Source organism: Pipistrellus kuhlii, unplaced genomic scaffold, assembly GCF_014108245.1.
Source record: "Pipistrellus kuhlii isolate mPipKuh1 unplaced genomic scaffold, mPipKuh1.p scaffold_m20_p_7, whole genome shotgun sequence".
NCBI lineage: Eukaryota > Metazoa > Chordata > Mammalia > Chiroptera > Vespertilionidae > Pipistrellus > Pipistrellus kuhlii.
The window spans coordinates 32,055,373-32,343,730 of record NW_023425573.1 but is presented as its reverse complement, the minus strand read 5'-3'; the positions used below and the strand labels follow the sequence as shown (position 1 = coordinate 32,343,730).

The 288,358-nt window shown below is 38.9% G+C and overlaps 3 protein-coding genes across 5 annotated transcripts; 1 reads left to right on the top strand and 2 right to left on the bottom strand.

Annotated features, from left to right (window-relative positions):
- The first annotated feature begins 103,327 nt into the window (after positions 1-103,327).
- On the top strand, positions 103,328-168,831 carry ITGA4 (integrin subunit alpha 4). The gene is made up of 28 exons (XM_036421589.2): positions 103,328-103,655; positions 104,026-104,147; positions 122,059-122,165; positions 122,257-122,386; positions 124,186-124,253; positions 125,869-125,998; positions 127,807-127,892; positions 128,557-128,619; positions 128,710-128,847; positions 129,681-129,792; positions 132,338-132,432; positions 133,648-133,738; positions 134,380-134,425; positions 134,795-134,949; positions 138,434-138,588; positions 145,660-145,809; positions 148,024-148,100; positions 157,338-157,488; positions 158,738-158,833; positions 159,447-159,526; positions 160,127-160,216; positions 162,031-162,121; positions 164,052-164,159; positions 164,954-165,079; positions 165,703-165,822; positions 166,876-166,974; positions 167,348-167,467; positions 167,972-168,831. Exons 1-28 carry the CDS (start codon positions 103,459-103,461, stop codon positions 168,071-168,073), a joined length of 3,105 nt encoding a protein of 1,034 aa, XP_036277482.1. The 5' UTR covers positions 103,328-103,458; the 3' UTR covers positions 168,074-168,831.
- On the bottom strand, positions 167,809-253,842 carry CERKL (ceramide kinase like). 3 transcript variants are annotated; one of them, XM_045575279.1, is made up of 14 exons: positions 253,456-253,841; positions 215,556-215,792; positions 198,985-199,116; positions 191,121-191,184; positions 184,434-184,576; positions 178,764-178,838; positions 177,802-177,979; positions 177,652-177,711; positions 177,030-177,055; positions 176,828-176,936; positions 174,964-175,060; positions 171,171-171,349; positions 170,451-170,518; positions 167,809-168,004 (listed from the first exon to the last, which is right to left on the bottom strand). In XM_045575279.1, coding segments are annotated over exons 1-14 (1,611 nt in total). In that variant the 5' UTR covers positions 253,697-253,841; the 3' UTR covers positions 167,809-168,002. The 3 variants fall into 3 exon arrangements, with proteins under 3 accessions (XP_045431235.1, XP_045431236.1, XP_036277483.1); XM_045575280.1 differs by lacking the exon at positions 170,451-170,518 and having other exon boundaries at positions 253,456-253,842; XM_036421590.2 differs by lacking the exon at positions 167,809-168,004 and having other exon boundaries at positions 170,377-170,518.
- Positions 253,843-267,213: 13,371 nt separating this feature from the next.
- Positions 267,214-271,521, bottom strand: NEUROD1 (neuronal differentiation 1). The gene is made up of 2 exons (XM_036422057.2): positions 271,371-271,521; positions 267,214-269,652 (listed from the first exon to the last, which is right to left on the bottom strand). The coding sequence occupies exon 2, from the start codon at positions 269,639-269,641 to the stop codon at positions 268,550-268,552; it is 1,092 nt and encodes a 363-aa protein (XP_036277950.1). The 5' UTR covers positions 269,642-269,652; positions 271,371-271,521; the 3' UTR covers positions 267,214-268,549.
- Between the last annotated feature and the right edge of the window lie 16,837 nt (positions 271,522-288,358).

The window sequence follows — 288,358 nt, the reverse complement described above, 5'->3', positions numbered from 1 at the left end:
GTTATTAATATCAACTAGCTAATTGTGATGGTAGCAGTTATGCATTATGGGACACTCTCAATTTGCAAATATTAAAATATATGCTTTATTTTTCAGTGGGTATCTGGTATCTTCATCCTCCCTTCAGATAGTATATTTCCCTAAGTTTCTCTTAGTTTCTTTTATTTTTAGGCCCTCTCTCTTTTTCCGATTAACTCATACCTGCCATACTTACACATATTTTTTTCATATCTATCTATCTACCCACCTATCATCTATAATCCATCCTATTTAAGAACTCATAATATGATAATGATACATGATTTTTTGGACTGGAACTGCATATCAGTTCCTCTGGGCTGGATGGCTTCCCCAGATTCTTTGACAGTCAGAGTGGAAGAATGAAACCATGGATGGACAATGGTATAGCAAAGGTTAAAGCTTATTGAAAAACAAGCACAGGCTCCCATGTGGGGAGGGGGAAAGAGTTCCACCGGATTCCCTCCTCCCCCTTTTTGATTTAAAGGCTACAGTTTTTGTGCCTCCATAGCCATTCCCCTTTGATTTGGTCACTATAGCAACTCCTGAGCTCAAAAGTCAAATTCACATGGGACCTGTGAGGCCCTCCTTCTTTATTTCGTAACTATAGACTTTTGGCTACTTCCAGTTCCCTTGTCTTATGGAAATGTAACTTCTGTTGCTTCTGACTTCCTTGTCTTATGGAAATTTAACTGTTGCCTCTCCCAGTTCCATTGTCTTACTGAAATGTACTTTTCTGCAACTCTGTAGTCCTGTGATTTTTTTATGGATCCCTTAATTTTATAAATTTCCTACACTTGCCTATTTCACCCCTAAACATTTTTACTTCAATAAGGCTAATATTAATCATAAAGGAAGGAGGATTCCCAAAGTGTTAATTTTTGCCTCTTTATTTTTCTTCAAGGATATTTGGAAAAATTCCAATATAAAACCTGCCCTGAAAAATAGTTTTCAAAGTGAAGCTATTTTATAATTGATTTCCTCTCTTATAACATATGTTGGTGTGATATTTCAGCGTGATATTTCTGGGTCCTTAATCCCTCACTCCTTAACAGGAATCTCTTTATTGAAAGTAGCAAAACCAGGAGAAAGCAAGTGTTCAAGGCGTTAGTGGTCAAACGTTCAAGGCGTTAGGGGGCGGGCGGAGGGGAAGAGAGAGAGAGGGGAGGGGGAGATATTCATCGTCAATCTAGTTAGAGCATAATCTTTTTAAAGATTTGCCTAGGTATTAATATTGTCAGGTTTATTCAATTTGCCCAACTGTGAGTTCACACATGGTCTTGCCAGGAAGTTTCTGGGTCGCCCTATTTTCTCTGTTCTCAGTAATGAGAGGGAAGTCCCAGACAGCACGCTCCTTTGGCGCAGCACATGTCCTGCCCCAGGGTGAGAAGGCTGGAATAAGGACCCGGAGCCTCCCAGGAGCTTCATCATTCGTCCTTTATAATCATCGTCTGTAGGAGCTCACGGCCCAGTAATCAAAAAGCCCAGTTTTGAGACATTATTTTAATAATATGAGTCATAAAACCCTAATGTTGTATAAATTAAATTATAATATCAAGGGTCCACTACTTTTATTTCTTAATTGAATATAAAGTGATCCGAAATGATGTATAGAAATAATTAAACGTATAAAAGTGATAAATTAGTGAAATTAACTTGTTAATTATTGTGAGACATTGAAATATTAGTACTCTCCGGTGAGCAAAAATATTGGATAAATTAAGTGATGATCTTTTCTTATTTTTCTCCATCTCTTCTTAATTCTCTGAGTTCCAACATCTACATTTTAAAATACCTGAAGTAGTTGATGATTTTCTTTTATTTGAAATCAGTTCAAAATGCTTTTTTTTTTTTTTTCCAATCAAGCACAGATATATTTCTTAAATCAGATTACATTTCAGGTGTCATTTTAAGAACACCTTAAATGTTAACATCCTGTGGAGCACTGATGAGAGAAAATAAGAGCCATAGGCCTGGATACATGGAACAGTTGGCAGAGGGAAGGGGATTGGGGAGGACAGGATGAAAGAAGGTGGAGGGATTAGCCAAAGAACATATATGCATAGCACACAGATACAAACAGCAGTGTGGTGAAGGCCAGAGCGGGTGGGGCTGGGTGGAGGTGAGCTAACTGGGGGGAGAGGGGAGATATCTGTAATAGCGTTAACAATAAAAAAAAAGTTAGCATCTTGTGAAAGGAAAAACAGACATTGTCATATGTTGTTATTGTAGAATAAATTGGTAGAGTCTCTGTAAAAAGAAATTTAGCAACATAGTAGATTAAAATGTAAAAAGCATATCAACTTTGCCCTAGAAATTTCACTTCTAGATATTTATCTTCTACACGTACTTGTTCATGTGCAAAATGATGCATGCCCAATTATATGCATGAGAGCAATTTTATAAAATTGAAGATTAGAAGCAACCCAAATGTTATTAATAGAAAACTGGTAAAATAAGTTTTGCTCTGTTTATAATGTGGAATGACACAGTAGTAAAATAATTAATAAAAATACTAATAAAACAATATAGCTATTAAAATCATAATAACCTAACATTTATTGAATTATTTGTATAATTTTATTTAATCCTCATGTCTTTATGATATATATGTGTATATATATATATATATATATATATATATATATCCTATATAATAAAAGTCCAGCAACTGAAAATGACCAGAATTATTGGCGACCCCGAGATCAGAGTAATCAGGCGAGTGGATGGGGCAATGAAGCAGGCAGGCGAGGTGGTTAGGGGCATCAGGCAGGCAGGTGAGTGGTTAGGGGTGATCAGCAGGCAGGCAAGCAGTTAGGAACCAGTGGTCCCGAAATGTGGGAGGGTGCAATCCAGGCTGAGGGACATCTCTCTCCTGTGCATGAATTTCATGCACCAGGCCTCTTGTGCATATATATTAGTATATATTAGTATATTAGTATATATATTAGTATATATTAGTGTACATTAAATATATATATATATGTAAAGCATGTTAAATTATCAGCCATCATTACCTAAAATATAATAAGGATATAAAATAAGAAGACAAATAACACAAGTAGATAATACATTAATTAATAAATAATAATACAATAATAAACTCTCTGTATCATGTACTCATGACTATAAACCTACTTTTGTCCATTACTGTATATATGTATACTGTTTAGATTTATTTATTAAACTGAGGTATGGAGACATTTCCTAAAGTGACCAAGATAAAACCTAGTGAAGTCATAATACAAACCCAGCCAGTCTTACAGTGTGTTATACTATAGTAACAATTTTAAGATTATATAGGTGTGCACCCATTTGTCAGAAAAATACGTATATATCTAAAAAGAAAGGGAGGGAGCATATCTACATCCGTAATTTATATGAAGAATCTAACTCTTAGAAAGATTCCTTTGGAAATGTTATATTGTGTGTTAATGCTCATAATATTTTATCATATATTCAAAAGTAAATATATTTCAATGATGATAGGTTTTATAAGTCATACATTGCAAAGTATGCATTGCACTGTTCAGTATGAGAGCCTCTAGGCACATGTGCTCTTGAGAATTTAATATATAGCTATCCTGAATTGAGATATCAATATAAAATTATCATCAGATTTTGAATATTTAGCACTAAAATGCTAGTAAAATATGTTAGTAATAACTTTATCTATTATATAGTAAAACATTTTTATTATGTTGGGTTAAATAGAATATATTTATTAAAGTAAATTTCACCTATTTTTAGTTTTCATAATATAGCTTTTAGGAGATTAAAAATTACTCAGATTATATCTCTGTTAGATACCAGTGATTCCAGGTCAAGGAAAGTCACCGCATCCCCAGGCTTCCAGCTGGAGAAGGTCCTGCTTTCTCTCTCTGTCAGCTCCAAAGGGGAGTTTAAGAATGCTGTTGGTTCACATCAGAGAGAAATGTTCTTCAATACTGGTGGCCTCGTCCTCTCCCTCATCTCAGCTCTTAACCCTCCAGATTAAGGTTATGTTAATAATACCTACCATTTCCCCAAAATAAGACAGTGTCTTATATTAATTTTTGCTCCCAAAGATGCGCTAGGTCTTATTTTCAGGGGATGTCTTATTTTTCCATGAAGAAGAATATGGTACACATTTATTGTTAAATGAAAATAAATTTATTACCTGTATATGGTATGGTAGTACGGTAGTTGTCAACACAAACCAGACAAACTGTGAATCCTACAGTATCAAGAATTTACTCATTTATTCAATGACAATCATGTCATCATTTTCTGGAACATCATCATAACAATCCAATTCCTGAATTTCCTGGTGAATTTCTTGTGACTCCATTTCTTTCAGAATCAGTGGACCAAATCTCTCTTGTTTAGCCTAGGGGGGCCTTATTTTTGGGGGGATGCTTATATTTCACTCAGAAGGAAACATGTAAGTAGGTCTTATTTTTGGAGGATGTCTTATTTTCGGGGAAACACGGTAGTTGGCTTTGCTAAAGTGCATTCTATTACTTTCACACATAATCCATTATTCTTTTTAAAAAAAATTCCATTTTGTCCTATCTTTGTTGTGTTTAACCATATCTTCTAAAGCATGTTTGCGGTTTATTAACCTGGGAGAGAATTCCTAAACAGATGACGGTTTGTGGATTATTTACCCTGTTCTCTGGTGTCAAGTACTGAGTTAAGCTCCTTGATAGATACAACCAACTGGTGAGAAAATTGAGGCATGTTGCCATCATATGACTTTCATTAAGATCACATACCTGGCCCTACCTGGCTTGGCTCAGGGATAGAGCATCAGCCTGTGGACTCAAGGGACCCAGGTTCGATTCCGGCCAAGGGCATGTACCTTGGTTGCAGGCACATCCCCAGTGGGGGATTGGCAGGAGGCAGCTGATCGATGTTTCTCTCTCATCGATGTTTCTAAATCTTTCTCCCTCTCCCTTCCTCTCTATAAGATATCAATAAAATATATTTAAAAAAATATCATATCTGGTAAGTGAGACCTTATTAGACTTTGCATTCTACCAAGTAAGTGATTATAGTTTTATTCTACCTTTCAGAGAATTTTTTTCACTGATTTCACAGAAATTTTAGTTTTTCAGAATGAAAATGCTAAAAAGTTAGTACCAAGGTAACATCATCATCATTATGAACCATTTTATGTTTTGACTCTTAAGAAATTCACAGCCATATTTTACAAGTTAAGATACATCAGCTTTCTAAAGAACTTTTTATCATTGATGTATGGATATGACTTGTGAGTTTTAAATTCTGTAGAAATATAAAAACTTTCTCTTAAAAAAAAAAAGTCTATCTTAGGAAACAGGAGGCTTTTCACTTCATGAAATTGAATTTATTAGCATATAAGCCCTCCATGAGCGAGCTACCCATTTCTCCAGCTTCTCTCTTCCCAGTTGTCATCCTACACCCTGCTGTTCAGCTGTATTTAATCCCCACATTCTCCAAACAGGACAGGATGTTTCTACCTCTGTGCCTTGATTCGTATCTTTCCCACTTGTAGCAATGCCCTTTGCTCTGTTTTTCCCTGTGCCTTATGTATAATTTTCACCTTCCAAGGCTACATTCAAGCACCATCTACCTAAGGAGTCTTTCCAGTCACTATTGCTCCTGCTCGTACCCTATAGAATTCCCACTTGTACCCTGTAAATGCCCCAAATGTAACAATCATCACATTTTATTCTACTAATTTCTTCACATGTCTTTCTCTTCCATAAGATTTTGAGCTAGTGGAGGCCTGAGGTACCACAATTAGCATCAATGCCCCTACATAGTTCCAGATGCATAAAATGAGCTTAATAGTATTTAGTTATAGTCAGAGGCGTTTTTCAAATCTTCAACGGCCATACTAAACAAGAAATGACCAATCTGAGCAGATGTTCAGATGGTCACAAGGATCACCATATCAGCTCATCAAAGTTTGCTTTATTTCCATATCATGCCTTCTTTATTATTTTTATCTTTGCGGATATGGTAAAGTAGTATACTGTTATATAACCAAATCATTAAAAAAAAAAAATGTGGTTCTTTTCAAAACCCAATTTCCTAAGACACTTTTGTTCTGTACTCCCCCCACCATGTCAAATTCCTTGATAAAACCTTACCAAACCTTCATATTAATGCATATTCCAAATTAAGGCTTTTTGCCTTCAGAATTGATAGTTCTGATCTTCCCCATGTACTGCTGTATAACTCGAAGTGCAAACACAAAAGCTGGGTCACTGGAAGCAGAACCTTTTATTGAGGGATTATTAAGATTTAGAACTATCTTAACCCTTAATAAATGTCTAGTACAAATCCATGAACTTTTAGTTTAAGTCCCACTCTTCAAGGTGAGAAACCAGCCTACAAGACCGACAAAAACATGGATGCAGGTAGGAAAAGATCTAAGCTGCTCAATTCAGGTGCTTGCTTTTGATTTAGGAATGTGCTTTTCTTCTTCTGAAGACTTTTAACTAGAGTTAAGTTAAAAGTGGAGAGATGTATGATGATATTTTCTGTGATATGATATTATATATATATATATATATATATATAGAGAGAGAGAGAGAGAGAGAGAGAGAGAGAGAGAGAGAGAGAGAGAGAGAGGTTTAGTCATACTGAGACAGCGCCTTTTAGAATTTCAGCGTGTAGGACCACAAATCATGTCAAATGCTACTTAATCTGTGGAAAGTATTTACAACAAGCCAATACCCACTAGAATAAAAGAGAACATGAATGTGGCAGACCATGATGGAGGGGAGGCAATAAAGAGAAAGCACAGCTTGAAGTGCAGTGGAACTGGGTGACTTACACCTCCCTGCTGAAGGCAGCAGGCTCGCAGCTACAGAACTGCTAATCTGTTCTACTGTTTTTTAATCAGATGTTGGCATTATCTGCCACTAATTGCTTTTTCATTTCCACTTGTAATTATTCCATTGCATGTTTGTAGTGAGAAGCTGAAAATGAGGCAGATCACTGAGAAAGAATTAATTGTTAATGAATAATCATCAGTAGGAAGCCAATTTCATTATCTTCAAAGAGGTAGCCAGAGATTAACCATAGCTGCGGTTCTTCTACTTTCTGTGCATGACTGTAAAGTAATCACAAATAATCACGCCCTCCAACTTCATCAATTATTTTCTATTATGTGGATTGATACCCATTTTTGTCTTTGTTGTTTAATGATAATGGCAGTAGTCATGCTGGGGAGTGCTAATTGGAAGGTGTTACATTCAGTGGGCTCCAAGCCTAATTATTAGAGCATCTTCTTCATTAGCACTTGATCCTACTAGGGTTGCATGGTGGGAGTTACTAATTTTTCCAAGTTACAAGAATATTATATTAGGAAACTTCTGCGTGTCCTTATGCCAAGGAACACGCAGAAAATTTTATACCCGGTGGAAGTTGTACACCTAATAACAGAGACTTTTTGTTTAAATAAATAAAACAGGATGTGTTGACCTAATCTGAGTCCTTGGACTCGAAACCTACCCTACAAACTGGGTCTGCCCAGGACTGTTGACAAGCCTTCATTGCGGCTTTGTTTCTGCCATTTACCCATCTTTGTTCCTTCAGATCAGCTCGTACATCCCCCCTGGGATTATTATTATATGAAGCTGTCCATGGACACTTTGTCAGTTACTAAAGGAAACATCAAATGAGTTTTAAAATGTCGGTGGTCGGGCGATGTCTATCCACGCAGAGCGAGGGAGAAAGTGAATGCAGAGCCGTATTTCACATTTGCGCAGTGCCGCATCACTTCCCAAGGACCTTCGTGGGTTTTGGTTCTCGATATCCTTTAACAAAGCGGTACAATTTGCTGCTGATATAGCTGCTGTGCCCCCAGAAATTCCTACGGCACCAAACCTCCTGCCCAGCTTCGTCCTGCACATCTACCTGCAGCCCCTCCCCTGCTGCTGCCCAGCTGTCTACTGAGGGGGACCAAGTAGGCTGCCCCTTACATCAGAGAGGACGTCCTCAGGGCTCTTAGTCACTCCCAGGCAACCAAGCTCCTATCTAACTGGACTTAGAGCTAAAGAAATGCACGGCGTGCGGCAACCTCAAGTGAACTGGATGACAAAGCAAGTGTTTGAATGATCTCCAGGAGAGACACTTGCAAAGAGAGAGAGAAAAAATTGGGTGTAGTTGAAAGAGTGTGGGTTTTGATGTTAGTCCTAGATGAGCTGTGTGAGGTAGTGTAAATTATTTAACCTCGTAGAACCTCCGTTTTCTCACTAGGTTGTTATAACGATGAATGAGAGATGATGCTTACAGTGTTAAGCCAAGGGCCTGGCACCTAATCAGTGCTTGCCTTAGATAGGAGCAGATCATGCAGAACCTTAAATATCTGAGTAGCAAGTTCTTTTTCTGGAAATGGAATGCAAGTATCTAAGAATACTGAGGTGAGTAACCCCAAGTCCTGCAGCAGACAAATCCCAAAAAGTCAATGCCAGTACCAAAGAGTCTATTTCTTGCTCATGGAAAGTCTGTTGTGAGGTGGTCTTCCCTCTATGCAGTGAGTTGGAGATCGAGGCTTCCTCCATCTGATGACGCTGCCATCTGAAGGTCATCAGGGAAGGAAGAGAGGTGGCAGAGGCATACTGTCTCTCATGTGCCATCACCAGAAGCAATGCTTTGGTCAGCTCACGTTCCTATGTGCCGGAATTCAGTCACCTGGCTCCAATCCGGTGGCTGGGAAATACGGCCTGGGAGACAGGCACCGAGTGGTGAACACAGTATTGTATTTGCTATGCTGTTCGGAGAGTGAAATACTCAGGAGCTGCGTTTTTAAAAAGATTATATTACGCATGCTTAGACATGGTTGGAAGTTGGGCAAAGTAGGTAGGGCTAGCTATAATATATGAAAATAAATCTTGATAAAATTAACAAAGCTGCTAACATATCTTTAGAGGCATTCATTCTATCAATCAAGTCAGCCGCCATTTATTCTTGTAAAAGTGGTCTTTCTAATACTTAATACATTTTCAGTACTTTATGTAAGAGGTAAGAGCTAATTATGTAGCACAGGGCTCACTTCCTGTACATTTCCATGGGGAGAATTTGTTTCTGAATCAAACATAAAGATTAGCAGAAAGCCTCCGAAATGAGCCCAGAACAGAACCTGTCCTCCAGTGAAAACTTCACGCCTATAATGCTATTCTCCCATTTTGTCATCTCGGATCAATTTTAATGCCTTATGTCTCATCAGAGAGCGGTTACACTCTGACATGTTCCCTCCTGCTGCAAGATGGCAGCTACTAAAATATAAATCACTGCAGAGAATTGCTGGATTTAGAGCCAATTCTTCTCATAGAAAACAACAGCAATGTTAATTTCAGCTTGAGAATGATGGCTTTTGTATGGTGATATAATGGTGCAAACTATAATAGTGTCAACTACTGCAATAGAATATGCTGCAAATGGGTTACCTTTTTTACATTTAGACTAGGGTGACTTCTGTCACATTTCTCTTTTTGGCATGGAAACTGACAATCTATTAAACAAATATTCATCCCTACCAGTCTTCAAAGCAGGCTTAACCATTTCAGGATTTTAAATAACTTCATTCATTGCTTAACTACCTTTTCCCTAAATTCCTAAGGGATCTTTTGATGTTAGTCATTCTAATGAGTTACCAAGTGATTCATGACTTCAACCTGTTATCATGCAAAATACATTTCCAGTTGGAAATCTTTACAGATAGTTTTGCCAGAGAGTAAGCAACCACTCTTGACATTGAAGAAGCAAGTTTCATTTATGCAGTGTATAAAAAGACATGATTTTTTTTTAAACCTCAGTCCTCTAATGCGTCCAAAATTTCAATATGGGCAATATGTGATCAAATGAGGAACTCTATTTTGATGATAAAACACAATCTGGATTATCTGTGGGTATATTATCCATTTCAATGGCAGTAGCTATAGTCTTTACTTTCTTGTAAATTTTCATATCACTTATATACTAACCCCCTCTCCCCCCACAAAGTAATCGTTGAAAACACAGAAATGTTTTAAAATATATTTTATTGATTCTTTACAGAGAGGAAGGGAAGGGGATAGAGAGTTAGAAACATCAATGAGAGAGAAACATTGACCAGCTGCCTCCTGCATACTCCCTACTAGGGATGTGCCCGCAACAAAGGACATGCCTTTGACCAGAATTGACCTGGGACCTTTTAGTCTGCAGGCCGACACTCTATTCACTGAGCCAAATTGGTTAGGTCCAGAATTTTATTTTTTGTTAACCAAGACAAGATACAATTGAGAAAGTCATCTATTTTTCAAAAACTGTGATTCAGAGTCCCCTTTCCCCTCTCACCTCAGGTGATAAATTAGCACTGAGTATTTTTTATTTTTAATAAAATTTATTTTATCCTCACCTCCTTTTGCTGCTTTCCAAAAATAAATATCTTTATTCTCTTCCCTATTAAGCCCTATTCTTAATAAGGGTGGATCTAAATAGCAGCTAAATGAAGAATTAGAGGTAGTATTGCCTTTCATGAAGAGATTTGCATATTAATATTCATTTTCTTCATTCATTCCACTGACTGCTGAGTGGCCACTCTGCCCAGCACCGTAATAGTTACCTCATAGGACTTTCCAATGCATTTTAGTACTTTGAAATAAATATTCTCAAGATAGAAGATATGATATAAAACTGTCTATGTGAATATAAACAGATGATTACAGTAATTGAGAGCTATGTAGAAAGGAAACAAAGTCATGGGTAAAACTGGATGAAGAAGATAATTTGCAAGAAGATAAAACTTGATTCTGCCTAGAACTCAGATATGTTTCTGATTTCTTTCATGAACACAATAGCCAGTTTTTGCTTCTGATACTAAAAATGTAGCCCATAGGTTTTTAATTCCTAGACTACCTTATCCCTCTAAAACATATGCTGATAGATGGAAGTTCTGGGGTGCATTTTCTTTTTGTCTTCAAACACCATGAATGCACTCCTCCAGGAATCAAGAACTCTGCAAGCTGTCAGGAGAGCCTGGCCCAGATGATGGTGATGCTCTGGCTGCAGCTGAGCCACCCCCTGTGCTGGCCCAGACTCAGTAGTGGCTCAAAGTAAACACTTAGCTCCAGTGTCTTCCCTTTTCCTTTTGGTACTTTCAGTTGGGCTGGCTGGAGGATATGGATTATTTTCCAGATGGCAGGCCCAGAGTGGGGCAAAAGTAAGTTTATAACTGCTTGTATGGAAAACAATGCAATAATTAATAAATGACAATATGAGAATAAACTCTGTGTTTTGCATACTCACAACTGTCAGCCTACTTTTGCCCCACCCTACGTATGAATAGATTAAATCCTTTACTAGAACCCAAGTCACAAAGCAGTCTATTCTTAGTCAGGCAGCATAAACAAAAAGAAAAGAGAAGAAGCACAAGTATCAGGAAAATATGCAACTGCATTAAAACTAAAATGAATTAGCTTGGACTCTACCATGTCACATTCATAGCCAGTGCCAAAATACAATTCAGGTTCTGATTAAAACATGCTGAGCAGTTCTGGTAACAGTACATGTGGCTTTAGCAGAGCACATGAACTGCTTACAAGTGTGTGACAGTTGAGGCAATTCATACATTTTGGTTTTCATGGTTTATGTGTTTGGTGGTGCTTTTGTAACCGAAAAAATACATTTGTGGTCTCACTATTCAAATCCTGGACAACTGCAGATTAAGTATTCTAAAATTCAGGTGACTAAGCATTTTGAAGGACAAATTGTCTTTATTCATACATTTTTTTAAAAAGAAAATAAAGGGAAAGGTCAAACCAATTAAATAAAGATTTATTTTTAGAATAAGACTTCATAATCTGTTCTAAAATATAAATTGGCATTAAAGGAATGGGAAAAAAGTGTAATGACTTTTAATGCCAATTATTAGATGAGCAAGTTTAGTATTTTGTAAATAAGAAGTTTGAAGGTTTTTAACATGATATGAATTTTATATCAGGACATAAGAAACATTGACAAAAATTAAAAGGCTGGATAGTATTTTCAGACTTGATGGCAAATCAATCTCTGAATTTTATACTTTGATAAAAATGTGTTGAATCCTTAACTCTTCTCCATTCCCACTGCAGTATCTTTGCTGGTCCTTCCATTAACTTAACTAACCTAAGTCCATGAATATTGTCTCCTAAAAGTTTTATAGTTTTAGATGTTTTATGTATGGTATGGGATAATGCTAATTATTGAAATATTTTCATAAGAGGTTCATTTGTTTTTGGAGGCCATTGCTCCTTCCATTAAACCAGAATTATCTCTGTTTTGTAGAAGCTGATAAGGTCTTAATATTTAAATTTATTTATATTATCCTGAGCCCACAGTTATTTACTTCTGTGGTAAGCACAGGCCAGGACTGCCATGTTGAATTCCCCCTAGACATCAGAAGGAACTAATTTTGAATATTATAGGCCAGCCAGCATTGCTTAGATGCAATGTGGCTGTGTGTGTGGTTATGCCAAATCATCGTTATATGGCCAGGGGGCCCTGAAGCAAGATGGTGCTGTCAACATAGAGAGAAATCAGACCCAATGATGTAGTTTAGTCCCTTCTCTTGAATACTCATAGTAAATGATGTCAGAAATGCTTTCACAACCTTCCCTGTAGAAGGTGGTATCTACAGTTATAGTTGTATGTTATATGGAGAAGTTACCCTTTCCATTTTGTAGCATCCACCTTTATAAAAACAAGATGTTAAGTAACAAAAATGCATAATGATTTATTTTACATGTATATATTTCTACTTTTTTTAATATGCCAGTGCAGATTTTGTGACATTATATACAGAATTTAGATTCAGTTTTAGTTTTCAGAAAACTTGTGACTAAAAGCCTGTTTGGGTACCTGGTGCCCCCTCCCACAGACTTCCTCTACATTTATTCTGCCTTCACTCCACATGGATTCTACAGATTGGATCTAAATTGCACCGTCTTGCAGAGACATATCTACCCTAGAGAAGTTTGACTCTTTTAACATTCCATTCACCACTAATGTTTCCTTTTCATTTGGGCTTTTAATTTGGAAGGATTCCAAATTACTATTTATTCTGATAGAAACACTACTAATTACACAAAGCATCTTAACAAAGAATGGAAATACCGTTTAGAGCAGCTTCTTTGTGGTATTCTAATACCTAGTAGCTTAAAAATAGCAGTATGTCACTTCTTCCACAGCTATTATTCCATGCTGTTAAAACTCTTGCTACCTGGTGGTTTCTAATGTTGAGCAAACGTTAGATTTGTGGGGAGTTCTTAATCCTTCAGATCCTTCTTAAATCTGACCCACTACAAAAGTTTAAGCAAACTTATTATCTTGTAGCGTACATCATAGGGACTGGTTGTTTGGCTGTTCATTTGTTCAGTTGTTCTGCTGTTCAGTCTATTTGCATGTTAGGGTTTTAAATATATAGATAATCACAGAGGTTTGTTGCTTTTTATTGCACAGATGTTTTCAGGACAAAACCTGATACAGTCACCAGCGTCTTAAAATCCTTTTGAGGCTAGGGTTTTTGTTTTACTCCTTTTGTCCTGCACTTAGTAGGGGCTTATTTAGTAAATACAGATTGCTCCATGAATAAAGATCAATTGAAAAGAATTTTTCTTAATTTCTTTTGTGCTGTTCTGAGAGACATGCTAATAACCATGGGATGCCTCAACATCTAATATCAGAGGCCAATTCAGTGAACGAATCTGTAATTAACCATCACATTTTTCCTCCCAAGACTTCAGGGATAATTTCCTTGAGTCTCTGCTAATCCCCTGACATGGTTAGTGTTTAATAACCCTTAACAGTAAGAACCTCTGCTGATAAAGTTAAGTAGCCATCAGTGAATGATATGCAGATAATAAATAAGTACTGAGTGGAAAATTTTTTTACAGCACAGCTCAACACAGGAAGTCACATTCATCTCAAGGCAGTTCTAGAGCAACTGAGGAGTCAGGCCTTTTTAATTTCACCTCCTCTTGCTCCTTTCCCAAAATAAATATGCTTATCCTCTTCCCTATTAGACCCTATTCTTAATAAGAGATCTAAATAGTAGTCAAATGAGCAATTACAAGCAGTATTGCCTTTCATGAAGAGATTTGCATATTCACATTCATTCATTTTCTTCACTTGTTCAACTGCTGAGTGGCCAGTCTGCCCAGCACCATAAAAAGCATTGGGGATGTAACGGTGACCAAGGCAAACATGGATTCTCCCTTCACGGAGCTCATGATGTGGGGGTGAAAGCAGGTGCGAAAACACAGACGCTGAATAAGACTAGTAAGTGCTTTGAAGCGAGAAGTAAAGGGAACAGGGGAGAGTATGGCAAGAGTTGCTACCCTTGTCTACAGGGGCAGGGAATTCCCTGGGGAAATGATGTTTACCCTTGAGGCGGAAGTTCGAGTTGGTCCAAAAAGTATGGGAAAAATCGTTCCTGGAAGGGGATCTACCTAAATAAAGGTCTTGAGGAGAAATAACCCCCCTTTGTTCTGGGAATCAAAGGTATTCAAGCTGGCTGGAGTGAACAGAAAGTGGGAATGACCCTTGAGGAGGACACTTTGCACAGTGTTCAAAGTTTTTTTTTTAGTTTTTCTTTTTACTACTTTATTATTTTTTATTTATTTATTTTTTAAATTAAATTATTATTTGTGTACAAAGTTTTGTTAAATAGTGCGGAAGCATAGTTAGTGCCTGAATTACCTGCGATGCTTGTGGCTCTGATTCCGGAGCTGGCCTCAGCACTGCGCGTCAGATTCTCTCATCAGAGGCCCTAGTCTGCCTTCTTGCCTGTAACGCACTGTCAGAAATTCTTCCTACCCTACATTTTGAGAACCACTGGCCTAAATGAATAACATTCTCAAGGTAAAAGCCTCTCGGGTATCAGTAGAAGCTGAAGAATACATAGATTTGAGTGGAATTCACAGGATTCCTGGAGCTGTTAAAGAAACACCACATGGGACAGGACCTACTATTTTGGGGCCTGCAGAATTGCTTATTCTCGGTGTTAAGTAGGAAGACTGGGTCCTGTCCCGTAGGCCCAATAGTTATTTTCTGAAAAATGTTATTCAGTGTGGAAATATGAAATAATTTTAAAACAAATTTCAAATAATAAAATTAGTATTCTTATCGCAATAAGTCCTGAGAAGCACCTGAAATATAAAATTACCATGGATGTTCTCCAAATAGACTCATATACTGTCCTACTTGCTGGTTTGTTGATTCTGTCCCATGGCACCCAGAAGCTTGTGGAAATAGGCTCAGGTTAAGCACACACCTCTTCTGCTGCTTAATGAGTTTTATTCGTAACCTGTTCCTGTTCTATTTATTCTCCAACTTATTTATTCCACTTGTTTCTTGTTTTGTAATGATAAAATTTAGTTAAATATTAAGTAGAAATAAACAGTTGAGGTGTAATTGTTAAAAAGTTTTTGTATGAACACTAACTCTAATGCTTTGGAAAGTTTTAAAAACTTCATTCACATTGCTCCCAAATTACGTGCAAAATTAAGGCGAGAAAACAGAAAAGTTTGGGGGAAAATAAACCAATAGACTCTGTTTTGGATTGCTTCCTCTATGTCTTTGAGTTCTTATTTCACATGTGCAACATCAAACAAACAAAACAGAATAACCGTCCCTTGTTGAAGATGCGTTTGGATTTGTGTGACAGGTCAGCTCAGATTTCCAGCCAGTGGCCTATACCAAAGAAATTATCTTGGTCCTACATTTGAAGTTTGGCAAATGAATGAATGGGTATATTGCTTAAATTAATATGTTAAAATATATGTGTATCATTTTTTATGATTCCCAGCTTTAACCTACATTTTTAAAATTAAACAAATAGCTGTGGGTTCCAGTCACATCAAATAAGAAGCCTTTTACTCTGTGAAGAATAGAGGGATTAGAACTCTGACTATAGGGTGGCTGTATACTGTATGAGTATAAGGAGGGTCATAAGCAATTGTAGCTCTCTCAGAATAGAAATAGGACAATATATAGTCTAAAAGCACTGTACACATGTTCTATGTTATTGTATTTTTGGTGACAATAAAAAGAGTTGTAAAACAGGAATCTTTATTTTTGTGGGGGATGCTTGGTTTGTTTATCTTACAGTGCAAAACTGGAGACACATATATTTATGTCTGGAGAGCACCAGGATTATGGATACTCTTCAGAAGGTGTTTCTTGCTCTGATTTTTACTCCCTGGTTATAATGTCAGGTATAGCGAGAACAGGGAATTTCCAAAAACTGCTCCCTCTACATTCACCAACCTAAAGATCCAAGTTCAGAGAGAAAAAAAAGTTTCCTTTCTGATGAAAGCAGAATCTCTCTCACAAGCCCACTGTAGCCTAAGAAAGAAATCATCAGCTAGAGGTGCTGGAATTTAAGAACACCAACAAAATTCAGCTTTTTAGCAAATGCAACTAAAGAACCTGGATGAACATACTGTTTAAGGAGCAACTTTAGCATCCACATCCTAGTGATGAGGGAGAGGAAGAGAATCATAAAACCTAGGTTTGATTTCTAGAATTAAGTTTCTTCCAGTGGTATATATAGAGTGTCCCCAAGGAGGGATACACACACTAAGAGCTGATGGCTCCATTGATGTTTCTTTCTTTTCAGATTTAACCCATTGGAATTAATAATTATTCAAAGCGTATATATGTTTTTGGGACAACCTATATTTACTAACTCCTCTTTTCTCATTTATTTTGAAAGAACTTATACTATAAAAATTTCCCCGAGAATCCTTAGAAATGGAGCATCTGAGCAAATAATCAAGGTTGCAACTATTGTTGGTGTCTGGTCCGGTAGTCATCTCTCTGGAGCCCAGGATCATATGGTGTGCTCCTAGGTTCTGTCATCACCAGGGTCTCTACGCTTAACCACTCCTACATAAGCAGTGTGTTTATCGGCAATTCTAGATGACAGGTGGGCATGTGCTAGGATGATATGCGTGCTCATCTGATTTTTCTCAATATCCCACGGTAAACGAATTTATGGGTGTCCAGGGAATGCCTGCACGGCTATGTTTAAGGTTTCTGTGCACATTCTGTGTAGCATTACAAATTAGCTGTCTGACAGAATTAGGTAGAGCAAATATGTATCAGATCCGTGATGCCTTGTGAGTAATGGACTAGCCAGTCAGGTGCATAACATTTCAGATGAGATTTCCTTCCTTTTACGGGCAATATATATTATTAAAAGATTGGGGGGAAAATGTTCCAGAAATTCCTTGCCATTTGTATAACAACACTATGCATAGGTTACCACACAGCTCAAGTTCTCTAAGTTCCTTGCCATTTGTATAACAATACTTTATGCATAGGTTCTCTAAGTTCCTTGCCATTGTTAGGATATTATTTATACTGCTGTTTCCCCGAGGAAGTAGAATTTTATCATTTGTTCTGATGTTAATTGTGCTTTGAAGGACACTGGCTGTATGTTCTTCTGTTCTGGGGATGCTGGCACAGCATGGTGTCCAGTAATTCTCCCGTAAAGCACTCTGCACTTTCGCCTTGGAGCATTTGCCACACCTGTAATGTTGTAACTCATAAATTGGCTCCTTTCATGTTTGCCACCCCCACTAGATTGCAAACTGTGAGCAGTCAAGGTTCGTGGCACAAGTTTAACTATGTCCCCAGCACAAAGCAGGTGGCAGTATTCCTTTTGAATTAAGGACTGTGTAGACAGAGGAGAATAGGGAATCCTGTGCTTTCCTCCACTCATACTCTCCTTTGCTTTTCTAGGGTCCTTGTGCCAAGTGGGGGCCCCAGGAGAAGGCAGAGGGGACCCAGGTACCAAGCTCCTCTACTGTTTCCAAACCCCTGCTTGGTCCATACTCAGTTCCTCCCCCTTTGGCTCTGGTGTCAGATGTCCTGCCACTGTGGCCATACACAGATGGGCACATCGTTCATTCTGAGTCTAGCAAAGGTTTTAGTATACTACCATCAATTTGCTGCTTCTACATATGGCCGTAGTCACCCTCAACACCACTAGTCACATAACACACACTCAGACACATGCACAGAAAAAAAAAAATACGTTGTAGAAAACTATACTATTTGAAATGCGTTCTTTACCTGCTGAAGTTGACCTCAGAGAGGAAAATTGGGAACGCTATGTAATTCTCTTAAGTGACACTGTCAGAGACAAAAGATGGGGTGATTGGAATAAAATTCCAGCAGAATTTTACATTTCAATGTTGTTGTTTTTCTCATTATTTTGACATAATTAACTCACTACATCCAGTACAACTATAAATTAAATCATTAAAAATATGTGTAACATTCTAAGTCAGGGAGAGGGTTAGAGAAGCAGAGACTTTAGCAAACAGTGACAATAGATGAAAATGAGCAGTGACCACATCAAAAATCATTTTGTAATAATAAAAATAATTTTAAACACTAGTGAAGACAGTAATCAGATTTGATAATGGAATATGGGCACGATAACACCTAAAATTCAAAAATTAAACCAAGAAAACAAATAGTATATAAATGTTAAATGCTAAAAAATTGAATGTTTATGATTTGGTGATTGAAACAACAAAATATTTTATGAGATGGTAGGGGATCAAGAAAGTTGATGTGGCCAATTATAATTTTATTTTTTTATTATTATTATTTTTAATATATTTTATTGATTTTTTACAGAGAGGAAGAGAGAGGGATAGAGAGCTAGAAACGTCAATGAGAGAGAAACATCGACCAGCTGCCTCTTGCACACCCCCTACCGGGGATGTGCCCGCAACCAATGTACATGCCCTTGACCGGAATTGAACCTGGGACCTTTCAGTCTGCAGACCAATGCTCTACCACTGAGCCAAACCGGTTTGGGCTATAATTTTAAAGTCAACAAAACTCTGGATCCTTACCTGCAGTACCCTACTTTCACTTGCAAAATAACCTTTGAAATGACCTTCCTACTTTCTAATCTCTCTCACTTGTTCATCAGGCTCCTTTCCTGACCTGCCATAAGTCAGGTTCTCGTTTGTATGTTCCTATCTTATAAAGCCCCTTGAATACCAATTGTTTTCCATGAGGCCTTCTGTGATAACTCATTAGAAGTGATGTCTCCCTCCTCCAAGTGCTATAGAACTTCATTAGCACCTCTTTTATGAGTCTTAGAACTTTCTACTTTGTATGTTAGACAGCAGTGCATATCTTTACAACTTCCTTACTAGTCCAATGGGGCACTGTGGCAAGCATTCTGATACTCATTGTGTGCTACCTCCTATGTTAGGTCACTCCTCATTCAAGATTGTATATGCCTTGAGAATAAAGATGGTATTTTATATATTTTAGTACTTGCCATCAGTTAGTACTTACTATATATTTAGTAGTTATTATCAGTCCCAAACAATGTTTCACATATGTTCCTTCTATTTTTGTTCATGAGGTATCCTAAGCATCTAGAACACTATCTGGCACTTAGTAGGCACTCAGTAAATATTTATTAAATGTGGTTGTATACATATTCAGTAAAATTTGATTTCTAACAACTCTGAGTGAAAGGTTGACTCTTTTGACCGCAGCATCCAGGAGTTTGAAAAGTAGAAAACCATATGTAGCCCAGGTAAGTCTGTGTAGCAACAAACAAGTTAACTGAGCCATTTATATAGGCAAGATCCTTTTTTCCCTTTATTATATCCATTAGGATCCACATGCCAGGTCAGAGTGGCCTCTACTTGGAAATGCACAGTCATTCATGATGTAGAGCAACTTGCTATTTCCCCAGGGGTTTTTGTCTGGCCGTCCTGCGTAGGCATAGGCAACATGCTTCCTCCTTCCTTATTCATGTGATAATTTTCAAAATACATTTTAGTCACCTTGAATAAGTGGACAACTCTTTCTTTCTTCACTTGTTATTAATAAACATGTAGTAATTCACCTACATGTGGAGGTGTGTGCGCTTTGGAGCACGGTTTTGTTTTCAGCAGGGAGGAGTGATTTGGCATCCACCTGCCACCCCCACAACCCACCATTTCAGTTGATGGAACCAAATTGGAGAAGCAAAAATACACCTAAGAATCAAAATACAAGGGTTAACTTTCACTGCCAACTTCATGGGTACAGAGTCTTTATAATAAATAAGTGTTCTAGTTGAGTAGAAATTCTTGATGCTACTCAGTCATTTAAGAGGGCAATAATGTTGGCAAGAGGGGTTTCTAAATCATGACATTTGTAAAAGGCCACGGAAGTCACACTTCTTTACTGTTGGTCATCTGAGAGTCTCGGCACTCTTGCCTTGACTCGTTCTTTCAGTTCCAGGAATTAGGCCTCTCTTCAGAAGGGAACCTGGTGTGTCATGACAGGGGCCCAACCACTCATACAGCTTCCTTCGATGCTTTCCCTCGTCTCCACTGAAAGTCAGCACGGAGTGATATCCTTAAGAGCAGAAGACTGAAATCCAAAGGAGACTCACAAGTCCAGTTTCTTGCTTTTCAAACCCAGGAGAAAGCAGGCCATTTTGGGTTAGTGAGAGGAACCAGACCTAACGGGATTTCTGTTTTCTCTGTAAGCAGAGTCATTGTGAATTCCCTCCCCTATGTCACAAAGGGGGCTTCAGGGACAAGCCTTTCCTGCCCTTCAAGCGAAAGTGGCTTCTCTTTTTTTAAAAAAAACTCATTAAAATTCTGTCGCTGTATACTTCTTTACCAGTAAGTTCCCTTCTCCTCCAAGTACATTTTCTCTACAAACTCAAATTGGCTTATATTTTATATCTCATTAATAATAACTCCAAAAATTGTCATGTCACAGTGGGCATACATCAAAACACTGTATTTCAACTTGAACTCTAGATGGGGAAAAAAGACTTCAAATTATATGCATGAATATGCAATGAGTCTATGACTCTTTCAATTACGAGAAAGGAGAATAAGTATTCATGTAAGAAAATGAAGACATAAAATGAAATTCTGTATTACTGTCAAGGCCACAGAATGCATGTTATTCTTTCTGACTGTGTATCTACACAACCTAAATATCTAGTTGAAAAAGTAAAAATTACAATTCAATTATTTTACCCTTATTATTGAGCATTTTTTAGACATTTCCCTCCATCAAAGATAAATAAATCACTGGTCACTTAAATATGTGCAACGTTATATAAAACATTGCATGAGAGAATTATTTCTGTTATGAAATTAGATAATTTATTTTCCAAAATGACTTCTGAAGAATATGATCTGTTTATGCTCAGTGATAATACAGAAATGACTCATCATTTGTTTGGAGAGAAATTGATTTTTTCCCCCTAACTTGTAGCTTGAAATGTATATATCTAACTTTCAAATTGGGATTAGCATGTATTTAATGCCTGGAAATATTATCAACAAGTGATTTAGATAAATAGAAATCACGGGAAGCTAACATTCTAGACATTGAAGCCTCAAGGATAGTTTTGGTTTGCAAAGTAGCATTGGAATGATTTTTCCTTGGTAGACTCAAAGAAAGAAAGAAAAGATAGATTTGTATTTTATGGCTTCTTGTATTAGTCTGGATAACAAAGCTCTTTAGGAAAGACCCAGAAAAAGCAGCAGAGTTCTTTTGTGAAGGACCTGAAAAGGTCCTCAAGAGAACTTAAAACTTTCCTTTCTGAACTCAATATAGTAGATGACATTCTGTGTAAGTTGATACCAAAACTCAGTTAAAAAGTCATGATTTTAATAAAGAAAGTTTGAAATCTGATCTATGTCATAAGATATCAATCCTACCCAAGATTCTGGAGCATGTATAATAAAATAAAGAAAAGAATTCACTCTAAAAGAGAGAGGCAGTGAAGATTATGTCAAAGTGGACCGGTGACCCTTACAAAACTTCATGAAAAGATTGGCATGAAATTGACAAAAAGTTTATCTTGGTTTACTCTTATTCTTCTCAATATGTAATTTTTCCAAAGACTGAAATATTTGCAACTATGTTGCAGACTACATTTCACTAAAAATAATTGTAGATTGAATGATCTCACAACACTTCTGCTTTAATTCAATGGGAGTCCTCCCAAACCATATTCATGATGAAAGACCTTGCATCTATACAAATTTACTTATGTTTTCAGAATGTGGTTATTGGTCTACTAAAATTTTTAGTCATGAGGTAGTTTGTCTGTATTAGATGTTTTGTTGTTCTTTATTTATGAGCATAATGATAGAGAATTTAAAAAAAAAAGATGTCAAGTTAAAATATTCCAAGGTATTTAAACAAAGGAATGTGTACAGCAAGCATGTCAAACTCATTACCCGCAGGCTGCATGTGGCCCACAATGAATATTTTTGTGGCCCAGGCAATATAACCGTATATAAGAAACATTTCAATAAAAATTTCATAACTTAATTTTTACAATATCCTGTTATACATAATTATTAATAATGAACTACAATATAGTAATGACTGATTACTATAATTGCATTACATTCATGTCCGTTACACACAAGCCCACCATTTCTCTCCACTAATACTTGCAGCAAATATTTTAGCAGCCTATTGCCACATCATTAGTCTTGGCCTGACTTGTTTGGTATGTGCAACAGGAAATATTTCTCTTTTGGAGAACACAAAAAATAGGGTTATTTGCATTATACTTATTAATTTGTGCAGTTATTCAGTGTCTGGTAAGTTAATGTTCAAGAAAAAAATGTTAGTTTTTATTAAAATGTTCTATTATTTTATGTTAATCATTACTTATTTCAGCTCTTTGTATTCAGCAGATCTCTATCAAAATAAACTTACATTTCTGTGAAAATTGAAGCTTTTGTTTTTTTGCAGCTTACATAAACTTAAACTTTGTTTAATTGACCCATGTTAGCCTTTGCATTTGGTATGCAGAACTCATCATAGCTTAGACAATAGTAGTGATTTTTTATTTGTTTGTAAAAATATGTGTTTTAAGGTGTTGCTTACTGTGCTAGAATTGAATAGAAGATGGCAAAAGGTCAAAAACCATGTATCTGCATGAGCCACTTATTTGCATTCCGGATGTGAAAAAGAAGAAATAGTTTCTTTTCAAAAAGGACTGCTACATTTATCCATTTTAGAAAGGGCAACATAGAATAGCATGTAGGGTTTAGAAAGGCAGCTCTATACAGAATACAGGACAGAGCAGAAGGTTTCTCTTTTTACTTAAGTATTATTGTCTAGTAGGTTTTAATTTGCATAGTTGCAATCATGTCAAACAAAGGCCTCCCAAATGGATTTACATCTCATGGTCAAGAACTGACAAAATGCGGTATAAGCCACAGACAGCGGTTTGGTTTGAAGGAAAGAGAGAAGGAGAGATGAGCAGAGAGGATACTATTGTTAGAAACAAACAAACAAATCTCTTTGAGATGAGGGTTTCACGGTTAGAGATTTCTCTACACGAGGCAGAGATAATTATTACACTTTAATGTTTTGAAAAGGCATTTGGTTGACAACCTTAATTCCTAAAAACTCTTTATAAAATCTATTACTTTGAAAATAATTTTGGCTGACTCATTGTTTAGGCATACTGGGTTTTTTCCATCTCATGAACTATGGCTTCTGTGGGAGAACAGTGCGTTTCCATTGAGTTAAGGAAATAGTTTGAGGAACCAAGAGCCTTCGCTGTGCCCAAGGAAGGGTTTATACTGTATATCTGTCAGAATAGGTAGAAAAACATCCAAGCTATACGCTTTTAATCAATTTAACTGGAAGCAATCAAAATCCCAATAAAATTCTCAAGAATACTATTTACATAACAGATTTAAGTGACCTTGAATGTCTTCTTAAACTCCAATTTATCATGTATAAACCCATACTGGGTTCATATGCAATGCATTAATCATCAACCATATAAAATAAGCTACATAATAAAATTAAGTTAAATCTCAATTTATCAAAACATTAACATGCTAACAACTACCAACTTTGTTAAGTTACAGTGTAAAGAAGAAATAAAACACTAAAATCACTGTACCAAACAATGTTATTGAAGTTAAAAATGCTATTTTTTTGTGGTTCTTTTTAGAGAAAAAATAATAAGTTGTTTACTTTAATGCAGTGACATTTTATTTTGTGATTAATTTTAAAATAACATTGTAAAAATTACAAACTCATTTTAATTTGACAAGCAGTTGGTAATTAATTTTCAAACAATGCTATGCGAACCCAGAAAGCACTCTTCCTTTGACATGTATTTTATAATTTATTTTAAAACAATGCTGCACAAATCTGCAAAGGCATAATTCATTTGGGAGTTCATTAATTATGCAAATGAGTTGCAATTAACAAATCTGTTCCTAGGATGGCATTTGCATAATAATGAACTTCGTGTTTGTGACATTATTTAATAAGATACCTTTGTGCATTTTTGAACAAAACACTCCTGTGAATACTATATGATGAGATGGGGTTGAAAATGAACATCTAGTCAATGAGATTCAAAACTCTACCCAGAAAAGTGTTGTTAAAATAAACAGAATTATATGTAATTCAAATAATAAATATGGATATTCTTTTTAAAGCACAGGGTTTTGATTAATCTCAGCTTCCCTAAATAGCATAAGACTTCAATTTACATTTATAAAGACCAATATACAAATTATTCATTTTAAGCAAAATGAAAAAAGCAAAACTATAAACTTCAATTAATATTTCAAATGACGGTAGGTCAAACACTATACACATGAACTTCAAACACACACATTTCAGTGGGAAGGAAAATATAACATTGAGTCAAAAGAAAATATAACATTGAGTCTTTCCAGGGGGTTATGGCAAGATGACCACAGAACTCAGAAGACATTCACTTACTTAGTCAGTAATCATTATTAAGCCTTTATGCTAGACTATACTCAGATTAGAGAAAATAAAACGAAGTTGTATGTCTACTTTCAAGTGGCATGAAGCTTAATGAGGGACACAGGCATATAAACACTAAAATTCAATGGAAGTTGAGAGAGAGGGAGAGAGAGTGAGAGAGACAGAGAGAGAGAGAGAGAGAGAAATGCAAGTGTTAACAAGTACAAAGGGTAAGAAGAACTAACTCCATTTGCTGGACTTCGGGAAGGTGCCATAGATAAAGGTTGAACTATTTTGAAGGATGGGAGGAAGTTCACCATTGGGTAAGAAGGTCAGAGTATTTGAGCAAAAGGAAACCACATACACAAAGTCATGAAATAGTGCATGAGAGGAAAAATGCAGAGAAGATCACTGACTTGAAGCAGAGGCTATGTGCGGGCAGATAAAAGCTTTTGGAGCGAGACTGTCAAGTGTCTTAGAGATCAAGTTTGAAACTGTAAAATAATGAAAACGGTGTTGTAGTGGATGAGTTTTAAAGGGGCAGAGCAATGGGTAATTTTCTCTGCAGTTGATCCATAGCAGAGTGTCTTGACTGGTTGGTGATGAGTGTAGGGTGAGATCAGGTGAAATGATGAGCCAAGTATTTGCCACTCCAAATCGCTGTGACACTGATGAACATAAAATCCTTTGCATCTATCATATGCTTTTCCTAACTATTTGTCCTTGACTTGTGCTTTTAATCTGTCTGGTCACATTTCAGTTTGAACACAAGGATCTCTTAGGAATTACTCCATGTCCTAACCTCACCAACTTTCTGAAGCTAGGGAGGTCTTCCAAACCTAGTCTTGTCTGTTCTCCACTTAACTAAATTCTACTCAGCCTCCAAAACTAACTCCTCATGGCTTTGAAATTTAAGTCAATAAATCATCAAATGGCAAAATACAGTCAGCCAACCAGCCAAGCAAACTGGTATTGCCTTTGGAGCCACTTAGTATTCCTTGCCCGGTTTTATTCCAGAATCTCACAGTAAAAAAGGATGTGGAATGAAACAAAAGGAAGTGGTCACCAGACTAAAATTTAACAGCCCCACTTCAACTCAAGGACATGTTTTGTTTATTTCCTTTTGTTTTCATTTAGTATAAAAATACCCGCATTCTTCAGCTTTAACTCTTTTAATAAGCTTTTGTTTTTTCTTCCGTAATATGCTCCTGCTGCTGGTCAGCGAGTCTTGTCCCCTCTCTCAAAAAATCAGAAATAGGAAGGGGAATAGTTATTGCTTTTTTGGCCGTCTGACATCCATTCTCCACTCTTATTATTCTTTCCATCTTTCCAATGAAATTGTCATTTTCTCCATTGTGTACTGGTTCAATCCCTGTAGAGCAGTGGTCGGCAAACTCATTAGTCAACAGAGCCAAATATCAACAGTACAATGATTGAAAGTTCTTTTGAGAGCCAAATTTTTTAAACTTAAACTTCTACTAACACCACTTCTTCAAAATAGACTCGCCTAGGCCACTCACAAGCCGCAGTCTGCCAACCACTGCCCTAGGGTAATAAAGGTAGGTAGGTACTCCCTTCTATTCTTTCACTGGATTCTGTTAACCTTTGAACTAAATTTAGTCAATAAAACTCTCTCCCCCTGGTCATAGGGTTGCAAAGGCAGAGAAATGATGAAGTTTCATTTCCTTTTGCAGCAGCTGGACAGGGGACAGGCTTTTTCCAAACCTCTTGAGTGCCATGAGCTCCCCCACATCCTTTCAGAGCATTCCCTTTTGCTGTCGCTGCGGAAGAACCCTGAAGCAATATAGTCATCAAATGCTCATGTCAGCCTTCCCCCTAAATAAGCTTTCTTTGGGGCTCAGGAATAAACAGAACTTCTGAAAAACAAAAAGTAATTTAAGGGAAATGCTACTTGGAACAAATGAAGTCTAAGCAAAGGGCTCCAGATAAAGACTCTGTACTTGAGTCAGTTGGTAGTTTCAAATAGTGGCATTGACTCCTGGTGACTGAGGCAGAGATTGAAAGCCTTTTTGAAGTTTACAAACATACAGAGAATTAACTCAGTCCGCTCTCTCTACCTTAACATTATCTTCCCAACCTAGCTTGACACCCCACTCCCCCGCCCCCCCCCCCCCCCCCCCCCCCCCCCCCGCCTTCCAAATGAAGAGACAAGCCGTATTATAGCATCTTTAAAGTATAAAGTAGGAATGGGTAACCTGGCCAGATGGTCATGATCTTAATATTGAAAACAGATATACTCTGTATCAGCTACAAAACCTTGAACTTAAGGGTAGCTTTTTTTGCCCAGCAAAACTAGCTCACTATAAATGATATCCAGCGAAGTCTGAAATGTATCAGGTTTAAAAGTACAAAAAAAAAAACAAACACAAAAATAATTTATTTAAATTATAGCAGTATGGTAATTGCATTGGCTATAGCCATTAAAGTAGCAATTATGTTCATTTATATTTAATGCAGAGAATTGTTGAGAGTGAGAAAACATTGCTAAGCAAAGAAAAATATTTATCGAGGCAAATACTGTCCTCATATAGGCTATATAAAATAGAATATGCAAAAGGTGTAAGGAAAACCCTTAAGAACTATGTATTTGTCTAATGATGCCATACAAGGTTTAGCCAGGCTTTGATATTCTTTTCTCTCTGTTTTCCAAATTCTCATAAAGCATTCCCCAAATACGCAGGATGTTGTCAATGCTGTTCTCTCTGCATGCACACAAACATGAGGCAGTGACCTTCCTTTTTTCTGGCAAGGATATCTGTTCTGAAGGACTTCCTTCTCATGTCCCTTCTCCCTTTTGAAATCCAGTTGCCAGAAATGGTTAGTCTCTTAGAGTTAAACCAGATTGCTGTCAGCAGGCATTTTAAAGAGTGATATCTGAGAACTTCATGAAAAATAGCATTTTCTATGGTTTGACTTATCTGTATATAAGGCCAAAGGAGGTTTAGGCTTAACTGTTACTAGATGCAAGTGATTAAAAGAAAAGTGAAATAGTGTGCAGTGCTTAATTATTTACACGAGCAATTCTCATCTCTTAGCTGGGGCTTCTGAGATTTGCCTACGTCTCCTCCTCCTCCTTCTCCCTTTCCTCCTCCTCCTCCTCCTCCTCCTCCTCCTCCTCCTCCTCCTCCTCCTCTTTTTCCTCCTCCTCCTCCTCCTCTTCTACTTCTTCTTCCCCTCCTCTTCTTCCTCCTCCTCCTCCTGCTCCTCTTCCTCCTCCTCTTCTTCCTCTTCCCCTCCTCTTCTTTTTTCTGTATGTGGCCTACAACACCCTGACTGATAGAAAGGACTTACCCATTTTAATGATTTATTATTCTATGTGTATTTTGATGGTGTCCAATGCCAAACAAATAGCAGCAACAATAACACAAATCAAAACAACAATGGAGGAGAAAGTATTGTTTTCCATGTCATTATTAATTATTTTATCTTAAAACCATAAGAACATGGCCTCTTAAACTTTACAGTTGGAAGACCAGGTAGCTCTGAGGAAGTCTGAGGTTTGACGGATCTTCATGCAACTTTCCAGGGATGCTTTATATCCATATGCTAGTGCTGCCTTACTTATGCAGACCCTAAGTAGGATCCTGGGAGGCAAATATGCAGCTGTCTAGTTGTTTTCTCCAGTGTTACCACACTTTCTGTGTCACTGAGGGCTGCCCCTTTGTCCTATACTCTGCCCCCCACTCCAATAAGGGTTACCAGTGTTGAATCTGAGGGGCCACTTGGCTAAACTGGTAGTCCCCTAGGGATCTGAGATTAAACCTGTTAAAACAGGACTAGGAATCATTATGTGCACATCTTAGTCCGTGTAGTTCCCATCTCATGTCAAAAGGGTATCAATGGTAAGGGAATAAAAGATGAAAATATACTATACTTGGGAAAGAAAAATGCTCAGGGAAATGGCTAGTTCATTCACTGGGAGGCAGTATAACTTCATGATTAAGACCGTAGACTTTGGTCCAGGGTTATTTTCTAGTTCTACATTTTAAAAGTAGCTCCATAACCTTCTTTATTTTCTTGTTAATGAAACAGAGATAATAATAGCACCTACATTTGGGGGTTGTTTTGTTATATATATAAAATTACACTATATATATATATATATATATATATATATATATATATATATTAATTTAAACAGAACTTCAAACAGTGACCAAGTTTTTAATAAAAGGTAATAATTTTGTCATTATTATTATCTCCTACAACATGTAATCCTGAATATAATGAGAAACTGAATGTCATACAGCCCCTTTTCAGTAACAGCAATACTGAAATAAGACAACTTCTCTTATCAGCTTGGATTAGATCCATGAAATGAGAAACCCTTAATAATAGTGACTTTAAAAACATATATTGGGCCATAGCTGGTTTGGATCAGTGGCTAGAACATCAGCCTGCAGACCAGAGGGTTCTGGATTCGATTCCAGTCCTTGGTTGCATACAGGTTTCTCCCAGCCTGGGCCCTGGTCAGGGGTCATGCAGGAGGCAACCAATCGATGTGTTTCTCTCTTTCTCTCTCTCTTCTACTCCCTAAAAACAATGGAAAAATATCGTTGGGTGATGATTCACAAACACAAACACACACACACACACACACACACAAAACATACATTAGTTAACATGAACATATAGGTTTCAGATGTGGGTTTCTTTTTTCTTTTTTAAATATATTTTATTGATTTTTTTACAGAGAGGAAGAGAGAGGGATAGAGAGTTAGAAACATCTATGAGAGAGAGACTCATCGATTAGCTGCCTCTTGCATACCCCCTACTGGGTATGTGCCTGCAACCAAGGTACATGCCCTTGCCTGGAATCGAACCTGGGACCTTTCAGTCCGCAGGCCGACGCTCTATCCACTGAGCCAAACCGGTTCCAGCTCAGATGTGGGTTTCTATGTTACAAGATCTGTATATTGTACTGTGTGCCCACCGAACCCAATCAATTTAATAAATAAAAAATATATACATTTATTTCTCTCTCAAATATAAGAAATCAGGAGTTAGATGGTCCATGCTAGTATGATAGCAACACAATCATCAGCAATCCGTGATTCTTTATTTTTTGGCTCCCATTCCATTTTCAAGTTTACCTCATAATTCCAGATGGCAACCAGAGCTCCATTCATCACTCTGCAGTCCAAACATCAGAGAGAAAGAATATAAAGTTAAATCCCCGTACTGAATCAACTGCCTTCAAGCAGTCCTCCCAAAGTCTATTCATCTCATAGGTCAGAACTTAGTCACTTGGCCATAACTAACTGTAAAAGAGGAAGAAAAATGTAATCTTTAGGTGGCTTGCATTTTTTACCCCAAATAAACATTTATTCTTGAGGAAGAGGGATAGAATGGATATTGAGTGGTATTTAGCAGATTCTGGTCCTTCTTCACTCTTGGTAGGAAGATGAGGAGTTATATGTGAGCAAAGAGGCAAAACCTTGAACTACTAAAGAGCTGATCTGGACCTAAATGTGGGCCTCAGGCTTGCTCTACATTCCAACCACTGTTGCTGACTTAATCTAGAGAAAAAAAGGGTTACAGAGGAATGTCCATAATATAAAGCAGAGAAACAGATATTATACACTTTGTAAATCAATGCCCTCTTTGTACTCTAGCCATTTCATGATAGGTTTTCTCTATATTGCTCAGAGCATTTGGCCTTGATGACCCTTGGCAAGTTATAAATTAGCCTATTCTTCCTAAAAAGAAAAAAACCACTACACTAATGCAGTATATTTAATATAATTTTTATTTGAAATAAAGTTGTTGAAAATAACCATAGACTTAAGAATGCAGGTTAACTAATGTAGTTGCAAAATTCTGTCCTTAATCATTCTTTTTCTAAATATTCATGAGTGCCAATAGTGGAGCTTAATTCTTTTTTTGCTTAGAATTAGGAAGAAGTGGTAAATATTTTTTTACACCTAATTATCAAGAAGGATTTTTAATGTTCTATTATTTTTATTTGACCTATGCAGATACCTACAAACTACCTTTTGAAGAAGATGATTCAATTTGTAAATGTGTTATCTCAAATCAACAATTTGAAGTAATGGCCTCAAATCAACAATTATTCAGGGACTGTGAATTAATAAATGGGATATATAAAAATGATTTATAAGATGAAGAACAATATACATATTTTAGCTACTTCTGGCTATACAAATGTTGGAAAACATTATATTCATTTCATAGCAACACAATTAAAACTGAAACTATACATCTGAGTGAAATAAAAAAATAAAACAGCCTATTAGGCTATTTCTTAGGCTATTTCTACAAAGAACTTGAAGGAAACCTGTTGACTATTTGTATCTGAAGATCCAAAACACAGGGAGGAGAAAAATTATCACCTTTCAATGGAAATCAAGTTAAGTGACCAAAATGAACAAAAGAGCCATTAACATGGAAAACATGGGGGGAGGGAGGAATCCCAAAAAGGATAAAGTGATCATGGGCTCATAAGTCAAAGGCCTCCACTGAACAGGGTCCTTTTGCTTCCCTAGACCCCACCACCCTGCACTGCCCCAACAAAAGGCTGTTCTTTGATAGGATCCCTCCTCTTACCTCCATGACCCCATTTTCTTCCCCTGGAACTTAGTCTGACCTCCCTTTCCAAAGGGAAAACATGTAGCTCCCCAGAATCTCTACCAGGTCAATTGGTTAGAATTTCTCCAGAAAATTTCTTTGACTTTAAGTTCACATATGCTGGCGAATCGCACAAGTAAGTTAACAGAAATTTTAAAGTCTAAAAATTCAGTGAAGAATGATGTCAGATGTTTGGAGACAGGTGGGGTATATCCTTTGTAAACACCATGTAATCAATAAAAAGACATTGAAAACTGGGGGAAAAAAATAGAGTGTGATAGTTTGGATAACTCAGGTTAGAAGTTGACTGGGCCCAAAAGAAACTTGTTTCCTGTAACAAAGACTGTTTTCAAAAGCCAGAGGACTCACATTATTAAACAGACCATCTAGGACAGCTGTCCAAGTTCAACTGTGGAATAACTAGACATTCCACACTGCTGCCATTTGATATGAGGTGCCCAGACAGGGTCGCTGAGACACTGAAACAAGGGTTGCTAACACAATGGCGGGGGGGGGGGGGGGGGGGGGGGGGGGGGGGGGAGGGGGGATTGTGTGAATGGAATGAGTAATACTGAATGGAATTAGATTCTGCACTTGCTTCACTGAAGAAAATCCCAAACCTAAATAAAGCAAGGCCTGGAATGTGGGAGAGCTTTCAGAGATGGGAACATGTGTGAGGCTGCCAAATGGGTCATTGTTTCTAAAAATGATGTGTCCCAAGATGACAGCAAACTTGTTTTTCAGACAACTGGCATTGGTTTATGCGATTCCTCTGGTACTTCCTTCTTTCTTGATTTGTCCAGACGAGGCTGGAGAGGAATCCATATGTCTTGCCAAATTGAAGGCTATGATGGTTGGGGGTGTTTTGTGTGTTTTATAAATACCGTTTTCATTGGGTAAATGTTACTATGGAAGAAGAAATAAGTCAGGTCAGACATTTCATTCAATAGTCTGTTTGGAAACCTCTGAACTCAGAAACTATAAATAGCTGTCTGTGAATAAACTCTTTTTATTTAAGTTCAGAGAACTTAATATTTTGTTATTGTTGCCCCTGATATTTTTATTAAAAGGAAGTCTTTCCTATTGCATTTGCCTTTTGATAAGCATCTGTTAGATTTTGTCTTGTTCTTTTTTTGATGTGTTGGCTGTACAGTGATAGTTGAAAATAGTATTATTTTTTAAAAACCAATTTCTGGGAAATTTATATGTTGTGCTTGCAGTTCTCTCACTCCTACACTTATCCCAGCTAGCTGTTTCTTGTGTGTCCCTGTCTTAATTAAAGGCCTGGCCATTTACACAAAGCTAGGAGTCATACCCCCCACATGCAATCAATCACGCAATCTTGACAGTTCTGCTGCAATGGTATCTTCAATCAAAATCCATTGCTTTTTCTCTTTACTCGTGGCCTCTCTATACAGCTTTTAAAATAACTTTCTCACTGGCCCTCCAATCCTGATTCTGTACTCCCTCTCCCCTCCCTCCTTGACAGCCCTCCCCCATATTACTGGTCATCATAGGCAATATCTGTTTCTCCTCCTAAAGCTTCCATTCATCCCTAACTGCCTGCAGGCACTGGTATAGCACCAAGGCTACTTTTTTTCCTACCTCAGTTCCCCTTTCCAACCTCAGCTCCTGCCACATTCTCCCACGCCCTCTGCTTCTAGCCACTGGCTGTCTCACTCTTCCCTAAAATTCTTTGTCCTTTTATTACACTGTACCTCTATGCATGCAGACCTTGAGTCTTGAAAGCCTTTCCTCGCTCTTTCTGCCAGGCCATGTTTTACAAAACCCATCCCACATACATGTTTAGTATGACATCTTTCCCTGCAATGCCAGCTGAAGTGTGCTGGGCCGTAAAGGCAGTTGAAACCTGTATTATAACATGTACATGTACTAGTATTTTTGGAATCACCTTTCCATGTGGCTGCTCTGAGCATTCTGTGAGCTCTGTGATAGTGAAAACTGTGTTTTATCCATCTCTTATTCCTACCTCTAAGCATAGGCCCCAGATAAAGCCAGAGTTAGGAAAGAGCTTGCTAACCAAATGATTCTGTAACGCACGCATTTCAGGCTATAAGTTTTGAGAAAAGCAAGCCTTTTGTTAGCATTCTTCAACAAAAGCCTACACACAGGCAATGATTTTTTTAAGCAGCAAGGAAGTTCTGCATAGAATCAACAAATGAAGCTACAATAGCAAGATCATCAATGGGAAATATTCCCTGCTAAAATCCATCCATCCATCCATCCACCCAACAGAGATTTTTTAGTATCTACTCAGTGCCAGCCACTATGTAAGACACAGCAGCTGTAACAGCTCTGGGGAAATATTGAAAAGCCTTTAGAGCAAGCACGTCAAACTCAAAGGCTAACATGGGCCAAATAAACAAGGCACGCAGCCTGCCAACTGAAAGTCTGACATGCTTGAGATTTTCATTGTAGGAAACTCAGCTAATTTACCTGCAATGTTCTTAGGGAAAATGAGAAATATATATATATATATATATATATATATATATATATATATATACACACACACACACACACACACACACACACACATACATACAGGTATATGGAGTGATATTCAAAATGTTTTGACCACCAGCAAGACACAAACACTGACCATTTGTTTTACCCTGAAACCCCTATCCACAGGAAAGTGATGTGGAAAGTGGTAGGAGAAGGCACAGTAGATGATCTTACCAGCCTAGAACCTAGAGCCTATGGTGCAGCTTTTGAGAGATATTATGTCTCTCCGTCTTTATTTCTTCTCAACCTCACAGGGAGAAAAACCAGGGATGAATAAGACACTGAAGCATCTTATTTTTTATTGAGTAGCCACACCATTGGCACCTGTTTTCCAGAGACTGTCAGTCTCTGTGTTAATGATTATGGCATTACTTTTAAAAAATATTTTAAGTTGTTTTTTGTGAAAAGTAGGGCATGGTCAACCAAGAGAGATGATAAAGCCCAACCCTTGCTCGCAGAGCTGATAATGATCAGTCCGTTACAGGCTATTTCACAGCTGATACCTCTTCCAACAACCAAACAAAACAAAAAAAAGGGGGGGGGGGGGTTGGGATTAATTGCAAAAGTTTCACAGATGTCTGCAGCAGTTGACCATAGCTCCTGGGTTATTGCTTGTCAGACTATTAATGGGTTTGGCTGTCCATGACAGTCATTACTTTTCCCCCTCCTGCGAGCTACTTTCTGTGTAATTTATGCATAGGTTTTGCCAAGATTTGACAACTTTCAGGATATTAACATAAAATTGCACTGCAGAGCCGAACAATGGGTGGCTCTAAAATGAGCTGTGGTGAAACCGATCAAACTGAGTTGGCTTTTTCCCTCGCATCAACTCCTAACTGTATTACCGTTGTCTTTCTTTCTACGCATAAGAGGTCACGTTAGCAATTCTGCACAGATTAGAGGGAGGAGGAAGGGCTGAGAGAGGCTAGGCGTCCTGTGACCTTGGAGAAGGGGTTCTTTGGAACCCAGGCCAGCTCCTGCCAGAGAGCATGCCTGCCAAAGGCTTACACGAGGCAGCAACCATTCCCGAAATGCAGCAAAGCACACCCACGTTCTGAAGCTTATGGGAGAGGAGAAGTCTCCCTCTGCCATCTCCCGGTTCCACAAAGCTTGCTCTGTGAATGCCGTTACAGAATGCAATGTGCGTGTTAATAAGCCAGGACATCTGGTAACCAGCTTTTTTCTGATTCATTAACTGACTCTGCTCCTGTGGCCAGGGGGGATGAGGGGAGAATCTGGAAGGCTTTGCCATCAGCAAATGGGAACGTGATCTATGCTTTGCTTCTCTGGTTTTGCCTCAACTTTTAAACATTGCTCCAAGGTTAGCATTTAAATGCAAGCCACCTTTGGTATGTCTGGTCCCGTATAGACAGCAAGTGGTGCTTAAATCATCCTGGACAGTCTGAGGATTCGGAAAACAGGAAAGAAATCTCGGAAATCATGTAGTCTAAATCCTATTTGAGAGCAGAAGATGAGAGAAGTGGACCTGCCTAGGATCACACTCCTGTGGCTAAGCAGGGGCCAGTCTCCAGGTCTCTGGAGCCCCAATCCAGTCTTCCTGCCTCAACACATTGGTTTCACTAACTTTCGTTTTTTTATTTGCCGCACCGTTATTTTATTTATTTATTTATTTTTTAGCTCACCAAACGTTGCCTGCTTCATTTTCCTCTTTTGACCTCCTGTTCATCGCCTTTAGAACATTGAAGCAGACACAAGAGCCGAATCAATCCTCCTGCCGCCTCTAATCAGTGATTAGGGACTCATTCAAGCATTTATAACAGGTACTTAGGGACAGTTAATTTAAACTTTTGAAGAATGAACAACTTCAATCCAGGTTGTGAACAACCCGAGGGAATAGAATTAACTAACGCACAATGAGAAAACTCAAATGGAAAATAGAGCAGGGTTATGAAAACCTCCCAATGAGCAAGATGTTTAAAATAAAATAATAAACTATTATTCCATCAGAAATTAAAAACACACACACACACACACACACACACACACAACCACACTTCTTTTTGAAGTAAATCAGATCCAAATGCTCTAGAGAGGGATTTGAGGAAAAGAAGTCTGCGTTGATGATACATGTTGAGAGATGAAATGGACAATGAAGTTTCCATATGTTATTTTTATGCAGTAATTAGAAACTGTCACACACCGTTTCCTTTTTTCATTTCCTCAGGCTGATTTGCATGTTGGAACTTCCTATGGAGCAGAATGGAGAGCATCACACTGGCCCCCAGTTGGAATGAGGGGCAGTGGCTTTGGGTGTCCTCCCACCTGTGAGGCGGGAAGGAAGCCAGGGGTGGACAACGTGGCTCCGCGCTGGGAGGACTAGGGAGGATCAGGGAGGACCAGGCAGGACCAGGGAGGACCGGGCAAGACTAGGGAGGACAGGGGAGGACCGCTGAGCTGCGAGGGGTGCAGCTACCCTAGATGCTCTTCCTAGGGCCCCTCCTCCCGCCTGGGCTGAAAAGCTGACCACGCCCTACAGTGGTCTATTTGGAGCTCTTCCGCTTCCCTAAGCTGATCTCCCTTTTAAAGCACTTTCATTCCATCCCCGTTATCTTTCCTTTTCTATTTGCCTGGGCAGACTTGAAGGCAGGGACCCTAATTTTCCTATTGCCAGGCCCAATGTGGTTCCCATGGGGCCTTAACAAATCTAAATAAATAGCCTTTTCATATCTGGATCATCATATTTTCTATCCTTTTCAGACATTTTGGCATTGTAAAACAAACTTAGCAGAGAGGACCAAGTAGTTTTTATTTCATAAAGACCATGGCTAGGAGCTATACACTCCAGAAGTCTTTTGAATGTCAACTGTGTTCTAAAAATCTGCTGCTTTCTACTACTCAGCTGTTACTAGTGACGTGAGAATCCCAGGAAGCTGGAAGTAGAAAGAAAGGTCATTTGTCTAAGATGGGTTATCTTTCTGGACAGCTATTCAATTGAATACTTAAGTAACCTGGAACCATAAGAATTGAATTACATGGGCATGACTTGACAGAGTAAAAGACTTTTCCAAGAATCACATTGTTGTCAGATAGAAATTACTTGAGAAGTTTAAAATGCCATCTTAATTAAATCCTTTAAATAAATTTTATTTAAAAATCAAGATAAAAATCAAGAAAAAAGGTATAATTAATCCTACTCCCAAAGGCAAGCATTATTATTTTGATATTTGTCCTTTGACTTTTTTAGAATGAGTATAGATATATAAAATTTTCACAAAAATGGCTAACAATGAAGTAGTATTTTATAATACTATAACCATTTTCATGATATATTTCTACAGCATTTTATTATTTTATTTTTTAAATCATTTTTATTTCAGAGGAGAAGGGATTGAGAGAGAAAAAAAGAGAGAGAAAGGGAGAGAGAGAGGAGAGAGAGAGAGAGAGAGAGAGAGAGAGAGAGAGAGAGAAACATCAATGATGAGAGAGATTCATTGATTGGCTGCCTCCTGCATTTCCCTTACTGGGGATCAAGCCACAGTCTGATGGAGATTTGAGCTGTGACATCCTGGTTCATAGGTCAATGCTCAACCACAGAGCCATACCAGCCCAGCTACAAGAGCATTTTAACAACTGCTTAGTGTTCTAGGATATGATTATTTCATATTCTCTTTAAGAAACCTATTTCTTAGGCATCTGCATTGTTTTACATTTTCCCTATTATAATCAGTGTGTTGATCATCATTGAATACTCGTCTTTGGCATGTCTCTATTCCCTTGGGACATATTTTCAGGCATGAAAGTGCTTTAGTGAAAATCTATACCCATTTTTAAGGCTTTTGATACATACTGACAATTGCCTTCCCGAAAAGTTGTATTAATTTAGGATCCCACCGGCAGTGCATGAGGCACTGATGTCCTTGCTCCCCTGCCAACACTCAGCATTAGGGTTCTTTTTCATCTTTGATAATCAAAGGAGTGAAAAATGGTGTCTCTTTGTTGTTTTAATTAATTCATTTTTGCAACCAGCATTTCTGAAGATAGAACGGCACCCACCTATTTGCTCCTTTGCACAACAGCATTTGTCAGTAGTTATACCTAGCATTCATTACTGCTTGCGTTTTATAGTCATGGTTTTATAGCAGGTAAAATCCATTTGGTTAGACCACAAGGCTGTTTGATCTCCTAGGGAAATACAGATTTATATAAATAAAGCATTGGGCTTATCTTCTTCCTCGTGTCTGGGAAAATACAACAGACAATGAAATTTAAAATTCATGCTTTGTCTTGTGCTGGAGGAGAAGGGAGGGAGATGTTTGGAAGACAACAGTGTCACTGGTCAGCCAAGCGGGTGGCATTCCCTGGCTACCGCACAACTGCTGGAGATGACTGTGTTGGTATCTGTAACATGTTGATGTGTGAAGTGGAAAAATGAATCCTGTTCCTCAGGAGAGCCCTGCATATGTCAAGTATATTGTCTCATTAAGCCAATCCATTTATCAACCCGCTGAATGCCAATTAAATCGCGCAGGATGGTGCAGGTATATGGTGGGCTGTTGGTGCCAAACTTTATTACAGCTGAGCTTTTCTGGCACAGTCTGCTCCACCCAGCAAAATGGCAGGCGCATCAAAGCCAAATTAAATGTTCTCGAAATAATGCCTTTAAAGAGGACGAAATGCCACAGCCTGGCAGAAGAGCATGTGAAATGTAATGTCAGTTCTTAGTGTACTTTTAGTTCCAATGAAGATGTCAAGGCTCAGATCCAGCCAGTGCCAAATGTCTTCACAGCGTGCAAATTAGATCAGTGTAATTTCATCAGGAGAACGATCAGGCTCCGCTATAGTTATGGCTGAATTCACTGCTGCTGCCGAGGGCTGGGCTGAGGACCGAGGGCCAGCTGAGCTCGCGCTGCAATTCTCAGAAAGAGAGAACCTGACTGAATGTATTGTCCTCTTGATGCCACTGTTGGAAGTCCCACCTCTCAATAATACTGCTAAATGAGCATCTAGCATAGATTACAACGATTTTGTTTGGAATTTAAAAGAAAGCCGTTTAGTGAAAATTAAACTCCAAGTAAGTGAAATGCTAAGCCAGCTGCTAGGAGGCTCTTACAAGTAGGAGAATTTTTATTTGTGGTTAAACATGAAATTTGTATAAAGATATTGGTATTAAATACTTAAAGTATTACAATAAATTCCAGGGACGTTTAGAAATATATATATGTGTGTGTGTGTGTGTGTGTGTGTGTGTGTGTGTGTGTATATATATATATATATATATATGTAATATAAGCACACATATATATACTAATACATTGATATAAATATTCTTAAGGGGCACAAAAGAATAAATAAAACAAAATAAAGAATTCTAATGATCTTTAACTAGAACACAAGCCCAATGAGAGTGGTGTGACTAACTTTCAGTATTAAGTATTAAAGAAATGAGACAGGAGATGCATCTTGGGAAGAAAACTATAAGTGATCTAACATTTGAAATAAGTTGAAGTAAATCAATTTTATAATAAGAGGTCACTATCATCATAAACTTATTTTCCATTTTGAAATTGTTTCTCAATACAGTACTATTAGAAATACTTCTGGCTGACACCTGTTTGGCTCAGTGGATAGAGCATAGGCCTGCAGACTGAAAGATCCCGGGTTCGATTCTGGCCAAGGGCATGTATAATATATTGGTTGCGGGCACATCCCCAGTGGGTTCTCTCATCGATGTTTCTAACTATCTCTCTTCCTTCCTCTCTGTAAAAAAATCAATAAAATGTATTTTTTTTAAAGAAATACTTCTGAGCTATTTTAGTTTAAAAGTGGATTTTCCTTTTCACATATAGCTTTCCACCAGAGCAATAATATCAGGATTCCCTTTGAATCTGTTGCCGTATTCTCACTAACAATAAAGCAGAAATCCCAATATTTGGATGACATTGCCAAGAGCATTTTAAAAATTCAGTGGAGAGTTTTCAGAGTTTTATGTTTGAAGAAGTTGTGGTTGCTTTTCAGCCCTTTCAAACTCTATATATTCCACTAATACTATAAATATGCACATGGTTTTCATTCCTATTTAAATAATTTAAATGTTCATTGTATGATCTTTATAAAATGTATTAACAATAACTAATGGAGAAGAAAATAAAAATTACCCATAATCCACCATTCAGACATAAAAATACTCATACTTTTATTTTTTTCAGTATTGAGTCAGTATACACCTTTTTTTTTTTTTTTTCCAATTCAGGCCCTATTGTTTAAATAGTTTTGTCTCATCTTTAATAGCATTTTTATGCCATTAGAAAGTCTTAAAATTTATTTTAGTGCTACAGAATACTTTATTATGTGTAACATTCCCTATAAATTCATATTTGAATCAGCATTTAGCTATTTACTTTCACAATGAACATCCTTACAAATAAATCTCTGTTCATATCTAATTAATTTTGGATAGATTCTTGAGAAGTAGAATTAATGAGTTCAAAGTATGGTTTTCAAGGTTCTCGTTTTTACCATGCTACTTTTCAGAATCTACCTATAGATCTAGAAGAAAACAACTCTATAAAGTCATATCCATAAAACAGTTCATTTTTATATCCACCAACCTTATTATGGTTTCCAACCTTAAATTTTATGGCAATGCAAAGAATAGTTCAAAGCACTATAGGAGTGTATGAAACCTGAGGGTAAGAATATGGGTGCCTTCCTTCTCTTGTTATTTAGCATTGAAAGATGGGCTGTGTGTTCTTGATTACTGGAAAGTAATTCATTTGATTGATACAATTAACTTAGAACATGCTTAAAGCTGATGAAAACTCATTCTCTCAAGCCTTGAAACTATTTTTACATTCTCTCAGTATATTTAATTGGTAGGCAAACCAATCACTTTGAATTACTTATTATTCCTATTTATGTCTTCAGAATCATTTAGACTCTCTACTGTAGAACTTCCTTTTATTTCCTATTTTAGCACAAGACCTGAGGCTACCTCTGGATCTTGCCAATACCCAGATGCCAAGCCCTGGAACATTCTAGTAGCCACATCTGGCTTTTTTGGTGAGCTACACAGGCAGTTGTGCACTCAGCACAGAACTGCCTCTGGGGATGTCACAGGGCCAAACAATCTACTGGTATTCAGGCTGGGTGCCCTCTAAGGAAACATTTGTCTTTTCTGCTCACTTTGCATATGCAGCAGCTAACCTTACAGACACCAATTATGTATAAAATACTGTTTTCTACACAAAATAATTAGATTTAAAACCTTACTTCTTGAGTGTGTTAATGTTGCATTCCATCTGGTTTCTAGCTTTCTGCGGAAATTTCCGGGACGCAGGAGAGACACTATTTCAGTTTTGAACAGCTGCACCAAATTCATGAAAAGTAGTCAGCTTTCCATTTAGGAGTAGCTTAAATTATTGACAGCTGAAAAAGGAAAAAAAAAAGTTACTACCTACAAATCACTTCCTCAAAGATCATGTTCCTAATTTATTGTGTTAAGTTCAACATACATAGAATGCTGTGATCCACTGCCATATTTTGTTTCTCATTATTAGATGGTTAAAGATTTGTTCAATGTCTTTTTAATCAAAATCCCTGTTCAAAAAAAAATCCATGTTCAGACAACACTATTGATTTATTTAAAGTTGTCATCAATTGAACATGAAGAGTAATCCCAACTGTTTCCCATTTTGAGTACGCAAGATTAATCAGACACAAGAAATAAATGCAATCAAATTAACATATTGCCTCCAACGATTTCCTATTTTCAAGGAAAAAGAAAAAAAGGTCATTCATGAATATTTGTCTAGTGTGTGAAAAATAAGATCTAGTACAACGTCAAAACACATGGACTTCAGACAAATTGTTATCCTATTCTTTATTGCACTTGCTAGATTTGGCTTCTTAGTAATATCTATTATCATGACACCACTATGTAATTTATTTTCTTTCTTTTGAAAAAAAAAGATAACATTTAAATTTTTTTAAATTAAAGTATAGTTGGCATATAGTATTATAATATTAGTTTTAGGTATACGATGTAGTGAATTGTCATTTGCATACACTATTTTTAAACGTATATTGCTGTGGAATTAATAATATTCACAATGTTATGCAACCATGACCACTATCTAATTCCAAAACTTTTTCATCACTAAAAACAGAAACTATATACCTGTTTAAAGGAAACAATGAGACATGTATTTTAAAACAAGCTACTTTCTCCTGGCCGGGTGGATCAAGTGTGGGTGACGAGCAGAAAGCTTAGAAGGCAGATGCCTCTTTCTGCAGCTGGTTTTCCCAGAGTGATGTAAACTCCATGTCATATTTTCACCCACTGGTAGGTCCTTGATCAGAGATTACTTATGAAGTGGGGAAATAAAGGGCTCCCATTCAAATGATGGAATAGCAAATCTGATTAATAAAATTCATGTAAAGTGCTTGACATTCATTTGCCTTAATGCCTAATCATGACTCCCAGATGTTGGATGTTAGACTTTTCTTAAAATGTAGGCACGTAAAACATAAATTTTTGGTCCTTTTTTCTTTTGGCAATTTATGTTATTATTCACTTTGGAATCCCCTTAAATTGTACTGTACTTTCAAACCACTTCTTATACAACAGATTTTAATAAAAATGCTTGTGAATGAAATGTATTCACTAATATTGAACAATGCTGAAATAATGGAATAATCTATGCTGCTTGGACTTTTAAGATAATCATTTATAATTACCCAGAAAAAAAAGATATTAAGAAACTAATTAATGTGTAGCAAAAAAATGGAAAGCATGTTTCAAAAATTGTATGCACAAACTAAAATATAACAGATGCAATGTACATGGGCTTTAAGGACAAGAAAGGAAAAGAGAGGAGGGAAGGGGAGGGGAGGGGAGGGGAGAGGTGGGGAGGAGAGCAGAGGGGAGAGGTTTATACTCCTCTAAATACCAATAATACCATAATTTCTAAGTTCTCCTTTTTTGTTTGGTTATTTCGTTTTGTATGTTATTTAAGCCTAAACTTATGAATTAATACATATAATACAAATTAAAATTTAAAATTCTTCATAGAAAATAATTACTGCCGAAACTGGTTTGGCTCAGTGGATAGAGCGTCGGCCTGCGGACTGAAAGGTCCCAGGTTCAATTCCGGTCAAGGGCATGTACCTTAATTGCGGGCACATCCCCGGTAGGGGGCATGCAAGAGGCAGCTGATTGATGATTCTCTCATTGATGTTTCTAACTCTCTATCCCTCTCTCTTCCTCTCTGTAAAAAAATCAATAAAATATAATACAAAAAACTTAAAAAAAGAAAATAATTACTATTTTTATGCCACAATATAAATAATGAGTCAAAAGAACAATTCTGCATTAAATGGATTTGCTTGGTTTTGATTTTTATGGAAATGGGTCTTTGATTTATGCTTTGATTCAGACAAGAAGCACAGGATTTTGTGTATAAAAGATCTTTCAACATGCTTAATAGCTACAGTTGAAATTTCTTTTATTTCCCTAATGAATTACTTCCATAGCATGAAGAGATGAGTCTCTCAAAGGAAAGTCATTTGTTACACCTGAGCCTTTCTGGTCCCGATTGTACCACATGCTGCTTAATAATTTGCAATGATTTAGGAAGATTGCCATAACCACTCAATTAAGCAATGGTTTTGGATACAACCTATAGCATTAGGCGCATCTTTAGTACACATTTAGAACTGTCTCGTTAATGAGACAGGATTCAGCAACCACTGTTTCTTTCTGGGTGTTCCATAGACAGCAGACAGCCTATCCTGGAGAACTGAACGTAGTCCCTTGTTTTCTTTGGTCCAACTAGGCGGATGTAATGTTCTGCCATAGGGCAGAAAGGAAGTTGGGGGAGAGAGAAGTAGACGGAGATTTAGGAAATCTAATTTCTGATTCTGGGTCTGTTACTTTTTGGATCTGGATCCTTGAGTAATGATATTCTCTGAGCTTCAGTTTCCTCCTCTATGTGGAATGTGAGCTACAGCTGGTCATTTCTTAGACATTCCTAATTAACGGCACACCTCTAGGTAATTTTCCCTAAAGGTAGAAATATTTTCCAAGGTGTTATAAAATGTCCCAATGACTTATTTCCGAACGCTATCCTGAAGCAACATAATGAAAAATCAGTTAAACACTATTAAGACAAGATAACTAATTTACAATTGTCAAAATGTATAATTACTTCTGGGCCAATGATATAGAATTGCCAGGCCATGTACTTTAACAGTAGATTTTATAGCCAGAATCAACCTTCCCGTGAGGGAAATAGACATATGTCCCTAGGACTAGAAAATGAGACCTGAAGGATAAAGGAAAATGAGTGAGCTCTGAACACAAATTTTGCTGAACTCACAAAGATGACTTGGGCCAGTCTTATATTACTAAGGTTTGAAACAAGCCCCTTCTGACTATGAAAAGTAAGTAGAATATATTTAGCTAATAGCATCGATGCAGTCATCTAAATAAATGAATTATCTTGGTACATAATTAAAACAGATTTAAAGAGAACACTAACTTTTGGCTTTTTTAATTGTATCATTTAATAATGATCTATTAAATATTTCTCTCTTTATTCCATCCAGTGTGGCCAGAGAGTGGACAGGAGTCCTGAGTTGATGTGACAGGGGATTGGGAAAATGAAAGAGACAGACACACAGAGACAGTAGGGAAAGCTGGGACTGGGTGGGACAGCTGTGCTCTGAAGGAGAGACAGTGACCCAGAGGCGGTGCAGGGCACGTATTATATACAGTATAATTCCTGGAAGTTTTACTAGAGTTTAAAGCAAAGGAAGTTATGTGAAATCATGGTTAAAGATCAAGCTGTAATGTTTCATTCTTGTGGCTTCTTTGTAATAGTCACTCCTGGCTAAGCCCAGATAATTGTGTCCGTTCCTTGTGCCTGGCTGAACTTAGATAATGAAACCCACCCCCTAGCACCAGAGCTAAGGGTCAGGCTGACAACGTACCTGCCTCTGGCACGGTGTGTCTCCAGGACGTGGCTCTGCCAATGCCACTGGATTCAGCTGACAATAATTTAAAAAATGCTCATTGTGCCTTCCCAGGTACTCTCTACAATAATCTATTTGTGAAATTCAATGTATAATATTCATTAATTTTTTACCTTATAGTTCTGTTTAAATGCAGTTACTGAGTATTACCGTATTTTTCGGACCATAAGATGCACTTTTTTCCCCCCAGAAGTGGGGGGGAAAAGTCCCTGCGTCTTATGACCCAAATATAGCCTACACATATACTTTAAAAAAAAAGTTTTTTTACTTGCCCGGCTCTGTGTGGTCTCTGTGTGCTTGCCCGGCTCTAAAATGGTTCTAAATGCTGCTGTTTACTTTACAGGGTTGATTACATGTGTTTATGACTGTGATGTTGGGTTTTAATGCACATAAAATATTTTAGGACACTATTTGTTTCAGAATCTTTTTTTCTTCATTTCCCTTCTCTAAAAACTGGTGCGTCTTATGGTCCGGAGAGTCTTATGGTCTGAAAAATATGGTAATTTACATAACGCTTAGGGCAGGATTCCTGTATAATTCTTTTTGCATAATACCTGGTATCACACCTGGTTTTGAAATTTGAAATGCTTTGAGGTGCTTCCTAGTACTCTGCAAAGATCATAGGTTCTGGAGTTTGCATATTTTGTCTCTCTTCAGATAATTCTTGACTGATAATGGACAAGGCAGTTAGAGTTTTTGAGGCATTTTCTCCATTTATAAAAATAGGCATTTTAATAATATCCAGAGTCTTTTTGACATTCAATGATAAAATGACTCATTTATTTTCAGGGTAGTATCTATGCACATACATTCAAATAAAGTTTTATTCCCATATCCCTAGATATTTCTTAAGAATGAGAAGGGTACTTGTCAGCTTGATCAGGAGTATAAAAGGGGCTGTGGGAGGACAGGAAGGACAAAGCCAGGTTTTCAAACTATGACCTATGTACCTCATCTTTCTAAAAACAAAAGCCCTAAAATATGTATATCACAGCATCTGTGAGTATTAAGTGAGATGTCATAAGTGATATGAGATTTTTCTTTACAATTTCCAAAATAGATATTGCTTGTTTTACTTGATTATGAAGATTATTCACCATTATAATTTTGATGCATATTTTTCAAAAATTTTCTATGCCTAAAGAGAAATATTTTCCTCAAAATAGGACTCTGTAAAATATTTGAAATTTTCTTTTTTTTTTTTTTTGGCCTAACAATATAAATTGAAGAGCTCCTATGCCAAATACAGATTTACTAGATATTTTGAATAGTTGAATGATATTTCGTTAATGAATGTATCACAATTTATTTAAGCAGTTCCCAATTGACATTATCCTACTTATAAGAGTAAAAAATTGGAAGCTGTAATTGACTTCCCTGTACATAAATCCTTGAACTCTTGTTTGAGTGCTTCCTCAAGACAAATTATCAGCATATATTTCTTGTATTCAGGTTTTTTACATATGGTGCCAAAAGCCAGTATATTAGTTACTCACTAACCATATTAAACAGTCACTCACAAACTGAGTGGCTTGAAATAACACTAATCATTTATTATTTCCTATGGTTCCTGTTAGTGAGAAATTCAGACTCAGAGGCCGCTTACCTGTGCTCTATGATGCTAGATCTCAGAGGCAAGACTAGAAGTCTAGGGGCGTGGCCAATCACTCTATTTCTAGTTATCTAGGTGCTAATGCTAGGCATCAACTGAGGGCCTCACGTTTTCATGGCACTGAGTTTAAGAGAAAGGAGATGAGAGAGAGAGAGAGGTGAAACCATGGTACATTCTATGATCTATCACCTTGGAAGTCGCACAGCAGCAGTGGGACTTTCTGCCACATTCTATTAGTTGAAGCAATTACAAAGGTCACTCAGGTTTAAGGGAGGGGACTTAGGCACCATCTCTAGATATTGGAGTGTTGATGTCACATTTATAAAAAAATAGAAAGGGCTTATATTTCTGTTGACTGATGTCTTTAGAAAATACTATCTACCATACCCAGTATTAGAACTTTTGATAATATATCACCAAAGTGATCTCCATCAATAATACAAAATTTGGGTAATATCTTTGCCTATCTGGTGATATGAAAAAAATGGTATTTTACTATCATTTTAGTTTGTTTTTATAATCAAACATGCCAAACATTGGTTGTAAGTTTCTTGCCATTTTATTTTTCATGATTTTTTTATTTGACATAACCATTATGTTTCTATAGATGTATTCATTTGTGTAATAGTGATTTATAAAACTTCAACTTCATATACTATATTAAGAGTATAACCCTTTGTAGGGTTTGTTGAAAATCTTTTTTTCATGTGTTATTTTTTTTTTTACTTTTTAATTGCATTATTAATTCTTTATTAACTTTTCATTGTTTTCTATCTTACATGCCACGATTAGATATATGTTACTTACTCCAGAATTATTTTTAAAATTTTACTTTTATGCTATTTATTTGTTTGTAAATTACATCAGAATGAATGAATGCTATATAGATTAAAGATAAGCTCTAACATTTTTTCCAGGTTTTTAGTTATTTGTTTTGTTTGTTGAAATAGTCAAAACAGCAACAAGTTTTAGAGATAATGATATCCAAGAGAATCAGGAAGAAATCCCATGCTGTCTTTGTTCTGCTGAATAATCTCTCCATGCTTTACAGGCTATGAACATTCCATTTATCATGTTTCAATTTCCATATGTTCTTGAATCTCTTTATATGGATTTTTCATCATTGGTCTCTGTTGCAATTCATTATCACAATGTTTTCATCTAGAGTTTAAAAAATACAGTTTAATACCTGGAAAGCTCCCTTTCTCTCAAAATGCCTTATCATTCACAGAGAGCTGTTTAATACTTCATCCTCAATCTGCTTCTTCCTGGTGATCTTATTCAGGCTCAGAACTTTCATGGTTCAACTCCTTATCACTGCCTCCGGCTCATGCCTCTCCTGTGAACTCTCAATCAGGTTATTCCCTGCGAAATTAACAGGCCTCTTTGTTTCAATAAGTCATTCAAACCCTTGACATTTTTTTTCTTTAGGTCTTCTCTTCCTGCAATCTTCTTCACCCCAATAAATCGCATTTTACCATCTACGCAGGGTCCAGTGAAAGGCAGATTTAATTTTGTGGTAGCCGGTCACTTTATCCGTGTAGAAATGGTTGAATTCTTCTAACATCAATTAAAATAGGAAATGTGACATTCGGGGGCAGGTTAAATCTGCACTGCATCTAGAGGTCAAAATGTGCACCTGAATTAGCGTGTGAACAAAGGGTGCTAAGGTAAAGGACCCTTGGAGGAGTTTATTTTTTGTGTTTATAGCACGTCTTCAGCTATTGTGGTTTCTTGCTAGTTTCTGGGGGCTAAACAGTGTTAATAACCTTCCCCACAAACAAAATTGTGCTATCACACCTACATTTCTCACAGAGTATTTTTCTTGAAAATACTTGATGTATTTTTCTGTATGTTTTAAATAATTACAATAAATAAATAGTTGTAGTTTTAAAAAATTGAAGGATCAAAATGGTCCTGAAAAACATACCATGTGGAGATGGATTATAGACTTCAATCACAAGAAAGGTTAACATACAAGTCATACATTACTACAAGAGGAAGTTCTATTGTTTATTATTGTTAGATTGGTAGTTTAAAGTGGCAACTCTAATAAAATATAAAAAACCGTGAAACCATATAAGATGGTTTTCAGAAAATTTTTTAAAAATGCCATATTTAAAATAAAAAACATACTTGAAAAACCTTATTATTTGGTGATTGATAATAAATAAGTTATTTTGCATCTGGTGACCATCCTTATATTACTTGGTAAACATAGAGAAACAGCAACACGTTTTATGAGTAGCAATATCCAAAGAAAACAGGAAGGAGTCTTGTACTGATGATCCTCCACTTGTCCTCCCAGATCCATTCTCCGCTCTTCCCGTGGGGCTCAGCTCCATCAGGCTGAGTTCCAGGGGCTCTCTCACCCTCTTACTTCCCTCACCTCCCTTGGGTTCATCCAATGGGAAGGTCTGGGTAGATTTCAGAGAGCAGCAGGCTGGGGGGGGAAAAAAGCCAAATAGTGAACCACTGAGAAAATGAATTTTGGTAATGAATAGATTCTTCTACCGACATCACAGCTCAGTGAGCTGGTCCATTTCCCACTACTTAGCTCTCATCACACTCAGTAAGTACCATGTTTTTGGTACTTTCATAATGACTTCCCACAGTTACTACTCCTGGGGTGCATCACCATTTCTTGTTTGTTTCCTTAACCCTCTCACACCTCTATAAACGGCCCCTTCTGTACAATCTCTCCAAGTGTCTCTTTGAGAGAACCTTCCGTTTCCTGTTTGGATCCTGAGTGATAAAAGTTCTTACTTTGGTTTTATATATAATATATATGTATATTATTGATTTCAGAGAGGAAGGGAGGGAGAGAGAGAGAGAGAAACATCAATGATGAGAGAGAATCATTGAGCGGCTGCCTCCTGCATGCCCCACACTGGGGATTGAACCTGCGACCCAGGCATGTGCTCTGACCGGAAGTTGAACTGTGACCTCCCAGTTTCTGAGAGCCACTCTGGCCCGGCTACTTTGGTTTCCTTAGCTGTCATCCTAGGGAAAAGTGCGTTTGTGAACCCTGCTTTGATCTTCCTTACAAAGCTACTCATGGTCACTTACTACTCTTATTGTTTAATCACTCAGTCCTGCTTAAACTCCTTGGGGATGGTTTTTCATAAGCCAAGCACCAAGAAAATAGTAGGATAATGAAAAGAAAAATAAGACAGAGTACCTGTCCCTCAAGAGGCTTGGCTTGTTCAGGAGACACTTTATAAACATTTGAAAATTTTAAGCAGGACGATGTATGACGGAACGTAATAAAGAGACATTAACAGACAGTGAGGGAAAGCAGAGAAGAGCATGGTGGTGTGAGAGCAGGGAAGGCTTTGCTGAGGAGGTGAGACATGCACGGGGCCTGGGGGAGACGAACGTGCTCCCGTATGACTCCACCACCAATGCTTCCTGTCCATGTTTCACTGCTGCCAGCACTGCCTGGGAGAGCCATCTTCCTCGTTTGGATGTTTGCCAGTCTTCTAGGTTATAAGAATGATATCTCGGTAGAGGTGTTTTGTTTTGTTTAACTTTGTAGTAGGACCACTTTTATTAATTATGCTGCTGAACTTTTCTTTGTTTATTTTTCACATGAAAAATTGTTTAAATTCCCACTTATAGGGAGAGAGCTCTCTAGCAATCTTTATCATCCTGCAGCTGCCACGTAATACTCACTTTTCTTTGACAAAAGTGGTTTAAAAATTTATCTAAAAAGTTGTCTCTGTCCAAATGTCTAATGCAATACATGAAAAATATTATTCTGCAAAGGTAATATTAGAGGGGTGCGAAAGTTTCACACCTATGGGAGGCAAGTATAATGACAAGAAAGGAGTTTTTTATGCTTTCCTACTGATTAACCAAAGAATTTATATGCAATATATGAATAACTCATGGACACAAGCAGTAGTGAGGTGAAGGCCTGGGGGAGAGGAGTGTAGGGCGAGGAGGTCAATGGTGGGAAAATGAGGAACATCTCTAATATTTTCAACAACAAAGGTAAACTAAAAATAAATCAAATAAAATAGTCAAGTGTTAGCAGCAATTCTTTCCACATGGGCCACTTTCTTCCTCCTTTTATTTTTCTGTTGCTTTTACAATTTTATTCATTAATTATGAATAATCTTTAAATTTAAAAAATAAGTGTTTTTTATTGGTGAGCAAACTATATCTTGTGTCACATAGGGATTTGAGGTTATCTTCAGTTTTTAAAGTATTATATAGAAATTAAATTTGTTTTATCTGTCATTGACTTTCATTAACATTAGTTACATTTTCAGATTATATTTATTCAACCCCAAATTCCTTTCATATTCATTAAAGGTATGTTGCCTGCCGATCCCATAAAGTTAAAAATATGTATATGTTGTAAAATAAAGAACCAGAAGAAACATCAAAATATATTTCTAAACTTCTGCTTTCTATAGTTTTAAACTAAATTTTAGTTATAAAAATAGAAATATTATTTCTATTGTGTCACTATACTGATAGCAATGCAATAATTTGTGATTTATATTTTCTTATCATGAAATAGCAAGCCTCAAAACAATTTCACTTTGAAATATCAATTCTATAAATTAAGTACATCAAGGTAATTTTATTTTCTGGAATTCCAAAACTTTACTGAAACATAATTTTTAAGTGAGTCATACCTTTAAGCATATATAAAAGGAGTGCAAATAATTCAAATAATTGAGTTTTTATCAATACTGTTAATCTTTTAAATTTGTATTCTCTTGCATAATGGCCTCAAAGGACTATTTAGTTATTTAAAAATGAACAATGTACTTTCAAAACACCAGTCAAATAAGCAGAAATAATTAATCACTGAAATTGAAGAGTACATTTCATTATTTCCTTTAAAACAAATTACAAAGTAGAACTAGAACTCATCATGAATTTTAATTTTTAAAAATTTCATTTATATTTCTTTCATTTCATTTAATATTTCTTCTTAGAAATCAGTCCTACTTGAAAAACGAAGTCAGTTTTAGATTTGTTAAGTCTACATTTATAGAACCCAAATTAATGAGGATTTTCCGTAGCCTAAAATGGCATATCCATTCAGAATAGCACCGCTACGGCTTCTACTTTATGCATGACCACAGAAAGAGATGTAAAGTACAATTATAGCCAGAATTCTCCAAGCCAAATATGCTTAAGTTTGTTTATCCAGTTGTACCACATGCCATACAGCTGCGCACTATTTAGAGGTTTACTAGATACTCCTCTGTCTAGGAATTTTTTCTTGCTGATTTTCTGCTATACATCACACTGGGGACAATGTAATGGGATTCACTAAGAGTTTTCTGAACTGCTGTTATTTCTAAATAGTTCTGATGTCTTTGGCGGCAACACTTCTTCAAAAGACAGATTTCCTAAAATAAAATAAAAAAGAATTCTGGTTCAATTAAGTAACTTAGTATACTGAGCATATCCATTGATACAAACAAATAGAATTGTTATTTTGCCCAGCAATGGCCCAAGTGCTGGGGCTGAGGCAAGGAATGTGGCACACAGATGACTGTTTGCGTGGAAAGCTCCTTTATCAATAAATAATCAAATAATTAAAGGAGAGCATTTCAGGAAGAAAAGATAAGCACATAAAGAATGACTGGTGCCAAAACCGGTTTGGCTCAATGGATAGAGCATCGGCTTGGGGACTGAAGGGTCCTGGGTTCGATTCCAGTCAAGGGCATGTATCTTGGTTGCAGGCACATCCCCAGTGGGGTGTGTGCAAGAGGCAGCTGATCGATGACTCTCTCTCATCGATGTTTCTAACTCTCTATCTCTCTCCCTTTCTCTCTGTACAAAATCAATAAAATATATTTTAAAAAAAGAAAAAGAATGACTGGTGATGCTTTCCTAGAAGGTTCATTTTCTAAGCACTTAGAGTAGCGTAATTCATATAAAGAGCCAGTCTCTGTCTCTATCACAGCCTTGGGTCTGTAAAGGCTTTAGAGAGAGAAATAAAGGATGGGGAATCTAAATTTTAATAAAAAGAAACAATGCAGAGAGGACTGTTGACAATAAAGTCACCAGCGAGTAGGAACACCAACACAAAGGTGGCTGGGAGAACACGTGGCCGTGGGAAGCGTGGTGGGCGTCTTGAGCTGCCATCCCTGGTCCTGAGGCTCCAGGTCTGTAGAGCTGGATCGGTCTTTAACCTGTTAACCGAGCGGGACCTATAAATACGTCAAACATAAACACTCTCAGGAATGGGTAGGGCATATGAATACGTCCTTGAAATATATGTTGCGCCCTGAGAGGGACGGTATATATTTTTTGTAATCTTTATAATTGTTTGTAAAATTTATAATTTTTTATATTTTATTGATATTTTACAGAGAGGAAGAGAGAAGGATAGAGAGTTAGAAACATCGATGAGAGAGAATCATGGATCAGCTGCCTCTTGCACACCCCCTACTGGAGATGCGCCCACAACCAAGGTACATGCCTCTGACTGGAATGGAACCCGGGAGTCCGCAGGCCTACGCTCTATCCACTGAGCCAAACCAGTTTCGGCTATAATTTTTTAATTCGATGTTTCCATTTTTTTGTTGGTATTCTTTTCTATTTGTTTGTAATTTTGTATTTTCCTTTGTGCTTTATATATAAATAAATGAAAAAATATATATTTCATTTATTTTAATTAAGTATAAATAAAAATAATAATAATATAAAATTACGTCTGCTGGGCGTGACGTACTGACACGTCCTAGTGAAAGAGTATGCGCCCATTGTACGTTGCGTAATTAAAAAGGGAACTCCCCAGTTAACAGGTTTGACTAGAGCCTTCCTGCCTTAGAAAGAGAATGGCTGGCACCTGGAGAGTGATGAGATGCATTCATACCGTGGTTAGAAATTTAGAGCCAGAACTGGAAGTTAGCCTTCTTGGTATATTTAATTTACATCTCTACTGATATTTGATATTTGCTTTCATCTGGGTTATTTGCACTAAAAAATGTGATCCATGTGCTAGAATCAAGAAGTGATCGTGTGGAATTTAGATTTCCACAACATTAGCTATTCACTACATTTATTATGTGGCAAAGAATGTGTCTGAGGGTCAGAACCTCCTACCAAGTATTAGGATTCTGTCTCCTGGAGCCTCTTTGGGTGGGTTATGGAGAAAAGCAGGCTCTGTCCATTTTTCCCAACCCCGTGACCCAAAAGCAGCTTGAAAATGTAAGAGGTATAGGAACTCCTGTTTTGTTGAAAGAGGGGTGCTTGGAAAGCCCCAAAATAGAGACAAAGAAAAATAGGGCTAGTGTGATTAGCTCCTCAGTTATTTGGAAGGAATTCCAGTGAAGATCAAAAGACTCCGTGGTCTGGTCTGTAGTTAAACCCCATGGTATATAATTTTAGCAGTCATCTGGAGCAGCCAGGGGTGGGGTGTAATTACGGAAATGCTGACACAGCAGAACATAGAACATAGTGGAAACCAAATTAATTTTCAGCAGGCATGCCCACAACCTAATAAGAAACTTCCGGCGATGACGAGAAAATAATTGGGAAATAAAAAGAGTGAGTGAGGGTATGTGAGTAAATATAGAAAATGGGCTGAATCCTCCTTACACAGTCTCTGCTCTTTTCACCAGCCCTTTGCTCCCTGATCGGAGGAAAGAACAGCATCATGAGAATCTTCCCAGTGAGCCCTCTGCGTGAAGGTAAGAATCTGGACCAACGTGTCTAGGAACTTTTCTAAGCAACCTGCTCCTGCTGACATGTGGAGGGAGTTAATAAATAAGAGAAATACCTAATGTGCATTTGTAAGTTGTTATAGAAGTTGCATAAAATAACAACGAAACAATGATTCTGAATCAACCATGGGCCATGTTGTGGCCCAGGAAAAGGAGAAAACCACCCTTGAGGATAGAACTGAGAGATGGCAGCTGCGTGGAGATCTTTCCTGAAACAGAAAGGAAACAAGAGAAACAGCGAGTTGTTTAACACTTGGAATCCAGAACTTCAGGTCATGTCTCCCAGACTGCTGCTAAATTTCTCTGGGCTGCAGAGTCTGCATCCACGTAAGCCACTCATCCTCTCATTGTCAGAAGTGAGAGTCAACACGTTGACAGGTAGGAGGTACCATGTACAGGCTCAGCAAAAACAGAAGCAGCAGGTGCGCTGTGTTAGATCTCAGTTCAGCTCCATGTAACGGAAGTTTCAGAAAAGAGGAGAAAACACAAAGCTTCCTGTGAGCAACGGTAAATGGAATTCTCTACCACTGTTCCCCAGCCTTGGTCATCGTATTATGTATATTCTTTATCTGTTATTAGTTATACTGTTGCTTAACAAACCACCCCCAAGTTTAGCATCTTAACTGTAACCATATTGTACCTCACACGGTTTCTGTGGGGCAGAGATTCAAGAGTGGCTTAGTTGAGGCTGCTCTGGGCCCAGGGGTCATACAGGTTGCAGTCAAGATGTCAGCTCACTCACATGGCTGTAGACAAGAGGACTCAGTTCCTGTTGGCTGTTAGTTCCTCGGTTGTTCAGCAAATGGGACTCTCTACAGGGTGCTTTTCATGGCAAGGCAGTTGACTCCCCTCAGAACAAATGGTCAAAGGTCAAATGAAGCCTCAGTGACTTGCTCTAGCTTTGCAAGTCACACTCTTTCATTCCCACAAGAGCCTGTTGGTTACACATCAGTCCTATCTGTGTGGGAGGGGATTTAGGGCATGAATACAGGAGATGAGGACCACGGAAGCCATTTCGAAGGCTAGGTACACAGTCATGTATCCACCCACGTCAAAAGTTTTGCCTTTTTGCCCTGGCCTGTGTGGTTCAGTTGGCTGGGCATCGTCCTGTGCACCTAAAGGTTGCTGATTCCGTTCCCAGTCTGAGCACAAGCCCAGGAAGTGGGTTGGGGTCTCAACCCTGGTAGGGGGTGTGCAGGAAGCAGCCAATCGATGGTTTGCTCTCTCATTGATGTTTCTCTCACCCTCTCCCTTCCTTTCTCTCTAAAATCTAAGAAACAAAAAATAGTTTTGCCTTTTCTACCGCATACCACTTATAATATTATTTATTTAATATTTTTACTTTATGAGCTTTTTAAATTATTGATTAAAATTGCTGATTTGAGAGAGAGAGAAAGAGAGAGAGAGAAGCATCAGTTTGTTATTCCACTTACTTATGCATTCGTGGGTTGCTTCTTGTATATTATAGATCTGATTAAAGATCAAACCCCTCAACCTTGGCGTATCAGGATGATGCTCTGAGCTACCGGGCCAGGGCCTATATGAACTTTTTTAACAAACCCATCTTAAGCAATAATATCCATGCAATCATGTTTGGATGTGTCTTTATTTTTAATAATTTCCAACTAAAATATAACTGTTAAAACAAAATGCATTTTTTTTCTTGGATCTCCTAACAGCAACTCAGGCACCCTGAGTGTTAGATGCACTACCTTTTGGCAAGCCCCTCTAGCACAAACTGGAGCTGGTCTTGCTTGAAGGAGAACCTTCTACGCCTAGTGTAAGTCAGGGGACATCTGTTTCCTATGACATCGTCACTTACACTAAGCCCTCTAGAAGTCTAAGATAATGGTGCTCGAGGGTAGACTACAGGGCTACAACAACCTCCATTTGCTACAGTGGTTATAACTGTCACTTGCCAGCTATCATCTGTAATTACTTAAAACAGAAGCAGTTTAAAGAATGGAACCATAAAAGTCAAGCAGATTGTTCTCAGGACATAAAACTGAACTCACCTTATTATGTATTGTTACGCGGCTGTCCACTCTCATTACCAAAGGCCATAAAGCAATTTTAACTGTTCCCTGGAATGTCACCAGCGCTAAACGTTTTTGCTTTACTGTTCTGTTGAGCTCAGGGTAACAGTGATATTTTAGAACTCTTCCAGCTGGGGAATCTAGTTATATTTTAGAACTTTTACATCTGGGAAATCTAGAAATGCCCTCCGGCCTTTGTGACTCTATTAAAATATCTGACTTGGGTAACCTTGGTGTTACCTGAAATATGGTTGGGGAAATCATGTTATAATCACTGAATTTTACTAGCAACCAGCCCTTTTTAATCATAAAATGCAATATTCTGAAACGGAGAGCCTCTTCTGTCCCATGCTGGTGACTTGCTCTCTTGTTCGGTGTCTGTGAGCTCTGTTATGCTGTCCTGAGGGTGCTGTCTTGACTGGCATCCTTTTTAGCCAAAAGTGACAATACAGACAATGTAAGAGTGTGGCTGCTGAGAAGAATCTGTGTAAGTTCACAGAGCAACTCCGTACTTCATCGGGCAAAGCCTGTGACCAGCTGCAGGGTTCAGATTCTGTAATTTTAACATATACCTGTGAGCTTTACATTTTCACTTCATTTGAGGAGAAAATAATCTCTTTTACTTTAATTCTAAATTCTTATCTGAATTAATATATCCATTACCTTTTTAAGTTTCCTTCAGCATTCTGTTTCATAAAATGGGGGAGGCCTGGGGAGCTGCAAAGCAGTATGTACATACACCATGCCAATGCTGTGATCTTTCTGACGGTTTCCTCTTCCTTCATCAATGTCCCTTTTTTTCCAGTTTCCTCTTATTAGAATATTTAGCCTCCAAGAATAAATGTTTTCTACTTAAAGTTGTACATGCCCATCCCTCTGCTAGGGAGAGAAAGATGAGCCTGCTCTCTATCATCTGATTTGTGATGTTGGCATATCCAAAGATGATTTAGACAGTTATTATTTCCCTTTTCCTTTACAACAAGGTAGGAAGTAAGTGTGTTTTCAGAATAAAAACTCATTAAAACTGAATTAAGTAAAAAAAAAAAAAAAAAAAAAAAGATGCACTGTAAGGCTATAAAGACCAGGTATCTGAGAAATCTGGCTAGATCTGGAGCATGAATCTGGAGTCACGCTGGGCTGTTCTGGCTAGCTCTCACACACCTCGGGCTCTCTGTTATCTTGTTTCTCTCTGTGCTTCTTCATTCTCAAGCAGCTGCCTCTGCTTGCCACTGGTCACCCACCCTTTACACTTCGTGACTATTTCAATGCCAACCATCATCTAACCAGTATCTCTGTGTGTCTCAAAGTAGAGAAAGAGAAGGAGATCTGAATGTCATTTATACCTTCCTTGTGTAGATACTGAGGAAGATGATATTCAGAGTCTGTATTTACTGAAGAGGATGAGAAATACAGAAACACACGATTACAAAGGGAAGAGATTTTAAGTTGCTCTGAGAGAACAAAAAGCTATGAGAGAAATGAATTGTCTTGGGATCCGGTAAGTAATTTGATGAATCATTGACAAGGACATACATATTTAATAGCGACTTTGTTTATGGTTTGTTGTGTATGGTGTGCTGTAATTCTCTTTTTTGTTTCTCTATGAAATCTTCTTTAATATTTATTTTTGCTAACATTTATGTGGTCAGGATTCTCCTGTGGGGATTCTGGCTAAGTGCCAAGTCAAGGTGAGCAGAGGGGAAAGCAGAACGTCTCCCCTCAGCATTGCACTCACGCTTGTGGAGCAGAAAAGGGACCCAGATTCCTTAGCACTTCTATGACTTTCCTCGTATTATTCTACCTCCTCCTCAAAAAGCCATTTCAGCAATTCCAAAAGCTACTCTACACCCACCCAAATGCCACTTTCTCCAGCCAAAGTTCACTTCTCAACTCCTATAGCACTGGGTTTAGTACTCACCTAATACCCCTGTCACATTGTGCCTTGTACTTTTATGCTTCACCTACCCTATCAGAATGAAGCAACATCTGTGCATCTCTGACTCCCCAGGGTCCAGGCACAGTGCCTGGCACAGAGGAGCACTCAGTAAATGTCTTAAATTAAATAAAAACTTCAGTAACTCAGTTACGGTTTGGTTTGCACAATGTGTGTTCTATACAGATTTTTATGGTGCAATACTAGAAAACAGAGAGCTAAAACATGTGCACTTAAATAAATACATTCACCTAATGAAGATATGTTGGCTTCTTGCTCATAAAATAATGTACTTTTATCTGCCTGCCACAGAGTCCGTCCTGAAGATAAATGGGAGCATGAACATGCAAGCACTTTGGGAAGTAAAATTATGCTACGTAAATAAAATATGTTGTTTATTTCTTTAGCCACTATATGAAGTAGGATCTCTATAATTCAATGTCTTCTTGTACTATGGGAAATTACAGTATTCTAGGTTAATATGCATGTTACTCACATTTTGAACCATGGACCAGTGCCAATCCATGAACTATTACTGATCTATAATAAGATAAATGGAAACATTGATTGTGAGCATTCAAAAATATTTGTGGCAATTTGGCAGAGCAATATAACTGAGTTTAATAATAAAAAATGTGGGTTTTGTCTATATGCCTGTGTTTTATTAGTTTCATTTTACCAATAATGCATTTTCATTGTTATACAATAGAATTGACCTACAATAGATTTCAGACAAAAATAGCACATCAGAAAAGCTGGTCCTTTAACAGACAGTTTGGGAAGCATGGCTCTAAGTAATTCTCTTCAGAATGGAAGGTATCCACCTTGTGTACATGGGGGGAAAGAGAAACACAAATGTGAAGATATTATAAAATACTGATATCAACTAAATGTCAATGCAAGTTCATATCAATATCAACAAAACTGACATAACAGAATGATACAGTGAATAGTAGTAAGAAAAGGAATCTAAGATATGACAGTTTCCATTCATAATATTCATTTTGATCAAGGTCTTTCTAAACCTTTTGTGCATCTTTAACAATCCTCTCTGTAGACACCAGTCTGTAGTACATGAACTTGCATTCTAGAACTTCTAGAGAAAATGGCATTCTCTCCTGTTGCTATTTGAATTTGAATTTGCCAGAGAGCTAGGGCAGGACTCATTATATAACCAGGGACAGGAGAGAGCTAGAGGAAGGAGCCAGAGGAAGTTTGGACACAGTAAAATCATCAAACTTACAGACTCTCCATTTCATTGAAAATGTTTCCATCTTGTTTTAGCTCTCTGTTTTCTAGTATTGCTAGAAATGTTAACATCTACACACCCTATTAATTTAACCTTAATCAGAAATCCCCAGTCATCTGTAAGCCTTCTCTATGAAAAATTATTTCAGGAAGTCAATAAGTAATTGTCTTTAAAATACAACTGAGCTTTGGTAATTCTTTGCTTTCTCGCAAGTTTAATACTGACTTTTCTTTTTTTGGGATGCTAACTTTTTATGGTTTGTCTTCTTCTTAATGTGGGTCAGAATGATATTTTGAGCAAACACTATGGAGTTCTCATTGACAGAGCACCTTATTTTTCCCAGAGCAACAAGGAAATACATTTCATAGGAGTTTAGAATATGTTCTATAGATTTCTCATCCTATTAAAAATAATATTTGCCAGTGTCTTAAAATTAATATCCATGAAGCATGCTGCAGATCTTGATTGGAGGAAACCTGGATTCGTTGTTTAGATCACAGAATCGGAGGCAGCACTGGCTTAGATGTCAGGTTGTGTGTTGTGCCTGATGTGTAGGTTTCTCGGAGACAGTTCCTCGTGCCTAAGAGGTGGAATCCTTGTCACTGCATAAATCAGGGCGAAGGGGGAGTGGCTTTATTTCATTGACAATATAATTTTGACTTTCCTATGTTCCACTTTGGCTTTCTTTCCTTCCCTTGCTAGTCACAGCTGGCCCTAGGCTGCTCAGTCCCGTATGAACTGCAATTGGGAACATTGACAAACCCTGTGTTACCGTCCTCTGGGCTGCAGACTCCACCCCTACCTCTCTCCTCCTACTTTCAGACTCAGATTTCTTTGATTCATTTTGCAAAGTAGGTTACAATTTTCCATCTTTCTTTTTCAAAAGGGGAATTAAAAAGTTTTATAAAACTGATGATGCCCCAATAAAGAGAAAGCCAGTTCCTGCTAGCCAGATTGCTTCCTATAATACATTAACATCCAAATCTGTTCTAAATTATGTGCATCTAAAATTACTTCTTATATCACTGTTTGCGAGGGTAAAAAAAAAAAAAAAAAAAAAGGTTATAGCAACGAGAGCACTCCACGTGTAACACCTTGTCCTTATGCTCCCCAGTACAGCTGGCCATCCCTCACCAGCCTTCTCACTCTCCTGCCTATGCCTTCCCTCCCAGTGACAGATCCATCATTTCTGGTCCCAGATTTTCCTCCCCACCTGCTGCTTAGGTATGATGTTTCGATCTTCCTTATCTTTCTCCCTGTTCTTGTGGAAAATTCAGCCTCCCTGAACACATGGTAGTTAGTACCATCTCCACTATCACCCAGTCCCCCCTTTTCTTCTAAACTCATCTCCACTTCCAAACCCAGTTCTGGCTCCAAATTCTTGAGATGGAAACATTTTCAATGAAACTGAGAGTCTGTAAGTTTGATGATTTCACCGTGCCCAAACTTCCTGTGGCTCCTTCCTCTAGCTCTCTCCTGTCCCTGGTTATATAATGAGTCCTGCCCTAGCTGGTTTGGCTCAGTAGATAGAACATCAGCCCGTGGACGGAAGGATTCTGGGTTCGATTCCAGTCAAGGGCATGTACCTTGGTTGCAGGCTTGCTCCCCTCTCCCCGACCCCCTCTCCCCAGTCCCTGAGCTTGCAGGAGGAAATCAATCAATGTGTCTCTCTCACATCAATGTTTCTCTTTTTCTGTCTCTCCCCCTCCCTTCCACTCTCTAAAAATTAATGGAAAAAATATCCTTGGGGGAGGGTTAACCTAGCAAAACAAAAAACCCTGAGTCCTGTTTTGCTGAAGGTAATTGTATACATGACATTGCTTTACTAATACCTGACCAGATCCTAGAATGTAAACAGTCCAGGAAGCTCAGGCCCCCGTGGAAGCAAGCAGTCTGGCAAGCCTGGTGTGTCTTGTTGCTTGTTGACAAAGTGCCTGACAGTGCACCTCCAGCATCTCTGCTCAGCTACTCTTGATTTTTAAAAAGGTGCCAATTCAGAAACCTGAAATAGCACTTCACACTGTGCTTCCCACTTTCCACCCTCTGGGCTTGCTGTCTGCACCCGGCCTGAGTTACCGCCGCCAGCATCCCCCGGGGGCGCTTCACCTGGCACCTGCAGCAGCTGCTCCCTTGGCAAAGCAGCTGTGAAAGCGGATCAGCCAGGAGTTTTCACTTGAATCCGTTTAAACCGGGCACAAAGGATGTGGCAGACGTAACTAGACACGTTTTCTAGCCATTTCTTTCAAATTTACCATGTTAGCCTTCTGCTTGGAGCAGTGTGTTTGGTCTGAGGCTTGGGTATTTGGAAGAATACCAAAGCCTCCTGTCACAGATGACACCCTTTTCCACGTTAACCCTTCGGATCTCAGTGAACTTCTCAAGAACAGGGCCTGGCTTCTCGCTCAGTCAGACAACACATTTCATCTTTCCTGAAGCGAGCAATCTGTCCATTTCAACATCTCAGTTCTTTTTCCCTCCATATTCATATGTGGAGCCAAAATGGATTCTTTTCGCTTTCAGCAGCTCTCAAAAGAATTAGGTCTTTTATCCATCTATCCACCCACTTATCTGTTTATTTACTTAATTTAGTCACTGCTTTACCATCTGTGTTTTGAATTATTTCATACTCTTTCTTTTCTACTCACCCTGAACTCGTCCATTTGATTTGATATCTCCCCCCCCCCAAAAAAAAACCTGTGGCTCCTGTCCTGCTTGCTCTCACCAGGCTAAGACCCTTGCTTTGCAGTTCCCTTCCTCTTCAACTGTCCCTGTGCTCCCAGGCTAAGGTAATTCTATTTGAGCCTTTTATTATCCACTACTACCACGTGTGAGTCTCATTTCTGATTGAATTTCTTCTCAGAGGTGCGAATTCTATACAGATCACCTATCCCAATCACCTCTACATGTCCCTCTACAGATCTCCTATGCAGATCACCTCTACCTATCCCTCTTCAGACCGCCTTTGGAGATCACCTATGCAGATCACCTCTACAGATCACCTATGCAGATCTCCTATGCCAGTGGTTGGCAAACTCATTAATAAACAGAGCCACAGTTTGCCTACCATTGTCCTTTGCAGATCACCTATGCAGATCACTTTTACAGATTACCTATGCAGATCACCTCCAAGATTACCTAATGCAGATCACCTCTGCAGATGACCTCTGCCAAAGAAAACAGAACTGGATCCTGTCCACCAGTCTCATCTTAGATGTGTCCTTGGAGAAGCCACTCTTGATCCCAAGAGTCTCTACTATCTATGTTTACATTGTGCTTACACAGTGTGGGCCATGTTTTCAGGGCTCCATACATAGCAGACTCTGGATTCTATTGTAGCAATGTAGGAGATAAGGAACATTGTTTCCCCCATTCACAGGTTAAGACACTGAGGTGCACGGGGATAAGTGACTTGTTACACGGCTCATCAGAGAGAAACCAACTTACCTAGGCAGGTTAGCACCAGAGCGTGTGTTTTTACCACCAGGCCCCAAATAGTGCTTCAACACCGAATATTTCTGCATTTCATCTCTTCTCTAAGTCCCATTAGCTTCTTCTGCATTGTCACGCTCCACATTCCGACAAGCCAGGGGGAAAAAAAATAAAGATTCTCGCTTACACCCATGAAATCTTATGACTTCCTCTTTACTCAACACACTTCCTTTCATTTCTCTGTACAAATTGAATTTAATTCCTTTATCCCCATGGCTTTGCCCCGGAACCTTGCCTGCAACTCGCTGGACTAAATATAGATGGATGTTTGTAATCCTCTTACTGACATTTCCTGTCATGAGGAGCAGCTTCACAGCGAACACTGGCTCCTTGAAGGGTGCTCACAGCCCTCGTCTGAGGTCCCAACTCCAGAGTCTAGAATGAAATTTCCCATTCTCCTCTGAGTGATTCCATAACCATTACACAGTATGGGTCATTTTAGAGCACCGAGGACTATCTGCAGTCCCTTCCCTTTTCCATCAGGGCTGAAACTAAAACACATAGAGCAGCTGGCATGGTGGCAAAGGAAGGAGCACACAAATGGACATGGATGTAAACTTTTTAAATGACTGGAGAAAATGCTTCATTTTCAAAAAATGAACATTTGAACTTGGTAATTCAGCAGCCATATGTTGTGCAAAAGTTTAGCTGCATGAACTGAAAAGTTTTGGACCAAGGTCAAGCTATGTCACTTCTCCTCCTAAAGGAAAAAGGCAGAAAGGACTCTTGTTTTCTACTTGCCCTTTGTGTTTATGATGATGAGCATGGGTTTAGTTGGTGATATTGAGGAATTAGTCTTGATTCCTCTTTTTCATACACAGCCCCCACCTTCCAACCCACCCACTAAAAAAAAAAAAAGAAAGAAAGAAAGAAGTTTTTCTCTGGTTTATAAAGCACAACACATCCTGGCCCCTGACTATTTCTCTGACTTCAGCTCTCTCCTCACCCCTACACTCCACCCACACTGGACTGCTTTCTGTTGTATGACCATTCTCAAGTCAGCTCTTTCTCTGTCCAGTATGCTCTCTCCTCAGACCTTTTCACAACTCAGTTTTTCTTATCAATAGAAAACTGTCCAGTGAGTCTATCATATCATCTGATTTTAATTTTCTACATTGCACTAACTACAGTTATAAAACCTTCAATTGGGATTTTTACCTAAGCTGTAGCTGAGTTCACAAAACTAGAGGTGAAACATACTCCAGTATTCTAAAGCAAGATGTTAGATTACCTATGAGGACTTTTCAATGAGGGAATAACTAGGTTCTGCAGCTCTTAGTGATTAACCTCAGTCTATGAAATGGGTTGGAGGAATCAAGAGAGATATTGGAGATTAGAATTTTTTTTTTTTTTTGGCTACAAATTGATGATGTGCCATGATTTTCTCCCTCCAAATATATACACTAAAGAGGAACAGGGTAGGGGATGCACGCCCTCTTTTCTGTCTACTGGAGAGACTTCGGTAAGATTAAAGTTAGTTGCAAAGGAAAAAGAAATCTCTATTCACAGACACTTGTTTGGAAGATTTGTATAACAGGATGTTTTGTCTACTGGATGCCAAATATCCTTTAGATATTATATGTTTATCATTTTCCTAACTCTTCAATTCAACATGAAAATGTAACCATTCCAGAAATTCTGCCACTTCAATTAGATGTTAGTGATCACTTCCTGTTGAATGACCATCATAAGTGAGACTCGTGTTCCCTCAGAGTCACTGTAAGGTCAACATAGAAAGTGTAAGGAAAATAAAAAATTTCAGATTTTTATTTTGGTATCAAATTACAAATACTTTTGTTGCTAGAAGGAAGTTGAAATCTCTTCACATTAACATTTAAAAATTAAGCTCCATCTTAACAATAGTTAAACCCTAAAAATAGCTCCAATTACTTCCTTGTAAACAAGAGACTAGGAAGCTTCCTAGACGTGTCTCATCAGTTTGGTCAAGAAACAGTTACTGAGCTATTTTTGCAAAGTATCAATGAAAGAATATGAGGCCAAATAATTAGTCTTATAAGATTTTATTTGAGCCAAACTGACCACCTTAGCCAGGAAGTAGCGTCTTAATGGGTTGAGAAAGTGCTCCAAAGAATGGCAGTATCACAACATTAGAATCAAAGGAGACTTACAGTAAGGGGGTTAGATGAAATTCTTCGTTGGTAGATTAGGGAGATGGGAAAAAGCAAAGTGGGGAAATCTCTGAGATTTGATAAAACAAGAGACACTTCTTTTACCTTTGTGGGGACAAGATAATTAATAATTAACATTTATAGCACATAGAAATGGTAATGGTGGAACAAGATAACAATGAGGGGATCTGGGGTCTTATGCTCTTGTGCCTGAGGGGTCTGGGAAAGCAGATTACTCTGGCATTTTAAAGAACATATGTTATTTTAGATGCAAAAAAAAAAAAAAAGGACTCATTTAGGATAAACATTGACCTTTCTCAAAGAGGCTATAGGCCTAGGACTGGACTGCTCACCATGACTCACTTTTAGTTAGGAATTTTTATGTTCAGACCATCCTATGTGATTACTTAGGATGGTCTAGGCATAGTCCATATCCCACATCTTCTGAACTAAGACCCAGAGAGATGTACTTCTAACAAGCACTCTAAAAGCCTACGAGGTTCTAGACTCTGTTTTATTTACTACTGAATACCCAGTGGCCACCATTAAAGTAGAGGGGACACTAATTCCTGAAGATTTTGTAAAATGTTCTTAATGAATACGTAAATGAAGAAGCAAATCTTTGGTATTTAAAATCAATGTGACTAGCCTTTAAAAAAAAAAATCAGGTATTTTACAAACTAATTAGCATTATTAGCAGTCCTTGCATATTTCAAATATTCCCTAAACAAACAAACTATAATTTAAGGTAGTGTTTTAATTATTTTCTGAATATTATATTCTGGTTCCTCTAATTCACCTAGATATGATCAGGTCTCTCTTCACAAAGGATTGAATAGTTGATTATTATATAATAGGTTGTAAAAGGTAACAAAAGCAATAATCATGCCTGATAGTTTTAGTTGCTCAACACTTAGTGTTTGGTCACATCTATAGCATCTATAATCTGTAATTGTGGAGAGAAAAATCTTATGAGTCAAGACAAAACTCCATAGTTGGAATATCAGCATTTTCCCCTCTAATTTTTCTAAAATTCAGCTCATATACATGGACAGAAAAACTGTTCACATTAATATTGTTGTATTGTAAATGATTGTAAATATTTTCTAAGAGCAAAATAAATGTTATGAAATACAACAACAATCTATAAAACTTAGAAGAAAATACTAATAATCAAGTATATATTGAAATATGCTCTGGGTCATTAAAAAGGACAACCTAGAAAGACATGCTATTCATAAAGTAAATAGGAGTAATATATGAGAACCAGTATAATTTATAACCAAAAACTACTAAAACTTTTTTAAATTCTTGGGAACAGCATAAATTGGTTTATAAAACATATTTCAAGTATGAATATACATCATTCTGACAGGTAATATACAAAGCATTAAGTGTAACTAGATCAGTTACAAACCCAATCTATATTGGGCAGATCCCATATTTTACTCACTTTATCTTCAGGGATTAACACATAGTGGACCTTCAATAAATGTTTCATGAATGACTACCTGGATGGTTGTCACAGTTGATTTATATCATGAAGGTAATGAGATCAAATGCAAGTTCATTCAACTGAACATATCTGTTGTCTAGGCACTAAGATACACTGTACTGTATCTTTCTTTTCATCCAGAAACCCAATGTATTCTTATTCATATAATCCAGTTTCATATCATCCTTCACAACTTGTCAACAAATCTTATTAGTCGTTGCTTCATATGCCAAGAGCAGGATAAGTATAAGTGTATATATCTAAATCTAAATTGAGACACACACACATTCTCTCTCTCTCTCTCTCTCTCTCTCTCTCTCTCTCTCTCTCTCTCTATATATATATATATATATATATATATATATGTGTGTGTGTGTGTGTGTGTGTGTGTGTGTGTGATATATATATATAAAGGTGATATATGTATATATATATATATAATATATAATATATATATTAAGATTCTTTCCAAAAATCAGGACTGTTTTAAAACGCCGTGGGACGCAGGACAAATTGTTAAAAATAGGGACTGTCCCACCAAAAGAGGGACGTCTGGTGACTTAAAATAAGTGAATCAATATTATCATTATTAGATAATAATTTGTTGGGATTTCAAAGGGAAAAAGTTAAGGTCCATTATTATAGGCCTGGTGCACATTATTGAATTTTGAATGTGTTCCAAAGTGATCTCACTAAAGAGTTAATGTGTTTAGAGCTAATAGAAATAAAAGGGGTTTTTTGGGGGGGGAGGGGAAACAACATATTGAAACTTTTTAAACAATCACTTTACTCCACATTCTGCCAAAGCTTATGTGCTTCCAAGGGAGTAGTAATTTGTGCATTTCTATTTTTAAATCATTCATTGTTCTAGTTAGATATTGTGAGTGTATGCCATTTCTGAAAGAGTCATGCAGTGATAGTTGGTGCAATTATGTTGTATTCAAAATAAATTCATGGTTAAAGCAAATATTTAACAACTATCAAATACCAGATTGCATGTAAAAAAAAAAAAAAAAAAAAAAAAAAAAGGTAATCCTGCATAGCTCTTGAAACTTCAAGCCATACCTTGCTTTCCTTCTGCACTTTATAATTAGAAAACCAAATGAGAAACTTCTCTGGGCAACCTGGTTTAAGAAATCCACCTGTTTTCTCTTTTTAAAAATATTTTTTGAAGTTAGTATCTTTAAATATTTAAATAACTCAGAAAAGTGTAATGTTTTATACTATGTATATTTGTGAAACACTGCAATTTGATAAATACTTATGAGGCATTAATTATAAATAATATGCACTGAAAAATCATCAAACTCAAGCTATGCAAATAGGACATCATCTGAGGAATGGCAAGCATCCCATGGATCACCTACCAACCCTTATGTTCAATGACCTTTATGTTTTCTCTACCTTGGCCACCCACCTTCATGGCTTCACCTGGGACCTTGTCAGAGGAGCTATACTGAAATTTTAAATTTAAGTGTTCAGTCTCTGATGACCAAATCCACTCTGTTGACTCCCCCATGTCTATCTTCATTCTCTCAGGAACATTTATACTCTCAACTCCTGTCTTTTCTCTGTTACCTACCTTACCTATCCAAGTGAAATGTCACCCTCTGTTATTTTAAATGCTTGCTTCCTAATTCCTCAACCCTCTTCTGTTATCTTTCAGTTTGGGTATTTGGAAATTCCAAGCATGGCCCAATCAAATTCTTCACCTTTTCTGAAAGAATACCCACCCTGCTCAGTACCTCTGGAGAGACTTCATAGAAACTTGCAGATTAGGGTATGCCTAAATGCATGAGTTTTAGTCTAAAATGGGTTCTCAAAGAGTTCTGCCAATACTATGGTTTCTTTTGTTTTTCAAAATATTTGAAACTTCTCTTTTTGCATCTCCAAACCCTCACTCTGTTTTTCATCAGGAAAACTTTCTTTAGCTTCATGAGGGAAAGAGAAGCCAGCAAACATAGAATAGCCCTAATCTCCCACTCAGATTATAGATTTCCCTGTATGCCAACCATACTTTCTCCCTTCCCCAAATATAGGACAGGGTCTCTGCTAAGGCTAGTCACTCTATTAAGGAAATCCCATTTCCTTTCACCTGTTTTAGAGACTATGCTCTGGTTGCTAGCTCCTTTTTCTACTGTATCCTCAAAATCTCTTCTTGTACTAACTTATTTTCACAAATAATGAAATGACCAAGTCTTTCCATCATAAAGAGAAAAATACGTAAAACCCCTCTGGGTGTTCCTCTGTGGCCTCTCTGCACCCTTTAATGGTTAAGCTTTTTTTTTAAAAAAAAATACTGTACCTGCTAGTTCCTTTTCTTCACCTCTTACTTATTCTTTGATCTATCTGTAACCTGGCTTCTGCTTGAAAAGACTCTCATCAAAGTCACAAAGGACCTTTGTCTTAATCAAGATTCCAGCAGGAACAAGATGGGACATTCAAGTAGGAATTATTTGAAGAGAATGTAATAAAGAGACTATTAAGAGCCATTGATAGTATATAGTGAACCTTCAAAGGATAGCACAACTCTTCAGAGCTGATAAGTGCAGGAAGTTCTTTCTCATCTGAGCCCAAAAAGGATAAGCAGAGAGTGCTGCTGGAATTGTGGTTTCTATCAAGGAATGTGGTTTCTATCAAGGAATGCATAGCCCACAGCAAACTCGCGGAGAAGAAGCAGGAAATATATCCCCTTTCATTCTCTTATCCTTCTTCCCTCCTCATTGCTTGCCAGTGCTCACCACTGGTCTAACTCCAACAGAAGGCAGAATGCGATAGATTTCACTGAGGTCAGTCATACTGGCCAAGCTGCCCCGGAATGGAGCGAAATGAACTAGGATGGGAACTAATGGAAGAGAACTAGCACAAGCTTATTGCTAAATCTATCATGCAGCTTCGAGTCTTCTTACTCAGGCTTTTGGTAGCACTTAACAATGTTGTCCTCTTCTTGACACTCTCCTTTTTGTGATTCTTTTATGCTACATCAATCTACTTCTCTTCACCTGCAGTGTCTGTATCCTATGCCTTTTTTTTTTTTTTTTTTAAATTCCTGGTGTTCTTCAGGACTTATAAAGACAGCTTTTCCTCTTATTGCTCCTTGGTGGCCTCGTTTATTTTTATTACTTTATTCACCATCTGGAGTTTCATGATTTCTGAGACTATGTCTTAAGCCCAGATCTTTCTTCTAAGGTTCCCTCATCTGTCGCTAGTGCATCTTTACTTAGAAGTCGTATAGGTACCTCAAGATCACCATATCAAAAATTAAACCATTATATCTAATCTCAAATCCATTCTATGTGCACTTCCTATTTTAGTAAATGATACCAGAATTCTTGCAATTGCCCACAAGCAGAAATTTGGGGTTCACTTTGACTTACCACATTTACAATTCATTAGAATTTCTATCATTTTTTCCCAAATATTTCTCAATTTCATTGATTTTGCCAACGCTATTCAAATCTAGACCACCATAAACTTACATCTGGGTTCTCAAAGTAGCCTCTTATCTGATCCTCTGTCTCTCTTCTTGGCCCATTCAGCATCCTAAAGCCAGAGTGTGTTTTCTGTGACAAATCTGCTCATTTTTGTTTTTGTTTTTTTCCTTTAAAAACTTCCAATGGGTCCACATTTTTCTTAGGATAAAATCCAAATTTCTCACCTTGGTTTTCAGGACTTATTCTTTCCTACCTAGACACCACCATACTACTTTATAAAAGAGCAACATTTTTTTCCAGTTACTTAAGCATGCCATGCTCATCTCACCTCTGGACCCCACACATTCTTCACCTTCTTGGTGTGCCACTGCCTACTCTTCATCAGAATAACTCCTGCTTTGCCTTCAGGCCTCAGTATAAATGTCACTTCCTTCATTCATAACCCAAACCTTCATAAGCCTTCTTTCATAATCCAAGCCTGGATATTGTGGAGCTGCCCTATGCCTTATCCTATAGTACAGTGGTTGGCAAACTATGGCTTGTGAGCCACATGCGGCTCTTTGGCCCCTTGAGTTTTTAGCAAAGGCAAGCTTAGGAGCACCCTAATAAAGTTAATAACAGTGTACCTACCTATATAGCTTAAGTTTAAAAAATTTGGCTCTCTCCAAAACCGGTTTGGCTCACTGGATAGAGTGTCTGCCTGTGGACTAACAGGTCTCAGGTTCGATTCCAGTCAAGGGCATGTACCTTGGTTGTGGGCACATTCCCAGTAGGGGGTGTGCAAGAGGCAGCTGATCGATGATTCTCATCAATGTTTCTAACTCTTTATCTCTCTCCTTTTCTCTCTGTAAAAAGTCAATTATATATATATATATATATATATATATATATATATATATATATATATATTTTAAATTTGGCTCTCAAAAGAAATTTCAACCGTACTGTTGATATTTGGCTCTGTTGACTAATGAGTTTGCCGACCACTGCTATAGTATATTGTACTTCCCAACATGCAACTTGTTTGACTTGTGTAGGTGCCTCTCTAGACCCCAAGTGATGTGCTCAAGGACTGTGTCTTTCATATTCCGTGCTGTGTCCCCAGCATCTAGCAGAGTTGCAGCATTTTAAAATAATAAATGAAATTGCCTTTGAGAATATTGAGTCATTTTAAAGAGTAAAAGTAAAGCATGTACTTGGCAAGATTCAGAGAGGTGGCATCGTAGATGGCGTTATAGTTCTGTCTGAAGTTTTATGGTTCTTCTGAGGGCAGCCGTAAGCCACAGTATATTTTTAAACAATGGAATAATAGTCAGAAATTGTATTTTAGAGAGAGTGGTTTTCCTGCTATATGTGGGATAAACCAAAGGAGAGGAGTACCTGGAAGTTGGGAAAATAATTTTGAAGACTTAAACAAATTTGGGCATCACGTTAGATGTGCTAAGACTGCAAAGAAAGAGACAGCTGTGGGAGCTGTTTGGAAAATATAAAGAGAAACACTTGTATATAAGGGCAAAGTGCAGGAAGAAGTAAAACATGTCTGATTTTCATCCTGGTAACTAAAGAAAATAATTCTGTCAGTTATCAGAATAGGGAAGTGGGAAAGAGGAATTTAAGGGAGACATTTAAAGAGGATTAGAAAATATAATGAGGTCATAACATCTAAGTAGAAATGTCCTGAGAAACGGGATATAGGACAGGGCTTGAACCATCTCTGGGGTTTCTCAAGGGAGAACTCTTGTCTGTGACCCTCAAAAATGTGTTCTGATACCAAAAGAAACACTGGAGGGCCTGAGGTTTTTAATGTGCTACTGTCTAAATTCTGAGTCCTACCAAAGACTGTTAATGGTGATGGACAGAGGACAGAGAAGCATAAACAACATCATATAGGCGTCAAACCTCTCTGATCAGGCATAGTTGAAGAGCAGTGAAGAAAATTCCATTGCTTGCTTTTTCTATAAATCACACCCAGCTGAAACTCTGCTCTCCACTGGTGATACTAGTTCTCTGCTCCCTGCCTTTTATGATGTGTGTTAATTAATAGAGAAGGTGCTTAGCATGCACAGAGAGTGTTCTTTAGTATTCAAATGTGGGGAGTTTGTGTACGTGTGTGATGCATATGACACAGTATTTTGTAAATTCCCTCCATAGGCTTTCTCCACGTGATAAGAATACAATCATCATCTGCTACAAAAATGCCCTCTTTACATAAGGATAGTTCAGTTATTTTTTTAAAAAAACAAAGTACAACATATTTCAAAGTCATACAACAGCTCTATTCTCTTTCCTCACAGTTACTCAAAGCTGTTATGTGGGGCTCGCTCTTTCCCTCCCCTGCAATGCCCATGACTTTTCAATTCTCTGCATTTGGCAGATGTTTACAGTGAGTCTTTTATGTGTATTTCCTAGAACTCTTTTCAAATCCATCATCACTAGAGATGTCTCATTTACATCTCTCAACTTCTCCAGCTGTCATTTTTCCTTTAGTTCCTGGTTAGCCAACAAGTCATTTCCAGATTCTTTCTGCTGAGGCCTCTTTGACCCTCTAAAAGTCTTGTTGGGAAAACCCCTAAAAAAAACCCCAGACAGCTCTCATTTGTGGTCCCTATCTGGACCTCTGTCTATAGGTCATTCAATTACTTCCAAGCGTAGCACTCTCCACTGTCACCATGGGTCTCTTCAGCCAGCCACCTGCCCTCATGAGATGCTCAGGTATGACTACAGCCCACTGTGTTCCCGTAATTCCAGGAAATGTTCTGAGTGGCCTCTTTGAAGCCTTTCTCACTTGACTTGCAGCAACAAAGACATACCTTTCAAAGCTCTCCTCAACAGAAAGAATCCAAGTACTATAATGAATCTCTCTAAAGAATCCTCCTGGAAACCCCTTCTCCTTTCATGAGCTTTCTAAGCTTCTTTATGACCTGGAATTGAGTGGTTAGCTAGGGATATCAAAAGCCCCTCCTGTACAAATAGAGCTGAAGATAGTTGACACTTCATGTGTGAAATGGGAGTATATTTCTCACCTCTAGTTTGGGCCTCAGCTAAACCCAAAACAGGAAGAGCCCCATTTAACTTCCTGTAACCAAGGAGATGTAAATATGTAGTAAACACTTACCAAACTCATAAAATTAATATTTGACTATAAGATAAATCTGGTTAAAGCCTTGAGAGGGTTAATGAGAAAAACTATGACCAGCAGGATGACAGACAAAGCTCATTGCGCAGGACATAGAAAATTCATCTGACCCCACCTGTGGTGCTTGTTTCCATAGAAACTACACTTTCAAACCCATATTGCACTTCAGTGAGAAAACAAACTCTTTTCTATATCTATGAAACATAATTACAAGGGAAAGAAATGAGTCATATGCTTTCATTTCAGAATATGTGTGTACGTGTTTTGTGTGAAAAACTAGAGAACAAATGAGGGATGTTTATTCTAATAAACATGAAATATGTTCTACAAAATTATTCAGATATTGAAAGAATATAAAAAGACTACCAATTTCTCTTTTAGCTTCATTTTTTTGTTTGTTTGAGTAGATTTTTTTAGTTTCTTTATATGCAAAGAACCTACATGATCTGAGAAGAGACATGACCTCTTTAAAACCTCATTTTAACCTTACATTATGACCTTTTTTGCTCTTTGGAAAGTTTTTACATTTTATAATTGAGGCATATTCATGGAATGAGTGATCTGGAAAGACATATTGCTGTGGTTAAAATATGTCTCCTCAAAAGACATGGTGGAGTTGTACCCCCTAGCCCCTGTGAATGTGACCTTATTTTGGAAAAAGTTTTTTCAGAAGTAATCAAGTTAAAATGTGGTCATACTTCAATGAACAGGTTCTAATCTGGTATGACTGGTGGTGTCCTTATAGAGGAACATGCCCTATGAAAACAGAGATACATGGGGTCTTCTGGTCAAGATGACAGAGTAGGGCCCTGCCTGTGTGGTTGAGTGTCGACCTATGTACCAGGAGATCATGGTTCAAATTCTGCCCAGGGTGCATGCCCAGGTTGCAGGCTTGATCCCCAGTAGTGAACATGCAGGGGGCAGCTGAACAATGGAACAATGATTCTCTCTCATCATTGATGTTTCTCTCTTTTCTCTTTCTCTCTCTCTCTCTCTCTCTCTCTCTCTTTCTCTCTCTCTCTTTCTCTCTCTCTCTCTCTGAAATCAATAAAAACAATATATATTTTTTTTATAATACAGCAGAGTAGATAAATGCCGAGCTCACCTACTACCATAGCCACATCAAAATGACAACCAAACTATATAACAACCACCATTGAGAACCACTTGAATAGATGAACAGAGGTCCTATAACTAAGGATATAACAAGGAAGCTACATAGAAACTTGTAGGAGGAGAAGAGATTCAGAATTTGGCTGTCCCACACCCACATGTGGTGTTTAAAAATTGAGAGTGATATCTCAGCTGTAGGGGTCGCTCTGAAGAGTGAGAACTCACAGCCCACACTAGGCCCTACAGTCCTGGTTCCTATGCCAGGAAGAGAAGTCCTCATTATTTCTGGCTGTAAAAGCCAGCGGGGATTATGGGTGATGGGACCTGAGCTGAGTGAGATGAAGGGCTGCTAGAGACCCAGGCATCACTCCTAAAGGGCCTACACATGGACCGACTTGCTGATGACTCTCTTACTCTGAACTCCAGCACTTGATCGGCAGCTGGAAAGTTCCAGGAACATCCCTGGAGGAACTAAATTGTCTAGGGTGATGGCTGGAGGGGCAGCTTTCACCCAGACAGAAATGCTGGCAGAAGCCATTGCTCCTTTGTAGAGCCCTCCCACAACCCAGCCTGCAGGCTCAGGCAGTCTCCAAGGCTGAGGGTCTATCAACCTGGATAACCCTATTGGCCCAGTCCTGGTGATCCCTGAAACCCTGCCACACCCAACTTGCAGGCACACCCAAGATGCTTCAAGTGGCTTTTTCATACAAATGGCTTGTCTTGGCTCATACTTCAGATTTTCAACATCTCTTAAAAGCTCACAAACCCAAATAAGGTCAAGGGAACTGCACCGCTGGCCCCCACAGAGCACCTATTACAAAAGGCTACCCTTTCAAGACAGGGAGACATAGTAGCTCTACTTAATACATAGAAACAAACTCATGGAGGCATCCAAAGTGAGGAGACAAAGAAGCATATCCCAAATGAAAGAACAGAACTCCAGAAAAAGAACTAAACAAAATAGAGACAAGCAATCTATCAGATGCAGACAGATTATAAGGTTATAAGGTTGCTAAATAAATTTAGGAGCATAGTAAATGAACTTAGTGAGAACTTTGACAAAGATACAGAAAATATAAAAATGGAGATATAAAAAATAAAGAACCAGTCAGAAATGAATACTACAGTAGGGGGAATTAAACATAGGTGAGAGGATGCAAAGGATTGAATCAGCAATTTGGAAGATAAGGTAGCAGAAAACAACCATTCAGAATAGGAAGAAAAAAGAAGAGAGAGAGAGAGAGAGAGAGAGAGAGAGAGAGAGAGAGAGAGAGAGAGAGAGAGAGAGAGAGAGAGAGATTTAAAAAAAGGATAGTTTAAGGGTCCTCTGGGACAACATCAAGTGTATCAACATTAGTTAGCATCATAGGGATACTAGAAGAATACAGAGAGCAAGGATTTGAAAACCTATTAAAAGAAATAATAATGGAAACTTCCCTAACCTGGTGAAGGAAATAGACTACAAGACCAGGAAGCTCAGAGAGTCCCAAATAAGCTACACCAAGATACATCATAATTGAGAAAGAAACCTTACCTTTTATAACAGCATGGATGAACCTGGAGAGAATTCTAAATAAAATAACCAGAAGGAGAAAGAAATACCATTTAATTTCACTTATATGTAAAATATAATGGATAAAGCAAATAAAATAGAAATAGACTCATAGATGCAGAGAACAGACTGACAGCTGCCAGAGTGGAAGGGGGTTTGGAGGCTGGGTGAAAACAATGAAGGGATTAAGAAAAACAAACAAACAAACAAACAAACAAAAAACACGCACCAAAAAACCCCTCATTGACACAGACAACACTATAGTGATTACCAGAGAGAAAGGGGGTGAGGTGGAAGTAGAAAGGGTACAGGAAGATAAATGCTGTGATAGAAGAAACTTGGCTTGGGGTAGTGAACACGCTATACAATATACAGTGAACATACTATATAATTATACACCTGAAAGCTAGATAATTTTATTAACCAATATCACCCCGGGAAGTCCAATTGAAAATGTGTATTCTATGTTTAAAATGATGTTTTACCAGAGTCACATAATGTCATAATATTTTCAAGGTGGCCCTTGCCTTTCAACTCCGAGCATCATGCAAAAAACAACATGTGACTTTTTGAAACAACAAAAAAATTGTATTTTTAAAATACAGGAAGAGGAAGAAGAAGAAGATGAAGAGGAAGAAGAAACAAAAAATATTAATAATAAGATGACAATAACTACATACCTTTCAATAATCACTTTAAATGTAAGTGGATCAAATGACATGGGTGTCTGAATTGATAAAAAAAAAAAATAAGATCCATACATATGCTATCTACAAGAGAACCTCTTCAGATTAAAAGAGACACACAGACTGAAAATAAAGGAATAGAAGAAATATTCCATGCAAATAAAAATGAAAAAAAAAATCTAGGGTAGCAAAATTTGTATCAGACAAAATAGACTTTAAAGCAAAGGGTATAGCAAGACACAACAAAGAACCCAGCTTTTGGGTATTTATCTGAATAAAACCAAATCACTAATTCAAAAAGCATATGCATCCCTATGGTCATTGCAGCATTGTTTACAATATCCAAGCAACCTAAGTGTCCATCTATGATGAATAAATAAAGAAGAGGTGGTACATAATATACAAGGGAATATTACTCAGTGATAAAAATGAATGAAATGTTGCTATATGAAACAGCATGAATGGACCTAGGGGGTATTATGCTACATGAAAAGGGTCAGACACAGAAAGACAAATGCCATATGATTTCACTTATATGTAGAATTTAAAACACAAAACAGGAACAAACACTTAGATACAGAGAGAACATTTTGATGGTTGCCATATGGGAGGGGTGTGGGAGGGCTGAATGAAAAAGAAGTTAAGATGTGAAACTTGGAAGTTATAAAAACAGTCATGGTAATATAAGGTACATTATAATCAGTAATTCTATATAATAAAAACCTAATATGCAAATGGATCAAATGGCAGAACAACCTATAGGTGGTGGCACCAGGCCAGCCAAGGTGGGTGCCAGCAGGTCGAGGGAGGGGACAGCAATCAGGGGGCAGCGAGGCCAGCTATTTGTCAGCTGGTACAGGCCCCCCCATTACCCCGCCAGTCACCTCCTGCATAAGGAGGCCACCAGTGGTGGCTATGGGACAATGGGAGGGTGGGGCAGGCTGGAGCTGTCCCCCAACTGACCTGCTGGTTGCCTCTCTCAGAGGGCTCCCAGACTTCAAGAAGGCACATGCTGGGCTAAAGGGATTCCCCCCCCCCCCCACCCCCGCAACAACCCCAAGTGCATGAATTTTCATGCACCAGGCCTCTAGTAATGTAATAACTATATATGGTATAAGATGGGTACTAGACTTCCTTATGTGATCACTTTGTAAGTTATATAAAATGTCTAATCAATATGCTATATACCTGAAACTAATATAATATGTATTTCAACTCTAATTGAAAATTACATAAATATTAAAACACACACACACACACACACACACACACACCCACACGGCAGAATGCCACGGGGTGACAGAGGCAGAAATTAGAGTGATGCAGCTGCAAACTAAGATTCACCAAGGATGGATAGTCACCTTCAGAAACTAGAAAGAGGCAAGGCAAGGAGGGGTTTGTCCTCTGTCAATGAGGGAGTATGCCTCTGCTGGCACTTTGATTCTAGATTTCTAGCTTCCAAAACTGTGAGAGAATAAATTTCTGTTGTTTTAAACCCACTTTAGGCAGCCCTAGGAAACTAAAATACACAGAAAAGAACATTTTAGTTGCAAATGTAGAAACTGTAAGGTACTGTCCTTATGAAGTTTGGGCTCTATTGTATAATTGACTGAGTGAGAAAGTTGCTTGAATTGATGGTCTGTCTTTTTCGGGAGGATTGGCATTTCCTGTTTTGATGCTGATATATTGACTACTGTTGGAAGCAGTTGTTTCAGTTCAGTAACTGGTCTTATTCTTTCTGACTTCTTGATCTTAATAGATTCCAAGCTCCATCACTCTTGAGCAGTCATAAAGGAAAACAATCTCACTTATAAGAATGATGAAAGAGTGCCTAATAAAATTATTTGTAGAGAGAAGAATTTTTAAATATGTGCTTTTTCTTCTATTAAAGGATGGAAATTAGTTTAGGGGCAAATTCTGACACAAAATAAAAAAAATAATTCAGTTAAAATTTTAATTATTGCCATGGATTAGCAGTATATTTACAGCAACTACATTACCCAGTCTGCCAAGTCAATGACAACCAAGAATTTAAGGTATTAGTCTAACTACAAAAATCCACAAATTAAATACTAACCATTCACATTAGACCATTTATAATCATATTTTTACTCTGTAATCTTAAATAGGAGTCATTTATTTGTGTTCATTTTACAAACTTAAAAATTAAGGAGTCTTTCTTTAGGGGCTGATGAAAATATTCTACAATTATGTTGTGAGGTGGTTTTATAACACTGTAAATTTATGAAAATCATTGAATTGTACACTTAAATGTAAAATGTTTTTCTTGCAAATGATGTTGATAACGCTGCTTCAAAAATAAAGATTCTCTGTTCTTCAAAGGAACTATCCGCAGAACTGGTGAGAGTGTTTACATCACTCTGGTAATAGTCCAAACAAAACAAGATACCTTGCATATGTTGCAATTTTGTCTTGCCCAAAGACGCATGTGGCTAAACCAGGACCCTGTTGGATGAAAGAAATTCCAGAGACAATGGTCCTCCAGAGAACGAATAAGTGTTTCTCCTGCAGTGGATGGAGAGCCCTGGATTAATCTTTTGAAGACGTTTCAAGGCATTACCTTTACAAGAATTTGCACTGCTCCCAACTATACTCGGCACCTCATCTGACACACTGATGATGTAAGAAGGATTTAGTCAAATAAATGACACAATCCTTGGAACCACTGAAGAAATGTTTAGATCTATACAGTGTTTGAATATATGACTCTGACCACTAATCCATTGGCCTGTTCCTTGAGAAATCTGTAGGCCATGTTCATAGACTGAGCAAGGAGGTAAGGGAGAAGGAAGGAGGGAAGAGGCTGCTTTTTGAGGCATGAAGACAACCCAAGTATTCAGGATGGAGGTGCCCTGACCATTTCTTCAAAAAGCATGTCCTCTTAGGGGGAGGCAGCCCAGCAGGGGTCCTTCCCCTCTAATAAAGCCTGCAGTCCTGGTTTTCAGCCCTCTGTCTCAACTTTCATTCTATAGGCCACATCAACTATGTCCCTTCCTCTGGCTTTGGTTGGCCTTAGCCATTAGGGGGCTCTGGTAGGTTAGTGAGTGAAGAAAAAAGAAGTTGGAGGTTTTATTTCATGGCAGACCTTGGGCTGTCAGCGGCTTTTTTTCTTCAATAAGAAAATCCTCCTATAGGGTTGATCTACCCAATAACTGCTTTCTTGCCTTCACCTTCAAGTCTAGTGGAAATACTCGCTCTACCATCTCTTTTACCTACCTGCAACCCTGACCTCACAATTTCGAGTAGTCCCTTGATTAAATTATCTTTATTTGCCCTTTTTGAGTGTGACATTCCTTTCCTGATATACTGAGGCCATTCTTTCCATAGAAAATTTCTCTTTGCCAAATTCCTCGTTGGGTTGGTCATTGGAGCCTCTGAGTACTTAGAACTTAGCCCAGTGTCAAACTGCTAAAGATTCCATTTTTAAGAGGATAATTGGCTAAAATATTTTCTACAAAATTATTACGTACTGTTAAGCTTATAGTTCATGGATATCACACTGCTACTGTTCACATTGTTCAAATATTTAAAGAATACTAATCCAAAATTATCATTCATAGTTCAAAGGCAAGGTTACGGGATTTTTTATTTATTTATTTATTTATTTATTTTTTTTTTAGGGACAGAAAAAAGACTCTACAATTTTGGGGATCCCTCCATGTATCCATCTGTCTAACCCTTGGTGGTTTTAATGATCCACTGAGTTGGGAAGCCAATGCATTAATCTCTTTGGTATATTATATTGCAAGGAAGGCACAAGGCAAGACACTAATAGCCACCTGTGATCCAAATTTCTTAGGAGGAATGTGTCTGAAAATATAGACACATAAACCAGCAAGACCCAAAGGATACTATCTAGAAACCCTGCTTCATCAAAAGAACTGACCTGTAGTTTCCATATCAAAGATCAAGCTCTGCTGAGCCCAGTGGTCTGTGTGTGGTAACCACAGTGTTTGCACACTTCTCAAGTGTTTCAAAATGGTCCTCCTGTACTAAATGGGACACTATTCATTTGCTAAACAAGCTGCTCTTCTTCCTCTCCCCGCCCCCTCTCTTTAAAAGACAATAGGAAAAGATAAATAGCATTCTAGGCCAAATCTGAGTAATCACAAATTTTGTATTAGAGGAGCCTAAAAAATACACTTTATTTTCTTGTTTTTTTTTGTGTGCATATTTTTAAATACTTCTCAGCTCACAAAAAACTGAGTGTCAGCACAAAATGATTTATTTTATGGTAAAGTTTTGGGGATTACATAAAGCCTGTAGATTATTTGGAGATCATTTTTCAATACTATAAGAAAAGGAGGAAAACAGTTTCATAAAACTTTCAAATATACCATAATAAGCTTTCAAATGAAATATTATTACCCTGATCTTAGGATAACTAAAATTATTATAACCTATTCTTAGGACACAAGTTTTGATACTATATATGTGTAGTTGTTTTTTCATTTTTAAATTGGTACTTTTGAACAAATTAATGAGTTTATAGGTCATTCTCAAACTGATTTCTAAAAAGCAGAATACTTTGGGGTTAAAAAGTTAAACCATTTTTCTTAGCAATATATGTGTTTTCTTCTGCTCATTGTTCAATCATCTTGATGTTCAAATTTTCCCCCCTACTATAGAATAGACAATGGTGCAGGTTATGAGTTAGACTGCTGAATACGATCATTCATAAGATAAACTAGTGTGTCAGTATTTCTAACTAAAGCAATCAGTCAGGAATTTCTTCTTTCCCTTGATTTATGATTTTGAGTATGTTGGCAAATATTTTATACATTTTAGTCTGTACAATAATTAAACAACTGCATCTAGCTATAAGTAATTTCATCTGGAATATCAACAATGTTATACATAAAAATCTAAAATCTAAATACAGTAAGCAATTTACAATAAGATGCTTGAGTTCTACCAAGTAAAATGTGTTGGATTTTTTTTTTTTTTCATTTAGAATGCAAATGCTTCCCTAACTTCCTTTCCTCAAAAGATAATCTATAGCAGGATCTGAAAATGGATTTGAGCATAAAGCTGACCACATTCCTTTTATTGCAATAAAAAATGCATCATCTACGATGTTCATTTGTATATTGGTGCTTTCTTGGAAAGGAACTACATGGTACTTTGAGGAAGGGCAGCATGAGAATGTCCATGATAAGGGAAATTTAAAACTAGAGTCTATATATTTATTCCATGTGTTTAATTCAGTTAAACTTTCTTTTTCCTTCTCTAAAGCATTATCCTTGTAGACTGGGGCAGTGTTGGGATTTGAGGGTTGATGTTTGCATAATAAAAGAGAGAATTAAATAATTTTTCAGAAGGATGGCCCTGGAGTACATAGTACATAGTATGTAGTCTGGGACTCCGTGGCACTGGAGCATTTCCAAGATTATTAAGAGATTCCATTCAAAAACACTAAGGCAAGAGGCAGGCGCCCAAAAAGAGGAGCAATTCTGTTTTCTAAATGAAGTGATGGGCTGAAGCAAACCTTTAAACTTTGTTTAATAGTAAGAAATATTTGGCATTACAACCCAGTACATACTAACATACACACACACACACACACACACACACACACACACACACCATCACACCATCACACCATCACACCATCACATTTATATACAGTTGAAACTAAATTACCCGGCCAATGTGGTTCAGGGGTTGAACATCGACCTATGTACCAGTAGGTCATGGATTGATTCCCAGTCAGGGCACATGCCCAGGTTGAGGGCTCCATCTCCAGTCGGGGGCGTGCAGGAGGCAGCCAATCAATGATTCTCTTTCATCATTGATGTTTCTATCTTTTTCTCTTTCTCCATTCCTCTCTGAAATCAATAAAAAGATATTTCTTAAATTAAAAAGAGAAACTAAATTCCATAAAATGATACTTATTAAAATTATAGCCAAAACACTATTTCACTATTTTATTCTGTTCATCCTATTTTTTTCTATGCTAATCATGACCCAATAAGTTATATCATGTCACACTAAAGATTTTGGAAATCCGGGCAAGGTGCATTATGAAGAATGACATGGACAATGAGCACCTGTTATGTTCCAGTTTCCAAGTACAGGTGGCAAGAGAACATGAACTTCCTTTCATCAGTGCTGTCTACAAATTCTTTCACTTTTGGCCTCACAAAGATTGATTAATTTGGAATATCTAAGACAGTACTCAGGAACTTTGAATGTCTGATTCATTGAGACAAGTAAATGAAAACCTGCTCTGAGTCCCACAATCTCAGTTAAATCTACTTACAGAGAGTAGGTAGTAATTGATATTTATTTAATTCATGACCATTTGACATTATAAATTCAGCCCATGTTTCTCAGATTAAAAACTTGGATAGTCTCTTACTCCTAGTTACCTTACAAACAAAACAGAGGTAAAGAGATGAGACCAAGAGGCTGGCCTCCCCTTTTGCTCTCTCTTTTGAAGGGGAGGCTAAGCTGCTGTAGCCTGGGAATCTGAGAGGAAAAGATCTCTCCCTTCCGTGTAGCCATCGAGGATATAACTGGACAGACACCTGAGGAGTCTTTGGGCTTCTGCCTGAACTTCTGCCAGGAAAGAATTCATCAATTTGGGTTAAGTTGCAACTTTCAAGAAAGATAAGTACTTATAGAAGAAGTAATGGCCTATGAGCTTCGAAACACTTAACTGAGTTTATGTGGGTCCTTTGAAAATGTCAGATCACTGAAAACAAATGCAACAGGACTCAGGACGTAGACATCCAACAAGCCAAGAGCATGAAGGAAAGACCCCAGAACAGAACACGCGCGTAGCTCCTGAGGGTCCTGGTGAGTGAGAAGGCACCTTGAGGACACACAGAGCACGAGCGGGGAGTGGGAGAGCGCACCAGAGATGGCTTTAACCCCTGGGTTATTTAGTGTAAAAGGCAACGCTGCAATAAATGCTATCCCAGTGCGTCTTAACAATAGAGAGCCTTTAAAAATAACTTCTCTCTCTTCCTCACATCTCCATCTGGGGCAAGGAAGCTGGCTGCTATGCCCCACACAGTCAGCAACCCAGGCTCCTTCCATCTTCTTTCTCCATTAGCATCTGGGGTGTTTCCCTTATTCCCATAAGGAATGCTTTCTAAGGAAGATTACTTAGAAGTAAAATTTGTTCCAGCTTGGTGGTAGGACAAAATGCATGAAGGAAAGACAGATGTGTTCAATGTTTTAACTCTAGGAGTGGAAGAGTACATGGCACCTCCATTTATTTTCTCCTCATGAAGTCACATTGCCTCGTTTAGCTGCAAGGATTAGGTGAGCCAGTGGCAGTGCTACACAGTTTAGTCCCTGGCTTGATGGGGAGAGCCCTGGCCTAACGGCATTCCTAGAGAAAAAGGGGAAAATGAACTTTGGTGCCAGGCCAGCATTCCCTGCCATGGCTACTCTTACTCAGCTCTGGCTTGTAGAATATTCCTGTCTACTGTCCAAGGGCAGACTGCGGTGTACTAGGATTCTGGGACTATGTATAAAGCATTCTTAATGGTGCAAATTTCCCTTGGACATTTATTATCAGGTCATTGACATAACTACAAAGTCTTTTGAAAAATAACCTCATATTAATTGTAATCCAATTTTTCTATTAGCTTGGAATGCTTTACAATTCTTCTGGGACTAAAGCCATAAGTTAAAAGTAAATGTCTTTAATCAGTTCCAGATTTTCAATCTAAATTCTATTATAAATCTTGCTCCTTGAATTTAATATATACTGTAAGAGAGGAAGTATGATAGATAAGCCATACATTTTTAAAAGTATTGGTTCGAACAGAAGTCAGGCCAAAGCTGACACTGCCATCTATACTGGAAATGTTCTTGCATATAAGGAAAGGTTTTTAATGCGGGTTCTTTCCATGTAAAACAGTGCACAGCCCAGATAAAATTGTCTGGTAAGTTTATGAATAATCTAGCTTTGGATTTTAATGTCTTTGAAGATTTTTTTTTTAAGGAGGATTACTTCAAATAGATTTGAATGTAAGGAAAGGACCAGTTTTTAGCTAAGTGAGAAACTGGAATTCAAAACCCAAAGTGTGAAAGACACCTCAGATTCTGTCCAATTTAGAGGTGTTTTTTGTTTGTTTGTTTGTTTGGTCCATTTTCAACTCTGACATTCTCTGAGAATCAGTGCTCCAGTCCTATATCTTTATTAGGTAGCTTTTCCTTATACAGATGAGAAAAAGTCTCTGATTCTAACATCAATGTGATCGTGTTTAGATATGAGAAATGTCAGCAGAAGACTCAGATGGGATTTCCAATGGCATCAAAGGAATTCTGGTATAACTTCAAGCTTAGCAAATGCAATTCTTTAGCCTTGCTAACCCTCAGTGAATCATCCTCATCCCGGGTTTTAAAAGAGATCAAAGATGTCAACAACATCTTTGCTATTCTGTTTTCATTATGAAGGTCCCCAAATCATTTCTACTACTCTGCACTGTTCTTTCCAAACAACCTTATCTTTTAACTGCCTGTGCTGGCTTTCTCTTTTAACTTTGTGAATTTCAGTCATTCGTTCCACAAATTGCAAGCCTACTGTGTGATGTATTATTCTAAGGGCTGAGCATATAGCTATGGATGAGATCAATTCTTGCTTTTATATTCTAGTGGAAGCAGCAGGATAAAAAGCTAAGTATAAATGTATGTAACAAAAAATATACATCAGAAAAATAAAGTAGGTGTCTTACAAGAGGGTTCTCCCTGAGGAGGTGACATATGAGCAGGGAATAAGGGAGCAAGTCAAGTGAAAATCTAAGTGGGGGGGGGAAATATGAGCAGAAGGTTGTTATGCTCCAAGGGCATAACATTAAAAAAAATTGTGGCATTTCGGAAAAATGATAAAAAGCCCAGGATAGAATGAATTAAACAAAGCATGAAGTAAGGTTTATGTAAAATGAAATTGCTAAATTAAATGGAAACCCATTGGAAGAGGTTGAGCAGGGAAGTAACATGACTTGGTTTATGTTTTGAAATGCTCACTCTGGCATCCCTGTAGAGAACTGATAGTAAGGGGACAAGAATGGAAGCATTAGTAAAAAGGAAAAGGCATTTACAAAAATGGGAAAGATGGTGACTTAAACCAGTTTGAAAATGGTGGAGGTGGTAAAGACATTTTTAAAAAACCTTCTATAGGTGTTGTTAGTTGCCTTCTCAGAAGCTATCACCACTTTCATAGTTTGCTAACAGGATTCCCATCTGATATGCCAACCCCTGGTAATGAATTATGATTGGTCTAATCATATCCTGACGATCCTGGCTCCCCTTGTTAGATGTTCACTTGCCCAACACAGCTCAGAGCATCCTGATGATCCAAAAAGACTTCAGAGAAAGCCATCTGGGCACACTTCTGCAAAGGCTTTCTTCTGATTGATGATGGAAGAAAAGGCATTCTGTCCAGCTCACCCTCAAACCAAATACTTGAACGATATGGAGAAGTTAGAAAATGAGAAAATGTACCATTTTCTAAAGATTACTCTGTGAACAAATGTATTTCAAAAACACTGTGATAGAGTGCAAAATGTTTATTCTTTGGATTTAAAAATATTTATGTGCTTTATGTATGTTCAAGAGAAAAATAAAGAACCCAGATTTTCCTAAATGTATGTAACCATAGAGTTTCCATTTGGGGATTAATAATCTGGTTCACAGAATTAATCTTCTTCAAAACAGCATTATAGTAATATTGGACAAAGGAGTGAATTTTAAAGAATCAAATAATAGTATTCAAAATGTTGGTGTACCATTTAGGAAGGAAAGAGAGAAGGAAGGAGGGAAACAGTTAACAGACTTCTTTACAAATACAGTAGTTCATTCTGTTAGTACTTAAAAGCATTTAATTAAATAAAAAATCTGAACTACACTAGAAATTTTAACATGACAATTTATAGTTATATAAAGAGAGAGGATTTCAAACTATAATTCACTGACGGCTAGTAAAGATCACATGCTGCAAAATTTTATCTCATAATAAAAAAAGGATTAATATGGCTTTTAACTAAATGTCAAAATATATTTTCATTACATAGTCTAATTTAATTTCTCAACTATAAGACATTGGCAGAACAGAGTGATTTACACTCAGCTGCTCAGTTCTGATTTTCTCTGCTGGAGATTCTCACAGTAGACTTTATATTTACTGGTATAAGTGTGTAATGAAATTCAATCAAGAATATTCTCTTGAAGCCTTATTGCTTACAGTGTTATCCATAGTCTAGCAGCTTTGGGATACAAGAACCTGTTAAAAATGCAGAATCTCGGGCCCCAACCCTAAACCTACTAAATCAGAATTTTCATTTTAACAAGATTTTTAAGTAATTCATAAGCATATTAAAGTTTGAGAAGCACTGCCTTCTAATACATTCTCCAGGTGTTTTGCTATCATTGAAGACTAGAGGACCAGTGCACAAATTCATGCACAGTTGAGGTCTGGCTGGCTTGCCCCAGTGGAGACCCACAGGGCTGGACCAGCAGCGGGGAGGGGCACAGGCAGTTGGCCTGCCAGCCCTAACCCCGTTCAGGGTGTTGGGGGCTAATCGGGGGCCAGGCTGGCTGGGATGGAGGCCAATTGGGGCCCAGATCAGGCTGGTTAGCTGCCGCAGTGCGCATCATAGCCAGCAGTTGTTCTGGTCATTCTATCATTCCACTGTTTCGGTCACTGGGCTTTTATATATATAGATTGTTCTGCCACTACCTGGGATGAAGAGCAGGTTTTACTAAGAACCTGACACTGGAATTCCATCTCATCCCCTTTATGGTACACCCAGTTAAAATGTGTGATTTGCAATAGACCAAAAATACTTTCAGAGTGTAACATATACCATACTTTGTGCAGATCTGGATTGCAAATGCTGAATAATAATTAGTTACACATCTATCTATGCTCACTTAATAGGGCTCAAATTTACAAAGCAGTGTGTGTGTGTGTGTGTGTGTGTGTGTGTGTGTGAGAGAGAGAGAGAGAGAGAGAGAGAGAGAGAGAGAGAGGGAGAGAGGGAAGTGCTAGCACACTTGGAAGTACATGGAAGTATGCAAGTATACTGCTTAGGCTCCAAGTTCACCAATTAGCAAAATTGCAAATAGCCAAGTCTATTGCCACTGACTTCCCCAGTACAATACCTCAACTTTGTTGGAAGTATTTGGCAGTTAGCCTTTTTTAAATGCTTCCTGAAGGGAGGCATGATACAGGAGTTGGCTGAAGGCAACTGCCTCTTTCTTGACTTTTCAAAAGAAGTCTGAGCTTCAGGATGTTTACTGGAATCTTTATGCTTAGTCTTCAGATGTCCTTGCTTAAAGGACAATACAAATGCTTGTGTTTTCTCAAGGATACTTACCCTGCTAATAGTACCTAGTAGTTAATTTTATTTCAAGCTGTTGTTACAATAAAAGTCTAAGAAGGCAAGCAAATGGGGCTGTTTGGTTCCTATAGCCAAGCAGTCCCTTAGTCCTCTCTTTCACAGAAATGTGTGTCAGAGTAATCATTCATCTGTTGCTCAGAGTCTGCTGGTCAGCCCCGGCAGCTTCCATCCTAGATTCTAAATGAAATTTCTGAACCAAATTTTTCTAAAATCCCCAAGGTTATTAAAAACTTAGCCCACTCTAAAGCATATCACCAGACTACCTGGGTAGCATAAAAAATTTCAAGAACTTCTGATCTTTTCAGAGCCTGACCTTCCCTACACACCAATCTATGATACAACAAAATTATATGCTGGTCACTCAGCCCAGCACCATAACATGGGGCAGTGATACTGGGAAGATTTGGTATCTGGCAGTAAGGTCTGATGTGTTATGTTGAAGTACAACCATGTCCTTGGCTGTCTTCTTTCTTCTCCGCAGGAGCCCAACCCTGGCCTTCCCATGTTTCCCCTCATTTTCCAACACTCTGTGTTAAAGCTACATTCTCCTTGTGAGGTTTGCAAGCACTGAGATTCATATGCCCATCACCTCCTATAATAAACCAACTTCTAAATCTGAGGAAACTGGGGTAGTGGAATTTGGGGTAGTAGTCGTCCTTATTTGCCTTCCTTAGAAGAGAAGAGAGGGAACTAAATGTTAGGACCAAGGCCAGTGGAGTGGAAATTTGAGAGAATATTTGGTATCTGGTAGTAACATGAGGGTGGAGGGGAGACGGGGTACATACTGGCAGAAAAGGTGGGTAGGGAAATGAAGACATGAGCTGTATGGGAAAACCAGCATTTAGAGAAAGCAGCCTTCCTTTTTCAGTGTAATTTGGCTTTAATGCTAGTCCTGAGAATAGCATGTGATGATATCACTCAGGCCCTCCTCTAAGATGGAATAGACATGCAGCCCTAGGGTGCCCTCAAGACCCATCTTTCTCACCCAGCTTTCCCTGAACACCCTTAGTGTATGAAAGCAATCTTTTAAATCGTGTCTCTAAGAGCCCCTAATTGTGAATCCCCATAGTACTTGGCCTATCCGTCCCATTTCACATATAAGCCGCTTTCTTCTTAACATTCTCTACTCTTGGCCATCCGAGCCATAACATTACCCTGGTTCTCTTACCTCTCTGGTGATTCCTGTGTAGCTCTCATGGTGATTACTTTTTTTTTGCCTGACTCAGACTTTGGTATACTTCGTGATTCTCTCCAAAGCTCTATTTTATTCTCTTTCCACATGCTCCCCGATATGTTAATGTGCTTCCAAAGTAATATTGTTAGCATAAGTGTCTCCTGGGTTCTGAAGTTGTCTATATATAATTACCTATGGAACATATTCTCTTTTATGTCTCTCAGAAAACTCAGCACAGTCAACCCTGCCATCATTATCTTATCATTGCAATCTGCTTCTCATTCACACTTTATCACAATGAATGACAAGAACCCATCACCAAAGAATTGTGGATGCCATGCTAATTCCCCCATGTCCTCACCCAATCCCTTTCTCTTCAGCTCTTTCAGACTCATTTATTTTGAGCTACTGGCATCTCTCTATGAAACAAATACATCAGTCATTTAGCTAGACTACCTGCTTTTAATTTCCTATTACTGTGAACTCTTGAGATGTGTTATTCTACTGCATAAAGTATTTTTCTGAATGCAATAAAAAGTCATCTCCTTAACATAGCATATGAGACTTCCATATCTAAACCTGCTTTTGTCTTCTGCTTCTGTTCCTGCCATTCCTTGATCTATGCCCAATGCCTGAAGTTCCCTGAATGTACCATGTACTCTCATGCCATCCCAGTGCTCCACCAACCTATTTGGTAAACACCTAATTGTACTGAAAGGTTCAGCTTAGATGCCCCTCCCCAACCCCCAGATAAAACTTTTCCTGACTCCTAGCATTGGCCATTCCTTTGTTTTATATATATTATTTTATGATAATATTGTATATCCTATTATTATGTATGTAATAATTTTCTCAAGTGCGGGATCCTGTCTCATTTATGTTTGTATTTGCAGCACCAAGCGCATTGCCTGGCATAGGCTAGATGTCAATACATATTCACTGAGAGGAAGAAATACATTTATAGGTATGGAGTGAATTCAAAACGGAACTTGTCTGTGGTCTACTTGCTAGTTCCTAAATGTACCAGAACAAAGCCTGGTTTAAAATGAAATGCCTCTGGTAGACCAGACAGCGTTCACAGCATGGCCTAAAAGTGCTACTGCAGTCATTCTTGTGCTGGGAACTGAGAGGAAGCAGATCTCTTAAGGATATGAGCACTGACAAGTGGTCAGAGGCGGGGGGGTGGGGGGGGGGGGTGTCCAAAAGAAGAGGGGCAGATTTTATCTGTTAACAGACGTCTGAGTTGCACATACAGAGAAGCATAAAAGAACAAGAAAGCTTATGCTCAGACAAATGTTTCTCCACTTTAATTCCCATGCAGGAGCCCTTTTGATGTTGTTTACAAGTCAGACTGTGATCTAACTTCAAACAATATCCGTAGCCTGTGTACACCTCCTTTTCTTTTAGCTGAGTTCTCTATTGTGGAAACAAGGAATTCCCCTAAATTGGAGTGAAAAGGCCATTTGGAAGTCTTGTCAGTGAAAGATTATCAAATGAAGTTATGAAGCCAGGGTTGTTGTTATTTTTGAAGACAGTTCTCTTGGCTTAAAAAATAGTCTGGTGCTACTGATAGTGTGGCTTAGAAAGTGAGTCTGCTTTGAGGGCAGCAGAAAAGGTTTAACCCTGCCCTATCCCCCGTTCTGCTCTATGGTTTTTATTTTATAAACAGTCAAAGTCTATTAAAATGTCCATTGGCAATAATTACTGTCAATATCGACACTGATCCCCAAACAAGGATTCATGTCAGTCAAGCTCCATTTTTCCAATGGAGCTATGAAAGTATTTTTGTGCATTCCCTAAACTGTTATAGTTGGAAACTGAATTGGATTTCATAAAGGTTTATGAGCACTTCCAAAATCACCTAACGGCTGAAAGCCTTATAGTAACCTCTCTGTGTCTGGGTGAAATAAGAGGCTTGTAGAAGTGACAGTTGTAAAAGAGCAGTGAGATTAGATTTGGATTGTTTCCACCCCGCCCTTGCTCTGTCTGCCACAGGGACCATGGCTCTGCTGCTAGTCCAGGTCTGTCCACTGCCCCTAAAGAATTATGCAAGCTTGCTGAAGCCTGGGAGTGCAGTTTTCATACTAACAACTTGTTAGAGTTCAAGTTAATGTTAGTAAAACCCACTCCTAATTATTGGCAAAAATATAGAAGGGTAATTATGCCTCAAGTGTAAATAACCTGAAAACTGTTCTGAATAAGAGTTGGACTAGGCTTATTTTTATATTTCTACCTGAATTTAGGTAGAAGAGATGGTCTAGGGATCATCTATATATATAGAAAAGGCTAATATGCAAAGTGTCCCCTTGGGAGTTCGATTGTTTGCTATGACATGCGCTGACCACCAGGGGGTGGCGCAAAATGAAGGAAGACCCTGGCTGGCAGCCAGAAGGCCCCATCAGCCCTGATTACCAGCTAGCCCTAGGGACCCTACCCATTTAAGGATTTCATGCACCAGGCCTTTAGTTTTTAATAAAGTCTCATTATTAAGATCTGACTTACATGGATCTAGAAAGTCATTCTGTTTAATTCCTTGTCTTCAGACTCATTTTCAATGCTTAACTCATGCATGTGAAAAGCCATAGGCTTGGCAGAGGACTTCCTCAGAACTGCCTTGAGAGAAAGAGTGGTTCAGAGTTTGCATTCCCAAGGCTTCCTTCATTTACAAGGAAGTAAATTGTGAATTTGAAATTGACTAAGCTAAAAATTAAACAAGTAGGTACTATCAACATTTAAAGACAAGATTTCTTGGAAGAATGATGGATGAATTCTTAAAGTAGGCTCCTTTTCTGGTATCTTCATATACTGAGATTCTCTTCTCTAGGCCCTCATATGTATAGGACAACAGTACATTAGAATATCAAATCACTCCTTGCATTTCATCTGTCACTTATTAACACTGTAACATCCTCCCCAGCAGTCTCTATAGCTTTAAGATTCCAAAGCCAAGACATAAATGCTCTATTCCACTCATAGCAATTGCCCAGGGACATTCAGAGCTGCTCTTGTTTTGTGAGTTTCCATGTTTCCTGAACCTTAGCTTTGTCTTCTTTTTCCTCAATTCTGTTCTTTGGTTGAATGGATTAATCTTGGTTTCTTTAACTCAAACTTGAGGAAGATCTTTCTACTTTTGTCCAATTCTGTTCCCAGAGACCCACTCTTACGGTCATCTTGCTAGATTGGCCAGTTCAGTCTCCTGCTAAAGAAATGTCAGAGTCAGGAATGTAGCCACTCACCTTGAGCAAGCCACTTAACACTTTGTAAGCCATTTTCTCATCTCTAAAATGAAAGAAACCGTCCTACCTAATTCAGTATTTTTTCCCAAGGATCAATGAAGTTAGTGTATGTAAACCTACAGTGCAGCAAACCTATATAGTTTACTTAAGTAGCCAGAAATAATCCTTTATAAGACAGCATTACCTCTTAGATAACTAGTAAGTATTCCAAGTAGCAGAGTATTGACTGCGATTTTTAGTTGAGCTGTTTCTAAAAAACTATATATAAAACTGGTATCTTAGTACTTTGCACCAATAATAAAAGCATCAACTAGGAAGGACTAAACTAATAGAGGAATGTGAGCTACAAGTAACTTATAACACTATTAACTTGAAAAAATCAGTGAGGTAGTCTTCTGATATTGATATCAATCTCTCCTCCCTCAAGAATCAGTAATAATCTTTACTCTTTTGTGGCCAAGATAGCTGTTGCTAGTGTGGTCAATGTTGTTTCTTATCTATTCTTTTGACCTGGTTCTCTACATCCTTTCTGTTCATGCCCCCATGTTAGTACTCGTGTGATGTTAATGGGACCTGTGGTAGCACTTCCTTATATTATGATACTTCATTCTAAATACAGAAGCTTCTCAGTTTTTCAAATACAATTACTCCAAGATTAGTCTCCCTTAATAAAGGTTCTAGTGTTCTGCAATTATACTATAAAATTATCTTTAATCAGGCTGTCTCACTCTAGGAATGTGCTTTCCCTGAGATCTGTGATCTGCCTGGGTGTCTTTGACACTTTGTCTCTGAGTTTTGAAATACTGATATTACTTGCTCACTTATTGATGGGAAAAATAACTTCCAGATTAAGCCTATGGTGAAAATCTTGTCCCCATGATTTTTGTTTGTTTTTAATTTTAACATGTAGTCTTAGCTCTCATGGTACAATTTTTATAATTTCTTTTTGTACTTTATAATGCCTCTGGAATCTCAACCTTTACTGATAATCACTTCACATCTATTTTCATGCATCTTGGAAAATGTACATTGTGAATGGTAAAGATCCATACAAGTGCAATTTATTTTTTTGGTCATTTACCTGAAGACCACACTATAAGAGTACAAAGGGAAATGAGTCTTAGAGAAGGTAACTGTAAAACACTAGTTAACAAAAACAACAACAACAAAACCCACATGTTTTTCTCTTCATTAATCACTTCAGACGTTAAATGTGTGAGTTTTTCACACCAAGTAATTCTTCAATTTTCTGCAAACACCAGGTTGGTATACTATCACTTAATTAGGTTCTGAACTAACTACCCAGAGTTAGCAGCCCCACAGGTTAGGAGATCAGTCCCATAAAATGATGCCAGTCACAGTCTGGGCCTCCTGAACTTATGACGAACCAAATAAAAATCGAGGATTCCCAAGACCTCTCCTCAGGTTTGAAAACTTGATAGAATGGCTCAGAGAACTCAGGGAAAGACTACTTATGTTTAACAGATTATTACAAAAAGTAAAACTCAGGCATAACTAGATGGAAGAGATGCATAGGGGAAAGTGTGAAGGCAGGGAGAAGCTCTGAGCTTCTATGCCCTCTGTGGGCACGCCCTCCCAGAACCTCAAAGTGTTTATGAACCCAGAAACTCTCCACACCCATAATTTAGGATATTTATATAGGCACGATTGATCGAAACACTGCCCATGGTGGCTGAACTCACTCTCTAGCCCCTCTCTTCTCTCCTCTCTCCTTAAAGGTTAAGGATAGAGTTGCAAGTTTTAACCCTCTGGTCACATGGTTGGTTCCCCTTGGCAACCAGCCCTCTTCTTCCCCACCCCCCCCCAATCTTAGAGGCTCTCCAAAAGTCACCTCAGTCTTTCCAAAGCTATTTCAGGAACTGGTGACAGAACCCAAATATTATAACAAAAGATAAGATGCTCCTTTCACTTTTATTACTTAGGAATTTATAAGGTTTTAGAAACTCTGGTCAGGATCTGGGGATAGAGACTAAAATATATAATTCTTATTATCTCATAATGTGACAACTACAATAGAAAAGAGTGTTATCTAACATTTCTGGAAAGAAAAATTAAACATTTATATTTGCATATCCTTAACCAAGTCCACATATGATAAGATAAATGATAGATAGCCAATGAGGGGTATTGACATATAGACATACAGTTGTCCACATTTATTCAAAGTTCATATTTTTCTCCTTATAGTTGCATCAGCTTGCCTTTTTGAATAGAGTTATCCACTGAAATGTCCTGCCTACCTGTCTGTGTGGTTTCCTGATTCCTATCACAGGCTCTAGATGGCAGCTTAAAACAATAACATTGTTGTAATGGAAATCACTTCAGTGACAATCTAATGGAACTCATGTATTTTATTAACAAAGAAGCTGTAAAAATATGAGGTCAGTTCCATTGCCAGAATTCATGTGTCCTCAATCACTGCCTGGTTTCTAAAACTGGTTTTTAAGAAACCTGCTGACGTTTATGTGAAGCATGAAAAGTAAGATATAACTCTATATAATGTTTATATTATCATTATATTGAATTAGTATTACCATCCATTAAAACATGAGTCTGAAATTGATCCCTTCATTTTTAGCCACAATTCTAACGAGTTTCTTATGAAAAACTTGTGTTTTTAAAACCAAAATAGTCTTTCTAATTTCTATAAACAGAGGAAATTTACTTTACTAGGTCAATATACTGCGCAACTGACATAAACAAAGCTGATATTCAGTATGCACCAAAAATAGAATATCTAAGTGCTCTGCTGGTCTTGCAATGCATAGATGTGAGATAGAGCCGAACTTATTTTTGTATTTGTAGCATTATTTATTATATTTCAGTAATCCAAATTAGAATTCATTTTCCAAAGTTTCTCTAGGATTTTAAACAATGTAGGGAACTTTGATGTATTGCATTATTTTCTTATTTCCCACTATTGTCCTTGCAAAGTAGTGCAGCCTCTTTTGATGTTTACATTCCTCCTATTTACTGATGATATTTTAGTCTCTGATGTTTTCTTATCTCTTTTATCTGGTCTACAAAGACTAGTCTCTGTGTTCTCCCACTTTGGTCTGGTTTGGGAAAACAAAAGAAAAGAAAAATAAATCTAGGATTAAACTAAATGTATTTCCTTTAAGTCTTCCCACAAAATATGCTGCCACTCTGAAGACATCATTATTACATTATGTAATCCGTGCTATACTTACAACATATTTTGTAAGTTGCTTTGAAATTGTTTTCTGGTTTCAAGTTTGTGTTGTCTGATATTCAATTGCCAGCTATTTAGGAATAAGAACATGTCTTTACTAGTAATGTTATTTTGTTTTGTTTGTTTGTTTTGTGTGTGTGTGTGTGCAAAGTGCTTGGGACATATGCCTATCAGTGTTGGTTATGTGATGTAACTGTATTTATGATGAACGAGTTTCACACTGTGAATTCATCAGGTCCCTTTCCAGAATGCCTAGGAACTGTTTTTCAAGGTGAGGTCGTGCATCTGAGAGGTTTCAGATAAGACACTATTGGATAGCATTTTTACGTGGAGTCTGACCTCTGAAAATGAAGAGTGATGCTGGAAACTATCTGTGTTTTGTAAACCTTTGCACTTTGGCTTGAACCAGTTGTTAAATCATTCCAGCCGCAAATCCATCTTCCAGGTCAGGTTACTTATGAGATAAAATGTCACAGAATAACTCTGTGCTCTGAGGGAAGAGGGCTTATGCCTTCCTTTATGCAGTAACTAGAGGAGCATTTGTTTCTTCTCCTGAGCTGAAGCATGAAATAGACATGGTTTAAGTTCTGAAGTATCAATCGTTTCAGGAGTGATGAAAAGACTGATAGAAAAGTGAAATTTCTCAAAATTGCCCTTTGCTTCAGAAAAATTGTCCTGAATTCCTCAACCAGAAACAAACAAACAAATAAAAACAAACGAACCAAAAACACCTGCCTGTTGAGTGTCCCTGTTATGCGCTATTTGTATGGCATATGTTACCTACTGGCTTAAATGGTCCTTTCTTGATCTATTAATTTCACAAACTAAAGGGAATATTGCCAGAGGAAAGAAAAAAAAATAGGCTCTAAGTTTGAGGTGGGAAGGAAGAAAGTTTGAGGCCAAATGTGGAGTGCATTAAGCCCAAGGACATTCAAATTGGGTATGATTGGGAGTGGAGACATTACCAGTCTCTGTGTGGGGATATGACATATTCATAGTTGTGCTGTAGAAAAATCATCTGCCTATAAATGTGTTCTGAAAAAGTTACAAGACTAAAAACAGTAAACATTTTTGAGCACTATTTATTGCCTCACTGCTTTATTGCTTTATTAGAATGCTCATGTAAAAAGGATAAGGATTCTACTCTGTTTATCATGTTATACACAGTATCTCTAAATTGCACATCATAGGTGCTCAATAAATGTTTGTTGAATGAGTGAACAAATAAATATAAACAAATAGAGACAGAGAATGCTTCTTATTAATTTAAAAAACCTTCCACAAACAGGTCATTTGCCCTGAGCTCAGATTTCCATACATAGTTTATTTCTGTAGGTAGTATATTTCTACACAAAGTATATCATTATTGATACTGATGATAAGAAAAGAGGATAAAGAAGAAAGGGTTGCTATATATTCAGTATTAATTATGAGTTAAGCACTATATTAAGTACACCCACAGCCACTCATTGTCCCCATCCAATCAGAGAGAACTAAGAGATTAAAAACCAAATTTGACTTTCTCTGACTGGCTTATTTCATTTAGCATAACACTCTCTAGATTCATCCACGCTGTCACAAAAGGTAAGATTTCCTTCTTGCTTACTGCTGCATATTATTCCATTGTGTAAGTCTACCACAGATCTCTTATCCACTTGTCTACTGATGGGCACTTGGGCTGCTTCCAAATCTTGATGATTGTAAATAATGCTGAAATGACCAAGGACAAATACCATGTGATTTCACTTATATGTGGAATCTAATGAACAAAATAAACTAACATACAAATAGAAACAGACTCATAGATACAGAGAACAGACTGACAGATGTCAGAGAGGGAGGGAAGTTGGGGGGGCTGGGTAAGAAAGGTGAAGGGATTAAGAAAAAAATAGACACAGATAACAGTATGGTAATGGACAGAGGGAAAGGAGGAAGGGGGAGGTAGAAGGTGGTTGAGGGGAATAAATGAGTGATGAATGCACAATGAAATATACAGGTGATACATTATATATTTGCACACTTGAAACCTGTACGATTATATTAACCAGTGTCACCCGAACAAATTCAATTAAACAAAACAACACAAGTTGGAGTAACTCGAGCAAACCTAGCAAGGTTTTGATCGGCAGTTGTGGCAGCTGCTGTCAATGCAGGGTCCCTTCCCTTCCACTGTCTGAGCGCCCCTGCTGCTGGGCAGACAGTTTCGTGTGTTGGCAGCTTCCCAGCAACCTGGTCTCTTCTCTGCCTGAGGACTCTGGCTCCCGGGAGTGTGCTTGCCTGGGTTAGCGGGGTTAGCCCTCCACCAGAGGAGGATGAGTCCTTAGATAAATGCCCCAGCTGCCTGGTCCAGCAGAGGTGGGGGACTCTGGGGTGTGTTTTCACAGTTTCTCAGCAGGATTAAGAATTCTTTTTTTTTTTTTTTAATGGATTTATTGATTTTAGAGGGAGAGAAAGGAACATGGATGATAGAGTAACATCCACATCTTTTGGCTGCCTCCTGCATGACCTCATCATGGATCGAATCTGCAACCCCAGCATGTGCCCTAACCAGGCATCTGAACCAGCAACCTTTTAGTGCATGGGTCAATGCTCAAGCGCTGAGCCAAACCAGCAGACAGGCTTAAGAATGCCTAAAATTTGGAAGGCATTGATTTATGTTTCTTTTATAACAACTTCATCACTGATATTTTATCAGGAAATGTGTGCTAATGCTATATATCAGGATAAAATACTCAGAGCTTCTTGTTGCTTATTGGGAGCATTGTTACTATGGGAAAAAAAAGAAAAAGAAAAGAAATTCCTCTCTTGATTTGATCCTATCTTAAGGGATCTTTGTTTGAATCCCTCAAGAGAGGACGTTGGGACAAGCACTTTATGGGGAAGGGGAGAGCCTCAAAAGGTTGGATTGGAGGAAGGCAGGGAAAGGTTGGAAACATTTCCTCATACACCACTAAATGTTTTACATGTTACATGCTCTAATTTAGTTACAAACAAACAAACAATACTTGCCGGACAAATCTATGCAAATTCTACCAACATCTCAGACTCATCTCTAAAAACCCAGTCAGCGTTATCCAAACACAATGTTCCTGCCCTTCCCCCATCCCAGCTCTTTCTTCTGGTTGCTTTTTGTTTTATTTTCATCATGGTACCACCACTGTCTAGCCTAAAAACCCCAGGCATATTTTACTTTTCCATATTACCTGCACCTGACAACATATCAGTTTTTTTCTAATGTATTGTATCAATTCTTTCATTTTTCTCTGCCTTGCATTCTATCCAAATTCAGGTCTCAAGACTGTTCTTTATGCCTACACCATGGTTAGCTACCAACTGTCTCTTCTTACCCTAATGTATATGACATTCACATTGACTATAATCTCTGGTCTTCTAAGGATATCATCTCTCTCTTGTAAATTATAAACTGTTTGAGAGTAGAACTAATGTTTTATACATCTTTGAATTTACCAGAGGACCTAATATGTTGTTTTGCATGTAATAATGTATCAACCTAAATTTATAGAAATATCCAGATTTACCTCAGTTTATGACATCAAAAGTCCAAATCATGTAAAGGCCATTCAAAAAATACTTATTGACCACCTGCTATTTGCCAGGTAGCATATCAATTGATGGAGATATAGTGATGAACAACAATAAGAACACCACACAAGTTCTTATTGTCTAGAGAGGACAGAATGAAAAGGTATATATATATATATATATATATAAAATATATGATTAGAAATTAAAGAGCTCCAAAGACACTGAGCAGGATAGTCTTCCAGAGATTAATATGATTATCTATTTTAACTGGATGAGCAGGAATATCCCCTGTAAGGGGGAGACCTGTAAGTTGCAACTAAAGAAAGAGAAGACTTGTGAAAATTCACAGGTTGTATATTTCAGCAGAGGGAACAATTCAAGCAAAGACCCCATGGGAAAAAATCCAATGCACATAGGGAAATTAAGGAAGGTCGATGTGGCTAAAGCAAAGTGATCTGAAGGATATGGCCAGTGGAGAACTGGCGAGGTAGTCAGAGACCAGGTCATCGGGTCCTTGTAGACCACCTGAAGTCTGCACTGAAGAGCAATGGGAAACACTGCTTATAGGACTGAAGCAAGAGAGTGGCATGTGAGCTTTGATTTAGAATTGTAAGAGTTCACTTTAACATGTATGTAGAAATTTGATGGTGTGAAGAAGGAATAAATAGGGAGGCCAGGTAGCAGATTTGGAAGAAGATTGGAGCAGAGCAGCAGAAGATAAACAGATGAACTTGAGGTATATTCCAAAGGTAAAATTGTTATAGCAATGATGAATGGATTGTATGTAGGGAATAGAGAGGGAGAAATCATGAATTATTTCCCAAATTTCTGGACCAAACAACTAACTGGGCAGATGGATTGCTATTTTCTCAAAAGAAAGGCATTGGGTGGAGGACTAGTTTAGATGTGGGATGAGAGAATCAGAACTCAGTTTTTTAGATATGTCATGTGCACAATGCCTGCTAGAGATGACAGGAAGGCAGTAAAACGTATGACCCCGGAGCTCAGAAGAGAGGGCCAGACTGGAGACATGGACTGAGGACTCATTTGGGATTTAATGATATTATTTGGCTGGTATTTAAAGACATAAGACATAAAGACATTTAGGTTTAGAGCTCCTAACGAGAGAGAGATGGAAAGAGAAGGAAAGAGGACCCAGACAGAGCCCTGGGACTCTCAAGCACTATGGTGAATGGAAAGAGGCCAGCAAAGAGACTCAGAATGGCTAGATAGGAAGGCGGTGTAGGGACTAAAATAATGCTATCACAAAAAGAGAGGCTTTCAGGAAGGAGAAATGTTCACTCTTGATAGCAACCGAGAAGTTGGGTGAACCCATATTAGGATCCTCTCTCCTGGGAGGACGTCTTATCAAGAATAGAGAGCTTGTTGAGTCCCTAAAGTCGTTCCTGGCACACAGTGGGCACTTGATACATATTAATCAAATGACACATATTAATTGAATCATTGGATATTTATGTTCAGTTGAGGGTTACAGATAAGCATGGGTAGTTTTTAAAAGTTTCCCTTTTCTCCACCTTCCACGTTTTCCTTTCCCAACAGATTCTCACACTTGCCTACAAAAGCATTGATTAAAGAGAGAGCAGTAGCTACAAACTTTGTCAAAGCTACATTAAACACCCTTTATTTCTGCTGACTTAGGAAGAGCGAACTGTTCTCAAAGCCTTGGAGGAAGGAAACTTGGGCTAACACAGGGCAGTTGGTTTTTGAAAAGTGGTGAAATCATAACTATAACCGCAATCATAGAAATAAGGTCCTGCCCCATGAATGCTCTCTGGGCTGCTCCTCGCCTTAATTAGGCTGTGAACAGAATTGTGTTGAGTGGATTTTATCACATAAGAAGGGAGAGAGATAAAAAGATATGGGTTCAGATCTGTGGCTCTGACATTACCCAAGTCTGGAGAGTCTGCAAGTGCCTGTGAGACAACTGCTTCCTGAGCCCCAATGGAAATGTGGCTGCGAAGCAAGAGGGATTGCTCATTTATAATGAGGCCAATGTGCGCTAGCTGCAGAGCTGGGCTGAAGTCAGCATGTGGATCTACTCAGAAAGAAAGAAGCTTGGAGAGGAAAAGCAGAGCAAAAGGAGCCTTCTCTATAGCCCTGTGAGCTACTTCTCTAGAAGTCGTTTCATTTCATATTTGCACTATTCTTTGCCTTATACTTGGTTGCAAATAATAAAGGGGTTACTATTGCTCTTCTTTTGTCTGTTGACAAAAGAGTAAAAAGTGGTTGGGTTTGGCTAGAATATCCTACCCTTCCAGAAATATCTCAAACTCCAAATCTAATCCTTAAATGGCTCATGTGTGTGCCCATTCCTGTGCATACACACATGCATAATCTTGTTCCTCTTGTGTATTTTTTCTCTCTCTATGAATTAATATCATATATTCAAATCCCAAACTCAGGACTTGGGCATCATCCTGACTCCTTCATCTCAGCTCCATCTTTGTATTTTTACCAATATTGTCACCAAGTTCTATTGGGTTCTGCCTCTCATATCACTTGAGTCTATTATTTCCTCTGCTCCTTCTTTGCTACTTCCTAGTGCAGGCCATCAGTCTCACTACTCATCATTTACTACAGAAGCCTCCACTATCAGGTTCCCTGTATCCCATCTTCTCTTCACATTTCTGAAACACACGGCTGACCAAGACAAACCTTTCCACAGCTTTCTCTCAACCCGAGCAGAGGCTTGCATGTTCTCACCTGGCTTAGGAGGTTCACGATGTGTCTCTGTTTCTCTAGTCAGCCTCCTATTATACCAGCCTGCACGTGGACCCCTAAATGTGCCACCAAGACCCCCTCTTCCAGTTTCTCTACCTGGCCCTGCGGAAGCCCACCCTTCTTCCTCCTTCCAAACTGTCTAACTCAACCCACTATGTCCTTCCAATCTCTCTCGAAGTGTCCCTTAAGCATTCAGAATTTTCTCCAGGAAGTGTAAGTTTGTCCATCTACCAGTTGACTAAACATTTTCCTTAAAGGTTTACCCTGCTTTCCTCACCGTGGTATTGTGGGTCTTGCAACTTGCTGGCTCAACGAATGTGCTGATTAATTGAACAAGTATTTTAGTGACGGATCTGCCATTACAATGTAAGATGTGACATTTCAGAGTGCATGGTTTTCATGTGTACCGTTGCGCCTGCACACACGCACCTCACACACCTTAAGAAGCCCTTTTACTTTTTTCATTTTAGTGGGTTTTTTGTTTTGTTTTTTTTCACATAGCAGTAATTAATAACTGTCTCCAAATATCAGCCCATCACCTATGGCAGTCTCTCTGGTTGCTCAAGAAAGAAGCCTGAGGCACATCTGGATTGCATTAGGACAGTCTAACCCCTTGGGGTGTGCTGTGCCCTGGTCCCCAGCACATCTTTGGAGGCTGATGCTGTCTGTGTCTTGACCTCACACTGGCTATCTGGCGGTGAGTGGGTGCGTGGGAAGGGGGAGAGGCAAGAACTGGGCTCTTGATTCAAGCAAGGCAAGCCACAGTGCTTGCTTAGCCTAGCCTGGCTGTTGAACAGTTGACAGCCCCAACCTCCTGCCCTTCAGCCTGAGAGGCTGGCTGCTCATCTGTGTCCTCAGGCAGCCCAGGGCTTAGGGGAAGTGTGGGGGGAAGGTCCTTGGCCCCAAAGCTCACACGCAGGGCTTTGAGTCCTGAAGTGAGTAACCCTAACGGTCTTTGTGACCAAAGGACCTCTGGCGCCCTTAGGAGTTCCTTTTGTTTGTTTTCCATCGTGGCCCTCTGCTTATTCCTACGCTGCAAAAATCAGGTATAGCGCGGATTATCAATGCAAGATCTAGGGTCCCCCCGCCCCCGCCCCAGCAGCCGGCGCCCAGGTTTGTGGTGGCCCTTGGGCCACACCGGGGCGGGCCGCGGAAGCCCCGCGTTCTCGGTGGGTGCACGTGGGGCGGGTTGGGGCCACACCGCTCCTCGGCCAGGCCCCAACCACAGCCAAAAGGGGAAGCCCATGCTCCCTCCAGCTCCACTCTTGCAAAGCCCCAGAGCCCAGTCCTCCTGCTCTCGGAGGAGGCTGGCAGGTCCCCTAGCGCCCCCTACAGCCCCTCGTGGGGGAGGGGGGACGCACACAGCCAGGCGCTTCAGCACCACGCCCGGGACCCCACCCAGAGGCCCGCGCCCCGTATCCCAGGGCGCCCGCACCTCCCCTCCCGCGGCAGAAACGGGCGTGGGGTCCTGAGGGCGGGCGGGCGCTGCATCCCAGGCGGCGGTGGCTCCGCCCGGGGCCGACTTCCCCTCCCTCTTTCTGCGCGTCCCTCCCTTCCTCCCTCCCTCCCTCCCTCCAGCCTGCTGGCACCGGACACGCTGAACCTCTTCTCTGGGGGCCCCCTTCCCCTCGGCGGCGCCTCATCCCCTACGACGCCCGGGACCGTGCCCTTCGGTGGTGGATGTCCCCCTCCGGGAGCGCATGGCCGAGGACGCGAGACGAGGGCCGGGCCCCCGGGGCGCCGCCGTCCGGGAGGCGGTGATGCTGCTGCTGTGCCTGGGGGTCCCGGCCGGGCGCCCCTACAACGTGGACACGGGGAGCGCGCTGCTCTACCAGGGCCCCCGCGACACGCTTTTCGGCTACTCGGTGGTGCTGCACAGCCACGGACCCGAGCGCTGGTGAGGAGCGGGGTCCGGGCGCACCGGGCATCCCCGAGCCCGGAGGGGCCCTGGGGAGGGTGCCTGGGGACTGCCCGCCGGGGGTTCCAACTTTCCTCCCTCGGGAGGCGGCAGAGGGGGGTGGCTGGCTCTTTGGGGAGCTGCCCGGGAGACCAACTTATCTCGGGGTGGCAGCGCCCGGGGTGCGTCCTGGCGCGGGCCCTGGAGCTGCGAGTTCGGGAAGCCCGGGGGCGCGCGAAGGGCTGGCGGGGGAAGGCGGAGGGCCGGCTGCCAGCTGCTCCCCGGGAGGTTGGGGGCGGGGGGAGGGGGGGGGAGATCCGAGTCCGCGCAGCTCAGCCCCGGCCCCGCGCACGTGTCCCCGTCTCCGCAGGCTCGTCGTGGGGGCGCCCACCGCCGACTGGCTGGCCAACGCCTCCGTGGTCCACCCCGGGGCCATCTACAGATGCCAGATCGGGAAGAACCCCAACCGGACTTGTCAGCAGCTCCAGCTGGGTGAGTAGGACCTGGGAGCAGGAGTGAGTGCACACACACACCCTCCCCCCCAGCTCGGGGGCTCCTGGGTCACACACACAAGTGCAGGAAGAACGAACGCATGGTGCCTCCTGCGTCTGGGGAAAAGCTAACGGTTTTCACTCAACTCCCCACACCGCCTTTGCTCCTTCACACTTCCTTCTGTCACCATCCTCCCGCCTGTGCCAAGCCCTGGAGCGATGCTTGCAGGACTCTGACATAACTCTGACTAAACTACGTAGAGGAGCATTTTTATGGTACCTTCCCCCTCCCCCATTCTTTTGTCAAACACGTTTTAAGGTCTCAGCGCATGAAGAGCAGGATACAGCTAAGCTGAGACTTAAGAGCTGTATTTCCATCATTGACCCACCAGCCTCATTAAGAGACAAGGGGCCTGGGGGCAGATCAGGAAGAGCGGTTGGAATTGATCCCACATCCTGTCAAGCAGCCTGAGGGCTCTCTAAGACAGAAAACGGTGTAGCTTTACTTATTAGCATATGGAAAAAAATGTCAAAGAAGGGCTCAGGAAAAACTGGCATCTTCATCATTCATACAATTAAATCAGCTGGAACATATAACTGTTAGTTTTTATCTCCCCAAAAAACGCTCATGTTCAATAGCTACTTCTATGGGAAGTCATTTCTTAAGGTCTCTTCTTAGATTTATGATGACTTGGAATATGCGTTTTGAAGGGGGAGGGGAGAAAGTTCACGTTTCAAAGCACCACAAAGCAAGTTTGCTTTGCACAGATACATGGGGTGGGGTGTGAAAGAGGAACTAATACTAATTCAGAGCGATCTTGCTCCAAATACTGTTAGGCACTAGCTATTTAGGTTGCTTAATGTTTTCCTCTCAGCACCACTGGGTCATATGGGCATTGCTCCTACTTACCACACAGAGGACTCTGTGAATTGGGGGGTTGCAAGTCCTTCTAAAGGCTACTCAGCTCGTGAGAGGGAAGATGGAACCTCAAGTCAAAGTCAGGGCTGCTTGGGGCCAAAGTCCCAGCCCTGTTCTTTTATGTCCTCATCTTCAGTGCAAATTAAATTAAAGGAACAGTCCAACATGTTGCCTGCTGAGCTGATGAGTCATCTGTAAATGGTGAATAAAAGGTTATGATTGGTACCGTTTTCATATTGAGACTTTGAGATAAGCTAGTTATTACACCTTCAACCCCTTTTTATAGTAGTTTTTGCTTTTTCTCAAACTACCCTGTTCCCCGGAAAATAAGACAGTGTCTTATATTAATTTTTGCTCCCAAAGATGCGCTAGGTCTTATTTTCAGGGGATGTCTTATTTTTCCATGAAGAAGAATACGATACACATTTATTGTTAAATGAAAATAAAGGAAATTTATTACCTGTATACGGTACGGTAGTACGGTAGTTGTCAACACAAACCAGACAAACTGTGAATCCTACAGTATCAAGAATTTACTCATTTATTCAATAACAATCATGTCATCATCTTCTGGAACATCACCATAACAATCCAATTCCTGAATTTCCTGGTGAATTTCTTGTGGCTCCATTTCTTTCAGAATCAGTGGACCAAATCTCTCATGTTTAGCAATAGCATTCTGAGACAGAGCATAGGGGGGGGGGTCTTATTTTCGGGGGGATGCCTTATATTTCACTCAGAGGGAAACCCGTAACTAGGTCTTATTTTCGGAGGATGTCTTATTTTTAGGGAAACACGGTAGGAAGCTGGTTTTCTTCATTTAGAATGAATTCAAATAGAGTATGCATATAACGGGATTTTTGTTTTTGACTCAGAGAGCATCCATAAAGTCTCGGAGTTGTCAGTAGCATGTAGAATAAGCCCCAGTCACTCATGAAGCTTCTTCCACCTCCCAGAGCAGACTATAAAAGCATAACACTATTTGGAATAATTCTGTAAAACATCATTTTCATTGCATGAGGGGATTGTGGGATAAAGAATTGATGAGTGGAGCAGGCAACCTTGACCTGCCAGAGGATCTTGACAAGACTTCAAGAGGTAGAAATGTCATTTCTGTTATCCTGTCATAGTTTTCTGATCCATGACATTATAACTGCTGGTTCCTAGCACTCAATTCCTATCTGGAAGGTCATGGAATCTATTTCTATGTATTTTAACTGGAAGACGTCAGAGCATTATATACAATTTCAGATAATAGCACCTGTTAAAATTGAAGGAAAACCTAAATTCTTTGGGCATTTGGAACATGAGGATCAACTGCAGAGATATCCTTAGAGAAATTAGGTAAATGTATAACAAACACAAATTAAATGAAGATATACTGATAAATGAATGAATAGAAGCAAAGCGAAAGTTTGTTGTCAACCTGACTGTTAAATAAGAGAAGTAATTAGAAATGACAAGCCAAAAGGATATTTTTAACTTTTAAATTTTGGGCTAATTAAAGGCAAAAAGGAAGACAAGATTTCTATTCAATCTCTGATTGCAACATTAATGGCTGTAGTACTAGCTTTTCGTATTAGCAAAAGAATTGACTAAAATCATTTTTCATGCAATGTTTTAAACAGTGCATCTTCTTTTCCTTTTATAAAGAAACTAGAGGATCAGTGCACAACATTCATGCACTGGGTGGGGGACCTGGGGGTCCCTTAGCCTGGCCTGCATCCTCTCCCAGTCTGGAAGCCCTTGGGGGCTGTCTGACTGAAGGCTTAGGGGAGCTGGCCTAAGCCGCAGTCAGAGATCCTTAGTGCTTCCTTGGAGGCAGGGGAGGCTCCCCACCACCACTGCTGCGCTCCCCAGCCATGAGCCCTGCTTCTAGCTGAACAGTGCTCCCCCTCTGAGAGTGCACTGACCACCAGGGAGCAGCTCTTGCATTGAGCATCTGCCCCCTGGTGGTCAGTGCACATCATAGCGACCAGTTGTTCCGCCGTTTGACTGATTTGCATATTAGCTTTTCATTATATAGGATTATGTATCTCCCCTTTACCCAAGAAGAGGGTAAAGGGGGAATAAGTGGTGATGAAAGGAAACTTGGTGATGGATGGGGTGGTGAATACACAATACAACGTACAGATGATGTATTATGGAATTGTACAACTGAAACCTATATAATTTTATTAACCAATGTCACACCCATAAGTTCAATAATTTTTTTAAAGTTAAGTGTATTAATTAAAAGGTAACAGTTGAAATGAAATGCAATGAAAAATATTTTCTTGTTGGCTGAACCAAAAAACCTTATAATAACTAAATATTGAGCTATGATTGCCATGCCAATAGGTATTTTCTTTCATTTAAAATAGCTTAACTTGAAAAGCCATAGATGAAGTTGAAAGATCTCTTACATTGGTGCCTGTCTCTGGCACAATTCAAAATCCTATACACACTGACTAGCCTTTAGGTCTCAGAATTTCAGATCAAAGTTTAATTCAAATAGACAATTCCCCATAAAAGAAGTTCAATATCCACCCCACCCCCATACTTCCCCTATCTTTGTGGATGATGTTGCTGCATTTGTGGTATATTTACTATAGCTATAGTCTAAAGTGAGCAGCAAATGCCCTTTTATCTAGAATAGGGGTGTCGAACTCAATCAGAGAAGGGGCCAAAATCTAAAATCCAGCCTAAATCGCGGGCCGAATGGTTTACTGAACAGTCATAAACTGTCATTGTGATGGAAACGCAGTGGAGTGCAGTGATGACAGCGTGGTGCGGGCCACATTGCAAGGCCTGGCGGGACAGATTTGGCCCGCGGGCCTTGTGTTTGACACATGTGATCTAGAATGTTCAGGGTGTGAGATGTTGAGAGTAAGATACCCTTTCAGGGACATGAATTGGATTGGCTGTGGAAGAGGCATATTCATCCTGCATGCAGACAAACTCGCTCACCTTCCTGCCTAGCTGAGAAGTGGCTCTCTTCTCAGTCCCCTGGATGAACCAAAAGGAAGTTAGTCTTCCATATGGAGGGTCTTGTTCGCAGAGACGTCATATCTGAGGAGGCTCTAGTGATTGCCGCTCATCCAGTTGCTTCTCTTTTTTTTTGTTTGTTTGTTTTGTTTATATGTTTGGTTTTATAGAGGGAGAGGGATAGAGAGAAACATGGATGAGAGGGAAACATCTATCAGCTGCTTCCTGCACACCCTCTATTGGGGAATCAAACCAGCAACCCAGGCATTTTCCCTGACTGAGAATCGAACCTGTAACCTCTTGTGTCATGGGTTGATGTTCAACCACTGAGTCACACTGGTCAGGCTGTTTCTCCACTCACAGTTTGCATCCTTTCTGAAGCTTTTTAAAAAGAAACTTTGATAGAAGATGGTTGTTATAATAACGCATCACAAATCACAACTGTATTACTATAGTTATACTCCATCCATGGATTACAATATTCAAAGAATTAGAACATAATAAGATGCATAAATGATTATAAAATCATACTTCAAAATTTTTATTTAATTGATTATTCAAAAAAGATTTCAGATCTTTCATTACTTTGGAGTTTGCCCTAATAGCATTACACACACACACACACACACACGCCCACAATTAGTCTAAAGTTACATAGATACACTGCCCAATACAATAGTCAGTGTCCACCTGTGGCTATTGAGCACAAGAAATTTGGCTAGTTTACAGTGAGAGGTGCTGTACTTTAAATTGCATGCTGGATTTCAAAGACAGTACAAAAAATAAAGTACAATATTCCATTATTTATTTTTTAAATATTTTTTTTAATCGATTTCAGAGAGGAAGGAAGAGGGAGAGAGAGACAGAAACATCAGTGATGAGCGGGAATCAATGTTCGGCTGCCTCCTGCACATCCACACTGGGGACTTAACCCACAACTGAGACTTATGCCCTGACTGGGAATCGAACCATGACCTGGTTCATAGGTCGATGCTCAACCACTGTGCCATGCTGGCTGGGCTCCATTATTTTATTTATTTATTTTTTAGATATCGATTACATGTTGAAATAAATAGTGAAAAATTAATAGTGATTACATGTTTGATATTTTGGATGTACTGAGTTAGATCAAGAATATTGTTAACATTAATTTCACCTTTTTAAAACTGTTTTAATGTTACTACTATAAAATTAAACATTTTATATGTGGCTTGTATTATATTCCTATTGAATAGCACTAATCTAGAGAAACATAATTTTCCTGCATAAACTAACACTAACTTTTTAGCAGGTGTCTATGCATAAATAGATAATACTTTCACTTTTCTTTTCCAGACCAAGCATTGTACAAGCACTAGATCTTTTTCTAATTCCTCTCTTTTTCTTGCTACAAAGAATGGTCCATCACAAGTCAGTCATCATTATTCCCCTTCAGATTTCTTTCTAAAAATTATATTCCCTTCGCTAGCCTCCTGGTTTATATTATACTAGAGACCTGATGCACGAAATTCGTGCATGGGGGGGAGGTGTCCCTCGGCCTGACCTGCCCCCTCTCACAATCCGGGACCCCTCTGGTGCATCCCTAGGCCTGGCTGGCAGAAGCTGGCCCTGCCCCTGCCCCTGCCTCCAGTAGCCTCCCTCTGCGTGGGACAATGGCTTGGCTGGCCTGGACCTCCCTTTGCTGGGCAATTAATCACAGGGCTCCATGATGATCTCCCAGCAGCGGGAGGCCCCACCCACCCAGCAGGGGCTCCACAATCCATCACTGCGCAAAGGGTGGCCTGGGCCTCCCTCTTTGGGGCAATCGTGGAGCCCCCCATTAACCACCCCCCGACCGGTGGCTTGGACCTCCTTCTTTGGGGTGAGCCCCCCCGCCCCAGCAATCCACCTGCAGAGGGTAGCCTGGGCCTCCCTCTGCGGAGCGATCTTGGCATCCCCGACCAATCACATTGCACCCGCCTTGGATGGCCTGGCTCCAGTGCCAGTCACAGCGTGGTCGTCCAGAAGGTCATTCTGCTGTTTGGTCCTTTGGTCCATTTGCATATTATGCTTTTATTATTATAGATAACCTATTTGGAAGAAGTTAAGTCAATTAGCATTGGATCATTAAATTTATTATTACTACCACGCTCTCGCTTCTGCGTGATTTACAGGAATTATTAGCTTAACATTAAAAGGCAAACCTCCCACTGTTGAAACTCTAAATATGTACTTGATAACTTTTTCATTTGCACTACTCTTCAAATTGTAGCTTATGAGGCTGAGTTGATACAGACCGGTCATTTTGAAAAATCATCTGTGAACATAGGTTGTCATGGTAATTATGTAGAAAAATCAAGACAGAGAGCTTCATTGATAAACTGTAACATTAAGAGAACTAAGTTCCCTGATTTCCAGCAGTTTCCTAAACTCCATCTAAAAGAATGGCTTCCACCTAATTGGAGAGATGAGGTTTTCTAAATGCATTTTATTTTTGCCCTTAAGTTTACTTGATTACTGTGTCATATTCCTAATGACTAACAAATATCTCCCCTGATGGTGCTGTGCTGGTCAGTAATGGTAATCCATTGTATACGGAGGTCATTTATTCACTCAGTCATTTATTGAGGGGTGACGAAGGGCCAGAACCTAGACACACAGAAGACACATGGTCCTTGCCCCAGCAAGTTCACAGTCTTTTGGGTTCTTATTGGAAAGTATGGGAAGAAGATCTGAGGTAGGAGAATACGGTGATGTCTTCCTGAGAAACTGATGTTCATGTGGGAAACTTAATAGAAATCAGGAGTCAGAGCAGAGAGCGGTTACAGGAAAAGGTGTCAGACAGAGCAAACTGTGCATGAAGACCCTGAGGTCTTCGAACTGAAAGAAAAATGCATTCAGTTGGACTGTGGAAGGTAAATCGGAGGGTAGGTTGGCGAGGTAAGCGAGGATTATTTTGGGTACAACTTCCTAAACTCCCTTCAGGATTATGAATCTGTCCTATGGTAATTAAAGCTGGGGAGTGACATGATTGGATTTGTGCTTTAGATACTTCTGGTTTCGGAGTAGCGAATGCTTTGGAGGAAATGGGTTAAGATAGTGGCAGTAAGAATGGGGAAAAAACAGAGATTATGCAGTTATTTAAAAGACAGATTCAGCAGGATGTGATCATTATTCAATGAGAGATGAAGGAACGTTTCTTTAACCCCTAAGACATAATTTATTTTTAAAATTAACCCAAAACAATTCACTAATTTATACAGACAAACTGTAAGCGAAAAATTCCACAGTTGATTCTCATATGTGACCTCCAATCCAATCTCCTTCATTTGAGAACAGTTAATATTTAAAAAGTGTGCTTTAACTTTTAAGTATTCAGAGAAGTTTCCAAAGATGGACTGACGTGGGCTGTTGTCTGGATGATTGTGCTATGTCCTGTGAGACAGAAGTAAATATCTAGTCATCAGTTGGAGGTATGGGTCAGGCGGGCAAGAGAGGTCTGTACCAGCAATTCAGAGTTGAAGGCAATTAGCCCAGAGATGGCAGTCAAAGCCCTGGAGTTTAATGAGTTTAATCTGGGAAATCTCCATCCTGAGAAGATTAGAGGGCCCAGGATAGATCCCTGAGGATGCTACCATTGAGAAGTGGCTGGAACAATGCTGCCCTGCTCGGGCTGCTATTTAGAGTCTCCTGCAGAACTTTAAAAATACTGTTGTTTATTCCCCAAGATGTTGGGAAGTGGGTCTAGGTAAGTGTAATATTGTAATTTATAGAAAGAAAAACGTATATATTTGGTTTTTGTTCCTCTGGCACAAAGCACCTATCAATAAAACCTTTTAATTTCCTGAGGAATAAGAGAGACAAAGATACCTATGGTTATTTTAATGAAGCGGCTTTTGTACCTCACTTAAGAATGGAGGCTGGTCCCAGCCGGTGTGGCTTAGTGGTTGAGCATTGATTGGATTCCCAGTCAGGGCATGTGCCCAGATTGTGGGCTCGATCCCTAGCAGGGGTGTGGATGTTGATGTTTCTTTCTCATTTAAGGTTCTGTCTCTCACCTTCTCCCTTCCTTTATCTCTGAAACCGATAAAAAAAAAAATTTGGCAACTATCAAAGAAAAAAGAATGGGGCTGGTTACTAGTGGAGCTGACCAGATTATTAAAGAGTGCGGACTTTTCAGTCCCACTCCCATGAGCTCCAAGATGGGGAAAGGGGGTGGAGGTGGAATCAATCACGAGTTGGTATTGGAATGGGCAATGTTTTAATCAATTATGCCTATATAGTGAAGCCTATATAATGAAGCCTTTGTAAAACTCAAAGGATAAAGTGTGGAGAGCTTCCAGGTTGATGAACTCATTGGAATCGAGTGCAGAATCCTTAATAGGGCATCAGGATTCTCTATAGGTTCCCAAATGATACGAATATTCTTCTTCTCTTCTCCGTGGTTGTGAACCACGAAGAAGAGAAGCCTGAAAAAAATACCTGAGAAGAAGGGATGGGAAGGAAGTCAGGTTGGTGTGGCATTACAGAGGTCTAAGGATGAGAGAATTTGAGAAGAGTGAGTGATCGACAGGATCAAAATCGCTCCAGTCGCAGGCTTGTCTCTTCCTTTTTCTAGTTACTGTGATTCTGTTGCTGTTGAGTTGGGTTTGGGGGGGGGAGTTGCCAAGAGTCAAGCAAGGAAAAAATTAGAAGATTTCATTGGATTCAGATAGAATCAGTCCATTAGTAACCTTGGAATTCCAGTTATAGAGGTGAAGCCAGATTAGAGGGTTGAGGAGAAGTAAGAGTGAGAAAATATGGAAGCAAGTCTCAATAACTTTTAATTAGGTTCCTCATTAATTGTACAACTTTTGTCAATTACTTATGCTAGGTACTGGGAATGGAAAGTTGAATAGGACATGGCTGAAGCCCTCAAAGAACTCAGTTGAGCAGTTAATGATGAGAAAATATCCTAAGTGTGATCATAGAGACACACACTGTGTAGGTTTGGGGGAGAAATTGGATAATTAGAGATGGTTTCCTAGAAGAGTAGACCCCTGAGTAGTTGAGCCAGTTCTTACCAGTTTTGATGAGCACATAGTAAAAGCTCAATACATATGAAATGGATGGATACATTTCTCTGATTGGGTGGGATCCTCTGCTGCACACTTCAGCATCATTCCAAGAAGTGTAAGCAGCCTTGGGTTCCCATCAGTTTGTACCAGGCAGTCTAAACAATAACACTCACTCCAGAGATGGGAGCTTGGACCTGACCATCTTTAAAAACAAGGATTTTTTTTAAATTTTAAAAGTAGCTGAAATGTCAAATTGAAACATATAAGTGGTCTTATAACTGATAGGACTGGGCTCAGTAATGCAGTGTGTTTGTGCTGATGCTCTCAGTTTACCTCCAAAAATCTGTTTTTTTAAAGATAGCAAATATTTATATGAAAGTCTGTGATGCACAATGAGAAGAGAAACCATGCAGACTTAGCTGCCAGATCTCTTTGATGGGAAATAACGTGTCAAGAGGCTTAAACACCCTACATGAAGACTTTCCAGGCACACCCTCTGTTGTGAAATCTTTCTAGGTCTACCTCACCCTGATACCATTCTTTGTTTTTCCTGTGAACGTTTTCTGTTTGATAGTTTTTGTACACAATCATTATCTCTGCAACATTTTATCCCATCCTTGAAGCTTTTTATAGAGACATGTCTGCTAATATCTGTAACTCCTCATCTCAGTCCGATCCTCCATTGGTGCAGGGCAATGCCAAACACTCCCTGACTGATTGATACTTCTCTCTTGTATTTTTAAGCCTTGCTGTCTTCCTGACATCTTCTGTTCTGCCCTGTGAATTCCCAACCCAGGCACAGAACTTCAATATGGCCCACCTAGCATTAAGCCAGAGCAGATTTCCCCAGAGTTTGCTTCTGTAAACATTTTTGTGTTTTCTTCTTTCAAAGACACTCAAAATGGTATTCATATATTAGTGATAGTTTTTCAAGTGAATCCTGAAGACAAAGAGATTAACTGGAAACCATGGAAGAAGAGAATTTTTTAATGTTGGAAATTAATGTTACCAGCTTAGTAGATTTATTATAGAAATAAAATGAGTATAGAATTATTAATAATGTTAATATTGGGTTCTTTTCCTACATTAATAGGGGAAAGTATTAATAGCAGATCATTGAAAGGTAGTATAAGTGCTAATTAACCATGTGAGCTTGAATCCTTTCTCCACTAATTAGGGTTGTGATTTGGGGCAAGATGCTTAACCTCCCTTTGTTTCAGCTTCTCCACCTGTAAAATTGGGACCATGATAATAATACCTACTCATAGGGATGGAATGAAAATTAAATGAGTTAATATATACATAGAAAGCATATCATAAATATTAGCAATTATTGTAAGACAATGGTCCATCTTTAAATTATGTTCACTCATGTTCAATTATGACAAGTTGCAGTATATTTTTCTGGTGAAGTTAGTAAAAAGGTTTGTGTAGGTTTTCTGCAGGAATTTGAGTTTGGGCCTAAGATCTCTGGAAGAGACACTAAACCTAGAATCAAGCTCCTAAATGACCAGGTTTTCCAGAGTTCTGGGGCCTTATGGGTAGCTCAGGATCAGCCCCGATTTATAAAAAGGCAACACAAAACTTGGCACTACCCTCTGCAGATGTTTACCTCAGTGTTAAACTCTCTTTCTGGAAACAGTAAAGTAAAATAAATAAAAATCTAAAGTTTAAAAAGTATATAAAATGAAATGTAAAAGAGGACTGAAGTACTGGCATTTTTCAGGCCTGAGATTATATAAACAATTTCTCACATAAGTTGAGAATGGTTATTAGTCATTATTAGATTTTGCTAGGAAATCTGAGAAGTTGACATTTCAATACCTGTTTTTCCAGGAAGAAAATATTTTGATAATGGTGTTTATTGTTGATGTTTATTTTGATAGTTTGACTCTTGTTTCCCACTACACAAGCTGAAGGCTATGGTTTGGAAGTTTAGTGCTCTCATGTCCCATTTCACCTCTAACACATTTTACTCTATTGCTCAACTAGAGGCCCGATGCACAAAATTCATGCAAGGGGCCTCGCAGCCCCCACTGCCTCATGGCCACATGGCCCCACCTACTGATCATTCCAGAAGGTCATTCTGCCATCTGGTCTAATTAGCATATTAGTTCTTTATTATATAAATTGTTATTACTATTGAATTAATACACATTACTGTTATCTTTTAGAAACATCATCACATTTTATTTGATGCATGGGGAAACTAAATAGTTTAATAAGATAAACTTATTATAATAGATTTAATAGTTGAGGTTTGATAAGAAAAACTAAAAGAAGGGGCCACTAGGCTTAAAGAGCTGACTGTTGGTCAAAGCTCTCAGCATTGTGAGCTCCCTCTGCTGGTGTAGTCCAAAGCAAGATAATGTGGGTATGCTGGGGAGCAGAAGCATTTACCACTTAATGAACACTTATTAGTTGCCAGGCAGTCTTGCATGCACAGCCATAAATGTCCTGTAATCTTCCTAACCCTGCAATGGTAATTCTTATAATTTTGTCATATATGAATTGATTTGTTCACCTTGAATCACACATGTTTTTTTCTAATATTCTTAATATAGTTAGAAGAATGAATTGTATAATTATTTTCACTCAGTAATTATTGCTTCTACAAATAAAGATACCTTGAATGAATGACTCTTTACATAACATAGAATAGAACAAGAGTCATTCATTTTTCAGGATTATTTAAGAAAAAGAGTGGAAGAGTTTGAAACATATATGACTTTTTAAATGGACTAGAACTTCAACATAAAAAAAAAGGAATTGGTGGAAGTAAGGACTTTCACTATTTTTCTGAAACTTGAAATTATATCACTTGTTCAGATACATATATCTATCTTCGTAGCTAGACAGCCAGACAGAGTGCCCCAATCAAATGTCTGAAGTGATGAGGAAATCACAGCACAGTACACAGGCAGATAAAGCAAACATGATATTAGAACCAAATGTCCCAGGCACCCCTACCTACAGAGTATTTCACTCAAGCTGTCAACAAGTGATGAAAGAAGAACTGTGAGTCTGATTTTTCCTTTTGGTCTTTCCTTGATGGAAATGCCGAGACTCTGAGAACTGGTCTAAATTGAGGGAAAGCACAGGACAAGACAGGGACCCAAGTAAATGATATTTTTCGTGAACACTGTAGAGTTGACTATATAGTATGGGGGCAGATTAGTGACATTTTACACATTTTCTGATGAGAAAAACTTAGTGACATGACTTCAGGTAATTCACACAGCTGAAATATTTGTAGACTTCTATTTTATATGCTACTAGAGGCCCGCTGCACAGAATTTGTTCACAAGTAGGGTCCCTACCCCTGGCCGGACATCGGGGCTGATCAGGGCCTTACAGCTGCTGGTTGGGGTCTTCCTTCGTTCCGCAACACTGGTGGTCAGCACACTTTATAGCAAGAGATTGAATTCCTGGTCTCCCAGTTGAACTCCCGAGGGAACACTTCACATATTAGCCATATAGATAGATAGATAGATAGATAGATAGATAGATAGATAGATAGATAGATGATAGATAGAGATAGATAGATAGATAGATAGATAGATAGATAGATAGATAGAAAGATATATAGGTTAGTGGGAAGTAATACACCTTCTAGTTCTGACAAGTTTTTTATTCTAATATTTTCCATTTACTAGCCCCATGGGGTTGGACAAGTTATTATTTTTTTTCTTTAAAATTTTTCTCGTTTGTAAAATAGGATTGATAAACTAGTCTTTCCTACTGCTACTGTGAGAAGTAAATGAGCTAAAGTATAAGATAAGGATTAGGTGACAAGAAGTGCCACCAATATTTTATGGAGGGTATATTCCATGACATATGTTTAGTGTAATCACATGTTTAGATTAATACTTAAAATAACAATGCTAGCATCAGCTAACATTTGTTTGCTTTCTCTGCTAAGCTCTGGCCCAAGTGCTTCACCCATAATCTCACTCACTCCCCATAATCCTGTGTAAAGGCTGTGAGACAGGCACCTCCTGTGGGCCCAGCTGACTCTCTGTTTTAAATAGTCCTGGTCACATGCCCCATTTTGTAAGGACTTTCAAACCAGCAAACACGGTTTTCCTTCAGGCCATCTATTACCATCTTAAAACTCAAGGCAATGTGTTAGAAGAGAAGAAAGGAAAAATAGTAGTGAAGGAAGATCTCCAAAGCTTAGATCCCTGAGAGTTTAGTGAAATTATTGCAGTAAAGCAGCAATTTTCAACCAGTGTGCCACAAGAGGTGTGAATGAATCAAAATTATACCTATTCTATTTACTTTTTATCAGATCAGGAAAAACTATATATTTTTTGGTGTGCTGCCGAATATTAGTAGTTAGTTTATGTGTGCCATGAGATGGAAAAGGTTGAAAATCGCTGCAGTGAATAATCAGTAAATCTACTTGTGGTGGTATAATGTACTTCAGAATTCCCTCTCTCAGCAAATACATATTTCATTCCAGCCTCCTGCAGCCCTGTTCTGGGCTGTGGGAGTGTTACAGTCAACAAAATACAAGTACCTGCCCTCATGGAGGTGACATTCAAGATCAAATACCCTTCCATAGTCTCATATTTTCGAACTTGGAACAATGACACTAAAGAATAGCAACAAAAGGAGGTGGCAAAAAGTGTACCTAACTGGCTTTATACTAACATTGTTTATATTCATCTATTGGAGTTACCGCTTATTCATATTAATATACATGTACGTATACTGATATAAAAATCAGTAGATGTAAATTTTTAAAAAATGAAGCAGTAAGCATACTTCTTTATATTTCCTTTCCCAAATGAAAAATAAAAAAGAGAAAGATGGGTTTCAGTTTTTAGAATATAGCTTTGTATTTTTAATGTCTATTGGGAAAATGCATTCAACTGTGCTAAGGATTAGTCATTCTAGTTGTATAAAAGCATGGAAAATTATCACATGTTAATTTCTGCTGACCTCTTTTATGTTAAGCCATGTAAAGTACTTCCTTAATTATGAAGCTGATTTAATTGACTGAGTTTACATTGGTAATAAATGAGCTGAGTTGAAAACCAGATTATAAATAATTTCAGCCTGACATTTAAGTCAAAAATAAAGATAATCTGAGTTTGTTTATGATGTTCAGTTTCCTGACATTATCTTTCTCATGCCGGTTTTAATCATCATCATTTCTGGCCACATTAGAAATACTGAATTTACACACACACAAAAAAAAATTTACTTAGCATTTGATATTCTTTTTCAATATCTAGCCAAAACCAAGGAGGAAAGAAGATATTATTATAAAAATATTTATTGTTGAAAGTATTGCATATGTCTCCATTTTCCCCTCCCCATTGACTCCTTATAGCCCGCCCCCTCCCTCTATTATTATTTTTTAAAGGAAGTGGTTTCTTTTCAGATATGACATAACGCAGGAAAGGCACAGCATTTACATGGCAGAGCAGGTGCTCACAAGCCCAAGGGCACACTACAACTGCCCAGGGAGCTTTTAGGATAATTCTGACGCCTGGGTCTGAACCCAGGCGAATCACATCGGAGGGAGCCGCTGGGAGCAGGAACCAGGTGTCGGATTTGTTCAGAACTCTCCCCAGGTGAGCCTCATGCCCGGTCAAGGCCGGGAACCACGTGATAAAGGAGCGGCCTTAGGAGCAAGCCAGGTGAAGGAAAAGCTCTGGAGGAGGCCCCGAGTGTAAACTGATGAGGAGAAGGTTTTATTTCTCTGCCAAGATTCTGTAGGCATTCAAGAAGAAAACCGTACACAAAAGTCCCTGGAAATTAAGAAAAGCCCTAGCATGGTAGTGGGGACTTATGGGCATTTTTTGAACTGCTCCTGTCTTGTAACCGGTGCTGAAAGTACAACTGTGGCCACAGAAGGTGTGTTAGGAAGCAAAGGAGAGCCCTCCATAACTGTGAGTCTGTTCACTGATTAGAACTCGTTTTTATTTCTTGTGTGGAAGGGTAATTGGCTCATGTCTGTGTTGGTTTGTGAATTTCCTTTCTGCCGGGGCATTTACCCTTTTGTACCCACATTTTACGTTAAGATAAAAACACACAAATAGAAGATCAGATAGTCGAAACAAACCAGTCAAAGCTTTGAATTGCTTTTCATTTATTGAACTTCCATTTTCAGGACATGTTTCCAGGCTCTGTGCCGGAGGTGGGCTAGTCATGAACCAGACTTAGTACTGGTCAAGATGAAGTAGGTCATTATTTACTAAGCCTGGGAAGTAGACAGGATAGTTGTGAATAAATAATGTACTTGTATTAGTCAGGGTTCACCAGAGAAACAACCGACAGGGTAGCTAGATAGATTTTATCCATCTATCTACCTTTCAATCGATCTACAAGGAGATTCACAATTGGCTCCCTCCGTTATGGAGGCTGAGAAAGTCCTAGACTGCCATGGGCAAGCTGAAGAAGCAGGAATGCTGGTGTAATTCAGGCCAAAGGCTTAAGAAGTGGGGGATGGGGGTAGAGGCATGGTGCATTGGTATAAGTCCCAAAGACCTGAGAGGTTCTCAGACATGGAGAGAAAGATGTTTGAGGGAAAGGACACCAAAAAAGTGGGAAAGTGAGTAGTTTGGTTATGATGTGAGTGAGCCTAAAGTGAGATTCTGAGCAGTGGTGACATCCCGGTGGAGCTAAAACGAAAACAGAGGATACGAGGTGGAATCCTCGATGGCTCCAGAAAATGGTTGTTACACAGGTGTTTCTCTAGTTTTCATTTTTAAATTTAAAGACTCGGCCAAGAAACAAACAATAACAATTCACTATTTATGCAGATAAAAATTTTTAGCCATTTTTCTTAAGCAACTTAACATAGTATTGTGTGGTTCTCAACTATTGCATGTTTACTTAAAAAAAAAAAAACTTGGGGTGCATCTCTAGAATAGTAAATTTGTTTCTGAATATTGAGTATAATGTTGATGAAAGTGTCCATTATATTACACCACATTTTAATAGAGATGTGTGTTATTTGTGACCTTCTTCCTCTCCTGTACTTATTTTTTCTCCTATTTGGTTGCCTTAGTGATTGTAAATTTAGAAGACTTTGGTATTTTCTTGGAAGATATTTAATTGAAGTGTCTATTGTAAATAATAAGAACTTCAACTTCAGGTAAACAGGGTCTATCATTTATCATCTGTTTTTGACATTAGTAAAAACAAAAAACAAAAAAAACAACTGGCAATTTTACTGAAAAGTCAAACTGAAAATTGCATCACAATGAACATTAAAATTTCATGTCAGTCTCTTTCACTTTCCTTCCATTATGTTGACATCATGTAGCCACAATCAAACTCTGTATGAGACCTTACCTACCGAAGCACACAATACAATTCTTTCTCTTTCTTTCCCTCTTCCTTTTTCTTTTTCTTAGTCTTAACATAGAGACCTTACGTTTCCACTGGGACCATCTTTTGCCAAGGTTTGGGCTGAAGCAAGATTCTTCCTATTCCAAATAGACATTGCTAATCAACCCATCATTCTTCTCCCAGACCCATCCTTAGGTGTCTTCCTTTCACTGTCGTGCTCCAAGCAGCCCCTGCCAATAGGTGGGCCTTGCCAGTCACTATTCTATAGGAAACCTGGCCAGAGCACAACATTCTCCAGAAGAATTGCTAATTCTTTTCAGATCATGGGAATCATCTGGGGTAGTCAGGGCCTCACCTGAACCAACTAAAACAGAATCTTTCAGGGACTGGGAAGCTTTCTTCAGTTCTGCTGTGTTAATGGTTTTGCTGTTTTTCCTGACCAACATCTTGGAGAACAAACAAGTGTATACACAATTCATCTCCCTATACTCCTTAAAACAAAATCTCTCCTACCCAGATGATTTTATGCAAATAATTTTGCTTTCAAATTATTAGCCTTATTGATATAGGCATTCTGAGTTTGCCCAGGAAACTTGAGGGGTTAAGGTTATAGGAGGAGACAGTGCCTGACTTAGAAAATGGTTCCTATGAATGTATGAACACAGTGACCAGTGTTCAAAGTGAAGTAAACAAACCCAAGTTCCACATTCTTCCAATCATACTAATGCAAATACATCGGCCTGCCTTTGGAAGGAAGCCCGGATGGAATAGGCTATTGCATGGCAATCGAAGAGGGTGGAAATGCAGATAGCAAAAGGATTCGTAAGGTCCTGCACCTTATTCTTCCCTAAAAATCACTTAATTGGACTTACTTGACTACAGGATACTAGCTATAAAGCAAAGAAGCCACTCCAACAGAAGGGAAACCTTACCACTGCGTAGATGACTTTCTTTTGTACAGTTTAGGAGTACTATATTGCCCACAAGTAATACTTAGGTTTAGTTTTCTTTCTATTCGTGTATTTGCCAAAGTGCTGCCAAAGCTTTTTTATTAACTACTGAGATCATCTGTCTTTTAACATCTTTTCTCCCTTGCTGAGAGCAGTCATCATCAGCTAACTATAAACCTCAGGGTAGTTTGCTTTCCATGCTAGTCGGTGTCACCATGCTCATTACATACAGTGCCGATTTCCACGTGCTCAGTCATCCCCTTTCAGCTTCAAGAACCCGACTTCAGTGCTGAAGACTATACTGTCTTTCATTGTTAATGACTCAATACAAGGTGTGTCTTAATAAAGTTCTCTGATGATGTTGTCAATAATGCTAGATACATGGTCCAAGCAAAGGTGGGAATTCTTCGCCAAGCATTCTACGTTGCCACTGATTTTGCACAGCCTATGTTGGTGTAAACTGGTCACTCCCCTCCCAGTCATTTCTACAAATAAAAATCAGGAACACATTTGTATCAAGTAACTCAGTTACATAACTCACAGTTTACTCCCCCCCCCGCTCCCATTGTGCACTGAATATAAGATGACACATAAGCAGGGATTGGGGCACTTCACATGTGGTTGAAGGTAAAAAACATTGGGGATAAGCATGATGTGTTCATTTGCTCTGCTCTGCTAGAACAACATAGTTTTCAAGGTAACTGATGATAACGTTGTTTTCAAATGTGGTAGGTAGCCCTCACGGAGACCCTTGTGGAAAGACTTGTCTGGAAGAAAGAGACAATCAGTGGTTGGGGGTCACGCTTTCCAGACAGCCAGGAGAAAATGGATCCATCGTGGTAGGTTATTGGAATTGGTCCACTGATCATGACATCAGATGTTCTGGGTGTGACTTTCATATAATTTAGTCTACTTTTATGTTTCATTCAGACTTGTGGGCATAGATGGAAAAATGTATTTTACATGAAGACTGAAAATAAGCTCCCTACGGGTGGCTGCTATAGAATGCCCTCTAACTTACGAACAGAATTGAGTAAAAGACTAGCTCCATGTTATCAAGGTAAGAGAAGATTTTCATATTAACTGGATCAAGAGAAACAAGTGAATGACTTAATTTCTAAAAATTATTTTCAATTTTAGATGTGTGGGGAGGGGATTTTTGAAATAGATGTGTCCTTTCTAAGTACTCAAAGTACCCTTTCCTTTTTTTATTGGTTTTCATAAATGCACTTTGTGTTTTTAGGAAATTCTACAGTTTAATTTGAATAATTCTACAATCTAGTTGATAATTACCAATTTTTGCATTAAATACATTTTCAGTTCGGTATATGTGAGTCTAATTCTCAACAATTATAGGACACTTAAAATTGTGAAGTTACATTGAAACATCTGATCAGTGAGGAAAAAAAACTATTTAGGTTACTTGCTTTATCTTTAGCTGCAAATAATATTCAGAAAGATTCAAGTATAATGGAAGCAAATATTTTTCACATTTTTTTTCAAATTCACTTGTTTTTCTTTAACTAACAAGGGATTGGTATCATAAGTTTGAAAGATTTCCCCATAAAAATTCTAGGTTCTAGGTAGCATTACTGCACACCGAGTTAGAACATAAATAAACAATGAAAGTGAAAAGAGTTCATGGTGAATGTCAATAGAGCATTAAATAATATATCTGCAACAGAACAAATTCTAAAAATCTGTCTTTGGAAAACTCAGCATTAAATAAATATACATCACAACTTTTCTAACCAAAATGATTACCTTAGTCTCCAAGAAAGTATCTTTCACCTGACAAAATTTTGAACAAATAAGCAAATTCAGGTACTGACTCTATTAATATTAGCATTTGATATCATGGAGAAGCTTATATCATATATATTCCTGATTGGCCTTTGGATGGCAAGAATATAAAAGGTGAATTTTGAATTCTTAATTGCAGTAAAACTCAGTCTAGTTTTCTGCACTTTTATTATCCTCTTCTTCCTAATGGTTTATACTTTGAAATATTTTTATAATTGTTTTTAGTTTTGCTCAGATATAGCTAGTGATATTCTACAAAAAAAATTGAAGATGACATAAGTGAAAATCATGACAGAATATAGTAATTATAATGACAGCAATCCTTTTAAGTTTTCTAGTTAGAAAACCAAAGTGAAGATATGGTCTTGATTCTTATTTTCATAGATGTTTACTGATGTCAGTGTTTCAGAAGCAAAGCTTTGTGTTCATAGCAAGTTCCAAAAGTATCCATCCACCTTCATAATAAGAGACCCTCTACTGGGAAAAATCTAGGAAGCCTGTATGTGGGGTTTTTTCCCCCCCTATTAGGATTTTTTAATGGAGGAATATAAAAATAATGGGAATGAAATACGTGTGATTTCTGGTTGGTGATCGCATATACTGAAAAGTAAATGAAATTAGGCAGTAGACCTTAGAATATTAGATATGGGAGAAATTCTGGCAATTTTTTGAGTCAAATAAATGCCTTCATTTTATAGAGGAGAAAACTGTGACCAAGGGATATCATCTGATTTTTTTCAGGTTCAACCCTCTGGTAGCAAAAGGGGCCCCCACCTCAGTTTTTAAGCTCTTTCTTACCCAAATGTCTATCCATATTTGCAAATTAATGTGAAGGGGCTGAGGCTTAGGAAATGAGGACAGTAGTCATTGTCTGTGAAAGCTTTTTCCCCCTTTTTCTGCCTTTGGTCAAGCATTGGCTGGTGGCAGAGCTAGGAGCGTCCATTCTGGTATTTTTTAATTTGTGTCCTGGCCTAGGCACCTGTCCTCCATAAAATAAAATTACACAGATTTTGTCTTTATATGAAATCCTGAATTGTTTTTTCTATTTTATTTTAGATTATGTGAAAAACTTTGGAGACAATTTTGCATCATGTCAAGTTGGAATATCTAGTTTCCACATGGAGGTAATAGTCTAAAAAAAACAGCTGCTATGAGTATTTACATATAGAATTTTAATGTTTCTGAAGACTGATATTATATTTTACAGTAAAAATTGTATAATATCTGATTAATATTTGAAACTATAGTAATATAGCTTAATTTTTATCAATCGATATTTGACATATATTTTGAGAAAATACTTAACATTAGATAGCTGTGCAGCATAAAAGCAACTAAAAGTCTATACTGAAGGGTATTACTTTCATTAAGAATTTAATAGAAATTAAAGATAGCTATAGTTATTTGTTTTTTTAACTTAGGCATTGAAAATACCTAGTATGTTATTTTACTTGTTGAGGAGGGGAGTAAACATAGGAATTCACACTTTCAATTAAAATGATGAGAATTGGGAGATTGAAGAATTTAACAACCTTCTAGGTCTCTTAGATCAGATATATTCTCAAACTCAATTATTCTTTTTCCACTACTGTAGTCATTCTGTAACTCCCAGTGAATGATCCCAGTTGTACTCAACCTTCAAAGCTGCCAGTTTCCCTTTAAAACCAGTTAGGGCAGAAACCGATTTGGCTCAGTGGATAGAGCATCAGCCTGCTGACTAAAAGGTCCAAGGTTCGATTCTGGTCAAGGGCATGTACCTTGGTTGCGGGCACATCCCCAGTAGGAGGTGTGCAAGAGGCAGCTGATCGATGATTCTCTCTCATCGATGTTTCTAACTCTCTATCCCTCTATCTTCCTCTCTGTAAAAAATCAATAGAATATATTTTAAAAAAACAGTTAGGAACTTATGAATGTTTTCTGAATCTATGATGAAGAAAGTCCTAGATTTACAATTTCCATAAATATTACCTACTATGTAAAAAAAAAAAAAACGATTTCTTTAATGTATATTTAAATTGGTCTTTTCTTGAAATTCAGAATTGTTTAGGAATTTTCAAAATATTAAGTAGGTTTGATTGCTGAAAGTTTTCATATTTTGCTAGACAACTATTTGCTTATTTCAACCTTCCCTCTGTTTGCTTTTTCTAAATTCATATTTATCATCAAATATGCCCCCCAAATTTATTAAAGATTTTTTTATTGATTTCAGAGAGGGAGAAAGAGAAACATCAATAAGAGAGAATCATTGATCACAAGCCCAAGATTTTATTGGATTATTTTTTCTAAGCTAACATTGTTAAGGAAACTAGTTAATGGCTTTTTGCAAATTGAAATAGGTTGTCTACTTTTTCACTCTTTGACAACATATGATTATCTCTGTAATGAGCACTAATTAATTACCCATATTGATTTACTTTAATAGAAAGCACATTGCCTTTCTCCTGAAAGCTCACTCTACTGTTCAATGATTCTACCTTTGATTTCTAAGTCCACTGATAAGTGTGAAGTGAAAGTTTTCTAAAATCCTACTTTTAGTGAAAATCCATTAGCTAGCTTCTCTGGCTTTTTCTTTTCTTTTTCCTGTTGTGTTTTTAAGTTCATAAAATGCTCAGGTTTTAAAAATTTATTATAAAATGCATTCTTGTCACTATTTACTTAAAATGTATCAATATATCTGGAAGAGGTTTTGAGTGGTGAGATTAAACTTTTAAAGGATGCTAAATTGTTTATTTCTTACAGGATTTAATCGTGATGGGAGCTCCAGGATCATCTTACTGGACTGGCTCTATTTTTTCATACAATATAACTGCAAACAAATACACGGCTTTTATAGACAAAGAAAATCAAGTAAAATTTGGAAGTTACTTAGGTACTGTAAAAATTGACAAACTGAAATTATAATCCTTCTTACAGATACTAGTGATTATAAGTAAGGGAAATTATATTTTCAAAATATCAAAATGGCCCTGGCTGGTTTGGCTCAGTGGATAGAGCATCGGCCTGCAGACCAAAGGGTCCTGGGTTCAAGACTGGTCAAGGGCATTTACCTTCATTGCAGGCTCCTCCCTAGTCTGTGCAGGAGGCAACCAATCCATTGTTTCTCTCACATGTCAATATTTCTCTGTCTTTTCCTCTCTTCTCCCACTCTCTAAAAATCAATGGAAAAAGATCCTCAGGAGAGGATTAAAACAAAAACAAAAAAGATCAAAATGGCCAGTGGTTATTAAAAAGACAGTTTGTCTGTTTAAGAATACAATCTATGAAACTTTAGTTAATTTCACATTTAAGATAATGTATTGTAACTACAGTCATTGATATAGAATTCTTAGACTGGAACTCCTGCTTTACTGCAAAGTGCTTATTCTGCGGAGTAAAACTTATGAGCTTGTGTCTTTATGCAGTCTACTTATTACTATAAAGGCAGTATTGATTGAGTGTTTACCATATCCGAGGAACTTTTGTAAACACTATACATTAATTAACTTATTTAATTATATAAGAGTAAGTAGTTTCTTAAAGGACCAGCTGAAAATCAGTCAGGTTGTGGACCACATTCTAGACTAGGGGTGTCGAACTCAATCAGAGAAGGGGCCAAAATCTAAAATCCAGCCTAAATCGCGGGCCGAATGGTTTACTGAACAGTCATAAACTGTCATTGTGATGGAAACGCAGCGGAGTGCAGTTATGACAGCGCGGTGTGGGCCACATTGCAAGGCCTGGCGGGACGGATTTGGCCCGCGGGCCTTGTGTTTGACACATGTGCTCTAGACAATGGGTAACATTATGAAGCATATGAGTCTAAAAAATGGCTCATTGACCTTTGCCTCATAAGTTCTTAGAATATTTCTCAGAGCTTAACTATTTTTTATCTTCTTTTCTTATCTTCTTATTCTTAATGACTCAGCAGTGGTTTATTTATAGACTGTTTTAATAGAAACACAAGATTCTTCTGGCATTAATTCCCCTGTTATAGTGAAAGGAATACTTTTTCTATAGTTTCTTAGAAAGTATATAATTGCTTAAGCCATATGTGCTTCACATGTGAGTAGTCTATACTCAGCACTGCTTTTTTCTTAGCATTATTTCTATCTTTCCCATTTGAGCAGAAGGAATTCATTTTCAAACAGAGGAAATTCATTTACAGTTCATCGTTTACTTGTGTAGAGTTGAAGGTTATCTTCAAGTATGACAAAATATAGCTTGGTATTACCCTTTCTATTACATAATAAACAAAAATATGTCCCCATTTCTATCATCATCAAATTTTATAATAAAGATTTCATGGCAAAAAAAAAATTGCGACTTAGGAAACTTTACACTTCAAGTTTAAAATGTCATATTTGCTGTGCTCTAAAATATTTCTGCCATAATCCCAGGAGCTCGCATGTCCTGATACTACACAGAGACTAACAAACCAAACGTAAAGGAGCCATCTTCAATTTTTAGGACTTGGATAGATAAAGCCATGTGACTAGTTTCATGACATACACATTAATAATTAAAGCATACAATGAATGACCAGTTGTGTGTACTCGTATTGCTTTGCTAAATAGTATTAAAATTGTGTCCCGTGCAGTCACTTTGAACTCAGTCTCACTTAATTCTGAGTGGATACGTGATAGTATATTTTGCCCATGGCAGCTGACGCACCTCGCAATTGTCTCCGTTTTCTTGAAGGATACTCGGTCGGAGCTGGTCACTTTCGGAGTAGGGATACCACAGAGGTGGTCGGAGGAGCCCCTCAGCATGAACAGATTGGCAAAGTAAGAGCCACGTTTTTATTCATCTCTTTACCAGGATTCAAATAGCTCACATGAGAGGAGAGGTTAACGGAGGAAGCACATGCATGCTGAGGAATGAAAGTTAACCATGAAGAGCCGTGTGCTACATTTCATGGGATTGGTGAACATTGTACGGCTTTCAGATACAATTGGGCAGAAAGGCTTTCAGGAAAATAGAATGTCAGATGAAGCTTTTCTTTCTTACGAGGAAACTGTTTTTCATAAAACTGTCTCAAGGTGTCCGCGGAATATATTTATTGGTTAACACGTTTACAACTAATGGGAAATTGGGGTGGCAACATGTTTTATGGCAAGACCAAGAAGAATAAGATGCTATTTTTGGCTTTAGCTTTTGTCATAGTGTTGCGTAAAGGTGACTACATTTTTCTTAGCCTTCCTTTGAAAAGTGAGGCAAAAATGCTTGCTTTCTGCACTCTCTCTCTCAGGGGCCAGGAGGTAGCTCCCAAGAAGGTAGTTAACCTGAGCGTGGTTTCCCAAACCTTTGCGATCACTCTGTAGTGTAAAGGGTTTTTATATAGATCTGTATTTGAGCAATTACAAGTTACGAGAAATGGTATTTTGATCAAATGAAAGTAATTTTAAAATGTCACAGTCTAACCTTTTCTGATTCTTTCCACAATGGCAGGCATACATATTCAGAATCGATAAAAGGGAATTGAAGATCTTACATGAAATGAAAGGTAAAAAGGTAATATGTCTCTGCCTTTGGTACCCCTGCGGGCTTTGGTGCCTGGCCCTGCCGTTGTCTCAGTGACGGGTCTGGTTTGTCTTGGAGCAGCTTGGCTCTTACTTTGGAGCTTCGATCTGCGCCGTGGACCTCAACGCGGATGGCTTCTCGGACCTGCTGGTGGGCGCCCCCATGCAGAGCAGCGTCAGGGAGGAAGGCAGAGTGTTCGTGTACATCAACTCCGGCTCAGTAAGTCTGAGGAGCCCCACGCGGAAGCCCCTCTGGGGATCGTGTTAGGATCGTATTCCGGAGCTCTGAGACTACAGATTCTTAGGCTTATTTTAACGATGAAAGTAAAAAAATGCTGGTATGGTACTATTGTCCCCTAAATTGAGAGTCAGTTCCCCCCAGGGTTCACAGTCCCTCCCTACAAGGATCCAATCTGAATATTTTGTTCTCACGCATTATGCACACTGTTCTTTGGAATTTGTGCTTTGCTGGTAATGATCTCTGTGTGTCAAGAGTATGCCCATCCTTCAATGGTTATCTTGAATATTGTTTATGAAATCTCTCCTGGCTCTCACAATTACATATACTCTCCTTGCTCTTTGATATTACCAAGCAGTCTATACTTCTATGTCATTTACATGTGTAGCCTTGCCTGTGACGCTGGGCTTCTTTAGGAAAGGGCTTGTGTCATATGAACACACCGCCTCTTCCCTTCCACTGGTCAGTCTGTAGAGTGCAGTGCCTGCAGTAGGAACTCGGTAAATATTTGCTAAATTGAATTATCAAAATGATGTATTGGATTTTTCAAAATGAAGAATCATGAGTTTGACAGTTTTTTATATCCTTTGAGCTCTGATCATATTGAGCTCTGATCATACTATTCTGTGTTGACATGTGCTTGATAAGTATTTATTGAATTGAACCGAGTTGTGTGTGCTACAGTTCAGTCTGTAGTTTGTCCAACTTGTTTGAAGCATTAGGAAAAAAAAATCGATACCCAATTACAACAGTAAATCATGTGGAAAGTTGTCAGGGAGTGTTACAGTGACACCTTTCTCCCCCTTTCCATCTAGGGAGCAGTAATGAATGAAATGGAAACAGAGCTCGTTGGAAGTGACAAATACGCTGCAAGATTTGGGGAATCTATAGTTAATCTTGGTGACATCGATAATGATGGCTTTGAAGGTAAGTAAAAGTATCCAATTTAGCATTTGATTTCCACTTTTTAAATGGTACGTGGAAGAAAATATGATTGAAGTTTTATGTTGTTTGTCTTCCTATAGAAAATGGGGCTAGGATGTAGGCTTAGTTTTTTTTTTTTTCCTTTCTTTTTTTTAGTCACACCTGACTTCTCCTTAGTTGTCAGCTATTGATTCTTACTGTTATATGCCATTGGTCCTAAGGCACCATTGGTTATGAGTGGCATTTTTTTTTTTTTGTGCTCCTAAAAAATGCTATTAAATTGTGACCCACCATTTTTCTATTGTAAAAAGGATTCTGATTTTGGAAATGTTAAATGTGGAGGAAATGTATATCATAGACTCATTAGCCTTATTCTTTCACTGTTAGTACAATAAAGACTCTGACAAAACCCAGTGGAGGTCTGCAGAGCTGGTGTAGGGTTCTGGAAGCACCCTGCTATACCAGGAGTTCCTTGTTCAGCTGTAGCATTGTGGGAGGATCTGAGGGATCCCATGACTGAGTCCTGAACAATGGTGAGGTTGCAACTAGCAGACTCAAGAATAGTGGCTATCAACTAACATGGGCCAATTTCAATAATGGAATAGATGGTACCATCATAACTGTGCCTGTTGCCTGGAAATCAGCCCATCTGTAGAAGTACTTGTTTCTACGAGCCTTCCTGCTTAAAATTTGCTTTCTCCAATCTAGCCCTGAGTAATTACCATGTCTGTTAAAACTGGGCATAAACTGATAAATAGGAAATGGACTTGAAAAAAAAAGATTGAATAGGTTTGAAAGGATGTGTGTGACTCATGGAGTTGAGCAAATAAGTGATATTTATTTTCAGAGCTGGTGTTGTCTTCTTATATAGTCATTGATGATTGGTATATGGCATTAAGTCAAAACTTACATGGATACCAAAAATTAGTGAAGTGAGTACTGTAAATTCTCACTTCCTTAATTTCTTTTTATGCCTAAGTGCTTCTATCGATAGATGTCTAAAATGTTACTTTGCAAAGGAGAAAGTTAGTGGGTTGTTGAACCTATGCTTTCAATGAGCCCCATTAAAATGTAAGATAGTATAATTTGGTATATAAATGTTACCATTTATGGATGTTTTTACTATATTAAAAACAAAAAGTTAGGTATTTTTATGATTATGATTACACAAATAACATTTTACATTGCAGCGTTTATAAAATACTACGATAGATATTCTGAGTTAATTTTTGTGTATGGTATAAGGTAGTTGGTCTAGTTTCATTCTTTTTCATGTAACTGTTCAGTTTTCCCATCACCATTTATTACTGTGTTTCTCCATTGTATTTTCTTAAATGCATTAACTATATATATGTGTGTGTGTGTGTGTGTGTGTGTGTGTGTAGATTTATTTCTGGGATCTCTCTTCTGTTCCAGTGATCTATGTGTCTGTTTTTATGCCACTATCATACTGTTTTGGTTACTATAGCTTTGTAATACAGTTTGAAATCAGGGAGTGTGATGACTCTGGATTTGTTTTTCTTAAGATTGCTTTGGCTATTCAGGGCCTTTTGTGGTTCAATACAAATTTTAGGATTTTTTTCTAATTCTGTGAATAATGCCATTGGAATTTTGATAGGGATTGCAATAATTAGTACATTGCTTTCAGTAATATGGACATTTTAACAGTATTCTTTCAATTCATGAACAGGAATCTTTCTATTTATTTTTGTTTTCATTTTTTTCTTTAATGAAAAACCATGTCATTCCTAGTTTCTATTTTCACTTGGCTTTTTTATGTGAGTTGATCAAATCTTTTCACATGATGTCATAATCTGATGTGAATCTTAATAAAGTCATAAAGGTCATGCAGTCATTATTTTATATAACAAATCTATTTCCTGAAATCTGTGTGTGTGTGCGTGTGTGTGTGTGTGTGTGTGTGTGTGTGTGTGTGTGTATACAGATACCCTGAACAAATACCTTAAACACTTGCATTGGAACATAAATTAATTTAGAAGTCATTTTGCAAAGAAGGTAAATCTTAGAACTCAAAAACTCAAAGTAAGGATTCTTTGGTTATGCTTTTCATAGATGATGATGATTGGATTCTAGGTATGGCTCTGAGCACTTTAGATGAATAATGTCCTTATGTGTTGAGTGACTGAGTTTTTTATGACCCCGTATTATAGGCGAGGGAACAGGAGAGACACAGAGAGGTTAAGCCTTGTGTCCAGTATAACAGCACGGCAGCAATGCTGGGGCCTGCCCCAGGGGTCTGGCTCTAGAGCCCATGCCCATAACCATTCTGTTAAACTGCCTCGCAGACCCATTTACTCCGCTTCTCTCATGCACTGGCTTTCATGTACAACACTGTGCATTGTTGTGATGATATTAGTATTTTGTAATCTTTTTTTTCTTTCTAATGAGAAAAGTGTTAGTTGTTGTTGTTTTTTTAATAAGGAGTTTCTTGTTTTATATAATGTGATTAGGAGTATGCAGGTTAGTTTTCAGAGATGCATTCTTTATATCAAGGATTTATTTTTCCACCACTTACATTCTTGAATAGATGTTGCTATCGGAGCTCCACAGGAAGATGACTTGCGAGGCGCCATTTATATTTACAATGGCGGAGCAGATGGGATCTCATCAGTCTTCTCACAGGTAGGAGATGATGCTATTTTCTAAAAGAAGCATTGGTAATAAAAGTCTCTTTAACATTTCTGGTATTAATGAGACTTCTTTTTCTTAACTTGTTTGTTCAAATACTTAATATTCTATTTCACCATTTTAATCACCATAATAGGTGGTGTCATTTGTAAGAGTATTAATAAGTCTTTGGAACGATTTTCACCCAAAAAATACGAGTTCTAGTTCACTTCCATCCTAGCTTGTCATTAACCTATAAAGATTTCTCTCTGCGTTTCATTGCATTTATGTTCTGAGGTAATATCTATAATATTCCAAATGAGCCCATTTGGATTTGATTAACTATCATGTCTTGTGGCTAAAGCCCCATATTTCGTGGAGAACACACAGAGAGAGCAAACACTCTATATGTTACTCTGTGTTCTTTCAGTGCAAAGCAGTAAGACAAAAGCACTTTCATAAAGTGCCTGATCTAACTCTGATTTCACTTCTATGTAATCTGAAAAAAAAAATAGGCCATTTCAGTGCATGGAAAATAACTATTGTATATGCACATGCAGAGAAGAAAAGCTTTTCCAAAGATACTTTTATGAAAACATATTATTTATGATTAGGCAAAAATAGGCATGTGGCTTTCCATGTTTAACATGAAAGGTGTGTATTTGTCTAGTAAAAAATGCTGATTTTCTAAGTCTGGATGGCAGCCTGATACTTCTAAATCACTATCTAGACATGAAAGGAGACCCATGGAATAGGAAGCACAGGACTTGAGTTGTCCTTATCAAATGCTAGGATGCAGTCTGCTAACGGGTGGCTTTCCCCACAAGCCTGAGTTGAGGGCTCCACTACTGTAAGTGACTAGAAATGTCTTATTTTCCAGATTACTTGTTTGGTAGTTCATGCTGGTCAGGGAAATGAACACAGAACTGAAGAGAAGACTGGGAAAAGGGGTCAGGACCATTATAGGAGATCTGTACTACATGACTTCTCTTTACTCACAAAATAATTTCTTAGATGTCAGCTGCCTAGGGAAAGCTAGAAAATTTTGTTTCTCTGAGATACAAGTGTTTGACTTAGCTAAAATGTATTTTGTTCATAAATGTGCCAGGGCATAGGAAGGCTTTTTAACTAAATCATTGGTTCTCTAGGATAGAGGATGTTCAAAAAACACTTCTCACTCAACTTATCTGTTTTTGTTTTTTTTGTTTTTTGTTTTTTTGTTTTTTTTAGAGAATTGAAGGGCTTCAAATCAGCAAATCCTTAAGTATGTTTGGACAGTCCATATCTGGGCAAATTGATGCAGATAATAATGGATATATGGGTGAGTATAAAATTTGCCTTGTTTTTTATTTTGGTTTATGCTCTGTTGTGGATCCTATTTATTGAGAAGTACATAAGAGAATTCTGATTTACTGATAACTTTTCCCTTCATTTTTAAAGCTTTTTGAATTCAAGGATGTCTCTGAAATGGTTAAGTAATTCCTTAGCTTTACATGTTAGTTATTTAACATCATTCCTTATTCTTTATAAAATTAAAAACAGCCATAAAGGTAAATGAACCATCCTATATAATAAAAGGCTGGACTGAGCACCCCCACCCCCAAGTGCAGGAATGTCATGCACCAGGCCTCTAGTATGATGATGGAAAGGAAGAAGATTGTTTTTGTGGGTTCTCTTTTTTGTCATTTGAAAGATTTCTCGGTGAATGTTTCTAACAAATCAGATTTTCATTTCATATCACATTTTTATATTATAAAGGGATGAATGTCATTGCAACTGAGTAGATTCAGACAAATGTGGAATAAATCTTAAGATGTAAGCATATCTTTTCTAATTAATTTTCTATAAATAGTGTTTTGATAATAGTCAAAAGGTGATATGTAAGTATTTCTGACTGAAAGTAATTCTCTTTGACTAATGATTGATGATCATTATTCCGTGTTTGTTTTTTTTATTCTCCAGATATAGCAGTTGGTGCTTTTCGGTCTGATTCTGCTGTGTTGCTAAGGTAAGGTTGATACGTTTTGCTGCTTAATGACAATTGGGCTTAATTGTAGATGATGGGAGGCAATTTTTAAAATCAGCAATGGTGGTGACCTTATAACCCTTTTTTAGTTAGTCCAAAATTTAATTATTGAACTTTAGGATACTTTTTCCACCTTATATAGATATAATTAATAGAGTCAGACATAAAGTCAATATTTTATGAAAATCCCTCTTGATTCATGCATGGAAATTTAATTAGAGATTATATGCACATACTGTTAATAAAACAATTCTATGGAATTACTTAGTCAATGGAAACTGACAGGTGCAATTCTTTTCCTTAGGAAAAATAATTCTGTGGTTAATATTGCTAATTTTATTTTCTCCTTAGGACAAGACCTGTAGTGATTGTCGAAGCTTCTTTAAACCATCCTGAGTCAGTAAATAGAACACATTTTGACTGTATTGAAAATGGATTGCCTTCTGTGTGCATGGATCTAACACTCTGTTTCTCATACAAGGGCAAAGAGGTTCCAGGGTATATTGGTAAGGGCACCCTTACAAAATTAATAGAATTTAATGGGTACTTTACCCATTAAGCTCACTGTCATCTTTTGAGCCCTCACTCTGTGTCACCACGGAGGACTGCTTTAGGGCAGGGGAGAGCAGTCACCCATCTTTCTTCCCCGTTTTTTCAGACGCTCTCATCATTCTAACCTACGCATGGGGCTCATTAGAGGTTACTGTTGTTTGGAGGTTATGATAAGCAAATCAAGTGTATCACTTGCTGTGTTATGTAAAGTGAACTAACTGAGCTTCATCTGTAACAGCTCTTTAGAACAGAAAAAGCATCACCACAGTTCCTCCTTCGTTTTACTGGGCTCCTGAAAGCGTGATGTTGGCTTAAGTTGGGAACGCAGGGAGAGAGAAGGTTCTTTTCTTTATATTCTGTCCTGTTTGAATAACTGAAGAACCTTTCTAAAGCCTAGACTCTGATTCCACTTTTCATAAATAACACACATCTGTTAAGCATTTATTATGGCTCTTGAGGCCTGAGCGCACATTTTTCTATATGTAGGTAACTCAGTTTTCCTCTCTGCAAAAAGTAGCATTGATATGGCTCATCCAAAATTATGGTAATCCCAAATCCAAATATGCAACTTGTTAAGTATTACATTTTTTTACTAGCAAGTTAATTTTCCTAATTATGTTATACGAAGGCTACTATGGGAATGACTACTAATGAAACTAGCCTATGATAGAAGAGAAGCAAATCTGGATTTATCATTTGGGCATCAATAATTCACAAAATTTATGAGCCCCACACTTAGCAGTTTACTATACTCATGACCCTGCAGGCTGCCCTCATCTAAACATTAAAGGCAGAAAATACTGAACCAAATAACAGATGTGTAACAGATGCTCCAGTCTGAATTAGCCTGTAGTGAGAAGTACAGAAGGAGCCTAGCATTTCTACTTGTGGTCAGACTCATTTTTTATGGCACTCTTCAGAAGTCCTGGCTAGACATGCAGTGATAGGACTGTGGGCACATCCTTCTTTTGGTTTCTGATGGAAAAAGTGGCAGTTTGAGAGCATGACTCCAGTAACACAGGAGCACAGACAAGCTGATGGATTATCCAAAAGATAGGTGCTCGATTGATAGGACTGTTTCCCTTTATATAAAATCAGTATATGTTGTACTACCAATTCCTTTGTGACCAGATATTTTTTAATTGTTTGAAAACAAGTATATGAAATTCGTAAATAACCCCAGCAGTGTTACAAAAATATGCTTTATAATTGTAAAATGACTCCTTGGGAGAAATAATTCACACACTATATATATATAATCTATTTACATAAAAGGCTAATATGCCAAGTGTCCTTCCGGATAATGATGTCACTTAGCAATGCCTGGCTTCATCTCCCAAGCGACAACTAGCCACCTTGCAGTTTCTTCCGCCCAGGAACATGACTTGTTTATAGCCAGGTGCAGACATCTCACACTTTAACCAAGTGTCTGTGAAGCGTTTTCCTATGCCTCATTTCATTTGATCCTCACAGAAGTCCTGGAGTAGGTAGATAGGAGACTCGATGGAATCCTATTTTCTTTTCATTAGCCAGAAAACGGAGATTTAGAAAACCTAGAAACTTGACCCTATTGAAAAGAAATAAGAAATGGTGGACCTTGAAAATGATTTTAGGTTTTCTCACTGCACAGAATATAATCAGACACTACTGCAGTTAAATATTTTATCCTTTGTTCTCCCTGCATGGTCTACAATAATAATCTGCTTTGTGTTATTTACTGCTGTATTGATGACAATTACCTGAAAGAGAAGTTGGGGTGCTTCACTGGGCTGGAAAAAGTTTAGCTACAGCAGAAAGCAGGTCTAGTTAAGTAAGTTTATTCTATATGTGTAAAAGGCTAAGTTGACTCACACAAGCACAATACATGTAAAGCTCTTGCTGGCGCCAATCACACGCATGTGTTTCTATCTGTCATTGTTGACTGTGAATTTGGTTGACACTTCTATTATAAAGAAAGGGTGAATAGTGATATTAAAATATTTCTTCTAATTAATTTCCTTTCAATGTGCATGAAGGCGTGCACTGGGCCACTAGTGTTTAATGAAACCAGAACATTTTTGCCTCTTACTGTGAGTGGATTTTTATTCACTTTTCTTCATTTACTTTTGTCTGAATATCTTTAAGGCATTGAATCTCAGTTATTATGATTTTGAAGTCAATTGATTTGGACTTCATTATTTTCTAAATAAAAGGAAGATTGACATATTTATTTGAAATTTGTGGGATAATAGAGTTCCCTGAAATAAATAGATAAAATACTTTCAGAGGAGTTAGTTATGCCTAAAATATTAAGTGAACACTTCAGGAGTTACATAAATTCAAAATACCACTTAATGAATTATTGATCCTATGTGAGTGACACCTCAACAAACTATTAGATGCAGCTTGTTTTGCAAAGATCTCTTTAGAGACAAGAAATGGCTCTTTCTTGATAAGTTCTGGCTTGAACTTTTTTTTTTTAAGTTGCTTGTAAATTTTCCTTATCGTTTTGCTTATTGAAGATCATTAGCAGATGATTATGTACTATGTCAGATTTGAAATAAGTCAGCGGTTGCCATATGGTGGTCTATGAGGTCCCCAAGGTTGGTGACTGCTGGTTTAAGGAAACCTTTGGAGCAGCGGGCCAATGATGGTCCACAGACCCCTGGTGGTCCGTGAGGTCCGAAAGGTTGGTGACTGCTGAAATAACTTCTTACAGAACTGTCAAAATATTTATTGAGAGAATGTCTGTCTGTATTTGTTTATTTTTTGCACAAATCGGCACTTGAAGTTCAAAATAGAAACCAATAAAACTGTGGAGCTGACTTATCAGGGCCCAGGGCTGGAAAAGAAGACATCTTTGAGTAAACTGTTTATATAGGTTTGACTTTTGAATTGTGTGTTCACTTTACATTTAAAAAAACAATAACAAATCAAAAAAAGATCAACCCCTCAAATTGGAAACAAATGGAAATAAATGACCCTAACAACATATGAAGATAATTATATAACCACACAAGGTAGAAATAGTCCAGGTGACATTTGAGCACAGTACTCTGCCTGTACTTCTTTAGACAGATTTTTCTAAACACAAAAAAGGACTCCAAAGAAATATGAAATTTTGCTCAGAACTTTTAGTATTATAGTAGTAATAATCTGATGCTGTCATTTTGAAACATTTACATATAAATGGATTAAGCAGATAACTAAAGATTTTAATATTGTTAAAATTAGAAACCTAGAGAAAATTTTATACAATTTTTTATTTATAAAAATAACTTTTTGTAATTTGTATTTTTAAATTGTTCTTTCATAGTTCAGGTTAGTTTTTAAAAGCTATTTGTTAAATAGAATTAAAGACATTTCCAATATTCTCTATAACTTTGACTATGATCACTTCAAAAATAACACAATAAATGCTTTTAGAAATTAATTTTGATTCTCTCTACATTTTTTCAGTTTTGTTTTATAACATGAGTTTGGATGTGAGCAGAAAGGCGGAGTCTCCATCAAGGTTTTACTTCTCTTCTAATGGAACTTCCGATGTGATTACAGGAAGAATGAAAGTATCAAGCACAGTCGCTAACTGTAGAAAACACCAAGCATTTATGCGGGTAATATAGACTAGTTTGTGTTATTAATGTATAAACTGTAATATTATCAGTACAGTAAAAATCTTAGTACATTGGTTTATGTTTCTTTTTATTGGTGGTAGTGGTGCAGTTTGTTGTTAATCTTCACCTGAGGATATTTTTCCATTGATTTTTTTAGAGAGAGTGGAAGGAAGGGGGGAGAGAGAGAGAAACATCAAAGTGAGGGAGTCACATAAATTGATTGCCTCCCACATACACTCCGACCAGGACCGTGAATTGAGCCTGCAACCAATGTACTTATTGACTGGAACTGAACCCAGGACCCTTCAGTCCGCAGGCTGATGCTCCATCCACTGAGCCAAACCCCCTGCAGGCGTCTTCAAACTACGGCCCGCGGGCCACATGCGGCCCGCAGAGGAGTCTGATCCGGCCCGCCAGGTTTTTTGGGCAGTGAGCGCAGCTGAGGTGTTACAGTAGGAATTAGTAGTTCATATAGTCCAGCTCTCTGAGGGACCGTGATCTGGCCCCCACTTTAAAAAGTTTGAGGACGCCTGCCCTAGGGCATTGGTGTCCTTTTATAATATACAGTTAAAAGCCAGTGCTATCTCCTTCTGAACTAGTTGACCTATTTTATTGCTCCAGATTCAAAACCTTTAATAACCTGTGACCCTGGACAATTCAAAGTCCACTTTTTGCACCTCCTTTATTTCACTTTTATTACATTTTGCTGCATCACTGTTTATAAAAGACCTGCCTTTTCCTTTCTACAATTGCAGTGTTTTATCTCTGTTTATACCCTTGCCTAGAAATGTACATATTGAACAGCTCAGCTGAACCTCAGATCTATTCCTGAGGAGGGTTTCTTCTGAGGGAGGGTGTGGGGAGATGGCAGCAAGTGAGGAGGGGAGATGGGAGGTGGGAAAGTTGGTTTGCTTTCCGTGTGACTCTAACAAAGCAGAATGCAACACGACTGCTCTTGGGCTATGTCTTTGCCTCTGTGCCAGCATTGTCAGTGATGTCAGTGGGAACGTGCCCAGTTGTAGTGGGCTGGGGCTCAGCTGTGGGCCAGGAGGACGACTCGCATGATGGTGTGGGGTATGTCCTGCCAAAGCACAGCCTATGTCATGTTTCTGTTATTACCCGTTCCCAAACTGATCATCGTGCTCCTTGCACTGGTCAAATCTTATCAGATGAAGCAGTGCCAGGTCTTTTTCAAAAGGGAATGGTGTACGTCATCAGAAAATCTATTGTCACAAAAAAAGCCAAACCGTTCCCAGGAGCCGTTTCTGGGATTTCAGACAGTAGCCTCAGCTTAGAACTTAATTGTCCCTTTGAAACTTATTCCAAGCAAATGCAAACAAGCATCAGGACTCCGGTGCACTGTTACATGCTAAGAACATTAATCCCTATGCCGTTTCCTCATTTCCCTGAGCAGTTCTTATTGTTGTACTTGAGAAAAGCAATCAGATGGTCGGGAGCCAAAAGTATGGAATGATATTAATGTAACCATCATTTAGATGCTAGAGATTAAAGAGGTTCTCTTTTAAAAAAAAATTTTTACATAAGCATTTCACTTAGGTTCGTCGGTTTCAGAGACTAACATGGAGACCATTTTACAGGCAATAAAAGGGCCAACATTAGACATTCACAAAGAAACATTGTGTTGAATGTGTGTAAGAGGCAGTAAATTGATCTGAGTTATTTAGGCCTGTTTCTTGGCATTGTTCCTATGAGTAAGTGTTCTTCAAAACTGTACATTTTCTTCCGAGTACATTTGTAGTGGAAGTGAGATTTTAGCAGAGGTTTCTGTGTTTGTTGTTTATATACTTGTAAATGTTACCATGGTATCAGCCATTGACTTAGGGCCATATTGTCAATGTCAAACAAAAACACTTAGCTCTGGGGTTGGAACATAGTGGGGATTTAAAACACACACACACACACACACACACACACACACACACACATACACACACACACACACATACACAAAAAACCCACATGTGATTTTATTGTGTTTTTCTCCCCTTCCTGAATCTTCTTGCTTTTTTGGGGGGACATTTTAATACACAGATCTAGGAAGGCATAAGGATACTGTGACCCTCCCACCACACTCCAGGGTGTCGGAACCACAGAAGCAGCTTCTCAACCCCGTCAGGGAGCACTGGCTGCTGTTTAGGAAAGTATAGGAACACAGTGAGTGCCTTTCACCCCCACAGCCTGGCACCAGATGGGAAGCATTCAGCATCATTAGCATGGCTGGGCTTCTACTGTCTGAAAGAATAGAACCACAACCCGAATTCTGCCAAGAAACCTCCCTAATAACAGAGAAAGAAAATGACCACCAGTCAGGTGCTTGAGTTGTTCCTTTGTTCTGTCAGATATGCCCAGGGTCAGCAGGGTTAATATACATGTGCATCCTCCGTTGGCCCCCTTACGTGAAACGAGGTGTTGCTTTGTTAATGATTTACTCAGGGCACAGACCCCTCCTCTCAGAGGACCCCTAGCTTACTAGCTAGGCACACTTTCCTTGTATAATTGTTCCCTTTGGCTATCCCAAGTAAGTTCCACTTATCCACCCACTCAATTCAGAAGATATTTAGTGAGTTATGAATGCATGTCAGGCTGAGTTTGAGACATTTGTAATCACTTAATGAAATATTGGATTGATAACTGGCTGCAATTTTGGGGAATATTGGAGAGGCCATGGAAGTGAGATGCCCCTTGAGGTTTTCCTAGATGACATTTCTTCATTGAATTTGATGGAATCTCTGCATCACCATATTCACTGATGTTTGAGAAGAGTAAAAAGGTGCTACGTTGGGATAACAAAGGAATTACCTTCCTGCCAATGTAGTATTTCCAATAAAAATTAGAAATATCTAGCTTAGTCAGACCAGGAGTGCTTGGTAGTATCCAGAGAGCCAGTGAGTACAGTGGCATTAGCATGTTGTGTAAAAATCTTTAAATCAACCTGCGTCTACTACCTGTTTGGTGAATTAATTCATTCTTATATTTCCCTTATTTTTCCTAATTTCTAGATTTTAAATTTCTGAAATAAGGGAGTTTTGTTATGTAGCTCTGTGGGAGTTTCTAAAGGCCACCTTTTTCGATAAGGAAATGAATATTTGATTTTGTTTTTATTTTACATATTTTATTTGCTTACATAAGAACATAGTTTAGTGAAGTGCCATTTGCTCCAAAGCAGTTCTATTTTAAGCCCACCACACTATGGATCAATCCATGTATGCATACATTTCTGTTCACAATTTAAATGCAAACTAACTATATACCTATACTCACATTATACTATTCTAGAAATGAATTGATTACCCCAACATATGTTAATCCTTTGGTAGATTGTAAGGTCTTTGAAAACAGAATATTATCTTATGCATGTTTGTATCCTTTTAAAAATAAATACATTACATAAGGCAGAAAATCAATATTTAATCAATTTATGGGTAATGTCTTCTTGATGCTATTTAAAGAATTCTGTGAGGGAAAATCTGAGTATGTTCTACTGATAAAATGGTTAGGACACCTGTCTTGGAGATGGTGTGTTTTTGTAGTGCTGGATCTTTGATAGTTTTTTGCCTGCTGATTCAAGCTTGCTAGATAAAGTGATTATAATTACACATGGTCCTACTGGCTTAGGTTACAATCTATGCCTCAGTCTTACCTTTTCCCTCTCCAACCTTTTCCCAACATTAGTACTAGAGGAGCATTTAGAAAACCTCAGCCCTAGATGGTTTGGCTCATTGGATAGAGCAGCCTGTGGACTGAAGGGTCCTGTGTTAGATTCCCATCAAGGGCATATGCTCGGGTTGCGGGCTTGATCCCCAATAAGGGGTATGCAAGAGGCAACCCATCAATAATTCATCAGTGATGTTTCTATCTATCTCCCTCCCTCTCCCTTCTTCTGAAATCAATAAAAATAAATTATATATATATATATATATATATATATATATATATACATATATATATATATATATATATATGTGTGTGTGTGTGTGTGTGTGTGTGTGTGTGTGTGTGTGTGTACACCTTAGACTGCCCTAGCCAGTTTGGCTCAGTGGATAGAGCATTGGTCTGAGGGCAGAAGGGTCTTGCGTTCGATTCTGGCTCAGTTGTAAGATTGCAGGCTCTTCTCCACTAACCAATGTGTTTCACATTGTTGTTCCTCTCTGTCTTTCCCTCTCTCTTCCACTCTTTCTAAAAATCAGTGGAAAAATATCCTCTGATGAGAATTAAAAATAATAAATTTTCAAACCTCAAATCTAAAACTTGATCATATTCTTGCTCAAAACTCTTCTGTGTAAGAACCTTCCTATCCCCTTTCAAGTGTAGATTGGGTGGCCCTCCCTCTTCTGTACTTGTGTATGAATATGTCACCACACTCCTCTCCTCACTGTGTGTGGATTTATGGGTTATAGACTGTGACATAGTAATGGCCTTTCAGTTTTACATCCTCAAAGCCTGTGTTGTACACAGTAGATCTATGAATAGATATCTTCAAATGCTGATAATCAATGTCATCTTTTATTAAGTGATATTTTATAAATATTTCTGGCCCCATTAAATAAATCCTTCACTACATAAGCACAATAGGAGGGCATGTGCCTACAGCTCAGTTCTTAAGTTGGCCATAGATACACAAGTTCATGAAAGTCAAATGAGAAGGAGGATTTTGTATAATTTCAAGCATGGGGTAATTTGCATGCTTGTGGGTACCCTATTTTATGAAATTGTCCATAAAAAGGTGGCATGGAATCTTCATTATTTTTTTAGTAGAGATAGCACATACCCATCCAAATAAAAAATTTTAAGCAAGTCTCTGTTTTCCCTCCTACATACTTAGTCACTTTAAGACATTTTTGATATTATAGCATCTGTTCTTAGGTAGAGCTGTTAAAGTTAAATAAGTGTGAATATCTGTCAAGCACAGTTCTTGCAAGAGTGCACATACATTTTATATATTGTGAGAAAAGCATAATTAATAGCTAATTAAGATAATGAAAGTAATATACACCAGATGTAGAGAAGACCTTGTGGAAAATTAGTATGAATTAGGTAACGTGATCTGGTCAAAGCAAGCTTGTGGAGAAAAATTAAAACAGTGGACATGTGGAGGGACAGTCAACAGTTTTCTAGCTCCTACACCTCAGGGATAATTTAATCAAGTTTGCTATTGTAATCCTCGGGGCTTCAAGCTGTTCCACTTTTACGAATAGATAACTTGGGATTTGGGCCTTGATTTGCAACATTCCTATATGGTCAAGGTTTCATGTTGAGATGATCACTTAATAAAATCATTTCCATGTATAAGATTAGAAAAGTAATGAGAGCTCTTGAGTACTCTGGTTCAAATCTTTCAGGAACCACTTAATTAATGCAAGTCTAATACTTGTTATGTCACTCATTTTCTTGTTAATGTTTCTTGGTTGTCAGTAATTGAATTTTATATTTTTTTCTTATTTCTTCTAAATGTTTACCAGAATTTCTTACAAGAAATGAAAATTCAGTAAATCCTTGTTGGCTTATATAGCTACATGTTGAAAGCAACCAGCACACAATAACGATAATGTCTAACATCTGTTGATACCTTAGTAAGTGACAGGTATTGTGTTCAGTGTTTCATGTATTAATACATTATACCACTGAATCCTTACAACAATAAGATGTAGGTATCATCACTATCATCATTATCGTTATTCCCATTTTCAAATGAGGTAGCTGAGCCACAGAGAGATAAATAATTTGCCTAAGGTTACATAGATAATAACTGATGAACCTGAGATTTGAACCCCAGTAGTCTGCCTCCAGACCATTTGCTTTTCATGTTTTTATTGCTGTTATTCTCTCTCTCCTTCCCTCCCTCCATCCATATATTGATAATGTCCTGACTGGTGAGAAAGAGCAAAAATTACATAAAAACAGAATAGATGTAGTTTGTTTTGTTATCATTACATAAAGACAATGGATGTCTTTTCCATTTGATATATGTATTCATTTTACTTTATTGGTGGTGTCAAGTTACTATAGATGTAATTAGTACAACATTAATCAGTATGATAGGGTGTTGTTGTTTTATTATCCATTAGAGATTATTAATTCCTAAACTTTGAAAATAATTTATTTGTTATTTTTTATTTATTTTAATTTTTGTTTGGTTTTGGTTTTGTATTTGCTCTTAGATAGTGGTGTTTAAGCCATATTCCTATCCTGGGATATCTATAGATAAGTAGAAAACTGGTCCATTGACATTACTCTCTAGAAAGGCTGTCAATTACAACTAAAAATTAGTAAGATATTAAATTTATAAGAATGCATACAGAATATAATAGATTCTGGGAATGGGCTACAATTTCTGTATAACTGATAAATTCAAGAGTTCTTTTCTTGTGAAGTGTGAAAACAATAATCCTAAAAAAGTTATAAAACAACTAGCAAGAAGATTCAATACAGTGAATAGGATAACCATATTGTATATATAAAACAAGCAACTTGCTATTACTATCCATAACCTGTTAAAAAGGATAATGAGAAATGTCTTTAAAAGGATATGTTTCATAAATGAAAACAAGTGAATCAAATTATATATATAAAAAAAAAAACACTGAAAGATCTAAAAAGGAAACTTGAATAAATTGAGAGATTATATTTCTACAAGTCTATCAGAGGGCAATGTTAAATAGAATAAAATGTTCGTTAGTACTTAGAAATGATCTACAATGAGTTTATAATAAAAATTGCTACGTTATAAAGTCAAGTTATAAAAAGTCTGCATAGAAAATACCATGAAGAAAATATACTCAATGTAGACTTTATATATTGTTAGATGGCTATAGTCTTTTATTTTTATGCTATTTTGTATTTTTCTAAGCACATGAATGTTTTTGTAATGAGAAAAAATAGACATTCACAGTTTTAAAAACTAATTTAGATTAAAAGGTAAGAGTTTTTTACTTTCATGTGTTGTGTTTGGCCCTATGCAGGAAGGGAGGAACTTTTTTCTTGTTTTTTTTGTTTTTGTTTTTGTTTTTTCATTTCTTTATTTTTAATTCATATGGTTTTAAATTTCCTTAGAAAGATGTGCGAGACATCCTCAATCCAATTCAGATTGTAGCTGCTTACCACCTTGGGGCTGATATTGCCAGTAAACGAAGTAAAGAGGAATTCCCACCACTCCAGCCAATTCTTCAGCAGAAGAAAGAAAAAGACATTCTTGAAAAAACAGTAAGAATATTTTCTTTGATTAAAAAATTGTGACATGTAACAAAGTTTTTTTGTTTTAAGTATTACATAATTCTAGGAAAATGAACTAATCTTTTTAAAAATTGTATAAAACTTTTGTATAAAAAGATTTATGGTATGTCTTGTTTTTAATTTTAATTTTTATTTTTGATATTTCCTTCAGGATATTGAACTGGATATTTTAAAATGTGCATTTAGTCATAGCAGTGCTTTCTCATCCTATATAATAAAAGGCTAATATGCAAATTGATCAGTGGAATGACTGGTCGTTATGACACACACACTGACCACCAGGGGTCAGACCCTCAACATAGAAGCTGCCCCCTGGTGCTTAGTGCTCTCCCACAGCAGGAGCGCTGAGCACTCAGACATTTCCTGAGGGCTCCTGGGCTGTGAGAGGGTACAGGCTGGGCTGACGAACCCCTTCACTCCTGCCCCAAATGCATGACTTTCATGCACTGGGCCTCTTAGTATACTACATAAAATGTTAGTTTTCTGTCTTGAAGTCTTGCCAAGGAAGAAAGTATATTCTTAGAGAGCACTCATAGTGGGAGTGAGTTGCGTTCCTGAGTTGGTTATTCTGTGTCATCAGGTGTGTTTAGTTTATCTTTCTCCTTTTCTGTCTCTTCTCTCTCATTTGTGTCTCCCTCTCACTCACCCCTCCCATCATACACTGAAGTCTTATTAGTCAAATTCCCTTGCTGGGTTTTACTCATGTATAGGTGTATGTGTTTAGGTTACACAATAGTTTCTCTTTTAAAATTTAACTGTATGCTTTCCAGTCCCATCCCAACACTGACTGCATTTTGAGATGGATCCTGCATTCTAACCAGTGAACTACTTTTTCCACATTACCTCAAAATATATCAGATTCACTGACAAAGTGTTTATTTCTGGAAGTCCAGTTGTTCATAACTTTTCTATCCAACAGCACAAAGACATAGTCAACAGGATGTTTGGGGGTATGGTAAAAACATTCATTAAAATGTTCGCTGATGACACACCGAATGTAAAAGATAAAAGGGACATTTTAAGGTCTAGTTCATTTCCTGTCCCAACAAAATTGCCCCTAAATCACTTTGATATTTGAACTTACAATCACCACTGTCTAGTCTACAATATTAAATTGAATAAAGATGATAACTTAAGAGCAAATTTTCTTTATACTCATATATAAAAATATTTCTGGAGGTTAGTTTTTTCAATCTTCTGTTTGACTTCACTTTTCAATAGCAAGTACCTTTAAATGTGTTTTATTGTAAGTGCACAAGCCAAAACCTAAGCAGTCTGTAGTTATAATAACTAACATTTTGACTCTTAGAACAACCTGTTTTATAACTAAGAGTGATAGAAAAAATCATATTTACCTAATCCTTTAGAGAAAGATTTACACTCTCCTTGTGCTCCCCCAAATGGGCAGTCTGTGATCTGATAAGCAATTTGACAATACTCTAGTCCTTTGCTATTTCTTGTACCTGGTTCCTTCTCTGAGTTTCTAGATTTCTTTCTCTTCTGCATCTCATTATTTTTCACCTTTGCCTCTCACTTTTCTCTCCCCACTCCCCCATGCCTCCCTGCTCTTTCCATGCTTTTTCTTTGTCTAGCTTTTTAAACTTTGGTCTTCCATGTACCTTATAGCATCTCCTGGTCCTATTAAAACGAGATGATCGCTTTTCTATCGTTTACTTTTGCTCAATGAGTTCTTAAAGTGAAATTTCTAAATTTCTACAATTTGTTCTTTTCAATAAACATAAAATCGCTGCAAAATTCAGTGCCGGGCTCATATATAGTAAGTGGAATCAAAGCATCAGAAAACTGAGAGGAACCTGACCAAAAAAAACACATATTGGCAGAAAGGGTTTTAAATACTTACATAGATTACTACCAAAGTTCGATTTAAAAAAAAATTTTTTTTACAATTATTATGAAAGAAAGAAATCCTTTTTCCCACCTAACAAATTTAGGTTTCAAATTTGCATAAGAGAAGAACTTAGTTCTTTTAGCCCCCAAATTATTTCATTTAAACCTACTAATTAATTCTCATATTGAACTCCTCAAAATGATAAAATAAGGAGTTATCAATCTGATCTATTAATTTTATTCTCATGTATCCATAGATATCTGTCTTTAAAAAAAAACCAGAAATATGCCTACTAATTGAACTAACAATAAAATACTGTCATATTTTATTTTCAGGTAAAGTTTGCAAGGTTTTGTGCCCATGAAAATTGTTCTGCTGATTTACAAGTTTCTGGGAAAATTGGATTTTTGAAGTAAGTCTAGTTTACTCTTTGTTATTTGTCAAGATGGGGTAATAGGTGTGCATGTGGGTTTCAAAGAGAAAATGCCTAAGAACTAATACTTAGGACTCAGCTGCATTTAAAGAACTGGAAAACAACATGATTCAACTGAGAGAGATTATCACTTTCCGAAAGAACAAGACTATGTGAACACCAAGGCTTTATGAATCATGTTGTAATCTTTTGTTGGTAACTAAAGGGATATTTTAGGATTGGACTGTGCCTGAAGTCATCATCATTAGAATTTTAGTTGTATTTTAGACATTTGTCAGTGCCTCTTACTAGAGTTTTGATGGCAAAATGAGCTAACCTTCACTACACGATGCTTAATTTTGTGTCACTTAGAAAAAAATGATTACATAATTCAGACTGATGTATAAAACAAAGGAATTCCTAAATATATATGACACCTTTGAGAGGGAATAAACCATCTTGTTCTTCTAAATTCACAGAAGGGGAAACGGTCAGAAGAAAGCTTATACAATGTGCTTAGAATAGTACCTAACATATAGAGAACACTAGACAAATGTTGACTGCTGTCATTATTTTCTTATGGGGAATAAACCATTGTGAGTTTGTCCTGTTAGATCCCCTATGTTGAAATTATTTTGCATATCAGAGGGCAGACAGGAACATGAGATCAGGGATAGAATGCACAGCGCAGGCTGAGGGATGACTATATGGGAAAGGAAGGAGGGAGGAGGAGGCATCAGTGACAGGACAGAAAAATGGGGAATTATATTGGGAGGTAACTCTGTAAAGGCAGCAAGTTTTATAGGGGCATGTTGAATTTGGTGGGACTTCAGCTCTCCCGGATTACTGCGAAGTGCTCTACACATTCCTGATTTGTGAATATGTTTGGGGGTGAAGGAGGTGAAATGTGCACTTCACAGAGAAAAGAACTAAAGATTAAAACTTGGGGGGACAGTTTTATTTAAAGAGCTTAACAAAAATAAGGAGTCCCTGTAGGAGACTGGAAAGGAAAACTGAGTGCACTGAGAAATAGCCAATATAAAATGAGGGACTTCATATTGTAAAGTTTTGTAGAGACCAGATAGCATAATAACTGAGAAAGCTCATGGGAGTTGGCATTTAAAATGTGACTTGTAGAAAAAAATATCGCTGGCAAATTGAAAGATGGAAATTTCAGTGCAGTAGTAGCTGAATGACAGGATAAATGCTTTGGGAAGAAAATACACTGGGAACAAGTGGCTTTATCTTGTCATTTAATCATGCAGAGGCAGGGAAAGAAAGAAATTGGAGAGAGGATTTATCTACTTAAATCCAGGGGGCACTTTTGGTACCTATTTGAACTCTCTGAAGCATTTGACAGCTTTTCACTTCCTCTTTTGAATGTCTTTTGTTTTAATTTCTATGATGACACCCTACTCCCTTCTCCTTTTCTAGCCTCTCCTTCTCAGTTGTCTTCGGAGATATTTGATTTTGGCTCTGTTGATTCCCCAGATGGTTTTCTCACACCCCATATTTTCCCTGGCTATCTTACCTACAGCTGTGACCTCACCTGGTCTGCCTACACTGCCAGTGCCCAAATCAGTATCTCTGAGTTTTACACCCACACATCCAGGTGTCTGTTGGACATGTCCTCTGGAGCTCAGTATGCATTCTTCTCCCTTTCTTAACACTACTATTCAATAAATTAGTAAGTCCTATAATAACCACCTAGATGTTATTGGGGGTTTTCCTCCATCATAATTCTCTGTCTCTACTACCATTGTTTCATGCCAATCACTGAATAGTTTATATAGCTCACAGGCTTTCCTGCTTTCTCGAATAGTGGTCTCATATTTTAACATTATTTTAATCCCTCTGCCATGATGTTTCCAGCGGGAGCTTTCTCACATGCACCTCTGATAACAGTGCTTCCCTGGGCCATTATAACCTAAACTCTAAACTCCTTACTGTTCTTTCTCACCAACTCCCTGGACCTTTCTCCATTGGTGGCAGACTACTTAGAGCTGCTTGGCTACACCATTCTCTCCCGAACTCTGAGTAGTTTCACTTCTTGGTTTCACTTCTCCAATGTATCTACTTGGCTAATTTTTATTTATCTTGCAAATCTCAGCTGTTTCCTAGGTGAAGTCCCTTTTGTTGCCAGGTACACAAACCTAAGTCCTCCTGCGCCCCCTAGTCCCACTGCGCTTGCCACTCATGACCATCATTGCCTGTCTCCACACCATCCTGTAAGCTGCTTCAAGGCAGATTCCTGTCTTTTCATCTTTGTGTTGACATTGCCCAAAACAATGTCTGGAACACTGTCAGTGACTAATAGGTGTTTGCTGAGAATAGAACAAGGTGCTAAACACACACACACACACACACACACACACACACACCAGTATATTATATAATGAGATCAACTCAGATGGAAGAGTTAGCTTTAGAAAGAAATTAATATTGTCCTTATCTTGAGCTGAGCAGATACGCAAAGATGCTTGACATTAAGAAACTCAGTGTGGAAGGAAATAAAATGTAGAGAACTCGTGGATGGCCAGGATACAAAAAAGCAGGTTCATCTATGGAAAATGGAGATCTTTAGGATAAATATGGGAACATGAAAGGCATGAGGAAAAGCTCAAAATAGTGTTAGGATAAACGGGATAGGAAGTCAACTAGGAATGAGTGAAAAGGTTGACAAACAGTATTGAGTACCCTGCTGGGTAGGAACACATATGGCAGAGAATAAATTAATTCTTTTCACTTAAGCAATGCCAGTATAGCCTTGGGCATCCACAATTGAGGGCCAAGAAGCCCTAACCTATTAGATTAATAATTGGACTTTATACTTAATTATCCAGATTGGCTGTTCAGCTAGTCCAAAAGCAGCGGCTACTAACTACTTTGCATCCCAGCATGTAGTGGGGTGCCTTTGTTGATGTATTAGTTGAAAAATGTATAACCTTCCCATTCGTGTATTTATTTTCTTCCTAAAATGCTCAGTGTTCTCGGTGTGTTTGCTGCCATGGGCCTTTGATCAGTAGAGCTGTGTGTGGGAAAGCTTATCTCAGCTACAAATAAGTATTTTATTTTCTTAAGTCAGAAACTCCCACTGTCACCTTGGTCATCTTTCATTGCAATCCCTCTGACCAATTAAAATTTGTACAAAAATTTACCAAGAATGCTTCTTTTCTGAATGATGAAAATACATCTTAAATTAAGAGTTCAAATATTAATATAATTGAATTGTTATTTTTTTATCCATTACATATTTTTCACAGTAAGCTATTACATTATTGTTAATTTGCATCATTAATTTGAAATGATACTATTTCTTAACATCTAAGTATAAGCCCATTATAATTTTCAGTGGCAGCACCTGAGGGTACAGCCGTGTTTCTTGAGTTGTGGCCTTTGAGTCACTTTTACGAGAATCACCTGGAATGCTTAATGGAAATGCAGGTTCCTAGACCCTCAGATCGTCTCAATTAGAAGCGATGGGGACCAGGCCAGAAATGTTGTTTATTAAAAGGCTCCAAGGGTTTCTTATCATACTAAGGCCTGAGGACCAATGAGGTAGTGGTGGTTTCAGATTTGAAACAAACAAACTTGATTCAAGTTCTGTATCTACCCTCTGCTAGCTGCAGAGAAGCCTTTTAAGCTCTACAAACCACTTTCCTCCTTGATAAGGGGGTAAAAGAGCCCCTACTCTGTGAAAGATGTTTTAAAGGTAAATAACGCAGTAATGCCGGCCCAACTGCATAGCATAAACCTGCTATGCATGAAGCTTTCATGAAAGTTATTTTTGATAAATTATGGTTAGAATATTTGTAGATTATGACAAAGTTTTAGTGTGGCCATAAAATGGAAATGTTGCCATTGAGGTCTAAACATTTTCTGTATTTATACTAGTTATGTGTCCAGCGTTTGTCTCTATGTCCCCAAAATGCTGCTGCTGACCATGGCTGGGTCAGTAGTTTTCAGTTTTATGAGATTTTTATTTTTTTATTTTTATTTTTTTTTAGTTTTATGAGGTTTGAAGTGGCACGAATGCTGATGTGAAATATAAGCCCTGCATCATTTGCATCAATTAGAGTTCCGGCAGTTTCTACTTGAAATGATAATTTATTTAAGTAATTCTTTTATGAAAACTCTTCTAATCGATTTTTTTAGGCCGACCGTCAGAGATTCTGACAAACTGCTTTGCATTTTTAGCAAATTATACTCTATCAGCCAGATAGATTCCTGTCTCACATAGGAGTCCTCTCTCCCTTCCTGTAATCCTAGGCAAATTGTGACCGTATGTTCTAGGCATTCTCCTCCCATAACTCTACTGGCACTCATGCTATTTATGTGCCCCTGAGCTACACACCCGCTTTAGGTAAATGCACTTACTCGGCAAAGAGTGTGATTGGCTGAAGACGGCAGTAATAGACTGCCAACAGCAAACTAAACAGTGCTTAGTGTTTTTATTAAGTTGAGGCTTTCTCCTGAATGACTAAACTCCCGGGAGAATAAATCATGTTCAAATGGACTTACCGACTGCAAAATGAAGATGAGCAAATATGACTGTCAAGATTATAAATACAAGAGCCAGTGTTAGCCATCACAGAGGTAGTCTGAAATCAAGTCTTGCTTAGAGATTCTGATGTAAATGATAGTTCTCTTCTGCTCCTCAGCCACGCTTCCCGCACAAATGAAACACGGGCTTTCCCATCCTTTAGGAATGCCTTCAACTGCAAGGAACTGAATACTTGAGCAATGGTGGCTTTTACATAAAGGCATTTCATTATTGTGGCAGGGTTAGTGAGCACCTATCAAACTCTGACCATTCCTGGTGATCTTTCCAGTTCTCTTGGCTTTTCCCTCACAGTCACTAGATGGCTGCAGCAGCACCAAGGTTCCCAGAAAGAAAATAAAGGGACAGGAGCAAAAGTCTGTGTCCTCAGGAAGGGCAGTGCCTGGGCAGACTTATTATGATCAGCCAGACCTGTGTCACATACTCACCCTGGGCCCACTGTGGCTGGAGGAGAATGGAGTCATTGTGATCAGATTAGTGCGCTCATAATTCATTCCCTAGGGGCTTGTCATCTGCAGTGTCAAGGGAATGCTGCCCAATGCTGGGTCTGTTAGCAACTAAAAAGGGCAATCTGTTGACTAGACAGCAGACAGTTGTCAACATCAGCCACGATGCTGTTAGCCGCTGGAAGAGCTAGTCTAACGAAAGTGTCCCCTTTTGAAATGGAGATAGTAGGAATATACAGGGTGGGCAAAAGTAGGCTTACAGGTGTTCATATAGAAAATGGCATGCAGGATATGACTGATACAATAACTTTATTAACTCAGTGTTTCATGTACTCACAACTGTAAGCCTACTTTGGTCCACCCCTGTGTGCCTCACAGAGGTGGGGGAAGATGAATTATATCCTTGTACATGAAAACATACTATTCCCTAGTTCCATCTTCTAATCCAGTGCAGCCTGCTGTACTCCTCTAGACGTCAATGAGTTTGCCTTTATTCAGTAAAATCTTCTTAAATGTTGAACTGATGTATTCCAGTAAACAAGAATTTCCCAGTATTTTCCCCCCTGGAGTCAGTAGTAAAATTAAAAAAAAAAAAAATTTACCTTTACTTGGACCTGCAGCAGAACTGCAAGCGACCTGCAGCAGGCTGTGTGCTGTCAAATAAGTGACAAGTGCATCTTGACACAGGTGCATAGCAGCTTACATTATACTTGTTCCTACCATCTTAAAAAGAGTTAGCCAGGAAGGCACTACTTTGTGTTATCTAGGCTCATTAACTAAGACTCAGGGAGAATTTCTTGCAAAATAAAGCAACGCCATTCGTTCAAGGAAAGCATAATGCATTGGTGCTAAAATACATCATGTTTCTATCTTTCCCCTCTCGCTCATTAAGTTGTGATTCTGTGTGTACACAGTGCCTTGATTTGTTCAAATTCCATGGATTCTAGGCCGTTTTGTAAATTTCAAGCCTGCATTATGCACGTTTTAATGAAAAATGAACGCTGATTTCTGGGGAGGGCTCTGGTGCAGCCCTGTCGCACGTCCAGATGTGCACCTGGTCCTTTATGACGATGTCTCCCACACAAAGCGGGTGGGCATCGCTCCGACAGCGCCTTGTTAACGAATCAAGATACACTGCGACGTCTATTTTAACAAAAAGAGTAGAACCATTATTACCATTGTGTGACAAAAGAGCTTAAAAATGGAAACCGAACCAGGAGTCTGGCTGCCGAAACGTGAACATTGTGTTTCTCTCTAATTTGCTGTTGTCTGGGAACCTGGCTGTTTATGCGATGCTTTCACCTTCTGTTACTTGTCTCAGTGCCAGCTCCTCTCCCAAAGGTGTTCGGTGACTAATGCTTTGGTTACATGCCAGGATATTTTACAAATGTCTGTTTCCAGGCAGCTCTTCTTCAAGTCTTAATTAAACTTTAATGTCAAGCTGAAGTTCACCTTTAGAACCTCCTAGGCTCCTTCCGCGGCTACATGATTAGAGAACAGTGGGGGGGAAGGGGGGATGCAGGACAGACGTTTCCCTGCGCCTTTCTCCTCCGCCGGCTACCGCAGCGCCACCGAGCAGATGCGTGCTTAGGTAACGGTTTACCACACAGGAATGGGTGAATCACAGCCGCTCTCTGAAACACACCATCCCTGAGTCACATTGTTCCCCCCTGAAAAGCTAGTCATTGCACCTCCTTCCTGAAACATCCAGCTTCTCAGAGCCAGAGATCCGGAGCTGGAGAGGCTGCCTCTGGGCACGGCCTTCACTCCTTTCCCCTTGACGTCTGCAGGACCAGCCAAGGAGCTGGGAGGCCTCGCGAGTCCTTTTCTCGAAAGCGGTATCCCAGGCTGTTTGAAATGAGCCTCTGTGATTGTCAGAAGGGCACAGAATAGATTTTTAAATACAGTGATATTATTTTGTTTGCTGATTTTGAAACCAAATCTACTTATCTGTCAGATTGCTCTATGGCAGAAGCTGGCAAACTTTTTCCGTAGAGGGACCGATAGTGGCTGTTTTAGGCTTTGTGGGATGGAGATCTCTCTCAGTTACCCAACGCTGCTGGCATCCGTCGTGTAAAAGCGGCCACAGATGAACGGGCATGGCTGCGCCCCACGAGCCGCTGTTTACAAAACCAGGCAGAGGTCTGAACTGGGCCTTCTGGCAGCAGCTTTTGAACCCCTGCTTATTATAGGAGAGTTCTGTAGTCTATCTTTATTTTGGGTTACTTAAATATAGTTCCTTACGGTATATTTTGGTTATTGAAATACAGTTAGTATAATTTAAGTTGGTTGCTAAAATAAGCCAAGATGGAACATTTTAAGGAATTAATTCTGGGTTACAAAACCATAAAGGTCTGCTCTTAGGTAGAGAGACCCAACAAAATTACATGGATATGTTCACCAAGAGACTGTAATAGAGCCAAACTAGAAATTGCCAGATAGTTGAATGGATAAATACAATGTGAATGGATAAGTAAAATGTTGTATATTTAGTTTTTAAAAATTCATTGGACTGCACACTTGCAATATATATGCATTTTGCTATGTGTATGTTCTACCTTGATAAGTTTAAAACAGGAAAAAAATCAAGAGGGGAAGACCTTTACTAGTAGATATTAAGTAAACAGTTCAATTTCTCAGTTATACTAAAAATATAAAAGTGGAGAAATGTGCCCCCAATTACAATTTTCATTCTGAAGTTCATGGAAATTAATAATTCACAGCTCAAAACTTTACACTTTAGTACTGATGCTGCCATTAATTTCTTAGTCAATTGAGTAGTTGTGCATGCAGGGCACAGATCACATGAATGTTGTATAGAAGATGCTTACTTAAGGAAACTTTCTAAACTTTAAAGTGCTAAGTGAATGTTTTACCTTTTGTGTAGTTAATGATTATTCTCATCCGGTCTTTTGCTTTCAGTCACACCCTTCTCTGGTTGAACTACTATTTCTAAATTCTTGGATATGTAGGAACATCTGCCTTTAAGGGAAGATTATAAAATCATAGTGAAGCAAAAGTCTTCTTTAGCATTCAGCTCTTCTCAGTCTCTCATTGGTAAAGAGAATGGGCTGTGTAGGCAAAGAGATTTGCATTTGCTTTGAAACTTTAAAACTTTAGCTGTGAGAGACCTTGAATAAGTTTATTAAGCCTCCAGTTTCTCATATATAAATGTGTTCCTCTCTCTGAGGATTCTATGACCTAAATCTTCAATGAATAGTAGTTATTATTACGGCAAAGTGATTGAGGCTTAAAAATGTTAATTACACACCCCCCTTCCAGAAGAATGGGGGCCAGAGACAAGTTGCTCTCACTCATGTGTCTAGATTTGGGACAATCTTCTCTTTCCAGTTCACAGCACAGTGAAGCTCTTCTGCAAGTCTGTGGGTTTGGTCTCATTATCCGTAGAGGTGACCAGCCTGTCTTATGAAATGGATTCTACTCTACAGATCTTAGTTGGATTCACTTGCAGTGAATAGCAGTCTTTTCTCACGCCGTGCTCACTTCCACCAAAACATGTTGTATTTTGGTGAAAATACTCTCTGTTCTCCTTTTCTTCCAGTTACCCCCATCCACGCCCTCCCCCCGCCTTTGGTTTGGGAAGCAGCTAATTCAATGTATATTCAAGAATAAAAAAAAAAAGATAGGAAAAATATACTTTGCTTTTAGAAATATGTTGCAAAATAATGAGGAAAATATGTTAAAATTATAGAACAAAGAAGTTAAGCAGAAAAAAAGTATTACAGAGTGAGGAATCTCAGAGGGAAGACAGGAGAGGGTGAGTGGGTGGGAGGTTATCAACCAAAGACTTTGTACGCATATATGCATAACCCATGGACACAGACAATAGGACCGCGAAGGCTTGGGGCAGGGCAAGCTGGAGAAGGTCAATGAGGGGTGGGGGGAGGTGGAAGGGAGACATAGTAATACTTTCAACAATAAAGATTTATTTAAAAAATAAACCAATGAATGCAAAAAAAAAAAAAGTATAACAGAAAGCAGACTAGTTTAATTATAACTAATTTGAAAACTTTTCTCCAGTAATACATGACCAACTTTATTTGAACTAAGGGAAACTGAGTTCTTTTAAAAACAGATTTGTGTCTACTTGCATGTGCTCATTTCCCTCCAGTTATTTTCTCAAATTAATATTTTATGTTTGGGATAAATAAGTGAAGAGATGGGATTTGTATTTCCAAATTAGAATGAAATAATTGTACTTAATTTTAGGCCGCACGAAAATAAAACCTATCTCACTGTTGGAAGCATGAAGACATTAATGTTGAATGTGTCCTTGTTTAATGCTGGAGATGATGCGTATGAAACAACTCTGCACATCAAACTACCCACTGGTCTTTACCTCATTAAGGTTTTAGATCTGGTAAGTATTGGAAACCACAATAGCATGATACTACATGATATTTTGCTCAGTTTCTTAAAGATGTAAATGGCATGATTCACTTCATCAATTTGAGGTCTAAATATCTGGCATTTATTTAGACATCCTTTGGCTTCCAGTAATTTTAAGACTTTCTCATGCCCCTGATCAACATGGCAAGTTCCTTGGAATCTGAGATTAAAAAAAAGTCGTCCCTACTTCCAAAAAACAATTGCCTAGTTATGCAAGCAAGCTGCTTGGGTGCCATCGCTTTTCTCACTCATACATACATCTTCCTGGTGCTTGATGCTACTGCTGTTGGTTGGATTCCTGCACCAGCAATAATGGCCCTCCCTGCTAGACTCCCAGAGTTACCCCTCCCCCCCACATTTGAAGCTCATACACCCAGTCTGGTTCCCAAAGGGCCTCTAAACATGCCACAAATCCAAAATTCTGGTATTGACCAGGTTTTAGGCAAGGTTTTCCTTCCCTGGAAGGGTTCAAAGCCCCTGGAGGTCTTTTCTTACCTCCGTGCCTCAGTCGTGAGCACTTAAATCCACCGGTGAGGTAGTATACCTTTGAATTTCAAAGACGAAAGCCTCAATTTCTTTGTTGCTTCTCTATTCCTTAGCAATCTTACTCAGATCTTATTCAGAGGACTTTTCCTCACATTAAGGGCATGTTGAGAGGCCTTTGACCTCTCACAAATACCTATTCCCCCTTTTTCTGCAGTGTTAAGAGCCTGTTTGCTCTAGTAAGAGGGAAAACTCAAATATTTAGGGAAATACATATCTGTACAAATATGTACAGATATGTATATCTCCCTGAAATGTTGGGATATGTATATGTGTGTATTTATACTATTATGATTCCAGTTATTGTAGTTATATACCTTAAACACACGTTCTCACATCCCCCCAGAAGAGGAATGTGAAACATAGACCTTATGAGTTCCTTGCCTCATGATTTTACAGCAAACTGGGCCTTGAATTAAATAGGGATACACAAACCTGGATGAAAGCCTCAAGTCCTGGGATTATTCTGTGGAGCATTTACATGGATGTTAGAATAAACCTAGAAACACATGTACATATTATATCACTTGATTACATTTCTGTTTATTCCAAAAATAGTAGTCCAGAAAAGTAAATTCTTTGGGGATGTGTTTCCAAAAGCCATCCTTAAACATGGGTTATAAACGTCTTGTTCCTTTTTTTTACCTAAACTAACTGATTTTGTTTTGTTTATTTAGGAAGAGAAGCAAATAAACTGTGACGTAACAGACAGCTCTGGCCTAGTGAAAATTGACTGTAATGTTGGTTATATATTTGTAGATCATCTCTCAAGGGTAAGCATTTAGCATTTATAATTTTTAATACAAAATGTTTCTATTTTTATGTTGCATACAAATATATAATTTATTATTTGCTTAGCGGAAATAGCTAAGTGATAAAAGCAAAACCAACTGGGCTTGAGACCTTTGAGACTGTGTTTATATTCTTGGCAATGTTCACTGTAAAAGGAAGGGGGGGATATGTGAATGTGTCGATCAGAATTCTGCTCCCTTGTGTCACTCCTCCCCAATCCTCTCCCACCCCGCCCCAGGTGGTCCTATCTGCCAGGCATGTTACCTCTGCTATAGAGAAAGGTGTTTCTGGAAGAGTCCTCCCTCTGGTTGTTAAAGCATCTCTGATTCTGTCCTTCGGGACCTGCCATCTTAACATCCAGAGGAGGCTTTGTCTCTGGATGTCACTTGTGGAATTGCTGGTGCTTTCAAGTCACCACAAACCCAACAGCTTCCCTGTAGCTCGCTGTCCGAATGAGGGGTAGCCTGTGTTTCTAGGACATAGTTTATAGAGCTGGGCATGCCTCAGGGTATAAACTATTAGGAAAAATTAAAGTTCAGCTGGTAAACATGTGTTAGATTGCTTTTTAAATGAGCTTTTCTTCTCTGTGTGCAGATAGATGTGAGCTTTCTGCTGGATGCGAGCTCCCTGGGCAGAGCGGAAGAGGATCTCAGCATCACAGTGCTGGCCTCCTGGTAGGTCCTCTGTGGGAAATAACGGTGTGGGGGGAAATAGACCCCTGACACTTTGGGGAGGGCACCTTGGGGAAACCATGGGGTTGGGTTCCATTGTCTGTAGGAGAAAACTCTGACGGGATCTAAGACACAAACCTTTAACCAGCATAGGAGGGAATAACAGTGTGAATTATGAAAGCAAATTGCTGCCAACCCCATCATAAAAATGTCTGTCACACCCACTTTTTTAAAATATATTTTTATTTTATTTTATTTTATTTTATTTTACAGAGAGGGAGAGGTAGAGAGAGTTAGAAACATCGATGAGAGAGAAACATCAATCTGCCTCCTGCACACCTCCCACTGGGTACATGCCACCCTTGGTACATGCCACCCTTGACCGGAATTGAACTTGGGACCCTTCAGTCCGCAGGCTGACACTCTATCCATTGAGCCAAACTGGTCAAAGCTATCACATCCACTTTTATCCCCACTCCCCAAAAAGCACTATTTAAACTCACCTCCAAGTTTATAAGGCATACATGGCATACAACTAGTTCTCGCTGAAGACGGTCTTTGTGCCCATGCATTCTAACAGGGCATTTTCTGTTTGTTTCATAGCAAAAATGAAGGGGAGATGGACCATCTGAAGCATAACAAAGTGACGTTAGCAGTACCTCTGAGATATGAAGTCATGCTCACGGTGCACGGGTAAGTAGACACTGAGGCCTCCTCTAGAGAGGAGAGATGATTTTAAATCTTGTTGCTGCATCCTGTATTAGTCTAAACCATATTTAAAAGACTTCTTAAAGATCTGATGCTATTTCTCTTAACAATTACTGCAGCACTGCAGTCCCTTGCCCAGCTGTTCGTTATTTTACCCCATCATATAAGTGTCACTGAGACCATATCACGCTAGTGCCCAGCTGGAGGGGATTTCTTCCTGGAAGAGCCTGCTCTGCCTTGCACAGGCCATGTCTGGAGGTGCCCAGTGCAGGCCAGGCCCAGCCTCTGGGAGATGAGCAGTGCACAGTTTGTTTGATCACACTCCGTGGCTGTGGCAAGTGTGAAGTTTCAAGGATCGCAAGCTTGACCAAATGACCACTCTCTAGAACCTGTGTAGGAGAGACCATCTGCAGCTCTTTTCTGGTCTTTATAACTGTGAATCACAGAGTTCCTCACCCACAGCCCCAGAGCCAGTAGTCACTGATTCCTCATAATTTTAGTAATTGATTATGTTGTTCTGACTCTGATGCAAGGAAGACAGGTATGAAGAATTGAGTATTCTTCATGAAAGGAGTATTATGAAAACCTTTAATGATTGTTATTAGAAATTATTTAAGCTATTAATCTTTGTTTAAAAATGCATTTTAAAGCAATTAGAGATAAATGGACAAGCAAGTTTTTCTTGTTGCACTAAGTATAAACCATCTCCAATAATTTTTAGCCACCCATAGGATGGCATAGAATTATACAGAAATAAACATATCAGTGTCTGAAACTGATGAAATAGTGTACCAGGTTTGTGAGATGTAAAAAGCAGGGAAATAAAGGCAGCCGTTCGAGGTAGAGGACCACCCAGAAAATCAGTGGGGAGCAAAGAAAAGCAGTTGCATGTTTCTTGGTTTTGAATGTTGTCTTGCCTGCCCTCCTTCATTTTCCTATGAGCATCCTCCCTTTTTTTTCATTATCCACATCTTATTTTGAGCAAGTTCTCCTCTGCAACTATTATGCCGCCTACTCTGCATTTGACTATTTCTCATTTCTTTCCTGGGTAATGGGTCCCTAATTTGCATTGCCTCATAACAGCTGCCAAATATAAGCAACTTGTGGAGTCAGGATTTCCCTAGGAAAGTATTTCTTAAAGTTCACTACTGACCATACATATGTAAAATCACAGGTAAAAGAGGAACAGCTTTGTATTCTAATAAAAATTTTAATATACTTATTGGTGCTTGAATTGTTCCCCAGAGCTGGGTGAATTACGAATAGCCAGCAGGAATTAGGAGATGGAAAGAAATAACTCAAAAATAGGTAAGGTTGATTGAAATAGAGGAATATATTGAAGTCATAGGGAAAAGCTAAAGACTTATCATATTTGCCAATTCATATAAATCAGTAGAATGAGCCATATAGTGTTGAGAAGAGATTCTGTCACCCAAGTCAGAGCACATGACTTTCTAATTTCATTACATCTTTACTAAAATTACTATCTTACCAAAAAACCAAAAGTATTTGATTGTGCTTAAGTGCCTGTTGTCTAAATTAGAGCATATTTGAGAGATAAGCTATAATCCAAACTGTAGAGAAAGACTGTTTATAACACCTCATCAAAAGAAAGACCATTAACCAAGTTCAAATAGACTGTACAAATCTCAGGTGGGGCCATGTGTCTTATAAATATTAGCCTCCTGGTGCTTAGCACAGCCTGGCACCTAATACGCATCCCATATATACTTCGACTTCATAAATAAATGAGACTATAACACTGAAGAGCACACTAAATTTGGATTTGTTTCTACCAGGTTTATAAATCCAACTTCACTTGTGTATGGATCAAAGGAGGATCATGAGCCCGAAACGTGCATGACAGAGAAAATGAACTTCACGTTCCATGTAAGAAAAGTTGGCTGTGTTGATATTTGTAACGAACTCAAAGAATGTGACTGGTGCATTGCTCGAGAGGACATCATATCCCTGTGATGTCCCTCAGCCTTGGGCCGGCACAGTTTGGTTAGGACAAGGAAGGAGCTACCACACGGATACCTGTGCCCTTACCTCCCCCTGTTCTTGTCCCTCTTACTCAAGCCCACATCTCCTTACCATGCAGGTGGGAATGAGCTAGCAGGAACAGAGGTAACACTTGAAACTAGCAAAGTTATGGGAGAATCTGATAGAGGTGCCTAGGAAAAAACAAGATAGGCCAAGGGAAGGCATGTTTAGGTGCAAATTCGGGAACTCTTGTCTTGGTTGAAGCATTTAAAAGCCCTACAATTACCAAGTAAAATCAACAACTCTGTTGAAGGTCTGCTTGGTCAGCCTTTCAGGCCATAGGTAGGTTAGCTGTAGCAAGAGATGCATCATTTATTCAATAAAGAATAGTGTCATTATCCAGAAATATTAGTATACTAATATAAAGACAACTTAAAAATGTTTATTATCAACTGTTATTTTTGGTGCATCATGGATATTGATGATTAGTAGATAATTGGAAATAATGTCCACAAAAATTTTTTGAACCAAAAGTACCGCCCAAATATCCTTAGAGCTATGTAACAATCTGTGGGGTGTGAGTCTGGATTTTGGTACATTTTGATAGTTTGTAAGGCAATGTCCTTCAAAATGTACATCAGAATCACTTGGAGTGCTTGTCTAAAATGCAAACTCCTGGCATTTTGATCTGTGGAAGAAGAATGACTTTGAAGTCCTATTAAGTGTACATACAGTCAAGTTTTTGTTATACTAGTATACAGCAGTAGTGAAAAAATGTAGCCCTCTATTTTGAAGTCCTATGGTTTGGTGAGTCTGAGTAAGGATGAATACACTCTTGGAGGTCTAAATGTTATCCGGCAAACAAGGATGGAAGGTATTGTAGGTTAGAATGATTATTTACAGGCATCAGGAAGACTTGCCTAAAGGTTTGGATGCTGCCTTTGAAACTGCCCCGTGCCTGCATGGCTGAGCAATTACCATATGTCCCAAAGCCAGGGACACTTCATTTATATCATATGCATTCAAAAAAGTATTGCAAGTCTGTGAGTCATGCTATTTCATTCAGGTATTGTGGTACATTTCATTTCTGACTTTGTATTGGTTTTATAGTGAAGCTTTCAGGTGGTAGCATTTTGGCCCAATTTCCTTTTACAAAGATCTGCAATCCCCAAATTTATCAGCAATAATGAACTATCACTCCCTCATGCATTATTCTTTAAAAACCTATTGAATTTTTTCTAAAACCGAATAACCTACCCCTTTGTGATTTTCTGAGTGTATCAGCACTATAATAACCCTGAATTAAAATACATTTTATTCACTTACTGCTGACATCCCCTCTGCACAGAGTACTTTTGTGAAAACATCATAGGATTTAAATTAGAATACCTGGGTTTTGTCCCAATTCTGGTCATTTTTATATTGGGCACATTGTTGACTAACACCTCTTAGCATTTTTTGAGCTGGCAAATAAATGTTTTCCCACCTGATGGGATAGGGATGAGGACCAATTGGTCATAGCATTTTAGATACAGAATGTGCCATACACATATACATTCTTGATGTCTTTTCTTTAGACTAAATAGAACATCTGCCTGGACATTATGGCCTAATTAAGAGCAAAAGGAGAGAGCTGGCAGTAAAAACTAAAAGGTTGTTATTTTCAGCAAAATTTTTTTCTGTTCTCACTATCAACATTCTGTCTCCCTTTGCGGTGTAGCTGCCAACAAGAAGTGTTTCATACAGATGGGCTCACCTAAGAGCTCATTTAATATCTGTACTTACATTTATGAAAGCATTTAAAAGTTTAATTTTTTTTCCTTCTTCTTATCAGGTTATCAACAATGGCCCTAGCATGGCTCCAAATGTTAGTGTGGAAATAATGGTCCCAAATTCTTTTATCCCCCAAACTGATGAGTTGTTCAACATTTTGGATGTCCAGGTAAAAATTTGTTCCCTCCTTTATTGTAAGTAATACTGCTGAAATTGAAATGTCTGTTAACTTCAATCACACTTACTCTCAGCTGTAAATTCACCCTGCATTCATTGAGAACACCTTGAATATTATACATTGCATAGAACCTCTGCATTTGACGTACACAGTAACAATTATGCTCTCCTATTTCAGTACATTTCCTTGTGACATGGACCTGTGGAAGTAATTTGGTTGATAGAATTTGCCATAAAACTTTAGACCACTGTTGGGGAACAAAATTAGTATTTCAGCCTTTTTTAAAGAAAGAATGCTCCAGTCACTGTTTAAGAGTCAGTATTCTTATATTGTTGATTCCATCAGAATTGCTTTTACTCTCCCAGTTTCAAGACAAGCAATCAGTAAGCCTATGAACTGGGTTTGAGATCTAATTTATAAAAAAAAATCTTACTTGAATTCCAAATTTAGATGGTAGGACATGGTGTCTAAAGCCCGAGAAATGTTAAATTTCATGCTATTTTTCAAATTGCCCTAATTTCTGTAAGATTAGGGCTATTTGATTAGTTTAGGACCTCTATCCAACACTCTAAAATTTTTCTGAGTTGGTGTTTTTACTGCAGAGATTTAATCTGTCCCAAATAAATCTGTCAAAAATATTTTCACACTTTTCAGAAGTACTTGATATTTTTAGAAAAGGTAATCAAGCAATTGGAACTTCATTTTATTGGAACTTTTAAAACCATGTAGCTTTTATTCCTTCCAATATTGAATCATAACACATTTCTTGCTTCCTATCTTTATAGACTAGTTCAGGAGAATGCCATTTTAAAAATTATCAAAGAATGTGCACATCAGTAAAGAAAAAAGATGCAATGGAGGCCCTAAGAGACATATATAAATTCTTTTCGAGGACTGATAAGAGGTTATTGGTAAGTTTCAGTTTTTCATTGTTCTTGTTTTCCCACATACAGAACTGAAATGCTTAAAATCAATGGGTTTGACCTTCAGTTGGGTTTGAATAGAAACAAAGAATATTCTTGCCTGTGAGGAACAGACATGGTTGGACATTTGCAATAGACCCAGGGTAAACTATAGACATTTTAATTATTTGTCTGACAAATGCCCATTCTGTGCTAGCCAGGCATTTCTCCATGCTCTCTTAATCGCATTTCACAAAGGCTACTCAGAACTTGGCCTCTTTTCAGTTTAGTGAATTTATGAAAAAAAAAAAAAGAAGAAGCAATCTTAGCATTCCAATTATTCAATTTTTACAATAAACAGAACATCCAACTTGGCAAAATTCTGATTAGGAGTCTTTCTTTTCAACATCTATCCCAGATTATCCCAGATGGTTAGGTTCATAAGAACACATGCTCCAGTTCAAATACTTTATTTTATAAAACAAACATTGTTTAAATTGTTTAAAGTAAGATTTTTAAAATGCCACTAACAAAAACAGATCTTAAATTCCATGAAAATTATTTTAGCCATCTTCTAAAAAAAAAAAAAAAAGTTGAAATGTTAATGTAGCTTTTTTTGGTATTCTTTCAAGTTCTGCACAAAAGCTGACCCACATTGTTTGAATTTCTTATGCAATTTTGGGAAAATGGAAAGTGGGAAAGAAGCCAGTGTTCACATTCAGCTGGAAGGCCGGCCATCCATCTTAGAAATGGTAAGTCTATTCAGAACCTGCAAACTATACCTAAGTGGGATGGTATGTAGGGAAGCATTCAACAAATTAAGAAGGTATTAATACAAAAAAATTTAGAGTGAAACTTCTGTTTCAATTATTTTTCTTTATTGATGAAGGTATAACATATGTGTTCTTACCCTGTCATGGTCCCCCTGGTGTCTGTGTCCATTGGTTATGCTTATATGCATGCATAGAAGTCCTTTGGTTGATCTCTCCCCTCTTACTTTAGCTGAATACATTGTTTAAATGACATGGTTTTGAGTAATTAAATAGATAATTAAGAATTAAGATGTTTTCTTTAGGAAGTATGTTCAACTGTTGATAGACCTTGATTAAATCAAAGAAATTGACTACCTTAACATTTTGTATAACCTTAAAGTCCTTTCCAAACTATTTTAAATTATGCTTAAAATCTAATATTTAATAAAGCTAAGAAGTAAAATTGTATTTAAAACACCTCAATTGTGCATACAATTTCAAAAGTCCTTAGTGTCTAGAGATTCTCGCTTATAAGTCTCTGCATTAAATAGTAAAGCTCTGAGTTCATCAACCTATTGATTTGATATCTGAATGCTATAACTTATTTGTACCAGATTTTCTCATTACAGTATTAGGTAGACTGTGTGTATTTGATCAGAGCATCAAGATGACAACACAACTTAGAAAGAAATAAAATAAATTTTAGGTAAGGTTTATTAAGTGAAGGAAGTCTTATTTTGTGGTTAAAAATTCAATATCCAGGGGAAAATGCACGACAAACTAACACATAATATTTAAATCAAGTTATCTGCATGCCATGGCTATGTTTAATAAAAGAATTTCAACAAAATGGTGCCATATAAATTAATACCAAGACCATGCCTTGAGAATCAAAGTAAGCTTTGCAATTAATTACAAATGGTGAGGTAAATTGGGGAAGATTAGTTATGAAAACTTCTAGATAGTAGGTAAGGATCATGAGAAATTAGTCATTGTTAATGTCTTCATGAAATGAAACTATGAATCAATAGAGATCTTTCATTTATTAAACAGGATGAGACTTCAGCACTCAAGTTTGAAATAAGAGCGACAGCTTTTCCAGAGCCAAATCCAAAAATTATTGAACTAAACAAGGATGCCAGTGTTGCACACGTAAGCTAAACTGAAACATTAAGACTGTAGGAAAAATAGTATTGCTAGGGTGGTTAGTCAGGAAAATAATTTTTTACTAGATCATGGAGGGCTTGAAATACTTTCCTGAGAGTTGGTATTTTCCACACCTGGAAAGAGTGAGTGAGCTTTTTAAGGAGTTTAGGATGGATTGGAGGAAAAACTACAGAAAAAAAAAATCCATTGTACTTACTGTTTCTGCTGATCAGTTACCAGCATTTCCTGTGATTATATTCGAACCAGCAAGAGAATAAGATGGGTAGTTCTAAATACTATTGGGGATGGAGGAGGGAGCTGCAAAGGAAATAGGAGCAAACTCTTAAACTGGTGGTTCTTTGTTTTGGTTAAAATGTAGGTTTGGCTCGAAGGACTACATCATCAAAGGCCCACACGTTATTTGACCTTATCGATTATTTCAAGTAGCTTGATACTTGGACTTATTTTACTTTTGTTGATTTCATATGTTATGTGGAAGGTAAGCCTTTCTTTAATAATTACCAATGTTAACTCTCTCAAAACGCCACCCTTGACTTTCTTAAAGCCAATTTGTGCCTCTCACGTGACTGTACAGTACTGATTTCACCATATTTCTCCTAACTTTCATATCAAACTTGTAGAAAAATATGCCTTCTTTAAAGATAACTCATTTTCAAAGAAACATTTGAGAAACACCACACATTATGTTGAATGTCAGTTTTAGAGATTTCACACATGCTTTAGTAAGTCCTGCCGTAATTGCTCTTTAATCCCATATTTTCCAAACTAATTTTTACTGACTCCATGGGACACAGTTTAAGAACTTTAGCATAGCAGGTCCTCAAATGGTGTCAATTAGCCTATGAAAAATTTGATTTTGTTATACATTGTTTTACTTAAAATCATAGAAAAATATCACCGATGTTAAGTTGCCATTGATTGTCTAGATATTTTATGAGTGTAATAACTGCGCACTAGTGATTATACAATAATATTTTTTCAGGCTGGCTTCTTTAAAAGACAGTACAAATCCATCCTACAAGAAGAAAACAGAAGAGACAGTTGGAATTACATTAACAGTAAAAGCAATGATGATGCTGATTAAAGACTTCTTTTAAACTGAGAAAGCCAAGACTCAGGTATATCTAAAGAATTTAAGACATTGTTTACAAGAAGCCATGAACTTTGCTTTGCCCAGAGTTCTTTTATGTACTTTTTACTCATAACCTCGTGACATACTATGTCTTAAGGCAAATGAAAAAGGTCTTGTTTCAGTTAAGTGGATAGAAAACACTAACACATTACATTAAAGATAATCCCTTGAAGATATTCAGAAATAAAAGTGCATCTGAATTAAATCACAAACTTGATTGAAGAAGTCTTGGACTTCAAGATATGTGCTTGCTTCAGCAAAATAATAATCTTCGAGACTTGTTTGAATTATGTTCTTTAAAAATATTCAGCAGGAATTTTTCAAAGACCTGTTTCCTAATGAATGAAACAGCTCTTTGAAAAAATTCTGCTGAATATTTTTAAACAAAGCATTTTACCTTTAAGCCCTTTACTTGTAATACATTTCCTATGGGCTTTGATCAACCACCACTCACAGTCTATGATTAATGGACCCGAAGAACAAACTTCTGACTGAACTTTAATACACTGGTTTGAACTTAATGGGATGACTTCTGGGTAATTGTTGTTTATAAAACTATGGATTTCTTCTTTCTGTATATACATAACTTTGAAATATACATATATGTTCACATAGGTATAAATCCATAAGTCTCTCCTGTAACAATTTTTTCAAAGATACCCCAGAGTAAATTTTAAAAATCTATCATTTGTCAATTTTCTTATTTACAATTTACAAAACAACAGTACTTAAAATTCTAAGTTATATTCTGAAACAGATTGTGAATGTTGCACTTTAACTGGTAAATGTAAAATATGAAAACTGTACCTCACAAATACTTTTTAAAAAATCAAAGCTCTGTAAAAACAGTGATTAAGGAGAAATATACTGATACTCTGTAAATAGTAACTGGATATTACTCTTTTCATATGTAAGTGTTAAATGCTTATAAGATCAGTCTCTTCTGCATGGAATTGGGGAAACATAATTTATAATTTTTAAATAGATTTAGCTTATATCCAGTTAATATAACATCGAAATTCCCAAGGTATATGTTTTAGTGATCAGTGAAACATTTTAAATTTTTATGGGTTATTTTAGAATCCTTTTTATAATCCTTTTTATAATTATATAATTTATATTTTCAAATTTTAAGACATTTAAAGATAATCTTTTCTATTATTTATTCATACATATGAACTAGATGCTGATCTTAGAATATAATTTCATCTGAACTGGGCTAAATCTGTCTTTATAATATATATAAAAGACGACTGTGGCCAAATTTTGAAAATCTATTACAAGATGTGATCAAATAGATAAATTAGAGGTCAGTCTCTACTATTATGGAAAATAGTCCATAGGAAATATTTATAGGAAGTCCCTGCCAAAAGCCATCTTCCTCAGACTACCTAATTGCTGTGTAAGTTATCCATCACAAGCCTACAGTCTGTGATAGATGGAAAGTGTAAAATGCACAGAGATGCATGAACATGAAACCTGTGAGCTAATACCACCTAATTACATTTATAATATTAAAATTATACTTTTTTTTAATAGAAACTATTCAGGAGAATGCCTAGAATCACTGATGAAAAATGAAGCTCAAATTTAGAATTTCGTTCTCAAGGATGATCTCTGAGGAAATTTAAATTTGGTTCTTTTCCTATTCAGAAATGACAGCATTTCAGGTGCTATTGAAAACAATGTTATAATGGCCAGTACACATGACTCTCAGGAGCAAGAGGAGAGCACAGTACCCTAATGGGCCGGATTCTGCCTAGTTAAGACATTTTGCATAGTTTAAAATAAAATTTAATAAACTATGAATTTTCAACTTTCAGAGAATATTCACAAAATTGGTACCATAACAACTTAGACATAGGAGGGAGTCCTTTTTGGGGAAGTTGTTATTAGAGAAATTTTTAAAGTAATACTAGTACTATTTCTGGTTAGATTGAGTTGTATAATTTTGAAATTTAAGCTCATTGGACAGGTACCTCATTAGGAAAATCAGGGCATTCTTACATGAACTTTGTGGTCTATTCATACCAGACTACAGGATATTTAACATCAGAATTGATGGACTCAAATCCTGAAAAATGAAAGAATGTAAATTATTTCACTTTGGAATTATCCAGGTTAAAAGTAGATATAAAGACATTCAAAAAATCAGAATTTAAATAATTTTTGTTATATTTAAACCCTCAGTACTAATTTTTAGCAATGTCAAAAGTAGCAAGCAATTTTAATTTCTTTAAAAAATATTTTTTTTTCTGTTGGGATATCTGTTTAAAATATGTCCATTCATATTAAAATGTTAGTTCATATGTTTGTTATAAACAATTACATGTTACTTTGGAATCATTCATTTCTTCCATGCTTTCACCATAAAGATTGATAAGTCTTGGGTGTAATCTGCAAAGAATAAAATATGTGTAATTGATTATTTTATCAACCTATCATTCTGTTATTTTTCACACATATACCAATTGAGTACAGTGCTTAATACCAAGTGCAAGTCTAATGACAGCCAATAAAAACATACACATTCATGGTAAGAGATGAAATCTAGAGAAACTGGGGCAGGATGTGTAATAAATCAGCACTCACTTAGTATAAAGCCTTGACTAATATTCTCCATTGTTTTTGTAAAATGCAGGCAATTGTACAGATAGAGAGCTCACCAGTTGCTCTTGTTAGCATGCTATGTAAATTACATGGAACTGCCGAATACAGATTAAATTGTAGTCTGCTACTCAGTGTCACCAAAGCTTAAACTTTTGACTCTTTTCAAATTCAAAATGGAAATTGTAGACATGCATTGTCTGTATAGTGTAGACTTATAACCAAAGAAAATGTGTTAACTCTCCAAAACAATTGATGAATAAGTGTAAAGTCATACTTTATTAAAATTATACATTTATCTGTTTATCCTTCCCTGATTTTATAATAAAAAAAAAATCTAGCCAATTGCTTGCTTTGATAGTTAAAGAAAGAAGGCTTCCATTATACTAGCAGTTTTGTGTCTACTGGTGGACATAGAAGGCAGTGAAATCGTTAGACTTACTTAATGTGGACCTCTGATGTAACTTCCATTAAGTCGCCATCTACATTCCAGGGGAACCTGTTTTCTGAGGCAGTTTCATGTGGTTGATCCTCCTCCTCTAGACTGTATGCACTGGTTTTATTCCTTGGATAAACTTTTACTTCTTCAACAGTGTAAGTCTCAACGAATGGAAAATTGAACTAAATAAAACAAATGGACCTCAATAGACACTTCTCCAAAGATGACATACAGATGGCCAGTAGACATGAAAAAAATGTTCCAACATCACTAATCATCAGAAAGATGCAAATCAAAATGACAATGGGGTATCACCTCACACCCGCCAGTGGCAATCATCAACAAACGTCAAGTGGGGCAAAGATATGGTGAAAAGGGAACCTTCATACACTGTTGACGGGAATGCAGACTGGTAGAGCCATTATGGAAAACAGTATGGAGGTTCCTCAAAGAATTAAAAATGGATCTGCCATGTGATCCAGCAACCTCACTTCTGGGAATATATTCTGAGAATCCTGAAATACCCATCAGTAGACGAATATATTAAAAAGCTGTGGTACATTTACACCATGGAATGCTCTGCTGCAATAAAAAAGAATCACTTTCCCTTTGAGACAGCATGGAGGGACCTTGAGAGTATTATGCTAAGTGAAATAAGCCAGTCAAGAGAAAAAGTATCACATGATTTCATATGTGGAATCTAATGAGCAACATAAACTGATAAAATAGATCCAGAGACATAGAAGCATGGAACAGACTGTGGAATCTCAGAGAGAAGGGAGGGGTGAATGGATAGGATGAGATCAACCAAGGAACTTGTATGCATATATGCATAACCCAGGACTTGGACAATAGAGTTGGGGGGGGGCAGGGAGGGAAAGGGTCAATGGGGAGAAAGGGGACATATATAAATGTACATACATAAAAGTACAATAAAGATTTTTTCAACAATGAAGTTTTTTTTTTTTTTTAAAGCTGTGGTACATTTACACAATGGAATACTATGTGACTATGAAAAAAGAAGCTCTTACCCTTTGCAACAGCATGGATGGACCTGGAGAGAAGTATGCTAAGCAAACTAAGCCAGTTAGAGAAAGACAAATATCACATGATCTCACTCACATATAGAATATAATGAACAAAATAAACTGACAAACAAAATAGGTCCAGAAGTATGGATGAATAGAATAGAATCACAGATCTCGGTAGGGGAGATGGTGGGAGGGGACAGGAAGAAATTAACCAAAGAATATCTATGCATACCAATGGACACAGACAATAGCATGGTGAAGGTCTGAGATGGGGCAAAAAGGAGAAAAAGGGAGACATCTGTAATACTGTTTAAAAATGCATATAATCAGGGTGTTTCCTTTCTCCCTAACTGCTAGTACACATTAAGAAAGTTCACTCTGCTCTCTCTTGCAAGCAAAGATCAACATGCATGCTTTGAAACTAATTATAGCCAGGGTTTCCCAGTTTCTCTGGAAGAAGGAACCCTTCTAAAGCTTTCCTACCTCGTTTAGATCTAGCAGCTGGCCAAGCTTGTTTTACAACAAAACAGTAAATCTCTATGAAATTGTATACAGTAATGATATTGTAGAATTTCCAATTAAAGACAATCTTTAGTACTGGTCTATTGATACAGAAGATTTATATAATCCACTGACTTGATTAGTAACTTGTCAACTAGTTTAGCTGATATAAAGCAAAGTCTAGTGTAAGCTTTACACTTGGAATTTAATTCAGAAGAACCTAGGCTTAAACTTATGAAGGCAAAAAAAAAAATTCAATCTAATGTTTCACAGGTGTTTGCCTGCTTCATCCCCTCTTTCAAGGTGGCCACAAGTTGCAAGATAATTAATTGTGTTTAGAATAGTGTAAATTTCAAATTTCAATTTTTTCTTGTTTACAGAAACTAGTGAAAAAATAACCTACCTACTCTAGCAGAAATGCAGAGTACTCGTTTATTTTAGGTTCCAGATAAATGACATGAGGTTTATTCTTCATATTATCTACACATCCACCTATAAATCTCAATAAAGCACAGAAATTTAGAAGCTGACAGAAAACTGAAATTTTTCCAAACATCCTTATTTTACTAGTAGAAAACACAGCGCAGTAGATTTTTCCAGTTTATACAGGATCACACACTGGGTTCCAGTGGACTATGCTGGGGTTATATGGTGGCAAAGGCTGTTCTGATTAGAGGGCCCCGAGCAGTTCTCTGAAAATGCTTACGCCTCTGCCTCAGGTTTCCCATCCCAGGCTACAGCCTTACAGACAACCCACATACTGTGCACTTGTGAATATCTCTCCTTAATCACTCATTGTCTACATAGTCATTCATTGTAAAAATGAGCTTGAAATGAGTCATTCCTAACCGGCTATTATAGGCTAAACTGTGTCCCTCAGAAAGGTATCTGGAAGTCCTAACTCCTACTACCTATGAATGTCATCTTCTCTGGAAATAGGGGCTCTGCAGGTGTAATTAGTTAAAGATGGGGTCCTTGAGGTGGGCACTAATCCAATGGGACTGGTGTCCTTGGAAGAAGAAGAAACTGGGACGCAGAGAGATGCCAGGGATGTGCACACACACAGGAAAAAGCATTGCAGGTGCAGCCAGAAGGCAGCCCTCTGCGAGCCAAGAGGAGCCTCGGGAGAAACCCCACCTCCTGGGCTTCTCCCATTCAGAACTGTGAAGAAGTGAGTTTCTGCGTTTAAGCCTCCCAGTCTGTAATACTGGTATGGCAGCTCTAGCAAACTGATATGAGGACAGAAACAGGAATTCTGGTGGAAGATGGTAAAGAGGTGAGGCCACAGTGGGCAAAGGCCAGAACACAGAGGGCCAGGCACCTGCTGCGGACATTAGATGTCAGCCTGGTGACGGTGAGAAAGGCATTGCAGAATTAAGCAGAAGAGAAATCAGATGTGTGTTTTAGGAAAAGCCCCTTAGAAGGAGGTTTGGAAGACAAGAGCAGGGAAAAGGAAGACCAGAAAGAAGGCTATTAGAAGCAAGAAGGAATGAGTTTTGAAGTGAGGAGAAGGAGCAATTTCAGAAACATTCAGAGGGGAACAAACAGACCTGCATGGGGGGTGGGTTGCGAGGAATGAGGAAGACCGAGGAGTCAGAGTAACTCCAGGGCAGGTGGAGGGATGCCACTGACTTGTGTCAGGAACCACGGAAGGGGCCCTTTAGGGGAAACACTAGCATTTAAGGGTTTTAAAGTCCCTCCCAAAAATGATGGTAAATGTGAATGCAGAAAATTATGGACAGTGAGAACTGTCCAGATATAGGATGGAGTCAAAAGAACCTGAAATGGAATTTTTGCTTTCCGTGGACTGTACACAGAGATGGGGAGGTAAGAGGATCACCCCGCAAATGATGGTTTCCAAAGTGCGCTACCATTGTTCATATATATGAACATCCAGTTCAACCTAAAGGTGGTTCACTACTTCTCATTCTGAAGAGCATCCCTAGTAGGTAATTTTAACCTTAATTCACTTCATAATTTCAATATAACACTAAATGTCCTATTTTTGCACAAAAACCCAAACAAACCAAGAAGACACAAATATATAACCACCAAGCCATAGCTCAAAAAAAAGGCCAATCTATATTGTAGTACTAGTGGATACTTTTCAAAATTTGAAGGAAGTACAGGTTGACAAAAAAGTTAATGTATTTGGAAGAAAATAAAGCCTTCTTATGAGGCAAGACTTGATGTCAACTCTTGCAACATATCACTGTCCATGCTTAATAGCTTTGCATATAAGTAACAAAAAGAATTTCCCATACCTGATTTTTAACACTGGCGTATCTTTTCAGGTGTTTTATAAATTCCTGTCGAGAGGTGTTCCGTGCAATTATAAGAGCCATACTTCCATTATTTAACCTGAAATTAAATATTTGTATTTGACATTAAGTTTATTAAGAGATTACATAAAAATTGACTCTATATCAATCTTTCTAAAACATACAACATTTACTAGAAGTTTTAGGCAAGAGAGATAAATCATCATCACATTAAATTTATTTAAAATTCTTAGATCATATTTTGCCGTTATTTTTAAATGACACACAGCATTTTAAAATGCTTTTATTAAACAATTGCCTTCCTTCTCAGCAAGCACTTTGGTTTTTCAAAATGCTTTTATTAAACAATTGTCTTCTCAGCAAGAGCTTTTTATAAAATGAACCATCATGCACCCTATCCATATATCAAGATGCAATTTAAAATCCCATGTATTCACTTAAGGATTCTACATGTGAAACCACATGTTTGTTAAAGATGTATTGTAAAATAGTTAATATGTACCAGTGGTATAACAAATAGCTCAACACTTTCTAAAATCTGACGTTGATTTAAATATTTCTTTATGGGCAGGTCTAAGTAACACAGGAAACTAAATCAAAGTGGCCCTTAGGTAGATGATACGAAATGCTGCCACACATGTTCGGTTAAATGACCGAGCATTTTAATCTTGCCTAGCTGTTTGGTTCGATATAAAAGAGACTGTAAATTTAGCATGTGTGATTCAGTGCCAGAAAAGCCACTCGCAAATGTTTGTAGCTTTAGAAGGTCATTTGCAGAAACGCATGTGAATGACTTCTGGCTCAATTCCAGTGGAAATACTACAAAGTTATTCCAAGAATAACAACAACAACAACAAAAAAAAAGAGCTCTTTAAATCTTATGGAAGCTCAGGTGAGAGCTATATGGAACATTGGAGATTACCCATCATTCACTCAGTTTACATAAAAGGAAAAGAAGACCCCAAGCTTAAGTGATTTGATCAGAGGCGCGCGCGCACGCGCGCACACACACACACACACACACACACACACACACACACACGATCACAGAACCAGAGCTCTTATTCCTCAGGGTTCAGTGCTTCTTTGACTTGTCATGCCATCTCTTCCCAACCAAAAATAAACAACACTGAAACAGTATTTTTTTAATGTGCTTCATTTTTACTCATAATCATTCTAGTTAAATATTTTGCAGGGAGGTTGAAACTAATCATTACAATAATGTTATAGATTGCCAAAGTACATTAGTCATTCTTTTATTCCACCTCCAGGGAAAATCTAGATTTGACTACATTATATAACATTCATGATCTTTTCTTCTATGCTCTACAGAAAAAGGAGAGAAATTTTCGTACCAATAATGGACAACTACTGAAAAGAATGTGTAAGAGATGAAATATCTATATCTTATGAATAAATAGCTATATCTATAAGACAATATATAAAATGTCTTATTTTATAGAAAATGTGGGTAGTAGACTTTTATTCATATGTATCACTATTCTCATTAAGTGTTAATAAAAATGTTTCTTTTGATTAGAGGTATCAGATATACACAAATACATGCTTTTCATGCTACAGGTATTTATGTATGCACTAAAATTGGAAACCAGAATGAAATACAATATTCTCAACAACTGGTAGATAAACCTAAATAACAGCTGTTCTGAACTTATTCTGATGACAAATTCCTGAAAATCTCTGATATTATACAGTCAAGGACAGAATACCTCTTCATAATATTCTAGGTAGCCAAGAGTTGGGGCAAGGAGGGGTAGGTATTATTCTGCAAGAAAATTTTGGATTATAGGAAAGTATCAATGGTTCAATAAAAACACTTACTAACCTGGTATCAGGTGCCAAACCTCTAGGTGCCACTGAACACAGGCAAGGAATTGCCATAATGCTGACATTCAAGAACTGACCCTGGATCATTTGCCACTGAGCATTACAGTCTAAAGATATGAAAAAGACAGTTACCTTCCCTCACCACAGCAAAATGGTACTAGAACCTGGGTCAGTTCTCAAGGAGATGCTTTTAGACTCACCAGATTTGGGAGATCCCTGTGCCCTTCTAAAAAATAAGAAGACAAAGGGGAAAAATAAAGACAAAAATAACATCTATTAAATATGAGAAAATTATAGGCTCCTATGTTACATATAGTAAATGTTTTCTTATATTAGACAGTAAGTAAAAATATGTGAATAATTCCATTACTAAATTATATTGCATTGATTCATTTCTAGGTAGCATCACCAGTAAAAAATGATTTTCATTTTTTTAAAGACTACAGCACTTCCTTTGTGTGACTTTGATTAATATTTGTACTCCACACCCAGCCAACTCTCATGAGGACAGAAACTATGGGTTCTGTTTGTCTATTTTTTTTTCCTTTTGGTTCATGTATCCAAAGTGCTTCAAATATAGTAGGCACTCAATAAACAGCTGTTGGGTGGATGGAAGGATGGAATGAATTAATGGTTGTATCTGGAGACAGAAACCAAACTACATGGCCTACCAGAATCTGTAGGACTCCATGATTCTATATTATTCACTAGTACGCTAGAAAAGCAACCAAAGGTCACAATCGAACAAACTGTTTATATCAAACTATTATATGCTTTAAAAAAAGATACAGATATAGATGTTGCTTTGAGCTTTCTACTTACCTTTCTTGTAAATCTGGAGAGCTGTTAAATGGCAAAAATGATATTTCACAGTCCTCTGGCCTAAAATACAACAAAATATGTTATTAACACTCACTGATTCTGAGATAGAAGATTTTTGGTTTAAGAAAGAGAAGAAAAAAAAAGACTTACTTAAGTTTTGCCAGTGCCTGAATTACAGCAAAATCCCTTCGTTGGGTAGGGGACATCCATCGATGTTTTTCTGCCAGAGCCAAAGTCCTTCCACCAAAGCCAAACATGGCCGAGAACCCAAAGCGAAGAAGCTTGCCAGTGGTGCTGAAGGTGCAGACATCGACGGGTTGTATGTGCCCTTGAATATTATATTAAATGTTAGTCAACTGTGCAAGAGCGCCAGTTGTCAAAATGGCAAACACAGAAGAGCACATTTATTTACTTTTAAATCTCAAGCTACTTTATACCATAGTAAATACCTTTGCTTTCTCTCCATCTTTACCTACAACTACTGGAATTGCCATTGGCAACTTTTTCAGGTTCTAGGAAAGAAACAAAGTGGCAGATTTTGCAGCTTATAGCTATTTCATATAAAGCGTGGCTAGGATGTGATGTTGTAATATGCGTGAAAAATAAACAGATTTAGGAGTTCTGCATTGCATTTATCCAAGTGTTTATCTTTTCCATCAATTGGGATAATAAAAGGTCGAGTGGATGTACAGTGATTGAAAAGCATTATCATGTGTGGTTTTTTTTTCTTCTTTTAATAACATAGTGCTAGCCCTAGAGACTTGGTACAGTCCAACAACAATATCTGATATACTAGAATAGTGTGCATGGATTTTCTTGACCTGGTTACAAAATCATGACCTTACAACATATGAAAATGTATTTTTTTTCTATCAATATATTATAGCGAACTTTACTTACTGCTCTTTATAGCATCTCTATTCTGAAAAGACAGGCAGTCCAAACAGAGAAGTGTTGCCTAATTGACCTTTGGGTTTTAATTCAACCTTTCTCTGCTATAAGAGATAAAGACCCTGTCTTTTCCTAAGGCAAGTCTGACAGGAATAAAGCAGCCTCCCTTAAGTAATATAGAAACTTGCTTGTAAAACTCACTCCTTTGAAACAATTCTTACCCATTATAATGTGCAAAGTTGCGGTTACCACGTGAGAGATTCCATGGAGAGAATGTGCCAGCACGTTGGTAGAGCCTGCCAAGTCAATTTTAAAACATGTACAGTCAGTGTAGCCTAGGTCACAAAGCAATCATTTGCTCTTTGTGTGGATGTCATTATGAAATATTCAGATGACAAATTAATGGAAATTTGTTGCCATTCTCAGCTCAGATGCACATCAAATGAATGATTCTTTAATTTTCAAACAACTTAAAGATTAGAAAATCGTTTATAGTATCTCCTTACTTATAGCCTTTTCCATTATGAATGTCTATTTTCTACCCAAACTACTAGCTATATCAAAGACTACTATATCCAGCTTGAATAAATGGGCTTCTAACTTCCATACCAAAAGGAGCAACAACAGCAAAAGGGTGTTTCTGGAGAGCAGAGACAAATGCATAAATACATTAAAAAAATAAATAAATAAAAGTCCCAACAGCAACTAAGAAAAGCACATAAGATCACTACGAAGTCCAAAGGGCATGCTTTAAATACAATTAATAAATCTCCAAGATAAGCTCTCACCCAAACAGGGATTCCCCTTTATCTGAAAGCGGTATCCTACATGAAGAAAATATTTAATTCCATGGTCTTTGCCTTGGTTTGAAAATCTGTATTGAGATAGTATAGACTTCTGATTGTCATAATCATTAAGATAATTTAAAAACCACGTGAATTTTTCTTACCTACAGAAGAAAAGAGCTCTCTCAAGTCAGGCTCCTATGGCATTTATGTCTCTGAGATCCTGGGGTCAAGGTCTGCTTTTGAAGGGGAAAATACCAGCTAGCCCCTGCCATTCCCACAAGGCAAAAAGCATTTAAAATTAAGCAGCTACAATTTTTCTTTAATTAAAGAATATGAGAATAAAAGCTGCGGGCTGTGAAAACATGGATGTGCTATGTTCTGCGGCTTTCAAGGCAAAGGTTTGTCCCTGGATTGGTGAATCAGGAATAGTACTGTGTGATCCCTCGTTAATCTCTCCAATTTGCGTCACTTTGAACCTATGTGTGCTTGAGCTGCTCAGATGGAAAAGCTGAGGTAACAGACCATCATTAAAATAATAATAATCATTAGGGATCTTTCTAATCATTAATGATTTCCAGACCTCTACTAATACCAGTGCAAAGAGAACTCCACCTTAACCAGCTGGTAAACTGGCTCCAATTGCTTGAGCAAAAGGCAAGGTATGCTCTGACCCTTGTTACTCGGAATATGGCCCAGGGTCCAGCAGCAGAAGACAATACCTGGGGCTTAGTAAGATCTCCTCTCAGCCCCCACTCCAGACCGACCAAGTCAGAGTCTGCATTGTACAAGAGCCTCGGGTTATGTAAACCTACACTAACCTAGAGAGGCACTCCCAGGATAAAAGGCCCAGGGATCAGCAGCACCAGCACTACTTGGGAGCTTCTTAAAAAGGCAAATATCTGGGTTCCACCTACAACCCATGGAAGTGGAAATGTCTGGGAGGAAGGCCCAGGGAGGTATCCCTGTTTTGGCAAGTTCTCGAGTTGATTTGTATGCACCCTAAGGTTTGAGAACAAGTGATCTAGAACGAAAGGTCCACCTGTTACTCAGTGGACCTTTGCCTGGGAGTCAAATACCTAGACCTTTTTAACCCTCACTGCCTGCCCTTTGGCAGTCTTATTGCTAATGAGTCTGGACTAGGCAGAGGACAGGGGAGGAACAGATCAGTCTATTTTGCTTCCCAGTCAGATTTATGGTGAAGATTTTTGAGGAGGCCACATAATTAGAGGGAGATATTTAGGATTATCAATGGATTACAGTACTCCATGAAACACATTCCCTCCATTACCATGGTTAATTAGGAATGGCCATAAAAGCATTCCTCTAGAAAGGCTATTAAAAAGCATAATGTAAAGTTGTCATGTGCAATAGAGAATGACACATATCATGACTCAAGAAAATAAAGCCTGTTTACTCCCTGTGAGTTTCAAGTATGCTAAGCATGCCCAAGCACAAATGTTTTTTGAGTGCTAGAGATCACTGTTTTTATTTTTATGTCTTCTAAGGCTTTTCAACTTTGCAACTTGCCCTTAATTCCATAGTACTTGGCAGTGATAACAAGCATGACCAAAGTCAGAAAATTATTTGTCATCTTCCATTCTAATTAACCTGTACCTTAGTCCTTAAGAAAGTGTTGTAGGCTCTATATTAAAAAAGAAATAATATTGTAGTAATTATGCATGGTGCCAGGGGTTCCTGGGAATATCAGGGGGAACACTTTGTGAAGTATATGATTGTCTAACCACTATGCCGTACACCTGAAACTAATACAAAATAATACTGAATGTGAACTGTAGTTGAAAAAATATTTTTTTAAATTAAAATAATAGCCCTGCCAGATGCTGATTGTAGCATCTTCCTGTACAAGGTCACAGGTTCCATTCCTGATCCGGGCATATTTTCAGGTTAAATATTGGTTCCCTGGTCAGGGTGTGTATGTGAGGCAACTGATCCATATTTCTCTCCCTCCTTCTCTCCCTCTTCCTCTCCCTTCCTCTCTCTCTAAAATCAACAACATATCCTTAAGAGAGGATTTTTTAAAAATTAAAAATAAATGAAGTCCATGGAGGCGGGGAGAGAGGTGTTCATGAGGAAAGTGGATGCAAAATTGTAAAACTCTAGACTTCTCTATATGTTTTTGTGTTTTTTGTTTTTGTGTTTTTTTTTGATAATCCAAAAGATAGAGTACAGTGTGCTGAAACAAAATGTGACTCATCTGAAGAGTTGTCTACATGCTAAAAGAACATGCTGCCCACATAAATAACTGTGTAATTTTAGCATCCTCACAAAAACTAAAAATGGTCTACCTTACCGTAAACATTTTAATAAACCTGAAAAATTCTTCTTCATAACATTACCAGCAAACTTGGCTCACTCACCACCACCTCCCCAAACCTGTTAAAATGTGCCCACTACAGAGTGAGGACAGAAGTAGGGGTCCATGTAGAGCATGACTGATGGGAGCTCCAGGCAGAAGCCAAGGAGGCAAAAAAAAAAAAAAAAAAAAAAAAAAAGGAAAAAAATTGTCCTTGGAAGTGCAAGCACTTCTGCAGAACAATTAACTTAATTAACCAGATGCCATGAATATTCATAAGGCCGTTAATGTCTCCCACATCTAAACAGATAAATGTGATGTAATGACTTCCTAGTCAAGCATATCTAAAATTCTCAGGAAAGCTGCACCTACACGTTGGTTCTATGCCCGAAATATCATAGAAATTAACAGTCTCTTGGCAATACTTAATTTTCCTCAAATTAATTGGAAAGCATGAATTTATTTATGTGAATTCTATAGGAAGATATGGTTTGCAGCCATCAGTATGTGGATAGAGCCTTGTTTTACAACAACTCGATTGCTTTGCTTATTTTTATGTCCACTCAAGCTTTTTCCCCTGTCCTCTCCCCCACCTCACACAGGCACACCCTTTCATCCAAATCTCTCCGTAATAGTTCCTTAGCACCAGTTCCCATAGCAACAAACACCATTGCTAATGGCCAGCAGTTCAAACACAGGCTTCTCCACATCTGATCCATCTGAGTCCGATCATAATTCAGCAGCTCAGTCTGCTGGCTCGGTGCAGTAATTTACTAAACACCCTCGCTCCGGGTCTCTCTCTCCAGGAGGCAAATGGCTTCGAAGGCAAACTGTCTTCTGTGTTCAGCTTGCAAACTTCCCACCTCGCTCTGTTCTGCTGCTGCCAAAGCCCTGAGTAGGCATGGGGTCCTCCCATTAAACACATCCTAACGTGCCTTCCTCCTCCCGTTAGATGGGATCCACACGCTGCAAGTCCTGTACAATGACCAGCGTTGGGGAAACAGGCTGTATCTTCTAAACCACATGTGTCAAACACAAGGCCCGCGGGCCAAATCCGTCCCGCCAGGCCTTGCAATGTGGCCCGCACCGCGCTGTGGCCTGCACCGCGCTGTCATCACTGCACTCCGCTGCATTTCCATCACAATGACAGTTTATGACTGTTCAGTAAACCATTCGGCCCGCGATTTAGGCTGGATTTTAGATTTTGGCCCCTTCTCTGATTGAGTTCGACACCCCTATTCTAAACCATGAGTATGTAGATGGCCAGTGTATACAAAAAAAATGCTTTCAAAACCAGAGATATGCTTAAAAAGCATAAAACTTAGTACTACTCCTTTATAAAATTGAGGTTTTGTTCTCTTTTTCTTAAAGACTACCACAGATTTTTCTCTATATGATTGACAATTAATCAGGGTATATCCAAGTAGCCTTTTAAATTCTTGTTTGTATAACAAACTTTATACTCTAAAAGGACATTGAAATATCTTTTGTTCTTTGTCAATGCTGAATATACTGAAATCTATACTAAATGAATGTGATTATCAAAAGGACTGATTTTTCTCAATCATGTACATTATTTCTATTTTCATAGAAAAAGTAATTCTTTCTGCTTTTCTTTAGAGAAATGTGTGATTTTTTTTTTTAATGAAAAGAAATAATCACTTTCCTTTACTATTGTATGTTCAGTATTTTTAAGGAGTGACTCACATAACATCATAAACTCGAGAAAGATGTTTTCTTCTCTCTGGATCCCTGTGTGCTCCTCCCTCCTAGATCCCTGTGTGTTCCTCCCTTCTGGGTGCCTATGTGCTCCGGCTGTTCTCCTTGCCTCTGACCCCCATGTTCTCCTGCTCCCTTCCCCTGATCAGGAATCATCCTAGAATGGCTCCCAGCAGGTGGCTTCTTTGCTCTGAATTTCCCATTGTTCCCTCCTATTTATCAAATACCATCCTGACATCTTCCCATGGCATCCAGGAGCCACCATATTTTGAGCCTATTTTCATACAATAATCACCCCACAAATGATCCATTTTCTATTCCTCAACATTCCTGGGTTTTTGCCTTGGCATATTTTTTACTTTTGCAGGCAAAATCCATTCTCTTTTTTTTTCTTCTTTTTTTTTTTCTTCTTTTTTTTTCAGGCCAGATCCTATTGAACCCATTTTTAGGCCTAATTCAAGTGCTGCTTACTCTATAATATCACCATTATATTCCTTCACCTAATAAACGTAGCTATTGAGTGTTCGCTCTGTCATGTTCTATTCTGTTCTAGTTGCTAGAGAAGCAGCAGTCAGAATAAATCCTCTCGGTGTTGTCCAGGTTATCCGTGTGCTCTTTGATTAGGGGGGTTTCCATACTTTCCCTCACATGAAGTTATCTGCAGTTTGGCTGGAGTGGTCTTGTTTTGAAATTTCATGATCTGGGACCGTGTATTCACTGGACCTTCGCATGGAAAGGTAGAATAACAGCAATCCCATTTATCGATTGGCTCACTATGTATCCAACTCTCTGCATACTAGTAAACCTCCTAATTTAATAACCTTGTACTGATGTGACTATTATGTGGGTTGCCTCCCTTTTATGGATTCGAAAAATGAGGCTCAAAAATATTGAATAACTTGTCCAAGCCTCACGTCCTTGCTAGTGAAGATGCCAAGCTCGGGTCTCTCAGACTCAGAGTCTACGTGTTTAACTCTATATTCCCCTGTCTAGGTTGGGAAGTGAAACGGGGGAGGGTGGAAGGGGAGAAGGAGAGGGTCCGTTTAGCAAAGCCGTGGCCGCTCCCTTGCCTGCAGGTATCACCCCGAGCGGCAGCTGGGCTCGGGCAGGGCTCAGGATGCGGTCTGTTTCCAGGCTGGCACTGTGCTGAGCTCTGAGGAGCAGCGCGTGGGCTACTTCGCTGGCGGAACCGTCTCCGCCGACACAGACGACTCTAGAAAACAAGAAATTGCATGAGACAAGGCAAGACTTCAACATCGCTGATATTAACTCATGAGACCTGGACTTTACCTATTAATCTTCTATATTCTATGTGTATGATCACTAGACACCGCCCCACTTGTTAGTATGTGGTAGTGGATAGGAAGACACCTGCACTCCATGGAATATAATACTTTCAGCCATTCCCTCCATGGAGGTAATACCTAGATGATACCCTCAGAGTAAATATTTTTAAACGGGTAAAGAGGTATCAAAGGTGCAAATTCACATCTGACCTGCATTGTGCTCTGTTAATATCTATAATCACATTATTCTCATTTTTTAAATGTTAATAATAGTGATGGGCAATTCCTTTCACTGATACAAAACAAAGTCATAAAATCCTGCTCATTTTCAAGATAGCTCTAGAAAGACCGAAATAAAAGTCACATAAAGTATGAGGCTTTAATTTAAGGAATGGCTAATTATCATTAGTATATGACTGTGGAGACTGCAGAGCTGGACTGGTTTTCATCTCCTGGACATTACTGCTAAGTGGCACTTCCAAAATTAGTGTTACTACCCTCTGACCCTAGTCAGTACAGCTCATCTTTTTAAGACTTCATGAAAAGCAGACTATAGGGCCTTGGAGGTGGGACTCCATGAAAGTAATATAGAAGACATCAGACATTTGTTTCATAATCACTTGTACTTAGAAGATTCAGAATAACCTTAAGTAGCAAAATCACCTCAATTTTCTCAAAAGAAAGATTTAAAAAATTTTAAGTATTTTTTTTTTTTCCTTTTAAGAGAAAGAGGAAGAAAGAGGGAAGAGAGCTAGAAACATCAATGGGAAACAGGAACATCCATCAGCTGCCTCCTGCATGCTAGGGATTGAGCCCACAACAACCCAGGCATGTGCTCTGACTGGGAATCAAACCAGTGACCTCTGGGCGAGTGGGTGGACACTCAACCACTGAGCAACACCGGCAGGGCCACAAAAGGAAGATTTTGTCATTGGAAACGTGTCACAACTCAAGGGTGGAGCAAGAACAGAAGAGCACGTTCAGTCTAAAGGAGAGGCACTTCTCAGCTCCCACCCACACGACCTGTGGGGGCAGGCCTTGAGGACCACATCTTCTGAAGCCACAGATTCTGGTTTGGGGTTGTCCTTTCATCTGCAAATACTAGCATTTTATCTATTTAAAAACACTATGTGCCCAACCAAACAAACAAACAAATAACTACTCCCCTCCCCCCCAACCTGCAGGTCATAATCAGCAGGACTCACAGGTTCCCTAAGCTCCAGATGTTGATGAATCCAGAGGCTGAGGGAGCTTATCCGTCAGCTCTCTCCACCTTGTTCTCAGCCTGGCTGACCCTCACCTCACTGAGGTTAGCCATTTGGTTGCACGTAGCCCGAGATCCAGGTCCTCCCTAGTTAGAACAGGCTCTCGGATGTGCAATACGACCCAGGCCATTTTGGACTCAGGGTATTGTTTTGTTTCTAAACTGATTCCACGGGTTCACATTGTGGCCACTGAATCAGAAGTGATTTTATCTACTCAGGGACAATTTTATATCAGACTAGAAGCCTGATGCAGGTAGATTTGTGCTAGAATGGGCCTTCCTTTCCCTGGCTGCTGGCACTGCTTTCACTCTGGCCCTGCCTTCCTATGCTGCCCAGAAGCTCTGAGAGACTGGGGGTGGGGCAAAACACCTGTGTCGTCGCCATGGCAACAATGCAAGCAACCAGTCTACCTCCCCACCCCACCCCCCATCCGCTAGATGTCTGTGTATGTAAATTAACCTCCATCTTTGTTGGGTTCATTTGCATGTCACTCCTGATTGGCTGGTGGGCATAGTGGAGGTATGGTCAATTTACATGTTTGTCTATTATTAGGTAAGATAATATCTTGGCTCTTTTCTAGAAAATCTTCAGAATTCTGTAAACTAAGCATTAGCCTCATCCTTATAAATGAGGAAGCCAAGGTTTGATTTGAATCGTATCTATATGATTCTAAAGATCTCTATGAGCAAATTTCCAAACATTGTATAAACTTATAATTTTCAGATCCATGCCTATCTACCTACTGAGGTGTGTGTGGCCCAAAAGGAGCTCGTAAAATCACCTAACAAAGCATCTAACTTGCCAGGACTGGTTTGGCTCAGTGGATAGAGCGTCAGCCTGCAGACTGAAAGGTCCCAGGTTCGATTCCGGTCAGGGGCATGTGCCTTGGTTGCGGGTACATCCCCGGTGGGGGGTGCAGGAGGCAGCTGAATGATGATTCTCTCATCGATGTTTCTAGCTCTCTGTCTCTCTCTCTTCCTCTCTGTGAAAAATCAATAAAATTTTTAAAAAAAGCATCTAACTTAATGCCAAAGGTCTTGACTCTTTTGTACAGCATAGTAGCCTATGGCCCCTGGAATCCTGCATCCAGTTAGAACATCATGTACACATTAATGCGTGTACATTAACTAGAGTTAGTACAGATAGCCTTTCTATGAACACACTCTGCTATAAAAGCCTTGGAAATATTATCATCACACATATTTTAAAACTATAACAAATGATGATTACAATAAAATAACATTTAGTGAGTAATTACTATGTACTGGGCACTGCTCTCAGCACTCACCATTTATTAACTAATTTAATTTGAACAATAACTGTATACAACAGATATACAATCACACTCAACTTACAGATTAGAAAACTAAGGCATTGAAAGATTAAGTAACTTTTCCAAGGCCATGCCATGGTAAGTGATAGAATGACGATTTGAAATAAGACAATTTGGCCTTGGAGACTGCACTTTTATTCAAGATATCATTTTCCTTTTCTACACTATGTACAACCTCATTGAGGATAGCCATATGAGAGTTTTATTACTTTGAAAATCAGTTTACCAGGATAACTAATGTGAAATTAAACAAGTTAGAGAGGTATTTATTTATTATTTTGACTCCTACTAGATCATTAAGATCATTTGCAGATGTAGTTACTAGACCTACAAATATACTTAATACAAACATATCACAAGGGTCTGGATACTACAAGAAAAGGGTAGGGGGGAACCAACCTTTCATAATGAGCTAATTTAACCACACTTAAGAGAATATAACCCTTAGTGTAACTAATATTTGGCATGTAGCCTATCATATGTTTTTGGGATAAGTTGATTTTTTTCTTGCCATGGTCCAAAGTAGAATGATTCTGTCTGGAAAAGTACAACTGGGGGCTATTATCTTATATCTCTTTATAAAAATAAAATAAAAATTAAATGGATGTTTGTGTATTTACCTATCAACCAATATCATTTTTTAACTATTCACTATATTATTGGATTTTTTTTATTTAAAACATTTTTGAAAAAGAGATCCTTTTGGCTAACCTTAACTATACGGATACCATGGTCAATGTGATAAAATGTCAATGTGAGCCGAATAATGTTTAAATGATTGTGGTTCCAGTAAATGGTGAAATTAACAAAATAAGTAAAAATACATAATTAAATAAATTAAATTAGAAAACATGTCAAACAAAATAGGAAAATATTAGTATATTTATAATTGCCTAAGAGCTACAGATTTGCTTAACCATATTTACACTATACATTCAACTGTTACTGCTTCACATCTTTTCTTGGCCTTTGCAAAACTTGCTATTTGTGCCCAATAGAGGGGCCAATATAGAAACTGACGCTCCTAACATTTCAGCAACAGGATCTGTTTTCCAGAACACACTGGAGTTGCACACCAGCTGTCGTGAGTACTGTACACTGTTCCTGTTGGCTTTAGAAATATGCCACAATGTGTCTTCACAGAAACATATGCAATTCATTAATCTGAGCAAATGACATTTCTTAAACAACACTTACCAAACCATTTTCGCTTTACCGAAAAATACACACAGAATCTTTCTTGGATCCTAACCCCTCTGTGTCTACAAATAGCTCCCCTCCAGAGTCAGGCAGAGCTCATCCTTGGAGGAATGATGCCCTTCTCTCATCAAAATCCCGTAGAACAGTGAGGCTCCTTATCCCACCCTGGAGTCTTCATATAGAAGCTTCAAAAACTGCTCCCATAGAGGCACTCTTTGAACAGGTTCAGGGACAGGGAACTCAGAATTGCAGGGCATTGCATTTTCAAATGGTCCACTTGTTAGAAAATGGTTCTTTGGAAGTGACTAAGAAATGACATTTCCATTGTTCTCCTCATATACTTCTCTAGGTAATTCTAAGTGTAGAGGATTAAAATGACCATTTTATTAAGATCCCAACAACCGTATCAGTTTCTACTGGGGGTGGGTGGGTGGGTGGGGGGGATGAGCCCAAGGAAATAAATGAGCTATTTAAAGGATCTTATAAAATAGAGAACTTTCAAGTTACAGTAAGTCCTAACTAAATCAGCATGCTAGAGTTTAAAAATAGTTAATTACTGGAACTCAGTTCATATAATGAGAAGGCCAAACTATTTGGTTAAAAAATGTGGGTATTAACTAAAGGACCTATATATTCTGTTAGTGTCACACTGCAAACTAATAACAAAAATTAAGTAGGTTCAGGTAAAGAGGAAAAAGTGACTGTACAACGCTTGAGCAATAATCTTGCATCATTCTGCAAAACTATTCTTTTTTTTAAAATATATATATTTTATTGATGTTTTCTGAGAGTAAGGGAGAGGGATAGAAAATTAGAAACATCAATGAGAGAGAAACATCCATCAACTGCCTCCTGCATATACCCTACTGGGGATGTGCCTGCAACCAAGGTACATGCCCTTGACAGGAATCGAACCTGGGACCCTTCAGGCCATAGGCCAATGCTCTATCCACTGAGCCAAACCTGTTAGGGCTGCAAAGCTATTTTTGATCCTTGCAAAATATAATTACCAATAAAACTTATTCATAGATACCACATTTAGCCAGACACTTCATAACGCTGAAGGTAAAGACCAGGTCTAATATCTACGATATCTATCATATGCATATTATCATGTTTGGAAGCAAAAGCTTATTTGAAATGCAGCCACACTTACACTTACCCCCCAATTATGATTCAGAGCTATGCAGTACATTAAAGTATGTAGTTAGTGGACATGATTCCCCCAATTACTTTCTTAAATTGTAAACTTGATAATTTCCTAAATGTAGCCTATTAATTAACCTGTCTAACTCTAAGTCTGAATTGCCTGCCCCATATTCCTCATCATTTATATAATATTGCTATCTAGATGTATTCCTATCTATTAAATTACTTTTTGAAAAATAATTTTACTTACCAAACTTTCTTCATCTACTAATATTCTTCTCAGCAAAAATAATAATATATATATATATATATATATATTAAGTACTTTGAAAAATAATACTTCTAATGCTCCATTTTGATTTGATCACTTTCCTCCCGCACACGTTCTAATTGTTGAATGGCAAAGCCCTTCACTTTGGTTGAAAGACCCACCTGCCCTTCTCCGCATGATGAGTCTTTTGTTGTCCCCCTCGCACATGGCCACGTGACACAAGTAATTCACACACTGGCCACCTTTCAGAACTCTGAAATGTCCACCCTTGGAAAGAATGTTTTTATCATATATATCAACCCAGCACTTTAACAAATTAACACACCTGATTTTTAAAAATGGCTATTAAACTATATGCCACTTGCCTTGTTTCTAATGTTTGCATTTCATTGCACACTTTCTACACACTCCCACAGTGCACTGCACACAACAGTTCCCGATGTCTATGGTGAATGATACACTTATTAGGTAATCACAGAATCACAGAAGATAGTTTAAATTAACATCTTGTTATTCATTATGAAAATAATATGTCTGTTTTTATAAAATATTTACCCTCTGTCAATCATAGTCAAATAACTAGTGGGTTAGCACTCTCAATAAATTTTCAGGAGAGGATCACGGTACAGTTATGCTGTATGACCGACATAGTATCTTCCCTCAGGGCTTTTCTAGACACTCCCATGGATAAAGGCAAGAATTCAGGACCACAGAGGCCAATGTCTGCCTGTTAGCTCTGTACAGCACAGCACCCTGTGACTTCCCAGAACCTCAATTACGTTTCTCCTTTTTGCTTTCTATGCCCAATCTTGAGAGGTGATGACTATGTCCTATTATCATGATTACCATTAACTGTCATTACACGGATATTAAAGAAATCATGCCTAATTATATACATCATAAATACTTAAAAACTGTAAGTCCCAAATATATAGCTAAAAACTAATGAGAATAGGCCTGGCCAGTTTGGTCAGTGATTAGAGCATCGGCTCTAGGACTGAAGGGTCATAGGTTCAATTCCGGTCAAGGGCCTGAACCTCAGTTGCAGGCCCCTGCAGGAGGCAACCAGTCAATCTGTCTCTCTCACATCCATGTTTCTCTCTGTTTGTCTCTCCTCCTCCCTTCTACTCTCTTTAAAACATTAATGGAAGAAAATATCCTCAGGTGAGGATTAACAACAACAAAAAAACCCCTAATGAAAACATTTAATAATATAAACCATAAGACATACATATATTAATAATGTAACCTACCCATCAAATCCCTGTAGTTCACATTCCTTTAGCAGTGACAGAGCATGCCCTTCATATTCTGTTACTATTAAAAAAAAAACAAAAACAAAAAAACCACAAGTGAAAGTTTTAAACAATGATCTACACTTTTTAACTGGGTCTGGCAAAATAATATAAACATATGGTCGGGTCGCAAAACAACATTTACTCTTAAATATTTATATTTTAATCATGGGAACGAGGATTGGTAGTTGCCTGATGTGTTTTACAGCTTTATGTAAAAGAGGGTCATACATTTGTTCCAATTCCATAAGTCACACGGGGATATCCCACCCAGAGCAGTTGGGTCATTTATCTTGATGCCAGTCTACTTAGTGTTCCCTACATGAGACACATTTCTCTTAAATCAGAAGCCTGGGGAGCAGGAGTATGTTGAAAATAAGGCATATTGGCTGGCATCGAGCCGTCCGTGTTAACTCGCTTTGGCAACCTTACATGAATACATTACTGGAAAGGTTAGTGTAAGATTTACATCCCAAAAGAATGTGTATCTGGAACTGCTAGACGACAAGGAGGAGGAGGAGGAGTTGGACATGGAAACGAGAAGTAAAGCCAACACCAGTGGTAACAAATCCAAGCCAAGGAGGGTGGTGCAGGCCCACCAGAGCGGGTCCTCCGAGGAAATGAATCTGTCACTCCCTATTGCTGTCTCCACAGCTATGAGGCCCCGTGCAGCATTGTAAATGCCAGTGGAGACAGGATAAACTGGCACTCTGCAGATGGCACCGAGCATCCCAAGCCACGTTTAGCATTTTCCGGGGCAGCTCTGCCAGCAGAGACAGCCCAGCTGTATCCACCCATCAAAGATTTCTGCTGACTGACGTGACACTGCAGATGGATTTTTTTGTGTGTAAGAATGCGCATCGTTATATGCAAGATTACATTAATCTTTCATGCCTGTCTGTCCCTGGTGCCAGCATGGTTCAAGCTTTTCCTACAGTGTTTTTAGATATTATTAGTCTTGGTGTCTGAAAGAATCATTCTGTATCCAGCAGCGTTACATTGTAATTCTCCCACAGCTTATTCAAATGCCATTATATTCACATGAGTAAAGCCTCTCTGTGTTAAATTCTAATCAGAAGAAGGCGACAAGCCTGGAAGTTTGTTATCATAAATGATTTTGTGTTGATCACTTATTCACAACCTCAGTAAGTAGTTACAACCTTAAATGAAAAGAAATAAAAATATCTCCATACACACATTAAAAATAATTAAGAATATCATGAAGAAATATTTATGCTGAGAAACAGTTTGCAAAGTCCCGCTTTTATACCAACACTTAAGCTTCTCAACCCCAGTACAAAATTAGCTTAAAAGTATGTCATGGCTGAATGCTATTTTTACTTAGGTAAAATTTGAAAAAGTTTATTTTTTTCCTTTTATCTTGCAGGCAGAATTTGATTATACATGGATGCAAATCATCCAAGAAGAGCAATTTTTAAGGGATTCTGTTTATAAGTTAAACAAAATCCCTGAGCTGAAATAAAAAGTCAGAAAAGATGAAACAAACTTAACCAGAATATATTAGGACAAAATGAATGAAGTCCTTGGTCTTCACATTCCAGATACCAACAATGTATACTAATTTAAAAATATATATGTATAAAATAGTAATAAGTTATTTTAAAGAAAAAATTATTTTAAGGGAAAATTATAGAGAATAATCTGGACTACTATTTAAATATAGAAGGACTCAAAATATGTATTTAGATGGCATATTATAGTCTCTGGAATCAGAAAAAAAAACATTCAAATAATACGACTCCAAAGGAATATAACAATAAAAAAAATAAAATAAAATAAATTAAAAAAAAAAAAAAAAAAAAAAAGAGTAGACCGCTGGGCAGATGCAGTATCCAAAAGTTGCTAGCTCTTTTTTCATCCATCCTTCTCCAATGAGGCCGATACCCTACTCCCCTTCCATACAGGAAATTTGGAGTCTCATTATTCTCAAGTCTTCAAACAGTTCTCACTGCTGAGATCTCTCATCCTAATGACCAATTTAAATTACTTCCCCAGGAAGACAAACCTGAAAGGTACTGTCTTGAGGTTGATATTGAATGTTGATGAGGAAATGGGTTGAAGTGCAAACGGATGATTTCCTCTGGACATAAAGAAACATTATTTTGTCTGGCGATAAAATTCTAAACTTGGATTAAATACCGAGATGTCATCTGCTTTCTTATCTTATAAATGCTACAACTTAGTAATCTCAAAAAGGAATGCATCCTTTCCACCTTTAAATATATTTCTTCTCAAATACACCCATTGTTCCGTTTGTGTTCTATAATCCACTCCCCATTACTCAAGACAGGAAAACTACTTCTTCCTAGATTATCCCTCTCCTCCACTCTCCACAACCATCTCATGGCCAAGGTCAGTTGTTTCTGGCTTTAATTATGTTACAGCATCCAAACATCCCTCCAGCCTATGCCCTGGATATGGGCGCCACCATCTTTAATATGTATGTTACAACAGCCTCTTCTCCTATCTCTCTCCGACCTCTATCCCACTGTAGCCAGAATGACCTTTCTCACAACACAAACTTAATCACATCACTTCCCTACGTAAACCCCATTCATGACTCTTCACTGTCCCCAGGATACAGTTCTAACTTCCTAACTTATATCCGACTATATGAAATGGGATCAGCCATGTACATTCACAATTATTTATGGTATAATGAAAAGAACCTTTCACCTAGGATTTTCTTTCTTGCTAGCTGACTATGATGTAAGAATAGTTACTCTCCAGACTTTGTTTTTATTGATTGTTTTTTTATATATAGAGAGAGGAAGGGAGAGGGAGAAAGAGTTTGAAACATCGATGAGAGAGAAACATAGATCAGCTGCCTCCTGCACCCCCCTTACTGGGGATGTCCCCGAAACCAAGGAACATGCCCTTGACCGGAATCAAACCTGGGATCTTTCAGTCTGCAGGCCGACGCTCTATCCACTGAGCCAAACCAGTTAGGGCACTCTCCAGACTTCTAATAAGAAGCAGGTGATGTTGGAAAGGAGCAATGCCTCGGCCTGCTACCATCGTTAGTGACTTTTTTCAAACTGCCTAGCTTTCCACAGGCTGACAGAAGGGATAACAAGCAGCATCTCCAAAGTAGGAAGGCTTCAGTTAGATACAAAGAGTCAGACATGGAAAGTCCAAAGAGCAGAGTTGGCAAAAGTTAGATGTAAGAAGGAGAAAAAAGAGGGACGTGAAAATAAACTACTTTCTTGACAATTCTGCCCAGGACCCCAGGAAGTAAAAATTACCTGGTGACGGGGCACTCCTTGAGCTGGCAAAGATAGAGGCTGTGCCCAGCGGTAACGTGGGCCATAATAACGATAATGAGCACGATAAGGCTTAGCGGTGCTTTAATACAAAGGTTGTCTGAAGGAGATGGAGTTGCATGTCACGAACAAGGGAGGTCAAGGACAGCTATATCCGTTTTCAAATATCTCAGTGACTCTTATGCAGAAGATGGGGAACATTTATGTCACTTATTATGCATTCTCACAAAGGAAATCATTTTCTCTAGTAGATAAAAATGACAAGGGGCAAATGTCAGCTCACGAATTCTCCGTGCTGCGCAGTTTATGTCTTGCACAAAGGCAACCGGCAAAAGGGCAAGTGGGTTTGCAGTCCAGCCAGTGCATGTACCCAACATATTAGGTGATTTTGAGCTGAGCCAGCCGATCAGGGCACCTTTTTGTAGTTCAGCAAAAGGAGACATCATGTTCTAATCTGAACAAAACCACAGTGACCCTGAATTCAAGATAAGACTATCCACTAGTATTGCCCATCCATGGCACACAATGACTCAATCATAGGACGCCCAAGTCAAGGCTGGATGCTCACCTATGAGGAATGTCACACCCCTGCACTCTACCGACCACATGGGGAAAATTGAATTAGATGGTCTCTACAGTTCTTTCCAGCTTGATTTCTCTGCTGTCTTAACTTTTTCACTTCTTTACTTTCAGAATTATTTTATGAATCCTATGGATTAAGGATCTCTCAAAATTTCTCTTCCCTTTAATAGTCTAATTCCTAAAAATCTCCTCTGTTTTGGTAGGAAGTGAGAGCAATGATAGCACATGCCTACATGGGATTGCCACATATGCTTTTCCTTGATTCATATACCAAAGTATTAAAAAAAATCAGTTTTTTATTCAGTTTCTTCCAAAAGTTTTTCTGAACCATCTATATATATAAAAGACTAATATGCAAAGTATCCCCTTGGGAGTTCCACTGGGAGTTCAATTGCTTGCTATGGCGTGCACTGACCACCAGGAGGTGGCATAGAACAAAGGAAGGCCCCAGCTGGCAGCTGATAGCCAGAGAATGGAGACCCCATCGGGAGCCAGGGAAGGAAGACCCTGATCAGCCCTGATTGCCAGCCAGGCCTACAGACCCTAGTTCATGCACAGGGTTTCTAGTTATGAAAATAAGATACTATATTGGTGATGGGGGGCAGGGGGATGCAACTTTAGCTCATCCATTTCTAAAGATGCTGAAGTTATTTCCAGAAGTGGTTAGGGTTTCAGCACTAGCAATGTGAAAGGAGTAAGTATATTCTTATTAATGTGATAAGATATTTAAAAGAAAGCATAGAAAAAAATTACTTTATATATCTAGTTATAATTTATATAGCACTCATTTATACAGCACTATCTTCTAATGAGTTAATCATTGTATAGAACTTATTATGTAATTCAAATTCCATTTGCTGTCAGCAATGTGCGCAAGATACATTGAATAAGAATCGCACTGGACATGCAGAAAATTTGTACTCTTTCTGCTTTACTCTTTAAGATGCATTTTCTTTCAAATGAAGTGTGAATTGAATCTTACTGTTGCATAATTTTATAAAACTGAAATGCACAGCATTATGACATTTCTATAGCATTTCTAATACAAAAGGTAATTTCAAATACATTACTTTATTCAAACTACAAAATGACACTATGAGACTAGGCAGAAGGATTCTAAAATGTTTCAAGTATCCACATGTTTATTCATCTCTTCACACAAAATAGAAAACATGTTTATATAAATATTTAGTAAATATACATACTGAAATGGTTCTATAAGCGAAAGATGCAATTTTATAATTTTGCCTGTGGGGGGAGTGTTAGGCAATAATTAGACATTCTCCACAAATATGTAATATTCTAATTTTATGTCAAAATAAATATAATATTCAATAACATTTACAAATTTAGAAAAAAGGCCCAGGAACATAATCTTTTTCTCTACCACACAATTGTTTTAAGAAGGAAACCATATTCCGATCATTAACTCTGCCTTACGGCAGGCCTCTGTACCAGTTTCAGATCCTCCTATCTGTCTTCCTACTCTCTATTCTGCTGGCAGAATCATTTTTGCTGAACCAGATTACAACTCTATAAAACATTTATATCCACTCTGGATCAAAGCCTGATGAATAAACTCCTGAGGGTAACATTAAGATCCATCCATAATCCAGACTCAAACTTCCTCTTGTGTACAATCCTGGGGGCCTTCACAGATGCTCATTTGCCTTTTTATCTCCCTAACTGGACCAGGGATCAGTTCAGGTATTCTCAGCCTTCAGAAAGTGGGGTCCCACCTTCAGCCCAAGGGAGGTTATAGAGAGCTAAGAGATCGATTGCTCCAGGTTGGGTATACATACTACACTGGGACAGTCCATCTAAAAGGAAGAAATCTGAATCTTTTTTCAGGATTAAAGCATTTTGAATCTCTCACATACACACACCTCTTCCCACCCCACTAGATTTGAATAAAGAAAAATCCAATCAACTAGCAACCATTTTATGATGATTGAAACTACCAAATTTATGATGAAGTGAAAACTCGAAGGCAGAGCAAAGTATTCCCTGAATATTATTGGTACAACACACACACACACACACACACACACACACACACACACACACACCATCTGTTATGTGCCTGCTAGCTGGCCTACCTTCCCTCACTTTTCTTCTGCTGTGTATGCATGGAAAACCATTCTTTGCCTTTTCTGACACTCCAAAACTTCCCCAATTCAAATACTTTAGTCTTCTGGTCAAAATTAATATCATCCTTTGAGGCACCTTAGTTCTGTTATGTTACTCTAATGACATTTATTTTAAATACTATTTGTGTCCATAATAACCTATACAGGTCACTCTGGAACAGGTTGCATATCTTATTACTCTCCCATTCTGCAGTGTTTAACACAAATCACTCCACAAGAGCTTCTTGAACTGAGTGATATGTAGAATATCCACATAAAACTGTTCTGGATATTAAATCAAAATAGTATGAAACAAAATAGTTTTAATGAGTTTGCCAATAAGTTTATTCCACTCATCCTAATATGAATGTCAAACTGTTCCTTCTGCCAATCTTTCAACGTCTTCAGTGGGAAAGAATGATAGATTTGTACTGTTTCTTTTGCTTATAGCCATCTAAGTAAGCCAAAAGCCACATGATGAAAGGATTATTTCTACACTCTAATTTTATTTTTTGAGACTTTACCTACCAGCACATTTGTTAATTTTTAACTTTATTTCTATCGGTGACTCTATGACAGGTGTCCTCATCCCATGCCCTCCTTAGCCCACCTCTACCTAGCCTCTCTCCCTCCTCACGCTGGCCATCACCACATTGTTGTCAGCGTCTATGGGTTATGGTGCTTTGGCTACAATTTAATTTTAATTCGGAAATTTCTCTTGTGTTTTTTATGTTTGTTTCTCTTGACCCTTCTTTTGTTGTGGCAGCCTTTTCAGATGGCCGACCTTCCCACAATGATTGCCCTTTCTTTCTTGTTTTCATTTTATTTTTAGAAACTTCCTTCTACCCCAACTCATCGATCATGAGGCATGGGCTTCACTGACTTTAGGAGCATTGGGAAACCCCTGTCCTGTGGTCACAGCTGAGCAAAGCTGGGTCATCTGGATCCCGTCCCCAGGAATTTACCACTGGGATGAGGTGATTCCAGGCACACTTCAGCCTTGCCTCTGAGCAGACTTATCGCTCGGTACTCTTCATAAATTAAAATTTGCCATAATTTTTCACTGTATATTAGCAAAGCTACGTAGAAGTAAAACCAGAAAAAAATGAGGGTATGATTTACAATATTAGCATCAATCCTCCTTCTCAGTCCCACCTCCCTGTGGGAAAAAATAATCTTGTCTCAAAATAATTTGGTTACCAAATTCAAAAAAGTTGAAAAGATTTTACTAATCTTCTTTCTATATTAACTTCAGAAGTAGGGAGTTTCTGTTTTTCTGGGCACAAACCTAAGCACCTTTCTTAACTTAGTCAATGGATTTAAGCTTCTGGCTTCTTTAAATTCATCTAAAACCAGCAAGCTAAGTGTTTAGTGTTGACCTAACCAGCAGGGGTCAGAGTCAGAACAAAAACCACTAAGGAAGGACTCCATGGAGAGACAGCCAACATTTAAGTCAGCGAAGGTCCATTGCTTGCCAAGTTGCAGAAATGAAGTGTAAATAGCAGACATGTCAACGAAGATATAAAAAAGCAATACCTACTCACTTTTCAAGTCTGAAAACCGCTCTAAAGAGAAAATACTGATACTGCAATAAAAATATCACAATAAAGAAAAAATAATTAAACTTATCATCCTGAAGCTGGCTGCCGCAGAGCTTAGGAAACACTTAAACAGCTTTCGATATCACAAGTAGCTTCCTAAATTTGGATTAAGAACAAATTCAGAAGGAAAAAAAAAAAAAAAAGAAGAACAAATTCAGGTTATTTTGTTTCCTTAAAGTGTGATTTTTTTTTTTAATGGCAAAATTATAGTCTGAAAATCACTTACTTGTTACATCAGTCTCAATTCCTGCAATCTTCAACAGTGGCTCCACCTTCTCATAATATATCTGTTTAGCTTCCTTTCTGTGGCTTTGGGGGTTAAGGAATATTTTTAATGACTTTGGTCTGTTTGGAAAACCTAAGAAGCAAGCATAAGGATAATGTTACACAGTCTCCGTCAGCATTATTTTTATTCCCTTTAAAGCCATGGACTAAGTCCAATTAGAATGTTATAGACCTACCTGAAGAGTATTTGCTAATTTTACTTGAAATTCTTACAAGAGTTTTCCTAAATATGGCATCAGCTTAAAATATTTACATTTCTTAGCAGTGAAAATCGGAATATCCCTCTTAAAATAAATCATGAGCTATAACAAAGCATTTAATTTATGAAGGAGTACGTGAATAAAAGAAACATGGTGATTATTAGGCAAGGTTTTATATATTTACCAAATCACAATCGAAATATTCAATGTTCCTTTAGCGTGCGTTTCTGGGGAGAAAAGTGATGGACTGTAACAAATAGAAAAGCCTATTTTCTCTCCTTGGATAAATACACTCATCTTTGAAATTGGGCATTCTGGGGGACCTCGGGGCTACCCACGCCTGACCTGCGGGGTGAGGGAGAGCAAGAGCGTTGCAGGGCGGGGTCAGGACCTGCAGCCAGAGCAGTGCATGCTGGGAGCTAAAAACTGGGTTTGGGTCATAGTTCAAGCCTGAGCAGGGGCCAGGGAAGAAAAGATCCCCCCCCCCTCCCGGGAACTGGGAAAGCAGGCCCCCTCGGCGGGATTCGACGAGAGTGCTGCCTCACAGTTGGGGCTGAGATTTGATACTACAATTTTCTGGGCTTGCAAGATGTTTATCACTTAGAACCTGGTTGGAGCAGGTGCACAGCAAATTTTCTGTTGTTAGGAAGGGGACAGGAGGGACGCAGGAGCCAAAAGAAAGCTGCTGGCCGTCTCATGGTTAGCTGCTCTGACACGGCCAAGAGTCAAGGTTAAAAAAGCTGACTAACATCCATTGTTAATAAAATCAGCACTAAAGCCGAGTGAAAAATGGTCACTACACGAAAGTCAGTTCTTTTGTGCCTCGTGTAGTGACAGTATCTCCTTTCCCATCATATGTGACACAGTTGAGTCTTTCAACAGCACACATCATTTTGAACTCAGGGAGGGTTTGGGATGAGGAAGTGCTAGGACCCATGCTGAATCCCTTATGTGCTCTGACATGGCCCCTGGGGTCCCACGCTCAGTAAGAAGCCTTTGTCTGTCTCCTAGTCACCGAGTCCTGAAACCTCAAAGCCATGTGCCATTCCCTCCTTCTTTTTCAATCCCTCCATTCAAGTGGCTACCCGGGTTCAGCAGGTGCTAACTACTGCCCCCGCCCCCCCTTCTGCCCCTCCTGGCCGCTGTCTCTGGCTCCGAGCTCTCCAGGCCACACGGAGGCACTTCGATGTTCTCCTTACACCTCAGCTTGACCAGCCCAGCCCTGCTTTGTTCCAAAGCTGCCATGGTCATGGCTATAGGCAGAGCGAGCCCAAGGTCCTTCACATGACATCCAGAGCCCTCCCCCAACTAACCCCGACTGGTGTCTGCCCTTCCACTCTCACACATACTGACACACATTTATGGAACCTTTGTGCTGAGTGCTGGGCAGAAGAGCAGAGCAATGAAGAAATGGTTCATGCTTTAAAGGAAGAAGACGCACAAATAGGAGGGCAAGATGGAATGGACTTGTTCACGGAGCTGCAAGGTGCCACAGGAATGTATGAGAGGAGGGTGGTGCATTCCTAGCAGGGACCTGAAAAAGGCTCCCTGTAGGAGGAGTACTTGAACGTGGTTTTGGGCTCATGCTGTTTTCACTACTTAAAATTCCCTCCTTCCTTACACCTCACCCTACCCCTTAGCAAAAGCGCAGAGGTGGGGGGTGGAGGAAAAGCTAAGCAGTGCAACCAGCCTGGCAGGTAAGGTAAGTGCGGGAGCTTTTCTGTTCCATGTCAGCTTCCCCATCGTGCTTCAGGCCCACACCCTCGCCAACTAGCAGGTATTCCACCACCACCACCCCTTATTCAGACGGTTTTTTCTTCCCACTCCACTGAATCACCATTTCTCTAAAAATTCTACCGCATTTCCAAAGCTCACTTCTCATACCACTTTCTCGCCTTTCCCATTCACCAACAGAATTCACCTCCGTGGCTTCTTCGTAATACAGAAAATGCTACAAAATACACAGAATTATGACAGCAGGACTGTTAGAAGAAGTGAGGTAAAGTGGGAACTAAATCTTCAGAACTGGGAGGAGGACACAGTAGTTTGCACAAGACTACCAGTAGAGGAGCTGGCGGTGGCCGATGGATACACTGAGAAAATGATCCCAAAATAGCAGTGAGATGCAAGGAAGATATGAAAACACTGACAACACCCCTAGGACCAGTTGTTTGAAACACATGGCAAAGAAAACAGCCACCACTTGAGAGGACTGTCTACTTGACAAGTAATCTAATCTCTTTCCTAAGTCAATGTCAAAATTAAATAGATAATGAGGAGGGGAATGTTTTGTATAAATACATTCAATGAATGAGTCTTGGTTGGACACTTTGCTGGTACAAATATGCTATAAAAAACGTTTTAGAAAATGTCAATAAGGACCAAACAGCTTGTTTATAATGATATATGGTTATTTGTGAAATGTCTGTTTTTCAAGATGCATTTTGAACTATTTCTGGCAGAAATGATGTCTACAATTTAAAACGCATTGACAGAATAAAATGTTTGAAGCAAATATGGAAAAATGTTAAGAATTGTAGAATCTAAGTGGTAGGAATATAAGTGCCAATTGTAATGTTGTTTCTATATTTTCTATGTTTGTCATTTTTTTAATAATATACTAAAACATATATTGGTATCATCCTTGACTTTTTCTCTCAATATGGCCCATCTCCACTAAGTCAATAAACCCAGCCAGTTCTATCTTCACAAGTCCAAAGTCTGACCTTTTCATACCACCTCTCCTGCTCCTATCCTGATTTAAGTCACCATGTCTCACCTAGATTACACCAATTTCCACTGCTTTCAGTTCTCTTCTAAAACATCACAGCCAATGAAGCCTTCCTTGATCAGCTCTGGATAACAGCAAATACTTCCACCTCATTGCCTGGTAGTACTTGGGTCCACAGATCAATCACCCTGCAGAGGGAGGCCCCGCCCACCCGTCCTGGCCCCGCCAGCTGAGTGGCCTGGGCCTCCTGCTGTGGGGTGATCATGGAGTTCCTTCCCCCATCAATCACCCACCAGCCGTGTGGTGTACTGGGCCTCCCTCTTGGGACGATTGATTGTGGAGCCCTCCCATCGATCACCCCGCAGAGGGTGGCCTGAGCTTTCCCCCTGCAGGATGATCGTGGGGCGATGGCAGGCCCCCCACGACCAATCACATCACACGCCAGTGCGTGTCATAGTGTGGTCATCCAGAAGGTCATCCAGGCAATCATTCTGCTGTTCAGTCAATTTGCATATTATGCTTTTATTATATATATATATACATATATATATATATGTATATATATATATATACACACACTCACACACACATATATAGATATAAAGATATAATATAAATATATCTACATATATATATATTAGCTACTATGTGCCATGTATGTATATACACTAAATTAATATTTTTATAATAAAGTAAAAATTAAAATATAATAAATTATAAAATTACAATTCCACTTATATTTAAAAAAATCAATCCTGAAAAAACAATCATTGTAGCAAAAAGCTTTTTTCTTTTTTGCTGTGATATAAAATAAGTCCATAAATGAAACCACTTATATTAATTCCTAAAATCAAGCTAAAGGGCTAAAGCCAATAATTCACAAAGAACCAAAGACTTTAGAAAAATTGATTTTGCAATAGATAGTTAAAGCCTTTGAAAGAAATATTTAACATGGAAAAGCTAATAACCCCATTGCTGCCAAGTGGAGCTTTTAAAAAATAAAACTCGATCCTTATATCTCATACTTACTCTCTATGTCTACAAATTTAATAATGATAGAAGAGTTATCTTTAAGACCTGGTGAAATATTTTCTAAGTTAGACTTTACAGCAGCAATTAAAATAAATACTGACTTTTTTTTTTTTGCTCAGAATCTAAAATAAATCAGTTTGCCTTCCAGAAACAAATAATGTTACAATAAAAATCAGAAAGTGCCCCTAGAAAAAAACTGACTTTAGTCTACATGGCACTGATCGGTTTTGAGAGGCAAACTCAATAGTCATATCCTCGGTGTAGCCTCGGGGCTGTCCCTTCGCCCCATCAGGGCACTCAGAGCCCCATCATCTCACAGGAGAAAGGAAAATTCAAAGAGAAACAGGCGGCCCAGGAGGTGGCACAGGGGAGCGAAGATGATGTCGAGATAAAACTCACCGGCTGAGGCTGTAAGAGGAAAAGGTAAACCTATTTTCCGTGAAAAGAACTGTAACAAGAGAAAAGCTTTCAGAGACTTTAAAAACTAGGTTAGGGAAGTAAGAAAGAGAAGAAAGTTCTTTGAGCTTTGAGAAATTTAATTTATTAATAAAAAGTTTAATTGTGTCTATGGAAAATAGATAAGTGCATCCTAGCCCTCTTGCTCAAACAATAAATATCTCCACATAACATAGAAATATAGCACACTATAAAAGTTTATGTAAAATCACTGGCTACACAGAACCCTATGAAAAATATTTTAAAATATGACAACCTAATGCTGAAACTGGTTTGGCTCAGTGGATAATGCGTCAGCCTGCAGACTGAAAGATCCCAGGTTCTATTCCGATCAAGGGCATGTACCCCTTGGTTGCAGGCACATCTTCATTAGGGGATGTGAAGGAGGCAGCTGATTGATGTTTTTCTCTCATCAATGTTTCTAACTCTCTATCCCTCTCCCTTCCTCTCTGTAAAAAAATCAATAAAATATATATTTTTTAAAATAATAAATATGACAACCTTAATCTTCTCTTACACAATGACAAACTGTTTAATACAAAAGCTGTATTGAGACACACATTCCCTGAACTCCTGAGGGGAAAAAATGAATCCCAGAGTGATAATTACCATTTACTCATATTTTTTACAATCCCCAAAATAGATCATTGAAGATTAAAATGTAGGTATGACTCAACATGGATATGCAACTGACTTGGTTCCTGGTCCTTTGGTAACCCCTCAATCCATACTCTGGAGTCCAGACCTTCTAGCATGCCGGTCTGCAATGAAGCAGCAGTGTAAACCAGCATGGCCAACTGTTCCTCCGTGAGTCACACATGCGCTAATATGTATTAGTTTAAACCTGATCCATCCGTGAGCCGATGAACCATGAAGGGTGGGGGTTAATCAGGGTGCTCTCCAAACAAAGGCTCCTGAGGGCGGCGGGGACGCCACTCCCAGACGCACATCTGTGCCGCTTGGAGGGCAGCAGAGGGGGATGGCGTGGCGCTTGTCCACCAAAATGAAGAGCCCAGGACCTCGTCACAATCCTGTGTGTCCTCACAGACCTTTTACACAGAAAAGCAAGCAAGTCGTGGCAGAGAACAAAGCCAAACACAGGAAGCCAAGACCCCCCTGTGGCCACAAATCTCGGGAGCTATTAATATTAAACTCTACTCAGTTAATGTGTAACAGTGATGGTGAAAGCCTAGCCTCGCACACGTAAGATCCGACAGCTTCTCAGTGGAGCTCGGTGTGGGAGATGCTTTATATTAAATGCACCCAATTTCACTTTACCATCAGCAAAAGCTTACTGACGTGCATCTTTACACACCCAGATGGAAATGACTCAATGCTAGATGGTTTACTTAGAGGAGCAAGCAAGCCCACTAACCTCACACGCAGCCCACCACTGTGGCATGTCTTTCTAACAGCTGCAAGGCTGAATAGCAGTTAATAGGGGCGGGGGGAAAGCCTACCTGCTGTTGGTAGTACCTCAATACTTCAGTATTAATTAATAAAGGGGTCAAGACTATGTAGATAGAGCAAGAGTACACAAACAGGAAGGAGATCAAAGAGAGGGGAAAAAATCTAACCAAATATATCATCCATTTATTTTTACCAGATTTTTATAATCTATAAAGTGAATTTTAATTTATTTTGGAAGACATTTCCATATTTGGCTGGTGAACATGGAAGATAAAGGATCCCAGTCCTCTGGAAGGGAAGTTATTCAATATCTAACTAAACTACACATGCACTCACACTTTAATCCAGAAGTCTACTTCTATGAAACTACAATAGGTACAAATGTGTTTATTGCAGCATTTTTTGTGATTGAAGATATGAGAAATAATCAAAATGTCCAGACATTGAGATGTATTGAATAAAGTATGGTACAGACCACACAATGGAGTCTCTTATACAGCTGTAAAAATAATAATAATAATAATAATAATAATAATAATAATAATGAAGCACTCTATGAAGTACTATGAACTGATTTTCAGTATTTGTAGTTAGGTGAAAAAAAGAAAAGTGCAGAAGAGTTTATATGGTAAATTTTTATGTAACAGGAAATTTTTGAAATGCACATATCTGGTAATTTTGCAAAAAGAAATATAGCTCAACCCGGCCAGTGTGGCTCAGTGGTTGAGCATCGACCTATGAGCCAGGAGGTCACGGTTGGATTCCCAGTTGGGGCACATGCCTGGGTTGCAAGCTCAATCTCCAGTAGGGGCGTGCAGGAGGCAGCCAATCAATGATTCGCTCTCATCATTGATGTTTCTATCTCTCTTCCCCTTCTCTCTTCCTCTCAGAAATCAATAAAAATATATTTAAAGAGAAAGAAAGAAATATAGCTCAGGTAAACCAGAAAATAGTAGAATTAGTTACCTATAGAGGGATGAGGTGGAAAGAATACTAGAAGGAGTACTTTTTCCTTTGGAAACATATTTCTGCACAACACAATAATATATATATATATATTAATCAATGAAGATGATGGAGAAAATAAAAATATACCCAAAAACTGAATATACTAGTAAACAGAAACCAAACCAACTATATTTTAGATAAATGAAAAAACTATTAATATTAGAAAGAAAAAGAAAAAACTAATTCATATAATTTGTGAATGCAGAACTTGAAATATATGCCTTCAGTCTAGGGCATGGCAAAAAGAACCACCAACAAACCTTGAACTAATTTGAGTAGGTTTATTTATTTTTTTAATATTTTATTGATTTTTCACAGAGAGGAAGAGAGAGGGGCAGATAGTCAGAAACATCGATGAGAGAGAACATAGATCAGCTGCCTCCTACACAGCCCCCACTGGGGATGTGCCCACAACCTATGTACATGCCCTTGACCAGAATCGAACCTGGACCCTTCAGTCTGCAAGCTGACGCTCTATCCACTGAGCCAAACTGGTTTCAGCGAGTAGGTTTATTTTTGATAGAGGTATGGTCACAGCGATTCTGAAACTATTTTGTGTATATGACTGGGCAAATAGACAAATGTCATTGTTGTGAGTCAGAGTACTCACTACGGAAGGGGAGATACAAATATGGAAAGAAGAGAAACAAGAAAGAATCATATAGGCTTGGATTACAGTCTAATAAGGTGTCACCTATTAAGCCAACAGAAAGTGAGTGACCACGTGTTCTAAGAGGCATGAAAAGTGCTGCCAAACCTAATAGAGGAAGGGCCTGCTTTTGCTGTGTGGCTCAACTTGGCAGAGGATTTGCTGGTCATACAGGGCCTTAACTTCGCTGGGCAAACAAGAGACGAGACACACTCTCAACAGACAGATTCCTAGCTTTGCCACTTGGCAAGTGGGAAGGCACTGAGGTGCCATAGGCCCAGCTGGCACAGATGAGCACGGGCTGCAGAGAGCCCAGGAACCTGACCACACAGTAAGCTTCACCTTCACCCTTTTCTCTTTTCACTGGAAAAATAACTGAAGTGTCTGACTAGTAGAAACAGATCCTTCAAGATACGTAATGTTCTACTCGCATTAATTTTTCAAAGAGTAAAATTTTTAAAAATAGATGTTTTCTCTTGAATGAGAAAATATGGATTTGAAAATATCACAATGCTACAGCATATGGTCATGGCCAATACCCACCTACCTGCCTTAAACAGTAATAAATATATTTATATAAGATTACAATAAAATTCTTCAAGCAATATAGTGTCTGTCTAAATATGATACAATTTCATTGCCATTAATGGTAGTCTAATGAATGCCATGGAGATTAATAATTTGTCACTTAATATGAAATATGTATTTTCTACTTATGCAAACTGTAAGAATGATGCTTTATTATTTTTTACTTCATTTTTTCCAGTGAAAAAGTTGTTAAATGATAATCCATTATATAATACTTGCATCCTAGAATTAATCAAATTTCTATCTTTCTTGTATGCTGTAAGCATTTGTGTTTTGCAAAACTCTGCTAAAGATAAAGCCTGGAAATCAGTCACAAATCAGTGTATGAATATGTGTTTTTAAATTCCCTTAAGCTAGTAAAAAGAAATATCTGCAATTTTTTTTCATAGTGCATACTCAATACATTCTAAGGCATTTGAGAAACCTTAATTAATAATGGTGACAGTCATGATGAGAAATTTTTAAGAATTAAGAAATGCACTTGTTACTTGCTCACCCTAAATATTTTTAAAATATGTTCTTATTAATTTGAGAGAGAGAAAAGAAAAGGGAAAGAGACAGAAAAACAATTGATGTGAGAGAGAAACATGAAGCAGCTGCCTCCTGCACACCCCAGAGCCGCAACCCGGGCATATGCTCTGACAGGGAATGGAACCAGCATCCTTTTGGTGCAAGGGACAATGCCCAGCCAAGCCACACTGGCCAGGGCTCACCCTAAATACTGAGCATGAGCTGTAGAATTCAAATACTGTAGAGTTCTGAATCATTAATGTTGGAAAAAGAACGCAAGAGAGGAATAATCTCCAAATAAAATGATGTAGCTCTTTTCTAATAAGTGTTTGAACTTCTTCTTTGGGGGGGAGGGCGGGGAATAAAGTCTAAACCATCCAGTATATATAATATACTTAACGATGGTAGAATATACGATTGGCCTGGTAGACAAGAGAATGAACAGAGGTTAAGGGCTCATGCTCCAGACTGACACACAGATCTGTCCCCAGTTCCTCTACCATATACGAGCTGTAACTTCAGATTAGCCAATTTTTAAACTATATTAAGCCTTACTTTTCTCATGTATAACCTAAGAAATGATAATGAGAATAATAATTTACTTAATTCTACTATTTGCTAAATCATATGGTATTTTAATTCTTCAAACTTAACAAATTGGTATTTTAATTCTTCAAACTTAACAAAACACACAAGTATTATTTTTTTATAAGAACATATTTGTAGTTTTTGATACTACCGTGTTTCCCCAAAACTAAGACATCCTCTGAAAATAAGACCTAGTGCATGGAAAGGTAAGACAGCCCCTGAAAATAAGATCTAGCGCAACTTTGGGAGAAAAAATTAATATAAGACACTGTCTTATTTTCAGGGAAACAGGGTAGTATTATAAGATTTAATGAGCTAATTTATAAAAATTGCATATAAAAGTGGCACATAGTAAATGATTAATAAATGCCAGTTATTATTAAGATTTCAATTTTTGAAATAAGGACTTCTCTGTAATTCAGCAAAGGTAAAAAATGTTTATTTAACAGCATAAAAGCAATTCAACATTTTACTGGCTACATTTAGAGAATTCCTTAGTTAGCTTTTTGAATATAATCAGTTAAGATATGGCGAAGCACACTTAATTTTTTTTTCTCCAGAGAATAAATTTTGTTATACAAAAGATATAATCAAAGGACTTTTATCTAGCAAAACAATTTTTTGAAATATACCAGAAATAACTTGAGAATGAATCCACTTCAACTCTTATTCTCAAGATACTTGATGATTGAAGCAGGAATACATTGTCTTTTATCAGACACCAATTACTTGTTTTGAAATATAATAATGAATTATGTACAAAAAATAGATTCCTTCATTAGTACAAAAATGCTGTAGAGGCCAGTGAGAAACACTTGGGAAGATGGCTTGTGTCATGCAACCCAAGTATACACAGCATTAATAGTTTGTAAGGGAAAATTGTAGTTTGCTTCCGCTAAAAGAGCAGTGGCTGTGAGAGCTGATGTTATTAAGAAACTTCAAGTGACAAGAGAAACCCTGCAAATACCTCTGTCAGTCTTTAACAGGCTTTTCCGAAGCAGTCCCAAGGCATACGTGTGATATCGCAAGACCAGGAATAGGCGTTGGCTAACCTTTGAGACTATTTAATGTAATGAGAATATATGATGTCCTGCCACCCATAGTTAATCCTTACCAAGGCAGCTTTGGTAAGTGTGGAGTGCAGAGTTTTATATATGTTCATTAAATCAAACTTGTGTTGTTCAAATTTTTGACATCTGTGGTTCTTGGCCCTAGTAACACTTTAGAATCACAGAAGGGACTTCTAAAGGCAACTCATGCCTCTGTCCATCCAGATGTATTTAATCAAAGCCCTGGAATTTTCATACTCGGGGAAAACTTCAAAGCAACCTCTTTTTAATTTGATTGCCATCTTTCATTTGATAAAGTATTATTTTTCTTATTTGCAAATTGATTGAAAAGCAGTATCTCCTAAAGTTATAGAAAGGAAAATACTGAAATATATAGGGTGTCAAAAATGTGTACCACACTTTTAATAATTATAAAGTCAGCGTTCATTAAAATACATTTCATTTCAAAATTGAGCTATCAGCTGTTACAGTGTGCATACATTTTTTGAAGGACACCCTGTATATTTAACAAGTAACTTCTATTGAAAAGAATGTCATTACATTGACAGTCTCTGGTAGTTCAAACTCTTGTGATTGCTAGAGTGAGTGTATATTTGAGTTCCTAACAAAATCATGGGGTCTCAGTGTGCCTGAAGGTGAACAAAAACAGGCATGACAAAGTGATGGGTTACCATCCTAGGGATAACTAACACAGAGGTTTTCAAATGTTTTTGCTTTAAGAGTTGTAGACAAAGCCTTACTGAGAACTACTGAATGTAAAACGGATCAGGGAGGAGGTACACTGGCTCAGGAGTGAGTAGCAGGTGTGGCTCCAACCCAGTGAGGCGTGTCCTGGGGGAGGGTGGTGACACTCCACAGAGCGCAGTTTGAAACCACCACAGGAGGCAGATGTCACGTGGTCTCTGTTGGACAGAGTACTTCAGATGGGATTGGACTTCAGTATTTACATGCAAATGAGGTAATACATATTTAATCAGTTTTCACATTACTATAATATATATTGCTAGCAAAAACATATTCAAAAGTGGCATGTGTGATTTTAATGTCGAACTCAACCGGTCACAAAACAAAGTCTCGGATCACTTTTTTGGTGCTTCAAGAGAACTACCTGTGTTTCAGAAAAACTACTCGTATTTCAGAAATAATACTCTTGCAGTAAATAACTTGTCCCTAAGGAGACAAGTGTTGCCAATTCAAAGAGTGCACAATCAAATGTCTGAAGCTATCATACTTTTGACATGTCACAACAGCTCATTTTAAATAATCATTATAATGTTGATTTCCAGTTTATTTTTGCTTATACGTACAACATTTGGCAGCATATCCAACTAAAACTTCACATCATTCTGTTCAGCTAAGAAAAAATATCTTCCTAGTTCACAAAAATATGATTGATGACATATCTTGGATTTTTTTTTAAAAAAAAAAAACCTAAAATATACTGCACCATGATTTTCTTATATAAGGCAACATAAGTATTAAGCAAAAATCAAAGTCTGAGTTTGGGCTATCAAGGAACGCATCCAATTAAGACCAAATTATTATCACATGGAAAACAGATTTGACATCTAGTGGGAAACTAGAAAAAAATTACTCATATGTAAATAATTTTTCTATTTTCCTTATTTTTCATAGCTGAAAACTGAGTGAGACTGTTTAGTGAAAAGATAAGAGTAGGCTTCATTACAAGGACAAAATTTATTAAATAAATATGGCTCATTTATATTTGCCTATTTATAAAATTATCAGGTAGAAATGAAACAGAAAATTATCAGAAGTAACTCAAACAAGTAAGTGCTAAAAATACCTTTGTTAATTGTCTCTGGGTAACCATTAAGTATTAAAAATAATTCGCAAAACCTACATATACTAGCAAAACCCAATGGTCCTGTGCTATAAGGGTTCTTCTGTTTCCTTGACTATTTATATTTTTTAGTTCCAGTTATTATCTTCTCTGCCTATTTTAATATATGAGTATCCCCAAGATACTGTATTTAGTCCTCTGCTTTTTTTAAACTCTATATTACTTTCCTTGCAAGCTTTCAAGTATTCCCATCACGTTAGCTCTTCTTCTTCACCTCCTCATGTATTCTCAAATATGAAGATGCTTAAAGTATAGATTTCAGAGTCTAGAAGATTGGTTGGTTCAGGATCCAGAAGAACTTGCAACTCACCGTTTCTAGGAAACCCAAATATGCAGAGACTGATCACACCCTAATTGAATAAAAATTAACATATCTATGTACACACATGCTATATTTAAAGGTTGCGCATGTTTGTCTTTGTATCACACATATAAAAAATAAAAAATAAAGCAGAAAAGACATAAACGAGTTTTACCACGACTATGTGTTAGGCTTATCACTCACTACATATCAGCTTTAATCAATCACATTTTTAAAAAATATGTCTTTTTATTAATTTCAGAGAGGAAGGGAGAGGGAGAGAGAAGTAGAAATATCAATGATGAGAGAGAATCATTGACTGGCTGCCTCCTGCATGCCCCACACTGGGGATCAAGCCCACAACCCGGGCACGTGCCCTGACTGGAGAATTGAACTGTAATCTCCTGGTTCATAGGTCAGTAATTAACCACCGAACCATGCCAGTCAAGCTTAATCACATTTTTTTAAAGACCTGAATTTATGAATCAACAATCAATAGTTATAAACCTTACTAGTTTGTTCATATTTTCATTGTGGTCTTTAATACATTTATAATAAAAGTTTCCTTGTTTGTCCCGAAGGGCAAAAATGTTTTATCCAGGATTATATCTCATTCATTTCTGTACCCCCAACACTTAACACAGTGCCTGCTACAAAACGTGTGTTGGATAAATTAACCTAGATTGCCTATTAGTGAATAAAGTTATGGTAACTTTTCTATTACTAAGAATTTTAAAAAATGCTATGCTTAACTGTGTAAAAGGACTTAACATATTTTTCAAGAAAAACACAAACCATGTTGAAACTCCTTTTTTTATATTTATAAACCCCATTCCTTCTGGTCAGTCTTTGTCAGTTTGCCTTTGAACTTAAAGTATTGTCAGTTAGCCTTAAACTTCTCCCCTTCTTGTGATGCCAATTTGTTCTTTCCTCAAAAATTCATCATATCATATTCATTGCTCCAGTTCTACATATAAATGCACATATTTGAAAGTTACTCAATATCCAAATACACTAAAATTGTAATTGTTAAGCTAGTTTAAACTAAAAGATAAAGTTGAGGCTTTCATGATTTTCTTAATAGAGGGGGAAAGTGGAGAAAGATGCAAAAGGCTGGCAGGAAACAAATTCAATTTGCTGGTTAAAGACAACATTCAAATAAACAAATACAAAAAAAAAATTTTTTTTTAATCTGCTGGTCTTGCCACAGCACCAGTTAAAAGGTCTTGGATTTTAAATAGTGATGTCTAATATTCAATTGTGAGTCATTTCTATAGCTCACACCAACGCCCTACCAAACATTATGTTCTACCTATACTTCACTTTTAAGGTTACAGTCTTAGAATAGTTTTCTTGGTTGTTTCTTTCACTTTCAAATCTATGTAGTCTAGATGTTCATTCAAGTGCCTGTCATCTGAGAGACAAACAATTGGCTCAGTCCACATGCCATACATGCCTTCCTCGCTGGTTCTGATTTCCATGGAGTTTGGTCTATTTGTGGATTACCTTCCTGACTCACATCCATGTCCCTGCAGGGCGTTGGAGCCTCCACATTCATTATGTAGGGTTAAGGTGACACTGTCTTTGTGGGGCTCAGGGAGAAGAAGGAGTTGGCTCCTCCCACAGGACCTGTATCCAATTGGGGGTACAGATGGATCAGACATTTATTCAGTCTGTCTTAGTTAGATTTCTTCATTTTTATTAGATGATTTTAATCCTGTCTTGTTTTTTTTTGTTGTTGTTGTTGTTTTGCTTATCTACAGACATATGCAAAAAAAAAATAAGACTAGACCACTTTCTTACAGCATATACAAGAATAAACTCAAAATGAATTGAAGACTTAATAGTAAGACTCAAAACCATAAAAATACTATCAGAAAACATAGGCAGTAAAATCTTGGACAATTCTCATAGCAATATTTTTTTTCTGATATATCTCCTTGGGCAAGGGAAGCAAAATAAATAGATAAATAAATAAATGGGACATCAAACTAAAACGTTTTGCACAGTGAAGGAAACCATCAATAAAATGAAAAAGGCAACCCACTGAAATGGAGGACATATTCTCCAATAATACATCTATCTGATAAGGGGTTAGTATTTAACATTGATAAATAACTTTTACAACTCAACACCAAAACAAACAATCCAATTGAAAACTGGATAAAGGATTTGAATAGACACTTCTCCAGAGAAGATATGCACATGGCCAATAGATATATGAAAAGATGTTCAACAGCACTAATCATCAGAGAAAAGTAAATTAACTCTTTATTTTGTGTAGTCACAAATGTAAGCCTATTTTTGACCCACCTGTATGTATGTGTGTGTATATATATATATACTTTCTCTGTTTTCAGGGAGATGAACTAAACTAAAGCTTCTGTGGTTTTCTATCTTCTTAAAAGGATCAGGTATCCTCAAAGGTCCCAAAGGGGCTAACAAGGAAGCATAGAGGCCTTAGTAACAGGTCAACTTGTTTTACTGTCACATCAGCTTATCTTTTATAGGTGCAACCTATCAATTGGCTGCCCTTGACCAACTTAGGTCCTCAGTCTTTTTTTTTTATTCCAAATTACATTTACATTGAAAATTATTTTATATTCGTGTCAGTGTACAGCTTAGAGGTTGGACATTGTTATAATTTGTGAAGTGATCCTCCCAATAAGTCTAGTGTGTACCTGGCACAACACCCAGTCTTCTTAATTAGTGATGCCTGGCCTGAAACGGCCTAACATCACCATGTGCCCGCTCTTCGTCTGGCACCCATCTCTGCCCTGTGCCATCTTCCTCCAAACTGCACCACCAACCACACCAGCTGCCTCTACCCTGATCAATCTGGCAAACAGAAAGAAATGAGCTAAAAAGAAAGCAAGATACACAAATCTGAGGGGGGGGGGGGATCCCAAAACTCTGTGTGGTTATTTAACAAGATACCTTCTAAAAATCCAACTTGCACTGTTTGAATTCATGATTTTATTTATGACATAAAATACAAATAACATATCGTCAGATACATTGACTTCATTAGGAGTTAATATTCTAGTAAATATGTTCTCTTTTCTCTGATTATTTAATTTTAGAAAAATCTATCCTGAAAGAAACAATTTAAATATTATCTGCAAAAAAACACTCTTATTCTCAAGCCACACAGTACATATATGCACTTGCCATCATTGTCTTAGGTATAAGGAAAAGAAATTCTAATATAAACTCGAGACATTCATAGAAAAATAAATATGCTTTCAAAAACTACTCTTAACTGAACTAAATTACTTAAGAACTGTGTTATTTCAGATTATCGAAGCTTCTATCAATACATAGAAATGGCCTTTCAAGAGTTACTTCCTGCACTAACCAATTTGGCTCAGTGGATAGAGCATCAGCCTGTGGACTGAATGTTTCCAGGTTTGATTCCCATCTAGGGCATATACCTTAGTTGCTGGCTCGATCCCCAGTAGGGGGCGTGCAGGAGGCAGCTGATTGTTGTTTCTCTCTCATGGATGTTTCTCTCTATCCCTCTCCCTTCCTCTCTGTAAAATCAATTTAAAAAAAATTTTTTTAAAGAGTTACTTCCTATCTCATCCTATGAGGCCAGTATTACCCCAATACCAAAGCCAGACAAACATACTACAAGGGAAAAAAAACAAAACACTACAGACCAATATCTCTTATGGATAATGATGTAAAAATCCTTATCAAAATACTAGCAAAGAAAATTCAATAACATATTAAAAGAATATACCATCACCAAGTGGGATTTATTTCTGTATTGCAAGGATGGTGCAATGTATGAAAATGTAATTCGCCACATTAACAAAATGAAGGAAAAAAAAAATATGATCTCTATGTAGAAAAAGCATGTGACAAAATTTAATGCCCTTCATGCATATAACACTCAACAAATTTTGGAATTAAAAGGAAACTATATTAACATAAACTATATTAATATAGAAGGAAACTATATTAACATAAGGCCTAGGACATTCAAACCTGAGGATAAAACTTAAGAATTTCTGTACTCATAAATACAATACCATGTTTAGATTAATAACTCACATCAAGGAAACTAGACTCATTAAAAATTCCCATAAGGAGTACTTACCTGCCAAAATTTTCTTGAACTGTTGAAACCATATGTTGCAGTGGTCTTCGCTTAAATTAATAAGATCGAGTGTAGAATCCTTTAACTTATTTCGTTCCTTTTTCAAACAGATGAACAGTGTGATACCCAATAAAGTGCCATTTCCACTAGCAAAATAACGCCGTTTCAGTTTGACAGAGAATATGTCCTTGAGTTCAATAAGTTCTTCCTTACATAGCAAGTCATACTTGGAATCACCTGAAAAGAAATTAAGTTTTCCAATCAAAACCATTGTGTCCAATCTACCATGCATAAATCATAGTTAAAACCTAGAAAATCTTTCTCATTTGTAATCTTACTGATTGTCCTTTATGTCAGTCTCTATATAAGGTGGGAAGGAAAGACAAGAAAAATTGGATCTGTTTTCCCAAGATTTAAAAATAGAAAAATGGAAGACAGTCTCTGACACTCAAGGCCTAGGACATTCAAAACCTGAGGATAAGAACATAAAGCAACATTTCAGCAATAAAAATGGATATGCCACGAGAGTCTCTGTGCTACTAATATGGACAGAGTAGAGTTAGTGGAAAGAACAAAATGCACTAATAAAACTGGGTAACATTTAAAGGAAAGAAAATGTACATTCTAGGTAAAGTAACACAGGCACAAAAGAAGGCAGAGTAAGATTATCGTAATTAGAAAATATGAATCCCTGCTGATTTAAAAAGAAGGTTCCACTGGAATGTTACCACAATCAGACTTTACTTTATAGAGGTTTGAATTTTTATTGTTTAACCACAGATCAGAAAATAATTATTGTAGTAAAGGACCCTTCCAATTGACTCTCAAAGTAGGAGTGTCCTTTTACTTTGCAAAAGTAATTCTAAGCGTCTACTCTGGCCAACATGGAATTGCAGGCACTGATTTTGCCTTCACTCTGGCCACCACCTTCCATCTTCGCTCTGGCCGGAGCCTTCAGTGTTTGCTCCAGCCAGAGCCTTCAGTCACCTTTGCTCCAGGCAGAGCGCCACTCCTGAAGCTCCATCTGCCTCCCACCAGCCCCCTCATAGCAGGCATCCCACCCCACCCTGCTGCTCCAACCCTGCATATGCAAATTAACCCATCACCTTTATTGGCTGGTGGGTTAATTTGCATGCTCACTCCTGATTGGCTGGTGGGCGTTTCTCTTTTATTAGTGTAGATAATGATGAAAACATTCAAATTATATAAGTGACTGATCTAAAGAAATAACACTCATATACATTTTAAATATCACTAATGGAACCATAATGGCATCTAAGTTCAGTTGGAAATACTGAATAAAGGATGATTTAGAACTAGTTAATCTTTAAAAAAAAAAAAAAAGAAAGAAAGAAAAATCAGAGCCCTATATCTTAATGTACACCAATATATCTAGATTAGATAAAACTATGTATAACCATAAGTTAGGGAAGCCCTAAGTATGACAGTATAGGCAGATATACAAAGACTGAGAGACTTCCCATAAAAGTTATTTAATGCCTACAAAGTCCTAGGGACCCATAAATGGAAGTCACAAGCAAAGGTGGCCAACTGGGCAGAAATATGCACAACATATGACAATTAAATAATCTATTTAATCAAGGAAAGAAACACTTTGGTGGGAAAGCACATAAAAGACCCAAGACAGGAATTACACAAAAGAAGAAATGCAAATTGACCAGTGAACATATGAGAAAGTTCAATCTAATTAGTAATCAAAGAAATGCAAATCAACACAACAAGATACCATTTTTTTTTTTCTTTTAGATTGGCACAAGATCAAAAATAATGCTCAGTGATGATTTGGGTAAAGGCAGCCTGTCCCAGTGCTGGTGGGAATGCAATAATGTAACTGCTGGAGAACAAGCTGGAAATAGGTTATCAAAGATTTTAAAATGTTAATTGCAGCAGTATTTATAATAGCAAACGACTTGAAGCAATATTCACGTTCTCCAATAGAAAGATGGTTGAATTAGTCTTCCACAGCTCATAAATGAGCAAATTAGATCTGTGTTCTGATATGGAAAGGTATTCGTGTTAAGAGATATAAATTAGTGGAATAAAAGCAGTTACAAAAAAACCTGAGGGATTTGACCTCACTCCCATTAAAAGTAGAAAAGAAATAAATCCAGTGGAAAACACATAACAAACTTAACATTGGTTACCTATTAAAAGAGAGAAATGCTGTAGAGAGTATGAGATTAATATTTTCTTATAAACTTCCATAATTTTCCCTTTCTATAATCAGCACTATATTCTACTAGAAGCCTGATGCACAAAATTCATGCCAGGGGCTCAGCTCTAACAGCCCCGCCCCCCACCCACTGGTTGTCCTGGAAGGTCATTCTGGAAGGTCATCTAATTAGCATATTAGCTCTTTATTATATAGGATACTTTTTTATAAATGTAGAAAAAAGTAAATGCTTTAAAATATGCATCAATTTTTAAATATATTTTATTGATTTTTCACAGACAGGAAGGGAGAGGGATAGAGAGCTAGAAACATCAATGAGAGAGAATCATCAACCAGCTGCCTCCTGCACACCCCCTACCGAGGAATGTGCCCGCAACCAATGTACATGCCCTTGACCGGAATCAAACCTGGGACTCTTCAGTCCGCAGACCGATGGTCTATAAACTGAGCCAAACCGGTTCCGGCAAAATATGCATCTTTTTTATCTAGTGCAGCGTTTTTCAACCGCTGTTCCGTGGCACACTAGTGTGCCGCGAGATGTTGCCTGGTGTGCCGTAGGTGCAGACAAGACAAGAATTTTATAATTTTTCACTATTTTGTTTACTTAATATTTCATAATAAAGTAATTATAAAATACTTTCTTTGTGTTTATTTGATTCCTATTCAAGAGAATTACTTTATATATAGTCAATATAGGCACAGAGTTAAATTTTTTAACATTTTCTAATGGTGGTGTGCCTCGTGATTTTTTTCATGAAACAAGTGTGCCTTTGCCCAAAAAAGGTTGAAAAACACTGATCTAGTGATTTACTTCCAGCAATTTACTCTAAGAAAATAATGTGCACAATTTAGCTAAGAGGATGCTTACCCAAGCATTATATGAGTGAAACTTGGAAACAACCTAAATGTGCAATAACAGTATTGATTCTGTAAAATAAATATATTCATATAAGAATGCTATTCAGCCATTAAAATGTAGAAATCCGACTTGAAAATTATCTAAAATAGTATAGCACAATTCCATTACAGTTTTGAATATATTTATTGAATACGTAATATATGTGTAATGATTTTCATATGCAGACATACATGAATGTGCATATGAAAAATTGGAAGGATAGTGAGATTATTATATAGTTTGTGTATTTGGATTTAAATTTTTTCTACAAAAATATTTCTGCAATTAGTTGAAAGATTATTTCCTTTGTTCATCCCAAAATAGTTCCTGATATTATTTATTCTAATTTTTAAAAGCCCATTCCCTAAAAAGTAAGAGTAGCTAATATTTAATAAGAATATTCTATATGCCAGACATTGTCCTAAGAACTTTATGTGTATTATCGCATTTAATCCTTAAAACAACCCTATGTAGAAGATGCAATTTCCTAAAAGAAATTCAGAATAGAATTTAAGTAACTTTTCCATGGTCTTACATCTGGTGTGAGGCAGATCCAACATTTAAATCCAGGCACTTTGGCTGGTGTTCACAACTCCTTACCCATGCTGAAGGAGAAATAAGGACCTTCAAGTAAACACACACTCTCTCATCAGACCTTGGCTGTCATCCTGGCTGGTGTGGCTCAGTTGGTTGAGCACTGTCCCATGCACCAAAAGGCCACCAGTTCAATGTCCAATCAGGGCACTTGCCTGGGTTGCAGGCTCAATTCCCAGTATGAGGCCTGTAGGAGGCAGTGGATCCATGTCTCTCTCCCTTCCTCTCTCTCTCTCTAAAATCAATTTTTAAATATGTGTCCATTAACTGAGTAGTATTTCATCAGAAACTGAAGTGTCTTTCAAGGAGATGGAAGGTTAGATTGCAGCAACCAGGAGCTCCCAGAAATAATTCTGAAAATTGTCATAACTCTCTGAAAGGTTACTTCCTGCTTTCCCTGCTCAGGCTTCCAATTGCTTTTTCCTCATTTGCCCACAAATTCAAATTTGGAGTTTTTATATAAATGATCTCTTTGCCAATGTGACAAGAAGAGACAAGAAAGAAAGAAAAGATTTAGAATAAGCATTTTGTTTCTACTTGAAAGGAAAAAAAGGGTAATATATTTATGAATAAAATAGGTATTTTTTTGTTTTTTGTTTTTGTTTTGTTTTGTTTTTTGTTTTTGTTTTTTACCAATTTCTAACTATAGGCAAATGTTCTTCAGGAGCTATATAAATCTCTCAGCTGCCAATTTCCTGTATAACAACACTGATGTGTTATTTATTTCTGCAACGTTAATCATTTCCATTACATGAGTAAATCTGCCCAGTTCTCTCTAATCAAGGGATTCACTTGACTTTCAATATAACTTTTAGAACATGTGAAGACATGGATAACATTAGTTTTAGATAAAATTGTATTCAGGAATAAAGCATGTTCAATCTGTGAACTTGAATTTAAGATGTTTTAATTTAAAGGCTTGGAACTGTCTCGTTGTTGTTTAATCGCTCATCAGATTAGGCGGTGCTTTTCCAGTCTCTGTTTGGTTTGTGAAGTTCCTGACCAGCTGGCTCCGTGGGGCAGCAGGACCTTGGTTTCCTTGACTTGAAAGAGTTCAGACCAAAGGTCCTCAGGTTTCTCGTGGCGAAGCCCTCAGGCTAACCCTCAGTGAAGTGGAAGCTTCTGGAAATCATCTGACAGGATAAACTGCGAATCTAAGAAGGTCACTGTTTCTCCTCATCCCGTGACAAAACACTCACTCTTAGAATACACAAATATCTGTGAGAAATGAGACTGAAGGGGGAAGAAGGGAAAGAAACCACATTAAGAGGGAAGACTGTTGACTATACAAATTGAGCACTTATATACACCCCCTGGTAGCAGTAAGTAGGACTTAGATTCGCTTTCTTCTCCATGTGAATCAGAAAAATACTGCTTTTTATTTACAAGTGATTTTGTTTATAAATGTATAAATGCTGACAAAATGTAGGTCTTATATCTCTGCTTAACTCTTCCCCTGTGAGATAGCTGCTCTGATCCCCTTTTTAGCCACCAGTTATAGCACAACCAGTTTCTGCCACAAATAAAAGCAAATGTTTTCATGATTGTATGCAAAAGCCACAATTCCATGTACAATTTAACACAAGCAGGCAGTATGTTAAAAATAAAGAACATAATTTGGGGGCATGTATTTTAAATATAACTTTAATTTTATACCTTAATTGGTAAAATATATATAAAGTAAAACTTTAATCATAAATTGACACTTGGTAACAGTAGATAAAAATATGGAAATCATCTGTGGCCACTTTTTTCTTAGAGATGATAAGAATTAAAGCCTTACAGATGATGTATAATTTTGCATTGTGGTATGTGTTATTATTTTAAATCTATGGGTTCATTCCCATTGTATTGGTTCTAGCTAGTTTTTTTCAGAACATTAACTGTCCTCTCACATTACTTACGGAGATACTGGGGACCATCTGTTCTTGCCGGGGATTTAAGTATACATCTATTGGATATCATGCTATTTATTTAATTCAGCACCCACTTCCTATTGTTGTATTTTCTTGGGGGAGAAAGTCAATTTAATTACATGAAATAAAGATAGCCGCTCCTGGCAGGTTACCCTGTCACCATGAGAGCAAAGCAGAGCCTGCCTAAAGTAGGTTACGGTGGCTAACAAGGAGAGTAAAACCAGCAGCACTTAAGAATATTTAGCAAAGGTTTAATAAAAATAGAACAGTGAATGGAACTTTAAAAAATATTACTGTAAGCCCCGGGCTTGTCTAAATCAATCTTGGCACATCTGTCTGATGCAGACCGTAAACAGGATTAGAGCTGGATTTATCTGCTTGGCGCTAATTGTGCTCACAGTTTCTGCACATGTCCACCCTTTCAAACACTGCCTGGAACACAAGCCTGCCTGAGAGATGACTCCCACTGCACAGTGTACACACACACGGTATATTAGATGGTTAAGCAATGTGATGTCTAACCAGTTTTTTTTTTTTTTTTTGGCTCTTCAGAATTACTTATCTAATCCCCTAATTAAAAATACAAAATTCTGTTTGAATACACCACATACTGAGATAAATCTGTGAAGCAAGGGACCAATAAATTTGAATACACTTTAATTGTAAGAAGAAAACACAATTTAATTGTTAATAATCAGGTTAAACTAGGGTTTAAACAAATAGGGCTGCTCCTGTTGCTTACTGAAAAACCATCACAATGCATTATTATTATCTTTAAGAATTATGACACAGAATTTGTTAGCAGGAAGGTTTAAGTTTCTAAATATATACATATCAAGAGTGATAAGAAAAAGTATTTAATCTAGTAAAAAAAAGTAGAGGGAACTTTAAATTTATCATTTACAGAGAGAAATCAAGAAGCAGAGAGAAATTGATACTCAAATACTCAAAATAAAAAAATATATTTTTACCACACCAAATTAAAAAAAAGTCAATGATTAATTTATAGCTCATAATTTCCTCCCACTAAGTCATGTGTAAATAGCTTAGATACTTCTCTTAAGAATTTAAGCACTTGAAGATATATTTTTTTTGCATGAAATCCAAAATGAACTTAAATTTTGTTCTTTGTGTTGAGGATTTGAAATGTAGATAATAAACATGTAATACAAGTCAACATTTAATGCCTAGGATACAAAGTGATATTAGCAATTTTAAATCATGAAGTCTATGCCCAATCATAAATACCACATAAAACCTATTTTAACAAACAGTATAATTGAAAATTTAACCTGACTTCCAATCATAGGCAATCTTCTATTCTAAAGCGTTTTTCTTGATATATTATTTATTCATGTTCCAAATATCTCAGTGAGCTTTCAGAAACCAACTTTCCCCCCAAAACATCTACCATTAATAAAAGGTATATGTATAATATTGTTGTTTTATACCGACAAATAATCAGGAGAAATTGGCAAATTAAGTCAATCATTTAAATACTTAAACCAAAACAGTTTCAGCAGCAATTCTCAATGTGTCGTCTTAGAGGGTAAACAGGGTCACACTGATTCTTATCATAATATTTTCTTTTTTCACCATGTTAGCATTTGCACTAATAATGCAAAGCCAACAGTGGTTAAAACTCTTGATATATGTAAGAATAAAGGCAATGACATCAAATTTTACTAGTAATTATTGCCATCTTTACCATCTCAAATTCAATTTTTAAAAAGCATTTCATTTAACTGTTCTTGATGAACAGTTCTGACACTTTAATTTTTTTAACTTTTGAAAATATCTAGGCTTGAGTATATTGTATTTCTTTCTTCTATTACATGTGATGAAATGGGAAATATGCATAAAGAATTTATGCCACCCTTCCTGGTTTGGCTCAGTGACTAGAGCGTTGACCTGAAGACTCAAGAGTCCCAGGTTTGATTCCAGTCAAGGGCATGTACCTTGGTTGCAGTCACATAACCAATAGGGGGTGTGCAGAAGGCAGCTGATCGATGTTTCTCTCTATCCCTCTCCCTTCTTCTCTGTAAAAAATTAATAAAATGTATCTTTAAAAAAAATTTATGCCACATATGAAAGGAATGGTTCTCTCCAAGAAAAGCACTTACACCGTTTTAGTTGCAGCTGAACTAGCTAGTTTTTGTGGAAAACCAATTTTATTTGAGAGGTCAACTAACAGACTATGGTATTCAGATGCGAGTATTTAGCAAACATTTTCTGGGAAATGAGAAGAGTCCAGCTAGTCAGTCAAGAATAAACAACAGAGAATGTTTGTTGCCAATGATAAAATTAAACCTTTAGCCAAAACCGGTTTGGCTCAGCGGTAGAGCATCGGTCTGCGGACTGAAAGGTCCAGGTTCGATTCCGGTCAAGGGTATGTACCTTGGTTGCAGGCACATCCCCGGTGGGAGATGTGCAAGAGGCAGCTGGTCGATGTTTCTCTCTGATCGACGTTTCTAGCTCTCTATCTCTCTCCCTTCCTCTCTGTAAAAAATCAATAAAATATTTTTTTTTAATTCAAGCTTTAAAGCAAAAATTAGAATTTAAAAAATCTGTATCTGCTACATGAACTTGACAGATTCCCAATATTTAAAGAACTTTCTGATGAGACTGGCAGTGATATTAGTGTATTTGATATATTTTAAACATTGTATAACAAAATGTGTCAACATTTGGAAGCTCTTTTTAACTCAGTACACCAATTTTCCAAATAGCCAATGCAGGATGCTATAAAATCAAGCATGAGTAAAATATTCATTCAAAGTGCAAGACATGCCTATAAATTTTCACATACATTATGAAAGGTAGTATGTTTTCCAATTTTGCACTGTAACTAACCTTTGAGATATGAGCACTTAAGTTTTGTTGTAGTAGCAAAGAAAGATAACCACAAGTATCTGAAAACATCATTAAAATATTTTTCTAAACTCACATCTGTGTGAAACTGAATTTTCCTTATATACTTGAACCACATAACATATTCACAACAGACTGAATGAAGAAGCAATCTTAAGAATTCAGCTATCTTCTATTAAGACTTCTAATAAAGGTATGACTTCTATTAAAGAGATAAATCTTAATTTTAGAATGTTTCTATTAGAGCCCAGCCAGTGTGGCTCAGTGGCTGAGTTGTCACACCCTCCAACCAGGAGGTTATGGTTCCATCCCTGGTCATGGCATTACGCACGGTTTTCTGGCTCAGTAGGAAGTGTGCAGGGAGCAGCTGATCAATATTTTTCTCTTATCATTAATGTTTCTATCCCCCTCCTTTCCTCTCTCTGAAATCAATAAAAAAAATATTTTAACAAGATTTACAAAAATATAAAAATAGTAAAGTGGCATTGCTTTACATTACAGTTTTTATAAAATACTGTAATAAAAATATGTTAAAGTGCAATAACCATATTACTGTTATTTTTAATGAATTAGTATTTTAAATGTTTAATGTCTACTCAATAAATATTAATGACTATAACTTACATAAACAAACACTCTTTGTGGTTTCTGATGATTTAAGAGTATAAAGGGTCCCTAAGACCAAAAGCTTGAGAACCGTGGTAAGCTTCGTGGAGACAGGCATAACCTTAAGAAAACACAGCCAGCAGATGCTATGATTCATGCATTTTTTCCTTCATCACCTTGCATCAAATAACTAAGATTTTATTTTTACATTAATATTTTAGACTATCTATGCAACAAGTCCCTATAATATCTGAAACATAGTTTAAAAACTTCGAAATTCATATTTTATATTTCATATTAATATTTCACATTCTATAGCCTAACTTTATCATGCAATGGCATTTTCACCTCAGCAAAGACACTATGAGTTACTTGTGTTGAGACTATTTATTCTTTGATTTTACTATCTATATATTTGCCTCTGTCATTTTTTATGTCTTCTTCCATCCCAATTCCATAGGAAAATCATAAACTGGCCTTATTTGATTCTGTTCATAACCAGTTCAGGTATGTAGTTCATATACAGCATACCAGATGATCTTTGTACAGATTCGCCCATAAACCACAAAGATAGGATAATTGGTCTTTTTCTCGTTTCTCAGCAATTCAGTTCAACAATATCTCCCTCATCTTCCTCATCTCTAATCTCTGTATCCCAGCACTTAGCTCAATTCTTCAAACACAGGCTAGGCTTTCCATAAAAGTTTGTTGCTGACTGTATTTACAATCAATCAGATAATACCTTACCGTAACCATACTACATGCATTTCTTCCTTTGCACCTTTGCCCCTTCATTCCCAGTAAAGCCTTTTTGACTCCAATCTTTTCAAACATTAACCATCTGTCCAAGCACTGGTAAGCCCCTACTCCAAGAGACATCCTTCATTTCCCAGTTTCTCTCAACTCCTACAACACAGTTGAGGTTTAGTCAGCTATCGGAAGTTCCTAAGTTACCAGAAGGAGAAGACATAAGTCTTCGAAAAGCTATTACAGTTATATGTATATTTTTCCATATTAATTAAATATGTTTTTCAAAAATGGTGGTGGGAGGAAAGGATTAGAGAAAGATAAGATGGTAATAGTTTAGGGTAAGCCCAAAGGTGTCCTTTCATTTCACGTATTTGAACACCTACTACATTCCAGGCACTTCTGTGAGTAAATTAAAATGATCCTATTAAGGTAATTTTCATCAAGGTTAAGGAGTTCTTTATCTTTCGTGGCCCAAAAGTTACTGGACTGTGGAAATAGGACTTGATCTAAGCCACAATAATGTCTTCTATTGCCACCACCTAAGGACAATGCCTGGGTATGGGCTTCCTGCTAGAGGCCCTCCCATCTCAGTCCAAGTTGACTCACTGACACTCCTTTCTTCTGAGGCCCTTGAAAACAGCCACATTGACTTTGCTTTCACCTCCACTACTATCAATCAATGCCCTGCCTGTGTCGGTCAGATCCCTGTGACTTAACAGTAGTCCAGTAATCGCAGTGACAATGCCACATAACCCTCCAGTTAATCTGAAGAGTTTTGCTCCTGAAGGACACTAAAAGGCTTACTTCCATACCACTCTCACTCAGTTTTCCCCCTGAAGACTGTCACTATTTGCTCTTAAGAAGAAATTCAGAATAACTACTCAAAATCCAGGGTATTTGAACTTGGCAAAGGCAGATCTGTGTTGTTGAAAGGGAGCAGAACCATTACATGGGAGATTAACAAAGTAGACATTTTTAGTTGATGAAGATGAGTCCTAGTACCAAAAAGGAAGAAGTTCATTTAGGGAGCTTGGTAGCTAGGAACAGAATGCCAGCCACTATCCAGAAACCAACTGAAAAAGATTCACCTAATCAACCCCAGGTTATCTGAACTAATCACCAGTCCCCCTTCCTGATGCTGGAGGAGGCCACCTGTGGTCAAGGCAATCACTGAGGATGTGGGGGTGGGGAAGAGGGGGAGGATAAAGAGAAATTGCCAGAAGTTATATATACTGAACATTCAAAAGTAAACTAAAAACAAATACATATAACTCAAGATGTTCTAAAAAATATTTGTAAACCTTTATATATTTATTTGATGAGGATTTACAGTCCTAGACTTGGTGGAGACAAAAGTGATAAAAAAAATTTTAATATAGCTTATCATGGTTTTATTAAAAACCAACATAATAACATTTAAGACAAAGTTCATGTTTATTTTTAATATGGAGATATAGCCCTTTATCTCATTTCCACCATTAAAAGTATATACTTGACAAAAAAAATATTTCTAAAATGAATCCAATTGACTTAAAAAGAAAAATTACCTATAAAATGTAGTCAAATTTCCCAACTTTCTAAATTATTTTCAGTTGAACTTAGGCAAAATGTAAGGGAACAATTAAGTCTTAACAAACTCACTAATGCTAAATTATGTCAGTTGGCTGATATCATTTAGGCTCCTATTCACACAAAATAGGATCCTCCACCTACATATTAGAAATAAAAAAAAAATTTGAATGCCATTTTGGAGTAGAAATTAGAGAATGTTAATTTTTTTTCTGAAAAAGACTTAAATTGCTTCAAAGAGTGTGATATGAAAATAAACTCAATGTTTTGACCTTTGCATACTACCTATAATATTTACACACGAGTGTTCCCAATTAAAAATTTTTAAAAATAATACTTCCTTTTCCATGTTTTTCACCATTCTATAGTTTCTACAGGATAGTTAGTGCTGTGATAAAAGGTCAACATTAAAGGAAAAGGTAAGAAAGTATTACCTGATCATGTATATTTAAAAAAAATTTAAATGTAGATCAAGCATTTTATATATTTTTGCTACCCTATGTAACATGTAATCAAAGCAAAACAGCTTATAGGATTACAGCAAGCCTTCTCCTCTGGGCTGTACTGTTACTGTCAGGGCTTTTTTGTCAGAGAGATAAATTTGATAGCAATATGATGTGACACAACTGCATCAAACCTTAATTTCGCTCACAGTAAGAAGTCACAGGATTAAATAACACTGTGCAGTCTTTTAGAAAAGTTTATTGCTTCCAGATGGATTCAAGTTTCCCTTCAGCCCCGATTACATCTCATATGCACAGGGTGCCAACATTATAAAGGGCAGAGTCAAAAATACCACTTATGTAGGTAAGCAAGGGCTGGGGTACAGAAACTTTGGCTTCTACATTGGTTGTGCTACGCAGGTCTTGACTATTTTTAAGAAATGATGATGATCAACTAATAACAAAACAAATGTTATATACTATGCAAATGTCTTCCATAATGGCTGTTTCCCAGAAAAAATACAAGTCTACAGCAAAGTACCCAGAACAGTACTCCCAGCTCCAGCAGCATGCTCTCTGCCCCATGGTGGGTTGTGCCATGTGTCACACCGCATGAAGCTTGCTACCAAGATGTCCACCTGTGCCTCTGTGACAAGAGAGGTGCCCATGTTTATTTCACTTAATGGCACTGTTGAATGTAAGCCATTGTGAGCAGCTATAGAAAGACCTTCAAAAACACTGACTAGTTAAATGCATGTTTTCTAAATTTAATAAGAATGCATGTAATTACTGCTTACATTTAAAATAGCTTTTCTTATACGACTGAAATATCACTCTATTTGACCAGAATAAATAAAGTCATTCCCATAAAACTCCAACAAGGCTGTCCCCATAACATGATTTAAAAAATAAAATCACATCTGCTCTATCTAGACAATAATAGGAAAGCAATAAAAGATCATGATTGAAGATTGCAGTCTACAGATCAAGAGCCAACTTTTTAAAATATAGTAAAACTATAAGAACACATTCTCATTTTCTTATATTTAATTGTTCAAATGTCCTGAAAATATTATGCTAATTATAAATTTGATTGAATTTAAATGTTAAACAATTTATGTAGCCTTCAAAACAGATTAGCAATTTAAATTCAATTATGCTCAGCTCAACAGAAGAGAAAATTATTAATTTCTGGAAGTGCACAAAATCCTTCTTGCTGGAGAACCATTGCCAAAGGTGGTACTATAGTAATTCCTACTCATTTCTAACTTTCTGCTATGGCTGTTCAACCAACATGAAGACAAATATCATTATGGCACTTTATTACTCACATGTTCTTTAGAGAGAAATAAGTTTCTTTATATAAAGAATATAAATAGATGTTAAAATTTCAGGTGATATTTATAAAAGCTTTTCACGATCTTTAATTTTCAATTAATTTTAAAGTGTTACTTAAAATGGATATGAACACTAAAAATTTTAATTTTCGGTGGATTGAAATATTGATGCAATATCCCTGATCAATTTCTTGAAAATACTTGAATATAGAGGACAATCAGAAAAGGATCAAATTATACTAATATTCAACTTACAGTTGCATGCCAAATCAATAACAGATCAATGAAACAGATTCCAACCGGTTAGGCAAGCTACCAGGCATTAAAGCAGGGAATGAGTTTTCCATTACATATTTCTAATATTCCAAATACTAATATGCATTTGAGTTAACTTTGACTAATCAAATACTACTTTGTTTTCAATAATAGTTAACTATTCTTAAACTGATTGCACTATCTTCTAAAAAAAAACAAACAAAAACACCACATACTTGAGTGAAAAATGATGTGAGCTTCATTCCTTCTTCCAATAATTGGAAGCTAAACCTTTTTCACATGCCAGACTTTACACAGAGAACCCTTACAGATAGAATCTTCCCTGACTACCCAACAAATAATCATTGAATAAAGATCAGAAAAAATAAATGAGTGTAAGCCATGTGGTTTCAGGTCCAGCATCTCCCATCTGTGATTCCAAAACCCCAAAGCTCTAAAAACTGTACATTTTTTTCTTAAATCATTTAACCGCAAAACGTGACCTGACCTCATGTTGTAGGAAAACTGGGCCCAAAGTGACAGTAAGATTGTAAGCCCTATTTATTCCCTTTAGCATGGATATTCTTAATGTTCAATTAATTCAGAAATTTGACTAATGTTTGATTATGAAAGGCCACTTGTGAGTGTTACATAATATATGTCCTATGTTAACTGTCTAAAATCAGGCAATATCTAACTATAACATGGATGATTCCAAGGATTTCTAGGCAGAGGAAACAGTAAAAGTAAAGGCCCCAGGGCAAGAGCTTACTTGGCAAGGAACAATAAGATGTAGCTGGAGCCAAAACCGGTTTGGCTCAGTGGTAGAGCATCGGTCTGTGGACTGAAAGGTCCCAGGTTCGATTCTGGTCCAAGGGCATGTACATTGGTTGTGGGCACGTCCCCGGTGGGAGGTGTGCAGGAGGCAGCTGGTCGATGATTCTCTCTCATTGATGTTTCTAGCTCTCTATCTCTCTCCCTTCCTCTCTGTGAAAAAATCAGTAATATATATATATATATATATATATATATATATATATATATATATATATATATATAAAAAAAAAAGATGTGGCTGGAGCTGGTGAGAGAGGAAGAGAGGGGTCAGACATGAGAACAGAAAGGTTGGAAGTATGAAGACCACAGGGCAGATTTGGATCTTCACCTGAATGTGATGCTAAGTAGTTGGGCGTTTTTAAGTAGAAGTATGTGAGCTCTAGTTTAAAAGTAACACTCTATGTGCTCCGTGGAGAACAGAGTAATAGGGAACTCTCGTACTGGACTAGTATGAATATGATACTGGTGAGAGAAACCAAGACTGTGGCAGTGATGCTGTTCCATTTGGGTGTATTTTAAAGGAAGAGACAACAAGATTTGCTGATGAACCGGATGTAGAGTGAGAAAGAAAGTGGAATCCAGCGGATTTCCAAGTGCGTTTGGCTTGGGCAGTTGGAAGGATGAAGTCCCCCAAGGTACCGAGGTGGGGAGGTCCATAGGAAGTGCATATTCAGAGGATGCAGGGGGGAAGCTGGAGTTTGTCCTAAGACATACATTTGAGACATCTACTAGACTTCCAAGTTGATATTTTACTTCGTTATATTTCTAAATCTAGTATTCTCAGCAGGGGTCTGGAATAGAGATACAAATTTGAAGGTCCATAGAACTTAGTGTTTGAAGCCAGAAACTAGAAGAGGTTGAACCTCCGTTAATGTGCCACCTGCCTTGCCAGAAAGCAGCCAGTGTTCACTATAAATAGCGTGGCACAGAAACATGGGGAATGGAGAGCAGGATCAAGTGCCTGACAGGCTAGGCACTAAATCAGATACCATCTATTTAACTATAAACATCTCCAGGTTCTGGTAGAATTAAAGGATACAGGCACCCTGTTTCTCCATTTCAGAGACAACCAAACAGATCCTCAGAGAGGTGAAGAGGCTTATCAGATACTGATGAAATGATGGAACCTTAATTGCAGCCTAACCCTAGACTTTAAATCTCATGCTCCTGTCCTCTGTGCTATAGACCACCATCATTGCAATTGCATCATTACCCACTTCATAAGTAGGCTTTGAGAGAACATGCTACTTTCCACAGAATGGGTTCATGTTTCATATCATCTTTTGCTGTCTTCCTGAAACCTCAGATTAAAAACAGCATGTAAGTTTCTATCAAGTAAAGGATATCAAAGAGAAGCAATAGATGCTCTAGCCCAGTGGTCGGCAAACTCATTAGTCAACAGAGCCAAATATCAACAATACAACGACTAAAATTTCTTTTGAGAGCCAAATTTTTTAAACTTAAACTTCTTCTAACGCTACTTCTTCAAAATAGACTCACCCAGGCCGTGGTATTTTGTGGAAGAGCCACGCTCAAGGGGCCAAAGAGCCGGCATGTGGCTCGAGAGCCGCAGTTTGCTGACCACGGGGTTAGAAGTTATTTGCAACATATATCAGACATATATAGTAAATAACTGATTTCAAGAATATCTGAAGGGCTCCTACAAATTAGACAGGAAGCCACAGTTTGCTGACCATGGCCCTACCCAGTTTGGTTCTGTGGATAGGGTGTCAGCCTGCACACTGAAGCAACCCAGGTTCAATTCTGTCAAGGGCACATACCCAGATTGTGGGCTCAGTCCCCAGTATCAGGAGTGCAGGAGGCAGTCAATCAATGATTATTTCATCATTGATGTTTCTATCTCTCTTCTTCTTCCCTCTCTAAAATAAATAAAAATTTTAAAAATCTATAATAATAAAACCATAATATGCAAATTGACAGAACAGCTGAACAGTGGGACGACCTTCTGGACAAAGCTGGGGCTGTGAGAGCCGAGGCAGCCAGGGCTGCGAAGGCCTACACTTGCACGAATTTCAGGCACTGGGCCTCTATTGTGTGTGCGTGTGTGTGTGTGTGTGTGTGTGTGTGTGTGTGTGTGTGTGAGAGAGAGAGAGAGAGAGAGAGAGAGAGAGAGAGAGAGAGAGAGAGAGAGAGCGCGCGCGAGCGCGAGCGCGCGCTCACGAGGGAGCACGCGAGCCGGGACAGGTTTGGCTCAATGGATAGAGCGTCAGCTTGGGGATTGAAGGGTCCAGAGTTCGATTCCGGTCAAGGGCATGTACCTTGGTTGCGGGCACATCCCCGGTGGGGGGTATGCAAGAGGCAGCTGATCGATGACTCTCATCGATGTTTCTGACTCTCTGTCTCTCTCCCTTCCTCTCTGTATAAAAACAATAAAATATATTTTTTTTAAAAAAAGAAAAAAAATAATAGTAAGAGGGAAAATTATCAGATGTTGATTCATGTTCCACTGCTATTCAAATTGATCCTCATCAGGCACAAAGTATTGTTCCAATATTGTGGGAAATGGATCAAGTTCTGTTTGTATTCATCCAGAAATGGTTTGTGTGCCCCACTCACCATGCAGAGTTCTTCATCGATAACACCCCAGGATGGGATGACGGTGTTTTGATAAACGCACAGAACAGAAATTTGATCAAATCACCTCGTTTCATCTTGTGGTTTTTCTCTAGATCCTGGATTCTGTTATAGAAATGTAGACTGTGCTGAGGAGAAAAAGCTTTGCACCCTCTGTGACAAGAAGGAAACACTGCATACATCAGCACCCTGAGCATCTAGATACTGTGAGAGCACACCAGCCCTGGAATATGCCATTTTCCTTATTCAGCATCCCATCTTCTCAACAGATCTGAAAACTGTGCCATAGCAACATGTTACAAGTGAAGCAGTTGCTAAGAATACAAGACAAGGAGATGACGTGTCTATAAGATCATCAGAAACAACAAAAAATACCTGCCAGTCATCTAAGATGCACAAAATAAAACCCATAGCACAATTACTTCAGGAAACTTTTAAAGTATAATGTCTTATCCTGAAGGTTTCTTTTGTGTTCAAAAATCTTTTTGAACCCTATATTTAGATTATATTAATGCTAAGTGGCTATTTATACAATGACTATAGATAAACTCTTATTCAAAAAGCTTCAAAATTCCAACAATTAACACCATCAACTTCAAGAAGTTTTTGTTATATCCTCATAACTTCGTTGCTACGTATTTAAGAAATGGCTTAGGCAGTGGTTCTCAGACTGAGCTCCAGATCATTCCAGACCTTCCTTGACATGGACACAAGTAGCTCTGCTTTGCTTTATCTATGGAGGCAAGGAAGAAGTGGTGCTTTAAGATGCCCGTGAAGAGATCAGAATTGTAGAAACTGCGGCTTTAGTCCTGTTGTTAATACAGGAAGCATGGTTCTCACAGTGCCAATTTGTTTCCAACAGTTACCAGGGTATGTGGATGCTAAAGATTGGGGATCAGTTCATTTGTTTAAAATGTTCTATTTCTAGTGGGAATAATAACAAAAAACAAAAGCAGTACACTACAAAGACATGATTTTAAAAGATTTGGTCTCAATATATCAGGATCTGGAGTTACTTCAAAAAGTTATTGAAGTAACTTTCCCAAAAAGTAAAATTGAGGGCATTTTCTGCTTTTTAACGGGATTGATAACATTTATATAAGTTCATTTTCCTTTTAATGTGGTTTAGAATTACATTATTCTTCCAATACATAAATGCAGTTACCACGTACACAAGATTATTATAGTCTATCCCAGGTAATTACTGCTGAGATCAGCAATTTAATGCCCTTTGTTTGCCAAATTTTTGTTTTCCCAAGAACCAATCCCACGCTATAAAGATGTGTTTCCAGGATACATGTAATTATGCTGGGTATAACATCTGTTGCTTTGCATGTTCAGAGCGTTACCAAACCAAAGTAAGAACAGGCTTCTATGTCGACTTGAGGGAGAATGACTGAAGTATTAAAGGCTTAAATACTCAAAAAAAAAATTTTAAATCAGTATTCATCAAAAGTTAAAGCTAATTCTATAATAAATACGGGGTGGGTAAAAAGTAAGTTTACAGTTGTGAGTACACAACACAGAGTTTCTTATATTATTATCTATTGTATTATTTTCCACATAAACTATAAACCCACTTTTTCCTACTCCTGTATTTCTAAATAGGATTAACATATTTCAGTCCTTATTTAGATAAATTTTAACAGTCATTATATTTTTCCATATCATTACTTTGTAATCTTGAGAATCATTTTACTCCGATTGCATATAGGAGTCTTAGTGACTTTTCTACTTCAGTTATCTCTCAGAAGTAGACCATGTAACCAAAAAAAGAAAGAAAAGCAACCAATAATCAAGGTCATCAGAGGAAATAATACTAGCGACCGCTTTTCTGTGTCTCACCTTTGATAGCACAATGGATTTATGTAACAGATAGGGCAGTGTTGCACTTTTAAATGTAGGTCAGTATTTTGATTGTGCCATAAAAGTGAATTGTTCAGACTTGAAAAAAGCAGAGCAATGTTGACCCAAATTACTTCTCTGCCTGACCTTTTAAGGCTGCCCCAGGTATCTGATAGTCCTAAGAGCATCCCAATATGGGCAAGATAACTATTTATTGGCAAGGTACACCAGGAATATATAAAGATAAGCGAACACTGATTTTAGTACCAAAATCTGAAATAATCCCTTAATACCTGGGGGAAATAATCAGACATGGTCATCTCTTAACAAGCATTAGTAATCATAGACCCCAAAATAACCTGAAGTTATGAGTTCATCATGCTTTCAGAATACTCTAGGAGGACAAGCAAACTCGTGACAGTGATAGTGATATTCAAGTGTATCTCACCATCTTTCAGAACGGCTACTGTTGCTATTACATAACTAAAAGACTGCTGTTTGGGTTGCCTCTAGCCTGATTAGAATACCCAAGTTCACTTAATATGTGAAAAATAACCCATCTCCTCAAACAATTTTAATAGCTCGCTTGACTCCTAACAATTCTTACATCTCAGTGTTAATATATGGTTACCTTTACATTGAAAAAAATAAATAAAAGAGAATAAAATAAAAAAAATAAAGAACACCTCACCTCACTGTTAACAGAAATTTGTGGGGAAGAAAGGATAAAACTCTTTTCAGGCTTGGAAAAGTTTAGCCTAAGGAGAATTATAGGAAATCCACCTGCTATGACTGAATTGTCTCCCCAAAATTCCTATGTTGAATTGTGACCGTATTTGAAGATAGGACCTTTAACGAGTAATTGAGGTTAAATTTGGTTATAGGGATGGTGCCCTAATCTGGTAGGTCTGGTGTCCTTTTAAGAACATCAAGTAATCACTTAGTTTATTTACTAATTTGATTTCTAGAGTGATATTGGGAGGACAATTGTCTTACGGATGAATCAAGACAGCAAGGGATGCAGTCAGGCCCAGAGAGGACAGATGAAGGTCACTGAGAAACTTGTGGAAGATCTGGAAGTAGCATTTACAATGTTTCTCATGTTGCCCTTCTGCAAAATCAAACAGAGCATCTCTCAAAAGTCTTCATATTTCTGTCCCCCTGGTTCTTTAGTCTATACTGGCCCAGCTGGTGTGGTTCAGTAGTTGCGTGACTCAGAAACCAAGAGATCACGGTTCGATTCCCTGTAAGGGCATGCAGAACACAGCCAATCTATGATGTTTCTCTCTTGTCGATGTTTCTTAACAGTATTCCTCTCCCTTCCTCTCACTCTCTAAAAATGAATAAAAGCATGTTGTTGTTGTTTTTAAAAAAGGTCTGTATTGGAACTAGAAACTGTGCCTCCTTGAACTTCCAAACCCAGGAGGACCCAGTACAGCAACTCCTAGAAAAAGGGTCAAGACTGACCCCGGATTAAGTGGAGAAACAGATCCCTTTGAAAAGCCCAGAAGGGACCAACCAGAAAAACAGCCCTTCATCTATCTCCACCACCCTCCAGCCCTACTCCCCCCAGCCCCACCCCCACCCCCAGCCCCAGCCTGCTGCTAATGCTGCTCCCTGGGAGCTCGGATCCAATTTAAGGAGCCGATTTAAGGAGCCGAAGGGAGGGTTTTAAAAGGTCCCATATGGAGAAAAACTTTGCCCTGAGCAAAACACTCCACTTCTTACCACTTACCCTAATGCTGTCCTCTCCAGAGCTCACACATGATTTAGGAGTATCAGAAAGGGGCTGGGAGTATGGGGACAAAAAAGAGAAGGGGAACAAAGCTTATTCTGGTAATTTTTCTTAAAAGTAACAATAGTGCAGGACATTTGTATGTGCTTTCTTTCCCCCCCTTCCCCCCGCCCAACATTTTAACCCTAACCATTTTTTAAACTAAATTATCTTCAGACACTAAAATATTATTTTAGGAAAGTATTTATCTGAAATTATATATGTGTGTGTGTGTGTGTAGCTCTAAATATAGTATTTGAGGGTAGAGTTAAATAAAATTATGCAAATAATGAATTTATATTTTTGAATACTGTATTGCAAAGATCAATTCATCATCATCGAAAAAGTGTTTCCACAGCTTCTATTGTTCTTAATCTGTTTCTGTCCTTTTGCCTCTCCCAAACCTAAAGTAAGGGACCTGGAGAGCATTATGCTAAGCAAAATAAACCTGGCAGAGAAAGGTAAGTATCACATGATCTCACTCATATGTGGACTCTAACGAACAAAATTAACTAAATAGAGGGAAAGACATAGAAGCATGGAACAGACTGAAGAATCTCAAAGGGAAGGGGGAGCAGAAATTAACTAGGAAACTTATATGCATATATGCATAGACCATGGGTACAGACTATAGTGTGGTGAAGGCCTGCCTGGGAGGGGCAGGTGTGGGGTGGAGGGTGGTCAATGGAAAATAAAGTAAGGTCCTGACCTTGCATTTTTCCTATGTTTTCATCCAAAAACCTTGAGGGGCATTATTAAAATGCAGTGGTTAACAGAACTATTTAATCTAGAAATATGTATTATCCTAAGATACCATTAGATTTATTCTCATATACAGAGATCAGGGAAACAAAGGAAATAACTCCAATTATTTAAGACAGTAATCCCTTAACACTGGGATTTTGTTTTAATTATAAAGAGTGTATCTTATTAAAAATAAGACAGAGCCTTGTCCTTTAAGGGATAAATCCCAAGTTTCTCTAGTGAACATGCATGCAAGATTTCCTAAAGAATGTTTCAACAAATTAATCTGGTTATTATTCATGATATAATTAACTTCTTAAAAAGAGCATCAAATAAACAATTATGGGCCCACCTGTTCATGATATCATACTAGACACCACACAAAGTTCATGGAAATTTATTTCATTCTGTTCCCTACCTCCCCACCCTATGATAATACAGACAAAATTCCTTGTATTAAAAACTAATACCCTCACTGGTTTGGCTCAGTGGATAGAGCGTGGGCCTGCGGACTGAAGGGTCCCAGGTTCAGTCCTGTCAAGGCCATGTACTTGGTTGTGGGCACATCCCCAGTATGGTGTGAGCAGGAGGCAGCTGATCAATGTTTCTCTCTCATCGATGTTTCTCTCTATCCCTCCCCTTCCTCGCTGTAAAAAAAAAATATATATATATATATATATATATATATATATATATATATATATATACATATATATGTATATACATATATATGTATACACACACACACACACACACACATATATATATATATATATATTTCAAAACTAGTAAAAAAAAAAAAAGTACAGGAAGCAGTAATGAAAATTGCTCAATTGTTTATACTTCAAATGTGACTCTAGATATACCCAGTACCTGAAAATCTTTTTTTAAGAGAGTCCTCCCCATCCCTGTGGTTTCTCCCGAGCCGTGGACAGATGGGAGGAGGAACAGGAACAGTGGGAAGCTGTGACTGAAGTGAATGGCCTGCTGTACAAGAGACAAGACAAGTCGCTGGGGACTTCCCTTCGTTGGTCCTACTCATCATCAGTCACAGAGGGAGAAACTAAAGCACAACTGGGGGGAAATTACATTCCCCTTTGGGTCCAACAACCAGCCCACTTAAATGGTTGAATGTTGAGCCCAGAAGGCTGAGGGAAATCCCTCTTTCTCAAGGGACTTGGAGGCACCTACCTCTCCTATTTCAGGCCGAAAAGAAAGCCACTTAGGCACTTAGCACAGCCCCATGTGGGTTTTATCACTGAAAAGAATCTTTCAGTCACCCTGTCACCCCGCACAGAACTGAGTGCTGGCGTGGAAGGCACACAGATCTCCCGGGGCCAAACCTGGAGCCCAGCAGACCCAGCACCCTAAGGTGGCTGGCAAGGACCTCACTCAGTTTCAGCCAAGTGATGACAAGTGGGAGACAGAAGGTTGTCCTGATGACATCAGTCACCCAGGGGACGAAGGGAGAGTAAGAGCAGCAAGGGCAGCCGAACGAGCACAAAGATGAGAACGATGTCATGCTTCGAGTCTGAAGGAGTCCAACAGCCGGTGCTCAGAGGCTGATGAGTAAGACAGAGAAGTGAGATGTTCTAGTTATTATCTTAACTACACAGGAATATAGTGTGATTAAGGACCATAGTCTTTATGTATAGTATTTACTTTATTGGGTTTAGATTTGGGATGGTGTGTAGGTATTAAAAATCTTATAAGGTCCTTTAGAAAAATAAAGGGAACTGGGAAGAATCTATATATGTTCCACTGGAAAGCAAGGACAGATATTGCTATTCAAAGCAAGTTTTGTTTGTTCTTCGCTTTGTTGATGTTTCAGGTTAAAGAACCCTAAATATGCAGTCATATTGCTTCCTTCGAATAAACAGCTGTCTTTAAGAACAGATCAAACAAAGAGGAAAACAGAAAAGAAAATGCCAGACCATGGAAATCTGTGATCCCTGCTTCTTAGGCAAGGTCATCACAAAGCCAGTAAGAGGGAGACCAGTGGCTCAGCACTCTGCTCAGCTCTCTGGATACTTTCTAGTCTCCTGAGCAAGGATTTCACAACTTTATAGAAATTTCACTTCCTTTTCCTTCGTCAGCTTTTACACTCTCATCAAAGATACTAAGAAGGACTAGCAATCAGCACAGGTTATGAACTAACCAATAATACACCACGACTCCTACACACTTTTGGAAAATTCAATGAGTACATTCAGACCCTTTAGGAAGCAATTTTGGACCTATCTTTTTGGATCCTAAAGGATCCATTAAAAGGGCACTTTTCTATTTTAAAGTATCAATGACTAAAAAAAATCAAAGCTACTTTTAAAATAATGCGTACAGGCAGCTTCAATTTCTGAATTATGCCATTAGGCTGTCTCAAATTGTTAATTAATATCAATAGCATGGAAAACCAGAAAGTGAGCCCACTCTAATGAAATACTGTATATTCACATTAAAAAGTGACTGGCAGGTCAAATTCTAAAAAGGAAACAGTAGATACCACCACAAAACTAGCAGATGTTTCTCGGGGTCATTTGTACAAAAACATAAGCATATGTTAAAGAAATCTGACACTATCATGGAATCAGTTGGTGTCTAAAATAATAGCAGCTCCTTATGGCAATATGGTAATATCCGTATCAAATGCACAACACATTATGTTGCAACAGTATGCGCGGACAAATGAGCATCAGTGGCAGTAGTAATGACCAGTGCTTTTATGAAAGAGGAAAAAATGAAATTAGAATATTTATAGAGGGCATAGTATTGTTTAGCAGAAAAATGAACAAGATACCGGTAGTATGTTGAATAATCAGAGTTTGTGTTTAACTGGTTTTATTTATTCTCATATGAAGGCAGCATATTAACCAATAAAAATATTAAAGTGTTTATATTAAATAAAGAATATTAAAGTGGCCTTCAAAGTGAGTTTTCTGATTTCTTCAGTCTACTCAAGGATGACAGTGAAGATGGCTGTTATTTTCAAAGCTAACAATAATACTTGGTGAGTTTAAGGACAGGAGCAGGGTGGATAGGGGTAAACGGGGGGAAGGAAAAAGGACATCTGCAATATGTTTAATAATGATGATATTTTTTTTTTTAAAAGAATTATTCACTTCAACATCAACCATTTCAAACTGGGTGTCCCATACGCAGTAGTTAAACAATAGGTAACTGAATCATTATTTTAATGTAAAGGAGCTCATAGTTTAGTAAGTATATTTTCAGTTTCAACCACAGAAGTCTTAGAACTTCTAGAATATTTGGAACTCATCATATCACCCCAAAATACACAATGTACACAACTGATGTTAACTAAATGTTATTGACTGAAGGTTTTTGAAAAGTCAAAGCCAAAACACATCCCACTGCTTTCCAAACTAACTGTTGGAACTTATACTCCAGGGAAGTTAAATTTGAAAGACCACTTTGCACATGAAGGCACATACTTTTCATGCAGATTTGAGTAAAACTAGGATCACCTCATAAACTTTCCAGGGCAGAAACCCCATTAACAGAGTAGGTTTGGTCCCAGTGTAAAACATTCAAACTTGCAAAGTGCTAGATTTGTCTTTCATTCTATCAACACATATTTTTCCCCAAATGTGAAAAAAGTTAATTCTAATAAACAAAAATGCAATTTCTAGAGAAAAACTTATTTCTACTTTAAAATTAAGAGCTTATTATAAATCAAATTATATGACAAAAGAACATTATCTACGATGTTTAATTTACTCCGAGTATTTAAAAGAAATATTACCTAAAATAAGTACGCTATGAATGGGACTTTAAAAATATATGCACCAAGATTTTCACTGTACGTTCTCATCTGTATAGTGATAACCACAACAATACATATCCTGTCTTCCCTTTACACTTTCAACACATGAAAACATGCCTAAAATATAAGGAAACTAATACATCCTAACAGCTGCTCAGTTTTATTGATCTTATGCTTTCTGCACAGATGGACACTAGAAAGTACTTTGAATTATGTGTTTGTAACCTTTACTAAACATAAAAATTTTATTTGGAAAACATTATTAGACACACCCCCCCCCAAAAAAAAGCATAGAGATTTTATATAGTAAAAGATTTTTTTAGTTTAAAATAACATATAAACAGTTTTTCTACATATAAGAATTTACATTCTTTAAATTATTTCACTGACTTTATATTTTAATAATGCCAAAAATATTACAGCTATACAAAAAAAATTTATTTACCAATATTTATTGACTAATGCTTCCTGAAAATAGATTTAAACTTTTTTAAAGTGATCTCAACCTAAAAGAAACCAGACACAGGGGAGAGAGTCTGAGGCTCATGAAAACCCTGATCTTACACTCCATAGGGTTCACTTGACAATCCTTCAGGAGAGATTACTCCAGCTTATGTCTTTTCCAACCTGTCAATGTCCCTCCTGTTTGGACCTTTTGCTAGCCACTGGCGTAGCTGGTGCTTTGTAGAACACGTTTCAAGTAAAATGCTTCTCATTTTGCAAATCTGAGAATTCACTTTAACAGTGTCCACTCTTCATTTCATTGTCTGAGCTAAGATCTCAGCATCGCCCTTGTTTCTCTCCTTTCTCTCAAGTCCCACATCCTTCAAATGCTCTGACAATATTCCTTCATTCGGACTCACCACTCCATTCTCCCTGCTACGTACACACTGCCTCCTGGATCCATCCCTGGATACATGGGTCACTGAAAAGGGTGACGCAATGAAGAGCCCTTTTAAAACCCATCCTGTCCCCACGACGGCCTCTCTAAAACCCAAACTCACTCGCGTTAGAAAACAAAAACCTGCTTTCTTCTGACACTTGGCTTTTGCCACTCCTTATTCAACCCTCAGGTTAAGACCCCAACTTCCTACTATGACCTTCAAAGCCTTAGACAAACTACTAACTTATCACAAAGCACTGTCATCTCCCCCCACGAATGTACACTACAGACCACAGTTTTATTTTCCAAATAGGTCAAAGCATTCTCTCTTGAGATTTTTTTTCTAAAATATTATTTTTCTAGATATGTTTCCTTACTTCTTTTGTGTAGCCAACTCCAATCATTTTTCAAGACCCACATGCATTTAAGAAAGTAGAGGTGGAGTAAGAACAAGACTATCCTATGTAACAAAGAGGGAATATACAAATAGACCATCACTCCACCATAAAGATGGCTACTCCCCCACTCCAGCACCAGACTGGGGAACCGCGGTCCATGTGCCCCCACTCTGGTGCCAGGCTGGGGGACCTCAGACCATGCCCCCCACCCAGCAGGGCTTGATGGGGGACCTCAAGGTGCAACACCCCCCACCCCAATGCTAGGCCAGGGGACCTCAGGCTGCTCCTCTCACCCTGGGCCGGGGGACCTGAGGCTGTGGCCCCCACCCAGCAGGACTTGACAGAGGACCTCCAGGCATGCCCCCCACCTCCACCCGGGCTGGGGGACTTCAGGGTGTGCCTCCAGTGCAGGAAAGGGGACCTGAGGCTGTGTCCCCCTCCTGATGGGGCTTGACAAGGGTGGGACCAGTCAGGTTTGGATCTAACCCAATTGGGGGTTGGGGGGAGTCTGGGTCTCATTGATTTTGAGGTACACATGGGTGGGTGGGAAGTTGAGTCTGGGTCCGGTGTTGCATTACAGACTCTGACAGGAGGAAGATTTTCATATACATTTTACTAATTTTCTTTCATCTCTGCATTCTATTGTAGAGAAAGTGCAAATAGCAATGTTAAATTATTTCCTCTTAATCCCCTTTTAATGTGCACGAATTTTGCACACCAGGCCACTAGTATGTACATATTTGCTTATATTTTAAAAATAAAATAATAAAAAACTTAAAAAAAGAATCTTTCCTATAATAAGGAGAAAGAAAAATGCTAAAAGAAACACAGATAAGTTATACTTCTCAGAATAAGACTTGTTTAGTGGATTTAACTTTGGAACCATATAAACATCCTATATAATAAAAAGGTAATGTGTAAATTAACCCTCATGCCCTCACAAGATGGCTGCCCATGACCAAGCCAGCAGGGAGGATAGTGAGAAATGAGTAAATGATTAAACAAACAGGCTGCATGGGGTGACCAGACCAGCAGGGGGGTTAGTGAGGGACAACGAAACAACTGAACAGCAGGCTGCATGGGGTGACCAGGCCAGCAGGGGTGAGGGGTTAGGGGCAACCAGGCCAGCAGGGGGGTGCAGTTGGAGGTAATTAGGCTGGGGGGCAGACAGTGAGGGGTGACTAGGCCAGCAGAAGGGGAAGTTGGGGAAACCAGGCCAGCAGGGAGCACAGTTAGAGGTGACCAGGTAGACAGGCAGGTGAGCAATTAAGAGCCAGCAATTCAGGATTGTGAGAGGGATGTCTGACTGTCGGTTTAGGCCTAATCCCCAGGATAGGGCCTTAACCAGCAGTCAAACATCCCCCAAAGGGTCCCATATTGGAGAGGGTGCAGGCTGGGCTGAGGGGACATCCCCACCCCACCCCCCAGTACATGAATTTCATGCACCAGGCCTCTAGTTTTACATAATTACAGAACAAAACCAAAATGAAACAAATAATTTTGCACATTGAGTTGGAGGTATAACATCATAAATGGGAATGATTCCAAGTATCTTTAAAATACAGTACTTGAGAAACACCAATCAGAAATGACATATGCCCCCCTATGTTCATAACAGCACAATTTACAATAGCTAAAATTTGGAAACAGCCTAAATGCCCATCAGCAGATGAATGGATTAGAAAATTGTGGTACTTCTACACAATGGAATTCTACGCTGCTGTGGGGGAAAAAAAAAAAGGAATTCTTACCATGTGCAATAGTACGGATGGAACTGGAGAGCATTATGCTAACTGAAATAAACCAGCCAGTGAAAGAAAAATACCAATGATCTCACTTATTTATGGATAATAAAGAACATTATAAACTGATGAACAAAGACAGATACAGAGGCAGACAAGCATTGAACAGACTGTTAAACTACAGCGGGAAGACTGGGGAGGGTTAAGGAGGGGGAGGCAAGAGATCAAATGAAGAACTTGCATGCATGCATATAAGCATATTAGTTTGGACTATGATGCAACACTATCACTAACTTAGACATCAGACTCCTGATGCATGAGGGAGTATTCTTTCTTGCTTGACTGAGAAAGCAGTATAACAGAATGGGTACAGCGTGGCTCTGGGTTCAGATGGCTTGGCGTTGAATCCCAGCAACTCCATTACTAGCATGATTTTGGGCAAGCTATTCAACAACTCTGGGCCCCAGGGATAAAAATCCTATCTAGACTACATAGTCTTGTTGGGAGGATTAAACAGATAAGATACTTAGCACAGGACCTGGCAGAGTAAATATCAATAAATGTTCACTATTTTTAGTCAAACACTGGACACTGCTGTTCAGCAGCCGTGGTATAATAGTTTCCAGAACACTGTTTCTGATGAAAATCTTGGAATATACATGGGAATTTCAGCTGGTATATTACTTTATACTTATCTTTAGGTTTACCATAAGTCCATAGCACTGTGCCAATTTTTTAATTTATTTTATTTATTTATTTATTTTTGTATGCATATCTGCCTGCCTCCCTGCCTCTGGGTTCAGTCATTCATTACACTAAGTAAGAGTCCTCAACTTCTGGTTTGCATGCAAACAGTGAGTGTAAAATTTCATTTCCTTCAAACTCCCATTTTCTGGACTCATCAGTTTTACCTTTAAATCAGCAGCTCAGATTGTATGAGCAGATCAGTTCTATGTTGAGGCTAATCATTTGAAAACTGTATCTTTCCATAGAAATGGAGATTTTAAATTTTTTAATATATCTTTTAAGATAAAGATTAAGTTCCCTGGAATAAAGGAAATAAACATTTTCAACTCTCAAGTCTTTAAAACTGTAGTTACCACTAGCTACAATGTGGCTACTAAATTTAAAATTAAATTAAAATTAAATAAAATTAAAATTCAGTTCCTCAGTTAATAGCTGCATGTGGCTGGTGGCAATGGTTTCCAACATTCAGACACAGAGCATTCCACCATTGCAGAACACTCATTCAAACAGTCATGATGTAGAGATTCACTCCACATTTGTTGTTCCAAATAGACCAGTTTTACTTTAATAAAAAAGCTAATATTTATACAAGATGAGTTTTACGCAATCTACATTAATATATATATGTGTGTGTGTGTGTGTGTGTGTGTGTGTGTGTGTGTGTATATATATATATATATATATATATATATATATATATATATATATATATATATATTTTAAAGCCTAAACAACTGATCCACCAGTCACCATGATGCACACTGACCAGCAGGGGGCAGACGCTCAATGCAGAAGCTGTCCCCTGGTGGTCGGTATGCTCCCACAGCGGACTCACAGCTGATGAGCGCCAATGCTGCGGTGTTGGCGCAAGCCTCTCCCCATCGGGACTGACTGGGCGTGAGCCTGTGGCAGGTGCAGCAGGGCCAGGATGAGCAGGAGCAGGTGCAGCGGCAGGCAGGAACGGCAGGGGGCGTTGGACTGCCAGTTTCGCTTGCTCCCCGCAGGTCAAGCTGAGGGACCCTACCAGTGCACAAACCTGTGCACCAGACCTCTAGTATGTATACAACCGGTTAACAGGCCTTTCAGAGCATTTAAATAAGTTTAAAAACTTCATATGCAGAACATGCAGTTACTTGGTAAGCTTGATTTTTCACAACCATCTTTTACAAATTCCTTCCAATTTGACAGCTTTAGAAACACACTACCAAGTTTTAAAATTTATTCTTAATATGTAGCACAGTGAATCAAAGCATCATGTTTTACTGAGTAATTAGCTCTTCAATAATTCACATGAGTAATAGGTCATTTTGGGGTTTAACCCCTGCTTCCATTATTTCTGACCACACGGCCCACCGACAGATGTCTCACTTTGGACGTACACAACAGAAGACTGGATCTGTTTCACGTACATCTGTTCCCCCACAGCTTAGGCAGATTAGTGCTCAGAATGCACCCAGCTCTGCTAAGTCCCACATAATCACTAGCTCTTGTTGTTTTAAAATTGATTGTTTTTCTCATTTTCACATTTTTCCACATCGCCCTTCACGTTGCTAAGTTTCCAGCAAATAAATGTTTATGTAAACTTAAAGCACCAGAGAACCAATTTAACCCTCTTCTCAAAGAAACGCTGCCAAGACCTCGTGTGGCAGAGCAGCTCCCTCAGATTTCCGAGTTGCTGCTCCTAGCCAGCTGAGCTCGGAGTCGTGGCAGTAATAACCCTTTGAAAAAGCATAAGGTGAAACGATGTAACCCGAGGTAGTAAGTCTATGAAAAAGAGAGGCTTATAAACCATAATTAAGATTTGAAACCCACATTTTATTTTTAGAAATATTTAAAACATTATATTCAAGTGCTAAGCAAACATAATAAAATCCTTACTCTGAAATCTGATTCGAGAGCACAGGAAATGAAGCAGCAGGAAGAAAGGATACCATAGTCCTTTTGTCCATTATGAAAGATCTGCTTATGTCTGGCCTTGACCAACAACTGTCTATAGATAATGGCTTCTTCCTTTCCAAAGGCAGGACCTGCACTGAGCCGATGGCTCAGCTCTCACCAGTATGCCCCAAAGCTGGGGAAGGGGAGCAAGGGACTCGGCTCGTTTTTCTCATGTGGGTCTTCTAATCAGACATTTATTAGGGCTGCAAGGCTCTGACTGTAAAATGCAACACTCCTCCACACACAGCAGGCGGTGGACCCCATGGGTCACTCAAACCTTATTCAGACTTCCTTCATTTATGATGATATCCATCCTAACACTTAAAGTCTATACAAACGGTATTCTCTTTACAATGCAACTTCAGAGTTGATGCTTCTTGGAAACCACATAATACAAATGCCTCATTTTGCAGATGAAGAAACTGTAACTCAGAATTGGTAAATGACTTGCCCAAAGTCAGTCACACCCCTGTGACTGCGGAGACAAAACCGAGGGTCCTTCGGTGCCCACTCCTGAAACCCTTCCTACACCACAGATGAGAGCACACTACAGACAGCTGGAGTAGGAAGCTTAGAAAGACCCTATAGTGCTTTAGGGTCTACTTAGGTGCTTTCCAATTAGTAAATGATAAAGTTCCCAGTGTGAGACAGGAGAGAGAGAAGAGAAGGGGACTGGGGAGAGGGGAGAAGGGAGAGGGGAAGGAGGGAGCTGGGAGGAAGAAGGAGAGAGAGAAGGATAAGGGGAGAGGGGAGAAGGATAAGAGGAGAGGGGAGAAGGAAAAAGGGAGGGGAGGGGCAAGACTTGTGGACATTTTGGCATTCCTGTCAGAGATCCTTAAAATTGATCATTCTTAAATGTACAAAAATATGAGTTTAATATAGTCCAGTCCTACCCATTACTAACTGTCTCTATCAGTAGTTTTTCCTTTGTGGGAAACAGATAAAAACACTATAATCCAGATTCTGCTGTGGGGAGGCACAAAAATCCTGTATTTTTCTATTCCAATCTAACATTTCAGGGAGAAGCTTACCACTTGGTAAGCACATGTTCCTAGAAGTTTGTCCTTGGTTGAGATTTGGGAAAATGCCAACAAGCAATCAGTGATGCTTTGAAATCATTTCACACTGATTCAGTTACAGCACAAGCCGAGGGCTAAATTATAAAATAGGCAAACTGGTCTATGGCATCCACTTTTCTGAGCTCTCAATTTTTGACACCTTCCGCCCAGTCCCGGGCACTCTTTTGAGGGCTATCCTCCACCCTGTGGCACTCCTCCTGGTCAGCTCTGCCTGGGCAGGGTCTTACCATCCAGTCTTGCCTGCCTTTCTCACTGGGTCTCACAGAACTAGCCTGATCCCTCTTCCAGGGGATGTTTTAGGATGTTGCTTCCTCTGCGTTCACAGACAGCTAACTTGTTAATGACTTTATATTAACATGAGAAAACATATGTATTATTCCACAAGTAAAATGGCTATAATCTGAGATTCCAATCTAAAGTTCACTAGGCACCACTGTAGGCAATACAGTACCTTCTGAACAGATGGTGTCCTTTGGTGCACACAGTTGACATCCTGGCCAATCTGTGCCCTGGTTGGTACAGTCTATCCTGCAGCTGAGCAAGATGAAACCTCTGGCCACGATGCTACCAATGGAGAAGTGGGCCAACTTCAGCTGAAGAATTTATTTATTTATTTTAAATATACTTTATTGATTTTTTTTTATATATATAGAGAGAGAGGAAGAGAGAGGGATAGAGAGTTAGAAACATCGATGAGAGAGAATCATCGATCAGCTGTCTCTTGTACACCCCCTACTGGTACATGCCCTAGACCGGAATCAAACCCGGGACCCTTCAGTCCGCAGGCTGACGCTCTATTCACTGAGCCAAACCAGTTTCGGCAAGAATTTATTTTTAAAAAGAATTCTGGTGTTTGCCCATAATTTCCAGCTGACAACAGCTCTCTTCTGCACAAGAGTAAATTTGCCTTGCTGATCCATAAATAAATAAATTAATTAATTAAATTAAACAAAATGAAGAGATTTCTGATGCTTCTTTAACAAAAGGGGAGGGAATGGTCTCTTCCAGGTGATGCCACTCTTAATGGGAGCACATTACAGACAGCTGGAGTAGGAAGCGTAGAAAGACCCTATAGTGCTTTTGGGTCTACTTATGTGCTTTTCATGAGTAAATGACAAAGTTCCCAGTGTGAGACAGAGGAGGGGGTGGGAGAGGGAGAGAGAGGGAGAGAGAGAGAGAGAAAGAGAATGTGTGAGGGAATACAAGACCAGATGTTATTTTTCAGCATCAGAAAAGGTTGCTTTCCTTAAATAGCAGTGTTGTAATCAGATTATGATGCAACTAGAGGCCTGGTGCACGAAATTCATGCACAGAGGTGGGGGGTGTCCCTCAATTTCTGCACCCTCTCCAATTCCGCATTCTGCACCCTCTCCAATCTGGGACCCCTCGAGGGATATCTGACTCACAATCCAGGACTGCTGGCTCCCAACTGCTCACCTGCCTGCCTTCCTGATTGCCCCTAACCACTTCTGCCTGCCAGCCTGATCACACCCTAACCAGTCTCATGCCAGCCTGATTGATGTCTAACTGCTCCCCTGCCAGCTTGTTTGCCCCCAACTTCCCTCCTTCACTAATCTGGTCATCCTTACTGCCTTCTCCTGCAAGGTTGATCACCCCCAACAGTCCTCACTTGCAGGCCTGATGCCTCCCAACTGCCCTCCCTTGCTTGCCTGATTGCCCACAACTGCCCTCCCTTGCAGGCCTGGTCCCACCCAACTGCCCTCTCCTGCTGGCCATCTTGTGGTGGCCATCTTTTGTCCACATGGGGGCAGCCATCTTCTGTATTGGAACGATGGTCAATCTGCATAATACTCTTTTATTAGATAGGATAGAGGCCTGGTGCATGGATGGGGGCCAGCTGGTTTGCTCTGAAGGGTGTCCCAAATCAGGGTGGGGGTTCCCTTGGGGCGTGGGGTGGCCTGGGCGAGGGGCCTGTGGCAGTTTGCAGGTCAGCCACACCCCCTGGTGACCCAAGCAGAGGCCCTGGTATCTGGAATTGATTTACCTTCTACAATTGAAACTTTGTAGCCTGGAGTGAAGGCCTAAGCCAGCCATGGCTGCAGAAGCTTGGCTTCCTCCATCACCTGGGGCAACCCTAGTTCCTGCTCTTCCAGCTCTGTGGCTGCCACCATTTCTGTTGTAATTTTTTTACTTTCTATAATTGAAACTTTGTACCCGTGAGTGGAGGCCTGGGCCTGCCAGGGTGTGTTAAAAGCTTGGCTTCTTCCATTGAAAGGGAAACCCAAGCCTCCCTCCTGCTCTCTGTGGCCACAGCCATCTTGGTTGGGGTTAATTTGCATACTTGCTCTGATTGGCTGGTGGGCATGGCTTGTGGGTATAGCAGAGTGATGGTTAATTTGCATATTACTCTTTTATTAGATAGGATAGTTCCTGAGACCAGTTAGCATATTCATTCATTCAACAAATGTTGATTGTTTACATGTGATACACTCTTTTGAAGGTACTGACAGTAAAGAAGAAGATATTCTGAACATCTTCCCTTTTCCCCATCTAGATCCAGCCTCCACCTTTCTCCCCTACTCTGTACCTCCATCAAGTGGTCCCCTTGCACTCCAGCTTCCCGTTGGCTTTGTTTTATGCTAAGGACCAGAATTGGCTGTAGAAATCAGCCAAGCTGAAGCAAAGGTCATAGCCCCTGTCTAGTGACCCTCTTTACATAGTCTCTTTGAATCCAGACTCAGACACTTTGGGCCTAAAAATGGAATCCCCTGTCCCTCTACTTTTAGTCCCAAGAGCACTTCACTATCCTTACTTCTTGCTTACACCTTTATAAAACACTGCCTTTTAAAGACTCTTATAAAGTCATCCTTATTTATGTGTCACTTACTATTGGGTCCCCCAAAGCTGGGTGGTGGTGGGGAAGACAGACAGTAAGTATTATATAGCATTTTAGACAATACATGCCACTGAAGAATATGAGAGTAATGGGAGCTAGAAAATGTGTAGAGAAAGGAATTTAAAAGATGATGAGGGAAAGTTGTACTGAGAAGGTGACATTAAAATACAGGCTCAAGGGAGGTGACAAAGTAGGCCAAGTAGAAGGTTATAATGGTCTGAATTTGGGTAGTGATTGGGCAGTGAAGGAAGAGAGCAAATAGTGTGAATAGAATTAATGGTTGATTAGAAGTAGTAAGTGAGGGAGAGTGAGTCGGGGCTTTCCTTCTGAATCCTGGCCTAGATAATATTCCAGAGAGCCTTCTAACTGCCCTTTCTCATATTATGCTAGCATGTTCACTACTTACATATGCCATCTACCAGGTATATCCATCCAGCATAAACTTCAAGGAGCCCCACTCATTGTACCACAGCTTACACACACCTAAAAAAAAAAAAAAAATTAAGCCAAAACCGGTTTGGCTCAATGGATAGAGCCTCAGCCTGCGGACTGAAAGATCCCAAGTTCAATTCCAGTCAAGGGCATGTACCTTGGTTGCAGGCACATCCCCAGTAGGGGGTGTGCAAGAGGCAGCTGGTCAATGATTCTCTCTCATTGATGTTTCTAACTCTCTATCCCTCTCTTTTCCTCTCTGTAAAAAATCAATAAAATATATTTTTAAAAAAGTTAAATATTCTAACAACTGAGGGATTAGTAAATTCCAAAATTATGTTAGGGAATACATTTTTAAGCATCAGGAAAAGTTGCTTTTCTTATAGGCAAGCGTGTTAAATTTGTGGGAATCCCAAGCTGATGTATACAGGTCAGGACTGAAAACAGAGATTAAATGTTCGGCCTGAGAGTGGATGATATAACCCAGAGAGCAGATGATGAATGACAATAGTTAGCAAGACCAGACTCCTTGAGAACACCAAAATTAAACAAACAGGAGACTGAAAAGTTAGGTTCTGGTGATGCCACAGAAACCAAGGCAGCAAAGTCAAAGTCAAATGCAAGGGAAATCCAGAAAGGTAAGGGTTGATATTGGTCCATATGATTGTGCAATTAGAAGGTGATTGTTAACCTTTGCCGGAGCAGCTTTAGTGTGAGAGAACAAAGCCAGGTCTCAGATGGTTGAGGACTAATTAAGAAGTGAACTAATGAAGGCAGTGAGAGTAAACGAATTTTGCTAGGAATCTATGCAGGAACGTGAGAAATGAAGCAGAGCAGCCACTAGAAAGAGAAGCTTACAGGATCAAGGCTGGAGGTGGCTAGGATAGGAGAGTCCTGAGCACATCACTGGGCTAACATGAAAGCCACCAGAGCAAGGGCTAAAAAATAAAAATAAAACAAAAAATAAGAAAGAGGGTATAACAAATGACACAAATTTTTAGATGAGGCTGAAGAGATGGGATGGGTTGGTTATGAAGAGGTGACAAACATCTAGTGTGTGCCCATGGGTCGAGGCAAAGGACATAGAATGTAGTTTTTCCTCCCGTTTCTGGATCAGATTTCATTTGTCCTTTTCTACTCACATGTAGTAAACTAATTCCACATCAGGCACTATTTCTCACATTTAAACATCTCTTAATACCTCCTTTTCTTTTCCCAATCTTTTGTTACTAAGTAGAGCATCTCTTGGTTTCTCCTATAAATAGAAATACTTACTAAGATGCTTCTGTACCTTCAAATTTAGGGGCCCAATGTGTTCTGCATACTAGGTGTTAGTTACCAAGAAAAAGTGGGACATCTAGATGAAGAAAAAGAAAACCAGAGGGTTTTAGGGCCAAAGTAAACAAACAAACAAAACAAAAAAAGTCAACACTTGCAACCTTTAGAGTTGGAACTGTCAAGATGCCTTTTTAAATGCTACCAACAGTAATGCTAATTAAGACTACTTTTCCTCAATCACCACTCAATAGAAAATAACATTTCTTTCACATCACTATTTGCCTCTCCGTTTACCAGAATTGCAATATTAATCCGTACAACAACTCATTGCATCTTTCATTTTAATTCTATCAAATTTCAGCCTCATTGTAGGTTAAAGTGGCTCTTGTAGGCTAACCTAGAGTCTAATTGTAAACTTCTATATCCCCCAAATTCAAACTGACTTGAAAATTGAGCAGAACAATTCTGTCCATACTAGATTTTAACTCAGAAGGGCAAGAAGATAGTCTACCTTGGTTTTCACTAAGCCGGAAAACATTTAAATTAAGGTCAAGGTTTTAGTGGCATGAGCATGGCTTATACAGATGCTGAATTCACACTCCTGACATGTGCTGGGCCCCTAGCTCAGCCACTTCAGTTGGTTAGACTTTTGAGCAAGAAATTTTTAAGTAGTGCTGTTCTTCTGCTCTGTAATGTAAAGAGTGCTCCGCGTCTCCTTTTCCAACAGGGGAGGAGGCCATTTATAATTTCATACGTTTGTATTTAACTAGAAGAGGCTGCACCACATCTCAAGGGTTCTCTCTAAACCACCCCTAGACTCAGACTTGAAATAGTTCTATCGTAAAACACAGCATTATAACACGTTCTAAATAACGCAAGTTTCGAGCCCATAAAAGTCAAACGCAAGTACACAGCACGATGATGATGATGATTCCAAAGTGAACCTCAAAAATCCAAAGTTTCCAGACTGAGCCTGAAGAGGGCTTGGCTTTAGACACTGGCAGGGGACTGTGACGGAAGGAAAAGTCCAGAGACTCCAAAGCCCCGAGGCTCAACTCTCATTAGTCAGCAGAGGGCCGCTAGCCTTCGGAGCCCTCCTGCAGGGAGGCCGGGTAAACGGCTCGCCCTGGCAGAGCGCGGGCAGAATCTGCCACGAAACTCCATCCGCTGGGCGGGGAGGCTGACCTTCCCGCCTGCGGAAAGCACCCCCCCCCCTCCCGCCTTTGCCCTTGGGGGATCCATTCCTTCCTCTCGGCGCCGAGCTGGAGCTGAGTGTGAGGTGGCCGGGGACTGTGCCCACAGGGGAGAGCCCGCGGGAGGGGCCCGCAGCTGAGGCCCCGGGGAGCGGCCCGGGTCCCCCCCCCAAACCGGCAGGGAGGACGCCCACCCCGCGGGGCGGAGGAGGAGCTCAGGGAGGAGCTGAAGCTTGCACCCCGGCGGCGGGTGCATGGGAGGGGGGAGGAGTAGCAGAGGAAGAAGAGGGGAGGGAAGAGAGGAGGGGAGTGGGGGAGGTGAAGGCTCGGACCCGCACACTCACCCGAGGGGCGCTCGGGCCGAATGGGCCGCCACCTCAGAGCCCGCTCGCTCAGCACCATGTCGCAGCTGCTCCTCCCGATCTCGAAGATGCCCCGGAGCAGCACCCGCTCGGCCGCCGCCTCCGGCCGCTGCGGGGCCGCCCAGGGCACCGAGGCCGCCGCGGCCGCCGCCGCCGGGGGCGCCCCTGCCTCCCCGCCGCCCTCCAGGGCGCCCACGCGGCTGCCGCGCCTCCCCCGGGACATGGCGGGGCCGCGGGCCGGCGGCGGGAGCCCGGGGTCGCGATCGGAAACAGGGAAAGGTGGAGGAGGCCCGGCCGTCTCCGCCGGAGCCGCGTCCCCGCTGCCACAGCAACCGCGGCGGCCGGGGCCGGGAGGGGCGGGGCGCGCGGGCGGGGCCGCCGGACCTGGTGCAGCCCGGAGCCTGCAGCCAGCCTCCGCCGCTCAAGATTCACAAAAACCACACACACAGACCAAAAAAGGCCGGTGCGGGGAGAGGAGTGAGTTGCCCTCTCCATCCAGGCCAGACTCTTCCATGCAGTGCACCCGCGCTCCGCAAACTTTGTTCAGACTTTGATACTCACCCTCGTGGGCGTGCTGCTGAAATGCAGGTTCTTAACGAATAGGTCTGGGTGGAGACCCAACGTCCTGCAAGGCTGTTGAGACGCTGCTGAGCTGAGGAACACACTTTGAGTTGCAAGCATCTACCCTGGGTCCTCCCCTTGCTCCTGGGCAGCGGAGTCGCTCTCTGTACCCACGCGTGCACGCCCTCCGTCATTAGCTGACCTTGATACAGCTGGCATAGAATGAGGGCCGGAATGAGAGGAAGTCAGAGACAAGTCCTTGGTTTGCAGAGGAGTAGGCCCATTCCCAACTGGCAGATGTAGTGTTGAAGGAAGCTGCCTCTCTGCCCCCAAGATACCGACCTGCCCTGTCCTTGCCCGCCTCTGGCACTCACTCCCTGGAGAGAGGACTAGTTGCAGGACCTGCTCCGCTGGAGGCCTCTGCCGCCATAGAGTGCTACCTGCAGTGGGGAGGGCCCTGGAACGCAGCCTTCACGTTCTCCTGGTAGCTGAGATGCCTGCATTAGCTGAGAGTTCCTTTGGAAAGCGCAGGGAGTCTGGGGGGCCCCCCAGGTTCTCAGTGGTGGCTGCACGGGAGATTCCTGGGAAGATTTTTTAAATCCAGGCGCCCAGGCTGCACTCAAAGACAATTAAATTAGGATCTCTGGGGCTGGGACCCAGCGTGCAGGAGTTTGAAAAGCTCCCCAGGTGGTTCCAATGTTCAGGGCCCGGGAGAGCTGCTCTAAGCAGTGCAATAATGGGGGGGAGGGGGGGGAGGGGAGAGAAAATCCGCAGGTGTTTTATAAGGTCAGGATAATGGTATGGAGAAAGAGTTAGGGGTCAGGGAGTTAAAGAGGAAGTTAAATTGACAGAATTGTAAATCTCATTGCCTGTGTGCTGGTGCCTAAGCAAAGACATCCTCCTCTCTGGTCACACTGGAAAGTTATGGTAGCAGGAGTGACTCGAGGTTCTCTGCTCAAACTTGGATTTCAAACGACCAGTGAGGCAGGCTGTCTGGTGGCCCAGCCAAATCCCTTTCAGACATAAAACACCTGTGTGCCAGTTAAGCTAGGACTCTCGCTGTTCAATGCTCTGAAAACAAACACCAAGCTTCCAGGCAAAGCGGGGAAGAGCTGCGGATTGATCTGATTACAGCGAGCTGTTTCCTGGAGCAGAAGGGCAGCTGCCGCTAGCTAACCCCACGCAGGCTTCAGGGGGCCGGGAGGAGGCATCTGTGGGGAAGGTTGGTGCCTCTGCAGGCGGAGTTGCAGCTCTGGAGTCAGCGTCTTGTAGTCACAGCTGCCGGGCAATCAGCACAATTAGAGCTCGGTGGCCCTTTAAAAGCTCACTGAGAGCCCTGGTAAACGGGCCAAAGCGGTGGCTACTTCTTAGGACCTTTTAAAAAAAATTCAGTCAGGTCCGAAGGTCAGATACATAGGCTTTGCATTTCTTGAGGAGGAAAGTAATGGTGTTACTCCATTCTTTGTCTTTGGTGAGCCGTCCTTGTGAGGCTCTAAGGCAGCCGTCCTCAAACTTTTTAAAGTGGGGGCCAGATCACGGTCCCTCAGAGAGCTGGAGGGCCGGACTATATGAACTACTAATTCCTACTGTAACACCTCGGCTGCGCTCACTGCCCAAAAAACCTGGCGGGCCGGATCAGACTCCTCTGCGGGCCGCATGTGGCCCACGGGCGGTAGTTTGAAGACCCCTGCAAGGGGTGCAGTGCCCTGAGGCTCCGTCCTCAGGATCTGTCCACTTAGGCTTCAGTTCCTGAGGAGCACCTGCCGCAAGAGTGACTCATATATGATACAGCGATGCATGAAGATGGCTCTCCTGCACATGTCTTTCCCTGCTTCAGGTGAAGCCGGGTGTTTGTTTCCAGAGCATTAAACAATAACCTGTCCTTTCTTAAAAGTAACAGAATTGGCCCTGACCGGTTTGGCTCAGTGGATAGAGCATCAGCCTGCAGACTGAAGGGTCTCTGGTTCAATTCCAGCCAAGGGCATGTACCTTGGTTGCGGGCATATACCCAGTAGGGGGTGTGCAGGAGGCAGCTGATCAATGTTTGTAACTCTCTGTCCCTCTTCCTTCCTCTCTATAATATATATATATATATCTCTATATATATATATATATATATATATATATATATATTTTTTTTTTTTTTTAAAGGAACATAATTGCTTTCCCGTTTGAAGACATGGCTACGTCTAGAAACACAGTCTCCATTCCTATTTTGTTTTTTTGTTTGTTTTATTGTTGTTGTTGTTTTTTATGAAATCTACATCTGTACCGAAACCATTTGGCTCAGTGGATAGAGCGTCGGCCTGCAGATTGAAAGGTCCCAGTTCGATTCCAGTCAAGGGCATGTACCTTGGTTGTGGGCACATCCCCAGTGGGGGGTGTGCAGGAGGCATCTGATCAATGTTTATCTCTCATCGATGTTTCTAACTCTCTATCTCTCTCCCTTCCTCTCTGTAAAAAAAATCAATAAACTATATTTAAAAAAAAAGAAATCTACATCTGAGCAGACCTTTGGGGGGTAAAAAATCTGCTATAGATAACATTCTTTTCAGGAGACCAGTAGATACCTGGGCAAATCACAGGTTTATAGCTCTGATGGTATGTCCAGCGGTTGGCAAACTCATTAGTCAACAGAGCCAAATATCAGCAATACAACAATTGAAATTTCTTTTGAGAGCCAAATTTTTTAAAACTTAAACTTCTTCTAATCCCACTTCTTCAAAATAGACTTGCCCAGGCCGTGGTATTTTGTGGAAGAGCCACACTCAAGGGGCCAAAGAGCCGCATGTGGCTTGCGAGCCGCAGTTTGCCGGCTGCGGGTATAGCCTCCTAAATTTGGGATCAGCTCCTCTCAGATGGAGGCTGGTAAAATGCATTCAGACCTCCTGCTTCAAGGGCAGGGGACAAGAAAGTCCGATGCCTAAGCTTTGGCCAGTGGATAATTCTATGTCACTCCCTTTGATCTCTGAAAGTCTCTGCTGGCTTCTAGGTTTGGAGTTTATGTGACAACTGATTGAGTGCCTATGCTATCAGGTTACCATCAACATAATTGTTTTTCAAACTTCAGCTTACTTTACAGAATATTTTTCATTAAGGACTGCTCAGGACAGGTAGGATGAAATCCAGACTCCCACCTTGACCTATGAGAACCCAGGTGATTTGACTCTGCCACCTGCTCAAACCCCATTTCCTATTCTTTTTTCTTCTATTCATATTACATTTAGGTCTAACCACACTGCCCTTGTCATTCTTCAAATAAACCAAGTTCATCTGTCATGAGGGCCTCTGCTGTTGTTGTTTACTCTGCCTAAAACAATTATCATTATGGTATGACTTTACATGGGGCCCAGATCAACTTGATGTCACTTTCCCCGATCTTTGCTGGCCAGTCAAGAGTTGACCCTGCCCTAACTGGTTTGGTTCAGTGGATAGAGCATCGGCCTGCAGACTGAAGGGTCCCAGGTTCAATTCTGGTCAAGAGTTGTGGGCACATCCCAGTAGGGGGTGTGCAGGAGGCAGCTGATTGATGTTTCTCACTCATCAATGTTCTAACTCTCTATCCCTCTGTAAAAAAAATCAAAGTTGACCCCTACTCAATGTTATTTTCATTATACTCCCCACTATCTAAAAGTTTGTTGTTGATTTATTTGTTTAGTTATTTCTTATCTCTCTTCTCCCATTAGATGGGTACCTGAACAACAACCGTGACCTAGTCTGCTCATTTATGGCTCTACTTATTGTGCCTAAGCAGTGCTTTTAGCAAAATAGATGGTCAATAAATGGGTTTGTTGAATGCATGAATGAATAACTTTTTAAATTGAGTTCCTGTATTAACTTCTGATATTGTTCATGTTACATCTCATGGGTGAGAAAAAAATTCATGACATTTAGTTTCTTCATGTCAATCTACATTTTGGGTGAAGTGATCTTTGTTTACATCCATCTTCAGTCATTTCTGATGCTAAAAGGGCACATCATCAAGGTGTCAAGGGGATGGCTTTCCTCACATGTGGAGATTTTGTCAGTGTTCTTGCTACTCTAGCTCCTTCTGCCTAAAAGGTGGAGAGCCATATATCCTTACAAGAAATACAGAGAAGATAGAAGAAATTTTAAAGTCCCACCAATTCAGAATATCACAGTTTCTTCATGTGCCAGTTTTTCACACTCAAATTTAAGCTCTGTCTAAAACTCTAGAAGCTCTGTGTTCCAAGACACTTCTCCCCTGAGTATGTGATGACAATGACCATGTGATCCCTAGCTCCCCCAAAAGTAACAATAATGAATAACACAGAAAAGGAGAATAGGCCCTTCTTCTCTTTCCCTCAGGTTTTTAAGATCCCCTTTCAGGTAGGTTGTGATGTTTATAAACTTGGAACAAACTATTTGAGATGTATTTCCACCAAATGGAGAGTTTGAGACTCTCCAATGCTATAATGTATAATAGAATCTTAAATCAGGTATAACCAGATACACAAAGAGAAAATTTAAATCAGAAAGTTTTCCTCACTTCCCATAGCTCACACTAGTACAGCTGTGAAAAAGGCATTATACAGAGGAGGCAATGTCCCTTCTCACTATTGAAAAAAGCCCATTGCTTTCAAGCCTCTTGCCCATAGACATCAAAGAGTTTGATACTAGGTTCACTGGTTTTTACTTTTACATCATTTTCTGTTACCATTTGGAGCACTTTGGTGTCCTTTATAATGCCCTGGCCTCAAATTTCCATGACAGCCTCATCCCAACTATCTGCGGAACCCTCCATTGCCAGCTCCTATAATTATATATTCCGGACCTCGTAGACTTCTTGAATGCTTCAACTCAAATAAGCACTCTTTCTGACACAACCTCCTGCTCCTTTCTTTCAAACTTGGATGTGCTTATGTATGTTCAGTTTGTTCTAAATGAAAAGCCAGAGTCTGGACCCCCCTCCCCCTGATGCTCTCAGATTTTGAATCCATAGCTGGACTATCCCTAGAAACGTGTATTTGAAACAAGCACACCAGATGATTCCATGGATTTTAGACAGTAAAAACAACTCTTACAGTCATTGAGTATTTTTTCCTCTTCATTCTTCCTTTGTACCACAAGGCTTGTTTATTTGTCAATAATTTAAAAATAACAGAACACCAAGCTAGACATGGTTTTGAAATAAGATTTAACTCTTCACATGAACAGAGGCCCAGAGTCCGGCTGTTTCCCGGGATGGTCATTGAAAACTCAGAGTCTTTCTACTCCACTGGGCTCAGGTACCAATAGGAACGCCACTGTGGCTCCCGGTGGCTGCAGGAGCTCTGAGCATTGTATCCTCTCCCCAGAATGTCTACACACATCCACGAGATAGTGCCCAGATCTACTGGAAGGAAAACTCCTGGTTAATTGAATACCTTCATAAGAAATAACCACGAACTGGTATTTCTGAGCATTCAAGCCAGTTAAGTCATCGGATGTACAGCCATAGATAAGTAAGAGTATAGTCTTAGCTTTTGTGTTTTAAGCTCACAAAGGAGACTACGCGTTCAAGGCCCTACATAACCTGAAACAGAGAGAGCTTTGGGAATTCATTGCACTTATATATTCATTTGGGCCACAATGGTTAAAAAAATTATGTAATTTTATACATTATAAATTTATGTGTTAAGTGAGTGTTTTTGAAACCAGGGAAAGCGAGCAATACCTGTTTTTTTTCAGAGGTCTGTTTATTAGTACATATGTTTCCCCACAAATAGAATAAATATGGCATTTTTCATCTGAAGAATAAATAGTAGTTTTTATATTATGCTCTTTATAAAATATAGGATAAGGCTTTTAGACAAAATCACCCTTAGGTTATTACAGCTATTTCAACCTGTGTGCCACAAGAATTTTTTAAACTTGCAAAACCTGACTATTTAGCCAGGAGCACTGGCTTCTTTTCCCTTAGATTGTCAAACTTAAAAAGTGACAACAGATAACACAACAATAACTATCCAGTGTGAATGAATCAAACTTATATCTATTTTTCCTCAGATATATATATATATATATATATATATATATATATATATATATATATATATCAGAATTTTAGGAATTATTTTAAGTGTGCCTTGAGATGAAAAATGTTGAAAATTGTTGGTTTATTGAGTGGATGCATTCACATGTCCCTGAATCTAGATGTCAGTTTAGTTTATTTACATGAATAAAAACCAATAAAACTTTTATATAATTCAAGTGATTATTAAAAAGTTATCATTTATAAGCTTGTTCAAATGTCAAAACTGGGCCCTGGCCAGTTGGCTTGGTTAGTTGGAACATCATCCCAACACTAAAATGGTTGCAGTTCGAATCCCAGTTGGGGAACATACCTAGGTTGTGGGTTCTGTTCTGAGTCAGGGTGCCTATGGGAGGCAACTCATCATCATCATCATCATCATCATCATCATCATCACCATCATCCTCTCTCTTTCTCTCTCATCAATAATCATATTCTGGGGTCAGGATTAAAAAAAAAAAGAAAATCAAAGCTGATACTATCTAAAATACACTGGTAGTTATATATTATGTCACTAAAGCTTCATGGTAATATTTTCAAGAGAATTTAAATGAATTCTCCTATATTTATGTACATTTAACATATCAATAAATTGTAGACTTTAGCATATGTATTAGTGTCCCTGGTCTGCCATGACAAATTACCACACTCTGGGTGGCTTAAAATAACAGAAATGTATTGTCACAGCTCTGGAGACCGGAAGTACAGAATCAAGGTGTCTGTAGAGTTGGTTCCTTCTTGGGGATTCAGAGGGAAACTCTGTGCCATGTGTCTTTCCTAGCTCCTGGTGGTTGTTACCAACTCTGCAGTCTCTTGGCATATATACATATCACTCCAATCTCTGTCTACATCTCCATTCTCTCAGTGTGCTGCGCGTCTGTGTGTCTGTCCTGTCCTCTCCTTTTAAGGACATCAGTCTTTTTATAAGGATCTTTTTAGTCCAGTGTGACCTCATCTTAATGTACACCTTAAGATGTATTATTTGAACACTATTTTCAAATAAGATCCCATTCTGAGGTTCTGGCTCTTTTCAGGAGCAACTCAATATAACATATTTTTCTTTGATATTTTAAGTTAGATAAATGCATTATTAGTTAATTAGACAAAATGAAACCTTGGAAACAAAATACCTCTTAACATTTTTAATATGCCAGTAGTATTGAGGAAACATTAAAATATATTGCCTGTATCCAAAAATCTCATGTTGGGATTTAAAAATATGTGAATCAGTAGCCTTGCCTCTATTAACTAAGAAATTCTTTTGGTAAAGAAATATGTTAATTAATATTCCTACTCTGATTATAGTTATAATTTATATGCATGTTACTATTGTTTATTTATTATTTGTTGTGTATTTAACCATTGGTTGGAATAAAGATTATTCCATTATCTATTCACCATGACAAGGGATATTATCCCAAGTCTCCTTTTTAGAATACTACTTTACCCTCTCTACTCTTGATGTGAACATTAGTTGGTCATGTAACCAACCACAGATAATACATTTGTAGTTCCCTGCTACCCTACAATTGTTGATGACACCAATGATAAGGAATTAACAGTTCTCTTAAGCATTTAATCCCCCTTCATTGACGTCACTGAAAGTGGGGGTGATCTCCTAACTGACACCAGGGAGAGAGAACACTAAAGAAATGTTATTGATGTGCTAAGTTTAAATGGTGAACATTTTAAAGTAAAAATTATAGGTTAAGTAATTCAGCTGCATTTATCTCAACCAATAACACATACTGTGTATAAATATGACTATTATAAAGAACATTGGTTATTCTTCAGTTTTCAGTGATTTTGTGCTACATGCTCTTCCAAGAATACTGATTCTTCTACGTTCTGCTCCCTAAGCAGATCTCATAATAATTTCTGGGTAGAGCTAAAAGTGAATACCTGGTGTTGTTAAAAATAACTCCATGTTCTTTAATGGTGTTGTACTCACAAAGAATATCATATTTCCTATAAACTTACTACTTTTCTAGTCTAACTGATACTTTGAAAGAAGGCTATGAAGTACTCTTTACATTGTGGATTTCCATTTCTGCACTCATCTGCCTATAGGTAGCCTATTTTTGCTTTTAAATGTGTTGAATACTCATCAAATTCCCAAATTCCTTGCTGGAAAACTTAGTCCTTATGGGTTAGATTCTGATCTGCTGTAATCTAAGCTCTTCAATGTTGAGAAGAAAGTTTGGGACAATTTTACATAACAATGATAATAGAACAAGAACAATTGCTAGAAGACCGGTGAACAGAAAAAAAAAGTTTTGTGTACTCAAGTTCTTAATGAATGTAAACAAAAAATATATATCATTTGGAAAGAGCTATGAATATATTAGTTCTCCTTTTATTCCAGTTGCAAATTATATTTAACCTATTGATACCAATAAAAACAAAAGATTACTGCCTGGCCAGCATGACTCAGTGGTTAAGCATAAACCTATGAACCAAGAGGTCACAGTTGAATTCCTGGTCGGCGCATGTGCTTGGGTTGTGGGCTTGATCTCCAATGTGGGGCTTGCAGGAGGCAGCCAATCAATGATTCTCTCTCATCATTGATGTTTCTATCTCTCCTTCTCCTTTCCTCTCTGAAACCAATAAAAAAATATATATTAAAAAAAAAAAAGATTACTGATTGCTCATTCCTGATCCTCAAAAGGAGTTTGGTGGGAGGGGAGTTTAGTGTCATGCTGTGCAATTGGCAATGTTTCACTTGGGTTTGTTTGTTTTTTATAGAACTAATACTTATAACTTTCACTGGGTTAAGAATCATTTATGGCCCTCTCCATTCTCAACTAACTTGATTTGTAACAGTGGTTAAGGCAACAAGCTTTTGCATCAGTGTGGTTTGATTCCCTTAGGATGTTAATATTTATTGAGGATCTCCTAGGTCTGCTAAGCACCAGAGAAACAGCAACAAACAAAAGAGACAAGGTTCCTGTTCTGGTGAAGCTACATTCTGCTATGGAGAGAGATGTTTTAAAAATAAACTAAACAGATAAAGAAACAAAATAGCATCAGATAAATAAATGAATTTAGTAGGATTGAAGGTAGTAGCTACTTTATTTTTTATTTATTTTACATACATGTTTATTGATTTCAGAGAGGAAGGGAGAGGGAGAGATAGAAGCATCAATGATAAGAGATAATCATTGATTGGCTGCCTCCTGCAGTCCCCACACTGGGGACAGAGCCCCAACAGGGAATCTATTCGTGACCTTCTGGGTCAAGGCACAACTACGGAGCCATGCCAGCCGGGTGGTTGGTTGCTGCTTTAGATAAAGAATCAGAAATGGCTTCTTGGAGGAAGTGGCATTTGAACTAGTACCTGAATGAAGAAAGGAAACCTAACCTGTAATACAAGATTCCAGCTTCCTGCAGTTTCTGTATTAGTAAAATAAGGAACAGGGCTGCTTTGATGATGAAATGTGTGAGTGAATGGAAAGCACTTAACACTGACTGAATAAGTATGTGAAGCCTACTGAGCATCTTTCTGGATAGCTGTCCTCAAGACATCAAAGCCTAGAGCAGGGTTAGATTTTAATATGGTTAACAGCAAAGCAAGTTACAGAATCACTTCCTATATGAGATTTAACTTATTCTCTAATGTCTAGCTGTCATCTCACAATCAGATCCATCCCTTTGGATTGTTCCATACCTAATGAGCTGTAAAGATAGTTATTGTCACTATCCATCTACCTCTGAATTAGCTGGGCAAACATCATGATAATGTTCAGATGACCAAATCCACATTTAATGTATCTGAAGATCTGGACCTGCATTAACATAATACTGTGCATTTTAAGATATTTTAAAATTAGCAATTTAACAGAAGTCCCCAGAGGCTGTGGCCTTTTTTTGCTGATGCTACTAGTTAGGTTACACAGCTAATTCCATCAGAGCCATTGAACCAAGTGTTAGTGTGCGTGAAGAGAGTCCATGAGTCAATTGCCAGCACAGAATTCTTTTTGACATAGGAAGGCAGATGATCTCAACTTTTGAGTGCATACAGTGCAGCTTTCTAGTTGAATGATTCTTGACAATAGTGTCCTCTGAAACATAATGCCTGGCCAGGAGCCAATGATTCTGCCACCAAACAAATCACTGTGCATCTGACGCCAGAACGCCTCTGTGCGATGGTAACAAGAGTTCTCAGTCCTGGTGTTCCACAAGATGTTGCACTGGCTTTTTTATTCTTTGTCAGACCCTGGAATTAAAAATTTTATTTAGATTGTTTCCAGAAAATAAGTGCTGGTGGAGGGAGAGGAAAAGAGAGAGCAGGAGACCTTAGTGTAGTGTGAGAAATAGCTTTGCTATTTCATGATTCCCATTAGGACAAAATCATCCTATGTTTTGAAACTCAGTTTTATTAATTGTTTAATAGATATTGTCACTTTAAATCTCATTTAATTTCTAGAACTGAAACAGCTTGGTTCAAACTGTTAGCTAATGATCCATATATCATTTTAGTAGTTGCTAGTTACATTCAGAAATGCATTAATTTTGAAAGAATTATAGATTTTCAAATGTGGAAACAGGGAGTATTTTTAGATTAATAAATTAAAAAACAAATTTGTTTCAAATGTTATTTTACTATAACATATTATAAATCTAAAATTAGTAGAACATTCTTAAAATATTATGATTCTTCATTTAATTCGACTTTAATTTTCTTTTTAAGATTAAAAGTAGACAGATCATAGTGTATAAGTGCAATTGGTGATGTAAATGTTATCTAAGTTATGCAGTGTTCTTTTTGAAAAGAAATATGCACCAGTTAAAATATTTAGCCAAATTTCATCTCCAATTTTAAAACTACTCACTGATTTAAAATTGCAGCTCTTTTTCTGGAAATAACTCTTTAGAACATTTTCACATTTCACATTAAATAAAGAGAGCTAAGCATCTTATTTGATAGGAATATCTTTCCCAATGAAACTAAACTTGCCAGTGTTTCTTCAGTTGCTTTTCACTTAGCAAAACATTCTCTTTTCTTATGAACTAAATATAGCTATTAACCTACTATAAAAATTGCAAGAGTCTCTTTTAAATATGGCTAGAAACCCAAAAAGAAAATATTGCATAAAAAAAGATCATTGAAAAGGTTTCTTGTGGTTTGAAATGTCTCCCAAATATTCATTAAACATTTAAGTGAGTAAATTTGCAGAATATGTTCCTGACATTGGCACTGGTTCTGTGGCATTTCTCTGATCAGATGGAAGTGCTGTGTGTTATGCAGAGTGCATTCAGTTCATTCATGCATAAACAATATCATTTTCATAAATTAAAACCTTCCCTGCAGAAGGAACATCTGTGCCTGCCTTTGAATAAAAGATGGTGGCATGTGAGTTACTCCTTGACTGACTGAAAGAATCCTTATGTTTTAGAAAAAAGTTAGACAACCAAAAAGGCAGGGGAGGGATGGCTGGGGGCAGGGGCCGGATCAAACCTAACTTGCAGTCTTCATTTTTACTTTATAAACAAACACCCACAAAATAGATTTCTCTACTTGCTGTTTTAAATTATTTCGATTCTTATAATGTCATTCTCTTATTCCTTTTGTTCACTATAGCAACGGTTTCTAGTTGGCATGAAGATGTCTAATTTTAATTACAGGTAAAATCGAGCTGCTGAATAGATCATAGTGTATAGATCTGAATGTTCACTTCATGGTCTCCTAAGCTGGGAGGATGGCACAGTTCAGATATCATACCATTATTGTGTCTCTTAAAGTAAGAGCAGAGAGAGCAATCTTGGATATGGGAAGCAACAGCTTGATTCCAAAACAACTCTGATTCACTTGGAATGAGATACTGCATTTTGAATAAGGTTAGGACTAACTTAAGAGCATTTCTGCCATGTGATGAAGGCTGATGGAAAACAATCTAAAATAATATATCATAAAGTGCACTCAAACGTTTTCTTAATGTTGAAACACTCCTTGCTGCTACTGTCACAGCTTGATGGACCCCCATTGGCAATGTTATTAGTAGGGCTAATTGTTCCTGTCCATTAGATTACTCACATTTTTCTGGAGCAGCTTGCTAAATGAGGTCAGCTTTCTGGAACCCCTAAATCACCAATGAGAAGGAGATTAAAGGAAGAAGCTTGGGAAGGGAGGTAGTCATCCAATGTGGCATCGGAACCAGAGGAGGAACAATGGAGTTACTAATGACAGTAATCAGAGCACCAGGGTAGAGCCAGAGCACAAGTGCCAAAATGTTATTCCCTAGGAATCTTTCCTGTCAGTCAATTCATCCAGAGGAACCAAAATGCCAAACTTTTTTTTTTTTTAGTGGACTTAACAATGGACAGAATCATCTGTAACTTTCTCCAGTGAATTTTGTTTATGAAAGAGCACAATAGTGCCCCAATTACACCTTCCAACAATATAGTACAACAAGTATGTTCTTCAGGAAAAGTAATTCATTACCTTTTTGTCTTGGAAAAAAATCTTGAAATCATCACAAGGTGTTTAAAGAACAATTACAAAATGCCACTTCTTGGGTCCTTTAAATTAATTACATAATTTCTTCCAGGCATTTTCTAAAGGTGTATAACTTTCTTTTGGGGATAGTACTGGTGACTATTAGAGAACATTTCCGCTCAGGAAAATATACAGGTAAGAAAGCACCAAGTAAATGGTAAAGTTTTTAAAAATATTTTTTAATATGTTGGCAAACTAAATAAACTAGGGTACTTGTTTGTATCTTGCTTGTTAGTAATTAACTAATTAACTAAATGCCCCTTTAAAAAATTGAAAACACATAACATAACAATTTAAAAGAATGAAAACCCAAAAACTAAATGTGAAGATGCTTAAAGCAAAGAAAAGCAAAAACAACTATATGTCTCTCCACAGCCTCCTCTCACTCCCCACCCCCCACGGCTTCACATTCCAAATAGTGAAATATCATGGAAATATCACAAATATTACGTAGGTCCTTTCCTTATCTACAAAGATCTGATGACTTCCTAAGCAAGATAACCAGACTGGAAAGTATGCTAAACTTTTATTTTTTTGTTTTATTGTTTAAATATTGCTTAGTACTTTCTTAACTCAGCAAATAAAGCAACTATTCCACTTAGGAATTACTTATACTAAAAATCACTTTGAAAAGAACTGCAGCAATTGCTCAGATTTTTAATACTATTTTATTGCAATTGAATGCATGTCTTCTAATTGTGCATTACACCATAATATACAGGATTACAAACAAGATTACAGTACAGATCGATTGCAGTGGAACCAGTATCACGTCTCAAACAGCACTTAGTCTGGACTGCATTTTACATGCAATAGCTATTGTCTAATGATGAATTAAATGGTTTGAATTTATTTAAGCTATGTACTAACTGACTACAATAGGTATAAATCCCAACATTAACAACCTGATTTGATTTAGGCTCAGATTCATTACATGAATATATGACAAACCACCATTTGTGTGACTATGTATGAAATCATGCATTATATTTCCTAGAAACATCAATAGCTTCGGATTCTCTGTAAAATTGTGGGATGCAAAGGAGTAAAAGACTAAAAAGAAACAGTGCAAATTGTATGTGATAGTCAAGCAGCTTTTGATTTAAAGAAGGGTATGTTGGCATTTGTTTATAATATGTATATAAAAGCTTGTGCAAGCAATGATTTAATATGTTTGATAGGGAATACATCACTTTTTTTTTCATCCTCTTGAGTATTGTGGATCTGGTTTTCATTTTAAAGAGAGGGAAAGACTTTAGAGTGAAATGGATTGCTCAAATTGTGCAATTTCTTTTTAACAATTAGAGAGGAAAGAAGTGCTAAGGCAACACAATAACTTTCTAAGCACTTTTCTGCTGGTTTAAATTAGTTAAATTATTTTGTATAAATTAGATATAATTCTACTTTTCTGATATGTATAAAAATTGATGAAGCTGCATGGTTTTTAAAATAGGAAATCCACATTATAAAAAGTCATTAAAAATTCTGTACAAAATCACAACAAAATAATTCAGCATGGGAAAGGTAACAAGTAGGAAAATGCTGGTTGAAAAATATATATTTATATATATATTAATTGGCCCACTTACTAGTTTAAAAATTGCATAGATCCTAATTATTGCTTGTGATTTTTGTTATCCCGATCAGATAATTAACATGATCTGAACTACAGCTACACCAAATTTGTGGTGCATTATTATTATTATTTACTTTACTGTACTACTTTTTTTTTTTTAATAGAAGAGCTATAGAAAATAATACATAAGGTGAACAGGAACTTTGATCCCCTGTTTCTCCCAAAGGCAGTAACGACAATAAATACATATATCACTTGGAGCTTGGAGTATTTGCACTTTGCAGCAGGAGTGCCCAAAGGGCTGCCTTTTTGTAAACACGACAACAGACAACAGTCACTGTCAGCACAGTGGGTTCGTATTCGGGAGGGGTGGTGAAGCTGACGCGCCTCTCTCTCTCTCTCTCTCTCTCTAATCGTGAAAGATGGCATTGAGCTGGGCACTCAAGACTCGCTCGTGATGATGCGAATGGCTATCGAAGGACATGATGTTGTCTATGGGGATCTCGCAGCGAGGGGCGGCGGAGCCCGAGAAGATGGATCCGTGGCTTTGGGCCCCTGCCAGGCTCGCCGCGGGGTAGTGCATGGTGAAGGCGTAATTTTTCTCAAACTCGGCGGACGGTTCGTGTTTGAAGGAGAAGTTGCCGTTGATGCTGAGCGGCGGGCTGAGGGGCCCGTCGAAGGAAGGGCTGGCGCAGTCGGTGAGGGGGCTTTCGAAGAAGGGCTCCAGCGCGGCGCTGTAGGCATGCGGCGGCGGCGGCGGCGGCGGCGGCTTGACGTGGAAGACATGGGAGCTGTCCATGGTGCCGTAGGGCGGGCTGGGCAGGCCCGGCGACTGGTAGGAGTAAGGGTGCACCGGGAAGGAAGCGCTGGCCGCGGGCAGGTGCGGGGGCATCTCCTGGCTCTGCTCCGGCAGAAAAGTCCGGGGGTTGAGCTGCAGGCAGCCCGCCACCAGGTTGGTGGTGGGTTGGGATAAGCCCTTGCAGAGCGTCTGCACGAAGGAGACCAGGTCCGGGCTTTTGCCGGAGCGCAGGATCTCCGACAGAGCCCAGATGTAGTTCTTGGCCAGGCGCAGCGTCTCGATCTTGGAGAGCTTCTGCGTCTTGGAGTAGCAGGGCACCACCTTGCGCAGGTTGTCCAGCGCCGCGTTCAGGCCGTGCATGCGGTTCCGCTCCCGCGCGTTGGCCTTCATGCGCCGCAGCTTGAACCGCTCCAGGCGCGCCTTGGTCATTTTCTTCTTTTTGGGGCCGCGCCTCTTGGGCTTTTGATCGTCGTCCTCCTCTTCCTCTTCCTCCTCCTCTTCCAGGTCCTCGTCCTCCTCCTCCTCCTCCTCTCCCCCGTTCCTCAGCGAGTCCTCTTCCGCGTTCATCGTTTCCAGGTCGTCCTCCTTCTTGTCCGCCTCGTGCTCCTCATCCTGAGAACTGAGACACTCGTCTGTCCAGCTCGGAGGGCCCTGGGGCTGCGGTTCGCCCATCAGCCCGCTCTCGCTGTACGATTTGGTCATGTTTCGGTTTCCTGCATTCAGTAAGGGAGAGGAGAAAAAAACAGAAAGAAAGGGGGGGGGGAGGAGGAAAAAAAACCCGCTACATTCAAAAACTTCATATGCCTTCAGCTCCCTCTTCCTAACCCTGTAAAAATGCATGGGAAATACAACTCATTACCAAATGAATGCCCCTGAGGAAACGTGAAATGCAGTCTTTTATAATGGCATGTGTGTGCCCCGCTGATACATAGGAGACGAGGCAGAGCAGGGGGTGGGGGAGAGAGAGACTACGTGGATATGGACACTCATGGGTGTGTGTTTCCTAGTGACCAACAACTTAAGTCTTTTTATGGCGATAACCTGGCAGGATAATACATGTGAAAACGAGTGTACATTTCCGTGACTTTGTGCTTATCTGCATGAGTTCAAAGTCACAACTACACACACACACACACACACACACACACACACGAAAGAGAGAGAGAGAGAGAGAGAGAGAGAGAGAGAGAGAGAGAGAGAGAGAGAGAGTGTTTTGAACCTCTCAGTGCTGTTCCCATCTCTGCCCTGGCTTCTCAGCACTCAGAGATTAAAGTTGGAGAGCCATTACATAATTTACCAGTGCTGTCAGTGATTTTTAAGAAGATTAGACTACGGGGAGATTGGAGAGCAAATGCATGGCAGACTAAAAGTACTTTCCACCAAATGATTTCACCATCAACAAAACATTGGGAGGTGGGGAGAAATAAAGTGGGCAGGGATCTCCCTTTCCACACTCGCCTTTCTCTCCTGGCCCTCCGCTGAAAATCCGCCTTGTACAAAAGCGCCTGGTTGGGGCTGGGGCTGGGGCTGGGGCTGGGGCGCGGGGAGGGCGCTCTCCCCAGCCTGGGGATCAGGTGCGGGCGGCTCCTGTCTAATAAACAGCCCATTGAAAAGGCTGCCCGCTCTTTATGGGGCCTTTTCGAAGTTCTCCTCAAACCTCTCTTTAAAAGATGGAGTCATTATCATGATCAGCAACCGGCCATGGCCAAGTTAGCGCTTTTAATAAGAGACAGAAAAAGCGTTTATCGTGAGACAACCGAATTTCTGGTTTCTGCAGTGGCTGTGGGGACTCGGCCGCCCCCGGAGCAGTAACAGGTAGTCAGAAGGAGTCCCGCTCCCTTTCTCCACATTTCCCCTCCTCTCAATTAAACTTTCTCTCCACTTGATTTGTTTTCCGGGGTGTGTATGCCCAAGGTACCCATGTCCCTTTCATTCGCCGAAAAAATAACTTGGCACTTCCAGCATGCAGTACATACATGCACACAAAATAAACCTTGGTAATAAGGGCGTATTTTTTTTTTCTTTCTTAGTGGAATAAGTAAGGAAGTCAAGTAGTGCATTGCTTTCAGGACTTTGAAATCACCATTAGCAGATGACCAGAGAGTTATTGGCATTATTAAAAATCCAAGGGTGCTTCTATTCTTCACCTCCTCTTACCCCCGACCCCCAATTAAAAAAAAAATTTTAATCAGAAAGCTTGCAGTAGGTATTTGAAATGTGTGTATAGGTGCCAGCAATCATGGGGAGGAATGCCTGTTTCAACACACACACACACACAGAGAGAGAGAGAGAGAGAGAGAGAGAGAGAGAGAGAGAGAGAGAGAGAGAGAGAGAGAGAGAGAGAGAGAGAGAGAGATACAGAATTTCTAGGGACATTAGATCTTCAGTTACTGCTTTCATTTTCAAGCAAAAACGAAAGGATTGTCATTACCTGTAGTTGTTAGTAGGTCCTGAGCGGTGATGGTCTCATAACCCTGGGGCCTCCGGACGTCGTGCCTTCTGCGCGGGACGAGTTCCTCGTGTCCCCGCCTCGCGGGCGCCCAGGTTATATAGCCGCCGAGGCGGCGATGCTGAGGGCGGGCGGGGCCGGGAGCGGAGCGCCAGCAGGTCCTGGCGCCCAGCCTGCGCATGCGTCGGGGCTGTGCGCTCCTCTCCGCCTCCCCCCCCCCAACCCCCCAACCCCCGCCCCTTCAGCCCTGCACCTCTCAGACCCTCCTCCTCCTCTCGCTCCAGCCTCCCGCAACCCTACCTCCGCCCCTTCTCCATCCTCCCCAGCACGCGCCATATGGTCCCTCCAGTCCGGCCAGGAGCCGGGAAGCACGTGACCTGCCATTTGTATGCCGCGGAGAGCTCCACTCCGGCCCCTTTGTGGCCCAAAGAAAGTGGCCCATCTGTCGCCCGTTAGAGGCTCCGTGGACCAGTTTTTACCCGCAGGAGAGGTTAACCCTTTCGGGCGGCAGAAGGGAGAGCCGCCGCTGGGGAAAGGGGTGGGGTGGGGGGACTTGAGGAGAGGAAGCGGGAAAGCTGACTGGGTTTAGATCCGAGGGGGAAGCCAGCCTCGGGGCGAGGAGTGAGGCGGAGGTGAGGGAGGCGGAGGCACGGAGTCCAGGGAGCGCAGGGCCGTGTCCTGCCTCCTTTCCATCACTGGCACAGGCACTGCCCTCCTGGGCACTCGGACCCCCTGTCCTCTCTGGGGGTGCCCATCTCTCGGCAGATGCTTTTCTCATTGGCGCCCAAGGGTGGCTTCTGCTAATCTCTTCCAGCCCCTTAAGCAAACGTAGGAGCCACACAGAAGGGCTTCCTCTGTCAAAGCAGCTCTGAGACGGCTCCTCCACCCCCCTGAACTGGATCGCCCGCTCCCAGCCCCTCGGAGAGTAACTCTGTACCTGTCATGCTACCCGACCCAGTGAGCCCTGACCTTCCAGTACCCTTGTCCCTGGAGACCCCTCACCAGGTCGGGCCACTCTGGGTCAGAGAGAGCTAGTCCATTTGCAGAGGCCCTGGCTGGCCCCATTGGCCTGGGAGCTCTCTCGCTGGAAAGCTGGGCGGTTTCTCTGAGGTAGATTCTGCTTTTAACCAAGGCCATTGGATTGCTGCCCTCAGCCATCCATCCCTGGGTCCTTGCCACAGGCGGCTCCATCCCCTTAATGCCCACTCTGTAAATAGGTATTTGGTTCAGAGGAGACTTCATGAGGGGAGGAGGCAGAGGGTCTGTGCCAACTGGGACTATCTGACTCTGCTTTAGAGAAAGGCCAGGAGCACAGCCAAAGGCCAGGACTCCTCCACACCCCAAGGACTCTGGCTTGATGTGACCCCCACCTTTAGGGTCATGCGAAGACCACACAGCTTCCCAACTGGTTTGGAAGGACCCATATGTGTGTTTCAATGGAGATTCTTTCATTATTCACTTGTTTCCAGAAAGGCGTGCTAGACCACGATACTTTTTTTTAAGTTGGCCTGAGCCCTTCCCTGTCCACAGCTTCACCTCTAATCCTCAGTTCACCCACCTCTTCCCCCCTCCCAGACCCAGTAGCCCCTTGCAAGGAACGCATGGAACTTGAACTGCTTATTTAAAGGCAACTGCTCTAAAAGCCTCTTGAGTTTGCAAATGGTGTCGGGTGGAGGGCTGGAGCTGGGTGCATCTGGGAGAGGTGTGAGGGGAGGGGAAGAGGGTCCCAAGGAGGTCGCTGGTGTCTGGGAAGTGGAGGTTGCATCTTCCCAGTCTGACACAGATCAGATGGGGGAATAAAGGGTGTGTGACTTGACCCCCTGCCCTAAGCATGAACTGTGCTGAGTTTTCAGAACAGACTGTACGGAGTTTTTACTTTTCTGGACCTCTCATTGGTGGACAAAGAGTGCAGAGGAGGATAAAAGAATTTAACCTGGTCTCAGTGTTTGCTCCTGTATCTTTAGTGATGGGCTAAAACTTGAGGGACAACAGAGTAACAACCTGCAGGACCGGCCCACACTCCGACCTCTGAGGGCAGGTGCGGCAAGTTCCGACCCCGTCCCACCACTCTCTCAGCTGCTGCCCCACCGCCTGGCCCACCTCAGTCCGGGTTGAGGGATTCACGTCCTGGCTCCCATTTCTCGTCTTGGGAAGGGATGAAAGCAGGCTCCAGCTGCCCCCAGACCCACGGGTGGCCTAGGGAGTTAACCCATTCTGCCCCACCCCTCCTCAGAAGAAGAAACTCCCTCTACACGAGAGAAGAGCAGGGAACTCTCAGTGGAGCTGGAAGTAAACCGTGTTTCACCCGCCCCGATCCTAACGCGCAAAGTGCGGGCATTATTATACTCATGCCCTCCCTCTCCTGATAAATTCATCCCTACCCCACTGCCCGTCGGGCCAGGGGATTTGTACAAAGAAAAGGCTACTCCTGGATGTTCCAGAAACCTGGCGACCTGCCTCCAAGCAGGGACTGTCTGTTTACCCCCACCCTCCACCCCCAACCCCCAACCCCCGCGCGTCTGCAGCCGGACCCTGGGGGGGCTGCAGCGGGCTGGTCAGTCCCCGAAGGGAGGCGTCCAGGAGTCCAGATTAGGCCTAAAGGGAGGTGCTTTTTGTTGGGGATTGGGGAGGGGGACCGGGGCCGGAGGTAGTGGAACTCGGGAGAGGACAGCTCGCCGCTGAGCCCTGCCCGGCCACCTTCTTCTCTTCCTTTGAACTTTGTTTGACGGTTGCACACTCCCCCTCCCATCCCCTAATTCTCTCGCTGTCCTCTGCCCCGCCGCCCATTAGCGGCCTCCCCTCTCCAGCCCGGCCCCCCGCCTGGCGCCGCGGGCGGCTGGGCGGCACGCGCACTGCACGCGCGGCCAACAAAGGTGCCTTCACGACTCACTGCCCGCGAGCAAAGCCCGACTCTGCGCCCGGCTCCCCGGGCCGCGGCCCGGTCCGGCCGTTAGAGCGGCAGCCGGAGAGCGGGGGGCGGGGGAGGGGGTTTGAAGAGGCGTGTGGCCTGGTCGGGGGAGGGGGGAGGAGGCGTGTGGCTGGTGGGGGCGCGGAGCGTGTGCCATGGCCTCGCAAGGCCCAGATAAAGAGTAGGGCTTGGCCGGCGTCCCCGGCGGTGACCTGTTTCTCTGGGAAGCAGATGCTTGCCTTTGCAAAGGGAAGTTTGCCTTCGGTGAAAGAAGCGAGTGTGGCCTGGGCTGCCCCAGGGGGGCCCGCTTCCTCTTCCAGCGCCCCCCCCTGGGGGAGGGGGTGCGGGGGCGGGTGTCCTGACCTGGGCCTGTCACTGGAGCGGGAGGTGGCTGAGGGGCGGCGGGAGACACCGAGGCCAATGGGGCTTGGAGCCTAAGGTCCTTCGCAGGCCCCGCAGCTCCCAGGCCGTGGGGAGGCAGGAGGAGGGTGCTGCAGGTGGCGTCCAGATCTAGGCCCTGCGCGCCCTGGTTGCGCCTCCGCCTGCAGCGAGGCCACGGGGAGCCCGGGACAGAGGCCAGAGAGGCCCGGCTTCCCAGGCAGTGGCTGGGGAGAGCCCTGAGCCAAAGAGAAGCTATTAAAATGCCTCGCCGTCGCCCCCAGCGAAAAACCCATCCTCTCCAAACCTCTTGGGCTTGCGGCATCATCTTAATTAATATAATTGATTCATATTGCACCTGCGAGAACAGAAAAAAATTGATTCCAACCCTCAACCCCACAAATCGCTTAGAGCTATTGGATGGAGCCCGATGCGGCTGTGATTTGGGGAGTGATTTAGTACTGCACTTCTCCAACTCCGTCTGCCTGGGCTCCTCCATCTATTATTTATGTCCTCGCAGTCCCGCTGGGGCCCGGTGGCGCCCCTCACGGCACCTCCAGGCCTCCGAGGGATTTGATCTTGGATCGGGTCAGGGATGGAGGGCCTTTCCTTAAACCATCCAGCGCGCCTGTCCACAATGTGAAAACGCAGCTCAGAGCGCTCACTTGATTGCCCATGGCCTCGTGCATAGGATGGGCCGTGTGTGTGACTGAGTGTGCTAAAGTGTGCAAGCGAGTGTGAATTTAAGAGGGACGTATAGGCGTGAGATTGGGTGTGAACGGGAGTGTGCTAGTATATGAGTGTATGAGTGTGTGTGTGTTAATGTGTATGAAATGTATACAGGATTTGTGTGGATGAGTGTGTGGATTATGTGAGTGTGTGGATTGTGTGAGTGTGTGTGAGTGTGCATGAGTGAGTGCATGTGTTCTTGGGAGCTCCTGCTCTCAAGTGAGGAGCCCATACAGAGGACGTGCCCCTATTTTCTCCCGGATTGAAGAACAGTTTGCGGTCCAAATGGGGACCAAAGGGCCAGGTAACTGATAAGCGTCCTTGTGTGTGTGCCAGTCTTTGCCTTAGAAGGCAACAAACACACATCCAGGGTAGCTGGGTGCAGCTGCGGGTATGGAGAGCAGAGGCGCACACCCACAGCACCTGGGCATCCCTGGAACAATGCTGCTGCAGTGAGCTGGGGGAGGAGATCCGCCAAGTTCCTAATGGCCTGAGATGCCAAGGAAGCCAGGTTTAGAGCCCCAGGCAGCATAGGGGAAATGGCTTCTCTAGGAATCAGCACCTTGGACAGCCCCCCCTTCTCTAGCCCAGATATTCGCAGTAGTAAGCTTCAGCGAAGCCACGCCCCTTCCAGCAGCGTTTGCCTTTTCCTGTTTGCCTTCTTCCTCAAAATGACTGAGCACCAAGTGGAACTTTTAATCAGAGAGCTCCGTAAATCTGCAATTAGCCACCTTCATTTTTCAGAATAAGTTTCCTGGAAAGGTAGGTATCCACGTTCAGGGGTGAGGGAAGGGCTTAAACTATAATTTGAGCTAAAAGAAATGATTATAACTTTCAGAGAGAGAATAACTCTTCTAATATTCGCATGTATTTGCCACACAAAAACCATAACGGACTCTTTTTGCTGTGCACAGAAATAATAAAAAGATTTAAACATGTTTTTGATATTGCTTTTGTTTTATGGAACACAGGGTTTTATTGATAAATATTTTTTTCTATCAGCATCATTATATCAACTCTCCAGTTATTACATATTACAAACAACATCTATTAAATCGATGGGGGAAATAAACCAGCTAAAGTTAAATGGCATCATCTACTCAGATTTAGTGAGCCACACAATTAATTTAAATCATACTAGATTTAAAATATTACAGCTTAATACACATGACATACAAAATATAGTGGAAAAAGTCCAATAGGTTTGTGACTCTGAGAAGAACAAGCACCTTTGGTAATTTAAACATCTTGGAAATGTACATGATACACCCTCCCCCATGATTGATCTAATTTTTCAAACTTCATCATTATTGCCCCTGGCATAGCTTGGTGGTTGAGCATTGACCTATGAACCAGGGGGTTGTTGGTTCAATTCCTGATCAGGGCACATGCCTGGGTTGAGGGCTTGATCCCCAGTGGGAGATGTGCAGCTGATCAGTGATTCTCTCTCATCGTTGATGTCTCTGTCTCTCTCTCCCTCTCACTTCCTCTCTCTGAAATGAATAAAAAGATATTTTACAAAGTCACTATTATTAGCAATCAGAATCCTTATTCAATTTTATTTAGACTTTGTTGTAATGAAAAGTATAAATTTTTATTCAAGAATTCATTCAGTTTCATCTTCATTAAATAAAATGTTTTTGTTCCTCTTTAACAAATGCATTTTCACATGAATTAAATATTGATAATTTGACCTTTTGTGTCTTTAATCAAAGGGGGAAAATTCCAAATGTAGATCTTGGAGTTTGGCCCTGGTGGGTCTTTCCGCTTGAATAGACACTGAGATTAAAGGAGTCAAACTTCCTCTTTCACTGCTTTCTCCTTGCACTAATTGCTTATGCAAAAAATGCAGATTTGTATTAATTAGTAACTCCACTGATTAGTTCTGTGGTATTTTCACATAATAAATCATGCTGCAGACATGAATTTTGGCACATCACCCAGTAGTGGCTCAGGCTGCAATACAAATTTTATATTAAAATAAAATTTCTGACTAAATCTACCTTTCCAATGCAGGTACCATGAGCAGCCACCTGCTGAGAGCACCTGCCATGGGAAATTACTTTCACTCGTTGACAAGCCACCTTGGGGGCCCAACCAGGACAGTATGATTAGGTTAGACTACAGTAATAAACAAATAAATAAACACATACAGATATAGCTAAATAACACAAATGTGCTTAAGCTCTGGGTATTTTGCATGCAACAATGTTATAACAGAGGATCTACTTGTAATGGAGAAAATGTTTTAAAACAACTTCCCAGTTTATGGATGAAATACCTCAGTCTATTTTCTTCCTGTGAGATCTTTGCTCCTTTATGAGATGGTCTGATAGTCTGAGACTCATTCATCACATCTGCTCATTGACTTATCCTTTCCTTAGGCAGGCAGGCTAGTTTAAAAAAAGAAAAAGTAGGAGCAGAAAATCATCAGGGGAAGCATATAAATGACAAGAGCCATCTTGATGGAATTGTCCACCCTTTTCATCCTAGTGTATGGTGAGAAACTATGAGGTCAGGCACCATGGTTGCCTGACATAGAACAAAATCTCCTCTCTCCATTAGTAACTACATGAGCTTCTACACACTCCTTTCCCTGTCCTCGAAATCTTTTATTTGATGAGTCAGATTAAAACCCATATTCCAAGATTATAAATTAGACCAAAGCAGCTTTCTGTACCCCCAACCAGGCCCTACTTTTCTTGTCACTGGTGACACCATTCCAAGTCCCCTCAGGTGCCCTCTGTGATCCATGCCTACTACTGAAGCAAAAAGTTCACGAGTTTTGCCAAAACCAGTTTGGCTGAGCCGTCTGCGGACTGGAAGGTCCCAGGTTCGATTCCAGGCAAGGGCATGTACCTTGGTTGTGGGAACATCCCCGGAAGGAGGTGTGCAGGAGGCAGCTGGTCGATGTTTCTCTCTCATCGATGTTTCTAACTCTCTATCCCTCTCTCTTCCTCTTTGCAAAAAAAAAATCAATAAAATATATTTATTTTCAAAAGTTTATGAGTTTTAAGAGGTGAGAAAGAGAGAGAAGGAATGATGAGAGAGGCGGAGATAAAGATGCTTAATCTGTGCCCTACCTGGAGTGCTTGCAAAAGCACAAGGTACAGGAAAAAGGAAGAATACTTGATATTGGCATTCAGAGATGAACAAAGGCTAAGGGAGGTATATTCTGGATGGAGACTGGCACATGTGCTGTTATAGCTGTAGTCTCTCTGCCTCCCTTCAAGACTGGTCCTCAGGCTGTGGCGGTGGCTGCGGAGATGCAGCCTCTAGGGAGGCTTTCTTTAGCCATCATGTACCAAACGGTTTAGATGCTTTGATGGTGAAGTAAAAAGGTTATGCATATTTTGGTCTTTTATCTATTTACAATAGATGTGGGAAACTTTTTTAAAGAACTAAGATGATGTCAGAAGAGGAGATGTAATTTAAATGAGCCAGCTCTTAAGTCAAATATGTGTGTGTTTTCTCTTTTGAATTCACTCCTGTTTCCCATTTCACATGACTTGACACGGACAAGGTGGATCCTCTGATGGGGCGAAAAACACAGCTGGTGTTTTCTGTCGTTCACAAGCCTGGGAAGTGGCCAGGCCTGAGCATTGGCTCTGAAGTTGCTGTAGTTATTATAGGTAATGTGGCAATGGAAATAGTCTTTGAATTCGTGTTTTGGTTTTCTTTGGATATACTCTCAGAAGTGGAGTCTCTGGGTCATAAGGCAATTCCATTTTTAATTTTTTGAGGAAACTCCATACTGCTTTCCATAGTGGCTGCACCAGACTGCTTCAACTGCCAACAGTGCCCAAGGGGTCCCTTTTCTCCACATCCTCCCCAGCACTTGTTTGCTTATTTATTTTTGGTGGTGGCTGTTCTGACAGGTGTGAGGTGATATCTCACTGTGGTTTCAATTTGCATTTCTCTGAAGATTAGTGACATTGAGTTTCTTTTCATATGTCTGTTGTCGATGTTTGCAAAGCTGGTCTCCTCATTTTCCTCCCTTCAAAAATTGCTGAGTAATAAATGTATTTGGCAAATCTATACTGAGTGCCACTTTGTGCCAGGCGTATGGGAGTAAATAGAAACAGACATTAGTCGCTGCCACTCAAAGCTTTCAATCTAGTGAAAGAGATAGACTTTAATAAGATTCACTCCCAAGTGAGTGCTCATCCATCTGACTTGAGATAGTGTAGGGAAGGAAAACAAAACCTACCAGTCCACAGAGGCTGAGGAACCTGCCAAAGTCTGGTGTGGGAGGGCTCCTGGAGTGAGTGGAATTCTAAAGCAATGAGGGAGAGTCCTCGGGCTGTGGGAAAAATGTATTTGTAAAGGCCCTGTGACAAGAGGAGCTTGGGAAGTTTAAGAATCGGAAAAATGCCCAGGGTAGCACCAAGGACTAGGAGGGATATTAGTAAGCGGTGCGGTCCTTTAGAAAGACAGGACCCAGAGCCTGCTTTCCATTGAAGAGCTTTGAGCTGCTGGGAGAAGTGAGAGCCAGGGACCATGAAAACAGAGAGGGCGCCGAAACCGGTTTGGCTCAGTGGATAGAGCATCGGCCTGCGGACTGAAGGGTCCCAGGTTCGATTCGGGTCAAGGGCATGTACCTTGGTTGTGGGCACATCCCCAATAGGGGGTGTGCAAGAGGCAACTGATTGATGATTCTCTCTCATAGATGTTTCTGACTCTCTATCCCTCTCTCTTCCTCTCTGTAAAAAGTCAATAAAATATATTAAAAACAAAACAACAACAAAAAAACACCAGAGAGGGCTACCTGAAAATCTTGACAAATACAGCTCAGACCATCGAAGGCAACAGCCAACCCACAGATACATAAGAAATAATAAATATTTATTGCTTTCATCCCCTAAGTTTTGGGGTTTTTGTTTGTTTGTTTGTTTGTTTGTTTTTTGCCAAGCAGCAATACCTGAATGATACACTACTATGAACAACTTCATTTCCCATTCCCACCCCCAAGATTGCTTAGAGATTTGGATGTCCTGATTAATAAAAAATAAAAATCAGTTCAAGAGAGACTCCCAATCAATATCCTAAACTTATAAGTATTTCAAGAATCCCTCCCCAGCAAAAAGGTGTTTCAGGAACAACAAAGAATTGCAATTACAAACATGTTGTGTAAAGACATACCAGATGCAAATGCAGCGACAAAGGAGAGAAACTAGTTTATGGACTTGGGGGAGGGGTTGTTGTAAAGGAAGAGTCCATTGGAGGAAACTGAAAGTTTGAAGTGTAGTGACTTTTTATTGGCTCAGCTATGGCAATTTACCATTGGCTGAGTTGTTACTAGGCAAGGAGGAATCTTTTCTTCCCACAACTGAGATAGATTAAGTGGCATCACTTCCTGCCGAGATGCAAGGTATCTTTGTTCCTGTTAGGGTCAGTAGTATGTGTTGAATGGCAGCTGTATTTCAAGAGTTTTATACTGTACGTCTCATAGTAAACATTAAACTAGTATTTATTTGTTAAGGATTGTGCTAAATAATTTAGAAAAGTTAAGTAATTTAATTCTCAAAATAGCTCTATACATAAATATTCTTTCTTCCTTTTTTTTTTTTTTTTTTGTTAATTCTCACTGAGGAAAAGACAAAGAGAAACACTGGTTGTCTCCTGCATGTGCCCCAATCAGGGCCTGGGCCGGGGAGGAGCTGGGTATGTGCCCTTGACTGGAATCAAACCCAGGATCCTTTGGTCCACAGGCCACTGCTCTATCCACTGAGCCAAACTGGTTAGGGCATTACTTTAATTATTATTTACATTCTATAGATGAGGAAACAGAGAAGTTAAATGGCTTGTTTAAAGTTAACACATCTAGAAACCAGTAGATAGAGGTCTTTTACTTTTTATTCAGATTAATTAACATATAATTAATTAACAATAGCAAGTATTTATTAAGTTTTTCCTTATTGTTGAAAATATTACAGATATTCCCTTTCCACCCCATTGACCTTCTCCACCCCTCCCCTACCCCCACTCCTGCCCCCAGGCCTTCTCTACACTATCATCCACGTCCAAGGATTATGCATTTAAGCTTCTTGGTTAATTTTTCCTCACACACCCTCCCCCACCCCTGCCTTCCCTCTGAGATTCATCTAGTCTGTTCTATGCTTCTGTCTCTGGATCTATTTTGTTCATCAGTTTCTTTTATTTATTAGATTCCAGATATGAGTGAAATCATGTAATAGTTGTTTTTCTCTGACTGGCTTATTTCACTTAGCATAATACTCGCCAGGTCCCTCCATGATGACTCAAGGGGTAGGACATCCTTCTTTTTCACAGCTGCAGAGTATTCCATGGTATAAATGTACCACAGCTTTTTTATCCACTCATCTACTGGTGGGCACTTGAGCTGTTTCCAGATCTTAGCTATTGTAAATTGTACTACTATGCACGATAGGAGTGCATACATTCTTTCTGATTGGTGCTTTGGGTTTCTTAGGATACATTTCTAGAAGTGGGATCACTGGGTCAAATGCCAGATTCATATTTAAATATTTGAGGAAACTCCATAATGGCTGTACCCAGTATGCATTCCCACCAGCTGTGTATTAGGGTTCCCTCTTTTCTACATCCTCACCAGCACTTGTCATTTGTTGATTCTGACAGGTGTGAGGTGATACCTCATTTGTGTTTTAATTTGCATCTCTGATGATTAGTGACATTGAGCATTTTTTTCATCTGTCTCTTGGCCATCTGTATGTCTCCTTTGGAGAAGTGTCTATTTAGGTCCTTTGCCCATTTTTTAATTGGATCGTTTGCCTTCCTTTTGTTAAGTTGTATGACTTCCTTATATATTTTGGAAATTAACCCCTTATCAGATGGTTTTCAGGAAACTTTGTGGCCCACCATGCCCTGGGCCCAGTTTTCTTTCAGCATTATGATCCTCTCTATTCCTATAACCTTTTAGCCCATCACCCACAGTCATACAAAATACATGCTGTACTTTCTACTTAAAGCAGATATAATGGGTCAGTTCAATGTTTGTGCATGCTTTTCCCCAGTTACCACAAAGGAATATATTTAAAATGTGTGCTGTACTTCCTAGACGTGGTACATGTTTTGCTAACCAGATGCATTGGGCTTTGATTCAGAACCACGTTACCTGGGGAGTCAGAGGACAGGGGATTTACTTGGCTGCCACAAATTCTGGTGCCAAGCATGGACATCAGAAGACGTGGTGAAGGCTTTCCAGTTTGCTAGCCCCCCAACTCTCAAAAGACAGCAGTTTTCTTAATAGCCTAGTTGTGTGATATAGATTCAGATATTGCGCCTGGAATGTCATGCTAGAGTCTGTTTCTTCATGCTTCTTAATCTTTCTGTGAATTAGCTATATCCATCATGAAATTCATTTGTATGGATTCTACATAAAGTTGATTACACTGCCTGTAATTAAAAACCCTTTCCTGTTTAGTAATTGGTACCAGAGCAGTTTATGGATAACGGAACATTAACAAGATGGGAATATGTGATTAGTTGATTTAAAAATATATATAATCGGGTTAAAGCTATTAAAGAAGATGACAGTAATCCATTTCACCCAGCAATAAATTAGTTGATTAACTTATCACCTGTGGTCACCTGGTATGAAGTGCCACACTGAGTTGCTGCATTGGTGACAGACACCTGAGCTGCATTGAAGAGGTTCATGCATTCCAGGGGATGGGGAGTAAATTCAAGGAAAATTTAGGAGCTTTCCACCTCAGTGAAGAGTCTGGGGTTCCTTTGAAGTGGGGTGCATGGTATATTTCTTTCAAAGTAAAAGACAGTTTATTTTATACCACCCACTACTATGATTGTTATGCAATTTTTTATGAAAAATTATTGAATTGTAGTACTAGCTGTTTTGGCTCAGTGGATAGAGCATTGACCCACAGACTTAAAGGTCCTGGGTTTGATTCTGGTCAAGGCCACGTGCTCAATTGCAGGCTAGATTCCCAGCCCTGGTTGGGGTGCATGTGGGAGGAACCAATTGATGTTTCTCTCTGTGTGTCTTTCCCTCTCTCTTCCACTCTCTCTAAAAATCAATGGAAAAAAATATCCTTGGGTGAGGATTAACAAAAATAATGTTTTTAATTGCATTAAATTCAATTAAAAAGGAAGGAAAGGTAAATAAAGCCATGGTTCTTATCCATAATTAACCAACTTTGGAACTGCTTTTGGTGGTTACAAACAGTTTAGACCAATGGCTTGAGATAGATGAGAGACCTTATGCTCTGCATAATTTAAACACATTGGATACAGTATGGGATAGGGGAGCCATAAATTATTTACCATATCAATAAGATACATTATTCGCAAAGCTAGAAGGTAACTAACAAATGTGAAATACGGAAGACAAAGATGCAAGAAGAAAATGTGCTTGGTGAAATAAAATGAGAAACTAGACAAGTAAAATAAAATGAAAGTAATATTCATGTACAATATTTTAAAATAAGAAGTGAAAGAGCCCTAACTGGTTTGGCTCAGTGGATAGAGCGTCAGCCCTTGGACTGAAGGGTCTCAGGTTTGACTCTAGTCAAAGGCATGTACCTTGGTTGTGGGCTCGATCCCCAATAGGGGACATGCAAGAGGCAGCTGATCATTGTTTCCCTCTCATCAATGTTTCTCACTCTCTATGCCTTTCCCCTCCTCTCTGTAAAATCAATAAAGTATATATTTTTTAAAAAGTGAAAAAACCCTCACATTTTGCTCATGAGAATACAAAATGGTGCAGCCACTATACAAATAGTCTGACATTTTCTTAAAAAGTGGGAGTTACCATATGGCCTAACCTCTCTTCTCTTAGGTACATCCCCAAGAAAACTGAGAACATGTGTTCATACAAACACTTTTACACCAATGTTTATTGTAACATTATTCATAATAGCCAAAAAGTAAAAGCAACTCAAATTTATATCACCTGATGAATGGAGAAACAGATGTGGCATATCCACACAATGAAATACTATTCAGCCATTAAAAGTATAATAATAAGTCCCACCCAGCCAGTGTGGCTCAGTGGTTGAGCATTGACTTATGAACTCAGAGGTCAAAGTTTGATTCCCAGTCAGTTAGGGCACATGCCTGGATTGCAGGCTCCATCCCCAGTGGGGGGCATGCAGGAGGCAGCTGGTCAATGATTCTCTCTCATCATTGATGTTTCTCTCTCCCTCCCGCTTTCTCTCTGAAAGCAACACACACACACACACACACACACACACACACACACACACACACACATACAGGCCTAAGCCATCATTCAGACACTTCTGGTGCTACAGTGGAGGTGGGAGAGGCTCATGCTGCAGCTGCACTCACCAGCCATGAGCCCAGATTCTGGGCTTCTGGCTGAGCAGCATTCACCCTGTGGGAGTGCACTGACCACCAGGGAGAAGCTCCTGCATTGAGCGTCTGCCCCCTAGTGGTCAATGCACATCATAGCAACCAGTCGTCCCGCCATTCAGTTGATTTGCATATTAGCCTTTTATTATATGGGATAAAGGAAGTCAGATGCAAAGGGCTTATGTTGTATATTTCCATTTATATAAAATATCCGCACTACTTCATAAAAATGGAAAGTAGATTACTAGTTTCCAGGGATTGAGAAGAAGGGAGAATGGTAAGTAAGTGACTGCTTCTTTTGGGAATGGTGAAAATAGTCTGGAATTAAATAATGGTAATGGATATGCAATGTTGTGAATATATGAAAAGACACTGGATTATATACTTTAAACTGGTGAATTTTATAGGATGAGAATTGTATTTTAATTTAAAGAAATAGAAGATGCACTTGCAATATCTTATTTCTTGCCTTGTATGATACCATGTGCACCTGGTTTTCCTCCTCCTTCTTTGGCCATTATTTTTATTTTATTTTATTTTATTTTATTTATTTACTAGAGGCCTGATGCACAAAATTGTGCAAGAGGCTCAGCCCTCGCAGCCCCAGCTTTATCCGGAAGGTTGTCTGGAAGGACATCAGGAAGGTCATTTGGCTGTCTGATCTAATTAGCATATTATGCTTTTATTATTATAGATTATTATTTTTAATCTTTATTGCTGGAAGTATTGCATAAGTCCCTTTCTCCCCCATTGACCTCTTTTCCTACCTCATCCCTGTCACTCCCACTCCCCAACCCTCCTCTGCCTTCCCTCTGAAATTTGTTCAATGTTTCTTTGTCTCTGGGTCTATTTTTGTTCATCAGTTTATGTTGTTCATTAGATTCCACATATGAGTGAGATCATGTGATACTTGTCTTTCTCTGACTGGCTTATTTCGCTTAGCATAATGCTTTTAGATCCATCCATGCTGTTGGGAATGGTAAGATTTCCTTTTTTCCCCCCTCTGACCATTCTTTATGAATTATGTACAGGAGTCTTTTCTTTGGTCTCCTCTTAAATCTTGGTTTTTCTGAGGGTTTTCTTCAAGCTTTCTTCTGTTTTCTTCTCATATAATATCTAGTCAGCCATTGTTTCAAACAGTTCTATTATGCACAAACTTCATTTACTATGGTTTACTTTAATAATACCAGTAACCTCCCCCCCCCCAATAGTTCACATTTCAGTTACACAGTATCCTACACAATAACACCTAATATGCTAAGTGTCCGACCATTCATTCGACTGTTAGACCAGTCACTATGATGCACACTGACTATCAGAGAGCAGACGCTCTGATAGGTAGGTTAGCTTGCTCTGACTGGTAGGTTAGCTTGCTGCTGGGGTCTGGCCATTTGGGGACTGGGCAAGATGGGCTGGACACACCCTGGAGCCCCTCCCCAGCCCTGATACTGCACTGGCGGGGTCCCTCGGCCTGGCCTGTGCCCTCTTGCAACCCTGGACTCCTTGGAGAATGTCTGCAGGCCAGGTCGAAAGACCCCACCGGTGCCTCTAATATTAACTATAATTACTTAAAGAATAAACTTCACAGCTTGTTCCACAAATCTCCACATCAATAACAGATCACTTCTTTTAAAATCTGCTGGTGATTGGCCATTGCACATCAGTTATTCAATTCATGCACAGACAATCCTTGTCTCTCAGTAATAAACTCATGTGACATTTTACAGAAGTTAATAGAAAAAAGAAGTGCAGCAAAAATAATAATAATAATAATAATAATAATAATAATAATAATAAATAAAATTAAAGGTGATGATGCTGGGAATGAAGTTGGATGTGGCTATGAGATTTGAAGATTTTTTTTAAATATATTTTTATTGATTTTGTACAGAGAGGAAGGGAGAGAGATAGAGAGTTAGAAACATTGATGAGAGAGAGTCATCGATCAGCTGCCTCTTGCACACCCCCTACTGGGGATATGCCCGAAACCAAGGTACATGCCCCTGACCGGAATCGAACCCGGGACCCTTCAGTCCCCAAGCCGACGCACTATCCATTGAGCCAAACCAGTCTCAGCAGATTTGAAGATTTGAAAGTGGAGACAGCTGGCCATCGCTAGCACAAGGCCTAGGCTGCATGAAGCCACTGAATGAATGATATTTAAAAAGTCCAATGAATCAAAAACAAGGCAAAATGGCTGCAGCATTGCTTACTTTACATTATACTCAGCACAGAAAGCTGCTAATGGTGGAAATGGATCGTTTACTTCTATTTTAAGACAATAATGGAAAAAATCCAATCAGTGTAACTAGCTTTTAGGCCAACACTTGAAGCTAGGTGCTGCATTGAAAGAAAATGGTAATTACCAGGAAGAACCTTTCACTGCCAGTAAAGTTGATTTTATTGTTTTAGGAATTAGCAAGACTTTTCAGAATTCCAATCGGATGTAGAACTAAAAAGAAATAGCTCACCGTAGGATTGTTGACACTTACTATTCAAGAGAGACAGTCAGCCATGGGAAGTTCACGAAGGGAAGTGCATCAATGTAGAGGACAGTGGTTGTGACAGAAAGGATGATGTGGAAGAAGAAGTGGGGCTGGCAAGAAACTTGAAATGAAAGGAAATCACAGATGTTTCACAGCAGGGATAATACAGAAGATAAAACGTTGGCTGAAACCGGTTTGGCTCAGTGGATAGAGCATTGGCCTGTGGATTGAAGGCTCCAGGTTTGATTCTGGTCAAGGGCATTTACCCTGGTTGTGGGCACATCCCGGTGGGGCGGGGGGGGGGGGGCATGCAGGAGGCAGCTGGTCGATGTTTCTCTCTCATATATGTTTCTAACTCTCTATCCCTCTCTCTTCCTCTCTGTAAAAAAATTAATAAAATATATTTAAAAAATAAAAAGATAAAATGTTGGAAACTTGTCCAAACCTGAAAAAAGTAAGATGTCACAAAGGCACAATGAAGGTGCTCTCTCTATATCCGAAGTTGTGGTGAGAAGGCAAAAATGAACCAAATGCCTTTTGAAATTTCATTACAGAGAAATCTTAATAAACGCACTGTCATTCTCAGTGTTTCTGATGTTTTAAATTTCTGTGTACCAAATAAATATTAGTTTTATCACTTTTTCATTTCTCAACAATAAGCAAGGTTTGGGTGTGTTGACAAAACATTTGAAAAGTCACAGACCAATTAATTATTAAGATCGTTGTATGGTTTCAGCTGTCAAGGCCATAGTTATGGTCCTGGATTACATACAAAATGATGACTGTCTGTCTGCCTTATGATGCAGGTACAGAAAACTCAAGTCAAACTGGCTTTAAAAAAAACGCTTTTTTTTTTTTTTTAGCTAACATAATTGAAAAGTCCAAGGTTAAGTCTTATTTCTAGCAAGACTAAATTCAGGACTGAAATAACATAAAAAAAATTCTCCCCCGCTTTCCCCCCTTACCCTCCCCCCCCCAATCTCAAAGCTATGTGGTAGTTACCTTCTCATGCTCTATGTGATGGCCTCCGGTGACTGTCACTCTCATGGTAGCAAGATGGTCCTGGTAGCTCTAAGCTTATATTTTTCCAGGTTCCAGTCTAGTGGAATCAAGCAGAATAAGCCTTTTTTGTTATC

Excerpts from the sequence above, each read along its gene's own strand:
- ITGA4 (XM_036421589.2), top strand. The coding sequence starts at position 103,459 with ATGGCCGAGGACGCGAGACGAGGGCCGGGCCCCCGGGGCGCCGCCGTC. Across the intron at positions 104,148-122,058 it reads TTGTCAGCAGCTCCAGCTGG|GTAGCCCTCACGGAGACCCT; the intron begins GTGAGTAGGACC and ends CAAATGTGGTAG. Across the intron at positions 133,739-134,379 it reads AGATAATAATGGATATATGG|ATATAGCAGTTGGTGCTTTT; the intron begins GTGAGTATAAAA and ends TTTATTCTCCAG.
- CERKL (XM_036421590.2), bottom strand. The coding sequence starts at position 253,696 with ATGTCCCGGGGGAGGCGCGGCAGCCGCGTGGGCGCCCTGGAGGGCGGC. Across the intron at positions 199,117-215,555 it reads GTTCAAGAAAATTTTGGCAG|GTTTTCCAAACAGACCAAAG; the intron begins GTAAGTACTCCT and ends CTTGCTTCTTAG. Across the intron at positions 176,937-177,029 it reads ACAGGGATCTCCCAAATCTG|ACTGTAATGCTCAGTGGCAA; the intron begins GTGAGTCTAAAA and ends TCATATCTTTAG.
- NEUROD1 (XM_036422057.2), bottom strand. The coding sequence starts at position 269,641 with ATGACCAAATCGTACAGCGAGAGCGGGCTGATGGGCGAACCGCAGCCC.